This window comes from Bubalus bubalis, chromosome 10 (assembly GCF_019923935.1).
Source record: "Bubalus bubalis isolate 160015118507 breed Murrah chromosome 10, NDDB_SH_1, whole genome shotgun sequence".
Classification (NCBI taxonomy): domain Eukaryota; kingdom Metazoa; phylum Chordata; class Mammalia; order Artiodactyla; family Bovidae; genus Bubalus; species Bubalus bubalis.
The window spans coordinates 36,129,425-36,373,217 of record NC_059166.1 but is presented as its reverse complement, the minus strand read 5'-3'; the positions used below and the strand labels follow the sequence as shown (position 1 = coordinate 36,373,217).

The 243,793-nt window shown below is 39.8% G+C and overlaps 1 protein-coding gene and 1 long non-coding RNA gene across 5 annotated transcripts; one reads left to right on the top strand and one right to left on the bottom strand.

Moving 5' to 3' along the window:
- Positions 1–1,845: 1,845 nt before the first annotated feature.
- Positions 1,846–208,643, bottom strand: ARHGAP18 (Rho GTPase activating protein 18). Of its 4 annotated transcripts, none has more exons than XM_025294562.3 (15): positions 208,379–208,643; positions 66,793–66,989; positions 62,715–62,953; positions 58,470–58,533; positions 52,945–53,123; positions 40,515–40,680; positions 38,276–38,367; positions 33,608–33,685; positions 29,130–29,289; positions 26,658–26,740; positions 21,875–22,081; positions 20,887–21,027; positions 8,571–8,695; positions 4,785–4,846; positions 1,846–3,406 (listed from the first exon to the last, which is right to left on the bottom strand). In XM_025294562.3, the coding sequence occupies exons 1-15, from the start codon at positions 208,420–208,422 to the stop codon at positions 3,315–3,317; spliced, it is 1,929 nt and encodes a 642-aa protein (XP_025150347.2). In that variant the 5' UTR covers positions 208,423–208,643; the 3' UTR covers positions 1,846–3,314. The 4 variants fall into 4 exon arrangements, with proteins under 4 accessions (XP_025150347.2, XP_006069565.2, XP_044780180.1 ...); XM_006069503.4 differs by lacking the exon at positions 208,379–208,643 and adding an exon at positions 135,721–135,918; XM_044924245.2 differs by lacking the exon at positions 208,379–208,643 and adding an exon at positions 95,123–95,307.
- A 164-nt stretch (positions 208,644–208,807) lies between these two features.
- On the top strand, positions 208,808–221,597 carry LOC123327688. Its single transcript, XR_006542347.2, has 2 exons — positions 208,808–208,938; positions 221,470–221,597. It is a non-coding gene; the product is annotated as an uncharacterized LOC123327688 (long non-coding RNA).
- Positions 221,598–243,793: the final 22,196 nt, after the last annotated feature.

Below are 243,793 nucleotides of genomic sequence, written 5' to 3'. Positions count from 1 at the left end.
AAAACAGAAGAAATATTGTAACAAATTCAAGAAAGACTTAAAAAAAAAAAAAAAACCTAATCTAACTTGAGATTTAAAATTCACTAGAAAAATATTACAGAAAAAGCATTTGAGATAATGCCAGAGCAGTTATATTTGAGGTTATACACTATACTTATTTTTTGGAGGGGGGAGGTCTTAGTTCCCTGGCCAGGGATTGAAACTGTGACCTCTGCACTGAAGTGCAAAGTCTTAACCACTAGACCACGAGGGAAGTCCCTGAGGCTATACATTATAAAGTTTCTCCTCTTTATAAGTGTAGATAGACATTTTCTTGGTTATTTAAATGCAGTATCGTTCAGTGTCAGTGAACACAGGTCATGAATTCTAAGAAGGGCTCAAAAAATAAAATGGCATTTTCATGTTTATTTGCCAATAGCTGGTACTTCTTCATTATCAAAAGCCTCTTCTGTCTCCTGCCATGAGTAGTATTTGTGATGATGATTGGCTGACATACACTCTAGGAAGCCGTTTATTTAAATCATTTATTCACTCCTAACTTACATTCTAAGCACTTGATTTTGCTTTTATATTGTCTTCATTAAACAAAAATGTTAATAAACACTGAGAAATTAATATTTGTTGTTGGTGGTGTTCAGTTGCTAAGTCATATCTGACTCTTTTGTAACCTCATGGACTATATCATACCAGGCTCTGCTCCCTTGTCCGCCACTATCTCCTGGAATTTGCTAAAATTCATGTCCACTGAGTCAGTGAAGCTATCTATCTCATTCTCTGCTACTCACTTCTCCTTTTGCCTTCAATCTCTCCCAGCATCAGGGTCTTTTCCAATGAATCAGCTCTTTGCATCAAGTAGCCAAAGTGTTGGAGCTTCAGCTTCCACATCAGCCCTTCCAATGAATATTCAGGGTTGATTTCCTTTAGGACTGACTGGTTTGATCTTGCAGTCCAATGGACCCTCAAGAGTCTCCTTCAGCACCACAGTTCAACAGCATCAATTCTGTGACACTCAGTCTTCTTATGGACCAACTTCCACATCCGTACGTGATTACTGGAAAAACCATAGCTTTGATTGTAAGAATCTTTGTCAACAAAGTGATGTCTTTGCTTTTTAATATGCTGTATAGATTTACACTGTCAAAAATCAGAAAGAGAATAATACAATGTGTTTTGAAAAACCCTAAAGGTCCATCTAGTCAAGGCTATGGTTTTTCCAGTGGTCATGTTGGATGTGAGAGTTGGACTGTGAAGAAAGCTGAGTGCCGAAGAATTGATGCTTTTGAACTGTGATGTTGGAGAAGACTCTTGAGAGTCCCTTGGACTGCAAGGAGATTCAATCAGTCCACCCTAAAAGAGATCAGTCCTGGGTGTTCATTGGAAGGACTGATACTGAAGCTGAAACTCCAATACTTTGGCCACCTCATGCGAAGAGTTGACTCATTGGAAAAGACCCTGATGCTGGGAGGGATTGCGGGCAGGAGGAGAAGGGGACGACAGAGGATGAGATGGCTGGATGGCATCACCAACTCAATTGACATGAGTTTGAATGAACTCCGGGAGTTGGTGATAGACAGGGAGGCCTGGTGTGCTGTAAATCATGGGGTCCCAAAGAGTTGGACATGACTGAGCAACTGAACTGAACTGAAAGAATAGAAATTTCATAAGGAAAAACCTAAGGAAGGAAACAAGTTTATACCTTCCATGTCTCTTCCCACTTTAAAAACAACACAGGAGCAGTAAATAGGAGAAATAAAAGAGTAGAAGTGGCTTTTAACAAAAACAAGAATAGCCCATTATTATACTCATGAACACATCAGGTTAAATGTAATAAATTCCAAGAAAAGATAATTTAGAAAAATGTATTTAATTATAAAAAATTTTTTAAATAAAAAAGCAATGGCACAAATCATCACAAAGGTATTTAAGTGATCATATCCACAGGCTGCTCTTAATTAAAAGTTTCTGACTGTTCTCATTAGCAGCATTTTCCCCTCCTAATTAGAGTGACATCAAGAGCTTCTGAGAATGTGCAATGTTTCCTATCCTAAAGTCCTACTGAAAAGTATCATAAACACAGTTTGTGCAACATTCATGTACATCACTTTTATTCACTACACTCTAAACTCATAAAATATGGAACATTTCTCTCTCACTTCATTCCTCTTATTTACAGTATGGAGGCTCATCTCTTATTATAATATGGTTTGTGCACGAAAATTTCTGGGAATGGTCTTTCCACAGCATTTTAATAAATTTGCTCTGATTAAAATAAGTACACAAACAAAAGCTTGTTCATATGATGGTGTCATACTCAGAAGAATAATTCTTCCTGCGACTCATTTATAAGTAAAAAAAAAAAAAAAAAAAAAAAAGATCCCTCTTTCAGCAGAATACATTCTCAACGACTGGATCACACTATTGCACTTATTTGTACTGCTAATATGACAACAGGTAAAGCCAGTTACAGTATTTGTACTGCTAATACGACAATAGGTAAAGCCAGCTATATGACTTTTTAAATTTCATTTAGGAGACTACAGCATACACGAAGTGATCTTCCACTCTTTCATTATCCATAATCCAGTTATTCCACATGGATATATTTTATTTATTCTGAATACGTAAGTCTTAAACAGTGCAGTAAGAATTGGCAGTTTCTGACAGTTCTGTTTTCTTGATAGTGGATATAGTTCTGAGCACATACGTGAGCTGAACTGAAAAAAAATGCAAGTCTCTTGGTGTGATACAGCAGTAAGAAGTGGGAGGCCACTGTCTGAACAAATGACTCAAAGAGATGAATATTAATGTACGACAGAGACAGAAATATTGCTGAACTCAGTCTGTTTCCAGAGGTACTATCTTCACATCTTGCCATACCTGATCCTGGTTACCTTTCCGGTTGCAAAACAAACCCATCTGGGGGAAGGCAGGTGTCAGGAGGAGAGAAAGGCGAAAATGCACATTATTACTGTATACATCATTTTAGAACAGAAAAAGAGGGGGAAGAGAGGATATTTTCATATTAAAAAGGGATGTCGCATCTGGACACATTCCACGGAGTGGATGAAAATAGCCTACAAGCTAATTTAGCTCCTTTCTTCCCACTCCAGAGATGTTTTCTAATATGAATAATAACAATTAACATAATCTGGCAGCAGCACAAATCTAGAACTTTTTAAGGCTCAGTGTGTCACTATTCAAGAATAGGGTATATGTGAATAATAAGAGTCCCACCATTTATTTTATTTACACTCTTGACCCAGCAAGTATGATTAAGGGAGTCCTTATGGCTGGCTATCTTCAGCATAAATCTTCTATGATGGCTTTGACTTTATAACCCACTCAGCATTGGGGTTGAGTTGATATAAGTCCTTCATGTAAGTGTCGTCATCGAGGCAGCGTTCCCCTAGGAAAGAGATGTTACATCAGTGTGATACAGTGACTCGGGAGATAGAGAGGCAATTTTAAATTTAAGCCTCGTGGTTTAACTCTGGAGTCTTACACTTTGAAATAGTTATCATTTTTTCCCACCTCCCATAATATTATAAGGCTTGGGCCAATAATGGAAAAATTAATTGAGTAGTCCTCCAAATGCACAGGTTTTCAAATGAAGTTAGGAAGTTGAAAATACTGTCTGTGATGGGCTTTTAAATGGTTCCTTAAAAGTTTATTTGCCTTTATTAAGTAAGAAACCATGCTTAATTCCCAATATCTAATAGCAAAATGCACAATCAAATAAATATACTAATACTTGATTAACAGAGTTAACAATCCAGATTTCTAGTGGAATTGTGACTTATTTAAATTTTTGAAGGAAACTTGATATTCTTAAATTCAAGTTTCAATATTTACTAAAATTTTTTAAGTCCTAGAAAAGAATTCTACAAAACTTATCTTAAGGTATTTTCAATGACTATTTTGAATTTATTTGCTGACAATTTTACTCTTACCATTTTAAGGATCAAAAAAAGAAGGAAGGTTTACTTTAAATTTTAATAAGAAGATGAGTACAACCCATTGATAGTTATAAGTGGGCAAATAAAATATGAGACATGGTCAAAACTAATCCATTTATCCTATTTCTATTTTATAAGGTACCAATGTGTGTAGGTATACATATGTGTATTATGTAGCAGGCAATCAACAATGGCAAAATAACTTCTACTTTCACTAAAAAATACCCAATACTATACCATAATAAAAGTATCAACTTGGTCTTAAATATGCTCACTCCCTTTATTAAGATGTGCTTTCAGCATATAAAAGGGCTTCTCTCATAGCTCAGTTGGTAAAGAACCTGCCTGCAATGCAAGAGACTTGGGTTCGATTTCTGGGTCAGGAAGATCCCCTGGAGAAGGAAATGGTAACCCACTCCAGTATTCTCGCCTGGAGAATCCCATGGAGAGAGGAGCTTGGTGGGCTCCAGTCCATGGGGTCACAAGAGTCGGACACGACTGAGTGACTTTCACTACCACTACCTATCAGCATATAAAAAAGAAAGAGGTTTTGAAAAAATTCATTAACCATTTTAGAAGTTATTTCTATTTTAGGGAACTTGCCTTTGGCTCAAGGTCCACATAGAAGGAGCTCTAAAAGAGCCAGAACAGAAAGTCCAGACCATTAAAAAAAAAAAAAAATCTCATCAACTATAATACTCATCAACTGTCTACAGAGTGTTATATTTTACTTCAAATTTCCTTTTCTCTCCCAAAGATATAAAAAACAACCACTGGCAATGTCAAATAAGCATATGGTATAAAAGATTTAAAAAAAAATGTGCTTACCAATATTTCCTCCAATTTCATACAAAAAAACTTCCCCATTCTTGAGAGTCTGGGCAACTCCACTAGCAGGGACAAGACAAACTGATTAGTTGCATCATCAGACAGCTTGCAAGTAAATCACTTTCATGTGCTTGGGGAATTCTAGCTTGTATGGAAAATTCATAACTTAGACATACTGTAATTATCTACACGTTTGTATTTTCCCATCTGTTAAATGTGTTGAACAGTAATAAAAATGTCACACCTGTAAATTAAAATAAACAAATGGAATCGTACATCCAAAGGTGAAATAATAAATCACTACCTAAATTTGTAAAGTTAAAAAGAAAAGTACCATTTTAGCTGTCCATAAAATTATTAATATGGTCATCTATTTTGCATAGGGGCCAGAAAGGTCCTCATGAAACTATAAGAAGAAATGTTTGCACATTGCATTTATTCAATAGTATTCCTCACAGGGTTGCTGTGCTGGCCGCTCTACTAGTGCACAAGGTGAATATAAAGAACACAGCACAGTTCATAGGCCTCCCTGTGCTGTCGCAATATGGGAGGTAGATGCTCTCAAAATAGAACCAAACACTCATGACGATGACTTTACAAGTAGAATGCATCTACAGGTTTACACTCTTCAGAGAGTAAAGTCTCCAGAACATCAGGTTTAACAGTGGCAAAATTAAGTGCTTTACAAACATCTCTATTATTTGGAAAACTTGCCAAAAAGCAGATTCAGAGCTCTAGAAAATCTGATTTAATATGCCTAGGTCAAGCCCTAGAATCTGGTTTTTAAGCACTCTCTGGTAGATGCTGATGCACAGACGGGTTTGTGAACCACTGACAGAGGACCTGAGGACAAACTCCCCGGAATTGACGAGAGAAAACCAGGGCTGACTTTTACCCAAACCAGTAGAAAGATGTGATACAGCAGAAGCTTTCCTAACCAACCATTCAGTGGCCCCTCTAGTTACCCAGCTCCATCTACTCTGCTGTCCACAGCACCCTGACCACTCAGGGCTATGGGAGTTCTCATGCTTACCATCCTCCCTGTTGAGCCATATCCTGACCAAGAGACAACTCACTTTGCTTCCAAACTGGGGTATGCTTATTTTTGAAATTAAATAATTTAATAAATACATTTTCATTTTTAATACAGTATATAACCTGATAAACTATAATGAGAGTCATTATTTTTATGAAAACCAAATGGGATGTTTTGGGAGATGGGAAAAATCTAGTCAGGTTACTGTTCTCCGATTGCATCTCCAATATTTATATTCTTATTTTACTTTAAAGAAACCTAAACTAGATTTTTTGGTATACATTAACTTTCACTTAATACTAATCAACAAATCCATAATTAAAGAAAAGGCAACAGCTATTACCAAAGATTGGTGAATGAATGTATAATTTATTGCACATTTATTTTATGTCATTTGTGTGTTCTTGGCTTCAGTAGAGAAAGCAGGGGAGGAAAAGGATGGAGGGAAGTGGGGTTTCCCACTGTCCCTGTACAAGTGGAAGGCAAAGAAGGAAAGCAAAGTCATGGAAGAAAAGATACATATAAGTATTTATTGAAAACATCACTTATTAGATGGCCCAGACAGATGCTATGTACTTCATGGTCATTTTCCTATTTAATTATCACACAGCTATAACGTAGGTCCACTTTTACAATGAAGAGCCTGAGACTTACAGAGATGATAAAAACTAGCCTAACATAAAACAGGAGAATCTGGTATTTGGATCCATATTATCTGGTTCCAGCATCCCCAAGCATAAAAGAAAGGGTTGAGCACTGGGCGGAGAAAAGGCAAATGGGCAAAGAAGTTTGCTAGACTTCCCTTTGGATGGAGCGGGATGGTAGAGGAGAGGGGGAGAAGAAAGGATTCTGCTTTAGTGCGCAGCAAATGTTTGCTTAATAAAAGCACCACAAGCAGTAAATCCAAATAGACAAAGGGCAATTGTCAAAAACTGGTAGTTTCTTATAAGAGTATGTCTATAAAAGTCACAGTGGAGTGTATCATACAACTTCAGAGCCACACCTTGTATTACCTACAAGCAGAGGAGCACAGCTGCAGACTAAATTGAGCATCTGGGTCCTGCAGGTAAACACTGCATAAATTAAACTATGTCTAGCCTGGAAGAGCTGCTTATATCTGAAGTCTGGCCAGATCTTCAGGTACACACTTTGGGAGGGGATGGGAAGCCATTCCTGGTGGGAAGAATGGCATCTACTTGGTCAGCTCAGGGAATAAAGAGGAAGTGGATTGATTTCCTCGAGGCAGAAAGACATTTTAGGGAGCAAAGACATCGAAGAAACTCCAACTGCTCCCAGAACCTAATCCCCGCTCCCCCAATTCCAACTGGTCCAGGAATTTATCCCCTCAAAGTCCATCTATTCCCAGACTCTACATCAGTGGTCCCCAGATCCATGATGATCTCTTGGTCCCTGAACCAGTAAAGAGAGGGGTTAAAGGACTTCCTTTGGGGACAAACCTCAGATTTAGAATTCAGCTCCACCACCCAGGTGACATGTGACCTTGCAAGTCTCAAGTTTCCTTATCAGTAAAATGGAGTACTTCCCTCAGAGTGTGGTTGAGAGGGAAGTTTAAGCCCAGAATTACCAATAAGCCTCTCTTTTATTTCATCACCATCTGTTAACTACACAGGCTCATTTCTTCCAATTTACAAACCACAAGGGAAGACACTTTAAGATATTTTTTATACCCTTTTCAACATTTAGCAGAGGGCCATAGACAGAGCAGAGACATATTAAATACATGCAGTTCTGTATTAAAACTGGAGAAATTTTGACAGAAAACTTGAATGAAAGAATGAAGAGATTAAATTCTATCGGAGATGAAATCAGTATAAAGACGCTAAACAGCTAATGCCTCTGAGATCTCTGTCTTAAAAAAAAAAAAGTTAGATTTATTTATTTCAATAAGTGGAAATGAGAAAGGAAAGCATTAAAATATAATTTTAGCTAAAAATAAGAATTTGAACACTGAAATATCCATACCCTGTTCGAACCTCCAAAATTCAAGAAAAGATGTCTCAAACATGTCTCAAAAAGTGTGTATCGGGAAGGTGTGAGGGAGGTTCAAGAGGGAGGGGATGTACGTATACTTACGGCTGATTCACATTGTTTGTTGTATGGTAGAAACCAATACAACATTGTAAAGCAATTATTCTCCAGCTTAAAAGGGATGCCAATGGCTTTCAAAAGACTCCTCCTGCCTCATCAGCCCCATAACAGAGGGGAAGATATGGTGGTCTCTACTGAGGAGGGTGTGCTTTGTCCTGTGACTTCAGAACTCCTCAGCCAGCTGTCCCCTCTGAATTCTTTATACTTTCTGTCTTAAAATTTAAGCATTTCTTTGTATTCATTATATTTCATTGAAAAAGTTGTATCTTTTGTTTTAATCCCACTGTATCCTAATTAGTGATTTTCCTAACAGACTAGACATAGTAATTAACCTCCAAATCACCATATTCTGGAAAGAATACTGAGTAGTGTCATGTGCCAAGTCCATTGCAGACAGAGTGAAGGAATGCTCAGACTGCCTGCCTGCAACAGGCTCAACTTGAACACAAACTACACGCAATGAACTCAACTTATTCCAACAGTATTATTTTTAAGTCTCCTTTTCTCTTCTACTAACATTTTAAGTCCTTCACACCAGCCATCGTTTAAAAAAAAAGGAAGGAAAAAAAGAAAAAAAGGGGGGAGGGAGAGAGAGCAAGTGAGTGATACCATGCAATAATTAAAACAAAACAGGCCTCTACCTTTCTTGGCTGAGAAATCTGGCAAGTACATCACTGGCTTTGAGTTCTTCAGTTAGCTGTATTGCCATGGAAACTTTGGAAAGATGGGGAGCTTGTACTCGAATCACTCCCTGAGGAACGTCAGCCTGCAAAGCAATAATGACACTGGAACAAAGCTGGCAGCAGCTGGAACGTGTAACTCTGTACAATGCATTATACGGTAAGTGTGCTTAACTACTATGCATTTTACTTCACTACATAAAAACCTTAACTACTGTATAATGTAATTTACTAAATTACATCAAACCTCAAATATCCTCTTAATGGTGATAGGGGAACTTTATAATGCCTGTGCAGTAATGCTTAATTATTTTTAAAGATGTAAAGAATGACAGCAATAACCATTACTGCCATATTAAGTGCTGATTTCTGAGTATTATCTACTGGAGGGTGCTTCTTCATGTAGCAATTTATGAAATTGAATCAGAATGAAGTTACTTTGTGGGCTATTGCAATGTATGCATTAAAAAAAAAAATCTTCCTGCACATTCACAAAACTTCACAAAAATTTTGTCCCTGAGAGTATTAAAATAAATGAAACATACTTTCCCAATACATGTGTATTGTGTCAGTTCCTCACTCGGTCGATAAGCACACACTGTGACTGCACACTTTGAACCTGGGATGACTCATTCTAAATCCTGTGCCCACTGATGTTAAGAACATTTTATGTATTTGGGAGGCTATCAAAGAAAGATTTTGAGGATTATAATATCAAAACATCAACTATGGCATTCAAAATATTAGACTTAATTAAGTCCTAATGGTTCTGCTAAAATAAATACTAACTTATTATTTATAACCATATGCTCTTGAACAGACCTTAGACCAAACAGCATGCACAAATTATGTTTAAACAAAATGCTTTAAACACTACACATACCCTGTTTAATTCAACCATAATTTACTAAGCATCTACTGAGTACCACATTGTGCTACTGATGTTTAGCAAATTTATTTACTTAGCCAGTAAATAAATAAGACACAAGTCCTTTGGTGCACAATAATTTTTGTGCTCACAGCATCATTTTTTAATGTATATGGTCTTGAATTTTTTTAACAAAGTATAAATATACCATACATGGAATTAATGTGATGCTTTTCAACATGTAACAAAAATGAGATCATTTTTAGATCAGGTTGCATAAAAACATAGGTGTCCTCAAAAGATATAAGATTGCATCTCAGTAACATCTGAAATGCAGTATGGGAATAACAAAGAAAAGTGATACTGCACAGGACTATCAAAGGAGCAAAGGATTGTGTATGATGACAATGGTATTGCTCCCCCAAACGAATCCCAAACACCCGCTTCACCTGTAGAGACAGCCTGCGCCCTCATCTGACCACTCAGTGATGCCCTATAGGGGGCATGCCCCTCCAAGCCACACAAAGACAAATCACGTGGGGCTGCCCACTGGCCATCCAGCTGGGGATGGACTGCATTCCTAGCACCCTGGCCTGAGTCCTCTCTCTGGGGATACTGTGCTCAATCCATCCCTGATCCTAGCCTGTGCCCTGACCCCTCAACTCCTGCTCAATTTCTCCCATCCAGCCTGGACCCTTGCCTTGGTTTGTTGACTTCCAGCTTCTGGGGCTTGTAGTTTAGCCTGATACCTTACCTAGTCTCTGACCTCCACCTCACCTCTAACTTACAAGGCTAATTTGCCGTTGTCCTTGATTCTAAGACACATTTTCATCTGTAGTATTTTGGAAAATGAGCAGGTTCTTACAACGACTGGGGCATTTCACGTGCTACTCTTGTCATCCTTTCCCAAAGCAGTTCTTCAATCAGTGAAGCACCTTGTAACTCAAGGATTATGCTACATGCACTTCTTCTTGGGGTTCATCTCTAGCTACTATCCTGCTATGGTGATTCTGCCTGCTGGCCTGGCCTCAACTGTTTCCTCATAGGATATGAAACACAATAAGCTTGGCCTGATAACTTGAATGTTGGAGTGATAATTGTAATATTGTAATAGCAACAGTACTGAGTCTGTGTTCATAAAACCCAATCTACCTTGTCTACTCAGTGAAAAAAATATTGGTATTTTGGATTCTGTTAGTCTATTATTACCATACTACACGAGGGTCCTAAATAGCAGGTTCGGGTTTGCAGATCAGTATCCAGTTTACCCTGATTTAAAAGTTAGGAAATTCTGCTAAAGTCATAGTGCCAACTATCCTGACAAAGAGGGTTTCTTTGGTGAAAGTCATAGTCATAGAAATTATTTCCATAATTACATCTTCTACAATCCTAGACTATCAAAAAGGGCAGGAAAACCTATACTGACATTTAAAGCGAAGTAAGATGATATGATTAAGTTTTTAAATATAGAAGGTCCTACAATAAATGAGTTATAAAATCAAAATGACCCAGAAAAATAATAAATTTGCCATAGAGAGTTCAGGCATATAGCAACCTTCCTCTGCTCCCTGCCTCTCCCCACTATTTCTTGTGGCACATTCCATTCTTTGGATAAAAAAATAGTCAAAATTTGCTGAAAATACCCACACTTTCCTGTATTTATGTACATTTTCCTCCCCTTCTGAAATATTCCCTGGTATCCATCCATTTTTCAAGGCCAAGCTCACATACCTCAAACCCCATGGAACACTCCATAGATGGTTTCTGACTTCACAGAATCAAAAGGAAATTCCTCTTTCCATTGAAACTCCCACTGAGTCTCTTTATAATGGAGATCCTAATTTATGACACTTGCATTCTAGTTATATGCCACATATCTGAGTCGTATCTGTAGCCATCTATCAATGTTTATTGATTAAATGAGTCACTCAAACATATTTTTCACTAGAGACTTCCCATGTAGGGCCAGTGGTTAAAACTCTATGCTCCCAATTCAGGGAGCATGGGTTTGATTCCATGTCAGGGAATTAAGATCCTGCATGCACATAGTATAGAAAAAGTCTCACTCAAAATCATATGCTAATAAAAGTAAAATTTCTCCAGAATAAAACTATAGCAATGAGCACTTTCCTTAATAGCAAAACATAGTCTTAGGAATATTGTCTAAAATAAAAAAGTTAAGTTGCCTCTATCTATCATATGATACTACTATTCGCCTCGCTACTGAGAAAAGACAGGGAGGGAAAGAGAACGGAGGATGCAGTCACTTTCCCCCCAAGGCATCTCATGAACAGCTGAAGACCCCTAATAATAGGACCATGGCTACACTTCCCAAATGAGTTCAGGGAACATACTGTGGAGAGTATGGCCAAGCTTTCTTGCAAAGCACAACAGTGAGATCAGGATGGTGTGAGGAGTTGTACCCGACAGACAGCACCGCACCTCTCGTGGGCATCCAGACTCTCTTTGATTGTTAGTTTAGAAGGAAGAGGCCCAGGTACCAGCATCTGAAGGCACTTGAGAGTTCTCAAGTGTATGTGAAAAGTCAGGTAATTGCTGTATTTTGGCTTTTGCCAGTATATGGGGAGCAGCTTGTGTATAGGTTGCTTATGGCTATGAAATTAAATATTTCCTATACTTTCCTTGTGTGTGTGTGTGTGTGTGTGTGTGTGTGTGTGTGTGTGTGTTCATGGGAGGGAGGAAGAGAGAGGGAATTCTCAAAGAGTGTTTATTTCCATGGTAATACATCTCATCCAAATTCTCACTACACTACAATAAAAAGATTGTGAGCCTCACTCAATTTGAATCTATTCTGCTCTTTACTGTTGGAGGAGAAATTAGCTTAACTGATACATGTAATAGTTAAAGATGAAGCATTTGAAAGTTGTTTCTGGAAAGTTTTCCCTGGTATCTTGACAAGGATAGGAAAATGGTATTTACTAAAGATGACAAATAGTAAATGATGTCAAAGTTCTCATTTAAATAGTGTATGACAATTACTATCAAGCTCCAAAATCATGGTGTATTAAATACTAATGATGTTAGTATACTAATTACACTGAGCTGCCAAGCTTTGAATAGACACAACATGCCTGTTGATTGGAGAAGGCAATGGCAACCCACACCAGTACTCTTGCCTAGAGAATCCCAGGGACAGAGGAGCCTGGTAGGCTGCAGTCCACTGGGTCGCGAAGAGTTGGACAAGACTGAGCGACTTCACTTTCACTTTTCACTTTTGTGCATTGGAGAAGGAAATGGCAACCCACTCCAGTGTTATTGCCTGAAGAATCCCAGGGATGGGGGAGCCTGGTGGGCTGCTGTCTCTGGGGTCGCACAGAGTTGGACATGACTGAAGCGACTTAGCAGCAGCAGCTGACTCTGTCTCTTACTTCTTGGAATTCTTTTGGTGTGTTTGTGAGCTGAAGTTTTATAATGTACAAAAAGACTAGGAAAGAGCATTATTTGACTAACGTGATTAAAAATTAGTCACAAAGGATTTCACAACTTACAAAATGCTAGTTAATTTCTTACATATGCAAAGACTGTTAAAATAGAGAAAATAATCTCATATGGTCCTCACATGTTCTACATATTGAAGTCAAGTATATTTTTAAAAACAGGATCTTATTTCTATTTCATAAAATAAACAATGATTTTATCATTTTTTTCAAAAGGTATAGACAAATACTGTGTTGCTTATATTTTTATACCCTAGAGATTAGAAATTTAATGTCAGACCCTTAGAAGAAACATTGATTTCCTTTTTTAAATTAAAAGATAATTTAAATGTAAAGCTGACATCTTTTAATACTACCCCCCACCCAAAAAAAAAAAAAAAAAAAAAAAAACCAACCACACACCTCTGTCTTCAAAGCGGCAAATTGGAAATACAGCTTTCTCAAAAAAAAAAAAAAAAGCCAAATATAATAAATATTTTGGAAAATTTAACAAGGACATTTTAGCAGGGTATCTTCAACTAAAATGGCATGTTCATCACTTTAGTCTGTTTGGAGGTGGAGATACAAAAATCATTCTCTGTTATCTTGAACTGTCTAATTTTAATTGTGCTTTTGTAACCCAAATGCTTAAACTTTTATCCACCTTACAGACACAGAGAATTTTAAAGGTCTGAAATAAGTTTTATCATTAATAAGCACTTAATTGACAATGAAATAAATTCTGACATTTTTTACTTTTAATATGGTATTTTTTAGGCACTATAAAAAATCAGAGAACATCTGAAAGAAATAAGATTTTATGCTTGATATTGTGATTTGATTTTCCATATGTGTCCCCCAAGTAGAGCCAGACACTATTTCTAGACCCAAAGCAGATGCTTGAAACAATACCTGTGACAATGCTCTGGGTCTGAGCTGTTATGTGAAACCACAGATGGGATTCTAAGCAGAGTTGTGACTAGACACACAACCTCAGCCACAAATGACCCAGAGTCTACACCACACTGCTGCCAACTCCAGGATTCTTCTGAAATGGCAGAAGATGAGAGTAACAGATTTCTTTTTCATGTCCAAAACCCCAAAAATGTCACAAGATCATTTTGGAACTTTTAGCAAGTCATGTAAACTCTCTAAAGCTCAAGTTCCTCAGCTGTTAATTAAGGGTGTGACCAGCAGATCATCCTGAGTTAACACTGAAATTCAACCTCAGGGAAGAAAATGTTTGTTTCCACTATAATGATGGCAGATGGAATGAGCAGCTTGCCTTATTTCACAGAACCTCACAGAGCCCTGCTCTCTGCTCATGCTCTCTCATAAATGCAGTCTCCTTTTACTTTTAGAGGTATACTGGACTGATAGAAGAAAAATCACACAGATCTAAGTCCACAATGGACTTGAAGCCTGTGTGATTCAGCAATTCATAACCAAATGCTCATCAAAGCTGCCCAAGATCCTTTTTAAACAGAGATGCAAAATGAGGTAATTATAGGTGAAATGATGAAAGGTCTATGATTTCCCTAAAAATACTAAAAGGAAAAATGGTGTGGAAGACAAGATGGAACAAGATATAAAAATGTGTTTGATGGTTGGTAACAGGTTTATGGAAGTTGACATACTATTCTATTTTTGTGTACTTTAGAGAAATCCCATAATAAAATTAAATTTATATGCACACAAACACATGTACACCAAATGGGGGAAAATTACCCTGACAGTTTTTAATACAAGACACATGTGTATGCCCTGTGCTGAGAGATTCTGATTCACAGGGTCCAGGAAGTGGCCTAGTCGTGCTTTTTTGCTATTTACTTAAAAAAAAAAAATAATCCTACAGAGGCCCCTACTGCATACTTCTGGCTAAGCACCATTAAGCTGTTCTTACTCTCATTTTATAGAAGAAATTGAGACCCAGAGAGAGAGAAAGTGATTTGCCATTAACATCTCATTAATGGCAAAGCTAGGGCTATATCAAGCCATATGACCTCTGATGTTTGATGCAGTGTGTTTATATATATATGTGCGTGTGCGTGTCTCTGTGTGTGTGTGTATGATATCAATCCTAACTCAAGTTGAAGGTAATCAGAAAATGGTTCTTTTCAAGTGGTCGATAATTATGTTATTTTTCACCAAGTGTTTCCTCCATGTTGTAATTAATAGATAAGTCTCATTAGTACTTGGAAATTCACATTTGTACCAAACAATTACTATGCTCCAGCCATTATAAACATTGGTCTTGCTAAATAGATTGAGCGTGTCCCTTACATTCTGGTTTAAACTATTAATCCACCTAGTCCAGCATGTCTTAATAACAGGAATACCTTGTTATATACAGTTAGCATTCAGAGGGCTTTAAAAAAAAATATTAGCTTGATGAATTCTCATTGGGGAAAAGTCACAACTAACCTTTCAAATGCAAAATCCAGAGGATCTCTCATCCAACTTTACTCAACCTCTCTGTAGCATTTGGTACTATGACCAAATTCCATTACCCTACTCTTCTCCCCAGGGCAGCTACAACACAACCTTCAACTTTCTGTTCCTTCCTATTACTTCCTGGCCTCTTCTACCAGTTCCTTTTCCATGGCCCACTATTTAAATATTTGCATTTTTGCTTTTTTTTTTTTTTTTTTTTGCTTTTTCATTCCTAACCCCATGTACCCACTTGTGTAAAAAGAATCACTTTATGGCTTCAAGTACAGTCTCTATGTTGGTCCCAAATGCATGCCTCCAGCTCTGTCCACCCCCCCCTGAGCTTCAGGCCCATGTAGACAACTTTTATGCCAAAAACGGACTACCCCAAAGTCTGTTCCTTTTATTGGATGTTTTATCTTGATGACAAAGTCTCCCAAGGTAAAATCAGCAAGTCATTCTAGATTCCTTCTTCTTCTACATTCCTCACATTCAATCAGTTTTACCATCTCACTGATAAGGGTCTTACAGGCTCACAGTCAACACTCTTTTCATTCCCAAAGCTGGGGCTTAGCTCAGCCCAAGCCTGTTTTTAAAGCTATATATTAAATATATGTAATAATGGCAGTAAAACATGTTCATTTTATTACTACACCTAAGCCCAGAATTTGGGATATATATATATATATATATATATATATCCTTCTCAGAATTTTTCTGTGCTCTGTGGGTAAGACAGGCTAACAGCAAAGAGACCTAGATTTAAAGTCCTATAGACTTGGTTTCAAATTCCAGCTCCACAACTTCCTATCTAGATAACCTTAAGTAAATTATTTACGATTGCTAAGCCTCCCTTTCCTGATCTGTAAAAAAAAACGAGACTATTTTAAGAGTAAATTCCAACTAAACAGCAGCAGCAAACTGCAAGGAATACTAAACAAAGTGTGGGTAACATGTTTAGCAGCATACCTGACCTCTGATAAGCATTCAAAATAATGATAATTATTATCCCTTACAAATATAGCAATAAACAACTCACTGATTTGTAATTTCTTCCTTCAACATATTACAAATATCTTCCAATGTCATATACACACTTTTCCACTTTCATGGTATTTCATTAAATAGATACATCATAACATATTTAACTGATCACCTCTCTCCTTTTGGATTATTTCTAATTTTGATCCATACAAAGAAAATGGCAATGAATTTAAGCATAATTATTTGCATGACTTTGAGGATTTTGCCACATGCTCTCCAGAGAGATTTGACCAATTTATTTATATATACTCCAATTAACAATGAACTTAGCTGACATCTACCTAACCTTCTCTCACAATATCCTTCACCTGCCAAGCATAATAACTGCTCTAAAATGCAAATACAATCATGTTACCTCCTGGGGGGAGGGGGTTCACAACTTTCAGCAGTTCCCCACCATACACACAATAGAAGCCTGGCTCCCCCTGGAGCCCCATTCCTGCCTTCTTTCTGTCCCTGCCCTCCATGCACCTTACTGGCCAGGATGACTTAATTTTCCCTCCAAACACTTTCAGTCATCCTCACTTAGATATCCAACACACACCTTCTAGTCAACAGACCCTAAATTGAAATTGTGATCTTCCCTAAGTGTCAATCCCATTCTTCAATTTCTTAGGCCAAAAACTTCTGAATCATTCTGGACTTTTTTCTTTTTCTTTTTTCTTTTTTTTTTTACAACTCATCATTTCAGCATCAAGAGATCCCAATGGCAGAACTCCCTGGCAGTCAGTGGTTAGGACTCGGCACTTCTATGGCAAGGCACATAGGTTTGATCTTTGGTTAAGGAACTAAGGTCCTGCATGATGTGTGGTGTGCCCAAAAAAAGAAAAAAAAATTAAATAAAAATCCCAATGGTCTAACTTCAAAAAATATCCAGAATTTTACCACCCCTCAATCTCCTGATCTGTCACTCAGATTACGACATGAACCTCTTAGAAGGTCTCCCTATTCTATCTTCACTCTCCTAGAGTCTGTTTTCAAAACAACAGACCAAGGGATCATTTTAAAATATAGATTTTCAAGCCTTTCTTCAAAAGCCTGAAATGATCGTGCTTCACCCAGGGCAAACCCAGATTCCTAACAATGGCCTACAAGGCCCTGCATAACCTGGTCCCACTGTCCCACTGACTTCATTACATACATTGTCCTCCTTGCTGGCTCCACTCCAATCACAATCACTTCTTGCCAGTCCCCAAGTGCCTTAAGGCTTTTGTGCAGTCTATTCCCTCCGCCTGGAAAGTGCTGCCTAAAATATAGACCCAGCTTAGTTCCCTGCCCTCCTGCACATCATCCCCAGACCATTCAACTTAACACTACAAGACACTCCCCACTCCGGATTCCTCTTTTTCTGCCCTACTATTTTTTTTATTATTTTAGGTGCATTTAACCACATACTCGGAGAAGGCAATGGCACCCCACTCCAGTACTCTTGCCTGGAAAATCCCATGGACAGAGGAGCCTGGTAGGCTGCAGTCCATGGGGTTGCTAGGAGTCAGACACGACTGAGCGACTTTACTTTCACTTTTCACTTTTATGCACTGGAGAAGGAAATGGCAACCCACTCCAGTGTTCTTGCCTGGAGAATCCCAGGGACGGGGGAGCCTGGTGGGCTGCCGTCTGTGGGGTCACACAGAGTCGGACACAACTGAAGTGACTTAGCAGCAGCAGCAACCACATACTAACATACTATATAATTTATTAATTTTAATTTTAAAATTTAAGCTGCATAAGACCAGCAAGCTTTATGCTTTGTTCATAGAATGTATTTTGAGTGCCTAGAACAGTGTCTGGCACATAACAGGCACACATCCAAGAATTGTTTAACAAATAAAACATCTCAGGCAGTTTCATTCAAATGATTTGGGTGGCGAGTCAAGACACACAAAACAACATGAAAAATCTGGAGTGGGCAAGGGGGGATAGTTTATGGAAACATAGATGGCCTGTGTTCCTGGTATCTCAGATGGTAAAGAATCTGCCTGTAATGCATAAGACCCAGGTTAGGTCCCTGGGTTGGGAAGATCCCCTGGAGAAGAGAATGGCTACTCACTCCAGTATTTTTGCCTGGAGAATTCCATGGACAGAGGAGCCTGGCAGGCTCCAGTCCATGGGGTTGTAGAGAGTCGACATGCCTGAGTGACCAACACACACATGTTCCACCCAAGTGAATAGCTGCTACTCAGATCCAGGCAATTGCTACTCTGCTGGAAACAGATTCCCCCTAGAGCAGGGAAACATGAGGATACTCCCACTTCCAATATGTCCAGTTAAGATGGATGTCCAGACTTTAAGGTTAAAATGTTTTAAAATGCTGGCAACTGATGGGACTTAGGTAGAAAACTAATTGGTGACTCACCACAAAACCACAGTACTTGACATTATCTTGTACTCTGTTGTTCTGTCATTGTTTCCCAATATTTTTTCTCCTTAATAAAATGATAGTAGCTTGAAAAAAAAAATTCTGGTAATTGATGAAATTGTTTCAACCAAAACGACAAGCTAAATGACCTCCACTGTGGGCCACGATCACCCATGGATGACCACTCTGCCTCTCTAATGTCCACTTCCTGCTTGTGGCCCAGAGTCCTCTGGTCAGGCTCCATCACACAGTTCTAGCATCTCTGAGCTCCACCCTCCTGCATCCTTCTCTTGCTTTCTGTGGGACAGCACCAGCCCCATCTCCCCCTGAAGACCTAACAGGGAGTGGGGGCTTGGCACCAAGGAGGCATTTACTAGTATTTTGTCAGAAGAATTGCTGAATCTCAAAAGAGAAAATCAAAATCAAAACTCAAAGATTAAGTGACAACTAATGCATGATTTAACTGAGAGTTAAATCCAGGCTTAATCCCACGCCTTAAACTGACAATATAGCTTTTAACTAGTATAGACACAATTCCCAGACCAGCTCTTATCTATTTAACCCAAAGGTGTTCCCTGGTGGCTCAGCCAGAAAAGAATCCGCCTACAATGCAGGAGACCCAGGTTCGATCCCTGGGTTGGGAAGATCTCCTGGAGAAGGAATGGTTACCCACTCCAGTATTCTTGCCTGGAGAATTCCATGGACAGAGGAGCCTGGCAGGCTATAATCCATGGGATCTCAAAGAGTTGGACATGACTGAGTGACTAACACTTTCACACTTTACACTAAAAGAAATCCAATGCTATTTTTCTATAAATGACCAAATCATTTAAACATTTCATCTCCAAAAAATTAACATTTTAATTTCTGTCTAAAAGACTTATTAAAAAGGTACAGCACCAAGTCTGTTTTCTTAAACCGTTCCTCAGAGTATGACATTGTAACTGTCTCCTTAAATATTAGTAAAACAAGAGTATAAAGTCACCTACATTAATGTGAATAAGCAGGACTACAAAAAAAAAAAGTTCACGTACTCATGACGTCCTTAGAAGTAACAAAACATTCTAAGTTAAATAAGAACGATATCTTGAAAATCCTTTCTAACCTGTATCATTTCTCAAAAAATACCACACTATGTACAACTCCCATTTATTAAATTTTACATTTTTAAGATACTACAAATTTACCCAAAAAAGTTTAATGTCAATAAAATGCTATTTTTTAAGAATGAGAGCTATAAATCAATAAAGGAGAAAAAACATTTTTTTGTGTGATTACTGGATCCCTAAGTAGGCCAAAACAGGAAAATCAGACAAAGGCTGGTAAGTGCATTTCCATATTATTCCACAAGATGTCAGCATGTAACTGAGGAACCTCAATGGTGGAGCTGGTGGTGGAAGGGTGTCTTCACCATAAATAGAACAATAGAAACCCTTGCATTTCATGTTCTTAAGTTAGAGCTTTCATAACTCACTTCTAAATGTGTTTTCATATACATTTCATTATTTTAGCCCAGTTCTTAAGATATTCTTACGGAAGTTTATGATTACTAATATTTAGATATCCCTTTTTAAAATATTTTAATTTTCTGTGTTCCAACATAACTCTTTCCAAATTCTTATGACCCCATTAAGACCCTTTGAAGACTTGCTGAAGTCCAGGGAGGATTTTAGGCACAACACTAATACTTACCTATTTGTTTTTCAGGGTTAGTTATTTTTCCCCATTTTACAGATGAGAAAAGTGAAGAAAAGATCAGTGGTTCACACAAGAGACTCTTTAGCCACTAAACATTACAACTGGTGGACAACTGCTATCTCCGTGTCATCTGTGTGTGTACACGTGGGTGAGTGACGGTGAGTGTGTGATGAGACATTCCTTTCTTGTTGTCTTCCTTTGTTCTTTATCAACAAACTCACATGCTGAGTCACCAAGACCTGTGCAACTATCCCTACTTATTATTAGTACTAATGAGCATAGTTACTCTTATTAATTACTTTAACTTATAAACAGTACCAGAGCTTAGCAAGTGTGTAGATAGTCATACTATAAAACATTTAAAACTCTTTGATGTATATATGATATTAAAAACAGTACTGCAATCTGCATAAATACATATATCTTCAAATTGTTTCTTACATCATTTGCACTCTTATCTTGCTTTTCATATTTTTCTCGATCATAAGCCATTTTCTTCAGCAATTTCTTCATGGCTTTTTTATCTTTTCTTTGATTTTCAGTGTTTTGCTTCCTCACTTGGTTGACAATAAACTTGGGAATCTATGGAGAAATGAAATCAAGTTTGGGGAGGAAAAAGAAGTAGCAACATTTTCAACTATTGAAATAAGTATCTTTATTTCTTATATTTGGAGAGAAGTAAAAGTTTTATCTATTTGATAAGACTATGCAATTTATTAAATCTGTGGGGAAAAAAATGGATCGTATTACTCACCATGCGTTCAGAGCCTTCAGGTGATACAAGTTACCACCCACTGTGTAAGGTTCAAAGAGAGGCTGGGTGAAGTTCAAGGACATAGGGGCCATTTCCTATGCCAAGACTGGAGACTGCCTGAGGTAACTGACCTCAACAGTTGGCCCCTTTGTGTGGGGGCTTCCCTGCTGGCTCAGATGGTAAGGAATCTACCTGCAATGCAGGAGACCGGGGTTCGGTCCCTGGGTTCGGGAGAGCCCTGGAGAAGGGAATGCCTGAGGTAACTGGCATTAGGGGTCACCACCTCAATGGCTGGCCCCTTTAGGTTTTACCTATGTATAACCTTGCCTCTTTAACCTATAGACCTCTTCTAAAAGCTAACCAGCTAGCCTCTCCTGTCAGAAGAGAAAGAAAAACTCACCAAGAGCTGATGGATGCCTAACAATAATCCAGGAAAAAATAATCCTCAGAAATTCCATTAGCAAAAATAATATATTTTAGAAGTTACCAAATTGAAACAATAAAATCATGTTGGCATTTTAAGAAATGAGATTTAAAACATTAGTTTTTTTTTAACTGCATTTGAAATCACCTATATTGGTTACTTTTTTGCAGAGACTGTAACAATATAAAAATAATAAAGACTTCAAGATCTAGATATTATCACATTAACAGAGCTTGAAAATATATACTTACTGTCCACAGGAGTTTTTGATACCTAATCAGTAAGTGCATGATATTAGCTATCCCGGCTGCCATTACAAATTCTCGCTGTTCGCCGGACTTCAAACCCAATGTGTGATACATGAAGAGATTTGGGGCCATGACCATTGCTACATTCATGACTGTCATCTTATTTTTCTCTTTATTGTCTACGACTCTTTGGAGAAATTCAAGCAGGGTCTGAAACAGAAATGGCTCTTTGAGATCTGTGTCATACATGAAGATAAGAGATTAAAGCACTGTAGCACATGAGATTTTTATTTACTTAAAAAAAAATTACTAAGTTGAACATAACCACAGTCAGCTGGCCACATCCAGTGGGCCTTGTCCTCAAAGCTGCTCCATTGGTTAACACACCCTGAGGTGGTACTGTGTGTCTGCTAAGGACTATGGCCCTGGGGAATGATGCAAGAGACACACATCTGAGCTGCCAGTGGAGAGAGGAATGGAGAAGCATCAGACTGCATGCCTACCAAGCCATGGAGCACTGAAAAATAGTTAAAATATCAAACAAATATTCACTTTGCAGGAAGTGCTGTACTTTTAATTTTAGGAATTAAAATTTTAAAAAAAGAAAAGAAAAACCTTAAAAGGATTCATTCAATCTTGGTTGCATTTGTTTTAAGGGATTCAGTAGCTGGCTGACATGAAATCCAAAAAGAATGGAGACTCTGATGGGGAGGCAGGGGAATAGCTAGAGACAAAAAGAAGAGAATTTAAAAAAAAAAAAAAAATGAAAAGAAGCTTTTCACCAGACCAAGCCAGTTTATGCTCAGTTTGATGCCACCCACTTCCCATCTCTATTGCCAATACTTAAGTCTCCTCCGAGCCTCTCCTTTTTTTTTTTTTTTTTTTTAATTTTATTTTATTTTTAAACTTTACATAACTGTATTAGATTTGCCAAATATCAAAATGAATCCACCACAGGTATACATGTGTTCCCCATCCTGAACCCTCCTCCCTCCTCCCTCCCCATTCCATCCCTCTGGGTCGTCCCAGTGCACCAGCCCCAAGCATCCAGTATCGTGCATCGAACCTGGACTGGCAACTCATTTCATACATGATATTTTACATGTTTCAATGCCATTCTCCCAAATCTTCCTACCCTCTCCCTCTCCCACAGAGTCCATAAGACTGTTCTATACATCAGTGTCTCTTCTATACAACAACCACAGGCAGCTTAGACCACCCTTCTGCCAGGACAGAAAGCTTCCACTTCTTCTGCGAATCAGTTTTGGTCTAAACCATTAACAACAATAACTGCACAGATAGTCAATGATATCTATGAGCAAGGCATTGTTTTAAGAACTTCATAGACATCATTTCACTTAATCCTGGTTGGAAATCGAAGCTGTAACGACTTTCATCATACAGATGAGAAAACAGAATCTAAGAGAATGGATGTAATTTACGCGATGTCATAGAGTGAGCAAATGGGGGAGAAGTAACTTAATTACCTATCTATTGGCTTTGTTTCTGAACTCTTAACTATTAAAAGAAGCATGTTTTCATATTTAGCCTAAAATTCCTACATAAAAAAAGGCCAAATAAACTATGCCAAAATGGAAAACAACAATAACAAAAAACTGTTCTTCTCTCACAAAATTTTTAGGGAAAAAAAATTCCTAAAAGCTTTAAAAGCTTGATCTTGAATCCAGTTTAGCTGTTATATAGACTCTCAAAGTTTGAAACAAACTAAAGTCATAGCCTTACTATCTAACAATGAGATTCATGTATCTAATTTTTGATCCAGTGCTCAGAAAGTTAAACTGTAATCCAAGAATAAGCTTATGTAGAAACAATACAGTCTCAAATGAGGACAAAAGATTAATTGGTAAGGTTTGGAAAAATATTTAATTTTGTTCCAGAGACCAGAATAATTATTCAGGGAACAGTGTCTTACTTTACAAGCATAAATTACAGAGTTTAGGTAATAAACCACTTAAAGGTAGTATGCATAATGCAATAAAGTTAATCAAAATACCACTATCAGGATATTAGAATGTTATGTGTATAGACATAAAATTAATAAAATGTTAGCCTAGGCTTTGCTGAAAGAACTTCATCTTCAGATGTATTGTCACTACATCTGATCTATAAGAGCTCCCTTTTCTTAAAAGTATCTATCACCAGGACTTCCCTGGGTCTAGTGTTTAAGACTCCACACTTCCAATGCAGGGGGTATAGGTTCAATCCCTAGTCAGAGAACTAAGATCCCACATGTGGCAGAGTACGGCCAAAAAAAAAAAGTATCTATCACCAGCCAGGTGTTATATAAATGTCACTGGACCCACTCTCTGAAAACTCAGTTTGAGTCTCAGTACAGTTAGTTACTAATCAGCTCTGTGCGATCTTAGGGTAAACCTTTTGGCATCCCGTTCCTTAAAGTCTTCTTATTCATAAAATGGGAATACTAATTTCCTAGCCTGCCAAGATTAAGCAACAAAATATATACAATGAATTTGCTGAAACTACAAAAAAGATAAATGCTTGTCAATAATAACATTAATACGGATTCCCCACTGTTAACATTAGTCTTTGTTATTCCTCCAAGTCAAAGGTAGGTTTGATCACTAGTCCAAATGCACATAATCCAAGGTTAAAAAAAAAATCCTGGTCAACAAGTTCCCTAAAGACATCTGTTGCCTTAGATTTAAACTAGGATATAGGGTTTAATATGGTCCCTCCAAACCCTTAGATGTGCTGTACAAATTGGCTATACAAGTCATGTATATGATCCTATCCCTTCAAATGGCAATAGAAAGAGTGGCAAAATTGGAAAAATTGAGGAAGTTTGCATTAAGCTTCCTGAAATCATCTTGTGATGAAGTTTCCCTTCTCTTTTAGAGAACTAAATTTAAATGGTTTATTCTCTGGTATGCATGCTATACTTGTTTCAGCATTTCTAGTATTAGACATGTTGTTGAAACCTTTATCAGATCTGGCTAATTAAACTACTAAAGCTTAAGTAAATTAGTAAAATTGTTTGGCAATTTCCAATTTTTTTACCCCAAGAAAGTATTTTCCACTTACTTATACAATTGTGCTCCAGTAACTTTATGTCCCAAAAATAAAAAATTGAAAAAAAAAAATACACCCTTAAACAGATTTTGTCTTAAAAGAATGTGCCTGGGGTTTAAAGGCAAAATCCAAGAATGAGCTCTGGGCCAACCTTGCCCAATAGTAACCATATTGGAATAAGTGTTTCCTCCACTAGTAGTTGAACTCTTTCGAAAGTAGGCATATTTTAAGTACCTCATGTGTCTTTCTATTTCCATTTTATACTGGCCATTCACAGGGCCATCACACAGATAGGCACCTTTATGTGAATCAGAAAAAAGATGGACTAAATTCCTCTTTCTGGGTAGTTGATGAACTGTGACAAGGGCATGGCTGACAAGCAGAGCACAGACTGAAAATCAGTCCCCACCTCGTCCTGGGCCCAATGTCCCCATTTTAGCCACAGTCTACCCACCCATACACAGCAGCCTTGGTCACATGATGCTTGAATACAACCCTTCCTGGAGCTGGCCTCTGTCTCCAAAACCAAACCAAACCTATTCTCAGCTACTCACAAAGTTAATCAGTGAAGCGAAAGATTATTTTCTGACTTAGTAAAGGGAACAACTCATTGGAAGTTCTCTTGCAGCGATGTAATGTTTTATTCCAGCAATCCTCATCAACTGCTTCAGGCAGAAAAGTTGAGTATTGACATTTATTCCAAGGGCATGGAATTTGCTCACCTGGTTTCAGTTCAAGGAGTCTTAACGAGGTACAGAAAAACATTTCCAAGGTTTACCAACTGGTGGTTTTGTTTTCTCGACAAGAAATTTTTTGACGTGATTCTTTTTCATTTTAAATATAAGGAACTATAGGGGGTAAATGGGCAAGGGTTGCACCCTTACTTGCATAAAAAAAACTTTTACTTGTATAAAAAAACTGTTACTTTTTAAGGTAACAGTAAAACATAAGGTAGATGTGCTTTCTAAATTAAATTTTTTTTTTCCTAAGAGTTTATAATTAAACCTTTTTTAACCACTCTAAAATTTTTTGCCATTAAGGAAAACTAATCAATGTGGAACAATCCACTGATTATTATGAAAGCCTCTGATGATACATAATAAATGGTATTTAATCATATGACTATCAGACCAAATCACTGTGAAATGACGATATAGATCAGAAACTCAGGGTAAGCCCTTAGAGAAATGACTAGAACTTGAGTTGGTTTATCTTTTGACTAATCAAACATTTCAAGTTCATCATTATGACTTATTTCAAACTCTACTGCTTGGAACTACAAACACATGTAACATCTTTAGGCAGCAATGGGCTATATTTGGTGAGCTTTAGGAGTTCCTTTTTAAACATTCAATTTTTACCTTACTAGTACATGCTCACTAAATAAAACTGGAAAATACAGGAATAATAGAAAGAAGAAAAAACTAAAATACATTCATGTTTTTATTAACAAATGAACCTCAATCACCTGTAGAAGAAATGTTATAGTTGAAAAAAAGACCAAAAAATATTAAAAAAAAAAAAACAAAAAAACCTAATGATACTATTCACATGACTAACCTGGGTAGTAAATTAATAAAGAGTTAACAACTTTCACCATCTCTCCTTGAAAATAGGTCTTCACTTTATAGACAACTACTAGCATTTCCACAATAACATTATTTTGTTTTGCCACAAATAATGAAAAATAACTCTTAGTTCTGAGGGATATTTAGCATAAATCAAACCAGCTGACCTTGAGTGTGTCTCTGTTTGCTTCAGGCAGGAGGATGACAAGAAGGTTCAAAGCCTGTAGTTGTTGCTTCCTGGTTGGAAGATCTGCAGACAGATTAAATACATCTGAATGCTTGCCTTTACCAAATACTTCTCTTTACTTTCTTTTTCTGTTTTGCAAGAAAAAAGTTATTTGGCATAAACATCACTGTGAAATGTGAGACACAATGAGTGAGCAGTAAGCCTTGTTGAGAGTGTGTGTAGGGGAGATCAGGAGAAGCAGCTGTTAAAGTAGAGCTTTCTCTTTCTCGGAATGCTCACTTCCAACTGTGAGCGTATGACGGCAGCCTTATGTTTGCAGACACACAACCGTGCTTTGGAAATAATTTTAACTTCCGCATGATAATCATTCCCCAATTAAAAAGCAGAGGAGATTGGACCTTTTATAATACAGTGTCAGAGTGCACCTGTAACGGTGAAGCTTCTTTTCATGGTGAGTGAACAAATTATGTGGTGTCCATAGTTAAAAGCCTATCAATTACAACAGAAATATGTAAAACAAAGCCTGGAACACAGTAAGTGCTCGATAAATATTTGTGGAAAGAATAAGAAAACCAATCAGCAATGAGAGAGTTGAAGAGGTACATTATTATTATTGATATTTCCTATTTTCAGTACCCCCACCCCAATAAGTAATACTCATGGATATCTGGAATCATTCTTGCTTTTACTTCTCGGGGATAAATTTGGTCCTTCAATTCATATCTAAGGACTATATATGCAAAATAGCACAACTTAACCATTAAAAAAATATTTTAAATGACAATTTCAATACTTCCCTAAAAATTCTGAATAAATGATATGATGATATCATTTATGATATCCCTATCCTTAAATGAGATAAGCCATGGGAAACATCTCAATATGACATGCTTTAAGAATAGCTTGGAACATAATGGAATAATATTCAGTCACAAAAAAAAATCTGGCCATTTTCAACAACATGGATGAACCTTGAGTGCATATGCTTAGTGAAATAAGATGGAGAAAGACAAATATCTTATGATCTCACTTATATATAGAATCTAAAACAAAAACAGCTCACATATATACAGAGAACAGATTGGTAGAACAATGTGAACCACCATAGGTATCGGGGTCAGGAGGGGAAATGGCTAAAGGCAGACAAAAGGTACAAACTTCCAATTACAAAATAAGTAAGTCTCGGGGAAATAATGCAAGCACGGCAGCTACGGCTTTCCAGGTGGCTCAGTGGTAAAAGCATTCACCTGCTGATGCAGGGGCCGCAGGAGACACGGGTTTGTTCCCTGGGTCAGGAAGAGCCCCTGGAGGAGGGCATGGCAATACACTCCTTGTTGCCTGGAGAATCCCTTGGACAGAGGAGTCTGGTGGACCACAGTCCATAGCATAGCAAAGAGTAAGACACAACTGAGTGACTATGCATCAGACTATGCGTGGCAACTATAGTTAATACTACTCTATTACATACTTTAAAGTTACTAACAGTAGATCTTTAAAGTGGTCATTACAAGACAACATTTTTCCATAATTATGAACGGTTACAGATGTTAAGTAGACATTATGATGATCACTTTGCAATGCATGCAAATAACAAATATTGTACATGTGAAACTACGATGATATTATATGTCAATATACTTCAATTAAAAAAAAGAATAGCCTGGAAAAGTTCTGGTTGACACTGCAGTTCAGCATAATCATTAACAGTGCTTCTCTTTCACTCTCAAAAGTGTCCCAATTTGGACCTTAAAGTCTGGCTTGGCCACTAGAATGTGGTGACAGCATTTTCCCTTTTTGATGGTCTCTATGACTAAAAGGGACAATTAGCCAGTACACGAACCTCATCAGATCTCTCTGTTCACTGGAAAGGACTTGAGAACTATTCAAGGCGATAATTTGGAGCCTGCCCAAGACCACAAAATGGAAAGACATAAGAAATCTGTTGCCCTCCGACCAATGAAGCAGTCAAATGATTTGCTCCATGTTTCTGCATCACAATTTCAGAAGCTAATTTTTCAGGAAATAATCACAGACTCTGTCACATCTCCTTGTGCTTTTATGATAACTGTTAATCCACAGCTTCTCCAGTAAGTGTTGCTTTTAACACTTGGCAAGAGAAATGTATCAGAGAGCTTACGTGATTCATTCTATTAAAAAATAAATGTGACGTTTCCAGCTTTTAATATGAAAATACATACACTGTATTGCTTAAAGGGCACGTAATTAATCTGCACCTGAAGAGATACGGATAGATCTGTTATCTATTTACTCCTAGATGTATATTTATAAAGGAAAAGAAAACGAGTGGCATTTTATTACTCACTGACATCAATGAGTCAGTGTGTCTACCCAAATATATCTGGTTATATTCTTCACAAAGCAAAATGTCATTAAAGCAATTAATATGGATGGCACTGACTCAACGATTGCTTCAAAGAGGGGTGGCACTTACTCTGGACAGCCTGGAAAGCTTTGAGATATTCTACACTGAGCAGTGGCTGGGGCAGCTCCCGGATAAAGAGCTTCAGCAGGCTGGCGGCATCATGCTGCTTGACACTTTCCCAATTAAAAGTCCCTTCATAGAACTTTGCTTCTAGTTCTTGGCAAAGATTCTGAAAGGCAGAAGAGAGAAAGGGGGAAAAAAATAAAAAGCTACCAGTAAGTTGATTTCCTTGCTAAGACTGATATACTTCCACTTCAGAAGAGATTCTACCCTTTTGTGGCTTTTTATTATTTAATATTTATTTATTAATTTGGTTGCATAGGGTCTTTCATTGTGGTGTGCAGGCTCTCTAGTTGTGGCTGGCAAGCTTAGCTTAGTTGCCCACGACATGGGGGATCTTAGTTCCCCAACCTGCGTCCTCTGCACTGCAAGGCTGGTTCTTAACCACCAGGCCACCAGGGAAGTCCCAAGATGTTACTTTTTTGAAAAGACATCTGAAACTAGTAAAGGCCAATACGTCTCTATTACTCAGAAAAATATTCCTTCTCCTACCCCAAGTTGATACCTAAGGTCTAGAATTCCAAGACTTTACACATTTTCCAGGATAGGCAACAAACCTTAAGCAGTAGAGGCTGAAATAAAAGAACAGTTAAAACAGACTTTACACTTGGGAGCTTTACTTAGATACTATAATTTTTCACCAACTTTTAAAAAATTATTTAAAGAAAAAGTCTGTGCTTTATTTAGAAGTGTACATTATGTAACAAAATACTTAATCAATCTATGGACCTAAAGCAAAAGGCCACCTCTGATTAGTCACCTCTGGGAAATGGAAAACCAAATTCCAAAGCAAATGAGGTACGAAAAATACCCCTTCTTAAACGCGTAGGCTGCCAGTGACCCAGCCGTCCTGCTGCCAGCTGCAAAAAACAGCTGGAGTCCTTGTGGAATTAGAAGTACCTAATTCATTTACCTCAAGGACTCCACAAAATCTGCCAGGCAAATTATTAATAATAAATCAGTTTTGTTTTGTAATTACTATTTTCTATATGCTTTTTCACTGTGGCATAAATCCGATTATGTTAGAAACCCTTCCAAGTTTCTGTCACTCCCTTCTAATATTTGAAACTGTTCTCCCAAGAAATGTTCTTTGTTTTTCCTATAAGGTGAATTTATTACACTTTCTCTTCCCAACACAATTCCATCCTCTACTCTACTTGTTTTTTGTAATTGGTGAAATACATAAAGGCAAACCTAGAAATGGGGGGAAAGAAAAGTGGGAGGAGAGAGGATGAAAGAAGGGAGGGGGGAAGGAGATGGGGAGGAAGGGAGGGAAGGAAAGAAGGCCTGCGGAAGAGGGAGAAGGGGGCGAAAGAACGAAGAAGAGGGAAAAGAGAGGAAAGAGAGAAGGAGAAGAGGATGGAGTGGGAGGGAGAGTCCAAGAAATTTGGTGGGGAAGGGAGAAGAATGACAACCCTAAATTTTGCATGTCATCTTTACATTATGTACAAACAGAGACCAGGTGCCGTATCATTCAGTCTGTGATAACAGGCTGTGTTGAGCCAGCTGAATCTACTTCATTGACTTCTAAGAAGTTACATATAGTTGAATTTACTCCTCTGTCAGCGATCTGGCCAAAATGTGAAATCTACATTACATCCATCTTTGTGAACTAAGGCTTCCCTGGTGGCTCAGAGGTTAAAGCGTCTGCCTGCGAGGTGGGAGACCTGGGTTCGATCCCTGGGTTGGGAAGATCCCCTGGAGAAGGAAATGGCAACCCACTCCAGTATTCTTGCCTGGGGAATCCCATGGACAGAGAAGCCTGGTGGGCTACAGTCCACGGGGTAGCAAAGAGTCAGACACGACTGAGCGACTTAACTTTGTGTACTAAAGTAAACATGTTTATGACTCTCCTGAGTTGGCCATCACCTTTTGCTAATGTGGGACATGAAGAGTGATGTGGGAACCAGTGTTCTTGCTAAGATAGGTAGAATGGAGTCATGTAACTGGCTTCTGAGGGACCCTTTCTCTGTTAGAGAATGTATTTCTCGACAGGACTCATCTCCCAATCACACACACTGTCCCTGATTGACTGGTGGTGAAACTGCCACAGGTGTCAGCAAATGAGGTGAGACAGTGGCTGCGTATCGAAATTAAAAGAGCACCTAACAGTTTTGGGGACCTCTGTGCATCAGACATCAGACCCAGGGGATGCAAGTTGAATGACATTTGTGAGCGGGTGTGTGTGTGTGTGTGTGTGTGTGTGTGTGTGTGTGTGTATCAGTTCAGCTCACTCGCTTAATTGTGTCCAACTCTTTACAACCCCATGGACTGCAGCACGCCAGGCCTCCCTGTCCATCACCAACTCCCGGAGTTTACCCAAACTTATGCCCATTGAGTCGGTGATGCCATCCAACCATCTCATCCTATGTCGTCCCCTTCTGCTCCCACCTTCAATCTTTCCCAGCATCAGGGTCTTTTCAAATGAGTCAGCTTTTTGCATCAGGTGGCCACAGTATCAGAGTTTCAGCTTCACCATCAGTCCTTCCAATGAACACTCAGGACTGATCTCCTTTAGGATGGACTGGTTGGATCTGCTTGCAATCCAAGGGACTCTCAAGAGTCTTCTCCAACACCACAGTTCAAAAGCATCAATTCTTCGGCGCTCAGCTTTCTTTATAGTCTAACTCTCACATCCATACATGACTACTGGAAAAACCATAGCCTTGACCAGAGGGACATTTGTTGGCAAAGTAATGTCTCTGGTTTTTAATATGCTGTCTAGGTTGCCGTAAATGGAGTCGCACAGAGTTGGACATGACTGAAGCAACTTAGCAGCAGCAGCAGCAGGTTGGTCATAACTTTCCTTCCAAGGAGTAAGCGTCTTTTAATTTCATGGCTGCAGTCACCATCTGCAGTGATTTTAGAGCCCCCAAAAATAAAGTCTGACATTGTTTCCACTGTTTCCCCATCTATTTGCCATGAAGTAATGGGACCAGATGCCATGATCTTAGTTTTCTGAATGTTGAGCTTCAAGCCAACTTTTTCACTCTCCTCTTTCACTTTCATCAAGAGGCTCTTTAGATCTTCTTACTTTCTGCCATAAGGCTTGTGTCATCTGAATATCTGAGGTTATTGATATTTCTCCTGGTAATCTTGATTCCAGACTGTGCTTCATCCAGCCCAGCATTTCTCATGATTTATCAGGTTACTCAAATCCGATTAAACTGAGATCGCAATGTGGTAAGAGCCATGTAAGCCGAAACTAGTGCTTTAAACTGAAGAAGCTTATAAAAATCAGCAAGTGATGCAAACTGTGGAATCTTTGCACAGACCTGGCATTGCCATGGCCACGACTGGCTAGGAGAGTGTACACCCACCAAGAGTCATTTCTTCCTGATCTAGCTCTAAAGAGCTCATACAGAATACATCTTTAGGAGATGAACAGGGAATATCTCTTCCCTTTATCCTATTTTTTCTTGGATTTACAAATTCAGGAAGACAAACTATTGGATGTGGCCAGTGACTTGTGTTATCTTTTTAGAGCTAGAGCTGAATTTGGAGGATAAGGGTTAAGGAGGTTTTTAATGACTGATAATCAAAAAATTCCCTAGATAAGTTTTCCAGATAGAGCTACAATTCCAAGTATGAAGTCCCCATTAAATGCAAATCCCTGGAGAGGCACATTCCATCTACATTATCTGCAGGGTAATTCTACTTAGACCAAGCATTCATTGGATACTGGATTCCCCAAAGCAGGAGTCAGGAACAGAGAAAGGAGGAGGACACACAGTATCCTAGGAAAGTGGGGAGGAAATGTCATCTTGAGAAAAAAGAAAGAAGGGGAGTGAGAAAGGGGGTTCCAACTGGAAAGCCTGGGAATCCCCTTGACTCTTTCACAAGCCAGACTCAGGCTGCCCTTGGATCCAGTGAGCCAAGGAACTGGGACAGCCAGGAGCGGTTAAGACAATCTCATTTTGCCAGCTCACTACGACTGATAATGTACGGAGACTAATGCCAAGTCCCCTACTCTGCCCACCTGGTGGAGTTTACCATCCTGCCCTTTAAAAAAGAAAAAGAAATAAATCTCACGCTGTTACTCATGCAGACTGTCAGCAGTCCCCTCTTAGTATTTTGACTCATCATGTTCTCTTTCCATCAGCAGGACAGAACTGCTCTTTGTCTTCTGCTTGTTTACTTTTGTTCCTATTTTATATCTGCACAGTTGGAGAGTAAAATCATTTGCCTCTTTACTTATCACAGTATTGTTACTGGTAATAGGGTGATTTTGAAAAAAAAAAAAAAAAAGTCAAAATTTACAATCAGAAGAGACTGTAGAGAAGCTAATATAAACTGAATGTTAAGATGTTTTTGTGTTTTTTCATCTTCTAAAATGGGAAGAAAGAGTGGGGAGGACAACTGAGCTTTGCAGATGCAAAAAGTTTAATTAAACAAAGTTATTTACATGAGTAGAACCAAGAAATCACCTTGATTCGAACAGCAACTCCAGGGATTCTTAAGAGACCTTCGGTTTCCAAACCTCCCTCTTCAATGCGAGAAATCAGCTGTGTATAAACAGAAGGACATTCTGATTTTGGCATTTTAATAGGTACATTCTCAAAGTTAACATCTCCTTCATACATAAATAAATAAAAATTGAATACAGTGACATGTTAACTGGATTTCACTAAGTTTTGAATGCTGTGGCACAATCACTACTCGTCTTTAAGCCAATATATCCCAAAACTTTGGTTGTAATTTGGAAAAAGTTGGGTCCTTTGGAACAAAAGTATATAACTTCACAGAACACCTGCAATATCCCAGATAGAGACTGACCCATGCTCACTGTTTAAAAGTAACTAAGATGATCCATTTCTTCTGCTTTTTCACAAACATACATTCTGCAATCAAATACATCTTATGAAATTACAGTATTTGCATATTTACACCTCCTTTTCAGTTTGTTCAAAGAAAAAATTGTTTATGATATGAAGGAAAAAAAAACTGCTTCCAAATATTCATTTTTAGGCTTTAAGCTTTTGGTGATAAACTTAAATTAAAAAAACAGTTTTGGTACGGGGGTTTCTAAATCATACCTGATGAATACACACAGATCTCTAAGGTTTTTTGTTTGTTTTAATAAGACAGAAACCCACAAGAATAAGAAAATGGAGAAATTTCAATGACATAACACTGGAAGCTAGGAAGTGGTTAGTTTCTTGGCAGAGACTTTCAATTGGAATATGCATTCCCTGGGCAGTACACAAAGGGTTTTTAGAGGGGTACTTGACTATTTTGGCTTCCCTGTGACTCAGCTGCATAAAGAATCCACCTGCAATGTGGGAGACCTGGGTTCACTCCCTGGGTTGGGAAGATCCCCTGGAGAAGGGAAAGGCTACCCACTCCAGTATTCTGGCCTGGAGAATTCCACGGACTGTATAGTCCATGAGGTCACAAAGAGTCAGACAAAACTGAGCAACTTTCACACTTGATTATTTTAAGGGCTTCCCTGGTGGCTCAGATGGTAAAAAATCCACCTGCAATGTGGGAGACCTGGGTTTGATCCCTGGATTGGGAAGATCCCCTGGAAAAGGGACTGGCAACCCACTCCAGTATTCTTGCCTGGAAAATTCCATGGACTGAGGAGTGTGGCGGACTACAGTCCATGGGGTTGCATTATTGAGTGACTTTCACTTTTCACTGACTATTTCAAAAAATCAATTTCCTTGTTCTCAATTTAAATATAAGGAATTGCTAGCATCATATAGGCTTTCCTTACCATCCATTCCCCTCCTTTCACAATAGCCTTCTTCTAAAAGACAAACCTACTTTTCTCTCAGCCCCAAACTTACTATAATACCCTCTGCATACCCTGAGGCACAACATCTTCCAGACTGCCAAAACAGTATAAAATTTTAATTTTTTTTTTTTTCAGAGAAACGTCCTTAATGATTTACCAAGGCTTTATAAATAACATAAAGCTTACTATTTTCCCCATGCTTATAAAAATGTCTATTAGGAGCAAAGCATTGCATCATGAATGAAGTCTTTTGACCTTTATCTAGATGTTCTGAAGTACGATTTATTGTAGCACATAGGCACTGGAAGAGGGCACAAATGTTTCTCCATGACCCCACCTCTTATATCCCTGGATTATGTCCCAAGTCTGTACTAATTTTGAGTTAGTCAGGTAAGAACAAAGCAAAGAGTAGTCTCCCAAGTAGTTATTACTGACTGAAAATAGAAGCACTGAATTTCAAAAATTCAACTGGAATGATTTTTGAGACATTTTTCGAGTTACACTGGATAAAAACTCATGGGGAAAAAAGTCTTTAAATGAATTATTTTAGATTAGATGAACATTATTCAATAAAGTATTTAAAACTAAATATATCAAATAATACCATGTGACATTTATTCAACATACAAGCAATTTGTTTTATTTCATCTTATAAAATGTTTAAAATATTCTATTAACAAAAAATAAAATTGCATGCCAGTAGCTGGATCAAATTAGTTTTTAGCAGTGAGACGAATTTTGCTTTTATTAAATACACAGGCATAACTGATGATTTCTAAATAACTGAATGAGAATAATTTTTACATTTTTATGTTTTAATGTTTTTTATTATTCTCTAATGCTGAATACTAGCATTCAACAGAGAATGTATATATACACTGTCATTTTTCTCATTATTTCTCACTTTGAGAATAACATATTTTAGCTACATTCTATTGTCATTGTTAAAATACAAATAATACTTTATTATGAAAATATCATTTACTAATTTGCCAGAATTTTGCCATAGATAAAAGTTAAGAATATTTCTATTTCTCCAGTGCTTTTGGGAATATGGTTTAAACAATGTGTTTCTAAGGTGTGGGGTGGGGGGCGCGTGGAGTGGCATGGGGAACCAGATTCAATTTATAGATATTAGATAAGCTTTTTTAAAGCCTCTTTGAGGTATATTTCTCAATAACTGAGAAAATATAATCTGTTAAGACTGATAATAAAAATTTTTGCAAATCAGTGGTTTTCAATTCTTTCATTTCAATAAAATTAAGGGAATACCTAATTGCATTGTCAGCTGATAAAATAAATACTTTTCGGGATAGATCACGGTGATTTTTTTTGCTTATCATTCAGAGGGGATACAAACAGATGAGTGTTATCTAACAGAAAGCTCTTTATAGTCTCTTTTATTATATGAACCCCAAATCTTTAAGGCTGTTATCCAAAGATTTCAAACTGGTGGGTAGTCTGAGTCTCTAAAAAGTCTGAAGAGACCAAAAATGTAAACTAACTAAATACAAAAACAATGTCAAGAGAAAATGATAGGGTGCTGGATGCAATCCTGAGTCTGACCAGGAGGCAACACTGACTTCTGTTGGGACCAACACTTGCTCTTAGCTGATGTGATAGTGAATCTGATGTGTCAACTGGGCTGGGCTAGAGTACCAGCTATTTAGTCAAACACCAGTCTAGATGTTGCTGTGAGGGTGTTTTTTAGATGTGATTAATATGTAACCTGTAGACTTTGAGTAAAGCACTACTTTCCATAATGTGAGTGGGCCTCATCCAGTCAGCTGAAGGCTGTAAGAACCCAGACTGAGGTTCCCCAAAGCAGCACAATTCTGCCTCAAGACTGCAACACAGAAACCCCACAGGAGTTTCCGCCTGCAGAGTTTGGACTCGACCCTGAAATGTTAACCCTTGCCTGTGTTTCCAGCTTGCTGTACATAATTCAGACTTGACAGGCCCCACAATTGCAGAAGCTAATTCTTTAACATATAATAAATCTCTCTATCCCCCTGACCCCTGACCCCGAGAGAGAGACAGATGCTCAATAAATATTGAATAAGTGAATGAAGGAAAGCACATGTATGTGTGTGTGTATGTGGCTGCATGTATCTCTTTCTCTCTCCCCCTCCCCAACACACACTCATTCCTTCATTTACTTAATAATATTTATTGAGCATCTCTCTCCCAGAGAGAGAGAGAAAGAGAAATCTCCTATTGGTGCTGTTTCTCTGAATAGCCCCAATACACTGGGAAAGGGTTCTACTGAGATCCATGCTTTGTCCATCTGCATAAGTAACTCACACCATTTACTGCCATTAAAAGAACTTGAATCTATGGTCTCCATTCATAAGCATCTCTCTGGTTATCCCAGACATCACGAACTATCCACACAGACACAGGTTCTGCAGGCAATGACGAGAGGAAGCTGGTGAGTAGAACAAGCTGTCTACAACAAAGTCCATCAAGAGAAACACTGAGACACAGGTTTGGATGTAATGGTGATTATGAGGAATGAAGAAATCAGAGCTTAGTATTAATAGGTAAGATAGCAAATGACTGGCTTAGAATAATGGAAGAATTGGTGCCAAGTAGATTAAGCTTAAGTATTAAATGGCTTTGTTGAGCCAAACAACTGAGAACATTACTACTGCCATTCTTGCTATCCATGAATTTTCAGAAACTGAGTGCCTGAACTGTTGCAAAATCTGCGTCTTGGGTAGCCCACAACTGATGTGACTAGCCTTCCTCAGGGGTATTCCCTGTCTTTCATCCAATGTAATCTGTGTTTCTGAACAATGATGGCTCAGAGGTTAGACTGCAACTTTTATATTGTCATAGATAATCCCCTTATGAATAATTGAGTGTTGGCTACACAAGTGACTTTATAGTTTAGCAATCATTTTCTAATTCTACTTTATGGTTTCTTTGCCTACTTTGGAAGAAGGCACTAGTAAATTAAATTGGACATCCTCACTGTAAATAGGAAAGCTTGGAAAATACATACAGGCATAAAATATTCATGAGGATTCAATTCCTTAGAAATTTACCAGCAGTCCCCACTCTTATGTATTATAGAATTGAAATCTCAATTATACAAAGCCAGCTAATATAAGACAGGAAAATGATGCCAGGTAATCACAGTTACAAGAAATAACACTGAAAGTATCACCATGAAATAAAAATTATGAGTCCTTGAAACAAATCTGTTTTCTGAATAGAAAAACCAAAGCATAAAATAAAAGAGCATATCAATTGGAAAACTATATTATAATAGTATGAATGCAAAAACAAAAACAAAACACCATTATCTCAAGTATGCTGTCTCTATGCTGACCCATTTGAGCCTACTTACTTTTTGAAATATCAAGGGTATTCGAGTTCCTGGTACTTTCTTCTGATCTTGTTCTAACAATACTGTCAATGGGACACAAAAAAGGCCAGAATCTGCAAAAACAACAACGAAATCTCTTCACTTTCATCAACCTATGAAATATCAATGCAAAAATGTTACGGCACCAGATTCCCGATATTGTCATTCAATCAGGCAACTATATCAAGCATCTAAGTGGGTGACATTGCCTACCAATTAGGTAAACACAACTCAATTGGAAAATTCTGGCTCCACCTTATAGAGCAATCTAGCAAAGACAACTAAACTAATGATTACAGATCATCACCAAAATAATTAGAAAAGTATAACTGTTACAAAAGAGAAATAGAGTGCTTAGGGGAATAGGCAAAATATGCAAATAATTTACTAAATGTAATCAAATTAAAAGTTCTCACTTAAAGCAAATATCACTCATGTCTTCCATATTTAACTGACATTCAACATTCTATAATATAGCAAAGTATAAATATTTGCTTTTTGGAAAATCAGCCAAGATTATGAGCTTGCTCTACAAATGTTCTTCTTTAGAGAACACAGTAGATACTTGGTCTTTGTGAATTTAAATTTGTTTTTTTATATATTTGGGAACAACTCCAGAAGACATGACAGGTAATAATTTATAATTTTTCTAAATTAAAATTATATGCTTTCAGTCTGATGTAAGCATAGCTTCTATCCAGCACCTCCTACCCCACACCCATCACTGAGTGAACAGTTACAACAAAAAAGTGTAACACACATCATCAGGGAGATATAAATCATTTGTGAACAAGAAAAGGGGGATTATCCCGTGATATGAAAACAGACATTGGAAACTGTGACATTCAGAACAATGTCAGTAACCTACTAAATAACTTTTAGTTTAGGAATTAAGAAAAGCATAATCTTTAAGCATATCAAATTCTACTTTATAACATAAATATCTTAGATAAGATACAAAAATATAAAAAGGTGGGAAGAAAATCTATTTTATTAATAGTGTTACTTTTAATGAGAATGGCTTAATATTTCTCTGTCTGGTAGGAGGCAATTCTGAGATAAAATTAAAAAGGCCTCTCTAAGTCACTCTGGAAGTCTTGAACACTGAGTCACAACTATTTTTTTTTTTTCACAATTATTTAAATTAAAATTTTATTTTGTATCTGGAGAAGACTTTGTGATGAGCTTTTGAAAAAGCATCTGAAGTCTTTATCCATTAATGGGCCTGTGGAAAACCAGAACTGTTTGACTCAGAAATTCACCATCACAAGCCTTAAGCTAAAATACTCACTCAAAGGAACTAAACACAGAACGGGGTCTTCTGGGGCCCAGCATGGCAGAGAGGACTTGAGGGAAGGTACACTTCAGTCCTACAGAGAAATTGCCTCTAAAACTTACATCAGGTGAATACTTGTCTTTGCTAACGTTACCATAGCAACTCAATAATCCCCATTCTTGGTTTTTCTTTAAGAGATATCTTTAAAGTTAAATGAGATGTCAGAGATTTCTAAACAGTATAGCTTTATCAACAGAAAATTATCTGGATTTTCAGATAAATAAAATCTTGGAAAAAAACAAGAACTGAGGAGGTGTTTGTTTTCTATCATATTATAAAAAAAAAACAAAACAGCCTATTTATATAATGGAGAAAGCAAGCTGATTACAAAGGAAAAAAAAAACTATGCATACACAAGAGATGCACAATTTAGGGATATTATATGCCAAAATTACGTTATTATCTTCAAAGAGGGAAGAATATTTTTTGCAAAAGAGTTAAAAGTAGATTGTAAATGAACAAAAGGACATACTACTAACTGCCTGTGCATTTGCTATCAAATAAATAAAGCAAAATTAATCGATGAGGATTAACCATATTAATGTCAGTTGTCAGGATCCAGTCTTAGAAATAAGTATATGTACCAAACGTTGTTTTTAAATACAGCTTTCAAAGGAGAGAGCATTTAAGAATCCTTGATAAGAATTTCCTTTTTTTTTCCATGGTAATTAACTATTTGATTATGCCTTTATCTTCTATAATCTAGGAGACAGATTTATCAAATTACAAAAATTTTAGAATCCTAACTTTAGATGTATTCATGTGCGGATTATAGGCAATTTGTTATGCATGCATTTCCCACACCCCAGAAAGGATACTTCTAAAAAGCAAGCTCATTCTTACTAGCTCAGGAGTAAATCCAACTGGTTTTTGTTTCAAAATTACCTTTTGTTTTGATTTTCACAGCTTTCTGTTGTTTCAGTTCGATACCCAAGACATCATAGAGGGCAGTCAGCTCAATTAGGGCTAAATAGCAAACTTTCTTCATGTCCTGGGGCGCTAGGTCACCAATCCTGGTGGTGCCTGTTTTGTCTTTTGGCACTCTGTAAGTCTAAAATAAACATCATTAATGCAGTAAAGGTTTACAAGACCTAACCCCTTTTTAATGAAAGATAACAAAATTGTAACTATGAAAAGAATTCGTTCTCAGAGTGGTGACAATGAAAGCCATGGAAGAATTTCTCCAGCCAGAATGAAGAGCAATCCTGTCTTAATGATGATCCCAAACCTGCAGGGAGTCAATATGTGAAATATGACAGACAGCAGAACCATGTACTAGGAGTGTGAACATCAGTGGCCAAGAGGACAAAAGAGACAGTGAAACAAAAGGAGAAAACAAACAAACAAGTTAACTGACCTTTAAGAACCAAGAAAAAGTACAAGTCAAGACAAACTGTGAGGAGGAAGACACAGGAGGTGAGAGAAGAGTAGGAGTAACCACTAGTGCGTGCCAGGAACCGTTTATCTACACTATTATTAATTGTCATATATATATATATGTGTGTGTGTGTGTATGTATGTATATATATATATATATATATATAGTATGGCATTGTATTGATATGGATAATATTATATATTCAGATATATGATACCCAAATAAGGCAGGTACAAAAGGACCGTGCAGCACTGGAGAGAAGGTGAGAACAGAGGGGAAACCAAAAGCAGGGACTTTAGAGCCACCATGTATCAGTCATTTAACTGCTAATTCGCCGTGTGTGACTTCTGGCAATTCTTTAACCGACACTTTTTACAAAATGGACATGCAAAAACCATATCCTAAAATAGCAGTTCTCAAAGTGTGGTCCAGGGAGCCATATAGATACCCAATACCAAATACCCAATACTCTTTTCAAGGAATCTAAAGAGGTCAACTTCCACCTCCAGATGTTCAAGCTGGATTTAGAAAAGGCAGAGGAACCAGAGATCAAATTGCCAATATCTGTTGGATCATTGAAAAAGCAAGAGAATACTAGAAAAACATCTACTTTTTCTTCATTGATTATGCCAAGGCCTTTCACTGTGTAGATCACAACAAACTGGAAAATTCTTCAAGAGATGGGAATACCAGACCACCTGACCTGCCTCCTGAGAAATCTATATGCAGGTCAAGAAACAACAGTTAGAACCAGACATGGAAAAACAGACTGGTTCCAAATCAGGAAAGGAGTAGGTCAGGGCTGTATATTGTCACTCTGCTTATTTAACTTATAAGCAGAGTACATCAGGGGAAATGCAGGGCTGGATGAAGCACAAGCTGGAATCAAGACTGCCGGGAGAAATACCAATAACCTCAGATACATAGATGACAGTACCCTTATGGCAGAAAGCAAAGGAGAACTAAAGAGCCTCTTGATGAAAGTGAAAGAGGAGAGTAAAAAAGTGGGCTTAAAACTCAACATTCAGAAAACAAAGATCATGGCATCCTAGTCCCATCCCTTCATGGCAAATAGATGGGAAAACAATGGAAACAGTGAGAGACTTTATTGTCTTGGACTCCAAAATCACTGCAGATGGTGATTGCAGCCATGAAATTAAAAGACACTTGCTCTTTGGAAGAAAAGCTATAACCAACCTAGACAGCATAGTGAAAAGCAGAAACATTACTTTGCCAACAAAGGTCCATCTAGTCAAAGTTATGGTTTTTCCAGTAGTCATGTATAGATGTGAGAGTTGGACTATAAAGAAAGCTGAGTGCAGAAGAACTGATGCTTTTGAACTCTGGTGTTAGAGAAGACTCTTGAGAGTCCCTTGGACTGCAAGGAGATCAAATCGGTCAGTCCCAAAGGAAATCAGCCCTTAATATTCATTGGAAGGACTGATGCTGAAGCTGAAACTCCAATACTTTGGCCACCTGATGTGAAGAACTGACTCATTGGAAAAGACCCTGATTCTGGGAAAGATTGAAGGCGGGAGGAGAAGGGGATGACAGAGGATGAGATGGTTGGATGGCATCACCAACTCAATGGACATGTGTTTGAGTAAACTCTGGGCATTGGTGATGGACAGCGAGGCCTGGTGTGCTGCAGTCCATGGGGTTGCAAAGAGTTGGACATGACTGAGCAACTGAACTGACTGAAGAGGTCAACACTATTTTAATAACACTAAGACATTATCTGCCTTTTTCACTCTTATTCTCTTATGGTGTACAGTGGAGTTTTTCAGAGTTTTTATAAGAAATGTGGTATTGCCAACAGACTGAACACAGAAGCAAATATGAGAATCCAAATGACATCAACTCAAGCCAGACATTAGAGAGTTGCAAAAACGTAAAACACCAATACAGTATATTAATGCATATATATGGAATTTAGAAAGATGGTAACGATGACCCTATAGGCAAGACAGCAAAAGTGACACAGATATAAAGAACAGACTTTTGGAGTCCGTGGGAGAAGCGAGGGTGAGATGATTTGAGAGAACAGCATTGAAACGTGTATATTACCATATGTGAAAGAGATCACCAGTCCGAGTTTGAGGTGTGAAACAGGGCACGCAAAGTCAGTGCACTGGGACAACTCTGAGGGATGGGATGGGGAGGGAGGGGGGAGGGGGGTTTCAGGATGAGGGACACATGTACACCCATGGCTGGTTCATGTTAATGTATGGCAAAAACCACTACAATATTGTAAAGTAATTAGCCTCCAATTAAATTAAATACATAAATTAAAAACAAACAAAAATTTGCTTTGGAAAAATGACTATTTTTAATGAAGATATTATTTATGTTCCCCATAATATTATATTTTAAATGGACTAATAGTTTAAATTTTTTTCAATTTTATTTATAATATGGGCTTCTTTGGTGGCTCAGATGGTAAAGAATCTGAGTGAAGTTTGTTTTAGAAAATACAACTTTTTCATAAAAATGTTATTTATGCTTACCATAATAATAAATTTTAAATGGATTAATAGTTTAAATTTTTCTATTTTAATTTATATCATGGTAAATATCCATAGATATAACTGACATAAAGAAAAGCACCCGGTGCTCCTCCCCACTACACAGACAGTACTTTTAATTAATCACCAAGAGAAACTATTCCTTAGACTACTTATTTATATTTCAGAGCTCAAGAGCACAGTCAGTGACCAACTTCCACAGAACTCAATCCAAAGAAATTCTTTACATTCCAAAATCACTTTGTACCAGCCTTCTTCATCTCCTCAGAGTCTTCCAAGGAATCATAGCTTCTGTAGAAATCTGTTTATGCCTTCTTTCTTAGGCCAGCCAGAGCAAACACAGAGAGCTGCAACCTACAGGAAGACAGTGAATGCTCCAACAATACAAATCACAGATTCCTGGCCGGAAGGCCACGCATCTGAGCTTTCACCAAAGCACTGCAAGGTGTGGCAGTTATTCTCCTCAACACCAACATCTGTCCTGACTGATTAGACAAAAGCTTTTTGAAGTCCTCAATAATTTTTTCAAGAGTCTGTAGGGGTTACAGGACCAAAATGTTTGAGAGTTACCCTCCTAGAACATTTCCTAAAACCTACAACTTTCAGCAATTTAGCAGCTAGTTCCTTTCAAGCAAACTCAACTCCAAGAGAGAATCTTCTATAGTTCATTGTAGAACCTTTGACAGAACCTTTAGAATCTGCTATATTCTCAAGAGAGTCCACTATAGGAGAAAAGAGGTAATTCTTCTATTTTTGTGATACAGTTTCCCCATAAAAACATTAAAAGAACAACAGTATTCTTTTCATATTGTTATGAAAAGATATTCAGCCTTAGTGAATTTTCAGCATAATTTCCAAGGTCAATAGTACAGTGCATAGGAATTGAGAACATACAGACAGGTATCACGGTTTTTCTTTTAACTATTACTGCAAGGTAAGACAAAAATGGTAATACTCATTCTGACAAATAGTTTTTCATTTTATCCTGCAAAAGTTCCAATAAGACAAGTATTATTACAGCATATTCTACATGGGGAAACTGAGGCTCATTAAGAGACTAAAGTGAAGTGAAAGTGTTAGTTGCTTAGTTGTTCCGACTCTGCGAAACCCCATAGACTGCAGCCCTCCAGGCTCCTCTGTTTATGGGATTTCCCAGGCAAGAATACTGGAGTGGGTTGCCGTTCCCATCTCCAGGAGATCTTCCTGAGCCAGGAATCAAACCCAGGTCTCCAGCATTGCAGGCAGATTCTTTACTGTCTGAGCCAATGTCCCCATAGCCAGTGACATAAGGAGGCAAATTCAGATCTTTTAAATCCTAAATTCAGTAGTCATTCTGTTCTGCTCCACTTTCCTTATGCCCCGCAATAGGCAGGGAGGAATCTAGGTTGATCAGTATTGATGTAGGACATGAAATCCTCAAGGACAGAAACCATGTCTTAATCACCTGTGTGTGCCCACTGCCCCACAGCCCTGACACACTGCAGGTGTTCTGTCTCCGTGTATACAATGAATGAAGACACACACCCAACATGGAGAAAAGCACAGAATCAAGCTCAGTGAGGGGTGGGGTCACTGGCTTGATGTTCCCCCAATTTCCTGTGATTTGTACTGAGCTTCATTTTCAAATCACACAAAACTCTCCCCATTTTCTTCTCGCCTAGTCCAGAGTTCTGCTAATTGCTTTGTTTTCTGAAGGACTGAACCAGTACTATTTACCAACCATGTATTTCAAAAAAGAAAAAAAGTCCTACATGCTTCATTAAAATCAGTTGCATCTGGTCTAATAAGCCAAATACATGTAATATAATTATTTAAAGCATTACCCAAGGTAAATGTTTAAAGAAACCTGAAATATTATTCGTTCAAACATTTGATTTACCAAGCAATATGTCATGAGCTTTATTTATTTATTTATTTATTTAACAATGTACTTAATGAAAGGAGTTAGTTCTTTATCCCAATGTTTAATTCATAGCAGGAGTTTTAAATATTTATGAAGTTTCATGTCATTTTTGTTTAGTTAATAGACTGGATGGTTCAGTTCGTTGGCTAAGAGAAGGCAGTGCAATTTCAGCAAAAGGAAAGCTCTTTACCTTTTGAAAAATGTGCTTTTAAAAGGGGAGTGAAATAAAATTTTTCAAAATATATAAGGTCATTGGCTCCCATGTGTCACCATAAATTAATCAGGCAACTCTCCCTGGGTGCACCCTCTTCTGTAAGCTTTGAAATATGAGGGGCCCATTAGAAACCTTACCAGTAATGACATACTTGACTTTTTCACTCATCAAGTCACTCTAGCCTCAACTCGGAAAGCAAGAGAATCTACTCTTACTTGGTCAATTTCCACAGATGACTTATCACCTGCTAGGAAATTCATTTCTTACCTAAGATTTTTCCATGTGTAAAATGTGATTTTATTAAAGTATTTCACTCACTGTCAACCTAGAGAACCTAGAACGTTTCTAGATAAATGAAATTTTAGGAAACTTTCAAATTTACAGTTTTTAAAAAGAATTTTTAATGGCAAGGAATAATCATAATTTAAACTTTTCTTGACAATTCAGGATCATGATCCTACAGCTATCTCGCACATTTGTGCACAAACGTGTATCTGTCTTAGGTTCTCATTTTCCTTACTCTATCCCAAACTAACATTTCTTTTACTGTCCTTCTGCTTCCTCCAAAGATGTTTCATTTTCTAGCAAACTCCCAACTTGGGCCTCCGTGCAAGCCTGTGGCCTTCAGTATGCATAAAGCTTTGTTACAAGACAAGCAAAGTTGCCATAAAACATGAATTTACTTGAATTAAACATAATTCAGTAAGAATCCAAAGTACACTGAATAAAGACAAGAACTAATACAGGCTTCACCATAGTTATCATTTCAATACTATGATCTTAAAAATTTCTAAATAAACTCTTATTGTTTTTAGTCTGCCAAGATAGGATAAAGGAGTACTATCTCTCCTTTACTTATTTCTACTGTATAGATGGACTCGACATACCAGAATCTTATTCATGTAACCTCCCAAGCTATCCTGAAGTTGTTAGTAGCATCAAAACAAGGACACATCTAAGTTAAATGAACACATACCTTTAGGGCACATGTCATCAGGAAAATTCCAGCTTCAAAAGATTAGGCAGTGAAGCCAAGACTTACCATGCACCTCCTAATCTCTCTAACTATGAAAGGAGAATCATAATATCTGTTTCATAGAGATCACTTGATAAATGAGCAAAGTAATTACACAGCATACTTTCTAATATATTATGGGTACACAAAACACAATATGTAATAGCTAAATTTTCATCCTAACACACATTAAAGTTATAAAACCTGATCTCCAAATTTAAGAGGAGAAATTTGAATCTGCTGAAAGATCATAAAGAATTAACAAAGACTGCTCAATGCCGTAAAAAAAAAAAGAAGCAAATACAAAACGAGATCAACAAAGAACAATGTATTACATAAAACCCACTGCTTGTTCACAGAAGCAGAAGACCATGGAGTAGAAATGGAAATTAAGGTTTTATCTGCTTAGACTCTCACCTCAGAGTGAGGAATATAAATATTTACCTCACCAACCATGTTTTTGACTTGTAGAAAGCTTACAGTATGCACATGCTTTCCAGAAGATACAAATAAGTAAATAAGTAAATGGTTGTATAGATAAACTGATGCATATATACATAAATAAATTCACGGATACATTGACAATAATTATCAAAAGGATGGCATCTTAACAGTTTAAAAAACGATTTTATACATTTTATTAATGTAAGTTTGAAAACAGGAAAGCGCTAACAGGAAAGCTAGATATTGAGCTAGACCCCAAAGGATGGGTTAAGGATAATAAACAGAGAACAACAGAGGGGTAGAAATGGGAAGGTCACTTTAAGCTTGAGGCAAAACATGAATAAAATCTAGAAAGTAGGTGAGCAAAAATCAGTTTGTTAGGCAGAGAATAAAGTGAGAGAGGAAGTTTTGTTTTTAAGTTTCTGAAGTAGAAATGAATTCCTTTTATATTCCACTGTTTGAATCAACAACTTAAAAGTCAACAGTGTCTTCATCTTGTTTAATTAGACTACTTTCACTTAAACTCCCTTCCATCTGTTGAGATATAGAAGACCATCACTGTCATTTACTTACCTGTCACACAGTGTGGCATGTGGGAACTTAGTTCCCAGATCAGTGATCAAACTCACGCCCCTGCAATGGAGAAGACTATTACTTGTAAAAGATACTTTTGCTAAGGATGGGCTGGGAGCCTGATTTATCTCTTTAGGCCACATGACAAATACTCCTTTACTTTTCCCACTAGGCATGAAAATAGATCCTTAAAAATTTTTGATAAAGCCTGAAAACAACGTAGAAGCCCACTGTCAGATGACTGGTTGAATAAATTGTGATAGAGCTTCATAACATGGCACAACATATAAATAAAAAAGAATGAAAGATATTTTTCTATGCTACTATGGAGTGATCTTCAGGACATATTGCCAAGTCTAAGTAAATAATCAAGAGTGTATCTATCTAAGAATGGAAGGATAAACCATAAAATTAAAATAAAAAGAAACTGACCTGCAATGTAAATTAACCTGTAAAGGGGAGGGAGAGAAGAGGGTGATGGCTCAAGAATGGAAGTGAGACTTCTAATACACCTTGTTTTTAATTATGACATTTGGACCACTTAGATAATTCACATGTTTACAAAACACAATTAAGTTTCAACAAAGCAATCCCTAAACATTCAATAGAAAATGAAATTAACCAACCGGGTATGCAGTGAGTGGCATAACCATATGGAGAATAACTATCCTAAACAACCTGAAGCAGACTAATTTGATTATTACAGTCCTTTTGGGATAAAACCCTAAGGATACAGCCAACTGAGGAAAAGAAAACAAGTTTAAACTATTTTTTGGTTATTATATTGTTGATAGCAGTGTTAGTATTTCTATTCTGAGAATGCTGTGCAGTAATAAAGGATAAAACACACAAGTGATTATGTGATATTCTAATTATATTATCTGCTGTATCCTCAGAACCACTATTCTCAGCATGGAAGAAAGAAGATACAGATGTACTTGTCTTTTGTAAAGGCTTTAACAATAATCAACTCAGAGAAGGGAACGTTCCTAGTATCCTGAACACAGTAACAAAAGTATATTTCTACTAAGTAGAATCAGTGTTTCTTGAGGAAATAGATAATTCTAGGTTTGGATCTATGAAGTGATGGGACTAGATGCCATGATCTTAGTTTTTTGAATGTTGAGTTTCAAGCAAGCTTTTTCTCTCTCCTCTTTTCACCCCCCCATCAAGAGGCTCATTAGTTCCTCTTCACTTTCTGCCATTAGAGTGGTATCATCTGCATATCTGAGGTTGTTGATCTTCCTCCCAGCAATCTTGATGCTACCTTTTGATTCATCCAGCCTGGCATTTCACATGTTGAACTCTGCATAGATGCTAAATAAGCAGGATGATAATATACAGCCTTGTCATCCTCTTTTCCCAATTTGGAACCAGTCAGTTGTTTCATGTTCAATTCTAATTGTTGCCTCTTGACCCGCATACAGGTTTTTCAGGAGACAGGTAAGGTGTTCTGGTATTCCCATCTCTTAGTCAATGAAGCAGAAGTAGACGCTTTTCTAGAATTTTCTTGTTTTTTCTATGATTCAACAAATGTTGGCAATTTGATCTCTGATTCCTCTACCTGTTCCTAGCTTGTATATCTAGTTCTCAGTTCACATGCTGCTAAAGCCAAGCTAGAAGGAATTTGAGCATTACTTTGCTAGCATGTGAAATGAGTACAATTGTAGGATAGTTAGAACATTCTTTGGCATTGCCCTTCTATGGGATTGGAATGAAAACTGCCTTTTTCCAGTACTGTTATGACACATTTGTTAACATATTGAGTATAGCACTTTAACAGCATCATCTTTTAAAATTTTAAATAGCTCAGCTGAATTCTGTCACCTTCACTAATTCTGTCCATAATAATGCTTCCTAAGGCTCACCTGACTTCAACTCCAGGATGTCTGGCTCTAGGTAAGTGATGGCATCATCATGGTTATCGAGGTCATTAAGACCTTTCTTATATAGTTCCTCTGTGTACTCTTCTGCTAGGTCCTTATCATTGCTATTCTTTATCATGCCCATCCTTGCATGAAATGTTCCCTTTATATCTCCTATTTTCTTGAAGAGATCTCTAGTCTTGTCCATTCTACTGTTTTCCTCTATTTCTTTGCATTATTCATTAAAGAAGGCCTTTTTATTTCTCCTTGCTATTCTCTGGAACTCTGCATTCAGTTGGGTAGATCTTTCCCTTTGTCCTGTGCCTTTCACTTGTCTTCTTTCCTCAGCTATTTGTTAAGCCTCCTCAGACAACCACATTAAAAACAAAACAAAACTAAGATCATGGCATCCAGTCCCACCACTTCATGGCAAAATAGATGTGGAAAAAGTGGAAGCAATAACATATTTTCTTTCCTTGGCTCCAAAATCACTGTGGACAGTGACTGCAGCCATGAAATTAAAAGGCACTTGCTCCTTAGAAGGAAAGCTAGGAAAAACCCTACATATCACATTAAAAAGCAGAAATAACACTTTGCCAACAAAGATCCATATAGTCAAAGCTATGTTTTTCGCCATGTACGGATGTGAGAGTTGGACTATAAAGAAGGCTGAGCACTGAAGAGTTGGTGCTTTCAAACTGTGGTGCTAGAGAAGATTCCTGAGTCCCTTGGACTGCAAGGAGTTCAAACCAGTCAGTCCTAAAAGAAATCAACCCTGAATATTCATTGGAAGGACTGATAAGCTTCAATACTTTGACCACCTGATGTGAAGAGCTGACTCACTGGAAAAGACCCTGACATGCCAGTAAAGATTGAAGATGAAAGAAGGGGCAGTAGAGGAGGAGATGGTTAGATGGTATCACTGACTCAGTGCACATGAATTTGAGCTAACAGAGGAGGACAGAGGAGCCTGGCGTGCTACAGTCCATGAGGTCACAAAGAGCTGGACACAATTTTGCAACTTAACAACAAGAACAACAACATGTCTGGAGCAAAAAATATGCTGAAACACATGAGAAATTATCTTTGGAGTCATGTCATACATGAGTTAAGATATTATTTTTACAAGAAAACTAAAACAACACTAGTTGGTCATTAATGAAAGGTACTAGGGAATTTAAGAAAGGAAGAAAAAAAGAAAACTGGTAAATGAAAGTAAGAAGTAACCCTTGAGAAAGTTTTTCTTAAGAGAGATATTCAAATTAATAAATGAATTTATTAGAACATGATTTTATAACCATTAATAAATGGATATAAGTACTGATCAGCAGCCGCTGCTAATTTCACAAATGAAAAAGACAGAATTTTGTATCTCTTGCTACATGATCACAAGAAGTAATCTTGACCAAAAAAAAAAAGAGCATGAATCTGATAAATCTCGAGTCAACCAATCTACAAAAAAGAGAAGGACATGGGAACAGAATTAGAAACTTAATAAGCAGGCTTCTTCAACAAACAAATTCTGAGAGAAGGAGAATGGGAGGAAAGAAGTAAAAACAGATAGGGGAAAAGAACTTAATGAAGAGAAAGAGGGAGGCAGAGACAGAGGCACACTGGCAGGAGGAGGAAGGAAGGGAGGGATTAAAGCTGCTGGAAAAGCCCTTTCAACCAACTCAGCTAACTGCAATGCATGAACCTTATCTGGATTCTGATTCAAACAAACTGTAAAAAAAAATCATGAAATTTGCAATACAATATGAAATTTAATATTTAGATATTTGAAATTAAGAATTGTTAGCATTTTAAATAGGTACAATAATAGCAATATGAATTTAAAAATAACCTTTTATCTTGTAGGGAACTGCTTGGGGGTGTGCATAGGACAGAACTAGTCATGGGTTAACGAATGTTGGGGCTTGGTGGGGGGTTCATTATACTATCCCTATTAGCTTTTATGTATGTGAAATCTTACAAAATAAGTAAGTGTATTTTTAAAAAATATAAGACATTCGGTATCAATGAGAACACTCAGTACACAGAGGTTGGTTTCTAAATACAATATGCTTCTGAAAAAACAAGGGTTCCTTGAAGAAATAGATTCTTCCTAATCTGAGGGGAAAAAAGTACAAGGTGAGCCTAGAACATCTTGTACCAGAAAGCAAAGGAGTGAAACAAGGAGTACATGTTAAAATGGCATAGGAACCAGCTTGAAGGGCTGCCTTTTGTCAAACTTGGGTAAACTTAAACGTCAAAGAAAAACAGTAATGATTTATAAAACACTGAATGAAAAATGGAAGCTTCTGCACAGTGACATTCAAAAATAAAAAGAGAAAAGGGAGGAAAAGCAACTATTGCAGACGACTGCCAGCCAGTCAATATTGAAGGAATAATAAAATTAGAAAAATCACCACTTCTCTAACACTAGTCTATTTTTTCTGGTAAGGATCACAAATGCACAGTAAAGCCACTGTTTTTACTGGCAGATAGGCTATGCGTTCGGTTTCAAGGATCACAAATTAGCATCAGTTACCAATAGGAAAAGGTATTTTTACAATGAGGAAAGAAATAAGAGGGCTATCTGACATCACACACCTCTTCTGATGATGAGATGGGAGGCATAAACAATCTAGGCATCTAGGTTTGCCAAAACTGTTCAACTTGAATTCAGTCATCAAAAACAGACAAAATCAGAAATTTGATTTGGAGTCTTTAAAATATACAGAAAAATCAGAGGATCTAATCTAAATTTAAGAAACCAAAAAGATATGACATCAAACGCAATGCATAACCCTTGTTTGAATCCCAGGTAGAGCGAGGGAGAAGCCATTAGGACAATATTATGACAACTGGGAAATTTCTAATATGGTCATATATTAAAATATAATTGTTTTAATGTTCAAGTTCTTAAGCATTATACCTGTTTTGTTTAGTATGGCCATGTTAGGCTTAAAAAAAAAAGTGAGTGTATATGGCACAACCTATACATAGATACAGAAAAAGAGTGTGAAAAGTGAAAGTGGTAGTTGCTCAGTCATGTCTGACTCTTTGCAACCCCATGGACTACAGCCCGCTAAGGCTCCTCTGTCCATGGAATTCTCCAGGCAAGAATACTGGAGTGGGTTGCCATCCCCTTCTCCAGGGGATCTTCCTGACCCAGGGATCGAACCCAGGTCTCCCGCATTGCAGGCAGATTCTTCACCATTTGAGCTACCCGGGAGGCCCAAGAAAGAGTAAAAGTTGTACAATGTTATAATAACTGGTGAATGGGATCTACAGGGAGGCTCCAGGGATGTATTCTATACTATTCTTTCAACTTTTCTAGGGACTTAAATTTTTCAAAATAAACAGCTGATGAAAAATGTAATCTGATAGTGACATCTGAATAGTGTACTACGTACCAGTAACGTGGCATCATCACCTTTGCTCCTCTGGATCTTCTCTCTGGAGCTCTCTTTCTGACTGACAGCTTGCTCTGCAAATGATACCTCCAGGTTGATGTCTGTTTCAGAGGCAGGTGCCTCCTCAGGCACCAGTGGGGTCAGCTCCTTTCCACCAACACCTAGGTGAGATGCCTGGTCTGGGAACAAAAGAGAAGACTTAATTCCTGTGCTTTGGTTACTTCTTTTTAAAAAAAAAAACAAAAAAAAAAAAAAAAAAACTTCTAACACATCAACTATATAAACCTTTAGAAAAAGTACTACTTACTGTAAGCAATAATTAAAATAATTAACCCTTCTTTGCATAGTAAAACATATACTCAAGGAATCCTAACAATGGCACATGGGGGACAGAGGAGGCAAGGTGGTAACCAGAAAGCCAGAGCTGAATTGTGGAATCTTTCTCTGAGGTCACAGTTCTTAGATTGAATCCAATTCTAAAACATTCCTGGATGATCTCAAGCTCTGAATGAAAAACTCATAACAACTTACTAAAACTTAATTGTTGTTTTATATTATACTGGGAGATTAAAATTTAGTACACTTAATGATTGTTTTACTTTATACTCAGAAATGAGAAGAGAAGGAGGTTAGTTTTACTCTCTTAAAATCCTGGTGGCTCAGACGCTAAAGAATCTACCTGACAATGCAGGAGACCTAGATTCAAGTCCTGGGTTGGAAAGATGCCCTGGAGAAGGAGATGGCAACCCACTCCAGTATTCTTGCCTGGAGAATCCCATGGACAGAGGAGCCTGGCAGGGTAGAGTCCACAGGGTCACACAGAGTTGGAGATGACTGAACAAAGGTTTTTAAAACTATGATATACCATTTAATTTTCTCACAGTGGAACAGATTCCTGAATAAGATTTCTTTCATGCCCTTCATGTCCTTTCTGGAATGCTATCTACCAATCAAAGCAAAAATTCCAGCACCAAGAATGTTCACCGTGGGAGTCAGTTCTGGAGGTACCTGGTTCAGGAATCAGATTATTACAGGGATTATAACAGTTCTTACAACTATAAATCTAGTCAAATGAGTTCCAGGTATTTACATCAACAGTTTATAATAAATTTAACATTTTTTTCTTGCTTTATTTACTGTTAATTTAATCCTCTGGGGGAGGGGGGAATTAACATTTGAAAATTTCCTTGCTGAAAAACATCAGGTTTAAGCTTGGAAGAAAATACTTCTAAATTTGGCTATTTGATAAATTTTTGGTTTTAACACAACTCACACTAGAAAAACATCTGGCATCAATGACAGGATTATTGTCATTTTCTCACTGTGACCTTTAATTCATGGTGAGCGGCTCTAGATTACATCAGTAAGCTTATGCGCTACAATCAAATGCATATATACTAACACAACAAGGTGATGGAAGGTACGTTAATTTTTTAATTTAATAAATATGTTATATATACACATTTACTATTAAAAGTCTGATGCCTTCAGAAAACATATCTGTATTACCTTCTATATATTTTCTATATTTATAGTCATTTAAATAAAAAACAACCACAAAAATTATTTTACTCAAAAGAAAATAAGAATAAATCTAAATCTAGCCTTTTTCACTCCCACTCAATAAGCAGGGCGGGCTTCATGGGTGTAGGACTTTCGAAGTGCTTGGTATGGGCCCCACGCTGGGTTTAATGCTCTGCTGTTGCCTTCTTGAAATTTGAATGAGAAGCTCTACATTTTCAGTTTGCACTGAGCCTCGCAAATTATATAGCTGGCCCTGGTCACATCTCACAGTTAAGAAAGAAACAAAGAACTGACCTATGTCAAGTCTAAAAATAACAGTAAATTTGGAGCTCTGATTGTATTTATCTGTTCCTAACTATGCTACATTATGCTTTTTCAACAGCCTGTGACAATTTTGTTTAAAACTAAGGATAACTAGACCTCTGATTAATTTTTAAAGTATTAAATTAAATATCAAAGCACAATTTGAGTTTTATTTTCCCACTGGTTTACACTACTTTATGTTTTACTGTGAATATGTATGTTGGTTTCCTAGGAAACCATTCTGAGAGGAAAAAACTGATTAGCCATTTTCTTAAATTAGAAGCTACCTTTCCAAAACCTGAGTGTTTACCAACAAGCATTTTAAATGGACTCCCTGTTCTTAACAGCCCCACATCAGAGCTACAATAAACACAACCTCCCCCACCACACACAAATAAATGTTCTGTGCTGAACTCAAAACTGAGGAGAAAAATTATAATTAAGTTAGAATACATTTAAAACATATGAATTTCCTCCAAATATTAGCAAAAACAAAAAGCACAATATAGAGAAGGATTAAGGATTAAATGATAATTCCAGTTAAGGCAGATAGCAAGAAAAAGAGTTTCAGGATGATCTAAGAAATGGATGGTTAATTCGCTAATAAAAGTATTTATGAATTAATCATTTACTCTCCCTAGTGGCTCAGAGGGTAAAGCATCTGTCTGCAGTGTGGGAGACCTGGGTTTGATCCCTGGGTCGGGATGATCCCCTGGAGAAGGAAATGGCAACCCACTCCAGTATTCTTGCCTGGAGAATCCCATGGACGGAGGAGCGTGGTAGGCTACAGTCCATGGGGTTGCAAAGAGTCGGACACGACTGTGTGACTTCACTTTCACTTTCTCAACGAGAAACATTAATAGAGAATGCTGAGATAAACCTTTTGGCTCTTTAAGCCCTGAAGTGTAAATAATACAGTTTTAATCTATTTTCTCCTTTGGTTTTTAAAGTGGACAACAGCACCAAGTTACAAATATTTTCAAAAACTCTAAGTTTTTCAACTGTCCAAAATAATCCACGTCTTTATTCAAAAAAATAATTTCGCTTCCTCCATGGAACTCAAAAAAAGAAAATATATATTACATGAAAGTTTTAAAAATTATTTGGGCATTATTAACACTTCTAAATGTATGTATTGAACACTGGTCTTTCAAATACATACTGTACAATTTGGTGAGAAGATTGATATTAGCAGTAGATTAATGAATTTGAAATGCAACAACCCTGGCAACATTAAAATGTAATAATTTTCATTTAGAATAAGTAACTTTATAGAACATGCATAAAAGCCCAAGTGTAGAGAAAACATTTAAAATAGACTATGTAGCTCAGGCTTTCATATTTCAAGTGGAAAGAGCTCCACTTTTGAACTCCAGACAATATTTTCCGAGCATTTCATTCAGAACCTTTCAACGTTTGCATAACACTGGGGAATTCACTGGCTAGCAAAAGAGCACGGTATTGCCCAGAACAGGTGCAGTAGTAAATCCTCAGTGACTTGGATGGCGTCATACACATTATCTTATTATTCTCACTGGAGGCTCTCTGCCCACTTCATAGTATTCCAGCAAAAGCAGATGTAAATCAGGCAGCAAGCTTGTCACATTCCACTTGGCTGCCGCAAGCTAGGCTGGAAAAAGCTGCTACAATGAGCCTGCCTTCCAGAACTTCTGTTTATATAGGCTATATCACCATCTCCAGCAGAGGAGGAAAACACCAAGAAAGGACAATGTTTTCCTCAGTATTCATTTAGCAATTGCCAGTCGCTCTTCTCCAAAGCCCAAAACATATTGACACTGGCACAAAAGGTTCATCTGTCTCTCTTGACAACCCAGTTCTCTACCCAGCCAGCAAGGGCTATTCCAGCCTGCCTGCCATTCCAGTGTCAGCAGGCACACAGGCCTGGGGAAACACCCAATCATTTCAATCTGATATACTTATGTAACTGAAGAAATTTCCACAGAATAGTAAAAAGCAGGTGCTTTTATGAATACAAATATAAATATATAGACTCATGTGTCTATACACACACATGCACACACACATATACATATGAACATACATACACACACACACATATTATGTGTGTGTATCTATTTGAAGGCAGGGGTACAGGAGAGAAGTTCTGAGATAAAAGCATAGAAGGAAAGATAAAGATATTAGATGCTCCAAGATTCCAAAATGTCCCAAAGTGACAAATTTTCTTTTCTTGGCCTCCAAAGTCACTGCAAATGGTGACTTTGTAGCCATGAAATTAAAAGACACTTGCTCTTTGGAAGGAGAGCTATGACAAACCTAGACAGTGTATTAAAAAGCAGAGACATCACTTTGCCAACAAAGGTCCATCTAGTCAAAGCTATGGTTTTTCCGGTAGTCATGTGCACATGTGAGAGCTGGATCATAGAGAAGGCTGCGTGCCGAAGAATTGATGCTTTCGAACTATGGTGCTGGAGAAGACTCTTGAGAGTCCCTTGGACTGCAAGGAGATCCAACCAGTCCATCCTAAAGAAAATCAACCCTGAATATTCTTTGGAAGGGCTGATGCTGAAGCTCCAATACTCTGGCCACCTGATGTAAAGAGCCAACTTATGGGAAAAGACCCTGATGCTGGGAAAGATCGAAGGCAGGAGGAGAAGGAGGCAACAGAGGACAAGATGATTAGATAGCATCACTGACTCAATGGGTAAAAATTTGAGCTAACTCCGGGAGATAATGAAGGACAGAGGAGCCTGGGGTGCTGCAGTCCATGGGGCCACAAAGAGTTGGACATGACTTAGCAAATGAACAACAACAGTAATTTTGGACAAAACTCTGATTTTAATAGAAAGGTTGGGAACACTTCCCAGGCCTCCGCAGTCTACCTGACACTCTTCCTTCACTACTTCCAATCCAAACATGACACTAATAATGCCATGAACACCCCAGGTGCTGGGTATTAAGAACATAAACAAAAGCAAAGTCCCAGTTGGGACACAGGCAGCCACTGACCATCTTTGTTATATTATTTAAGTAGCAACACATTAAGGATTAACCTATGACCTTAATTTATAACATTTTTCCTTTTTGTAAATCCATGAAATAGCTTTAAATTCTTTCTTGGTAAGTACTAATAAATCCTTACTATTTGTTTTCATCCATGCTTTAAATTTCTAATCCATTTCTGAAATAATAGATACAGAAAAAGGAATGAAATGGAGAATTAGAATCAACTTCCACCCCCAACCCCAGATCTTAATTCAAAATGTCTTTTTAAGCTTTCTTAAAAGCAATCCATTTATGAGCTAAGAACTTAAGATTTGAAAACGAAGTTCCAAATTCACTGGCTCCCCTTACTAGCTGTATGGCCTTGGGGAAGTGATTTTATATCTCAAAACCTTGCTTCTCTCATCTGTCGAATGGGTTAAGAATAATATTTACTACAGAGCATTCATGAGTATATTAAATTAGGTAAATGTCTCTGCATAGCACCTGGCACATGGTAAGCATTCAAGAAAACTATGTATAGAGATGTTAGAATAGATATAGACAAGTATTTTTAAAAACTCAAAAGCCAACTATATGCTCAGACTTATGTAATTATCTACTTTGATATGAGAGTATTTTAATTGAATTTGCTTACTAGAATTGAAGATGAATGTTTTAAATTGTCTTATCTATTTGTTATACTAATAAAATACAAGAGAACGGGTCCAACTTACCATCTTTTCCTCGGTATTTGTTTTCATCTGTTCCGACTGATTGTGATTCTGTGCCATCTGGAGCCTAAAGATAGAAAATGGGCCATTTAGTCATTTCCCACTCACAACCAGAGAAATGGTATTGTAAATAACTATTACTAACCTGTAGAGCACAAGAAATGTATTCAGACTTATACCACGTCAATAAAAGGACTACAGTTATAATTAACAAGCAACCAGCCAACAAATACGTGATCACCCACAACATCCAAGACATACTACTAAGCTCTGTGTAAATACAGACAATATCAAGTGTCCCTACCATCAGGAACACCATTAAGATAACATCTCAAAAAGTTAATTTCTACTAACAAATGAGTAGATAAATAAAATGTGAGCCATCCACACAATGGAATGTTATTTGACAATGAAAAGAAACAAAAGTAAAGAAAGTACAGATACATGGGACAACATGGATGAACCTTGTAAACATGATATGAAGTGAAAGTCACAAGGACCACATACTGTGTGATTCCACGTCTATGAAATCTTCAGAACAGGCAAGTCACAGAGACAAAGATTAGTGGTTGCCTAGGGGTAAGGAGGGGAAAACAAGGAATGACTGCTCTGGGTATGGGGTTTCTTTTGGAGATGATGAAAGTGTGCTAAGATGACTGTGGAGATGGTTGCATATACATGACTACCTAAAAACCTCTGTATTTCAAACTTTAAATGGGTTAACTAGATGGTATGTGAATTCTCTCTCAATGACATGGTTATAAAATAAAATTACAAACTGACATATAGGTAGAAAATAGAATACTTCTTTTTTAAAAAGCTAGTAATAAATGTGAGAGACATTAAAACTAATTTGCCAAGCAGGTAATAAGAGCTTAGGTAGTCAAAGGAACTCCTCTTTCAAGGGGTTGGGACAGTGACACCCAAAGAAATGAAGCCCTCCAAGGGTTTATGGACACAGTAAAATGCAGTGGGCTCCTCTCACCAGTAAGTGTGTCTAGGCAGTACCCACTCCTTTCCAAGTAAGGCTCCAGGAGGAATCAGCAAGGGGAGCCTCGGTCAATCATACAGAAAGGTCTATCTGAATGAATTGTTTTTAAAATACTCATTCTAGTGGACTTTCATTTCAATACAAAAGAAGGGAGCCTCTGTCGTCCCCTCCCCACACTTCACAGCTCAAGTGTTAGCAGAGAAGGACTCCCGTCTCCACCTGCAATCTAAGAGGGGCGGGGAGAGCAGCAGGGCAGGCATGTGGAGGTGCTCTCCTTCGATTATGCAGGATAGCACACAGTGAGTACCAGTCACAAAGGGATACTAAGTCCCCCCCAGGCAGAGCAATACCACCTTCTTCCCTCCACCCCCAGCTGCAGAAGGCTGGGTCTCCATGGCACAGGGAACACAGTAACTCTAATCTTACATATGAACACATATTTTGGAGCATGTGGTTGAAATTGTTTTCCTAAGCAATTGAAGATGACAGTGCAGATGGTATTCATTTCTGTATTTTATTTCCTAGTGTCAGCAAGGGCTTCATGAGGAAGCATTTAACATGGAAGAGCTGAATATGGACAGTCATCGCTCAGTATCTGTGGAAGATTGGTTAAAGGACACCCCCACCCCATGAATACCAACACTGGAGATGCTCCGGTCCCTTATAAAGAATGGCAGAGCACAGTCAGCCCTCCCTATCCACAGGTGCAGAAGCCAGGGATATGGAGGGCATACTGCATTTATTAGAGAATAGAAGAAATGCAAGTAAAGATGGCTGGCCCCTGTTTACTTGAGGGTTGGAAGACATATTTCTAATGGGTGGTCATATTTCAATTAAAGGCAGAAAGCGTAAGTTAACACTATTTTAATTTACTTCTGCTGTTTCTCACTTATTGACTCCATCAGCCGATACAATCCACCAATTACCTTGAATTCAAAGCATGTGATTAAGACACTAGCAAGGATTCGCTGAAAAATGTTGCTTCTAGCACTGAGAAGCAACATCCTCTTCAAGACTGGCAGGAATCCCACAGAATATGGTTTGCTGAGGCTCAGTTCTCTGTCCCCTCCCGCTTTTGGCTTCCTCTTAACTCCCTCAGGGAGGGCTCTTTAATTGGGAAGGAAATGCCAATAATACTGGATTTCCTTATTATTCATTTTTTTACTGCTGTAAAAAAGCAGTCTAGTCCTTCCAAATAACGAATGGGTGGCACACAAGTGTGTAACTGCCTCACAGCAGCAACAGATCTGTCTGGAGCAATCCTGTGACCCCAAAACTCCCATAAAATGGACTAGATTTGATCTACAATTGACCATACAAACAGAGTAGCAATCTGCAACTATGCAGGATTTCTTAGAAGAATGAAATGTTTACAAAAAGCCAAAAAACCTCTATATGACAGAAAGATACCTTAAATATGTCTTCTTATTCCCAAATTTTTAAAAAAGATTTTTGTTACCCTTTATTATAGTGTAAATACAATCTCATGTATTTACTGGGATTACTTAACATCAGAATTATAGATGTAAAACCAAATGTAGTAGGATGTATAGTGGTTAAAAGCACATATTTAGAGTCTGACAAATTTGGGTTTACTATCTATGGGACCATTGAGCAAGTTACTTAAAGTCTATGAGCCTCGGCGGTAGAACAGAAATGATGAAACCTCACTCATAGGACAAGTTCTAAGGATGAAATGAAATAAGGCATGGAAAGTAGTCAGCACAGTACGTGTTCAGTGGTGGTGGCTAGTGCTATAATAATTGCTATTATCGTCATTACAATCCTCATTTAAGATCTCTTCTATTTGCTCTTACTTCATCCACCCAACTGGATCTTCTAGACCAGAGCTATGCTAACTGTCATCTGAGAACAGTTCAATGTGTCAACCAACTTTGACCCTAAGAACACCATTAAGTTCAGCTGACCTTTTTTTCTCTTGGTAGCATGACTGTTTCTTGCTGGGAGCAGATATTAATTTTCATTTTGGGCAAGCTCTTTAGGTCCTCATGGGCACTCCATAAACAACCTACCAAATGGCTATCCTGAGTAGCACTGTTCTAGGCCATTCAGGTCTCTGACTGGTACCATGCTATCTTAGATAGCCATCAGCCCCAGAGTCTCCACCAGACTCCAATAGCTTCCACTAATAAATTCATCATCGTGGCAAATATCTATTCCAATCCTCTACATGCTAGGCACTAGACACAGAGGGGAAGTTATTTTATGTTCAGGGTTCCTGTTTTATAATTCAGCTGCAATTAGGTTCCTTGCATTCCACTTCCATTCATCCCCACGTGAGTCTTAAAAAAAAAGCAAATTTTCCTACAAGAGTAAATGTGGAAAAAAGAACCTCCTGCCTCTGACTGCTAAGTAACAACTAGCAGTCACATTGTCCAGGAGGTTGGGGCACTCCCAAAGCTCCAAGGACACCGAGTGCAGGGACTGTCACAGAGAATTTTAACTTGTTTCATTTTCTGCCCCATCAGAAGGTAACTTCTAGAAGGACAGGGATCGAATCCCTCTTGATCTTGGCCAGCATGGAGCTTCAGTGCCTTACATATGAAAAGTGAAAGTCGCTCTGCTGCTGCTGCTAAGTCGCTTCAGTCGTGTCCGACTCTGTGCCACCCCACAGACGGCAGCCCACCAGGCTCCCCCGTCCCTGGGATTCTCCAGGCAAGAACACTGGAGTGGGTTGCCATTTCCTTCTCCAATGCATGAAAGAGAAAAGTGAAAGTGAAGTCGCTCAATCATCTCCGACCCTTAGCAACCCCATGGACTACAGCCCACCAGGCTCCTCCGTCCATGGGATTTTCCAGGCAAGAGTACTGGAGTGGGGTGTCATTGCCTTCTCCTCTCAGTCGTGTCCAACTCTGTGCGACCTCCACTGACTATATAGTTCATGGAATTCTCCGGGCCAGAATACTGGAGTGGGTAGCCTTTCCCTTCTCCAGGAGATCTTCCCAACCCAGGGATCAAACCCAGGTCTCCAGCATTGAAGGCAGATTCTTTACCAGCTGAGTCACCAGAGAAGCCCAAGAATACTGGAGTGGGTATCCTATCCTGTCTCCAGAGGATCTTCTCGACCCAGGAATTGAACTAGGGTCTCCTGCATTGAAGGAGGATTCTTTACCAAGTAAGCTATGGTGGCCTTACATATACATGCCCATTAAGTTTTTAATGATATGAATTTAACTGGACGAGTTCAACTGAGTCTAAGCCATTATTCCTCTATGTTACTGAAAAAGAAAACCTACCTCCTTTTCTTTTGACCCTGTCTGTTGAGCAAATATGTCTCTGACGTCAGGAACCTGGTACTGTTTGTTTTTTTTCCTCAAGGTCTGGGAGACAGTCTCTACTCGTTTCTGAACAGCTGCCGCCTGCGTCCGGGTCAGTGTTGATAAAAACACCATGCTCTCTTGGGGATCTCCAGCAGTCTCTCCAAAGAGATTAGACAAACCGGCCTCCTTAAGCCACTCTTCTTCCAATTCTCCTTCTGAGACAGTAGAGAAAAAATGGTATTTAAATCACAAAATATGAGAACTTCCACATTTTTAAAAACTGTTTTAAAAACTCTTACTAAAACTCTTGTACCATAACCCAACCACAGTGCTAAGAATCATTATCTGAAACTTGGAGCACTGCCATAAACTCCAGCCATAAAGATATCAAATTTTAGATCCATTTCATATATACTCAATTAAAATTTTTAAATGACTTCACATGTGATTAACCTCTATAACTTCCCTGCAGATTAACTAGGGGAAGATAATACTGTTCCCTTTCCAGAGATGAGCAAGCAATGAAAAGATAACTTACTTCCAGCAAGTTATAGAAGGAAGTCAATGCTGGAGATGGCCATTAAAGCCCTATTTCTTGGCTTACATTCAGCACTATCCCAGAGTCCGACCCTAATTGATGGAAAGGCTTATTTTCTCTGCTCTCTGTAGCTGACAGTGTGGCAAAGAAGTAAAAAGCATCTGGACATCAGGAACTAATCAATTTCAAATTAATTTTTTAACCCCCCAGTCAGCATACCAGAGTCCTGTTTTTCTTTCTTTACAATTTTTTTTTTAAAAAGCAAACTGCTTTCAGAAAAAAACCAAGTAGATTATAGGAAACTAATTAAACAACTGAATCAATTCAAAACACTGTAAGGGAGTAAATAGTAAAGCAAATATTGTGTAAGATCTGTTGACAATTCAAGACTTTCCCGATGGTCTACGCTCCTACTGCAGAGGGTGAGGGTTCAGTTCCTGGTCAGGGAACTAAGATCCCACTTGCTGTGAGGCATGGCCAAAAAAAATTTATTGATGATTGTAGAAAAACTGAATGACAACTAGAACAGATTTACTCCAAGCTCCACATTTATAGTGGACATCAGAAAACCAAGGACTTGGGACACAAAAGATCTGTCCATACTCCATTCCTGCACCTTGATGGCCATGTCACTTTGGTCAAGTCACTTAGCCTCAAGCTGACTCTGTTTTCTCATCTGTAAACTAAAGCACAGCTGCCCTGGTTGCCTCATAACCAAATGTGAGCATGTTGCATGCAAAGAACTTTGCAGAGCTCCATTATAGCCGGCAGCACAAGACGGGGCACTGACCACTGTGCTTGTCTATAGCTTCTCTACTATCTAGACTCCATGAGGGCAGAAATAAAGTATCAATAACCTTGACTTCAAGAAACATAAGGCATGGATTCATTTTGATATTTGGCAAAACTAATACAATTATGTAAAGTTTAAAAATAAAATAAAATTAAAAAAACAAACAAACAAAAAAAGAAACATAAGGCAGTGCAGGGCATTCTGCCTGCCAGGCAACAAAAACTGTTCACTGAAATAAAAACTCACCGTGATTATTAAAGATATTAAAGTAGAATTCAGTGTAAATGGTCAGAAAAAGCTGATACTGCCATAAGGGAAGTAAACAAGATTACAATATAGAGCAGCTTGTTCCAGTAAAAAGTAGAGGTAAAATTCAAACTATTTAAAGTCAAAGAAAAGGCATGGGTGTGTAGAAACACTCCCAATTCTTGATAATCACATCATGAGCAACATTTCATGAATCCACTTTAGCCTTGAAGAGTTATGACATAGCTGACACATGGCTATGTATCAGGCTTGAGTGCTTCTTTGCGCAGAATGCTTTCTCCTTACTCAGCAGGCCACCGGTATGCTGCTGCCATCTTGAAACATTGATCAGAAAGGTTGAAAGATACTATTATTCCAAATAAGCTCAACTGGATTGGTAAAGTGAGAAAGAATGAGAGTAAAATGAAAGAGAACCCAAATAAAAGGATGAGCTGGCTATCATTTTCTTTTACAAATCAATGTTAAATTAAGGAAAATCTCCAACTTTCCTCTTTCAAGTGTTCAGTTCAGATCAGCCGCTCAGTCGTGTCCGACTCTTTGTGACCCCATGAATCGCAGCACGCCAGGCCTCCCTGTCCATCACCAACTCCTGGAGTTCACTCAAACTAATGTCCATCAAGTCGGTGACGCCATCCAGTCATCTCAACCTCTGTCGCCCCCTTCTCCTCCTGCCCCCAATCCTTCCCAGATTCAGAGTCTTTTCCAATGAGTCAACTCTTCACATGAGGTGGCGAAGGTACTGGAGTTTCAGCTTTAGCATCATTCCTTCCAATGAACACCCAGGACTGATCTCCTTTAGAATGGACTGGTTGGATCTCCTTGCAGTCCAAGGGACTCTCAAGAGTCTTCTCCAATACCACAGTTCAAAAGCATCAATTCTTTGGCGCTCAGCTTTCTTCACAGTCCAACTCTCACATCCATACATGACTACTGGAAAAACCATAGCCTTGACTAGACAGACCTTTGTTGGCAAAGTAATGTCTCTGCTTTTGAATATGCTGTCTAGGTTGGTCATAACTTTCCTTCCAAGGAGTAAGCGTCTTTTAATTTCATGTCTGCAATCACCATCTGCAGTGATTTTGGAGCCCAGAAAAATAAAGTCTGACACTGTTTCCCCATCTATTTCCCATGAAGTGATGGGACCAGATGCCATGATCTTCGAATATTGAGCTTTAAGCCAACTTTTTCACTCTCCTCTTTCACTTTCATCAAGAGGTTCCTCTTCACTTTCTGCCATAAGGGTGGTGTCATCTGCATATCTGAAGTATTAATGGTTGCTTTTTTTCCCCAAGCAATGTTATAGCAAAGGAGAAAAACCTATGCAGATTTTAGTACTAAACAACTTGATGCTAAGTCATTTAGCATCATTAAGAAGTCTTCTGTTGAAAAACAGGTCACTGCTAGCTGTGGGTCCCAAGGTACTGACCGTGGCTCTTTTTTGGAATCGGTATCAGCCTGTACACCAAAGATATACTTACAAACTTATGGTCAGCACAAGGCATGGAAAGCAAGCTAATATAATAGATACCAGAGTTAGACATGAGAAACCTAGTGTCTACTTGAATTTAATGTTGATTTTTTTTTTAAAAAGCATGAAATTTAAGAGGAGGGAAAAAAGTAAAATTTTCCATGCTTCTTCCAGAATATCAAGTACAATAATGGGGACTGTGGGAAACGCAGATAGAGATGACAGCAATTATGAACCAAATATGAGAAGTAAATAGGGAGGCTAAAAATGCTAATACCGTCTTCCACTTTCACTGTCAAAACCTCCACCCTAAGCTCAGCTGGTACTGTTGCCAATCTAGAAGACAACAGTTTGAAAGATAAGATAACCAAGACTAGGATAGGTCTGCAATCCACCACCAAGGACTGATTTATGTGAATCTTTTTCCTTCTAGAAAAAAGTTATTTGTCTAGTAACAAGATAATTATCCTCAATCATTTGAAAAGCTGTCATGCAAACAACAGAGCAGATTTGTTCTGCTCTTCCAGAAAGTAGATTGACAATAAGTGAGTCAAAGGTAGTGTGGAACAGATTGTAAATCAATAAAATAAAGAACATCAAAACAGCTCAAGCTGAACAATGGAAAAACACCAACATCATCAGCATCTCTACTCACTTGAGGCCAAACAACCATGGGGCTAGGATACCACAGATGGAATTTAAAGAGAGGTTAGATGATTTCAAAGATCAAGTCCAGCCCTAAGAGTCTATGATACAGCTTAGCCAATAAGAGTCTAGCCATATCCAAAACTCAGTGACTTTACTTATATCATTTATATTTGGCGGCTGCATCTATAATCTGCCACAATTAAGTCATTTTTAAGTTGAAAGGCAACTACCATTTTTTTTTCTGGTTTTCCTCATTTTAATTTCTTTCTTCCTATGTATTCATTTCCCATCAATACATGCAAAATAAACTAAGAAAAAGTTTTATTAATTTCATCATTACCATCAGGCTCTTTGACAACCACCACCTCTTGATCATCTTGTCTGTTTTCATGAGATTTCTTGATATTTTCTAGTTCAGTCCAATAAGCTTCCATAGATAGTTCATCCAAAGAATCCTGGGAACCTGATCGATCAAATGGAGGTCTTTCTGTAACTTTGGTGACTTCCTGGTTCATAGTATACTGGCCATATCTTCTACTGTAAAGTCAAAAGAAAACATGGTTCATTTTAGTGTATAAGGAAGTAGTATTATTTCTACAATATCATAATACTAAGCTGGAGAACTTGGAAACTCAAGTTCTCCTTAACAAAACCAAAGAGATGTTTGCTTTGAAACTGTTTGCCTTGAGAGGCTACTGATTATAACATGTTTGTAAAATGAAAAGTTTTATCCTCTACAGAAAACTTTGGCAATGAACAAACAGCTATGTGATAAATATTTTTACATTTCCATTTCACTTAAATTATTTTAAAGCTCCTTTAAACCTGAAAATTTGTTCTTAGAAAGCAACTGATTAAAGGTTAATAAACTTGGGATTGAATTTTACACAGTATTTCATATTTATCATTGATAATTATAAATTAAACTCAGTCAACCCTTACACAGCAAATATCTGCAAACAATGAATGAGGTACCGCTTGAATTTTCCTTTTATTTTTTGGAACCAAAACATAAATAGAAGGATAATATATTAAGTTTACTGTTACACCTTATTTTAGAAAGCAACATTTAATCTTTACACTTATAAATGTACCTATTACTTACATATATTTTAAAAAATGGTAAAATGCATTTATTGGCAATTCTGAATAAGTTGAGAATTACCTCTTAAACCATTCAGCTTATAATTTATGATAAAAGGATACGTGAATAGGGTGGGTTTTTTAATAACTTCAACTATATTTTTTCTTTATAAATCATATCCTACCTACTACGAAAATTGAATTAAAAGGCCTAATAATAAAAACCCATATAGAAGAGAAATACTGAATTGTTTCATGATTGTTTATATTGAGATAGAAGAGGAAAAGCCTTATTACTTGAAGGAGGAAATTTTTCAGCTATGTTTTTCCCCTTTATATTCAATAATTTTTTAGAAATATAATTTGAGTAGAGATAATAATTGGTGAATGAGTATTTTGTTATTTTAATTTCAAATCGCTTTTTTAATCTCCCAAGAGGACATTAGGAAGTGATACACTCTTGCTAGACTGGTTTACTTACTGCACATAGAGAAAATAAAAAGAAATGCAATAAAACAAAATTCTTTAATTGTCTGTGAACATTTTCACATTGAAACTGGCCTCTCCCATAATTATTTAAAATAGTAGGATTTAATATGGCATAAGGAAGAAGGTCACTAAACTCTGGTGGAATCTACCCAGTAGTTTAATTCCAACTGACTTCTCAGAAAAAGTCAAAGAATTACCTATTGCTGCAAATAAATGCAATATAACTGACTTAACTGTAATATGCTAATTGGCCAGTTTTATCCCTGTAAAAACGGTTCTCTCTGTCTTGATTACACATTTTATTAATGCAACAATTCCTATCATCTCGCTCCAGTAGCAGTCCTGGGGTGGTGATGGGGGGGTCAGTGTTAGATGAGGGCCAACAGGAGGACGTCTAGACGTGTTTGTGTGAATCTCTTTCCTCTAGTCTTGGGCACTGTTTGCCTCCCCATCCCTTAATTCAGAGACAGTTTCTCCCTCCCTGCCCCGGCTCCTGTTTACATCCTTATATCCCACTCTGGTCCCTTCTCTCACCCAGTGGCCATGATACCATCGATGTCCTCCATTTAGGGTTTACATTCTGATTCTTAAATTAAAATGCAAATGAAAATGCTCTCTTTCTCTTAGAAATGAAAAGTAAACTATACTTTTTATTTCTGTGATCACCAGCTCAACTGATCTTTGGTTCATAATCCTTAATCCTGCTTTATCAGGACTAGCTCAAACTAATTTTATAGAGCATCTGCCAAATTCACTTTTGATTTCATGTCAGATATATGGATACCCTTCCTTGCTTTTGTTTTACCTCTCATTTTAAGATTGTCTACTATATTCCTATTTTCTATAACCTTAGCCCCACGATGAGAACTGCGGAATGTGTGAAGTATAATGACTAATGCCAAATAATGTGTTTTATCTGCTCACAGGAAAGAGGTGCCGTTGAACGAAAAGTACATTAAGCCTTTCGCTCCTGAAGGAATGTGTTTATTCTGGCAAGAATTTTCCAGTAAATTTCCATTAAGATAGCATGTGCAGAAAAATGCAAGGGCATTGAGCAATAGCACTGTTACGTAAATAAACCTTCTATATCAAGGCCTGCTTTCAAAACATGCATAAAGCAAAAATCTAATCATTTAGTGCTGATGAACCTACTCAATATTTTGACTCTATTAAGATTCAAAAGCTGAAAAGGTTTGTTATAATAACCTGAAGATACTGAGTCATGGAAAGGGAAGATTTTATTTTATTTTTTTTTGGATCACTGGCAAATTTTGCAAGAAAACAATTTCTTTTTTAAATATTAGGGGATGGAATATAGGAAGGAGGCAACCATCCAGTGAAAGTCCCCTTCTTAATTAGATGCTGAATATTTTACATTTTTTCTAAAAATGTGACTGAACATTCTTTATTTACAGTTTACATCAATAAACATGTCATGTCACTGGTTTTCTTCTTAGATTATTCTCACTTTTGTAGTTCAGACAGGCCACAGCTAAAAGCCTGTCCCTTCTTAAAACTGTCCTGGTAACAGGCCAGTTAACTGGTTTCCTCTCTTCTGTTTTTAGGAGTATGCTTTTATGACACCATGTTCATTCTGCAAATTGAACTCAAACACATAAAAGCAACATCTGCTAGACATAATGAAGTATGGAGCAGAGATATTCTGTATTTCCCAAAGATCCCAGCCAACACATGGTGCTCAAATCAGAGAAACACACAATTTGCCCCACCACAGGCAACTACCAATTACCTCCACCTGACTCACTGCCAATGCTAATTCTCTTTGCATTCTTCCTCACCCCCACCCAGAATCCCATATGCTAAATATCCCATGAACACTTTTCCCCAACTCCCCCACTTCTCACCTTTTTACAACTAGAACTACAGAACTAGACACTCCTCTAAAAGAAGCTGCTTCTTAGTCTGCTGGACAAGGCATTACATCACAGTATTATCACTTGGGCTCTTTTTCCCTGGGCACTAACATACCAGCAAATACTCAACTTTACAGGCCCCCTCTGTCCCCTGGGCCTTCATGGTGTGTTATCTTCTTGCAGCATGTCCTCATGCTGTGTTGATAAAAATTGGGGATCTGTTTCCTTGTATTTTCCCCAGGTGTATTTTCTCCCATTTTTCTGTAATTTCTTTTTTTTTTTCCTACTCGGTGAGTGAATTTCAAATATACTGACATCATTCAGGGTATTAGTGATACCTGTTATTTATTTTTTCGTAGAAATCTTAAACTGATCTGACAGAAGTTGTCCTCCAGAAGGAGGCAGACTCTACCACGCACTTCGCTGTGGTCCGCTAGAAGAACATGCATGATTCATCCTGGTACCACTGCAGTCAGTGAACTGACAGGGAAACATACAGGACTGGGAGTCCTAAGCACCAAATGATTCTAGCTTTACTTAACTTTCTTTCATGATCCCTGGAGGAAATCACTCCTCTGATTCTAACTTGCTGCTATCTATAAAATGGCAAGAATGCCAATAGCCTTGACGATTTTGTTGTAAGTCATCCAATAAGAGCTTCCCTGGTGGCTCAGCAGTAAAGAATCCGCCTGCCAATGCAGGCAATGTGGGTTCGCTTCCTGGATGGGAAAGATCCCCTGGAGAAGGAAATGGCAACCCACTCCAGCCTTCTTGCCTGGAAAATCCCATGGACAGAGGAGCCTGGCAGGCTACAGTCCACGGGGTCACAAATGCGTTGGATATGACCTAGCAACTAAACAAAACAACATCAAATAATTCCTACTGAGGAACGACCTTAGAGGTAACTAAGGAGAAGGCACTCAAGTTAGTATCATTGCTAACATTTGTGTAACTGCTAACTACAGATAACTGCTTCTCCCACAGTTTAATAAAGTCACCTTTGCCCTCTTCTAAGGTTCAGAGAAATTGCTTATCCTCTAAGGACGGTCATTCTTTAACCTCTGGTCTCAGGACTCTTTTACACACTTCCTAATTTTCAAGGGCTTCCAAAGAGTTTTTGAGATAGATTATATTCATTGATATGTACACTATTAGATCTTAAAACTTAAAAAAACTTTAAATATTAATTCATTTAATAAGAAATAATCTTATATTTAAGATGTTATTTAAGAAAACATCATAAATAACATTGGGGAGAGGTGGGGAAAAGCCCTATATTTTTTCTAAAAAAAATAGATAAGTAGCACTGTTTTACATTTTTGAAACTGTTTTAATGTTTCGTTTAATAGAAGACATATGGATTCTCCCATCTCCCTCTGCATCTACTCTTTTGCGATATTCTAAGTCATGTAGTTTCTGGGAAACACCACTGTATTCTCAGGAGAGCATCAGAATGAACAAGGCCAGTTAACAGCTTGGGTTATTATGAAAACAGTTCTGATCTCCTAGACCCTTTGAAGGGTCTCAAGAGCCTCGGGTTCCATGGCCACACTTTGAAAACCGCTGCTCCAGGATTTCTCAAAAACACCTAATGGATCTGAGAAAGCACTTTTCAATTCTGTGGGCAATGTTCCAGAAAGCCTTACTGAAAGAAATAGACATGCTTTCCTAGTGACTCCTGACCTACTTCTTTGTTTATTTTAGTTTAGTTTTACGGCCTTTCATCAAAACTGGGACTTACTCCAATGATATATCCATATTTAATTCATACTACAATGACAAAAAATACAAGCATATTTAAAAACCCCTGCCTCACCAATGTCTTCCATCATCCACTTTTATCCATCATGCACAATGGGTAGAAATTCTAAGCTTCCCCTTTTGGCCAGTGTATTTGAAATATGGGTATTTTCTTTAATGCTCCTTCGCCATCTGTACCTCTTCCTATAATCATCTCAAGGCATTTATTTAGAACTAGGACACTTCTTTGCACTCATATTTAACTACATGATCCAATCTCTACTTTGTGCACTCCACCCCATCAACAGTCATACTGCTAAACTTCACATCCAGTCTGTCTCTCAATCCTGCTCCTTCTAGAAGCATTTTTACGGCTCAAAGTCTGCTTTCTTGAAGTCCTTTGATGCTAGGATTTGGTTTTCTATTCTTACAAGATCCTTTCTAAAAGAAGTATACTCTCTTGCATGCTTCTTATTCTCCTTTCACTTCCAACACAGGAAAAGAAGGGACTGGGTTGAGAGATATGAGGATAAGGCTATTTTTGTTTTGTTTTTGTTCTGTTTTTAAGGTGCCAAAAAAAAAGTTCTTATTGAGATCACGACTTATCAACCATAATGACCAAGTATATTTTAGATAAAGCCATATTTATTGAAGTGTAAGCTTTAGAATGTTATTGGACCTTAGAGATTTAAACCTATCCCATGATTTTCTAGATGAGGAAATGAGTTGCCAGGGCTAAATCTTCTTCAAAATCTCAGCAAAGTGATGGTGGAACCAAAATTGGTGTCCTCATTTCTTCTGCAGTCATTATACCAAATAGACTGGAAAGGGTAGAATTTACTTTTTTTCACATCCAACGTTCCAGTCTTTGTGAGTTTTGCACATAGCAAAACCAAAAGTGATCTTGTTGACACAGCCTATAATTAATGTTTTTGAATGACCACTATACTTATCTAGAGAAAAATACATTTAACAATCAAATCATACCTCTTTAAAATGCATGAGAAACCTTTTCCAATGCATTTTCTAAAATGTGATTTATGCCATGCTAGGACACGACTTCAAATATATATATATATTTTTTAAAACTTTGTTTCAAAGATGTTTAAAATGTTTTAAACATTCACTCTGGATCTACATTACCTCTAGGCTGGGGGGGGGGGGGGGGGCGGGGAAAGTGCTTCTGATGTGTAGATTTTTCTCTTTCATTTTATCAGTGATTTTAAAGTAATCACTGCCATCTGAGATAGTAAAGCTATTAATACTCCATAATGGCCTTGTCCATCAGACTACATTGAATTTGAGTGACTAGGAAGAACTGCAGCCTATGAATGACCCATGTCATTTCTTTTTCCCTGTGAACTGAATGCCTACTATTGTTAGTTGAAAGCAGTAATTATTAGAAGTGGCTCTGACACCAGGAAGAAAGAACACTGACAATGCCTTAAGGCAGGAAGAAGTTGATTCGGAAGCAATCCCTCTCTGGCCTTTCTTTCCCTACTCCCAGGCAGCCTTCAGAGCGCAGCAGAAAAGTTCCTTACATCTTCTTCCCAACCCAACTGCTACAGTTTTAGAAACACACTAATTTTCACAATCCAAGTAAGCTTACTTGTATCCTTTGTACATTTTAACCCTTTCATTTGGGGGAGTGGGGGCGGGGGGAAGCAGTAGTAGTTGTGTTAATCCTAGTGTTAATCACTCAGTTGAGTCCAACTCTTTGCGACACCATGGACTGTAGGACCCACTCTGTCCATGGGGTTCTCCAGGCAAGAATACTGGAGTGGGTTGCCATTCCCTTCTCCAGGGGATCTTCCTGACCCAGGGATTGAATCCTGGTCTTTTGCATTGCAGGCAGATTTTTAACCATCAGGCAAGCCCATGGGGTGGAGGGGTGGAGATAAAATTTACTCATTATTTCTTTCAGCTTTTTCTTTAAAAATAAAAATCACTTAATATCTGCATAGCACACTGCTATAGTCATCACAGAGTGTCCACCCAACTTTGACACACAGCAAAACAATGAACAAATGAACTGATGACGCACCATTTACCCAACACTGCCCAAGTCAAGCTGGGAAGAGAAGCACATTAGTAAGGTTGCTGCGAGAAAGCTTTGAAAACTTGGCTTTATCACTTTTACAAAAACACTGTGGTAGAACCAACCCATATGTGAATATCACTAACAGAATAAAGGCTATAGGCGGCAGCCACAACCACCAGGTCTAGTAGAAAGGAAGGAGGAAAGGTACAACACAGAAAGGCATGTGGAAGCATCATGAGGCAACCAGAGTAAGCTGGAAAAACTCCCTTCCCTTTTAAGTAGAGGCACAGGTTATGTAAAAGGGAAATCATGGGATAACACCAACCACCAGGCAGAGGACTTTCCTATTTTTGAGGGCTTCTTCTCAGTAGATGTGAGATACTCTTTGTTCTGAGCTCCCCCAATCTCTCTCAAGAGGCAGTTTTTCCTTCCTCAACTGGAGACACGACTCAAAAAGTAGCCAAATGGGAGCCAAGGATCTTAAAATCAAAGTCATTTTCTAAGACGAGGCTAGAGAGATCTGAAGTGGGACTTTAACGTGAAATGTCAAGATCTTGGAAGACTGGTTCAAAGCACATGGAACTGAGTTTGCATATGCACTCCCCTCAATCTCAATTCTCCATCACCAGGATGTGTCTCTACCGGACACTGGGATGCACCTGACACAGCTCGAATCCAGAACTCTGGCCTTTCCTTGTTCTGGTTAGTTGTGAAACATCTGGAGGTGCAACACCAGCAGCCACTCAGCATTTGGTGGCCCTCCAGTTGGATCTGTTTTCCAGCTGTCATATCTTGGCACCTTTCTCCATGGGGGTTGGAATAAAGAAAGACATTTCCTTGCTCCTTCAGTCTCCCCCCATCCCTGACCACAACTCAGACTGTGTTACCCACACTTGTATTTCTACCACTACACTGTGTGTTCCTTGGGGCAAGTATCTACAAAGGTCTTTCTGGGTTGTTTTTTTTTTTTTTTTTTGCTGCTGTTGTTTTTTCATCTGGGTGTCCCTGGGTTTAGCCATCCACTTACCATAGCAGATGCTTGGGAATTGTTTGATTATTAATTACTGAATTATCGTTGTCTCTGAAACAACATCCTCCTTTTAATTTCTAAGGTGTTTCTTATTTAATTGCACAAAACCACAAAGGAATAAAACAGGTACATGAAAAGTAGACAATAAAAAATCTAGTCATCAGGAAACCCTAAAAGGTAATTAATAGGTGATTGTTCTATGCCTCTATAACTCTTAAGTGCTTAATTTGAAATTAGGCTTCTTTATATGAAACATATAAAACAAATATTTTCCTATCAGACTGTACCTAATATTAAGTCACAAACAAGCACTGGCATACTGTTTTTTAAGCACACATTCCCTGGTTCCATCCTGTCAACTTAATTGCTAAAACAAATAAAATATTTGTTGAATGCCTGCAGTGTTTTGGGCACCTTATCAGAGATGTCTGTTCAACCAGCCTACTCAAGTCTGAGTTGTCAGAGAGATTAGAAATGATACTGACGCTAGGCAAAGGTGGCGTTTTCCAGTTCCTCACTGAACCAGCAGCCCAGACAGCTCTCAGAAAGGGCCTCTGGTTCATGACCTCTGCTTCAGCATCGTCCCTAACACGCTCCAGGCGCTGCTGCGGTTCCCCTTTCCTGCCTCAGAATTTCACTTCCTCTCTAATTACCACTATGCGCTCACCTCCCCTTCAACCTCTGCCCAAATAACCATTTCTGCAAATTCAGATCAATAATTTAGGTTACCTCCACAGCCCATCCTGGGGATCCCCCCCCAGCACCGTTGGCCACAGTCCTCCTAGATTTGCCTGAAGCCCACTCACACAGGACCCTAGGCTCCATAGGCTACTCTTTCCTGAGCCGGAGTCTGGTTTTCTCACAACTGTCTAATGCCTGATTCTTTTCTCACAAAAGTTATGAGGCTTCAAAGGCGGCTATCGGCACCCAAAACTGTCATCAAGCGTATACCTATTTTTTATTGCTCTTGAAAAATCAAATTTTTGCCTTTTGGGTTTCAAAGCTGTGCTTATTTCTTTCTGAGGAGTCTATCAAGTTCTCAACATGTTTTCAGAGGTAAAAGATCAAAAGTCTTCCCATCTTCTCTAATATGCTTGAACTCCTCATTCAAAACTCCCCTATCACGCCCTCCATTACCTTAGAATCTCAACATTACAGTTAACCATATGCCTTAAAACTACATTAATGCAAATGGATAAGTTTTCACCAATGTGCAACTCTCTTACATACAAAACTTAATATACTTCAAGATCTAGGATACAGGATAGATGTTTAACTATTGGCCAGCACACTCATTCTGGGTATTGACTGACTACAGACTGATAAATTACAATTTTCTGATTTCTCTTTCCAATTCATAAAGTAAGCTGCCATTGATTCATAAAGCCTACCATCATAGGTTGTTGCTGTTTTACTCACCTAGTCATGTCTGACTTTTTTGTGACCCCATCGACTGTAACCCGCCAGGCTCTTCTGCCCATGGTATTTTCCAAGAATACTGGAGTGGGTTGCTATTTCCTTCTCCAGGGGGTCTTCCTGACCCTGGGATCAAACCTGCATCTCCTTCACTGGCAGGTGGATTCTTTACCATCAGCCACCTGGGAAGCCCGCACCATCACATAGGTACTAACAAAATATTTGCTGATGTAACACAAAACTATGAACACTAATATTTTAGAATACTGTTGGACGATGGTTTCACTTACTTCTATGGGCCACTCTCTTGCCTTTCTATAAGACTTTATATACGTATTAACATCAATTTTCCTATGCCAGTGGACATAAGGCAAGATTTGATTAAAAAAAAAAAAAAGACCCTTTTGATAATAATCGAAGCTAAATGCACAGGCATATACTGTGGAAAAGATGGGGGTACTATTATTAAACTCTTTTCAGTCCTTTGGGATTGTTTGTTACAATAAGGTTGGGAAATCATTTATCTCAGTGGGGTCACAGTGGCATAAAACCAAGCTTCCATCAGTCAGCATAAGGACTGCTATAGACAAACACTGAAAAAAATGTTCAAAGTGGAAGGATGTCTGTGTTTATGTTTCACAATAAAAAGGGAGAAGACACATATTTCTACATCATTTCAAAGTAATGCTGGTGAGTAGTAATAGCAGAACAATTTAAAACAGCATTAACTGTGTGGCAAATACCTGGGTAGGAAAAAGAAAGCTGCTTCACTTAGCCTGCAAAGTGTAATTTTATGGATAGCTCCAAATGACCTTCAAAGACTATAATGTTCCACCGGTAAGTTCTGAAGGCCAGGAAGTATTTTCATAAGCCAGGTACTAAAAGTCAGCTGTACCGAGGAGATGGAAGGGGGTGGTGAAGAAATAATTTCCAGCTCTTAAAATAATTTAGCCAAGCTTAGAAATAATTCATCTGTAACATTTTCCACTATATGTTTTCAGAAGTCAGTTACAGAGTAGACTATTTGAATATTACAGAATACTTTTTTTTCCTTTTTCAATGAGATTATCTGAGACCACTTTTTTCTTAGTATGCTTCAGAATCTGAGCTGATTCGACATAAGACAGATATGAACACAAGTAGCCTCAAAAAGACATGAAATATAAAATAAAACATGGAAACTAAAGGCAATTTCTAATAGTAAAATGCTGCCTGGGGGTGGGGGCTTGAAACCTAATTTTTGAAGGAAAAAACAGAACAAACCAAAAATCTCACAAAAACAAATCTTTTTAGTCAACGTCGCTGAGCTCTGTTTAGAGGACAGGAACAAGGTCCAAAAGACAGAGAGACCTAAGGTGACCCTGAGGAATGGGCAAGGGCTTTATGGGAAAAATTATGGGCACCAGTCCATTCTGAAGGAGATCAGCCCTGGGATTTCTTTGCAAGGAATGATGCTAAAGCTGAAACTCCAGTACTTTGGCCACCTCATGCGAAGAGTTGACTCATTGGAAAAGACTCTGATGCTGGGAGGGATTGGAGGAGAAGGGGACGACAGAGGATGAGATGGCTGGATGGTATCACTGACTCAATGGACGTAAGTCTGAGTGAACTCGGGGAGTTGGTGATGGACAGGGAGGCCTGGCATGCTGCGATTCATGGGGTCGCAAAGAGTCGGACACGACTGAGCGACTGAACTGAACTGAACTGAAGAAGGGAAAGAAAAACTACAAATAAGAAAACATAACTAGGACTTCCCTGGTGGTCCGGTGGTTAAGAATCCACGTACCAATGCAGAGGATGTGGATTCAACCCCCGATCAGGGAAATTCCACATGGCGCTGGGTAATGAAGGGCCCATGTACCACAACTACTGAGCCCACGCCCTAGAGCCTGGGTCTGCAACAAGAGAAACCACAGCATGAGAGGCCCATGCACCACAACTAGTGAGTAGCCCCTGCTCACGGCAACTAGGGAAAACCCACGCGCAGCAACAAAGACCCAGCACAGCCAAAAATAAATGAATAAATTAAAAAGAAAAAGAAAACCTAACTAATGCAATTCCCATATCATCCAGCACAGTTATGGGCACACAGAGCTCTGGTAAATCAAATTCTGGGAAGAAAGACTAAATCAAATCAAATTCTGCCACATCAAATTCTGGGAGGATTAAATCCTCCAAGCTGGATTTAAGTTTATGCACCTGTCCTGGTTGAATTCCTCTCCTGGTCCTCTTAGGAAGTCTGAGAGTCTCCAGCTCATCATCAGGCTTTTGCAAGCCTACTGTCAACCTGTTACTTACATGGGGCAGCAATATTCCCACTTCATCAAAAGTAATATGGCATCTGGTTCCAAAATGCCATTCCTTGTGGGACTTTGAAACAAGCTAAGAAATTCACAAGAGTTCCCCCCCTAGCTATGGCCAAGGCTGTTGGCATTCTATAAAAAGTGAAAGTGAAAGTGAAGTCTCTCAGTCACATCCGACTCTTTGTGACCCCATGGACTGTAGCCTACCACCCTCCTCTATCCATGGGATTTTCCAGGCAAGAGTACTGGAGTGGATTGCCATTTCCTTCTCCAGGGGACCTTCCCAACCCAGGTATTGAACCCAGGTCTCCTGCATTGTAGACAGATGCTTTACCGTCTGAGCCGCCAGGGAAGTCCTATTCTGTAAAAAGCTGGTGATAAATCAAGGTCCAGCTCAAGGACTCCAGTCTCCCACTGCCATTCCTCTTGCTCTCTACTGCTGACCCCACTACTCCATACATGGATTCTCCTTTCTGCCCAGTCCCTTCAAAGAAACAATCCAGACTGAGTGATATCTCTTTCCCAAAGGTCATCTGCTGAGTTACCCTCTCAAATGAACCCCATATTCTGCACAGGCCAAGGCTCCCAGGAATTCACGTCCTAGCCAGATGTGCCACCCATGCCCTTTCTTGCCAGGAAAGAGAGGTGGAAGAAAGAACTGTCATTTCCGGAAGCCAACATTGCTGAAGAGATTAGCAAGAGGGTGACTGACTAGAGAATGAGCCTCTTGAGACAGAACACAATCTGAATAAGTTCTACAAGGAAAAGATAAAAGGATGTCGCGCCCCTAAGGCAGAAGGTGGTATTTATGCAGGGCACCAAGGGCATGGTAGCCAGGGATCAAAGATAAACTTCCTTTACTATCTTGTCAGAGTAAGTTAGAAAGATCTAGGCCATCAGACACTGCACAGTAAACATCCAAGACTCAGAATTTTTCTAGTTCTTTTTCAACTTAGATGTTTGAGGGCCAACTATTAAGTGTCCTTACCTCATAAAGGACTTTAGTTATTTGCTGAAGACAGTTCTGTAAACTAAATACACAGCTCTTACTAGAAATACTTGTGAAACTCTAAGCATATGCCAACCAATCTAATACAGGAATGTAAATTTCTTAATCCAATAGCTTTGTGAATAGAAAATTTCACTGAAGAATGCCTACATTCAATCTTTGGTCTTCATTATGCTATTGAGTGCCTGCTAAGTTACTTTAGCTGGGTCCAACTCCATGCAACCTTGTGAATTGTAGCCTGCCATGCTCCTCTATCCATGGAATTTTCCAGGCAAGAATACTAGCGTGGGTTGCCATTTCCTCCTCCAGGGGATCTTCCCCACCCAGGGATCAAACCCGAGTCTCTAATGTCTCCTATATTGGCAGGTGGGTTCTTTAACACTGTGCCACCAGAGAAGCCTACTTAATCTACATAATTAACTATATTTTCCATTCAGTAATGAAGTGGACACTGGAAAGAACAGTGGAATTGGAATTAGGTTAACACTTCAATGTTTTGGTGGAATGATGCTATAGCACTTGAGTTCTCACTTGATACCAACAAATAACCAACTTGTGATTATTCACACATTCATTCAACAAATACTGGCTCCTCATTAGCTGCAAGGTACTATACAAGGTGAGGGTTTCCCAGGTGGTGCTAGTGGTAAAGAACCCACCTACCAATGTAGGAGACATAAGAGACATGGGCTCAATCCCTGGGTCAGGAAGATCCCCTGGAGGGGGATATGGCAACCCATTCCAGTATTCTTGCACAGAGAACCCCACGAGAACCCCTCCTCCACAGAGGAGCCTGGGGGTCTATAGTCCATAGGGTCACAAAGAGTTGGACACGACTGAAGCGATTTGGCATGCACATATACAAGTTGAAGTCCAAAGCAGTGCAGGCCTCACCTCTGATCCCTAAGAGTTTACATGATATTAGAATAGATAAAACACATAGGAAAATAATAGTCCAGGGAACACTGACTCCATGCAAATGAGCAGTGCAGACAGCAGGTGCTGCAGAGCTCAGTCCAGTTAGAGGCAGACACAGATGCAGGGGAGTATACAAAATGCTTGTATCCCAACAATAGGCAATAAGAAGGGAGATTCCAGGCTCTTGCTCTACCTCATTCTAATTTTATAAAGCTCTCCCCAGAGCCAACAGTGTCTTCCTGTTATTTGATTCAACTTTACTTCCCTCCAATTTAAGCCCATTTCCTCCAAGCAAATAAAGAATTAATCAGTGTCCTCTTTATATTAACCCCTTTGCTGGGAATAGTTTTAAGACAGTCTTTTACTATACCTTGAATTGTTCAATGCATAACGTTCATTTACCTTTTCCTCCTATATTTTAAAAAGCAATCTCTTAGATACCATATTCTTAGTGGTATCTGAATCATGATACAGATACCAGCATATAACCTTTGTACCTGCATATAACCTTTGGGCCTTTTCCCGACTGATTCTTGATCTGCAAGTAAACCTCCAAGGTGTTGCTGATTTTAGAAGCAAGTACCAAAAAAGGCCCAGTTGGGTGGTCCTTGGCACAGATACCAAAGTAAGAAATGTAGTCATAAATGTTTCTCCTTCCTAACTGAGGACATAAACACTGCTTTGAATTGCTTTCCATGGATGGTTCTGCTTTCCTTCTTAAAAAGCCCTTGCTAATGATTTGCATTAATATTATGCTAATAAAAGTAAGGGGATGCTAACTAATTCAGTCTCTTCAGTAGTAACTAAAGATCAGAAAAAGATGTAATTTGCATATCTTCATGAATTGGCATTTAAATACTTGTCGCCATTTCTGAAGAAAAATAATAATGTTGGGCCAGCCGGGCAGAAGTAATTCCTCCAGTAGAACCATCTCAAATCCAAGCATTTCAAGAGATGTTTGGCTTGAATCTTAGATGACATGGATGAGCATTCAAACACAGGGCAACCATCTGCATATAAATACATTTCAGTTCCTCTCTGCAGAAGGAACTCATTTACTGTTGAAGGCCATTCACTTCCACTTCTGAGTGCTTATTCCTCAAAAAGCTTCCAAGTGTTGTGGGAACAATGATTAAAAGAGGATCTTTCCATCTGTGCATTAGGCTGCAAGACAGCTCCTGCTGCAGAAATAGCTTTTGCATAATTCATTGTGCCATTTTCAACCCTAATCAGTGAATTGCAAGAAGCTATGGAGTGAGTACAGAGGGAAGAGAGACTGACATTTTACTGACTACCTCCTAAGCGGTCACCCCATCCTCACTTTGGGCTACTATTCTATGAGTCATGGTATAAATGTCCTCACTTTATCTCCAACAGCTTACTACCCCATCCTCCCATCTCAAGTGCTGTCATCATTGTTTGTCCATACTAATGTCCCAGGAAAGAGTAGTTTTAAGGCTATTATTACAGGAAAGTGTATGGGGAAAAAAAGATTCTACTGGAAGTCAGAAGAAATCAGCCTTTCTCCAGCCCTTACCGTTCACCGTATAAGCAAGCATGACATAAAATTCACCCTACAACAAGAATACCTCAATTCTATCCTTCAATTAACAAGAAATAAATTTTTTAAAAAAAGAAAAATAAAGAATACCTCAAGTCTTTTCTAAATCTAAAAATTATATAAGTCTAATCTGTTCACATTGATGTTTTCATGCATAAAGTCTGAACCAGTCACTTTGCCTTAGAGTTGCTCCCCCCACCCCACAACCCATCGACCCACACTGAGCAATTTGTGAGATCTCAATTCCCTGACCTGGGATTGAACCTAAGTGAAAGCACCAAATCCTAACCACTAGGTCACCAGGGAACTTCCAGAGTTGCATTTTTTAAGGAAGGAGAAAATAAGGTGATGGAAATGAACCTCTCTGTGTTCCCCACTTATTCCTCCCCCTCAACTACAGAAACTTTGATAAATAAGTTACCTGGCAATCTATTTAAGAATGTACTGGAAAAGGATCCTATGGCTATAGAAAATTAGAAAAACAAGTGCTTTAGACATCTCAAGGTAAAAAGAAAAAAATCTTTTATATAATCCTTACGGTTTAAACACTGAATAATGAAGCAGAAGATTTTCATGATGGTAAGGAATGTATGTGATTTTAAACCAGCAAAATAGGTTAAAGATGTGGATTTTACAGCACAAATTTTATAGTAAACTTTCCAATTTTCTATTTCTTACTACTCCATATATCATGGTACATAAAGAAATAAACATTCTGAGTTTTTCTTGATAGCTGACATATAGTAAAGTTACTGAGATTTAGTTTGGTAGTTCATTAAGAATTGAAAGAATCATCTCAAAAGACACTACAAATGGGAAAACTGAATTCAGTGGTAGTATTTTCATATAAATGATTTTATTTTTTTAAATCAACAACTCATAATTGAAAACTTAACCCTAAACATTAAATACCTGACAGAATATTAAAAAGCACAATTAGAGGGAGGGAGTGGCAGGAAACCTGAGTTGTTCTGAATGTGACACTAAGTTGTTATTTTATAGTAGTGCTGTCTAATTGAAATAAAAGGCAAGCCACAGTAGTAATTTTTTAGTGGTCACATTAAAAAACAAAAAATAAATAGATAAAATTAATTTTGATGGTGTACTTTAGCCCAATATACCCAAAGTATTACTGCAATGTGTAATTAACATAAACATTGTTAATGAAATCTTTTGCTTTTATTTTTTCATTTTGAATCTTCAAAATCCTATAACTTATGCCTGTATCCCAGCACAGTTTGGACCAACCACATTTCAAGTGCTCAGTCACCACAGATAGCTGGTGGCTATTGTATAGACAGCGCAGCTGCAGAAAGGATGAGGTGGTGGGCAGGTTTTCCTCATACACCCGAATATATACAAGTGAAATAATTTTCTTCTATTCCTAACATGCAAAATTTCATGTCTGTCTGACTACAGAATATTTGCTTTTTCAGTGACTCAGCAAACACTTAGGGAAAACCTACTTTATTCCACACTATGCTAAATGATGGGATGTAGGTGTATTTCAGACAAGGCAAGCCTAGAATTTGGTAAGCAACAAAGACCCATGCAATGAACTCCAAAACAATAGTGCAAGTGGTGACTGCCATGGGAGCAGAGATCAGAAGTCACAAGCTTTAAGGAAGAGACTTGGTCAAGGAGTTCAGAGAAGAGCGATATGAGATAGAGTGTGCAGCCTGAGCAATATTCTGCTAGGTAGAACGTGATGAGAAAGGCATTCAAGGCAGTGGCCACCATAAAAGCAAAGACACACTGTGAGCTTGGGGAACTGTGACTGGATTGATATAGACAGACTATACTGGCTTCCAGGGAAGTGAAACCAGTTGGGAGGTGAGGGGATGGCGTTAGGCATTGGGGGGAAGAAAGGGCCACAGCCAAACTGTACTGAACCTTCACTATCATCCAGAAACACTTGGAATGTGACAGAGGAAGGTCTTTAAACAAGCAAATGTCAGTCCAAATTAATGCTTAAGAAACATACTTTTAAGAAAATAGTGAGACAGCCTGGAGCTGTGATGCTCTGGAATAAGGGGATTTCTGAGAGATAAGGATCTGAACCCAGAGGGCACTGCTAGAAACAAAAGTCAAAGGCCAAATTCAGGAAGCTTCTCTCAGGTAGACTCAGATGACCTTGGTGACCAGTTAGATGAACAGGATGGTGGACACAGAAGAAAGCAAAATGATTCCAGTGTGTTCTTGGCCAGGCAAACAGATAACATCGTTAACTGGGAGCGAGAATGTAGAACACGGAACAGGTTGGACAGAGAATGTGATGGGTTCACTTTGGACCTGCAACATTTGAGTTACAGACCCTTGGGTGACATCATATACCTACAGCTCATACCCATCTTATCCAAGATCCATTTGTCTTTACCTCTGTGCCTTAAATTAATGACCCTTGGGGTAAGAAGTGTGTTTCCAGGACTAGCAGCACTAGCATCAAGTTTGTTGGAAAAGCACAATCTCAAACCGTACCCCAGTGTGAACCCCAGTGTGCGTTTTACCAAGATTCCCAGGTGACTTTTACAGACATTCAAATTAGAAAAGAATTGCTGCAAGGGTTTGAAAATCTAGATTAGGAGCTCCTAAAAGAGGCACTGACTGAAGGCAGGATAATTTTAGAAGTCATCAGCATATAGATGAGAGTTAAAACTACAGGAGTGCAAGAGAGCTTATTCCCTGAAAACAAAGAACTTTAAACAGGATAGACAAGTCCGTGTGGTGAGGGGGGCACTGTATGTTTCTAATTAAAGAATCAGCATGAAGGTAGGTACACAGTGGTTCTCTCTTGCTAAGTACATTAAATAAAAACTGAACAAGAAGAAGAGGAAGAAGAGAAAAAGGAAACAAAACCTTTAAAACAGTGAAAGAACCACAAAGGTGAATCTGCATTAAAGCTATAAAGAACTTCTATTTATGATTAAGATACACACACATTAATGTTCCTTAATATTCAGGGATGTTTTTTGAGCAACAAATTGGTTGAAAAACAAATGTGATGTGAGTGGAGGGAGAATTCACTGGAATCTTTGGGGCCACTGCTTGCTGGAGAAGCACTGAGAGCCTGGGGCAGAATCAGAAGGCCTGGATGCTAGGTTGGCTTCACCTCAGGCTGGCATCTGCCCTCTATGCACCACGCGGCTACGTAATGTGGGGGCTTGAGAACAAGATACTCTCTTTCAAGATTTCCAGCTGCGACTGGCTATGTGGGGAGGTGAGGTTCATTTGTTGCCTCCAAAGACTCCCTGACAACAGTATGAAGAATGTTCTGTTGCCTACCCTCGGCCCATCCCCGCCACCTCATCCCATCAGCTCACGCAGCAAACAACTCTGCTGAAGTTTCGTTCGGAATCAAACAGCTGTTTAGAGCTGGTTTCAAGTCCACCAAGTGAATCTTCTGTGTACTCTGTTTCCCAGGCGACGCTGACGTCGCTGCCCTGCCCACTGTTGCCACAGACAGGATCAGCACACCCAGGCCTGCAACCAGGAGAGAGCCCCGTGCAGACTGCTGCTCCCTGAGGCAGAAGGCCCTCTTAAGGTGTCTTGCTAGATGCCAAGCCATTAAAAATCAGTGTGCATAATTACCATTCCATGTAAAAGCCTTACCATATATACTTTTTAAATTTGGTTTTACTGCAGGTCACAGAAGCAAAGCTGGGAGTACAAGCTGGGCTTTGATGTGGGAGACTGTGCATCTGTATCCAAATATGGCAGAAGATGAAAGTGCAGAAGATAAGGACTGGATGCTGTTTCAGTAGCCAGTGCGGCCCAGTATGAAGGGCCATCAGGGCATGATGCCTGCTTCTTGGCTCCTTGAACAAATACTCAGTGTGAATCCGCACTCTCCTTTTAAAGTGGAGGCAATTTGTCTATTATCAGTCTCCTGCCTTAATTAGACTCCAGTATGGATCTGAAGAGACATCTTTGTTCTCCCAGTGCAGAGGTCCTTCACAGTAGCCCAGGAAAGCTACCGAAATATCATCTTCTGTAATAAACTCTTCCCTTCACTGCAAAGTGGCATCAGATGATCTTTGAGACGGATACCAAATCCACATGTGCAAGTGGCCTTTCCATTTCACTGTGTAAGGGGTTCCAGGCACGTCTACCCAGCCACATGTCCAAAAGTTAGCTCTTCTGTTAACATCGGGTCCTACAGCTCACACCCATCTCACAAGAGTCATCCATCTTTACCTCTGTGCTGTAATCAATTGGTACGAATCAAACACTGAAGTTCACACCCACACTGTCCCTCACATCAAGGTTCAAATAACCTTGCCAGTTTTTAATTCCAACACATCTCTGTTCCTACCAAGAAATTTAAAAGCCCTAAATCTGCTGGGAAAGGGGGGAAATTCACATGCTGTGTTTCAAATGTAAATGTTAATAAAATTTGATTTTCATTATCGATGCCACATGGTTGCTACACGACAAGAATAAAAGGAGGAAAAAAAAAGAATAGAAGGAGTATTTAATAATTTGCCAGAACAATGATCCCAACAGCAAGACTATGAGATAGTCGCCATTATTATCATCCCCATTTTAAGGATGAGGAAACTGAGGATTGAAGAAATAAATCAAAATTAGAAGGAAAGCCAGCATGCAATCTATTCCATGTGGCTCCAGAATCCATGCTCTACACGGCAGAAGCCTTTGCAACCTGTCCTCAGAAATAGTCATTCAAGTTACAATGGAGTCTGGAGCAGAAATGACCCTACAGATCATTAAGCAAATCATTCTCAACCTGCCTCAGCTTCCCAGCTGGCACGTGAGAGGGACCGCAGCAAATCCCCGGCTATTATCAACATGCTTAAAGACATAAGTGATAAACACAAACCATCCAAGTCTTCTCTGCCTCTCTTCTCTCTGACAACACTGGTTTTTTGTCGTCATTGTTGGTTTGTTTTAGAGCCAAAGATAAAGAGCTGGGTTTAAGTCCTGCATGAAATCCTCAGAATTCTTTGTTTCCCTAGGCCTTATAAAATCCAGCCCTTGTTTATTCAAACATGAATACAGCAGAGTAGAAAAGCAGGTGATTTGCCCAGTGACATAGAGGTACAGTAAATACAGGTACACAGTCCTGCCAAATCGCCAAGAAGATTTCCTGATTCTCAGTCAGTAAACAGCATAACCAAGCACTTTGCATAAGGACAGATGGTATTATGACAGAGAAAACACATTACTCTTCAACTTTATCAGCAGGGTAATAAAGATGGGCAATAAATACTCCTTTTATTGATAATTATTTTCCCTCTGTGAACTTTGACAGCCCAACCCACTGATCCTTGGGCTAAAGAACAAGTAACCACAGTGACACCACTTTGCATATTTTCCTACACAGCCCCACTTACTGAAACGTACTCCTTTGGAAAGAAAAGAGCTATTAACACTAAAACTTTAGCAGTCACAAACTGGAAGCCTGCAGGCAAGATCTGGCTGACAGAAATGTTTCATTTGGCCAGCAGGGTATTTCAAACAGTTTGATTGGTTTACCACCTTTTTCTCTTGTAACATGTTTCTCTGGGCAGGCAGTTTGCCAGAGTTCCCACCGGCAGCTTGACTGTTACGCTATCTGCTGGTCCCTGTGGGCATCTGGTTTGCAGTCTCTGCTTTACTGCATTAATATTATGGCATTAAAATAACAGGACCCAGGATTTCACACCAGTCACCTACGACCGATACCTGAATGCTGCATCAAAATCGGGCTCACTTTGTAAAGAAAAAAGTGATTGCATAAGGGTACAGAGGGCTAGGACTGAACTGGGAGATTGGGTATCCTGATTCTGGTCCTTTCTCCATCAGTAAATAGTGGAATTACTTTGATCGTGTCACCTATTCTCAATGGATCACAGTCATTTCCTCATTTGTAAAACAGGGAAGCTGGCTAGCTACTTAAGATTTTTTTTGCTAACTAAAAAAACCTGTGTGCTGTCTCTTTCCTCAATCACGTACAAATACAGGAATCTTCCCAGATTAGCAAAGGTCTTTAGCAAAGGAGGGATTTTAAAAGTCACATAGACTAGAATTTAAATGTGGTTCCATCAATTTCCATGAAATTTTAGGCCAGTTATATAAAACTCTGAGAGCCTCAGTGTGAGTACTTTCTATGTACTTACACTCTCAGGTACCTTCTAAATTCTGAACATCCACGAGTTAGCAAAACAAAGACCCTGTTCTCATGAAGCCTACATTCTAATGGTGAGGAGAGAGAAAATAAAAATTTGTGTAATCTGTCAGGTGATACGAAGGGCTATGGAAATAAATTAAGTGGGTTAGGAGGTTGAGGGAGGAGAGGTCAAATGATTAGAGATGGGAGGAGAAGATCTGACAAGACTCCCCAAAGAAGTGGGGAATAGGGATGGTTTAGCCATGTAGCCCCCTGGGTATAGGTTGCTCCAGGCAGAATACCCAGGTGTCGTAAAAATTAAATGATGTGACAAGCAGGACTCCTGACAGAATCTTTGTGATAAGCTGCTTTCCTCCCTACCCTCTCCCTTACCATGTCCCTCCTAAAAAACTTGTGTATGGTCTTCAGGATCTCCTGTTTGCCTTGATATCAGTTCCAAATATCTCAAAGCAAAGCAGACCAGGGGTGAGAAAAACCTTACCTCTATCCAGCATTCTAACCAGTGACAACCCATATCTGTCAAATCCTATTTTTGATACTCAGGTAAGACAGGCAAACCCTTCCCCAACTGTGCTTTGAGGAAAATCTTTTCATAACAAAGTACTCCAAAATATATTGTTGTTTTTGTTCAGTCACTAAGTAGTGTCCGGTCACTACTGTGACTTCACCATTGTGACCCCATGGACTGCAGCACACCAGGCCTCCCCGTCCTTCACTAACTCCCGAAGTTTGCTCCAACTCATCAGGAGTTGGTAATGGACAGTGAAGCCTGGCGTGCTGCGATTCATGGGGTCACAAAGAGTCGGACATGACTGAGAGACTGAACTGAACTGAACTGATGTCCATTGAGTCGGTGATGCCATCCAACCATCTGTACAGGAAGTTAATGGTAATGATCTGCATTCCTCAGAGGATGGGAGCCAGAGGACAGAAGTTAAGACCACAGTCTCTGTGTAGGAAAGCCTGGATCACACTCCAGCTCTCTGCTTATTGCCCGTGTGATCTTAGTCAAGTTACTTAGCCTCTCTGAATCTCAAGTTTTTCAGCTATAATTGGGGACCAACATAATCTCCATCCTGAGTTGTGTGAGACCCTAATGTTCATAAAACACGTGAAATTCTCTTGGTACAAAGAAAGGTGCCTGATGATATGTGTGTATTTCTATCAGGGCTTCCAATAGCAAATTACACATCAGCTCTGACTACACAGGAGAGAATGTTATTAAATGTCACCCAGTGGGTGGCTCCCGAAGTGTCTGACAGCCGAGTGTAATGCCCCCAGTTGTGCTGCAGAGTGGCCCAGGAACACTGCGCAGGAGCAGACCACACAGCTCACAGCACCGAGCCCTGCAGCAGTAGGCACTGCCCTACTGTTCAGTGAGAGGAGGGCTGTGTCCCCCAGCAAAGCTCGGGCAGTAAAGAGTTTCCCAAACCAGACAGGAGCACAGATGCCAGCAGCCCAGAGTGACAGGTGTTTTACTACAGCCCCACTATTACTACAGCAGGGTTAGGGGTGCCAAGCCTCCGACCCCTGTGCAACAAAAGGTCAGCATCTAACTTATAGTCAGCCCTCCACATCTGTGGTTCCTCCGTATCCATGGATCTGTTTCCTCAGATTCAACCAACTGCAGACCGGGCAGTATTTACCATTGAATTAAATGTATCAGTTCAGTTCAGTCACTCAGTCGTGTCCGACTCTTTGCGACCCCATGAATTGCAGCACACCAGGCCTCCCTGTCCATCACCAACTCCCGGAGTTCACTCAGACTCACGTCCATTGAGTCAGTGATGCCATCCAGCCATCTCATCCTCTGTCGTCCCCTTCTCCTCCTGCCCCCAATCCCTCCCAGCATCAGAGTCTTTTCCAATGAGTCAACTCTTCGCATGAGGTGGCCAAAGTACTGGAGTTTCAGCTTTAGCATCATTCCTTCCAAAGAAATCCCAGGGCTGATCTCCTTCAGAATGGACTGGTTGGATCTCCTTGCAGTCCAAGGGACTCTCAAGAGTCTTCTCCAACACCACAGTTCAAAAGCATCAGTTCTTTGGTGCTCAGCCTTCTTCACAGTCCAACTCTCACATCCTTACATGACTACTGGAAAAACCATAGCCTTGACTAGACGGACCTTTGTTGGCAAAGTAATGTCTCTGCTTTTGAATATGTTATCTAGGTTGGTCATAACTTTCCTTCCAAGGAGTAAGTGTCTTTTAATTTCATGGCTGGACCCAATTCAAACCCATGTTGTTCGAGGGTTGCCTGTACAAATATCCTTTGGAGCATCTACCAGTTTGCTCGTGCTTCTTCCCTCCTGGAGGCTCCCTGCCCTGGGAAATCTTCTCCCCAACTCCAAAGCCTGCTTCCTCCCTTTTCCCGCTAATTCTCTTACAAGGCACCTCATTACAAATTGATTTACACACCCTAACTATACAAACTCATATACAAACAGACACAAATCCTTTGGAGCATACACAGGCTAGAGATTAAAAACAAGTGCATATATGGTTATAAATAACCCTGCTTGGTTCACTAATCATTTTATGTGTGTATATCTCAACCCACAAATGAGGTTATAATTAATTCTTGACAGGGAGCACCATCCTTTTCTCTCCTGTTAGAAGCCTGTTTCCTGTTCTATGCCAATGCTTAATACCTCTTCCTTTAAAGCTGGGATGATGCATAGTTTTTATATTGGGGGTCAAATATCTAATTCATCTACAAATATGCCTTTCTTAAGAAAAACAAATACAGACTCTCATATAAAATGGGGACAGTTACCAGTGTCAACAAATTTCACAAAATATTGAAACATGTACAAATTATTTTATAGAATCATTTTTACTCATTTTCAGATTAAAAAAGAAACACTATCCTACTTCAAAAATTGGGGAATCCCACACTGCCCCAAATTTACAAAAAAAAAAAAAAGTAGGTTCCCACCCCCCACCTTTGAATAACATCCCCATCTTAAGGGCACAATTGCTCAATGTTGTCAAAAACCATGGTGACATTTTTAGAACTGTAATATCTCTTAATACTGCTCAGGGATAGATAGACTTGAACTACAACTCCTATACAGCCCATTAGCCAAAAGTCTTAATATGTCTTTAATAAGACATACAGAGTACTATACAGAGTACTTGTAAATTTAAACTAATTATAAACCTACAATATTGAGTCAGGAATCTACCAAATCTACAGAAAAAGAAATATATATATATAAAATCTGGAGAAGGAAATGGCAACCCAGTCTGGTATTCTTGCCCAAAGAATTCCATGGACAGATAACCCTCGTGGGCTACAGTCCATGGGGTCACAAAGAGTCAGACATGACTAAGAGATTTATCAGGCATATAATATATATATTAGATACCTAAAGAGGAAGTTCTCCCATGAAGAGTTATCTTCTCCCAATGAGTAATGAACTCCTTCAGGAAACATTTACTGAGATCCAAAGTGTCTATGCTGAGGGCTATTATCCCCTAGTCAGAAACTGTCAAGCCAGAAGGCAATACATATGTGAAGGGCAAAGAGAAACTGACAAGAACCTTAGTGGTTCCCAGCAGGCTCCTGGCAAAGCGGGGAGCTGATAATGCTACCTGGGCTTTCAGCCAAGAGGAGGAAGGTTAACAGGCAGTCAGAAAAGTGCATGTGTGGACGAGTTGGAAACAAGAAGGGAGAGGAGCGTGGTCAGACAATGGAACAATGGAAAAGTCAGAGGAGGAAACATTGGAGGTATCTTTTTCATCAAGAAAAAGGAAGGGCATGTACATCTATCAAAAAGAAGTAAAAAAACAAAATATGAGAAAACAGGCTCAAAATAGTGCCCATCTCGCTTCTCCAATGTGCTTCAAACACACCCTGGGTATTCAAGCAAGTCTGCAACTTGCAGATATCACAGATATTTAAAGTTCCCTCGTCACTACCTTCCTTCCTTATGGACTTGTCATCATGTACAAGGTTATTTGGTCTTGCTTCTATTCATTTTCCCACATTCAAAGTCTTTTCCTAGAAACAGAGAGAATCATGCTTCCCAAGCCAGAACATGATGTCAAGCCCACTGTTTTCACTGCTCATTTATTTCAGAATCACCTTTTCTGTTGAAGAAGGTTATCACTGCAATGCAGATCGTGCGTGCAGTGTAAATGTAGCATCATCTTTAAACACTAGTTCCCAACCATCAGTTTATCCAAATACTCCCCCAATAAATATGCAAAATGCTCTGTGAATCCAGCCAGTTTCATCATCTCCAAATTCTCTGTTACATCTCTTTGTAAACCATGAAGTCAGTCAGTACCAGAGTGGCCTGGTTCATTAGGTCCCCAGGACCTTCAGTTTGCCATTCAAGACACTTGGAGCTTGGCCCCAGCTACTTTCCCCATCAGGCCTCAAGTCCATTTCCTTCAGGCCCACTTCTGTAATCAAGAACCCAACCTATGCAAACAGTACAGACTTGCCAAGCCCAGCTCTACCCAGGTCCCTTTCCTGCCCCAAGAACCTCTTCTGCATAGTCCTCCCCAACTTTACACCCTCCCGACCCTCCCCAGTGCCCACCAGCAAATGATGCAATCATTGCTTCTGATGGGATCCCTGTCCTGAGAGTCCAGAGCTTCCGGGACAAAGGAAGGCTTTGGAGTCTAAACCCTGCCACTCATTGCACATGGAGCCTTAGCCAAACCACCTAATCTCTTTGAACATCCCTTTCCATATCTGTAAAATGAAATAACAACACGTACCTTGCAGGGCTATTATGAGGACTAGAAACAATTTACAGAAAGGGCCAAATACTATTAATCCATAGTAGATATTCAAGAAAGGAGGATTATGAGTCCATCAAGAACAAGAACAACACTGTGAATGTCTCAAGTCCAGAGAAAGAAAGCACTCACACACAGGGCTGTAGTATAAGCTGTTGGCTCCTGGAGAGCAGGGCCCAGTCGTTCCCTCTCCAGATACTCAGTGCTCCATCCACTCAGCTTTATGTTTAACCGGCATTTTATAAACAGCAACGGGGAGAAAAAACCAAAATAATATTTACCCAATGTTAACATAACTATCTTCAGGCACTGGTTTTATAGGAGATTTATGAGGCTTTTTAATGTGTGCCTTTTGATATTAACTACCTTTTCTAGAGGCAACAGATATTAAAAAAGTCTTGCCAAATGTATTCAACATCTCATTAAAATTTTAGGGTCTCAAGCCCCATTATGAACGCCAAATAGGAGTTACATTAACAACTTGATTTTCACTTGGTTTAACCTCTTTCAAACTTGTCTAATTTTTCTCCTGAAGCAATAATCAAGTGTGGAAGTCACTCAGTCATGTCTGACTCTTTGCGACCCTGTGAACTGCAGCCTGCCAGGCTCCTCTGCCAATGGAATTTTCTAGGCAAGAATACTGGAATGGGTTTCCATTCCCTTCTCCAAGGGATCTTCTCAACCCAGGGATAGAACCTGGTTCTCCTGCATTGGCAGGCAGATTCTTTACCATCTGAGCCACCAGGGAAGCTCAAGCAATAATGCCTCCAATAAAGCACCATTTTCTAGACCAAAACAAAGACAGTTTTTATGACAAGTCCCCTTTGATTTAACTCCAAAATATGCCCTCAGAATTTCACTTGTGATCACAGTGAGCATTAATATTGGAGGTCAAGTTCAAACTTTTTCTGGTCTAAAAACCAACTTAACAACAAAACAGGAAGTAAGCCTAAAAATGGAGAAAGAAATGGCAACCCACTCCAGTATTCTTGTCTGGGAAATGCCATGGACAGAGGAGCCTGGCAGGTTACATTCCTTCGGGTCTCAAAGAGTCAGACATGACTCAGCAACTAAACTACCAGCACCACCACCACCACATCTAACAAATCTCATATTCTATTTTAAAAGGATGCCTTATTATTTTGACATTCACACTTTTTCATACGGCAGGTGGCTGTAATCACTTCAGTTTTCATATTTTCAATATGCTTTAATATATTAGATAAACTAACAAGTAGAAGATAAAACTACTCTCCAATTAGAAACTGAAGGGGCAACAGTGTGCCTATTGGAATAAAAAGAAAGGTCACATATCATGGGCCACTTTTTTCTTGTACTCTGAGAGAGGACTTTCACACAAACGATGGGTGATGGCACTGCGTCATAATTTAAAACCAAAATAAGCTTCCAGAAGAGAGGGATGCGCTGGTGGGCAGCTAAATCGTTGGAAAAGCCTCTGCTACCACCTACTTTCCATCAAAAAGAGGATCACCCAGATGCAGCTGCAAAAAAACAGTGGTAATCGCCCCTGCCCTCCTCACAGCTGCCCTCCTCTGCAGACTTCATGGACAGCACACCCTCCCGTCTGCCTGCATCCACACTCCCCGGCAAGGACCCATCATGGGCCTTTCCCTCAGGGAGATTTCAGCTTCTCAGGCTTTCATGCAATTCACAAGAAGTGGCTGATTTCCACCAATTCCCAACCTGATGCTGTCAGTTTTTAACCCGTCCCACCTCAGAAAACTACCTCTTCAAGTGGAGCTGTAGTATTTTAGAGATGTCACGAGTGAAAAACCTGGGGAATCATTTAGGGAAGCGGTTCTTGACCTTAACAGACTTGCCCTTAACATAATATTTTATCATCTCCACCATTAATTATCCTGAAGTGAAATTCTGATCCTTTATCTCTACACCATTTTAAGATACATGTGTCTGCCTATGACCTTTATCATAATATTGAGGAACAAAGGAAAATAATTTTCAAAATTATGCATTTCAATAAGCGGATTAATGCTCAGACTCTATAAGACACAAGGAAGTGGTCAACTGCTTACTTCTACTTGTTACTTCTAATGAGTGACTTTAGATTTGGAGAAAAACAAGATCAGAAAACATGCCTCGTAAGAAAAACAGAAAACAAGAGAACAAAGGGACAGGTGGTACATGGAATTAAAAGCTTGAGTTAAGATAAGCAGAGATGAGACGTTTATACGACATCCGTCAGGAATGCCCACTGGGTCATTCTAAAGACATGAAGGACACCACATAATTCTTTGTTTGGCAGGACTGTCCTAAAACTGCAGGATGTCTGACACAACTGGAACCTACCTGGCAAACAATGAAATAACATAAAACACTCCCACGAATTTCCAGAACGCCCTCTGGAGAGCAATACTGCCCCCACTGAGAAGTACTGACACAGTTCCACTGTTGGCCTCATTCTGGCTTTGAGAACACAGAGGCCCTGAGAGGTGAAGTGATTACACTCCCAGCAGGTTACTGACAGCGACACAGCTGGTTTCAGAATGAGACTTATAATCCACACACACCCCCCTCATCCCTACTCCTAGATCAGATTTTTCACTCCCGCCCTCTGCAATCATCATCCCCCTTAAAATTGAAACACCTGTGTCACGCTGACCCCACACCTCCTGTATTCTTCCCTAATCATGTATGCTGACTTGTTTGTTCCCATCAAGCCCTATTAGCATGGTCACAGCCCGAGCCTTATTAACTCACATCACAAGAAACATGCTTTGGGTTCCCCTTCTTGAACCATAACCAACATCCTGACTGTCTTTGGGACCTTCCAGTTCCCAACCAGCCCATTATCCAGTCCCTCCCTCCCCACACCTCATTCTCTCAGCATCCAGAATGCTTCCCACGCTGCTCCCTTGGCACTGCCCATCATACGTCTGCTAAATCTTGGTTTACTGCCCCTCTGTCAGCTTTTTACTTAATCCTTGCTGCACAGAAGTGTAGGTGTGTTAAGTTTCATATCTAAGCAGACCTGTGTTATTTCATATTCATCAGCTACAATATAATTCTATTCAACGTAGTTTCTTCCAGCTACTTAAGAAGTTCTTTCAATGGCTGTTCCAAATCTGCTGAGTCAATCCCTGATTCAATCCACATATTCTGCTTTTATAATGATTGGACAATAAATTATGAGGATGCCCCCTTCCAATGAGATCTCTGTTCATGCTATAGGTCCAAGCAGACTGACCTCGTTTTAATAATTTTTATCCTTCCTCCAAAATCTGGCTCCTGTTAAAATCCTCAACAAAGCTTTCAAGCTCCTGGCCCATGTTGATCTCTGAATTCTCAAATCATTAAACAGAAATGAAAGCAATTTTTAGATGACCTAGCCAAATCATTTTACTTTACACATGAAGGAACTGAGATTCAGAGAAGCAAAGAAATAGTCTCTGGGCATATAACTGGTTACAAACAAGGCTACAACTGAGGTCTCCCCCCTTCCTGCTCTGTGAGTTAATTTGCTAATATTTACAGATGTTTCCAAAAAATCTGTTAAAAAAAAAAAAACCAGAAAGAAAGAAAAGAAAAAAAACGAAAAAACCTCCTCTTAAAAAACACACTTTTGTATGCTGCTGCTGCTAAGTCACTTCGGTCGTGTCCGACTCTGTGCGACCCCAGAGACGGCAGCCCACCAGGCTTCCCTGTCCCTGGGATTCTCCAGGCAAGAACACTGGAGTGTGTTGCCATTTCCTTCTCCAATGCATGAAAGTGAAAAGTGATAGTGAAGTCGCTCAGTCATGTCCGACTCTAGCGACCCCACAGACTGCAGCCTACCAGGCTCCTCCGTCCATGGGATTTTCCAGGCAAGAGTACTGGAGTGGGGTGCCATTGCCTTCTCCGACACTTTTGTATATTTGTTAGGATAATTCTACTATCCTTCATATTGTCATTCATTCAGTACATAAAAATGGAAATGTTTTATTTGCAATGTATTTTCACACTAAATGGAAATTTAATGCAAATATTCAGTTCCTATTTTGCTTGTTCATTTCAGGTTTATTTCAGTTAATAACCATCTTCAGTTTGCTTTCTAGGCAACACAATCTTGCCAAAAATTCCTAAATGGAGCCACAAAATAATCATCTCAAATGAAGCTTTTTAACTTTTATAGCCTACTTCCGTCTCAAACCAGGTTTACTTCACAAGTGGTTTTCATTTTTATTTTATGACTATATAAAAGGACAAAGTAAAATTATAATATTCAGTCTGAAATCATTTCCTAAACTTCTAAAGAGTGCCTTGCATGCCTAAACTATTGTTAATTAGTCAGCAATGATTCACATACTCTTTAAGCTCATGCTGTCTTCTTGCAATTTCTCAGTCCTCAATCATTTAGGTGGTGAATCCACTGTGAGGTGACTAATGTGTTAAATCTCCAGATTAGATTATTTCTATTCTTTTCATAAGGTTATTTTTACTACCGGCTTCTTTTACATTAATATATCATTAGTTGACTCTTTTTAATGTTATCTCTCTTTTTAATGGTTATCTGAAGAGACCAAAGTCAATATTCAAAAAAACCACCTCCTTTCACACCCGCAGGTACACATTACCGTACTGAATGCACTTCACCAGCCTTGAAAACCTGATGTTTCCATCCTCTGAAGAAACTCTCTCCTTTGAAGTTATTTTGTGCTCTCTTTTAAACACAATCAAAATGTGGAAAAGAAAAGTGGATATTCTCCCAAAGCCACTCAACTGAATGACAAAATTGGGAAAGGTTTCAAAAATACTGGCTCATATTTCATTTTCTTCCTCTCTAGTCCCATAGAGTAACTTCACACACACACATACACACACAAAGCTTCCTCTTTGAGAAAGCTGTTAGTCATCAATCTGTTTTTAGCTAGTTCCCAACTCAAGCTTTTAATCTCGCCTTCATCATTAAGGAGATATACCTTAAGTATTTTATAAACTATCTAAAAATTTCAATTAGCTATTTTTATCTCCATGAAAATTGTTCAGTAAAATTCTCATTAATACAACCATCCAACATTGAAGGAAACAAGTGTAAGATGTTAGCTAGGTAGTTGACACACAAGAAGATCTGTAACACATGTCTGTAACTTAAAAGAGAGGGGGCAGAGACTGCCTGCCTGCCTGCATAATTAACTATCTAATCTTGAAGATGGCACTTCTATCTCTGGCCTACTTTCTTCCGTGTGAATCAGGGAGTAAAGAATGCAAACACAGTATCTGTTTAAGTTTTTACTATTTATGATCCTAGGAAATTACAAAAAATATATTGACATCTTTCTATAACATGACTAAATGAAGAAAATATGCTTCCTTAAACATATGTATTTATTCTGTTTATTTAATTTAGAAGCAGAGTACGTACATCATGTGAAACGCTGGGCTGGATGAAACACAAGCTGGAATCAAGATAGTCCAGGGAAACAGCAACAACCTCAGATATGCAGATGATACCACCCTAATGGCAGAAAGTGAGAGGAACTAAAGAGCCTCTTGATGAGGATGAAAGAGGGAAGTGAAAAAGTTGGCTTAAAACTCAACATTCAAAAACAAAGATCATGGCATCCGGTCCCATCACATCATGGCAAGTGGAGGGGAAAAAGTGGAAGCAGTGACAGATTTTATTTTCTTGGGCTCCAAAATCACTGCAAGCAGTGACTCAGCCACAAAATTAAAAGACACCTGCTCCTTGGAGGGAAGACTATGATAAACCTAGACAAAGTATTAAAAAGGAAAGACATCACTTTGCCAACAAAGGTCTATATAGCTAAGGCCATGGTTTTTCCAGTGGTCATGTATGGATGTGAGAGTTGGACCACAAAGAAGGCTTAATGCCAAAGAACTGATGCTTTTGAACTGTGGTGCTGGAAAAGGCTCTTGAGAGTCCCTTGGACAGCAAGATCAAACTAGCCAATCCTAAAGGAAATCAACCCTAAATATTCACTGGAAGAACTGATGCTGAAGCTCCAATACTTGACCACTTAATGCAAACAGCTGATTCATTGGAAAAGACCCTGATGCTGGGAGAGATTGAAGGAAAAAAGAGAAGAGGGCAGCAGAGGATGAGATGGTTGGATGGCATCATCAACACCATGGACAAGAATTTCAGCAAACTCTGGGAGATAGTGAAGGACAGAGGAGCCTGGTGTGCTGCAGTCAGTAGGGTTGCAAAGAGTCAGACACAACTTTGTGACTGAACAACATCATTATATATATTACCTAAGAGCCAATGGCAACCCACTCCAGTATTCTTTCCTGGAAAATCCCATGGACGGAGGAACCTGGTAGGCTACAGTTCATGGAGTCGCAGAGTCAGACAATACTGAACGACTTCACTAAGAGTCAAACTATGAATTTCTTTTGTTTATAACATCAGCTCACTATCACATATTGTTTGGCCAACTGAATCTATATATAGTTTTATTTTCATAAGGTGTTGCTTCTACCTTTCATTTTTAAAATGTTGACAAAATGCTAGTAAAAGAGTAAAAGAGCCCAGAAAGAATAACAATCACAATGATACCAGTAGCTTGTACTCACTGAGCCATCACCATCAGTCAGGATATCATTTAAATAACACTTGCACATGTGCTTTTGCATTTACTCCTCATAACAACTTTATCTACTGATTTGTCAGTTGAGAAACAGAGGGACAGAGTGGTTAAGTAACTTGACAAGGTTACATCATAGGTTGGAGAGCTGGATCTGGATGCCGGACAAGCCAGCTTCGGCTTAATCGGGTAGTTTACGCCTTCACTTTACTGCCTCTTGATAAGAGGCTGGGTGACAAGATGAAGGTTAGTTCAGTTCAACACTAACCAGATACATTCGCTGGAACTCACTTTCCATATCTATTAATACTACGAGAATACTATTCATAGTATGAGATATGGCATTCCCATATCTGGTGCTAGGGCTTCCCTTGTGGCTCAGCTGGTAAAGAATCTGCCTGCAATGCGGCACATCTGGGTTCGATCCCTGAGTTGGTAAGATCCCCTGGAGAAGGGAGCGGCTACCCACTCCAGTATTCTGGTCTGGAGAATTCCATGGGGTCACAAAGACTGGGACATGACTGATGGACTTTCACAATCTGGTGCTATAATCTAGAAAATCCATACAAGTATTTACACAGACATCTAAAAAGATTGGTATTTCTCTCTGGAGCATGTCTTACAGCATAGCCACCTGCCTTCTGCCCTACTTCTCAGAAATGAATCTATGACCAAGCAAATAGCCTTGGTTCCCAGCCATAAGAGATATGAGAAGGTATTTCAGAAAAGAAACAGAGGCTTAATTGCTCTTCCCCACCCCTTGCTCCTTGGATGAGGTGTGTCACCAAGTCTCCTCCCTCTGTCCCTCGCCTACCTGTGCTGCCAATCAAACTGCCCTCAATTCCAGACCAACACCCACTCCAACTTCAACCAAGAGCCACCTCACCCCACCCTACTCCACCCCACTCTGACAACTGAAGGCACAACTGTGTCCTGTGGAAGGACTGACTAATAAGTGGCCAGGGATCATTTTAAATGCCAGCTGTTATTTCTGCAGAAAGTGTAAAGCCGATGCACTGAAAAAACCCTGCTTAGAGTCACTGGGTTTGGGCTCTTGACCTAGCACATCAAGTGCTCGACTCTGATTCTTGTCTGGCCATCTTCTAGAAGAGGCTGCAGATGGGTGAGAAAAGTGGGAGAGAATGGGGAGAGCAGGTGCGGCCAAGCTTCTTCACATCTGATGCAGTTGGTCAGTGTTCCGGGTTAAAGGGGAAAGCAATAAATCCATGGCAAATGAAGTCAATGTTTTCTTCCAAGAGAAAGTGGTAAGGACTGCTGCTTTTGTGTTCTGACCACTCCTAAATTTAAGGTTAAATGCCCCCGAGGAGCTACAGAGGGGGCAACAGGTCAAACACCACCACTAGCATCTTCATCACTCAGTAATCCTTTAAATACAGCTAAAGGTATTAATCACTGAATCTTCACAGCTACCCGAAGCCATCACACTCCAAAACCAACCACTCACTGTCTAAGAAAGGTGTGAGTGCCATGCACACTGCATGGTTTATGAGCTTCCATGTCCTTAGCATCGCTACAGTTAGAACTCAGGCTGAAAACATCCCTTTTCCATCCTTGTTCATGAAGATGGAATGAAAACATTCTACTCAGCCATATATAAATACTGCACTTTGTAGAACTTCAACATTGGATTGTTGCAATAATACTCTTACAGCAGGCCCTTAACAAAGTTCATCGGGGATCACAGGCTCTGTTCTTCCCACCACCAGCTGGATGTGAGAAACCTTCAACAGCCACTAAACACCCCTCAGTGACTCTTCCCTTGGTTCCATCACCAGCTAGCTGTGGGTTTACCTCTCCTGATTTCCATCTCCTCACACTGTAAACGAAAGAGTTCAGACCAAATGACACTTGGATTTCCTCAACCACAAAAATCTGTGATTACAAGGGGAAAGTATTATCCTTGACAGTGACCTAAGAATCAGTGATTTAATCGGAAAAAAAAAAAAACGAAGAGTTGCTTATACATTTTTCAAAAAAAAAAAAAAGAGGAAAAAAGGATATTTGGGGATAATAACACCACTGAATTTTTATATTGTTGAACATAAGTAAGCAAATCACAAGGCCTGATCTAAAACTGCAAATTAACAGTGCCAGGGACCTAGCACCAAAGGTCAAATTTAAATAAAAAATTACTTTTGTTGACGTATAGTCTTCACAGATTTTTGTTGTTGTTGTTCATAAAAACCATACTTGCTGATGATTATGAGTAGCTAGTTTTAAGCAGCTTGAGAACTCGTACTTTCACGAAGCATGAAAACTTAGAATTCTGGCTCTGAAAGAAATAAGGCACCATATTCAAGCCAGTTAGATTCTACCTCTTGGTTAGATGAGACTTTGGTGTGCTATCTGTTAAACTCCTGGAGCTGTCCTAAAATTGAACGTTGATGCTTGGGGAATATTCAACAGCAGACATAATAACCCTGATTAAAATATTTCTCAGAATTTTGTTACCACTGATTCCCTTATTCTTGCAAAAACCTAGGCTCTCAAATTTTACCACTCTTACCATCAGCCAGAATTTAAACTTCCCCACACAGTAATACTACTACCATCAAAGCTATTAAGTAATCTTAATATGTGAAAGGAAAGAGGGATGCAAGACAGGATAGCTGAAACGTCAAAAATATAACTTGTGCAAATGGAACAATTTCATTCTTTCTCACAGCTAATATTCCATTCTATATATTGTACAAAAACTTTTGACACAATTGGGCATACAATCACAATGTTTTTTAATATTCAGCAAGAAATGAACTCCTAGAATCTGCCTGCAATGCATGAGACTCAGGTTCAATCCCTAGGTCAGGAAAATCCCCTGGGGAAAGGAATGGCAACCCACTCCAGTATTTTTGCCTAGAGAATTCCATGGACAGAGGAGACTGGTGGTCTACAGTCCACACAGTCGCAAAGAGTTGGTCACGACTGAGCAACTAACACACACACACATACCAAAAAAATCTAGAAAATGTTATTTTTCATGGTGAAATATTAAAAAGTTTTTTCTGAGAAAAAATTAATAAATAAATGAAACTTATGTATTGAGTGCCATTTTTTCAAACTGTGTCCCACTGAAGCCCAGGGACCCATCCATGTTTGCTTCAGGCTTTCACAAAGTATAATTAAACCCATTGGTACCAAAAAAAAAAAAAGGTGATTATGTGCCTACATGAGTATGAACTCACCCTGAGGGCCACCATCAAACAGGGGTTTTTTCAAACTGTGTCCCATTGAAGCCCAGGGACCCAGACAGGTAAACCCCTTTGGGTCTCTGAGCAATGTGTACACAAATCACATAATGAAATTTTACTTTACATCTCTGCACATATTTGAACCTAAATGTACCATTGATTAGGAAGGTGTAGTTCTCCATTATCTTTTTCTAAATCCAGGATGACACTTTTTTGTTCAAGCAAAGCCATACATCAGTCAGTCATATCCAACACACCTGCCCCCACCAAATGCAGGAGCCATGGATTAAGTTCACACAACCTACAAATACTTCTCAATGACCTACTCGGCTCAGCCTCTCTTCTAGACACTGGGGATACAGTGAACAGAACAGGCAAAAATCCCTGTCCTTGCAGAGACATTACAACCAAATAAATACATAGTTTAGAAATAAAACAAGATATAAAAGTTAGCCAGGGAAACTCTGTGAAAACCTTAATATGGATCATATACTACACTATAATTATCTTTGGTGTGATAATAGTATATTACAGTGGTTTTCAAACTTGTCTGCACATTGGAATCACCTGGGAACTTAAAAAAAAAAAAAAACAACATGGATGCCTATGACCCATCCAGGAATTGAGATTTAATTAGTTTGGTATATAGTCTGAGGTTTGGAATTTTAAACTTTTTTTAAATTAAAACTTTGAATCCAGATGTAAGATTTATGTGTATCCATTATCCATTTTAAAACAGTCCTAAGAACTTAACTTTTTTTGTATAAAAGCTGAGGAAACAAAATCAATCATCTAGTTCACTTGATTATCTTAGGATGTTGCCCTAAGTATGAAATTCAACAATTTACAAGCAGAAAACTACTTTCAGATGATGGGCAATGTTTCAGAATTCACCAAGTGAATTTTTAATTTCAGCTTGATATAATTGTTTTACTACAAATTTTTTGTTTCAATGTTTATTTTTCAATATTTTAAAACCATACTATCATCTTTAAAAGAGCAGTGCCTCACTGACACCGTTTTGAATATTCATTGCTCCTAAAGACTGCTGCAAGCATAGGACACATTAGGGTTTTATCTATACTCATCCTAAAAACATGAACTACATTTAAAAAATAAATCCTTAATATACACTTGGTTTGTCCCAGTTTACCTCTCTTTCCTAAAGATGTAACAAAACGTTTCAATTAATATTATACAGTCTATTCCAGTGCCATCTGTCATCTGGACAGTTATTATTCATAAGGGAAACTATAGTTACTATTCATTATTTGTATCTTCCCAACTTGGGTTTTTTTTTGTATGTTTGTTTTTTGGCCTAACAGGAATACAAATACATACACAAACAGAGAGATAATATGAAAGAGAGAAGGCAGGAGGGGCGGGGTGGGGCAGTGGATATAGCTGGAAAAGAAGACTAGAGCCCTAATTAGAAAGATACTCATACTTAAGCATGTACTCATCTGGAAAATATTTACTAAGAACCTACTATGTGCCAAGCAATGTGGAAACAATTATAAACAAGCCAAACAGAATTCCAAATTGATAGTCCCATTGGGATGGAGAAGGCAATGGCACCCCACTCCAGTACTCTTGCCTGGAAAATCCCATGGACAGAGGACCTGGTGGGCTGCAGTCCATGGGGTCACTAAGAGTCAGACATGACTGAGTGACTTCACTTTCACTTTCCACTTTCATGCATTGGAGAAGGAAATGGCAACCCACTCCAGTGTTCTTGCCTGGAGAATCCCAGGGACAGGGGAACCTGGTGGGCTGCCGTCTCTGGGGTCGCACAGAGTCGGACACGACTGAAGCGACTTAGCAGCAGCAGTCACATTGGGAACATGGATGAGCAAACTCGACACAATTAGAGCACTGCTTTTGCAGAGTTAATCTGATGCTGAGGATTAAAACCAACTAGACCAGGTTTGCATTCAAATTGTATATTATACCTAAGTAATAAAAGGGGATTCTTTCTAAAAACTAAATCTGATGGTAGACTCCTGACTGTGTTGCTTTCTACTTGTATTTCTTCTCTTTCACGTGGTTGCTAATTACTACATAAAGTGGCATAAAGTAACAGCAATTTACTCTCTTATAATTCTGCAAACTAGGCACTCAAAATCAGGATTGCTGGGGCCAAGGTGTCAAAGGAGACAAACTCCCACCAGAACCTCTGGGGGATCCATTCCCTGCTCTTCCAACTTGGGACAAGCATCTTTTGCTCATGACCTCATTGACTCCAATCTCTGCCTCCATTTTCAATTGGGTGTGGGGGGGTGTGATCTCCCTCTTTCATAAGGACCATTATGATTGCCTTTGGGGCCCAACTGAATAATCTGGGATAAACTCCCATCCCAAGATCCTTCACTTAACTATATCTCCAAAGACCCTTTTTCTAAATAGGATTCACATATTAAGATTCAGAGATTCCAGTGATTAAGACTTAAACCTTTCAAAGCCATCACCAAAGTACCACACCTACCAAGAAACCCTAAGAGTAGCGACGCACAATAGGAGAAACTCGACTAAACCAGAGCATTTACAGATCTGCTCCAAACACATCTGTCTGACAAACTGACCTGCTTCTGTACAGATCCCTAAGTGTAAGGTGCTTTACTCCTCGGCTACATTTATGTGTTTATGGTGAGAATTTAATTAAATGAGATTAGAAAGCACCATGCAGATTGAAAGTAATATTAGCTTTTTCCCTTTCTCTTCTGCCTCCTCAGCTATAACCTCAAATACCCTTACAAAACAACTCCCGTGATTTTCCCTTACCCATTTTGGAACCCTGACTTGACTTCTCGATATACTGAATCTGCAAAGAAAGAGCTCAAAAAAGTTCAGTAAGCCAGGCCAACATGGCACCAGTTCTCAGGAGTCTTCAGGACCAGGGGCAAACCTGGGCAAAGCTAAAGCCTGGTCTGGTGGAACTCTGGAGCTGGAACCTCTCTGATTGCTCAAACGGGAAAAGTGACATGACATTTACTCTGGGGTCACTTTGCGTGCGTGAGTACGTGCACGTTCAGTCATTCAGTTGTGTTTGACTCTTTGTGACCCCATGGACTATAGCCTGCCAGACTCCTCTGTCCATGGGATTTCCCAGGCAAGAACACTGCAGTGGGTTGCCCTTTCCTTCTCCAGGGGATCTTCCCAATCTGAAAATGAACCTGTGTCTCCTGCTTGGCAGGCAGATTCTTTACCACTGAGCAACCAGAGAAGCCCTGGGGTCACTCTACTCACTCACTTTTCCCTAATTACAAAAGTAAGTCTTGATTAGAGACGCTAAGAAATCTAAGACCAAAACTGCATGGATAAGAAGGATGGTACAGAGAAACTGAAGATTTCCAGTCAAATCACTGAGGAGCCATTCTGCCTTCTGAGCTTCAGCAATTGCTACTATAACTGAGGCTTGGCCAAGTCACTGCTTTCCTGACCAAGCTATTTGAGTAGAATCAAAATCCTGACTTGTCTCATTCTCTAGTGACCCTGATAAGGAGAATGTCTACTTTTCCAGAATCCACTAAGCAGTGAGCCTTAGCTGAAATTCTTACTCGGAAGTATTTTTTTAATGTATTTTCTGTTTTGTTTTGTTTGGGTTGTTTTCTTCAGATGCATTTCTTAATACTGTTAATATGTAGGGGTATCCTCTAAAAATGAAAACATCCTAATGTAGAAAATTTAAATAAACCAACAACTGCTTATATACAAGCTCCATCTACTTTCTTCTCACTCCAGACCTGAAACTAGTGTATAAATACAATTCTTAGCCTCTCAAGGAAGAATGAAAATAGCATCTCATATGCTATGATGCCATTACAAATATATTTCTATTTTATTTGAGCTATTAACATTGTTTGCTTTTATAAACAGAATAAATAAAACAATTCAGGATTTCCCTGGCAGCTCAGTGGTAAAGAATCCCCCTGCCAATGTAGGAGACACAAGTTTGATCCCTGATTTAAGAACATCCCACATGCCACAGAGCAACTAAGCCTGTGCACAACAACTATTGAGCCTGTGCTCTAGAGCCTGGGGCCACAATTGTGGAGCCCATGAGCTGTATTTACTGAAGCCCTCTTCCCCTAGAGCTCATGCTCTGCAACAAGAGAAGCCACCACAATGAGAAGCCCCACACAGTACAACCACAGAGTGGCCCCAAGCTTGACCCATCTAGAGAAAAGCCCACAAACCAACAAAGACCCAGCATAGCCAAATATAAATAAAATTATTTAAAAATATACAATAAATATACATATAACAAAACAATTCATTTCATTATCACATTGGCTTAAAATACAACATGAAAGCAAATGTCAAATGAATAACAAACTAAAATCTACAGGATATTAGTCAAAAGCTGTCTGATGCAGGGCAAGCACTGTGGCACAATCCAAAGACATAAAACACTGAATTTCACCTTCTTGTTTTCCAAGAGCATGATAAGCAAGCCCATAGGAAAGGCAATCTATTATCTCCTCTTCCTCATTCAAGGCTTGCCTTTGGTATTAAATATTCCAGACAGCTACATAATACACTTACTGTTTCTTCTCCACTGTCTTACCATTCAATCTCCTTCCACTTTAGTGAAAAACCTGTATTCTCCTGTAGAAATAATTTTAACCTATTCAATGTAAAATCCAACAATTGCACCAATAGAATGCATCATAATTATACAATCATAGAATATTTTAAAGATTCAGTATTTGAAAGCAGACACTGCCTCAGCCCCATCATACTTTCTGAACAAAAGACCTATCACCCCCTCCCTCAGTTCAGTTCAGTCACTCAGTCGTGTCTGACTCTTTGTGACCCCACGGACTGCAGCACGCAAGGCTTCCCTGTCCATCTCCGGGAGCCTACTGAAACTCTTGTCCATTGAGTCGGTAATGCCATCCAACCATGTCATCCTCTGTCATCCCCTTCTCCTTCCACCTTCAATCTTTTCCAGCATCAGGATATTTTCCAATGAGTCAGTTCTTTGCATCAGGTGGCCAAAGTATTGGAGTTTCAGCTTCAGCATCAGTCCTTCCAATGAATATCCAGGACTGATTTCCTTTAGGATGGACTGGTTGGATCTCCCTGCAGTTCAATGGACTCTCAAGAGTCTTCTCCAACACCACAGTTCAAAAGCATCAATTCTTCGGTGCTCAGCTTTCTTAATAGTCCACCTCTCATACCCATACATGACCACTGGAAAAACCGTATCTTTGACTAGATGGACTTCTGTTGGCCAAGTAATGCCTCTGCTTTTTAATATACTGCTTAGGTTGGTCATAACTTTTCTTCCAAGGAGCAAGCATCTTTTAATTTCATGGCTGCAGTCACCATCTGCAGTAATTTTGGAGCCCAAAAAATTAGTCTGTCACTGTTTCCATTGTTTCCCATCTATTTGCCATGACATGATGCAACCGGATACCATGATCTTAGTTTTTTGAATGTTGAGTTTTAAGCCAAGTTTTTCACTCTCTTTCAATTTCACCAAGAGGCTCTTTAGTTCTTCTTTGCTTTCTGCCATAAGGGTGGTGTCATCTGCATATCTGAGATTATTGATACTTCTCCCGGCAATCTTGATTCCAGCTTGTGCTTCATCCAGCCCAGCATTTCACATGATGTACTCTGCATATAAGTTAAATAAGCAGGGTGACAATATACAACCTTGACGTACTCCATTCCTGATTTGGAACCAGTCTGTTGTTCCATGTCCAGTTCTAACTGTTGATTCTTAACCTGCAAACAGATTTCTCAGGAGGCAGGTCAGGTGGTCTGGTAGTCCCATCTCTTTGAGAATTAGTCACAGTTTATTGTGATCCACACAGTCAAAGCCTTTGGCATAGCCAATAAAGCAGAAGTAGATGTTTTTCTGGAACTCTATTGCTTTTTTGATGATCCAGCAGATGTTGGCAATTTGATATCTGGGTCCTCTGCCTTTTCTAAATCTTTTGAAAATCTGGAAGTTCATAGTTCATGTACTATTGAAGCCTGGCTTTGGAGAATTTTGAGCATTACTTTGCTAGTGTGTGCTGCTGCCGCTAAGTTACTTCAGTCGTGTCCGACTCTGTGTGATCCCATAGATGGCAGCCCACCAGTCTCCCCCGTCCCTGGGATTCTCCAGGCAACAACACTGGAGTGGGTTGCCATTTCCTTCTCCAATGCATGAAAGTGAAAAGTGAAAAGTGAAAAGTGAAAAGTGAAGTCACTCAGTCATGTCTGACTCTTCGTGACCCCATGGACTGCAGCCTACCAGGCTCCTCCGTCCATGGGATTTTCCAGGCAAGAGTACCGGAGTGGGGTGCCATGTTAGTGTGTGAGATGAGTGCAACTGTGCAGTAGTTTGAACATTCTTTGGCATTGCCTTTCTTTGAAACTGGAACAAAAACTGACCTTTTCCAGTCCTGTGGCCACTGCTGAGTTTTCCAAATTTGCTGGCCTATTGAGTGCAGCACTCGCACAGCATCATCTTTTAGGATTTGAAACAGCTCAGCTGGAATTCCATCACCTCCACTAGCTTTGTTCATAGTGATGCTTTCTAAGGCCCACTTGACTTTGCATTCCAGGATGTCTGGCTCTAGATGAGTGATCACACCATCATGGTTATCTGGGTCATAAAGATGTTTTTTGTATAGTTCTTCTTTGTAGTCTTGTCACCTCTTCTTAATATCTTCTGCTTCTGTTAGGTCCATACCATTTCTGTCCTTTCTTATGCCCATCTTGGTATGAAATGTTCCCTTGGTATCTCTAATTTTCTTGAAGAGACCTCTGGTCTCTCTACAACCCCAATTTTGGCTGAAGCAAGGAAAGGACAAGATTAGTGTCTATGAGTATGAAGTCATACTAGGACACAGAAGAGATAGTTCCACCTTTAGAATATAAGGGCTCCCCTTGTGGCTCAGATGGTAAAGAATCTGCCTGCAATGCAGGAGACTGGGTTTGATCCGTAGGTTGGGAACATACCCTGGAGAAGCAAACGGCAACCCAACTCCACTCTTCTTGCCTGGGAAATCAAATGGACAGAGGAGCCTGGAGGGCTACAGTCCATGGGCTCACAATGAGTTGGGCATGACTGAACGACTAACACACACCTTGGAATATAAAACCACCCATGCAAGCTCTCCTTGCCAGGCCAGCATACTGACATGGCCATTGAAGCACATTTCATGTGGTCTCAGGCTAGCTCTTTTTTTAGCTCAGTCTCCAAAGCAAAAGAAGAGGTCTTTAAAGCCAAGTATCAGCACGAGAGGAATCTACTCCATGCTGTCACCAACATGGGTTGCAAATGAAATATCCTCGTGAACAACTGGATCCCATTTCCTATAGTTGTTGAAACGTGGATTTCTGATACTGGTGTTACAGAGTCAAATTCTTCATTCTGTTGGGTAAAAATAAACTAAAACCCTAGAAATATAAAAAAGACCATCCTGTTCCTAAACACTATCATATAATCAGCAATCATTTGTTGACTATGCAGAGCATGCCAGGCACTAACTAGATGTTGAGATTCAAGGATAAAGAAAATAACAGGCTCAGTACTTTCATGTTTATTATTCTAAGATGGATACAATACCACAGAATATTATGGTTAATATTCTTTTCATCTGTAGCTAAGAAGAAGGGACTACACAATAAAACAAAAGTAGAAAGTATTTTTTCCCCAAATTAGCACACATTTTTATCAAAGAAAAACATACTCATAATAATGTACTCTTATCAAAGGACACAGCTTGCTAATATTACTATCTCTTACTGGCTGTCCTATTCTTTATCTCTCCTCCTCCTGCTACTTCTCTTTTTCACTGCTACAGCTTTAAGTAGTTATTCCCAGACTTACATATTAGGGGAAAAAAATTTTTTTTAATTTGGGGGTGGAGAGTATCAATACAGAGTTGCAACTTTTTATTAGCCAACCAAGAGCAATTTTAAAAAAATAGAAACTATATCTACTTGCACCAACTTTATTTCATTAAAGACATTTGATCACATAAAACAATATGCGATCCTTTCAGATCCTTTCATATCTGACTGTAAGTGTGAACTCCAAATGACAAATAGGAGGGAAGAAGAACCCTTGTGGTTAAAAATATATTATGGAGGATAGAGGATGGAAATGGCAAAGACTTTGCTTACTTCACAATTTTCAGTAGGGCCAGTCCAGGTCACCTTGAACAATGCAGTAAGAAAGGCCCAAGGTGTGTCTTTGCCTGGCATGAAGTGGATGAGGTGATAGAGGATGCATGGAGACTCTGAAACCAATGTAGAGACAACCAGAAGGTAATAGAGAGGTGGTATCACCATGGGGGGAGTCCTGCTAAGATCAGGATGCTGAGAAAACACTTAAGAGGAAATTACTTTTTAAAGTGTGGATAGAACACAGAAGAAGCTCAAGGCCCAGAAACAGACACTGGATAGCAGGAGATGGCTGATGGTAGGGCAGCAGTTGAAAAAGTACAGATCTGAGAAATTTCAAGGAGAAGAAAAAATAACCAAGCTCAGTAACAGGCTCCGTGAGGAAGCCTGGGGACAGCGCTGTCAGCGATGACTCAGATGTCACGAGTGGAGAGCAGACAGGCCAGCAGTAGCACTGCCAGCGACACCGAGGAAGTAAGAGAGGAAACGATGCATGAGATAGCTAAGAAACACTATCAACAGTCGCATAGCTGTGGCTTCCCCAGCAAAAAATGCATGTGCAAAATACCCTGTGTTCCACACCTTGGTTAAATTTTATCTCAGAGAATAACAACACATTAATGACCCACACTATTGCTGTAAGAGAGCATGTCTAGGAATGTGTGTGTAAGGGGCAAAAAAAAAAAATAGAGGGAAAGTAGATTTCAATAGTGGCTGGCTCTGGAGTAGTAGTAGATGTGACCTTTATTTCCTTCTTTGCACTCTTAATTTAGTTTTTCAAATTTCCTCTAAGGAGAATGCTATTTTGTTGGTAAAATTTGGGGGATTTCATAATTGAGCATGTTAGCATGTTGTGTTAATTTGCAGGCTTCATTAACCCACAGGCAACACACACAAAACGTCCACCTACTTTAAGAATTACGGAGACTTTAGCACAGCAAGGGGAACTCCAAATTAGGGTTCACATACCCATTGAAGTCAACATGCATCGTCCTGGTCTGCCATCTGGGGACTATTCACATTTAACATGTATCAGAAGCACAAAGATTGGTCTCACTTCAGCTAAAGTTAATCATGAAAGCCAAGAAATATCGGCCCAATATTCAAGCTAAAGCCTCCCAATGCCAGGAACTACAATTGCAAGGAATTTTTCACTAAGGTCTGTAAAAGGTACTTCTTAGAAGTGTAGAGGATATACATATGAAGATTTTCTAGTATTAAATAAGGTACTTTATTGTCTTAGAGAAGTGGAATGGCTACTTTCAAAGTAAACTGGACAAATCCAATGTGCAAGGAACTAGATAACAGTCTCCATTCTCTAACTCAGGCTGTGGGCAGTGGACATAGGGCAGCCACTAAGGGAACAAACTCTGGAAACCCAGCTCTGTTCTAGTGCCTTCCTAGCATGTCATCCGGAGCATGTTTCTGAGCCTCAGTTTCTTCCATCATAAAATAGAGACAAAATTATACCTATCCTCAGTATTGTGAAGTATCAGTTCAGTTCAGTTCAGTTGAGTCACTCAGTCGTGTCCGACTCTTTGCGACCCTGTGAATCGCAGCACGCCAGGCCTCCCTGTCCATCACCAACTCCCGGAGTTCACTCAGACTCACATCCATCGAGTCAGTGATGCCATCCACCCATCTCATCCTCTGTCGTCCCCTTCTCCTCCTGCCCCCAATCCCTTGTGAAGTACAGAGGAGTTAAAATTCACATATAGGATATTGTAAAGCAGCAGAAGAGCACTAGGCAAATACAGGGTACTATTATTTTTTTATTTATAATAAATACTGTTGAAAAAGCTCAGCCTTCTCAAACACCATACTTAAACACAACCATAAACTGTGCTAATCATGCTGGTGATCATTTGATACCCTTCTGCCATATTAAAAAATACAAAGTTGCTTTTTTCCTTCTCACTTCCTCTTATTCCCTCCTGACCTACATTCAAAGATTAACAGAGCGGATACTAGAGTTCCTCAAAAATAGTAACACCCCAAAATTGAGAAGCCTGGATGTTTTCCTTCTGTGTCATGCTCTGCCCTGCTCAATCCCTCTCCTAGGAAACCAAGGAAACATCTTTACTCAATAATCCAGTGTGTTGGCAACAACTTTCAAAATCAAGAAACAAGTTGGCTCACTGTTTAAAAAAAAAGTCTGTGCTAAAGAAAAACTAAGTAAATATATTTTTGCAAAAAGCTCTAATAACTAACTCTCCTGTGGAGTAATGCAGCCTCCGAGAATGCAGCTCAGTACTTCTTTAAGTCACCTCTCGAGATAATGAATCTTCCCCAGCAGGACTGTCCATTTGTATACTAAATGCAAGCACAAACTGAAATACCAACTCCCATCAGAGCCAACCCCACTACTTGTGGTTGGCTCTGTCATTTACACTTGCCCTCTTCAGGCTGGCTTGTCCATGTCCTAGTGAGCTTCTCTCTTCTCAGCCATTCACATGAGGCTCCCTGAGCACTCTATGTATGATTATTAGGGAGCCCTAGAAAGCCCACCCCATCTCCAAATCTGGCCAATGACAGTAGCTTCTCTGCCAATAAGACGCCAGGCCAAAGGTTCCCTGTTAGGTAAGTTGACAAGTGCCAAAGGCTTACCCAGAGTTCCCTTGGCTCCTCACAGGGAGCTAAGTGTCTTCCAAGCTGAGTCTCTTTCCTAGGATATTAAGAAAACCAAACACCTGGAAACGGGCTAAGAGTTTCCACAGTCCTCAGAATTGCAACCACAGAAGTATTTATACAGACTTGTGGTTTTCTCCAGATTTACATTTCTCTCAGAAGTCAAGGCAGTCACCATGTCAACTTTCACTAAATTGTCTCCCTAAAAAACTATTCTTTATAAGCACAGAGACTCATCACTTCAGGACTATCAGCTGCAGGCACTGGGCAGGTATTCCCTGCTCTTGTCAGAGCCTGGCTTCTACACATTGTGTCTTTGCTGCTGCTGCTGCTGCTAAGGCGCTTCAGTCATGTCCGACTCTGTGCGACCCCAGAGACACCAGCCCACTAGGCTCACTCGTCCCTGGGATTCTCCAGGCAAGAACACTGGAGTGGGTTGCCATTTCCTTCTCCAATGCATGAAAGTAAAAAGTGAAAGTGAAGTTGCTCAGTCGTGTCTGACTCTTTGCGACCCCATGAACTGTAGCCCACCAGGCTCCTCCGTCCATGGGATTTTCCAGGCAAGAGTACTGGAGTGGGGTGCCATTGCCTTCTCCGATTGTGTCTTTAGGACTCACAATTCTGGTTCATGGGTCTCAGAAACAACCACAGTTTCCAACGGTCCAAGTTACTGCAAATGACAGACAACACAAATGTTATTTCTGAAAATACTAGGGGTCTGAAGACCTACTGACAGAGCTTGTTGCTGTTGTTTAGTCACATGACTTAATGCTGTTAAGTCACGTCCGACTCTTTGTGACCCCATGGACTGTAGCCCACCAGGTTCCTCTGACCAGGGGATTTCGCAGACAAGAACATTGGACTGGGTAGCCATTTCCAACTCCAAGAGATCTTTCCGACCCAAGGATCAAACCTGTGTCTCCTGCATTGTAGGTGAATTCTTTACTGCTGAGCCACCAGAGAAGATAATTAGCTGAACCTTATCCCACAAAGTGTTTTTTGACTGCCTGGGGCTGATAAGCTGTTACTTCTTTCCTCTCCTCAGGGACCAAGTAGGACTTATGGGGACACTCAAGCTCAGGCTCAAAGCCTACCAAAGCAGCTAGAGCCTGAGCCTGTTTCCTTCCTTCTCTTTTCTGAATATGGGAAAGAGATGGGCAAGAACCTTTGTTCGAGGAAGTCAGACTTCACTATAGGAAATAAACCTACAGATAATTACTCATATTTCACGCAAAAGCCAATACTTTCCTCTTCCCTACACCTTACCTCTGTTAACCATCTCCCCATCTCTTCATTGCACTTTGTCTATCTCTGAATTCATTCATGGGCCTCCCTCAAGGCCCAGTGGTAAAGAATCCACCTGCAATGTGAGAGACCTGGGTTCGATCCCTGGGTTGGGAAGATCCCCTGGAGGAGGGCATGGCAACCCACTCCAGTGTTCTTGCCTGGAGAATCCCATGGACAGAGGAGCCTGGCGGGCTACAGTCCATGGGGTCACAAAGAGTCAGAGCTAAGCTCCTAATGGGACAGAAAGGGAAGGAGACTGTTTAAGATGGCATAAGAGGTTCAGTAGCAACCAAACTTTTTTTTTTCCCCAGTTATTTGCAATGCTCCTGTGTGCTTTACGTGGTTTACCACATTTAATCCTCATACCACCACTGAAACACAGAAAGGTTCAGTAACTTGCCTAAGGTCACATAACCAGTAAACCTTGGGTCCAACATATGAAACCATGCTGTCTCCTAAGCCAGAGCTCCCTCTTCTCCCCACAGCACTATTCCATCACCCCAGTCCCAAATCGGGGGACCCAAGGGTCTATGATGGAGCTGTCAGCTATTCTGAAAAGGGGGCAGATTACATGTAGCTGAAAGAACTCCCAACTCCTCAGTCAAGGCTGACCTTTAAAGCTTGCCACAGAGTGACCTCCACCTCCCCTTCTTGCCTTTCCTTCTGCCTCTCGTCAAGCGGCCTGTCCTTTAACGAAATGAGAATCCTCACAGAATCAACCCCCATCTGAACCTCCCTCTCCTCAAAATACATCTCCCTTCTTCCCCTAAAGCCGAATCCTACCCAATCACTCCAACAAGATGAAACCTTGTTAGGGAAGTTGACAAGTGCCAGAGGCTTACCCAGAGTTCCCTTGGCTCCTCGCAGGGAGTGAGCAGAGTGCTCTCCTCACTAAGCACTTTGACTAAGAAGTGCTCTCCCATCCTTAGTCAAAAAGAGGATGTCCTTCCTCTGCAGACATTCGGAGCAGGGTTATTGGTTCGTTTATTTGTTTTAACCTATGTTAAAGCAATTGTAACTTTCTCTAGTGATTGCAACACGTGACACAGCTCAGTGTCCTCAGCAGAAACTTGAAAACCCCTTACAGGGGTTTATCTCGGAATAGTACAGTTTACCCAGCAGAGGAGAGAACACAGTTTCTGTTCAACAAACTTCATAGCCGAGTTTACATAGTACAGTTTTTTGGTGTTTCTTTTTAAAGATGTCTCAACACTGGCAGCTGCTACACCGGGTAATAAAAACAAATTGAGCTGCTACTAGTGACAATAATTCCATCTTCTGGAGATTCAGTAAACTGATTCTAAGTATGCGCCATCTGAGTACTGTCTAATATAAAAATCTCGATTTTCTTCCTATCTCCTAAGGATCTCAATGTCACAAGATCAAGAAGAGGAAGATTCTAAGTTAATTCTTCAACATCCAAAAATGTTTTTGCTGTTACTCTTCTTTATCTGGAATTTATTGAACAAACACAACCAAGGGGGCTAATTTTAAATTTCTAGAGGAATTAATAGTTTGTTATCACTAATGATGGCCCCCCAGCCAGGCCTCTGAGGCCTCATCAGCAGCTTAAGAACAAATTTATCAATTTCTAGCATGAAAGACTGGGAGAAACCTGACAGTGAAAGGCGGTAATTCTCCTCTCAGATGTAGATGGGAACTCCCCACCCCATCCCACCTCCGCCGCCCCACTCCCACCCCCCAGGAAGGACAGAGGTGCAGCTATTGTTTTTGCATTTGAAAACGTCACCAGAGTACTTTCCATGAAAGATATAGGAATGATAATCCACTTGCATATTATTTTGCATTAAGATGTCCTTTTGGATTAACTTCAAAAATCATTGCAAGTGTGAATGTACATAAATCTTTTTCTATTTCTCTTTCTCATCGCTTGGAAAAAGCATACATTTTTCCATTTGCTTTTCATGAGGATCTGAGAAAACAGCATCGTTGGAAAAACAAGTATTTCTCTACCTTTCTCACTCCTGTCATCCCAGCCTTCAAATTTTCATTCTGAATTCTGAAACTACACAGGTTTGACCATTTAAGTCAAGTTGCCATTCAATTTTAAAAGGGAGCTAGTTAATTTGTTTTTATTTATTTATTTTTTTTTTATTTTTTTTTTAAACTTTACATAATTGTATTAGTTTTGCCAAATATCAAAATGAATCCGCCACAGGTATATATGTGTTCCCCATCCTGAACCCTCCTCCCTCCTCCCTCCTCCCTCCCCATACCATCCCTCTGGGTCATCCCAGTGCACTAGCCCCAAGCATCCAATATCGTGCATCGAACCTGGACTGGAACACTTTCTAACACCATACACAAAAATAAACTCAAAATGGATTAAAGATCTCAACGTAAGACCAGAAACTATAAAACTCCTAGAGGAGAACATAGGCAAAACACTCTCTGACATACATCACAGCAGGATCCTCTATGACCCACCTCCCAGAATAGTGGAAATAAAAGCAAAAATAAACAAATGGGACCTAATTAAACTTAAAAGCTTCTGCACATCAAAGGTGTGCAGGTGAAAAGGTGAAAAGACAGCCTTCAGAATGGGAGAAGATAATAGCAAATGAAGCAACTGACAAACAACTAATCTCGAGAATATACAAGCAACTCCTACAGCTCAACTCCAGAAAAATAAATGACCCAATCAAAAAATGGGCCAAAGAACTAAATAGACATTTCTCCAAAGAAGACATACAGATGGCTAATTTGTTTTTAAAAGAATTACATAAATTTAAATTATTACTCTAATACTAATAACAAGCAAACATACCAGATTGCTTTGGCTAAAGCGATAAATTAATAACATTTTATTAATCACAAAACCAACACAAATTCCCTGCCCATGTAAACATAATTCCATATGCGTATATGGAATTATTTATATAGACATTTTAAGTAAAAATTAATCAAAAATTAATCACAAAACCAACACAAATTCCCTGCCCATGTAAACATAATTCCATATGTGTATATGGAATTATTTATATAGACATTTTAAGTAAAAATTAATCAAATGGCTAATTCATATAGTACTAATATTACCTTCCTATACACGCAATGTAAAAATGCATAAAATCACAGCTGAACTGAATACATGCTTATCAGATATATTACTATAAATGCTATACTTAAAATGGAAAACTCTTAAATATATGACATGGATTTAGCAAAAGTGGTAGATTTTAACCTCAGCTCAAATCACCTGTCATTACATACAACATATAAAATTGTCTGAGTATAAAAATATTTATGTTCTAAATATAAAAAGATGACAATTCAGATAGTAAAGAAATAGTTGGTTTACGTTACTCACAAGTATAATTCTGAAATATACAGATCATTTATGCAATACAAACTACTTGAGTGATTAAAAAAGATGCTAGTGGTACATGAAGACACAGTGTAACAGTGCATTGTATCTTGGTCATTTATAGATGGGGGCTCAATTTAAGCTGTTTTTTGATGAGCAACATAAGTTATGTTATAGCAGTTCACAAAGTCCTCACAATTTAACGGGTTGTTCGATTCTTAATTCAGTTCATTAATAATAATGAGATGGGGGAAGAAGCAGCAGGTCTGTGAGGCAGGGATGAAGGAGTGACTAACCCAGAAATGGTCACCTACAACACAAATACACCAAAACTTTCCCTAACTCAGCCCTCAATAAAGGATGACACAGTCTTCCACCACACCTTTTCAACATGGGGCCCTTAGAACCCTGAGGAGCTCCTCTTAAAGAGCAAGATGTCAAGGATGGGGTGGGAAGACGGAGAAGACACTGAGTCGTGCAGACCCTTTGCTTCAGCCATCTCCAGGGAAAGATTGATCTAACCTGCAATGAATTTTGCCCACTTGCACATTTTGCTTAGGAAGCTAGTTCCTTCTAATGAAATTCACTCTTTTGAGCATGTCTTCAAAATACTTGGATTATCAGCATTTCAGGTGGAAATCTAAAGGCTAATTCTCCCCCAAGCTTTAAAATTCACTGGCCAAGGTTTCATAGAACACAATTTTATTAGAGATATTTTAAAATTTCAGTACTATTAGTTAAAAAACAAAAGGTATGCCTGAAGAGGTGCTTCCCTGGCCACCTCCCCAAGAAGCATAATTGAGGGGATGTGAACTACCCCATCACAACAGTGCAAGGAAATGGTCTCTGGTTCCCAAAAGGCTGCTGAGAGACTGCACACACACCTCCCCACGTCCAAGAGCTCTAGTGACCATGTTCCTCTCCTGGTCATCCCACAGTGCCTTCTGGGCTCTCGACTCATTGGAAAAGACCCAGATGTTGGGGAAAATTGAAGGTAAGAGGAAAAGGGGGTGACAGAGGATAAAATGGTTGGATGGCATCACTGACTCAATAGACATGAGTTTGGGCAAACTCCGGGAGATAGTGAAGGACAGGGAAGCCTGGCGTGCTGCAGTTCATGGGGTCACACAGAGTCAGACCTGACTTAGCAACTGAACAACAATAGGCCACCTTGCTTCCCCAGGCTGCCTCCGTACTGACATTGCCAACACCTCTGTAAGGCGACTGGAGCAATTGTCCAATTGTCCCTTACTTCCATCACTGCTCTCCTCCTCCTCCAGGCCCAGGCCCATTTTTCTGTTCTTGATCCTGAAGCCCAGAGATCACATTGTTTCCTTGACTGAGATCTCTGGAAGCACTGGCCTGAGACGACGACTGGACAGCCTGGGCCTTCTTTGTTAAACGTTTACATTGTGAAACATTTAATTTTTTGCAAAACATGTCCTCCCATCCTTCCTTCTCCCCAAAGAGGCAGACTGTCCATGGAGCTAAGCCTGCCTGAGCAGGCTCCTTTATCAAGACCATCCCATCATCTGTGGGTAACCCGGCAGCACAGGGTTCATATTTTCCTTCCCCACTCCTTGTCCTTCCTGCACTGGGACTGCAGACTTGGCTGCTTGGAAGATAGCTCCATGCAAACCACGTGCCTGGGTCCAGAGAAAGGATATCAAGTCAAGTAGCTTAAAATGGCAGAGAATCTTGGGAGACAAGTAGATTTTTCCGGGTGATGTCTGCACTCCTTCCTGTGTGGCAAAGCAGCACAGGGATGGCATCCTCGGAAAGCAGGACAGCTCTGGGCAGACAGAGAATTCTATTTTGGCCAAGATTAGCAGTTTGTGGCAGCAGGACATTTACGGGAACATGTCATACAGGGACAGCTTGGCCTGCAATTCAACTATTTATAAGACAGGTCTAGGTTTAGGACCAAGAATAAGGTAATCCCCAACGTTTGGCTTTCAGACCAGTTTCAAATTACTTTGCCTAAAAGTGAGGAAGCTCCAGAAAGAGCTGTGGTAGAGTTGATCACTTGGTAAGTAGTTATAAACTAAGAAAATCTATTGATATTTGCTGTAAAAAATTTCTATGGCTAGAAGATAATTCTAAGTATATGCTGTTCAGTCAGCCCGTCCTCACTTACCACCTTCTTAAATATTTTCAGTAATTTAATCAAAAGCGCTTTTGACACACCAAATAGGTCATTTTATTTTGAGATTTTCGGGTCTGTGGTAGTCCAAGATTTTAATGGCCCTGCATCCCTGTGAAGTGTTTGGATGACTTTAATAGGTGACAAGGAGATGCTCAGTAGCAACTGCAACATGCCCACACTTTCACAGCTGAAGAGAACAGCTCATTTGGATTTCAGAGGGAAGTTCTTAGGCAATAGAAAGGGTATTGAGACCAACTAGATGGCTGGGGAAGGCAGAGATGATATAGCTTCACAGTTGTCTTACTGTCCTATTTTTCTAGGACTAAGGAAACTGATTATCGAAGCTTTATTGAAAAATACAACTACCTAATGGCAAGGACAGTGGTGATGATGGCAGTATTTTAAATACATATCGTATTAGTGTATCATGCTGGTTAGGGGAGATTTTCAATGCCTTTGAAGACAGTTTCCAGTTTACAAAGACCTACTGATGGAGAAAGAAGAGAGGCCCCAGCCTGGGGCTTTCTCCTCTACTTTACCTACAGGAACCTCTACTTCACCACGGCTCCCACAGCCCCCACCACAGCATGGTACGCTCAGACTGCTGCTCTGAAAGACCCAGATCTGGGTCTGCCACAGAAGACATCTTGCCCTTTGAATTGAGTCTCCACTGTCATTCAGACACATGTGCTTGGAAGAGAGAAAAACAATAATGGCCCTTATTCTACATCAGTTAGTAGAATGAAAATGACCAAGGTTTCAATCAGAACTGATCTATATACAAGGTGTATGATTTGAAACCAGTTATTTCATGTATTTATGGGAACTTTCTCTGTCTTTGGATGTGTATGGTTATTCTCAATTTATGAAGATTAAACAAAGTCCATTTTAAAGGGCTCTGAACACAGAGTGTACTCAATAAATATTTGTTTTTCTTTTCCTCTGTGATACAATTTGTCCCAGTTACGTGAAGAGCTGACCACAAGAGGCCAGGAGACACCTCAAGGAAGGCCACACAAAACTACTTGCTTAAATGGTAGAATTTACTAAAGCTATTTACTACTTCATTGCAGTAAATGGTATCATGGGGTTTTGAAAGTAGCTCAGGTTATCTTCCAAAGTGCCTATTTTACTACCGAGTGAATTGCTGAGAATTCAGATTCACATAAGCTTCTCTTAACACCAAAGAGAACAAGAGTTTTATTATCAACACACACACCACCAGACAACCAAACGTTCTGTTGTAATTAACTTGTTTTGCATATACTTCCAGAAGCCATATTCAGTTTACAAAAGTTAGAAACTAATCATTTCTATGAACAGCACAGTGAAGACCCTGACAGCAGTCTGCTTGGGTTCAAATCCTAGTCCTGCCAAACTTGGCTCTAGGCCCTCAAGTGAGGTTTGTTGCTCCCTGCCTCTATTTCTCCTTGTGTAAATTAGGAGTGATACCACCTGAGTGCTTGGGTTGTTAACCTCTCTAAAGTAGTGGCAGCAATCCTTACCTTAAAAAAAAAAAAAACACTAACATTGTCCTCTTCTTTCAAATACAGAAAACGTGTAACACATCTACCCCAGACCTTCAACCCACACACAGCAAAACTCCCACACATAACTAACAGACTATCGTGTTGAATCTAAAATGCTGAAAATGCTGTTTACTGAAGACCAAACTATTAGTAAGACTAAGTGCTGTTTCTAGTTGGTGACATGGCATATGACCTCTTGGCTGACAATGAGTGTGGTTTTCCAGATATCCATGTCATACTAAAAATGTAACTCGAGCTATTTCCCCCACATTTGGGTTTAATATGTCATTATTGGGTTTGGAGGCATACATATAAATTTTCCCTATAAAAACATGAGCTAAAAATTTTGTATTAAAAGATGTGCCTGCTATAAAGCTTGGGTACTAAAAAAGCAATAAACATTCTTACCGTGGAAATATGTTCACCAAGAGGAGCTTTAAAAGGGCATACTTTTATTGATAAAACAGTGGCCACAGCAGATAATTTTTAAAAATCCATTATACTACTACCAATACTACCACCACAACAAATAAAGCCCAAAATATGTTCCTAACTCTAAACTATACAATTTTTCAACATGTTTCCACTTATAAAGAAACAATAATATTTGGGGATTTTACAAATTGTGTTCCCTGGAACATTGGTAACAAGCAGGTTTTTTGTTTTTGTTTTTGTTTTGTTTTTTGAAGTCTCCTCAGTGCAATAAATTTAGAATGTGATTCTTGCTACCAGTTTTTGTTTTTTTTTTTAAGAAATTCACAATACTACCTAAAATATATGCTATAAGGCATCTTGCATAAACTTGACTTACACCTAAGTATTAGACCACAAAATGCTTTCTTCTTTCTTAACGGAACACCTAGTGATAATATTCCACGCAATTTGGCAAAAAGAAATCTATCACTTTGACTTATTTATTGAAGGAATTTTGTTTTAAGCAAATTAACAAAGTAATGGTTTTTCCTGAAATGTATAAAAAACCTATTAGAATAAGCCTTCCATTTTAAGGACACATAGCCTGGCCTTGGCTTCCAAGATTCAGGCTACCAACTAAGCTCAAAAGGGGTTAGTCTCTTTTCTTTGCCTGCAAAACAGAGATGATATGATTCCAATTGATAGTATGCATGCGTGCTCAGCCACTAAGTCATATCTGATTCTTCGAAACCCCATCGACTGTAGCCTGAGGACTCCTGACTGTAGCCAGGCTCCTCGGTCTATGGGATTTCCCAGGCAAGATTACTGGAGTGGGTTGCCATTTCCATCTCCAGGTATTGGGACAGGAAAAATGATGTATTTCTCCAATGATCCTAAAATATTAGGAACTAAGTGAGCTGATAAAACATTACCATCATTGCTATAGACAAATAACTAAAATGTATGCAGCAAGTTCTCACAAAACAGTGGCAGCTCTAAGCTGGGGATACAAAGTATTTTTAAAAAATGCTTCCTTGGTGGCTCAGACAGTAAAGAATCTGCCTGCAATGCAGGAGACTCAGGTTCAATCCCTGGAGAAGGATCCCACTCCAGTATTCTTGCCTAGAGAATTTCATGGACAGAGGAGCCTGGTGGCTATAGTCCACAGGGTTGCAAAGAGTCGGACATGACTGAGCAAATGTTTCAGTTCAGTTTCACACATATTCTAATCTCCAAGCACTGTTTTAAAAAATTTCCCCTATATAAGGAAAAAACACCCTCTGCCCTCCAGATTTCGAAGGGTGTTCTAGCCACTTATCTTCCTCTTTGCTTTGAAGGACACCTTGGAGAAGGAAGTGGCAACCCACTCCAGTATTCTTGCCTGGAGAATCCCATGGACAGAGGAGCCTAGAGGGCTACAGTCTGTGGGATCGCAGAGTCAGACATGACTGAGCGACTAAGACTCTGAAGGAAGTGTGGTGAGAGGCAAATATGGTGTAATAATTAGTATAGTAAAGCAACATTTCTGAACAAGAAAGAAAGGAAATTCTACAGTGATGCTATTTAGATATTCTGACAAGCAGTGATAAGAATTACTGGACGACTGCTAAATTTAACTAATGTTCTGGGAGGAGAAAAAGCAAGCAATTCAAATACTGACAATTAATTTTTATACAGCTTCTGGGATGTTTTCCATATGTACTATGTGATCTCAAAAATATTATGTACTCCAAAATACTACATCTGTATCCAATAGTCCCTTAGAGTAAATATCACTGGATATAAATAAACAAGGGCCTTTGGCAACTCTGCTGCTATCAAATAGAGGGAACGTGTTCTTTACAAGGAAGAAGATCTCATTTCTTAGGATTATTCTTTCCAAATTCAAATCCACTTGTGCCTAAAATCAAATTTATAACCCTTTGTGGAAAACGTTTTTGAGAATCTTTTTTTTTTTTTTTTTTTTTGGTGGAAAGGAGAAAGGTCTCTATATTAAATTTTTTGCAAACATAATACTCAGTCTTTCCAAAATATAAAATATCAGTCAATGCACAAATACAGTTAAATTCCTAGGATATACAGGGTAATGAATCCATCTAGTGCTTAGGATAAAGAAAAATTAGGCCTAAGCTTAAGGCATTTATGCTCTTGATGAGTAGAAAAATTTTTCCAACATAAATTTACCTAATAAAGCAAGGCCAGAATGGTAAGTGTACATAGGATGTGCACGTACTGGTGGAAAATAAAGTCAAGATCCAGGGAACAGAGGTTTCTGTCTACAAGAACAGTTGGCCTAAGGCCAGAAAAGGCAGGTAGGAGATGCAGAGAGACTGGAATGATAACTGAGCAGCTTATTGCCAAAGATGACCTTGTTACCCAGCTGAGTAAGCCTCTCCTTCACTGAGAGGAGGTGAAGCCTGTTCCTCCATGCTCTTAAATTACAGATGGGCTATGATTCATTGGCCCACAGAATATGGGCAAGCGGCACTGAGTAACTTCTGAGGCTAGGCCTAAGAAGCCTGGCAGGTTCTACCTAAGACATCTTAGAATGCTCATTCTGGGGTAAGCCAACAAGAGTGTGGGAAGTCTGACTCCTCTGATTCTGCCATGCAGTGAGGAAGCCCAAGCCAGCCATTCAGAGAAGCTGCAAAAGGGGAAAGAAGACCCAGCAGTGCAGGTCAAATCTGTGCACAAAGAAGCCTCTGATGACCCCCATGACTCAGCCCACTTTGCTTGATGGATCCCAAGAAAGAACTTGATTGTGATCCTCCAGAATCAAGAGAGAAAACTGATAAGTCACTAAGTTTTGGATAGTATGTTACAAAGCAACAGACAACTGAAACCACCACCTTGACCTTCAGGATAGGGGTCACATACAGTGGTACCTGGGTCAGATCCAAACTGCAGATTGGATTTTAAAGGGGCTTACTCAGTATTTTTAAAATTCTAGCTAACATTTTCTAATTAAACATACATTTTTCTGCCTGCATTTTCCAATCATCTGCTTCACTTATTATATAATCTGCCAGGCCACTATTGATTCTTAAGTATATAAACCTTTTTCTAAAAAATGGGGAGCAAAGGATTAATAGGGCTTCCCTGATGGTTCAGACAGTAAAGAATCTGCCTGTAACACAGGAGACCCAGGTTCAATCCCTGGGTCAGGAAGATCCACTGGATAAGGGAATGGCTGGCTACCCATTCCTGCCTGGAAAATTCCACAGATAGAGGAGCCTGTCAGGCTACAGTCTATGGGGTCGCAGAGAGTCAGACATGACTGAGCAACTAACAATGAAGGATTAATACACTTAAAAATTTACCTAAATATATCCAGTGTGATGACATTATGTAATTATACTATATTCCAGAATGATTCAAAAATGCTATAATTAAAAACATTTTAGCCTGGAGATATTAAAGCATATATATCCCCATTTTAACAATCAATGATTTACTTAAAAAAAAAAAAGACATCATACAAACTTACTTCTACTGTGACCTAAATAACTTCTATCAGATGATGGACCATAGCTTTGACAGCATTATTTGGAAAGAAATGAAAAGACACTCACTTAGTAACTCTAGTCTAAACATTAATTATAGAATAAGTTGATCGAGTTACATGTTTCTATACCACCTATAAATAGACAAAGTTCCTTTCAACTTTCAGTTCCCAACTCACCTTTTCCTACTCAAACCAAATCTTAATTACTCAATAACAAATTTTTGTGAAGTTTTATACTTCAAAAAAGAGAACCACACATGGCTTCCTAAATATGATACTGAAAACGTTGTTTCAGAATCTGTCCAAAGTATATTGCAAGCTCCCTCAGAGTAGGAATTCTTATATTCATTTTATTCTAGGCTTATATATACTCAGCAAAGATCTTCACAATTGTTTATTAAAATACATATTAAGATTTTTTAAATAATTAAAATTTTAAGACATTCTACATTTATATATTTTTAATGCCTTTCTGAATTATCCAAATCTTATTCTAAGTAGGATTTCAGTTTTATGCTGCTCATCAACAATAAATAATTCTTACTATTTTTTCAAAATATATAGATGATATCTGAGAGACATTAGCATTCAGAGATAAACCAGATCTCTACAGCCAAACCACCCGAACTTGAAAAATTCTTGCTAGTGTGGATTCCATTAATTTTCTACACAGCTTCACTTTTACAGCAGCATGCTATTAAAGCATTTCCCATTTTAAGTTAATTACATTTTACAGTTCTAATCTGATTCAACTAGAGACACAACATATATCAATTACCACATTTCTAAATCTTCCAAAGAAATGACAAATTTCGGCTAGTGCCTGCTCCCTAATGTAGGACAGGCACATGTTCAGGACCTGTGGAAAGACACATCAGGGTATGCAGCGCTCCTGTTTGCCTTGAGAAGTGCACTGTACTGCTGCTGCTGCTGCTGCTAAGTCACTTCAGTCGTGTCCGACTCCGTGCGACCTCATAGACGGTAGCCCACCAGGCTCCCCCGTCCCTGGGATTCTCCAGGCAAGGACACTGGAGTGGGCTGCCATTTCCTTCTCCAGTGCATGAAAGTGAAAAGTGAAAGTGAATTTGCTCAGTTGTGTCCAACTCCTAGCAACCCCATGGACTGCAGCCCACCAAGTTCCTCCATCCATAGGATTTTCCAGGCAAGAGTATTGGAGTGTATTAGAGAAAGACAAAACTAAAGGCAGCAGAAAAAAACATCTCTTTCACGTCTCAACTAACAGAGATCCTAAAAGGCAGCAAAGAACATCACCCCCAACTTACTCGAAGATTTTACTTAGGTTTGAAACATGTTATTGGGAACTCAGGACACATTCTCCCATAGCAACAATGCCACAAATATATGGTGTTTAGAGTTTTCCAATGGCGAAAAGAACTCTATTAATCCAGAAAATGGCACAAACTGGAGCTCTGTGGGATTTGATTACCATCTGTGATGCTACTTTTCTGCCTATGGAAAATGGCTTCTGCATAACTCAGTGGATTACACCTCCCTCCTCTCTCCAGCTCCGTCTGTTTCCTTCCTCCAGGTTCCCACATCCCACCACTAAAGTCCCCAGTCTCTTAGAGGTGGAGGCAGAACAGCCTACTCGGTGAGCCACTCATAAGCAGGAGCTACCAAGTTAATAGCAACTTGAAAGGCAGGTATGAGAGGGATTTGGGAAGAACTGGCTAAGAGGACAGAGTTTCCTAGGCGAGGCCCAGTGCACAGTAAGCATTTAAAGTAATGTATTATGTATGATACAGAGGAAGAGAAAAATCAATAGATAGCCTTTAAGTGTGTGCACTAAATGGGAAACGGGATGTAGCTCAGGGGTAACTGTGTGAGGATCTGGGCTGCGGATATCACACCTTCACTTTAGCTCTGCTCCATGAAATATCACTGCTCGGTTATAAGATCAAGAGTTGTTCAGAAAGTACACAGGTACATTTTAAGGGGGGAAAGTGTAAACATTATCCTGTCTTCAAATATTTTAGCTATGGTGATATACTGGGGCTTGTACCTACAAGTATTCAAATAAGCTAAAGTCAGTTTGGTCTTTGGAGAAGGCAATGGCACCCCACTCCAGTACTCTTGCCTGGAAAATCCCATGGACGGAGGAGCCTGGTGGGCTTCAGTCCATGGGGTCGCTAAGAGTCGGACACGACTGAGCGACTTCACTTTCACTTCTCACTTTCATGCATTGGAGAAGGAAATGGCAACCCATTCCAGTGTTCTTGCCTGGAGAATCCCAGGGATGGGGGAGCCTGGTGGGCTGCCATCTATGGGGTCGCACAGAGTCGGACACGACTGAAGCGACTTAGCAGCAGTAGCAGCAAATAACTGTTCCTTGCTCTACATGAGATGATTTTCCACATTATTAAGAGTAACAAATGATTTAGAAATTTATATCCACCCAAACTACAGAAAGTTGTTTAAAACAGTGGGCCTAACAAGGGTTCAGTACCCATTAAGCCCTTTTTTAAGATAGGTATTCTTAGTATTTCTTAAAATTAATATAATTTGAGATATCTTTATAAATATCTTAAACTTATTCCAAAACACCATTTCTCAAATAAAGAAATTATACTGCATATGTATTAAGCAAACATTCTTTTCCCAAACCACTACAACTCAGCTTCAAAGATGCTTTCTAGCAGTATTTCCAGATTAATTCACCAACATCTGTGACTGAAAGTAAAAGTGTTAGTCCCTCAGTCATGTCTGACTCTTTGTGACCCCAAGGACTGTAGCCGCCAGGCTCCTCTGTCCCCTGTATCATCACAGACGGTCACTGTGCTTTAGAACAAACACTCTTAAGAATGTTACATATACTAACACATTCAAACCTCATAACTCTTGAATTATGTATTAATATGCCCAGTTTGCTGGAGAAAGTGATGGCACCCCACTCCAGTACTCTTGTCTGGAAAATCCCATGGACAGAGGAGCCTGGTAGGCTGCAGTCCATGGGGTTGCGAAGAGTTGGACATGACTGAAAGACTTCACTTTCATGCATTGGAGAAGGAAATGGCAACCCACTCCAGTGTTCTTGCCTGGAGAATCCCAGGGACGGCGGAGCTTGGTGGGCTGCCTGGTGGTCTATGGGGTCGCACAGAGTCGGACACGACTGAAGCGACTTAGCAGCAGCAGCATGCCCAGTTTGCAGAAGGAAAAGAAAAAACTGAGGCTCTATGACATTAAATAACTTGCCCAAGATCACACAGCTATTATGACAGAACCAGGACTCTGACCGAGACAGTCTAGTCTCAAAGTCTATGCATGTAATCACTACAGCCTACTCCCTCTTACACTCATTCAAATTTTTATTACCTGCCTAGAGTAGGTCAAGCCCTTTGCTAAACCCAAGTAAAGAGACAAAATGAGGCAAGACCTCCATAATCAAGGAACTTACATTTTAATTTAATACACAGCAAAAAAGGAAAGTGCAAATTAAAGCAAAAAGTTCAGTATGACAATTCTGGTAAAGTGAACTGTCCTGGGAAAAGTTAGAGTATTGAAAATGATTCAGCAATAATATTCCTGATGTGTACATTTTTTTTGAATGCTTTCAAAAGCTACAGAGTTGATCTTTATAATTAACCTTGAGAAGCAGAACTTCATCACACTCATTTCATAGATGAGGAATGAAATCAAATCTAAACAGCTTACCAAAGATGCCAAGTTACCTTTGGAGGGAAGCTGCCCCATTGACAGAATCTGCTTCTCTAAAAAGACCCCAGATGGTCAATTCATGGGCTTCCCCAGACAGCTCAAAAAAATTAACTGGGCAAAACTGATCCCCGTTCAAAAATTTGAAATTAGCTCATATGCTATGAGGTGTAAGATCTTAGAGGGCTACACAAGTGGGGCATCCATTAAGAGACAAGCTCAAGCTCAAAATATGATTATACAGCCAGTGGACAGAAAAGGATAGAGTCCCCAAAAGAGAGCAACTTATCATGTGACCAGTCCTGAGGGAAGAAGACATGGTCTTTTCCTTATGACCCAGATGCCTGCAATAAACCTCATTTTCCCTGGAGACACAAGTGTTCTTTGCAAAAGTGACTACCGAAAGAGCATGTGTCAAAGGGGTGACATGTCACCATTTTTTTCCCAACACAAAAATTCAGATGTTTGGTGGACTTGAGTAACGACTCCAGATGTAGTAACTGACCATGCAGATCTCCATGGTTTCTGTTTACTTCTTTCAAAAAAGGGGATAAACTTGGCCAGCTCCCAGCAACAAATGCAGAAGTCAAAACAATGTGTCTTCAGAAGTATCCACACATCATCCCGTCTGCTCCCTCTGCCCTAATCCACCCAACACCTTGACTTGTCCCTATCTATGCTTTGTGCTCAGTCGCCTCAGACTCTCTTGTGACCCCATGGACTATAGCCTGCTAGGTTCCTCTACTTATGAGATTTTTCAAGCAAGAAGACAGTGAGTTGCCATTTCCTCCTCCAGGGATCTTCCCAACCCAGGGATCTAACTATTGTCTTCTGCATCTCCTGCATTGAGGGTGGGTTCTTCACCGAATAGACTGGGAAAGCCCAGTCTCCTCCTGTAAAAAAACTTCTTACTTTCTATCTCCTCTTATAGAAAGTAAAACAAAGCCATTAAATATCAGTACTGACTAAAACTTTGACAACAAGCCATTTTATCTTAGAGTATTTGTATGAAATGAAAGGTTTAGGTCAGGAAAGAAATCACCCAGAGGGGAGAGTTCAGGAAGGGACTGGCATCACACCTGGTCTAGGACACCTTCTTCCCCAAACTAAGCTTGGAGGCCACGCTGCTAACCCTTCCCATGCCCACCCTCCACCGCACCACCACCGAAGCAACAGCCTGGAGGCCTCAAGTTTCTGCTGTTGCAAGCTTTCTCACAGGGCCACCACGGGGTAGCAAGTAGAGGGGCTTCTCTGGACTTCTAGGTAGCATTCAGACAAGATGTAGGAGAGCAGAGGCTGCCGAAGAGTGTGAGACCTTACAGACCCACAACCATGGGACACTGGGAACTTCCGCTTGGGTCAAGTGTAGCCTAGGCCTCTAGGATGCCGGGTCCTTTTTCTAAGCTGTAAATGATACTCAGGTGTACAGATAATGAGGAATTTTAAAACAAGAGAAAAAAGTAATTCATTTTGGTGGGCCAATTATTAAAAACTCTTTAGGTCTAATTGCCAGGCAATCCGGAAGCCATCATGAGCACTGTTAAATGCATCAGTCTTTGTGAGTTTGTTTTGCTACAACACTCTCAAAAACATGACAAATACTAAGAACTTAAAAGAGCAACCATAAACCTTGCAAAGCACTAGCGTCACTCAGAAGAGAGATGAGGGTAAACAGTGAAAAACGTTAAGTGTGCCATTGAAGTCGAGGAAAGTTTTCAGCAGGTTCCTTTCGTTTTGCTTTTTTTTTTTTAAAAAAAAAAAAAGGTGGGGTTCTTGAGATTTATAAATCCTTATACTTAAAAGACATATACCTAATATAAGTCCCATGAAGATGCTTTAAAGAGTCCCACAAAAATCAGAGACCTCACAGATGAGGGTGGTTAGAAGGCAAATACCACATAATTCTAAATGAAGGTAAGACCTGTCTAGTTAGAATACTGGGTGTGTCTTTTAACAACTCAAGAGAAAATTACTAGTAAGACTTTTAAATGACACAGTAAAGAAAATCAGTTTTTAGAAAGCACTCTTACACCAGGAAATGAGGACTAGATTGATCTAGAAAACAATTATCCGTATGGGCAGGTTAAAAATGCATTTGGTCACTAACTCCTGCAAAATCAGAATGACAAATCACCCTTAAACTCCAAGGTCAAGGAAAATGGTCCACATATTACATAATTTCATTATAAAAACTCTTCACCATTCCGTCACCAAAAAATATAATTTCAAATAATACATAAATTCAAAAGGAAAGAACTCTATCTGTGGTAGCGTACTTTTTTTTAAATGTTACAAATTCAACTTGAAAGACATAAGAAGGTGGCAGCCCTCTTTAATTTGGCACACCAGAAGCAGTAATTCTTAAAGGAGGAGGACAGAAGCATGGAGGCAGCAATTAGTCCAGCTGCCAAAAGAGGACCCACCCACATTCCAGCCTGCCATAAAAGTCAATGTTTGCAGACCTCAGCATGGCCCATCAATGCCCCAAGGCAGGCCTGTTATAAGTGGCTGTCACTAGTTCAAATTGTAAATGTTGCTTGGGATCAAAAGGACATCTCCAAGGTCTTTTAAACTTCCAAGGCCTGAATTTTTACATCATTAATTGCTGGTTATGTCATTTTTAGTTAAGCATATGGATCATGGCCATGTTTCTTAACACATGACAAAATATTATTTGTAAAAATACTTCTGAAATGAAAAAGAATATATTGTACACCACAAAGCTCAATAAGTTATTTTTCTGTATCTACTGTGAAAAAAAGCAGAGGCTAGCCATAAACTCTTCCCTGTTCTATGGGCTTTACACGGATCTTCCCACGTAATCCTCCCTGTGAAGTGAGTACACCATGAAGTTCAATTTACAAGACAGTTAAATAATCCTTCTAAGGCCAAGCTGCTGATGACTGGCAGAACTGGGATTCGACCCCATGCAGCCTGGCCCCACACCCAGAGTTTCAGGGTTTATGTCACCGTGACAGTGCCTCCTGGTTCTGCCTCTGCCCAAAACCAGTGGCAAACGGCTTCAGCAAAACAAAATCTTTCATGATGAACACCATACATGTACTCATGGAAGACATAAAAATATCTCATATGATAACTAGATAACTAGAGTCAGAGGTTCAGTAAGAAGAAAAATACTACTGACGTTAATATTTATCAAATATCAGCAAAAACTGATAGGAAGCAAATAAAACAAACAGCTCTGCTTAAAATGACAGGAAAGTCAAGGCAGAATAGTAAGGATAGCCAAAATGCAGTCTTTTTTGAAAAACTGCTTTGCAAAAGTAAACATTAAAAAACCTACTTGAAAATTAACAAGTAAATAAAGTCTTATAAATATAGCTACTCATAAAAAGTGGTTTCCTCTGGAAACATCTGACTATGTACAACTCAGTCAGAACTAGCATTAGCATATTTCTTCAAATCCTAATGTTTTCAAGAAGAAACATAACAAAAAAACTGGAAAGCAGGATTCTGTAACTATTTGAAAGACTAACCAGGACTGGGCTTCTCAGGTAGCACAGTGGTAAAGAATCACCTGCCAATGCAGGAGACACAAGAGATGTGGGTTCGATCCCTGGATCGGGAAGATCCTCTGGATCTGGATCTAGGAAATGGCAACCCACTCCAGTATTCTTGTCTGGAAAATTCCATGGACAGAGGAGTCTGGCGGACTACAGCCCATGGGGTCGCAAAGAGTCAGACAGGACTGAGCACACACACACAGCAAAAACAAGAGTAGCAAGAATTCCTTAATCAAATAAACAATGACTATGTCCCGATAAAGAGGGATAATGGAATGGAATGGAGGGAATTTTAGACTAACAACTTACAAAATTAGCTCCTTACTATCCCAGCTTTCCCAAAGACCAAAAGAACAATTAAAAAAAAAAAAAAAAAAGGATTTGGTAATATAGGTCTAAAACTCACTTTCTATAAATATCCGAAATCATATACATAATCCTCTATACTTATCAAATAGCATATAATGAGTTCATCTAATTGAACTTTTGAATAAGTAGTTCATCAAAGTGCATGTTATTTAGAAGAGACAAAGTCTTGCAAAAAGCCAAATAAGACTTCTGTGCTGCCTTCAAAAAATGTTAAATAGGTGGACACAGAGTCTAACTTCTGTCTCTTTTTCAGAGGTTTTGCTTTATTTTGGTTTGGTTTGATTTTTGAAATGCTTTTTAAAATAGGCATCTACCTTGCACCTTGGGGCAGCTTGCCAATGCTTAAAGTACAAGCTGAGCACTCCAGCCCCAAAGCCCTGTGTACTGCCTCTCCCTCACCATCATCTTTAAGGGATCACTCCTGATGCCATTCCTTCTTCAAATCCCTCCTCCCTCCACCTACCCCAACTGCAATATCTCAACCCTTTCAAACTAAAGAAGGTGCCTTCCAAAGAAACACTGAGCTTATCTGATAAATTAGTTAATGTGCTTAAGGGTAAAAGCAAAAAAGGACTGTCCCTTTTCTCGCCTTTCCTCCCAGCCCTAAAACAAAGGCTCCCATCTTCTCCAGCAGAGGACTCTGATTCAGTGGTGGGAACTGGCACCAGTACGGGCAAGCAATATGGCAGCCAGTGGTGGGGAGGGGGGACCTGAAAAACAGATCTGGTGCCACCCGATGGAGAGCAGTCACTCTGAGCAGCTGCCCACCCTGCAGCCTCTTGACTTTGCTCTAACCTAAGCTGAAAATGGGGGGTTCCCTGGTGGCTGAGTGGTAAAGAATCCACCTACCAAAGCAGGAGCTGCAGGTTCCATCCTTGGGTTGGGAAGATCCCCTGGAGAAGGAAATGGCAACCCACTCCAGTATTCTTACCTGGAGAATCCCATGGACAGAGGAGCCTGGCAGGCTACAGTCCATGGTGTCTCAGAATTCGGACACAACTGAGTGACAACAAGGCTGAGAATGACCCATCCTTTCCTCTCTTTTGTCCCACAACCCACTCAAGTATAGGTCACTTGAGTATAGGTCACCCACAACAGGCAGCTAAGCTCCAAACACAGGATGAAGTCTCCGTATCTCAGTACGCAAAGCCCTAGAAAAGACCTTGCAAAAAAGCTTAATTCCTGGGGTTTGAGTCAAGGTAATAAAAGTGAGAGGTCAGGCCTCAATGTCCCTAAGCTTCTTTTCACTCAAGATCCAAAATTCAGCTCACATCTTCAGGCCATTCCAGAGTAAAGTCTCTGGAGAATGTGCAATTTGGACTGTCAAGTGGAGTCCAAGTTATGGACAATAAGGGGTTGGCATTGCTGTCTGCTTACTGCTGAAAGGTAACTATCCCCTTAGTGCACTACAAAAAAAAAGAAAAAGAAAACATGTTATGAGCTCTCAGACAAAATACTTAAAAAGATAGAAAATAAATTAACACACCCAAAGTACAAGCAGCAAATCCCTTTTATCTTTGGAAATGAATTAATTCAATAGAATACATATGGTGGTTGCTATGTAAGGAAAAATTCTAGTCAGCCTGGGAATCTAAGGCAGAGTATTACAGCCAGTCCTTTGATTTTTATTCCCCTCCCCCATATCTGGGGATTTTAAAACAAATGAAAGAAGGCATTATTCCAGCTTAAGGCCTAAGCATAAGTCACAAAAGAACAAAGAAGGTTTTATTATTACATTAAACATCAAGGAGGAAATGTGCTTACTGATAATTAGTGTCCTACCCTATTAGGTTAGCATTTGCTGTTTGCAAGCTTCTGGGCCAATATTTACAATTTATATCTAATACGGAGGTAAAAATGTTCAGCTAGTGAGAAGGTCATTAAGGAAAGGTAAGGGGAAAAAAAAACCTTGAAAAAACAGAGCAAAATACACAGAGAGAAAGGTACTCTTTGCGCCTCAGTGGTCTACAGAATATTCGCCCCCTCTACCTATAAAGTGAGTTCACATTAACCACAGGTCACTCTGGTAGCAGAGTACTACTTCCTGACAAAACCTTTCTGAAAGCTCCCCCCAATAACAACAACAAAAAATCTACATACACCAAAGAATGTGAAACATACTGCCACAGGCCAGTGTCTTGGGCTTTCTGCCTAAGAAGTTTGCTTTCGGCCAGAAGAGAGGGGGAAAAAAAACATACTGTAACAACAACAGATTGTACAATGAACAGCCCTCCTGCTTGTTGGCACTGTTCCCAAGCAGCAGTTTCAGTGGCTGGGCCTTGGGCCCATTCAAGAATTCCATCTCACAGGAAGTGTTTCAAATATAGTTATTTGATCTTTCAGCATTTGCAAATGCACCTGCTGAGCGAGGAGCCTGACAGCCATCGCCCCAGTTCCTTCCTATCCGTCTTCACCAGTCATCGTGGAGGCGGTTTCCGACTCAAACTAGGTGAGATGTAAAGTACAGAAAGCCCCAAACATTTCTGCTGCTGCACGAGGTTAGGCGCGACCTGCGGCTGTAGCTTACTTTCTACCCACACCAACTTCCCTGTCACTTTCTTCCCTGAGGAGCAGGTAAGAGCGTTTTGTTTTGTTCTCTGGCTTTCGAGTGCCCAGGCTTACCTCGAGGCGGCTTCCTCCCCGCCCTTGCCATGGCTCCCCCCCAGGGCCTGGTCCTTGCCGCTGGGGTGGTAGGCAGTGAGGACAACTGCCTGGGAATTGGAGAGCCAGCTCATGGTGAGAGAAGGGGCATAGTTTCTGCGATGCTGACACAGAGGAGGGAATGAAGTTCTTGGCTCGCCCGGCAACTCGACTCATTAGCATCCGCCGGCTCCGCCCACCGAGGTCGGCGATTCACACGGGAGGGGCGGGGCCTCTCGGCGCGCGCCGCGCCTCTCCAATGGAGAGACCGGTGACTCAGAGCCATGATCCCAGCCCGGGACCAACCCAGTCCGAAAGGCCTGGGTTAAAGGGTGGGGGTGTAGGGGTTACTTGTTGCCCCCTCCCCTAAGTTATTCTGATCTGATTAAACTGCCAGGTTGTAGCCGCCTCTCATTCTTGTAAGCACAAGTTTTCTTGGTTAGGAAACAATGAATTGCCGCAGAGCCTTTTTTTTTTCTTTCTTTCTTAATTCCTGTTTCCATCTGATAATTTCTGCTACTTCATGTAACACGAGTAAGGGCTTTTCTTAACCCCTGCACGTCAGCGTTAAAATTAACCATAGCAAAACCCAATGAACCTGCCCAGCAGACAAGAGAGGCTACCTCTTGTATCTGGTTAAAAATGTTCGCAGCGGAAATGTCACCTTCTTTCACATAAAAGCCAATGCCAAGTTTACCTTTTGCTTTTAATAAAATACCCTTCAGTACCAAAAAGAGCTGCATCTACCAAAAGTGTTAAATGGCATTGTTGAGAATTTAAAAAAAAAGTACTATTTGTTGAGCACCTACTATATGCAAGGTGCTCTCTGTGACAGGTGTTGTACATGTACTATCTCATTCAATTCAGTTAAATTCTCTCTCTCCCTCCTCCCCCTCTTTCTCTCACACACATACACATCTTATAACAAGGGTATCTGCAGGAAAGTGAGGCTGAAGGGCTGATTAAGTTCCTTGTCTCTCCACTAGTTGGCCCCTGCTTCCCTGGTGGCTCAGTGGTAAAGAATCTGCCTGCCAATGCAGGAGACACAAGTAGAATCACTGGGTCAGGAAGATCCCCCAGAGAAGGAAATGGCACCCACCCCAGTATTCTTGCCTGGGAAATTCCATGGACAGAGAGGAGCCTGGGGTCCATGGGGCGGCAAAGAGCTGGACACAACTGAGCGAGTATACAACAACTAAGATAACAATTGTTCTATGCCAGAGCTAGATTTGCACAGAATTCTAGGCTAAAATCCATTCTTTTTAACCACTATCCTGCTTTTGTCCTGTAGATAAGGAAACAAATGAAAAAGTTATTAAAAATGTAAGATTTTTCTGTCCTTTCTCCTCTAAAAAAAAAATTCTATACTCTTCTATATATCTAGTAGCCTGAATTGAAGTGGCTTTTGTTGTTCATTTTCATGTCTATTAGTATTTGTATTCAAACTTTCTTATAAATAAGCTGTCAGTTTCATCATTCCATAAAAATACTGTTTATACTTTTTATTATGTAAAATGATCATGAGAAATAAGTACTTTATTCATACTTACACATCTTTTTTTTAATTTTATTTTATTTTTTAAACTTTACATAATTGTATTAGTTTTGCCAAACATCCATACTTACACATCTTAAAGTACCAAAATTTTTTTTATTATTTTTTAAATCCTCTTTGGTAACTACTGTGAACTCCCACTTATAAGTCTTCCAAAAAAAGTTTATTATAGGTTTCTCCCTCCCCTCTCTCCATAACTAGTTGGTCAATTTTTGCACAAATGCCTCCATCAGGCTCTACCTATTGTCTTGCTTCCTCCTAAGAATTATCTGGCACATCACTATCACACCCAAGCATAAGCCCTAATGATGTTGCTCCACACGTAAAAACTTCCACTGGTTCCCCATTGGAACCATTGTTTGCCAGAACCAGTTTCAAACTTTTGAGAAGAGTACTGTACGTTCTTGCTCCTTTACTCACACAAGTCTTGCCATGGCTTCTGCCAGACACCAGTCTCTCTGGTCCCACTGTCATTCCTTCTGTCCCTTCTATATCTAACTTAATCCTTCCACATAGTGGGTCTTTAGTGACTGCTAAAGACCCACTGTGTGGAAGGATTAAGTTAGATATAGAAGGACAGAAAGGAATGACAGTGGGACCAGAGAGACTGGTGTCTGGCAGAAGCCATGGCAAGACTTGTGGAGAAGGCAATGGCACCCCACTCCAGTACTCTTTCCTGGAAAATCCCATGGACGGAGGAGCCTGGTGGGCCGCAGTCCGTGGGGTCGCTAAGAGTCGGACACGACTGAGCGACTTCACTTTCACTTTTCACTTTCATGCATTGGAGCAGGAAGTAGCAACCCACTCCAATGTTCTTGCCTGGAGAATCCCAGGGACGGGGGAGCCTGGTGGGCTGCCGTCTACGGGGTCACACAGAGTCAGACACGACTGAAGCGACTTAGCAGCAGCAGCAGCAGCAGTGACTGCTGACCAGTAAAGAACTGAATGAATTTAGTATGCCCTTAGAAAGTACACTAGTTTTTGTTGTTGTTGTTGTTAAAATTGGTAAATTAGACAAACGATCCTCATAGTGGTATGAACCTATGATGCGATGTTTACTAGTTCAGGCAAGAAAAATACAGGAAGGCAAAAGGGAAATTGATTGTATGAGTTCCTTTTAATTCTTTATGTGGAAAAATGAGTAGTGTTTCCACATTCACCCTTCTTTCTTATGCAGCTGCTCTGAGATGCAAGAAAAATCCAGGAATCCCTATCTTCTACATTATTGGTAGGCCATATATTCTAGAGGGCTTCCTAGATGGTGCTAGTGGTAAAGAACCCTCCTGCCCAATGCAGGAGACATAAGAGATGTGGGTTCAATCCCTGGGTCTAGAAGACCCATGGAGAAGGACACAGCAACCCACTCCAGTATTCCTGCCTGGAGAATCCCATGAACAGAGGGGCCCAGTGGACTACAGTCCATAGGGTCTCAAAGAGTTGGACATGACTGAAGAGACTTAGCACACATGCATTCCTGTTGTTGTTCAGTCTCTCAGTTATGTTCGACTCTTTGTAACCCCAGCATGGACTGAGGCACACTAGGCTTGCCTGTCCTTCACTATCTCCCAGAGTTTGCTCAAACTCATGTCCATTGAGTCAGTGATACCAACCAACCATTTCATCTTCTGTTACCTACTTCTCCTCCCGCCTTCAATCTTTCCCAGCATCAGGGTCTTTTCCAATGAGTTGGCTCTTGCCATCAGGTGGCCAGAGTATTGGAACTTCAGCATCAGTCTTTCTAATGAATATTCACAGTTGATTTCCTTTAGGATTGACTGGTTTGATTCCTTGCTGTTCAAGGGTCTCTCAAGAGTCTTCTCCAGTACCACAGTTTGAAAGTTTGCTTCTCTATTTTTCTATTACTCCATCCTTTCTTTCCCATCCTTCCCTGGACTTTTTTTTTTTTAACATATTTTTCTATTTTTCCTTCTTCTTTCACTGTCTCCTCAGTCTGTCGGTGTAACACATGCCCACTGAGAGCCCTGAACACTACCAACTCTCATGAGACCATTTATGATAAAGGGACCTTTTGTCTGGTTTTAACCAAAATGATGATTAAGCTATATCTTTATCTAATTATAGGCTCTCCATTTGTTTAATAACAAGCAAATCACAATGTGTAAATCAAAACATAACTACTAGCTCAAAATAAAACTTGGGTTCATAGGGTATGTGTGTGCTCAGTCATCCAGTCCAGTCTGACTCTTTGTCACCCCATGGACTATAGCCCGCCAGCCTCCTCTATCCATGGGATTTTCCAGGCAAGAAGGCTGGAGTGGGTTGCCATTTCCTCATCCAGGCAATCTTTCCAACTCAGGGATCGAACTCTCATCTCCTGTATCTCCTGCTTGGAGACAGATTCTTTGCCACTGAGCAAGCCAAAATAACATTTGGGTTCACAGTAGCCAAGTTTCTTAACTTTTGTGAGGCATAAAATAAAATGTGATACAAATTGATTTACATAGTTTGGGTACATAAAATCTGAATCCTCTTAAGTTAACTTTCAGGTACATGAAAGTCTTCTGGACTCCTCTTCTTTTCCTCCTAATAAGTCCTGTTATTACTGATCTGAGAATGTTTCCTGTAATAGGGAGACAGCTTGTGCCCTGGTGTGTTTAACTCTGCAAGGAGATCCAACCAGTCCATTCTGAAGGAGATCAGCCCTGGGATTTCTTTGGAAGGAATGATGCTAAAGCTGAAACTCCAGTACTTTGGCCACCTCATGCGAAGAGTTGACTCATTGGAAAAGACTCTGATGCTGGGAGGGATTGGGGGCAGGAGGAGAAGGGGACGACAGAGGATGAGATGGCTGGATGGCATCACTGACTTGATGGATGTGAGTCTCAGCGAACTCCGGGAGTTGGTGATGGACAGGGAGGCCTGGCGTGCTGTGATTCATGGGGTCGCAAAGAGTCAGACACGACTGAGCGACTGATCTGATCTGATAGGCTCAAACAGATGAAGAATAGTTTTCAGAATTTTCTTATGACCATCACAGAAGCAAATCCTACTACCAAGATGCTCTCTTGATAGGCTTTTTAACACCTAAAAGCCTACCAAGAATAAGCTAGTCTGTCCCTCATACCCTTCCTCATAGAGACACATTTTATGGAAAAAAAAAAAAAAAAGTATTATTTTACTCTCTTCTTTAACCACTTTTAAATAAATGCTAAGAACATAACATCCTTGAAGATGTTACTATTCCAAGCTATTGATTGCATGCCAAAGTCTTTCCTGTTATGAAATATCTCACAAAGTAATTAACAACATCAAGATGGTTGAAACATTCATTTCATTCATTCCCTTCAAATGGGATGTACTAGATGACTTATGGAGGAAAAAGGAAGCTGTAATTTATGTACCCTAATCAGTTGTGAAAAATAGGGTGGAGATAGTACTGCAGCCTGAGATAATTTGACAGTCATGTTCAAAAATAATGAATAAAATTCTTAGCTTCAATGCTAGTAGTATCAAGGAATTTATTAACAGGTTTTCATATTCTGATTTAGGAGCCTCGTTAATAGTATGGAGTTATATTTGCAAGATACCAAAACTGCAACAGATCAACATATTTATATAATTTTTCTTTAATTGGTTTCTGTCATTTTAAATGGAATTAACTAAGGAGAATGTTTATATTCAAACAAACACTGTAAGATAATTGGAAGCCTTCTTTATGGTCCAACTCTCATATCCGTACATGATTATCGGAAAAACCATAGCTTTGACTATGCGGACCTTTGTTAGCAAAGTGATGTCTCTGCTTTTTAATACATTGTCTAGGTTTGTCACGGCTCTTCTTCCAAGGAGCAAGCGTCTTTTAATTTCATGGCTGCAGTCACCATCTGCAGTGATTTTGAAGCCCCCCAAAATAGAGTTTACTACCAATAAGAAACAATAAATAACACAGGGTGATGTGAAAACTGACCTTTCAATAGGTAAAGCTAAACTCAGTTTCCAATAATATAACAAGAACTTGGATAACTTAATCATCAACTGAAGTTAAAGTTTTACATAGGTGATAAAACCTAGATAGATTCCTACAACAGAATTAACTAATGAAGAGGGAGTGTTCGAATATCTCCCGCCTTATGTCTTATCAAGCTTTTGTATGAATAATTCTGTGAGCTTTCAAGTGAGCCAGTTCTCATTGACGAGCTGTGATTGAAAATTTTTCCACACACAGACTCGAAACCTACTCCCTTGAAAACTGCCTTTATTATTACTAATTCTGTCGCTGGAGTAACAAGGAAAAAGCCTTTTCTCTCTCTCTGGACAGCTCTAAAAAGTTGTCATTATTCTCAAAGGTATTTTCTTAAGGATTCCTCCAGGGAAAAAATACTAGTCATGCCTGGGATGATTTCTAACTGCTTTTGCCAGAGGCTACTTTAGGTTCCCTGATAAACACCTGGAAAAAAATCCTACAGCTAAAAGCTTACTAGCAATAAATGATGTTGTTGTTCAGTCACTAAGTCATATCTGACTCTGCAACACCATGGACTGCAGCGTGCCTGGCCTTCCCTGTCCTTCACCATCTCCCAGAGTTTGCTCAAATTCATGTCCGTTGAGTCGGTGATGCCATCCAGCCATCTCATCCTCTGTCGCCTCCTCCTTGGCCTGCCCTCAGTCTCTCCTAGCATCAGGGTCTTTTCCAATGAGTCAGCTCTTCGCATCGGGTGGTCAGTGTATTGGAGTTTCAGCATCAGTCCTTCCAATGAATATTCAGGGTTGGTTTCCTTTAGGATTGGCTGGCTTGATCTCCTTGCAGTCCAAGGGACTCTTGAGTCTTCTCCAGCACCACAGTTGAAAAGCATCAATTCTTTGGCTCTCAGCCTTCTTTATGGTTCAACTCGCACATCCGTACATGACTACTGGAAAAACCATAGCTTTGACTATACAGACCTTTGTTAGCAAAGTGATGTCTCTGCTTTTTAATACCGTCTAGGTTTGTCATAGCTTTTCTTCCAAGGAGCAAGCGTCTTTCAATTTCATAGCTGCAGTCACCATCACCAGTGATTTTGGACACCAAGAAGATAAAGAGTTTACTACCAATAAATAACAATACCTCGAAAAGCAAGTTTGAGCACTTGCTTTTTGCTAGACATGGTGTACATATAGTCTCTCATTTAATTTGCACAAGTCTGAGAAATCAACATTAGAATTCTTCCCACTTTGAGAAGAAGAATGTGAGGTCACTCCATTAGTAGATGGCAGAACCAGGACATGTAAGACTGAGTTTATAGAACCATCGAACCTGAGCTCTCAAACATTATAAAGGTCACAGCTGTTCTGCAACTGACTGTTTTGTTTATGAAAAAGTCTATGTGGATAATTAATGAGGAAAAACAATCTATAGCACGTCTAAAGTGCTAAACACTGATGTAAAGGAAGTGCTATGGAGAGGAACATTTAGTTAGCCTTAAACACATTAGTTTTGTTTCCTGGTTTTTTTCTGGAATTTTTCTTTTATGTCAAATTACTAGGGGAGTGTGGCATAGTGTACATCCTACTGTACAAGGTCATCATTATTATGTCGTCATATCTAAAATTGCTTCTGCTCATAGAACTGAAGGGAAAATCCTCTGGCCATTATGATTATAAACATCCTTTTCTTCTAATTAAAAAAAAAGTTTTTTAAAACACCAGGCAAAGACAGATCTAGCTTTATGGACCCTAAGTTCACTTCAGTTGCTTAGTCATGTCCGACTCTTTGCAACCCCATGGAATGCAGCATGCCAGGCCTCCCTGTCCATCGCCAACTCCTGGAGCTTACTAAAACTCATGTCCATTGAGTCGGTGATGCTATCCAACCATCTCATCCTTTGTCGTCCCCTTCTCCTCCTGCCTTCAATCTTTCCCAGCATCAGGGTCTTTTCAAATGAGTCAGTTCTTCACATCAGGTGGTCAAAGTACTGGAGTTTCAGCTTCGGCATGAGTCCTTCCAATGAATATTTAGGACCAATTTTCTTTAGGATGGACTGGTTGGATCTTCTTGCAGTCCAAGGGACTCTAAAACATATAGAATTTCTTAGATATGGGGCTTTGGAAGGGGCTTAGCAAGAGCAAGACTGGTGGGTTAACTTCACTTAGTTTCATGGTAAATCCACCTCCAGGGCTTCCCAGGTGGCTCAATGGTAAAGAATCCTCCTGCCAATGTAGGAGATGTAGGTTTGATCCCTGATTTGGGAAGAGTCCCTGAAGAAGGAAATGGCAACCCACTCTAGCATCCTTGCCTGGGAAATTGCATGGACAGAAGAGCCTGGGAGGCTACAGTCCATGGGGTGCAAAGAGTTGGACAGAATTTAGCAACAAAGACACAAACTCCACCTCCTGCCAAAACTAGTCTAAACTGGAAATTACCTGCTATAAGTAAAAGCACTGATCTTAAACTCTCCTCTGGTTTTCTCTTCATTGCTAAATACATTGGAACCTGTGTTGCAAAACACTTGCATTTAAAAGCACCAAGTCAGGGAGCCTGAAGTATATTTTGGAGGTAGGTACATTCTGGAAAGGTAGTATTTTGCTTATGAACAAAGATTCAACTTGAAATATCTAAAAGTATAACAGTACTTAGGTTTGTCCTAGTACAAAAGCCTCGTTCTGAAGTAGAATGCAAAGAATGTTTTATCTCCTTGTCAAGTAAATGCTTATCTCCTTGTCCAGTAAAAGAAGCCATGATGCTTGGGAAAGATTTGGGAAGCTGAATATTGAAGGAAAGCACTATAGTTCTATTAAAGCTTAGTTTTTATTTTAAATAAAAGAACTAAGTTTTCATTTTATTTATCAAAGTTTTAGAGAGGTCCTAGAGTAGTGATACTATTTTTATTGGCCAAAATACTTGCTAAAACTGTGAAGATACTATCAAAGAAGAATCTCTATTTTATAAGCACTTTGGGAAATCTCTAAGGTTAGAAATGTCTCCAAAGAGAAGGGAACCTCCTGCAGTGTTGGTGGGAATGTAAACTGGTGCAACCACTATGGAGAACAGTATAGAGATTCCTTAAAAAACTAAAAATAGAGCTATCATATGACCCTACAATCCCATTCCTGGGCATATATCTGGAGGAAAACATGATCCAAAAGGATACAGACACCCCAATGTTCATTGAAGCACTGTTTACAGTAGCCAAGACATGGGAACAACCTAAATGTCTATCAACAGAGGAATGGATAAAGAAGATGCAGTATATTTATACAATGGAATATTATGCAGCCATTCAAAAGAAAAAAAGAAGGCCATCTGCAGTAACACAGATGGATCTACAGATTGTCATACTGAGGGAAGTAAATCAGACAGATAAGGAGAAATATTGTATGGCATCCCTTTTATGTGGAATCTAAAAAGAAATGACACAAATGAACTTACTTACAAAATAGAAAGAGACTCACAGACTTAGAAGCTGAACTAAGTGAGCAAGGGATATTTAGGGAATTTGGGATGGTCATGTACACACTGCTGTATTTAAAATGGATAGCAAACAAGGACATATTGCATACCACATGGAACTCTGCTCCATGTTATGTGGCAGCCTGGATGAGAGGAGGGTTTGGGGATAGTGGATATGTATACGTATGGCTGAGTCCCTTCAATGTTCACCTGAAATTATAACAACATTGTTAACTGGCTATATCACAGTACAAAATTAAAAGTTCAAAAAGAAAGAAAGAAAGAAATGTCTCCAAAACAGTATAAAATAATTTTACTGGGGGAAAATAAGTCTTATTAATCAGCTTATAGAAGGAGCACCTAGAATGTAGGGCAATACCTCTGGTTTTGCTTTCTGGTATGAAGAAATTCTCCAAGCCAGGCTTCAGCAATATGTGAACCATGAACTTCCTAATGTTCAAGCTGGTTTTAGAAAAGGCAGAGGAATCAGAGATCAAATTGCCAACATCCACTGGATCATAGAAAAAGCAAGAGAGTTCCAGAAAAACATCTATTTCTGCTTTATTGACTATGCCAAAGCCTTTGACTGTGTGGATCACAATAAACTGTGGAAAATCCAGAAAGAGATGGGAATACCAGACCACCTGATCTGCCTCTTGAGAAATTTGTATGCAGGTCAGGAAGCAACAGTTCGAACTGGACATGGAACAACAGACTGGTTCCAAATAGGAAAAGGAGTATGTCAAGGCTGTATATTGTCACCCTGTTTATTTAACTTATATGCAGAGTACATCATGAGAAACACTGGACTGGAAGACACACAAGGTGGAATCAAGACTGCAGGGAGAAATATCAATAACCTCAGATATGCAGATGACACCACCCTTATGGCAGAAAGTGAAGAGGAACTCAAAAGCCTCTTGATGAAAGTGAAAGTGGAGAGTGAAAAAGTTGGCTTAAAGCTCAACATTCAGAAAACGAAGATCATGGCATCTGGTCCCACCACTTCATGGGAAAAGGATGGGGAAACAGTGGAAACAGTGTCAGACTTTATTTTTCTGGGCTCCAAGATCACTACAGATGGTGACTGCAGCCATGAAATTAAAAGACACTTACTCCTTGGAAGGAAAGTTATGACCAACCTAGACAGCATATTCAAAAGCAGAGACATTATTTGCCAACAAAGGTTTGTCTAGTCAAGGCTATGGTTTTTCCTGTGGTCATGTATGGATGTGAGAGCCGGACTGTGAAGAATGCTGAGTGCCAAAGAATTGATGCTTTTGAACTGTGGTGTTGGAGAAGACTCTTGAGAGTCCCTTGGACTGCAAGGAGATCCAACCAGTCCATTCTGAAGGAGATCAGCCCTGGGATTTCTTTGGAAGGAATGATGCTAAAGCTGAAACTCCAGTACTTTGGCCACCTCATGCGAAGAGTTGACTCATTGGAAAAGACTCTGATGCTGGGAGGGATTGGGGGCAGGAGGAGAAGGGGACAACAGGATGAGATGGCTGGATGGCATCACTGACTCGATGGATGTGAGTCTGAGTGAACTCCGGGAGTTGGTGATGGACAGGGAGGCCTGGCGTGCTGAGATTCATGGGGTCGCAAAGAGTCGGACACGACTGAGCAACTGATCTGATCTGATGAAGAAATTAGACTCATATGTAATCATGGATCAGTGCTCTCTACACATACAAACACTGGCAGCAAAAACTATTCTAGAACCATGCAAATTGTCAACATCATCAGACCATGGACTCTGACCACTAACTTTTCAAAAAGGCGGTGTCAATAAATATTAGAAAAATATTAGCTTCCCTTTGATACACAGGACTTCACTAGTTTTCTAAAGAATGTCAGCTATGTTTCGACTATTTCATGGAGAAGATTTGTTTTGTTTTGTGTTCTATTTTTAAAGAGAAAAGGGAAACCTTCAAGATAATCTCACAGAGGAATTTAATCAGGGAGTTTGGCTCATTTAAAAGTAATTATTTCTGGTCAGTTGAATGAGTAAATCTTTTCAAGTTGTAGAACAAGCAGAGTTGCTTTGGCCCAGCAGCCATCATGTTCACAGAGGTCAGAAACTGAAATACTAGACAAATTTCTGAATGCCATAATTGATTGCTAATATAGAGAAAGACAACTACCTCTCAATTTCCCAGCAAACAAACATCTCAGGAGAACTGTTTTTCAAGTTTGCTTCTACTCAGATGAATGAGAGTAACAGCTCTTGACTTCCTAACAGGGCTTCAACTGAGGGTCTCCTAGGATTCTTGATGGGCCAGTCTTGCCATAAGCCTGTGCAGCAGAGCAAGTCATATGAATTTAAATTTTCTACACTTCTACTACATGGTTTTGAGAACTACTGTTTTCAGGAATTATCAAAATAAAAATCAAAGGAATTATATATAAAAAATATATGTGCATTACTTGGTAGAAAAGCAGTCTTTGTATTAAAATTTATTTGGGGAAGAATTTGCTTTGTCTTTGTTTGACCAGTTGGGATTTTGTTTTTGCTTTTAGGGAATAATTTTTTTTTCAAATAAGTGAGCCATAGTTTTTTATTTAAAAAACGTTTATACCATATTCCTTCAATTTTAAGAAACAGATTTTAACATTTTTAAAGCTACCTTAAAATAAGTTTTTTATGGTGACAATACTTTTATTTAAAAAAATAAACTACTAACTTGATTTGTTTTACATTTACTATAATGTATAATCATTGAAATATTCTGTCTTTGCAAAATTATGGTATAATATACAAGCTTTATTGGACAGTATGAATTTTCTTCATTGGTTATAATTTACTTATTTCATTGGAAATTTATTTCACTGTGAAAGAATACATGTCCAATGAAATAAAAAATTATTTAAAAAAATTTTAGCATGATTGTTTATAATAATTTTGTTTTGAACCAGCACCCATATGCTATTAGAATTCTCAATAAGCTTCCAAAAAGGATGAAGAACCATTGCTCTACACATTACTAAAAAGGATTTCTACCCAAATGTTAATTGAGAAAGTTTTCCTCACATAATATCCTAGCCCTAAAATTGTCTGTGCTCCTGAAATATTGCTCTGAAGATACCTTAAAAAGCTATTTGCCTTCATTCTATTTAATAATTTGGCTAGCTGGCTTGTTACAAAGGCTCAAAGAACATAGCTATAATCATGAGGATTTTGGCTTTTTGAAATTTTAAAGCAGACTCAAAATGAGTCTGTTTTGAGGTTGACCAGAGGTTAACTATAGAGAAGGCAATGGCAACCCACTCCAGTACTTTTGCCTGGAAAATCCCATGGACAGAGAAGCCTGGTAGGCTGCAGTCCATGGGGTGGCTAAGAGTCGGGCATGACTGAGTGACTTCACTTTCACTTTTCACTTTCATGCATTGGAGAAGGAAATGGCAACCCACTCCAGTGTTCTTGCCTGGAGAATCCCAGGGATGGGGAGCCTGGTGGGCTGCCGTCTATGGGGTCACACAGAGTTGGACACGACTGAAGTGACTTAGCAGCAGCAGCAGCAGCGGTTAACTATACCTACTCCAAACTACTTTCATTACAGAAGCAGCTACTAAGGAATAAAAGGTTAGACAAAAGCTGGCAGGCAGATGGTTACAGAGTCAGGACTCGTAACAGTTGAGGAAAACACCATATCCTGCCTCCAGAATCTGTACTTCCTTACAGTGTAAGTTGCTCAGGCTCAAGGATTGCCTCAACACACAGTTCCTGGATCAAAATGTCGATTATAAGAACAGACATCTGGTTCTTGTGAATCACTCCTAAACAATGTCTTTAAAATTTCTATTCCCCCTCCATACCCTCCCCAAAATCCATAAGGTTCCCTACAATTCAAAGGGTCAAAGAATTTGAATTACACTACATAAAGGAAAAAATACATTATTTTCCATTATCAACCTATCTTCCTGCTAACTCTATTTCAGTTTTGCATTTTTCTTTAGTCTGTAAAATATATATTTTTTCTTTCCCAATAATGAAATTATGTGTTTAATATTAGATATGTCACATTCCTGCAAGTAAAGATTAATAAGTAACAATAAATATAATAAAATTTATTCCAATCATCATCCTTCCAAGCATGTCACAATACATTTTACATATACATCCAATATCCACAAACACTGTAAACTAGATATATTCATAAAGAACAGCTTTTATCACAAAGTGGCATGACAAAAGAAAAGCAGGAATGACAGAAGAAAAGCAGAAAGAGAGTATGACAACGGTAGATTATTCTTTCAGTTTCCAAACACACTTTATATCACATTGCCTCGTCCTCTTAATTTTTAATTTTTTTTTTTCCAGAAAGTGAATATAACCTTCAAAGTCTTGAATTTAAATCACACTCTGTGATGTTCTGGGAAATTTATACCACTGTAGTTATCAGGTATTCAAATCAAGGCAGCAGAGCCACATTTTTTATAACATTTATAACATTTTTTATTTTTTATAACAAAACTGAGACATGTATCAGAATTCTCCTTCCTGCCAGTCTGCCCCTCTCATAAGTAATACTTGCAACGATCATCAAAATAAAGCTGTGATGAACAAGTAAATACATCACTTAGAGAAAACAAAGTGAAATGGGCAGAAACCTCTAGGGCTTTTCTTTCGAGAGAGACAGCCACACAGTCTATTATAAGCATTCAGATATTAGAAGGTAATCAAAAGAAACCAGAGGCATCATCAAACAGGTTAAAAGACTTTTTCAAAGGTGTCAGTCCAGAGCAGATGTGAACTAGAGGCACAAAACAAGCCCAACAGAGACTCCTCAAATGTCCCAAGAACAGTTACTAGACACCAGCAATGGCCTGCTGGAGCATTCTGAGGAAGACCACCAGGACTGCCTCTAAAAGAAATATAGTTCTCCAACAGCCCATGGTTTCACCACTGAAGTCACATGCAGCGTTATATTGCATAGCCACTGGCCCCCTTCAGATAGATAAGCTAAAGGAGTCAGACCCAACCCAGTTCCACTTCTCTTTTAGGTAGGGTGGACAAATGTGTATGTATTTACAATTTCAAGCATTGTACAGTAAATAAAAAAATAAACAAAAGTATACCCAAATGCTAAATCCATTAAGGTTGGGAGGAAGAAGGCACCAATACTGTGCACGTGTACTTTTCCCCCAAGCTTTCTGCCTTCAATATTGATTATTTTACAATCAAAGAAAATGCTATTAACATACATCAAGTCATAACAGCCCATAAGGACTCTGGTTAGGGTGGGCAAAGCATGGCTTTTTACAGGGAAAGAGAACAAAAGAAGCAAAGGCAAAGGTTCTGGATGACTGCTTATACAAAGTCAAGGCGTGTTCACAGCCAAATCACTGGAAAGGATCACTGGAAAGGGAGACAGGAGAGGAAGATTAAACATATAAGTATATAAATGCCTACCAGATGCTTAGGGACTTCCAGTACCTTGCAAATAGTCCACATTCCATGGAAAGAGATCCAGTGGGTCATTACAGTAGAGCTTATCAGTTAGGAGAGTGCAGTAGTATTACAACAGGGGCAGACCTGTCTGTCCTTCACGTTCGTTCTCCATCCATGCCACCTCCATCAGTGGCAATGCACAGATGGCAGCAGTAGGCTCTTTTAGGAACCGGTAAATATTTGGAAATGGGAACAGAAGAGAAAGGGGTTCTAACCTAGACGAATGGAGATCAGATTTTAGACACAAATGGTTAAATACAAAGTAGTTTTAGAGGACAGCTGACGTTTCCCCACAGCAGGAAGGCCTCAGGCAACACACGGTTATGAAATACCCAGGGACAGCTAGTAGGTGAGGAAAAGCTTTGGGTCTCAACCCACCTCTCCCACAAGAGAACTGGTCACCGGAAGGGTTTATTCTTGTGCCTGCCTCATTGGTGAGGAAGAGCATTTACCCATTTCTTAAAGATGCTTCATTTCTATACTGGAAGTCCACTTAGATCTGTTAAACTTCAAAACTATTTCAGACAATGAGAGTTTTTCATTTTTATTTATTTTAGGGTGCAACGGGTCTTTGTTGCTGCATGTGGGCTTTCTCATTGTGGTGGCTTCTCTTGTTGTAGAGTATGGGCTCTAGGTACGTGGACTTCAGTAGTTGTGGTGAACAGGGTTTGCCCCACGGCATGTGGAATCTTCCTGAAACAGGGATCAAACCAGTGTTCCCTGCATCGGCAGGCAGATTCTTATCCACTGGGCCACCAGAGAGGTCCCCAGACAATGAAAGTTTTCAATCAAGAGTGACGGATTAAAACGGAAGAGAATAGGACTTCCCTGGTGGTCCACGGGTTAAGACTCCCAGCTTCCAATACAGGAGACTCAGGTTTGATCTCTAGTCAGGGAACTAAGATCCCACATGCTCTGCAGTGCAGCAAAAAAACAAAATGAATTTTTTAAAAAAAGAGTCTTGCTTGCATTGCAGCCTAACTTAAAAAAAGAAGAAGAAGAAAGATGGGAAAGGTGAATTTTCTGAGCAACTATCAAGTTTCAGGTACTTGCTAGGCCCTTTCAAATATTTTTTCTCTTAATCTGCCATCTATAGGGGCACTAAAGCTTTAACATGCATCAGTGCTTCGTCCTTAATCACAGAGCTAGCCCTTGCTGAAGTGGGTTAGGCTCACTCAGAAACCTGATTGCCATTCCAAATGAAAAGCACATCATTTTCATTTAATTTTGGTAAAGTTTTATTATTAAACCAAGTCAATTTCCTTGTTATTTGATTCATTTGCAGCTTTAATTTAAAAAATGTGATTACCAAATAGAAAAAAAATGCTGAGGCTAAATTAAAAAAAAAAAAAAAAAAACCTTATAATTGAAAATGTTCAGGCCAAACTGAAAAAACATAAAAGCAATTTCCACAGCATCTACCAGTGATTCCACCCTGGATCTTTAAGGCCTGAAGGTCTAATATCCATTGGCTATTAGTCTATTGGTCTATCACAGTAGAATCCTGATAAGTTGTTTTGGGTTTTGCACTAAGCCCCAAGGTCCTAGTGCTGATCTTTAATTTTAGTCTCACCTCATGGGTTTGCTCTATGAAAATAAAAGAATAGTGTGAATTGATTTATGAATCACAGTATTTTTGAACATGTGGTTTATACCATCTTGAACCAATTTTCTGGTGAACAATGAGATGAGGAAAACATCTGGCTCAGAAATTGCTAGGCCAGGTGATACAATATCCTTTTCCTTCTTCCCTTTCCTCCTCTTTAAATAGAGGCCCATCCTTGTTTACAGGATGAGGGCAAGAGCTAAAATCCTTTCCAGAAAGGATATAGTGTGTGATATTGTTATTAAGGTATTGTGTAAAATTGTTACACAGGCTGCCTAAGGAAACTTATCCACAAAAAACTAGCTAAGCTCTCACCAAAGTCGACAGATACCTGTGAGAAGTCGAATGCAGCACTGGGGGATGGGAAAATCAACACTCCAGGGAGGTCTCTCTCTTAACTCACCTGTGCTGCTAAGCCTGTCTCTCTGAACCAGTAAAATGGAAGCTACATGTTCCTACCTGACAGGGCTGGTCTAAAGCACACATAAGCTGGTGAAGGAGGCTGAGAGAAAAAAGGAGGAATTTGCTGAATTTGCTCATTAAATTATTTATTATTAATAAATTTTAAAATGAGCAAAATAAATTAATTTTATTTATTATTAATACATTTAAATTTATAAATAGTAATTTATTTTGCTAATTAAATTATCTATTTAGCACAGATCCTTAATATGAATGCTTTATTCCCATCACATAGATAAGAGCACTGTGGCTCAAAGACTAATGACAGGGCAAGCTCTTTGCTCAGATTTTCAAAAAAAGGCAGAACCAGGATTCACAATAAAATTCTTTTGATATAAAATCCATGCTCTTTCCATCATTCTATCCTATACACATGGCAACACATGCATTATCAAGGTGAGCTTATATATTATTTTTATAGCTTACCCAATCTAAGAAACATATCCCGTTTTAGACTTGCCATTCATTATTTGCAAACCATTAGTAAAGAAAAATACTGCTGATATTACGGAAAGCACCAACTGTAAGCTGCATCAGAGTTTCAGTGATATTCAAATGTGAATGAAACAAACACGCATCTTAGAGAAAATACAGAAATAGGATGACCAAGTAGAACCAATTTTTTAATTTCACCAAAAAGTCAGAAATTTGATTCCTGTTAAGATCTGCCAAGTATTTCAAAACTTCAATACATGATTGCTGTTTAATCACTAAGTCGTGTCCGACTCCATTTGTGACCCCCATGGACTATATAGCCCTTCAGGCTCCTCTGTCCATGAGATTTCCCAGGCAGGAATACTGGAGTAGGCTGCCATTTCCTTCTCCAGGGGATCTTCCTGATCCGAGGATCAAACCCTTGTCTCCTGCAGTGGTAGGTGGATTCTTTACCACTGAGCCACCAGGGTAGCCCTCAATACATGATACTGATACATTTATTCAGTCAATAAATTACACATTCATTTAATTACTGTGTATTTAGCACTGCCTCAACCCTCAAGACCATGTTATCAAAAAACAAGAATCAAGCTGCCAAACATGTTACTAGAAAACAACAATGTTAACAACAACAATATCAATCAAGTGCATGCTCTGGGCATGAGGGAAGACTGCAGAGAGGACACAAAGCACTGCTAGTCAGTTCTTCCCATAATTACCTCTCTGTCTCTCTTAGAAATGACTGGCTTCAAATGCAAAGCTCCCATCTGTAAGATGAAAGTCCCTATTCTAGATTTCTTCATTTGGTTATCTGTTTATCCTTCTTCACCTTTAAAAAGAAGGCTGCGGCCTTTCAGAGTAGCACGGAAGTCCTTACAAGTGGGCACAGTTTAACTGGAACCTGCCCCTGCCCGGCCTAGAGTTGTCCAGACTTTGCATGTCACCTCCTGGTGACATGTCACCCATCACATTCTCGGCTTGGTTTCTGGGCTCCTGGAATCATCTCTTGGTTGACCCACACACCCCAGCATTGTCATGAGCCAGTCCGGTTGGAATGAGATTCCATGTTCTCTAGGAGTACACATGAGTATACACTTCCTACCAAGTCCTAGAAACCACCTGATGTGCCCTGGCTAAGTTGGCAAAGACACAGGCGTACTCATTTTTTTTTTTGGCCACATCATGCAGCTTGCAAATCTTAGTTCCCAGACCAGGGATTGAACCTGGGCCACCAAAGTAAAAGCACTGAGTCCTAACCACTGGACCGCCTGTGAACTGGACATGGCTTACTTCCTTTCAGATTTCTGTTCTTTGCACCAATCAGTGAACAATAAAAGATTTCAGGTAGAAATACTGTCATTCCTTTCTTAACATCAAAGCAAATTACCTGTTCTATTAATTGATATAGCAAGCTTTAAATTAATTAATACAAGAAAATTCCTAGCTCCCTTTTTTTAACTGAAGTATAGCTGACTTACAATATTATATTAGTTTCAGGTATATAACATAGTGATCCAACATTTTGATAAATTACACAGTTATGATAAAATATTGGCTATTTTTCCTACGCTGTACATTAGTCTTGTGATGCACTTACTTTATAACTAGTAGTTTTCTCCTCTTAATCCCCTTCACCTATTTTACCCTTCTCTCCACCCCCACTCTCCTCTGGCCCCACTATTTTGTTCTTTGTATCTGTAGCCTATTTCTGTTTCACTGTATTTAGCTTTTTTTAGATTTCACATATAAATGATAACACACAGTTATTAGTCTTTTTCTGTCTGACTTATTTCACTAAGTATAATACTTTCCAGGTCCATCCATGCTGTTGCAAACGGCAAGATTTGTTTTCTTTTTAATCTAACTAAATACCTTTTGATAGTTGTGGAATTCTTAACTATTCATTTCCTGAATTAATGTGAAGGTCACCAGATTGACCTGAAAATATCATTCATGGCATAATTATTGTGAGTTGTTGGTTTATTTTTCTATGAGAATAAATTCCTTGGCCATTCATCAATTTATTCCTTTGGCAAATACTTTTGCCGTGCACTTACTAGTGCCAGGCACTATATTAGCTGATGGTAATAAATTGATATATAAGAATGAAATAAAGAACTTACTAAAAGCTATTGGGCCCAAATTCTTAGGTTCCCCCCATTAAAAATAAGTGAATTTAGTAGATGCCAATTACATGCTACTCTGTGCTATTTTACTTCTTCTCAATCAATCCTCATTTCTTTGTCTCTTTCTGACAAATGAGGGAACTGAAAGATTAGCTAGAAAGAGTAGGCAATTTACAAGAAAGAGGACCGCCAGGGCTCACATTTGAACTCACATCTCCTGACTTTAAATCAATCATACAGTCTTTTTACTAAGGCATATTGCGTATGCCATTTGCCAAAAGGAATACTATGGTGCAGTTTGAAGTTCCAATCTCAAGCAGATTTGTGTTCAGTTTGAGCTCTGTTGTGTCCTTAACGGAAACTTGGAGCAAAAATTACTAGCAGCTGAGCACAGTACCAGAGCTCTAGACCTCTGAACACTATTATGTTTTATGATTAAACATACAATTTCACATTTATTTTCATTTGACAGAGAAATACCATGTTCCTATAAATTAACCATATAAATGCTCTGCACACTTCTGTAGTGAGCATGTCTTATTCTTTCAAGGGAAAAGGTAAGCTACTAATATTTCTCAGCCCTTGTATGTGTTCAGGTTATAACACACTCACTGGAATCTCATTATAACAAATTCTAGGTTCTTAAAGGATTGTTCCAAAGGTGACTTAATCTTCCACCAAGATAATACTTGGGGCCAACAAGTAAATCCCCCCTGACCACAGTCAGCTGTGTAGCAAAGCATATGCCATACTTGCTCACTTTCTTTCTCTCTCTGTATCCTGCCCCATGATAAGAGGGATGTGAGACTGTTTCCCTCCCCACCCCCCAGGCATTTTAGCTAAAAGTATACTGCTAAGACATGTACTTTGCCTAGCATTTTAAAGAGGGAGAGCCTTTATGTCTCACAATGATATTCTAGGCATTAACTTAGATCTCCCTTGGACATTCATTCTAAAGAAAGGCTGAATTACTGAAGTATGAACACGCCAACGTGTGATCACTCTACCAACATGTTCCCATAGTATATGAAAAAGTAGAAAATGAAAGTGTTAGTTGCTCAGTTGTATCCGACTCTTTGAAACCCCATGGACTATAGCCCACCAGGCTCCTCTGTCCATGGGGATTCTCCAGGCAAGCATACTGGATTGGGTTGCCATGGCCTCCTCCAGATCATCTTCCCAACCCAGGGATCGAACCCAGGTCTATCGCATTGTAGACGTATTCTTTACCATCTGAGCCATCAGGAAAGCCCAGGCCTGGTCCTCTATTCTACGTCTCAACTTGTTATACTGAAGTTATTTCTGATAACTCATCCCCCAACCCCCAACACACACACACACATACACACACACACACACACACACACACACACACACATGAGGACTTTGTAGGATTATATGGTCCTTAAGGTCTCTATACTCTGAATATAATGTCTGGACATAGTCACTCTTCAGTATTTATTGATGGAATATGCTGAAGTATCCATGTTAAAGCCACTGGGTCTGGCCAAGGACACAAGCGAAAGCTTCAGGAGTCCTTCCCTACAGGTGAGGGTGGGTAGGTCAGTAAACACACTAAGAACAGCATAATCAAAAAATGCAGTAGATTCGAATCTCTGCTAGAATAGTTTCTTGGCTGATAAGATAAACATTGTGGTAAGAATAAGCTACTCCACTGAATCAGTCATTGTTAATACAGCCCTATATCACCTGAGAAGCAATGTCAACTATGCATTCTGAAATAGGAAGGAAAAATATCGTTTTCACTCTATTCTTTTTACCTCCCCTTTCCTAAAGAAACCAGAATCACTATCATACTAGAATTGACCAATTTTTCAACCTGCCTTTATTTTATGGAGCATCAGGATATGCATGAGAAAAATGCACCAAGAGAAGAGCACAAAGTCTGTAATTCTCCCCACAGCACAGCATTAAACTACCACTGGCATCACTAATCAACAACTATAATTAAGCCTAATTATAAATTACAAGTATCTAATTTTAGAAGACCTTTGCTTTATAAATCCTAGACATTAGAGATGTTATTAACTTAGCTACTTCAAATTATTCCAGAGCCAGAAACATCCTTTATTCATTGGTGCCTCATGAATCTGGCCTGAAAACATTCCAATGGTCAGGATCCTTTCCTCAGGTCTATAAGGACCAAGGGCAGCAGTCCACTTGCTATTGTGTAAGTTGAGCATCTCTGAGAAACCAGCTGCATGCTACCCACTCAAATCTCTCTTCTACTTACACCTGTAACATCCCTGCAGGTTTCTGATTTTCTTTTACTTGCTCCCCTGTGGTCCTGTTGTGAGTTTTGATGTGAATAGTCTCAGGACAATTTAACAAAGACTTGAATGAGGGGGAGCCCTGAAATGGGAAAAGTGTCTGAAAAGGAAGAAATAAGTCCAGCATAGGATACATAAAGATCCAGGTGGTGCTAGTGGTAAAGAATCTGCCTGACAATGCAGGAGACATAAGAGAACATAGGTTCGATCCCTGGGTTTGGAAGATCCCCTGGAGGAGGAAATGGCAACCTATTCCAGTATTCTCTTTTTGTTTTTTCAATTGCACTCATCTCACATGCTAGTAAAGTGATGCTCAAAATTCTCCAAGCCAGGCTTCAGCAATATGTGAACTGTGAACTTCCTGATGTTCAAGCTGGTTTTAGAAAAGGGAGAGGAACCAGAGATCAAATTGCCAACATCCGCTGGATCATGGAAAAAGCAAGAGAGTTCCAGAAAAGCATCTATTTCTGCTTTATTGACTATGCCAAAGCCTTTGACTGTGTGGATCACAAGAAACTGTGGAAAATTCTGAAAGAGATGGGAACACCAGACCACCTGATCTGCCTCTTGAGAAATCTGTATGCAGGTCAGGAAGCAACAGTTCGAACTGGACATGGAACAACAGACTGGTTCCAAATAGGAAAAGGAATACGTCAAGGCTCTATATTGTCACCCTGCTTATTTAACTTACATGCAGAGTACATCATGAGAAACGCTGGACTGGAAGAAACACAAGCTGGAATCAAGATTGCCGGGAGAAATATCAATAACCTCAGATATGCAGATGACACCACCCTTACGGCAGAAAGTGAAGAGAAACTAAAAGGCCTCTTGATGAAAGTGAAAGAGGAGAGTGAAAAAGTTGGCTTAAAGCTCAACATTCAGAAAATGAAGATCATGGCATCCGGTCCCACCACTTCATGGGAAATAGATGGGGAAACAGTGTCAGACTTTATTTTTGGGGGCTCCAAAATCACTGCAGATGGTGACTGCAGCCATGAAATTAAAAGACACTTACTCCTTGGAAGGAAAGTTATGACCAACCTAGATAGCATATTCAAAAGCAGAGACATTACTTTGCCAACAAAGGTTCGTCTAGTCAAGGCTAAGGTTTTTCCTGTGGTCATGTATGGATGTGAGAGTTGGACTGTGAAGAAGGCTGAGCACCGAAGAATTGATGCTTTTGAACTGTGGTGTTGGAGAAGACTCTTGAGAGTCCCTTGGACTGCAAGGAGATCCAACCAGTCCATTCTGAAGGAGATCAGCCCTGGGATTTCTTTGGAAGGAATGATGCTAAAGCTGAAACTCCAGTACTTTGGCCACCTCATGCAAAGAGTTGACTCATTGGAAAAGACTCTGATGCTGGGAGGGATTGGGGGCAGGAGGAGAAGGGGACGACAGAGGATGAGATGGCTGGATGGCATCACTGACTCGATGGACATGAGTCTCAGTGAACTCCGGGAGTTGGTGATGGACAGGGAGGCCTGGCGTGCTGAGATTCATGGGGTCGCAAAGAGTCGGATACGACTGAGCGACTGATCTAATCTGATCTGATAGCCAACTTACAACACTGTGATAGTTTCAGGTGAACAGCGAAGGGATTCAGCCATACATATTCATGTACCCACTTCAGTATTCTTGCCTGGAGAATTCCATGGATTGGGGAGCCTGGCGGGCTACAGTCCATAGGGTTGCAAAGAGTTGGATGCGACTGAGTAACTTAACAGTTTCACTTTTCATAGAATACATACTAGCTCATGGCAAAGTACTTAAGCCCCTTGCGGCCAGCCTTAAAGCATCATCATTTAAGTTTTGTTTGGGCTTTGAACATTTCCAAGTAGAATTAAGATGACCAAAGTATTATCTTTGCCAGGTATAAGGACTGGCACAAAAGAAAGCCATTACAGTCATGACAGATGCCAGGCCCAATGAAGTTCTGCTGGGTTTTCTGATTTGTAAAATGATGGGCCACACAGCACATGGGAACTTGTGCTTCCTCTGGCTGCCACATGATCTGTCTATGGCACATCACGTTGTGAACATCCCTGACAGTGTGATGGACCACACTTCCCACATTGGCAGGTTATATGGCTATGATGGTAACAGCTCCCACCTGATTCAAGGCCCAGTGTCCCCAAATCCCTGACCTCTAGAGATACTAGAGGGCTAGGAGTGGCAAGCAGCAAGCCAAATAAGGGTGGGGGATGTTTGCCCCTCTGTCTAGCACTTCAAAGGCCTTTCATAGGAAACTGAAGACTATTAAGGGGAGCCACAGATCAGCAGCTTTAGCCATGAGGGTTGCGAATTCTTTCTCTTGGAACACAGCTGGTGGTGGGGACACTGAGCCATTCCTGACAATCCCAGGATGCTCAACATGGGTCAGGGACAATGGCCGTAGTTCTGGTCTTCCTGTTGAGAGAAAGGGGACACAGCAGGAACTTGCTTTGGAAAAGGAAGCTGGTAGTAGGGGTTTATCTTACTGTTTAGACTTTATCTCAAAGGATATCAGAGGCACGCATCACGTGACAGTGCTTTGATCTTGACCCTGCCTCTTAAAGACAGGTCTGCCACACCCACTACCCTGCTGACAGTCCTGAGAAAAAAAATAGCTGTCCCTTAGCATGGACAGCCGTGCTCTACAGCATCCATGTCCAGGTGGAGTGAGCTAATGACTCACCCCAGTATTGGTGTTAGAAAAGAACCATGGCTTCGGGAGATCTGGTTTCCAGAACAGATGTTGACGCTTAATTAACTGTGCCTTTGTGCACAGTACCTTTTCTATAGCTCAGTTTCCTCACCGTATACAGAAATGCAGGAGACCCAGGTTCAATCCCTGGGTCTGGAAGATCCCTTAGAGAAGGAAATGACAACCCACTTCAGTATTCTTTCCTGAAAAATCCCATGGACAGAGAAGCCTGGCGGACTGCAGCCCATGGGGTCACAAAGAGTCTGGCACAACTGAGTGACTAAAGCACAACCACCACCAAAGGAAAGGTTAGTTAGACCACAGGGACCCTCAGATCTTACTTTTAGTGATTCTGTGACAATGATACAAATCATCTACATAATTTTTTTCTTTTTTTTTTTTGGCCATGTGGCTTGCAGGATCTTAGTTCCCTGACCAAGAATCAAACCTGGGACCCTAAGTCCTAACCACTGAAGTGCAAAGGAATTCCTGATAGTAGGGTGCATGGCATAATAAATGGTACTAAGTGTTTTTCCTACATCCTCTACTTTAATTCTTTCAACAATATGTGATGACAATTTTACTCATGCTTTATAGGTAAAACAAAACAAACTAAGGTGCAAAGATATGATTTACCAACGGTTCTATCCTGCTTATACCTTTTAATGTCTTTTTAGTCGAAAGTTGTGCTTTGTTTAAAAAATATATATCACACAAATTCGCAATGGGCAAATCCTCCAAAATTCACATAAAACCAGATTAAAAATAAAATGAAATAGAATTTTTGCAGCTGTTCTATTTTATAATTGATGACTTCGCTTTATACTCTGTTTTTTAAACTGCCAAATCAAGTGAATAGATTATTTTCAACACAATATTGCATAAATCAGAATGATTTCTCTGACAAGTCTATGGGAAGATGGATGACCATCGTCCTTTGGTACTCAAATCAAAAGCAGCCTTAAGAAAATGGTTCTTCTAGGTTTGGGGCCTCATGTTAAAAATGCCTTCACTAGGAGTGACTCCAGAGCCAAATGTTTTCCATCCACAAGTCACTTCCATCAAGCATTAATACAGAGAGGCAATATTCTTACCAGTTATCAAAATGAGGTGAACTTTTAGCTTTAATTTGGTTGCCACCTGCTGGCTAAAAAGACAAAAATCCTCTCTCTGCAGCAAAGGCATCCTGGGAACCCAGGACAAATGGAAACAAATGAATTCTCTATTATGAGTAAAGCAAGTTTGGGTGACATCAGATTATCTTCTAAACCAGAAAAGAGTGAGTATTTAATGTCTCTATTGTTTTCCAGGTACTGTGTTAGGTCTTCAGATACACTATTACATGTAATCAGCTCCAAATGATTGATTGGCCTAAGTATGAAAAACACCATTTTAAGTGGCTTCAGGCTCCACAACCAAAAAGCCACCATGAATTCAAAACCAGTGCTCACCCAGAGATCAGCTTTTCTTCATCAATGTACATTCTTTTAATTAACCATGATTCTTCTCAACCGTGTCTGAATAATCTTTATTTGTGCTAAGTTGCTTCAGTAGTATCCGACTCGTTAAAATAAGAAAATAGGTATCTTAATTTAACAGCTCTCCTGTTTTGTTTCATCTTCCTGTTGCTGTTCTGTCGCTTTCAGTCATATCCAACTCTTTGCGACCCCATGGACTGTAGCCTGCCAAGCTCCATATGGGATTCTTCAGACAAGAATACTGGAGTGGGTTGCCATTTCCTTCTCTAGGGGATCTTCCCGACACAGGAATCGAGCTCCCTCTCTTATGTCTCCTGCATTGGCAGGTGGGTTCTTCACCATTACCACCACCTGGGAAGCTCTCAATCTTTATTTATTTATTTATTTTTGGTTATTCTGGGTCTCCACTGCTGCACACGGGCTTTCTCTAATTGTGGCAAGTGGGGGCTACTCTTCATCGTGGTGCCCAGGCTTCTCATTGTGCTGGCTTCTCTCATGGCCGAGCACAAGCTCAGTAGTCATGGTGCACAGGCTTAGTTGCTCTGCAGCATGTAGAATCTTCCCTGACCAGGGATTACCCATGTCCCCTGCATTCACAGGTAGAGTCTTATCAACTGTTCTACCAGGGAAGTCCTCTCCAAGTAATCTTACCCTGCAGAGAAGAGGCTTAAGAACAGAGCTGCAACTCACCACGGGGAGTCACAAAGCTTTCATGACAGTTCACAAGTTAAGCAGAGACAAGTCACATAAATACATAAATTTGGCAGGAAGGGCACCAATGATTAGCAAGAATGTGAATAAGAGTCATCGATAAAAGCAATTCAGGTGATCAGAAAAAATAATGCATTTTACAGTAAAATTTCAGGGCTTCTCTGGTGGCTCAGTGGCAAAGAATCCACCTGCCAATGTAGGAGATATGGGTTCAATCCCTGATAGTGGAAGATCCCACATGCCACAGAACAACTAAGCCTGTACGCCACAACTACTGAGCCTGTGGTCTAGAGCCACAACTACTGAAGCCCATGCTCCCTGGGGTCCATGCTCTGCAACAAGAGAAGCCAACATGAGAGGCCTATGCACCACAATGAAGAGTAGCCCCTGCTCACAGCAACTAGAGAAAGCCCACTCGCAACAACAAAGATCCAGCACAATCGAACTTCAATCCTTTAGGAAACACTCACCAGCGCACCATCTCTTCATTGTGTACTGCATGCCCATGTGGCACAGACACAGCCCAGATCCTGGTATCAAGAAGCTCACAATCTAGTTGGCTAGACACCAACATAAAAGCAAGCCTCAATACTCAGAGCCCCTTTCTCTGGTCTCTAAGAGGTACTACCATTGAAAAGAACAATGGCTGGTGTTTGAGTTATAACTGTGTACCAGACACTGTTCTATTTATTTATTTATTTGTTTATTTATTTTTTGCCCTTTCAGTGTTTTTTTTTTAAATTTTTATTTTATTTTTAAACTTTACAAAATTGTATTAGTTTTGCCAAATATCAAAATGAATCCGCCACAGGTATACATGTGTTCCCCATCCTGAACCCTCCTCCCTCCTCCCTCCTCCCTCCCCATACCATCCCTCTGGGTCGTCCCAGTGCACTAGCCCCAAGCATCCAGTATCATGCATCGAACCTGGACTGGAACACTTTCTAACACCATACACAAAAATAAACTCAAAATGGATTAAAGATCTCAACGTAAGACCAGAAACTATAAAACTCCTAGAGGAGAACATAGGCAAAACACTTTCTGACATACATCACAGCAGGATCCTCTATGACCCACCTCCCAGAATATTGGAAATAAAAGCAAAAATAAACAAATGGGACCTAATTAAACTTAAAAGCTTCTGCACATCAAAGGAAACTATTAGCAAGGTGAAAAGATAGCCTTCAGAATGGGAGAGAATAATACCAAATGAAGCAACTGACAAACAACTAATCTCAAAAATATACAAGCAACTCCTACAGCTCAATTCCAGAAAAATAAAAGACCCAATCAAAAAATGGGCCAAAGAACTAAATAGACATTTCTCCAAAGAAGACATCCAGATGGCTAACAAACACATGAAAAGATGCTCAACATCACTCATTATCAGAGAAATGCAAATCAAAACCACTATGAGGTACCATTTCACACCAGTCAGAATGGCTGCGATCCAAAAGTCTACAAGTAATAAATGCTGGAGAGGGTGTGGAGAAAAGGGAACCCTCTTACACTGTTGGTGGGAATGCAAACTAGTACAGCCACTATGGAGAACACTGTGGCGATTCCTTAAAAAACTGGAAATAGAACTGCCTTATGATCCAGCAATCCTACTGCTGGGCATACACACTGAGGAAACCAGAAGGGAAAGAGACACGTGTACCCCAATGTTCATCGCAGCACTGTTTATAATAGCCAGGACATGGAAGCAACCTAGATGTCCATCAGCAGATGAATGGATAAGAAAGCAGTGGTACATATACACAATGGAGTATTACTCAGCCATTAAAAAGAATACATTTGAAACAGTTCTAATGAGGTGGATGAAACTGGAGCCTATTCTACAGAGTGAAGTAAGCCAGAAAGAAAAGCACCAATACGGTATACTAACGCATATATATGGAATTTAGAAAGATGGTAACAATAACCCGGTGTAAGAGACAGCAAAAGAGACACTGATGTATAGAACAGTCTTATGGACTCCGTGGGAGAGGGAGAGGGTGGGAAGATTTGGGAGAATGGCATTGAAACATGTAAAATATCATGTATGAAACGAGTTGCCAGACACTGTTCTAAGTTAGTTAATATATGTAAAGTGCTTAATCTTCACATAATGGTATGAGATAACTAGGATCTCTAAATCTGCCTGTTATACATACACAAGGGTAAACAATTTGCCTAAAATCACACTGATCTCTTAAGTGACTGAACTGGTGGTGTTCAAATCCACGTACTTGGCTCCACAGCTCAGATGCATAAAGACCAGGCTATACAGCCTGTGAGAGAAGAAGCATCACTGACTCAATGGACATGATGATGAGCAAACTCTGCTGCTGCTGCTGTTAAGTCGCTTCAGTCGTGTCCGACTCTGTGCGACCCCATAGACGGAAGCCCACCAGGCTGCCCTGCCCCTGAGATTCTCCAGGCAAGAACACTGGAGTGGGTTGCCATTTCTTTCTCCAATGCATGAAAGTGAAAAGTGAAAAGGAAGTCGCTCAGTCATGTCCGACTCTTAGTGACCCCATGGACTACAGCCTACCAGGCTCCTCCATCCATGGGATTTTCCAGGAAAGACTACTGGAGTGGGGTGCCATTGCCTTCTCCGTGAGCAAACTCTAGGAGATAGTAAAGGCCAGAGAAGCCACACAGGCTACAGTCCACTGGGTTGCAAAGAGTCAGACATGACTGAGTGACTGAACAACAAGAGAAGTATCAGTGCCCTGGTGTCAAAGAAGAGGAACAGAAAGGTCAGGTAACTTATCAGATGTTGCACAGTCAAGTAGCCAGAAGTGGAACCTGTTCTCTAACCATTAGTACAGTTCTCAACTACTACCATCATGTTGCTTCTGAAAATAACAAAAAGTGATACAACAAGCATGAAAAATACTCATCTATATCACTCAGGAAGTTGAAATTCAGGTTATTGGGAACAGAACCTTTAGCAGAGACTACAGAGTAGGCTTATTCCAAGTGAGGCTGCTTGGAGGCTCTGAGTTACTTCCAGACCCATCCACCTGTGAACTGACTCCTCTTCTACCTTGGACGCTCAGCTTCCAAAAGAGGCCTGGCACAAAACACCAATTCCGCAGGTGAGGAGAGTGACTAACTCAACATCTCAGCCCCTATACCCTGAGGAGCCACGTGAACTTCCATCTATAGGATGCACACGGTTCATCAAGTTAGAATGATCATCAGTTTCTGAGGCAAATTCAAAGGGCACTTTTACATTCTGTAGCCAATTGGAAAGAAATGAGAATTAGAATCCACTCTGTACACCCTGTGGAATTAACACTGACACAAAATCATTATCCTCACATGAAGTTTTACCTAGAAGTTTTAGGAGGAATCACCATTATTATTTAATAACTACATCTCACATTCATCTCAAACAGCTATAATTGGAAGATACAACTACTATTTACCACAAATCAAATAAAATATTGACACTAAGTTATGCTTGAATAATGAGATAAACAGACCTGGAAATCAGCCTGTCCAGAATGAGAAAGACACAAAATCATGGCTAATAGTCACCCATGAGTAGATCTAAAAATTTGACAGAATCTTTCATTCTTTTTATTTCATTTATCAGGACATTAATGCCTATATAGCACAAGGCTTTTCTTTTCTTTTCTTTTTTAACCATAGAATGATGTGTCTGTTTTCCCTTATGAGGGCTCTGAAAAGAAGAAAAAGAAAAATGTAAGTGGAGAAAGGAAGAGCATACACTGTGAAATGTAGGTGAATCCACAGAGAATTTTTCAAGTGAGTTATAATTTTCATTGTCCTAAAATACTTTATAATCATTGCTAGTAGCTTAAAGATAGATACATCATGCTGTGTCCCTGAGCTAAATAAACTATTTGTTTTAAGCTCTAATATCACATTTCAAGAAAAATGTGCATCTAGAGAGATTCAGGATGTATGAAACTCCAAAAATATATCATATGAGGAAAAAAATAGAAGGAAATAGGGATGCTTGTCCTCAGAAGGACAAAAACATTCAGAAATAATAATAGCAGTCGTTATGCTGTAACCTTAAGTTTACACAATGCTATATGTCAATTCATCCCAATAAAACTAAAAACTGATAATGGCATGTACTGAGTCTGTATTATACACCAGGCATTGTGCTAAATAATTTATGTGCATTATCTCATTTAATCTTTACCTACCACCATACGAGGTAAGTAATACCTTTTATAGACAAAGATTGGAAATACTCCCCGAGGATCATTAGTTGACAAATGGGGTAGATAAAACCATTCTGAAGGTCTGCCTTACATCCAAAGCCTAACATCTTACTCAATCTGCTACAATGGCTTCCACTTGAGAGACAGCAAGCAGCCCAGCCTCTACTGTATAGGCTAGGGTTCTCACACCAACTGCTGCCACCACCTGGGAATATGACTTTAGGTAAAATGTCATCTCAGTGCATCATTCTTCGGTCACGTAAAAAAAGAGTTGCTGCTAAGTCACTTCAGTCGTGTCCAACTCTCTGTGACCCCATAGATGGCAGCCCACCAGGCTCCCCCATCCCTGGGATTCTCCAGGCAAGAAAACTGGAGTGGGCTGCCATTTCCTTCTCCAATGGATGAAAGTGAAAAGTGAAAGGTAAGTCGCTCAGTCATGTCCGACTCTCAGCGACCCCATGGACTGCAGTCTACCAGGCTCCTCAGTCCATGGGATTTTCCAGGCAAGAGTACTGGAGTGGGGTGCCATCGCCTTCTCTGAAAAAGAGTTGGGAGGACCACTAAATATGCGTATAGCTCAAATTACATAATTTCAAATATTTTAAAGTTTATTTAACAGAGAATGAATTTTGCATTGCTCTAGATGACAGAACTCAGAGAAGGCAATGGCACCCCACTCCAGTACTCTTGCCTGGCAAATCCCATGGATGGAGGAGCCTGGTGGGCTACAGTCCATGGGGTCGCTAAGAGTTGGACACGGCTGAGCAACTTCACTTTCACTTTTCACTTTCATGCATTGGAGAAGGAAATGGCAACCCACTCCAGTGTTCTTGCCTGGAGAATCCCAGGGACGGGGGAGCCTGGTAGGCTGCTGTCTATGGGGTCGCACAGAGTCGGACACGACTGAAGCGACTTAGCAGCAGCAGATGACAGAACTAGAATGAATGTGATTACTCAGAGACTGATTGTCTATAATACATGGATTATTTTGGCACTGCTCAAGAATAAGATGGAGATTTGAAGAAAAAGAGAATATGTGAATGAAAATATAGATCTCAAAATTATGGTCTATAATACATGAATTTTTCTGGCATTGCTCAAGACTAAAATGGAGATTTGCAGAGGAAAAGAATATATGAATGAAAATACAGATCTCAAACTCACTCATTCAGCGTTGAATACATATACATTTTAGCAGTATTTTGATATAATCCTAATGGTGGAATAGGGCCAAAAGTAGACTCAGAATTTAACTTTTATAATAAAATTCTAAAATTATACTTTGTGTACCTTTGATTATTTTCCCACCTATATTCAGGGCAGTGTCTTTCAAAAGAAAACTAGTCAAATTCTGAGTCCTCTAGACACTAAAATAATTTTAGTAATGTGAAATGGTTTAGACTATAATTTAACAGTGCTAATGAACAGTGGTCATGTATGGATGTGAGAATTGGACTGTGAAGAAAGCTGGGTGCCGAAGAATTGATGCTTTTGAATTGTGATGTGGTGTTGGAGAAGACTCTTGAGAGCCCCTTGGACTGCAAGGAGATCTAACCAGTCCATTCTGAAGGAGATCAATCCTGGGTGTTCTTTGGAAGGACTGATGCTGAAGCTGAAACTCCAATACTTTGGCCACCTCATGTGAAGAGTTGACTCTTTGGAAAAGACTCTGATGCTGGGAGGGATTGTGGGCAGGAGGTGAAGGGGACGACAGAGGATGAGATGGCTGGATGGCATCACTGACTCAATGGACGTGAGTCTGAGTGAACTCCGGGAGTTGGTGATGGACAGGGAGGCCTGGCGTGCTGCGATTCATGGGGTTGCAAAGAGTCGAACACGACTGAGCGACTGAACTGAACTGAATCAACAGTGTTTTGAAACATCTGCAGCCAACAAACATTTTCATGGTAACATTGTCAGAACAAGTTTTAGATGGCATTTTTAATTATTTTTCTACAAAACTAAGATTGTGATTTTACAAAGTTATAGACACTGATAGAAAACCCATGTTGCAGCCATTTGACTCTAAAAACTAAATCATCACTCTAAAAACTAAATCATCACATCTATAGAGATGATGTGCAGTCTTGATTTCTAGTCTCAGTTTCTCTCCATTTTTAATATGCCAGCCTTGCATTTCTGGCTACCTGTTGGATATCTATCTTTATTGGGCATTCCTTCAACATCTTAACTCCATGTGCCCATGCTGTTAGTCTGTGGAGATTACAGAAAAGTGCCTCAAAGGACTTTTAAAAATGACAGCAACAAGCAGTCTTCAGTCTGCCGATCCACAGGAACCAAAAGGACAGATCAGCTCTCAAGACAGCAGGACCCTGCCAGTGGGACAAGTTTATAATCCTATTAACATATCTAAAGAATCAAAGGAAGGAGGGAAGAGAGGCTGGGGCAGAGCAGGTGGAGCAGATAGATGCATAGGAAATGGCAATTTCTATCCAAATGATATTCAGGAGGCCAAGAGCCTTACCATGTGGGGTCATGGAGGTTGGCTAGTCCTTTTCCAGGCAAGAGACATACCAAACCTAATGCATCTTCCAGCACCCCTTGTTTTTGTCGACAAGTCTTTTGGCCTAGCTTGTCATGTTGGCCTGCCCAGGAGATATTGTGTTAATCAGACAAACTTTTAAGAACTTCCTATTTCTGTGTCACTGGTCCCTAAAAATGTGCCAGTAAAACAGTTTCAGTTGACTTTGCAGAGTATGAATTGATCATATCTATTAAGTACTCCAGTTCCTGTGACAAGTCAAATACAACACACACAAAGAAAAATATACAAAACAAAACTCCATACCTCTACGATTTAGGGCTTCCTGGCATCCTGGGTAACTCAGCTGGTAAAGAATCTGCCTGCAATGCATGAGACCCCAGTTTGATCCCTGGGTTGGGAAGATCCCTTGGAGGAGGGCATGGCAACCCACTCCAGTATTCTTGCCTGGAGAATCCCCATCGACAGAAGAGCCTGGTGGGCTACAATCCATAGGGTCGCAGAGAGTCAGACATGACTGAGCAGCTAAGCATGGCACAGGTGGCGCTAGTGATAAGGAACCCGCCTGCCAATGCAAGAGACATAAGGGACTCAGGCTCGATCCCTGGGTCAGGAAGATCCCCTGGAGAAGGAAATGGCAACCCACTCCAGTACTCTTGCCTGAGGAATCCCACGGACAGAGAAGCCTGGCAGTCTACAGTTCATGCAGTCACAAAGAATCAAACATGACTGAAGTTACTTAGCATGCACATGATTTATCACAGTGCAAACATTCAAGTAAACAGTTAAGAAACAGGACGCTGCTAGCCCTCAGAAATCTTGCACCCCTTCCTTCTCAATCACCAATCCCTACTTCCTGAATCTATATAATGATAATTCATTGCTTTTTTGGGTAGAATGACCACCTAAATACACATTCTTAAAACTGTGGCTCAGCTTTACCTTATTTCTGAATTTTATGTGAATATAAATTCACATAATACATACTCTCTACTGCCTAGCATTCTTTCCTTATATTTATGCTCACAAGTTTCATCCACATTGTTCAGATAAGTGTAATTTATTCATTTTCTTTTTTTTTTATTTTTATTTTTATTTTTTTTTTAATTTATTCATTTTCATTGATAGGTAGTGTTCCATTTTATGGAGAAACATAATTTATCCACTCCCCTATAAATAAAAGTTAGGGCTGTTTTCAATTTTTATCCATACAAATAAGGCCTACAAATATTCTTGTATGTCTCCTGTTTCACTTGTGAACACATTTCAATTGAGTATATATATACTCAACAGTGGAAGGCTGCTGGGACTTAAACTTTGTGCCCTTGTACTCTTTGTCAGTCTGGCAAAATCTCTGGACATTGTATTAGGATAACATTTTTAAATATACATAAACAGGATAACAAAGGAAATCAACCTTTTCAAAATATAGTTATCAAAATGTTACAAACAATTGTGATGTTTTAACAATTGTTTCTTTACCAATACATTCACTAGCAGTATCTAATGATGGTTCCTACAACCTCCATAATTTAAAAGCAATGTTAAGCACAAAGAGCTTTCCCAAGTATTTTCAACAATGGTTATATGATATGAAAATGTCTTCCATATCTATTGGTGACAAAGTAACAGGTTCTTCTAACACTACTGTAATTTATTGCCTACATTCTTAATTAAAACAATCATTCAATTTCAGTGAGATATTAATGAAAATAAGTTAGTCACTTTTTTCTGCCCACGTTCAAAGACACACTAAACTCCACCCGTTAAAGTATTCATGTTTCTGGACCATATACTAAGAACCTCTGCCTCCGACTGTCAAATCAGAGATCAACCTGAATTTCAGAAAGAGCTAGGATGCTGTTCTCACTTCCAGCTTACTATCTCCTGTTTACTTCTCATGTTTTCTTCTCCCCTTGTTACTTTTGCTCTTTCTCATTCTGTTGTTACTGTTTAGTCACTAAGTTGTGTCCAACTCTTTGTGACCCCACGGACTGTAGCCCACCAGGCTCCTGTGTCCATAGGATTTCGCAGGCAAGAACACTGGAGTGGGTTGCCATTTTCTCCTCCATGGAGTCTTCCAACCCAGGGATTCAACCTACACTTCTTGCATTGGCAGGCAGATTCTTGACCATTGAGCCATGAAGGAAGCCCCTTTCTCACTCTATTTCATAACAAATTAATAATCATCTTGCTATTCCCCAAGCACTTTTTCACCGAACTGTACTGTCTTAGTAAATGATATAACCATTTTGTTAAGAAATACGACTGTTTCCTTCTCTAAATCCTTAATGGAATATGTTTCTCTTATGGTATTCATCATGCCTTTTACGTTATGGATGTTTGGTATACTAGCCTTATCTACATTACTATACATAAATTTGTATAAAGCTTTCATGCAGTATGAAAATAATTTCTCAAAAAATATTTGTTGAGATTATATAATTCACTTTGTATCTGAAAAACTTTATCCTCTAAAATTATATTTGTCCTTGAGAAATCAGCAGAGTGAATGAGAAAAGTTTTGCCTCTGATATTTCCTTTTTATTACCTTACTCTGTCTTGAATAATCTAAACCTAGCTGAGACCCTTCATTTTATTTATATCAGCCAAAACCTGGAAACCATCAAATGCCCATTTACAGAAAAATGGACAAAGTGTGGTATTTCCATAATCAACAGTTAAAAAAAAAAAAGAAAAATTAGCTTTTGATACATGAACCAATACAGGTGAATCTCAAAAGAAACACATTATGAAAAAAATCACATACAAAAAATCAGCCAGACACAAAAACACACATGTATTTCATTTTAAACAGACAAAAATAACGTATGGTGATAGAAGTCAGAATATTGGGACTATGGGAGCAGGATCTAAAAAGAGCACGGAAGAACTTTCTGGGATGATGGGTATATAGTTTATCTTAATCCAGATTGATGGGTACACAGGTGTATACATGAGTATACATTAAAACAGTGAACTTAACAAGTTTACATTTTGCCATAGGTCAATTATGCCTCAAAAAGTTAAAGGAAAAAAAGCAGCATTTTAGTTAAACAGTCTACTGCCATGTACTGAAGATAAAGCAGTAAATGAAACACTGAGATAAAGAGCAAAGTGAATAACATATTGCAATTGCAATCTTCTTTTGGCTAGAGTAAACTATATGGCTAGTTGACATAATTTGAATGGCAACCTTACAGAAACACTGCTGCTGCTGCTAAGTCACTTCAGTTGTGTCCAGCTCTGTGTGACTACCAGGCTCCCCCATCCCTGGGATTCTCCAGGCAAGAACACTGGAGTGGGTTGCCATTTCCTTCTCCAATGCATTAAAGTGAAAAGTGAAAGGGAAGTCACTCAGTTGTGTCCAACTCTTTGTGACCCCATGGACTGTAGCCTACCAGGCTCCTCCATGGGATTTGCCAGGCAAGAGTACTGGAGTGGGGTGCCATTGCCTTCTCCGACAGAAACACTACTTGTTGACTTTCAGTTTTTATTACCCAGTCTCATGTCTAGTGGCGCCAGTGGTAAAGAACCTGCTTGCCAATGCAGGAGACTAAGAGACACGGGTTTGATCCCTGAGACAGGAAGATCCACTGGAGTAGGAAATGGGAACCCACCCCAGTATTCTTGCCTGGGAAATCCCATGGACAGAAGAACCTGGTGAGTTCCATCAAACACGACAGAAGTGACTTAGCAGATGTCTTTATTAATACACATGCAGTAAGCGTTCATTGTAGAAGACAGAAACTCCAATAAGCACAAAAAATAATTATCTATAATCCAACCACAGAGAATATTTTCTTTTTATATTGGCCAAATAAATTATTTGTTCTATTATTGAGCTGTGTCCAAGTTTTAACAAGGAGTTTCTAAACATAAATTCCAGGATCCCTTTAACATTGAAAATATTCCATTCTAATCAATTCATCTTTCATTTGAAAAACAAAATGAACAACAAGAAACTCAACTGGGATATGTTTTATTGATGGTTCAAGAAATAAAAGGAAAATGGATCTATGCAATAATTATAAACTACATTTCAATCACATTTAAAAACATAACTAAGTCTTATGGGGCTCTTTAGCCTTGAGGATCCCTTATTTTCTTACTCATTCAGTCTTGTCCGACTCTTTGTGACCCCATGAACTGCAGCACACCAGGCTTCTCTGTCCTTTACTATCTCCCGGAGTTTGCTCAAACTTACATCCACTGAGTCAGTGATGCCATCCAACCATTTCATCCTCTGTTGCAACCTTCTTCTCCTGCCCTCAATCTTTCCCAGCATCAGGGTTTTTCCAATGAGTCAGCTCTTCATATCAGATGGCCAAAGTATTGAAGCTTCAGCTTCAGCACCAGTCCCTGATTTTAGTCTGGTTTTAGAAATAGTCACACATAAAGGATCCATAGACTTACAGAGAAAGTGAGGTGGAAACAGATTCAGTTTAAATAACAAAGTATTCTAATGGGTTGCTACAGATTATAGCAACATCTCCTACTGAAGGCTAGGGGAGAGGTCAGTTGTTCTATCAGTATATGTAGGAAACTACAAAAAAAGCTAGTGGAGGTGGTGGAATTCCAGTTGAGCTATTTCAAATCCTGAAAGATGATGCTGTGAAAGTGCTGCACTCAGTAGGCCAGCAAATTTGGACAACTCAGCAGTGGCCACAGGACTGGAAAAGGGCAGTTTTCATTCCAATCCCAAAGAAAGGCAATGCCAAAGAATGCTCAGACTACCGCACAATTGCACTCATCTCACACGCTAGGAAAGTAATGTTCAAAATTCTCTAATTCTCCAAAATTCTCCAGGCTTCAGCAATATGTGAACCATGAACTTCCAGATGTTCAAGCTGGTTTTAGAAAAGGCAGAGGAACCAGAGATCAAACTGCCAACATCTGCTGGATCATGGAAAAAACAAGAGAGTTCCAGAAAAACATCTATTTCTGCTTTATTGACTATGCCAAAGCCTTTGACTGTGTGGATCACAATAAACTGCGGAAAATTCTGAAAGAGATGGGAATACCTGACCACTTGACCTGCCTCTTGAGAAAGCTATATGCAGGTCAGGAAGCAACAGTTTGAACTGGACATGGAACAACAGACTGGTTCCAAATAGGAAAAGGAGTATGTCAAGGCTGTATATTGTCACCCTGCTTATTTAACTTATATGCAGAGTACATCATGAGAAACACTGGGCTGGATGAAGCACAAGCTGGAATCAAGGTGGCTGGGAGAAATATCAATAACCTCAGATATGCAGATAACACCACCCTTATGGCAGAAAGTGAAGAACTAAAGAGCCTCTTGATGAAAGTGAAAGAGGAGAGTGAAAAAGATGGCTTAAAGCTCAACATTCAGAAAACTAAGATCATGGCATCTGGTCCCATCACTTCATGGGAAATAGATGGGGAAACAGTGGAAACAATGGCTGACTTTAATTTTTTGGGCTCCAAAATCACTGCAGATGATGATCGTAGCCATGAAATTAAAAGACGCTTACTCCTTGGAAGGAAAGTTATGACCAGCCTAGACAGCATATTAAAAAGCAGAGACATTACTTTGCCAACAAAGGTCCATCTAGTCAAGGTTATGGTTTTTCCAGTGGTCATGTATGGATGTGAGAGTTGGACTGTGAAGAAAGCTGAGCACCAAAGAATTGATGCTTTTGAACTGTGGTGTTGGAGAAGACTCTTGAGAGTCCCTTGGACTACAAGGAGATCCAACCAGTCCATCCTAAAGGAGATCAGTCCTGGGTGTTCATTGGTGGAACTGATGTTGAAGCTGAAACTCCAATACTTTGACCACCTGATGAGAAGAGCTGACTCATTTGAGAAGACCCTGATGCTGGGAAAGATTGAGGGCAGGAGGAGAAGGGGACGACAGAGGATAAGGTGGTTGGATGGCATCACCAACTCAATGCAGGAAACAGGCCATGCCATTTCTTACCCTAGGAAAATAAGAATTTGCACAGTAAAGTAACTCTCTCAGAAGTCCTACCACAGAAAACATAAAACCTTGTTTTTCATTTCCCTTTCCTCCCACTCTCTGCTCAAGGAACAACTAAGAAAAACTGAAAATAAGACCAGTCTTTGGAAACACCAGCAGATAGCTGATCAGGGCCCTTCAGGAGGGTCTCCATCAGCACTATAATCCCACCTCTACGTTCTTTCACAGACACACCTGTCTGCCACCATGGCAAGCGCACCGCCATCCCCCAGACACCTGGTGGCTCACGTGCTCCACATCTTGGAACGTGCCGTCTCCTCAGCATAAATATCCCACTGTCCTTTGGCCTCCCTAGTTATCCTTTACGTAGTCAGTGCCTACCTATCCTTTATGTTGAGTAAAATATGCTCTGCTGGAGAAACTTGGGGAAACCTGCCTCCAGGGCTTCCATTTACATTCCAATCTTCTTCATTCTAGACATTCTCTCAGTATATTATAATTGTCTTCTTCTGTGGCTCCCTACATACAGGTCTAAGTGAGATCTATAGACGGTTTTTCTTTTGGGTCTTTTATGAAGGTAGACTGGCAGATGGGAGAGTCTTAACAAATGATGATGAAATGAATGAATAAGGTGGCTCAATAGTAAAGAAACTGCCTGCAACGCGGGAGACCTAGGTTCAATCCCTTGATAGGCAAAATCCCTTGGAGAAGGGAATGGCACCCCTTATCCAGTATTCTTACCTGAGAAATCCCATGGACAGAGGAGCCTGTTGGGCTACAGTTCACAGGATCACAAAGAGTGGGATGCTACTGAGCGACTCAACAACAGGAAGATGAACCAAAACAGAAAAGCCATTAAATTAAGATACCCATTTTCTTATTTTATCCACAAATTTGTGGTGTTAGAATTCTTAATAAAAGTGTATTTCTGAATGACTCCAGATTTCTCCATTTGTTACCAGGTGAAAAAGCAAACAGATTTAAAGTCCCTGAATTGTAAACTTAAAAATGACTAAAATGATAAATTTTACAGTCCATGGGGTCTCAAAGAGTTGGACATGACTAAGCGATTGAACTGAATTGATACATATTTTGCCACAATTTAAACAAGCAAATGGAAACAAATATTTAGAAGGTTTTTTCTTTCTTTTCTGGGGTTGGGGGGCATAGAAGAATAATATAATACCTATAATCTTTTTTAACCAATTTCCTTGTATAAACCAGCAATTTTAAAATGTGCTGAGCTGAAACTGAAAACTGACAGTAAAAAAAAAAGTAAACAAGTGAAAAAAGTTATAAAAGACACGTTTTTATTATGAAATTAAAACACAAAGAGCCCCTTAATTAGGGAAAATAGAGAAGCATTGCTGCAAATGACACCCCCATTATTACCACTTAAATTGCAAGGGACAGCTTACAGTTCACAAGTGACTATAAAGTTAGTTAACTGGTTTTACAATAAAACATTCAAATACCACATAAGAACTGTCTGTGAGAGAGATTTTTATGTGGCTCATAAGCCTATTCCAAAAGATATCCCAGTAGAGGGGTTCCTGGAGGACTTTGATCCATGAGAGATGTTTGTAATAACAGATCCCTAAGGCATTTACTCCCCATAAATTTTCTTCAAAGGGGACAATATCTCTGGTTTGTTTTAGAATAATCTGTAGTTGTAACTTTATAGGCAAGCTGCTTCTTTTTTTCTAGATCCTCAATCAAAAGCTCTAGTATTTATAAGATATGCAGAAAAATCAACTACATTTAAACTTGATCCATCATTCACATGACTTAAAAGTACACAGATCAGTACATTCTGGTACTTTTATTTTGTTACCCTTTTTTAAAAAAAGCATTTTTTAAATGGACTTAACTAAGGTTTTCCAGGTTTCCTTTATAAATAAAGTGACATGTAACTAGGATGAAAAATAATCAATGAAGAAGATATTGACATCTAAAACAGAAAAGGGCTTCCCTGGTGCCTCAAACAGTAAAGAATCTGCCTGCAATGTGGGAGATCCCGGTTTGATCCCTGGGTATGGACGATCCCCTGGAGAAGGGAATGGCAACCCACTCCAGTATTCTTTCCTGGAGAATTCTATGGACAGAGGAGCCTGGCAGGCTACAGTCCACAGGGTTGCAAAGGGTTGGACATGATTGAGCGACTAACACTTTCATTTAAAATAGAAAAGACACTTTTCTAGAAACAGTTACAGCATAGCAGGTGAACAGCATTAATAACTTTCTAAAACAAACACAAAACATCATCCTATATTTTTTTCTCTGTTCATATCTAATAGCTGCTCTTTTTGTTAATAAAATGTGAAAATATAAAGAAAAAAGTATTATCCATTTACTGGCAAGAGTCAATAAATTTACTTTCTATCACTTTGCTTTTATTGAAACTAAGGCCTGGAATTTTTGTACTTTTAATCTTTACACCACAATCTGTTATAGGCTGCAGCAAGTCAATGGATCTATTTTTTTTTTTCTGTACTTTTTGTAGATGGTTAATCCAGGATCATAAATTACAAGAAACCAGTTCATCTAGAGTGAGTGAGTAGAGCCAAGCAGCCATCAGCTGCTGCTGCTTCACCCCACTGAGCAATTACTAAACAGCTGAGCTGCACAGACATTAACTGAACATCAATACACCTCTCACTTCCGTTTCTTGCTTCCTACTCCTTTAAAGATTTGAACCAAATAGATAAATTTTGCTGGTAACTAAATGACTAAGGACAGGAGTACAAAGTAAAATCTATTTAAACAATTCTGCATGACTTGCCATGCCCTGTCATTGATTATGAAGGCATAATTTCACCCAAATGAATAAAGCACAAAATGTCATTCTTTCACTGCAACCTGGTCTACTACTAAGGTTGAGTGTTTAAATTCTGACACATGGTCTCATTAAAATGATCTTCCAGCCTTCTCACTGGGCAGTTTTCTCTGCTTGGGCCCATGACTACCTTCTACAGGATACTAAACTCGAATTTCTGACTCACTGCTCTGTTGATTTCTTGGAGTTGACAATGTCCAGCTTCTTCCCAGCCCAATTCCTCCAAACTTGACTTCAGACGTGCCAGATTTAGATACCAACTAGTCTACCTTCTAGCTGACCTAAATTTGGACATTGACACCCCAAGCCTGCCACTCTGATTGTAATTTCTAGACTGGATAATCCACAAAATAAGAAGTTACTCTACAGTAATGCTTCAAGGTAATTTGGCAGGTAGGAGAAGAGATCCAGTTGTCACATCCAAAGACACAGACTAGATCATACGGACTCTGATTCAGAAAGTGGCATAAACCAAAGGAAAGATTGGATCTTGTTAGCAAATTATGAAACACGCAAGAGATTCAACAGAGCTATAATATATGATCCACTGAATAAAGTTTATCATCAAAACCCAAGTGAGGAGAAATTGGTTCCTGGTATCAGATTATTATGTTATTTAAAGAACATTGTATATTATTTAAAGTATGCCAAGTAAGTGTGTTTGGTTGTTCTCAACAAACCTTGCTCATATAATCACAAATTTAAAACAATCTCTGGATAATATCACAGGGGTGCGGGTGATGGAAGGAGACACAACAGCATGTATGGTCTCTATAATTTCGGCAAAAACCAAACTTGCTGGGAGAATAGTTCTCCCAGCCCTGCATATAATCCACTGGTGAAAACAGAGTGTTTGAAACCTGTAGGCTTCTGTCTGGGCTATGGGAGCTCTTCTCTCACCATTTGAATTATATATGTTTACTAAGAATTAGGAAGCTATTCAGGCTAATTGGTCCTATTATCTTCATTAAGTAATTTAATTATGTATCATTCAAACTAATAAAATACAAATTCAAAAAGAATTGTGTCTCTGAAAATTAAATGGAATGCCTTGGGAATATTTTATAAATGCAACCTTCCAAGAAAAATGCTGTTGAACTGGGTACAAATAGGAAATGTATAAAAATCTAGCATTTTATGCTTATCTCCAAAGAGGTTTCTAGCTTTAGGATTACAAGATTTTTATCTTTTATAAAAGAATACACCTCAAAATACTTTATGCCCATATGTTTTTATATATAAGCACAAAGACAGACATGGAAAGGTGCACAGGTTATAAATATGAGTTTCCTGTTTTCATGTCATTTTGTTTCGAAAGCAGTTATGGCCTGGGGCAGAGGTGAGGGAAGAAATGACTGTACATGAGAAAAAAAGTTACACAGCAAATAACATCATGGATAAAGAGAATCATGAAAGGATGCTCATTGAAAAAACAGTGGTGGTTATTTTGAAGCAATTTTAGTTTTCATACATTTCTTTTACATTTGAGTATTTTACAGTGAGCAGGATTTTACATAACAAGAAAAATGCAACTTTTTTTTTCATTTTGGATTTTTTTTTTTTTACTATTAAAGAGAGACCATGGGACTAATTTTAAGGAAAAATCAATGACTACACATTGTAGGAAAATGACTCCTGATCCTTGGTGATCTGGTCTTAACCAGAGAGGAGAGACTGCAATGAACCACCCATGTCCCACCCAATTTCTATAATCAAAAGTTCCATTCTTCAAGGAGCCAAATGATCTGCTGATTTCAAACCTCTTAAACTCTCAGCTGGCAATACTTGACCTTCACTCTACATTTTCTTCTCCATATTTGTTTGCATTATTTTAATAGAAAGTTAGAATTACTTTTTATATATCAACGCCCCATAGGCCTACTTATAATTCCAAGTCAGTCTGCCTACTGGAGGACTTTCAATACTTATCTCTGGGCCAGTGCTTCATTCAAGCAGTGTTTGTCACAGGTTATAGTTTATTTGTATGTGCAATGAATTAGCCTTTGGCTTCGCAATAGATAGGGAGCATCAGATCAGAAGATGTTAATTGCAAGGGTTAGGAGACTTTAAATTCCAATGATATAGTCTCAACCATACAAGGGAAAAAATCCTAAGGAAATCTTGATTGTTTGTTTTGTTTTTTTTTTTTTTTTTTTTTTTTTTTTAAGACTGCTTAACAGGAAGAACTTCATGGGGAACAAATTCTTTAAAAAAGAAATAATGACTCTGCTATATTGCAAACTAATACTTCAACAAGATCTGGAACCTGAGACTTCCCTGATGGCTCAGTAGGCAAGGAATCTGCCTGCAATGTAGGAGACACAGGAGACTCAGGTTCGATCCCTGAGTCAGGATGATCCCCTGCGGGAGGAAATGGCAACCCACTCCAGTATTCTTGCCTGGAGAATTCTATGGACAGAGGAGCCTGGCAGGTTGCAGCCCAAGGGGTCACAAATAGTCAGACACAACTGGGTGACTAAGCTTGAAACCAGAGATCAAACTGCCAACATACACACAAGATCACAAGAAAAGCAAGAGAATACCAGAGAAATGTCTACTTCTGCTTTGTCAACTATGCTAAAGCCTTTGACTGTGTGGAAAATTCTTCAAGAGGATGGAATAACAGATCACCTTACCTGCCTTCTGAGAAACCTGTATGCAGGTCAAGGAGCAACAGTTAAAACCACACATGAAACAACAGACTGGTTTCAAATTGGGAAAGGAGTATGTTAAGGCTTTATATCGTCAGTTCAGTTCAGTTGTTCAGCCGTGTTCGATACTTTGCAACCCCATGGACTTCAGCACACCAGGATTCCCTGTCCATCACCAACTCCCGGAGTTTACTCAAACTCATGTCCATTGAGTTGATGATGCCACCCAACCATCTTAGCCTCTGAGTCCCCTTCTCCTCCTACCTTCAATCTTTCCCAGCATCAGAGTCTTTTCAACTGAGTCAGTTCTTTGCATCAGGTGGCCAAAGTATTGGAGTTTCAGCTTCAGCATCAGTCCTTCCAATGAATATTCAGCACTGATTTCCTTTAGGATGGACCGGTTGGATCTCCCTGCAGTCCAAGGGACTCTCAAAAGTCTTCTCCAACACCACAGTTAAAAAGCATCAATTCTTCAGTGCTCAACTTTCTTTTTAGTTCAACTATCACATCGTTACATGACTACTGGAAAAACCATAGCTTTGACAAGATGGACTTCTGTTGGCCAAGTAATGTCTCTGCTTTTTAATATGCTGTCTAGGTTGGTCATAACTTTTCTTCCAAGGAGCAAGTGTCTTTTAATTTCATGGCTGCAGTCACCATCTGCAGGGATTTTGGAGCCCTAAAAAATAAAGTCCAAAATCCCCCAAAAATAAAGTCTGTCACTGTTGCCACTGTTTCCCCATCTATTTGCCATGAAGTGATGGGACCAGATGCAATGATCTTAGTTTTCTGAATGTTGAGCTTTAAGCCAACTCTTTCATTCTCCTCTTTGACTTTCATCAAGAGGCTCTTTAGTTCCTCTTCACATTCTGCCATAAGTGTGGTGTCATCTGCATATATGATGTTATTGATATTTCTCCCAGCCATCTTGATTCCAGCTTGTGCTTCATCCAGCTCAGTATTTCTCATGATGTACTCTACATATAAGTTAAATAAGCAAAGTGACAATATACAGCCTGGATGTACTCCTTTCCCGATATGGAACCAGTCTGTTGTTCCATGTCCAGTTCTAACTGTTGCTTCTTGACCCACATACAGATTCCTCAGGAGGCAGGTCAGGTAGTCTGGTATTCCCATCTCTTTAAGAATTTCCACAGTTTGTTGTGACAAAGGTTTTGTCATAGTCAATAAAGCAGAAATAGATGTTTTTCTGGAACTCTCATGCTTTTTTGATGATCCAATGGATGTTGGCAATTTGATCTCTGGTTCCTCTGCCTTTTCTAAATCCACCCTGAAGATCTGGAATTTCATGGTTCATGTACTGTTGAAGCCTGGCCTGGAGAATTTGGGGCATTACTTTGCTAGCGTGGGAGGTGAGTGCAAGTGTGCTATACTTTGAACATTTTTTGGCATTGCCTTTCTTTGGGATTGGAATGAAAACTGACCTTTTCCAGTCCTGTGGCTTCTGCTGAGTTTTCCAAATTTGCTGGCATATTGAGTGCAGCACTTTCACAGCATCATCTTTCATGCTTTGAAATAGCTCAACTGGAATTCCATCACCTCCACTAGCTTTATTCATAGTGATGCTTCGTAAGGCCCACTTGACTTTGCATTCCAGGATATCTGGCTCTGGGTGAGTGTTCACACAATTGTGATTATCTGGGTTGTTAAGATCTTTTTTGTATAGTTTTCTGTGTATTCTTGCTACCTCTTCTTAATATCTTCTGCTTCTGTTAGGTCCATAGCATTTCTGTCCTTTATTGAGCCTATCTTTGTATGAAATGTTCCCTTGGTATTTCTAATTCTCTTGAAGAGATATCTAGTTTTCCCATTCTAATGTTTTCCTCTATTTCTTTGGATTGATCACTGAGGAAAGCTTTCTTATCTACTTGCTATTCTTTGGAACTCTGCATTCAAATGGGTATATCTTTCCTTTTCTCCTTTGCCTTTCACTTCTTTTCACAACTATTTGTAAGGTCTCCTCAGACAACCATTTTGCCTTTTTGCATTCAAATGGGTATATCTTTCCTTTTCTCCTTTGCCTTTCACTTCTTTTCACAACTATTTGTAAGGTCTCCTCAGACAACCATTTTGCCTTTTTGCATTTCTTTTTCTTGGGGATGGTCTTGATCCCTGCCTCCTGTACAATGTCACGAACCTCCATCCATAGTTCTTCAGGCACTTGGTCTATCAGATTTAATTCCTTGAATCTATTTCTCACTTCCACTGTATAATCGTGAGGAATTTGATTTAGGTCATACCTGAATGGTCTAGTGGTTTTTCCTACTTTCTTCAATTTAAGGCTGAATTTGGCAATAAGGAGTTCACGGTCTGTGCCAGGCAGCTTCTGGTCTTGTTTTTGCTGACTGTATAGAGCTTCTCCATCTTTGGCTGCAAAGAATATAATCAATCTGATTTCGGTGTTGACCATCTGGTGATGTCCATGTGTAGAGTCTTCTCTTGTGTTGTTGGGAGAGGGTGTTTGCTATGACAAGTGTGTTTACTTGGCAAAATTCTGTTAGCCTTTGCCCTGCTTCATTCTGTACACCAAGGCCTAATTTGCCTGTTCCTTTTCTGTCCATGAAATTCTCCAGGCAAGAATATTGGAGTGGGTTTCAAGTTCCTGCTCCAAGGGAGGACCAATTCAGGCCTAAAGGAGTTACTGAACTTGTCTGTGTTTCTATATGGAAAATAAGTGGTAAAACTGGAATTCAGACACATCTAAAGCCCCCTGGATTCCAGGTGAAAGCCGGTACAACATGTCCAAGACAACGACATGAACTTTCCAACCCTCCATTTTTGCTAATAGCTCAGTTAATGAAAATCTACCTTTAGAGTGGATTCCATAAAATTATGTGTACCTTGCAGTAGTTCCGTCACCATGGTTGGGATCTAGAACAGTCTATCTATTAATGTCCTCAGGATGATTTGAGAAATAAAAAAAGAGCATTCTTAACACTATTGCAGACTGACACCAACTTACAAAACTTGCAACTTGCAAAACCTCATTCCATCTACTCAAGAATGGTGACCAAGAAGATACCTTCCTCATGAAGTCCTATAGTTCATACCAGACTATAATGAAGCCACTTCCCATTTTACTAAAAGTCACCTGGAGTTAGAAATCGGGAGTGGCTCTCAGCGCTGCTGCCTTTGGCTTTTGCAAGAGTCCTGACGTTGATCCAGCCTGTCTCACTTCATGGCTGTCCTCATCCTGTCTTAATTATTCACTTGGTTTCACTTTCACTTATACACAAACATACATACACCACACAAATACATCACTAGAAGTTATTACTATATTTAATATTAATGTTAAGATCAAGTATTCTAAATCCAACCAAGAACACAATTATTTTTCACGAGGAAGAAAATATGGTTAATTCCATACATCTTTTCTCTTAAAAGCAATAATTAGATTATTCAGATGCTATACACACTGTAATGCACAAAACCAGATCTTTAAATCTCATGGTTTTGAAAGCAGTAATGAAACATGATATTATCTAGTTTGCAAATGATCTGCTTTCCAATTTCCTTCTCTATATCTAGTTACTGCAAAGACAGACACCATGGTGTGGAAGTGGACCTATCAACTTGCGTGTCAGGAATCCCAGATTGTTGTTCTGGCTCTAACACTAACCTGTCATGTGACCATAAACAAATGCCTAACTTCTCTGGTCTTAGTCTCCTTATACATAAAAAGAAATAAGAATGAACAAATAACTTCTAAGACCTCTTCCAGTCTAACTAACCCCTCTCATTCTAGTTTCCACTTTGGATCCACTGACCCAGTCTATGACAATGCTTCTCTAAACTTTTACTGGCACTAAGAAGTTGGTCATTGTCCAACACCATTCCATTAGAAAGAGAAGATCACATTGTTATAAGACTGAGCAAACATCTGCGCTAATTCCTCCCCAATTTTATTGAGATGGAACTGACATATGTTGTATTAGAGGAATACAACAATTATTTGATATATATACACACACACACACACACACAGAGTAAATGATCACCACAATTAGTTAAGAATAGCATCCACTGCCCCACATTATTATAGTTTTTTAAAATTTTTTTTAAGATGAGAACCTTTAAGACCTACTCTGTTGGCAACTTCAAGATATACAATACAGTATTAAGTATCAGGCTGCACACTACAGCTCTAGGACTTTTTAAACTTATACCCGGAAATCTGTACCTTTTGAGCCCCCCCTCACCCATTTCCCTCGCCTCTAGCAACCACCAATATGGTCTGTTTCTACGAGTTCCATCTTTTTTAGATTCCACATAAAAGTGAGATCATACAGACGCAATAAATAAAGAACTGAGGAAGTAAGAGAGATGGAGTACTCCAAATTCTCTGTGAAATGAAATTTGTGGTTATTTGACACTGTTGACAAAGGATGTTATTAGACTGTTCAGAATTACAAATGAGGTTAGAAGGACTGTTAGATATTAAGCAGATTCTATTTCACAATAATTAACAAGGATAGAAGACTACGCAAGCTAAATCACATCAGAAATTTCCTTCGGCTCTTTTCGGCATGCCAGGAAGAATTGGAGTCACTTTTATTGCTTATCCTATTCCTGTGCCCCTGAAGGGCGAAGAAGAGCGTTAGTCATCTGCAATTAATTACTCGTTGAATTTGTTAAGCCATGATCGTCTTTCCTTTTGAGCTTTCATCTAAGGATCTCTAAGAACTTTTGAATATTAATTATAACAACACTGTCCTGAAATAATTTTTGGCTTTGATTAAAATTGCATGCCCTACTTTTGATTACTCTCTTCAGGTGTGGAGCCTAAAAAAAAAATCCTAGACAGTTAAAGCTTAGCAAAATATTAAGCACATCAAACCCCTCATCTCACCTCTTACAGATGAGGTTATGAGACTACAGAGGTTAAGAGACTTGCTCGATTTCACCTAGCTCATCACAAAGCAGATTTAGCATACAATGAACCACATCCTGTTCTCCGAGGCTCTTTTGAGCTTGTGCCAAAATAACATATTTTATTATAATCTTCTACTCATTCAGCCCCTAAATTACTAAAAAACTTTAATTTCATGGATAACTTTCTTAGACACAAATCTAGCATGTTGGTGGGCATGCCCCTGCTGCCATATCATGGGTGATCTGGGAGCCTAAGCAAAATATATTTTCCTTCCTGAGATTTCTTGTATTTCTGTCATCCTCTCAAAATTAATCAAGATTAAGTTAATCGCCAATACATGAGAGTTGCATACAACTGTGGAGCTGAATAAAATGAACTGTGTTCAAATCTAAGACAGCAGCCACTAAATATAAAAAAAAAAATTGTTTTTCACACTATCTGGCTTAGTAACAGTAGAATCTGAATTCAAGCATCATGTTACCTGCAAGGGATCACAATCACTGGTGAAACAGCTTTTTTTTTTTTTTTTAAAGTAACCTATGGCTTCCCTAGTGGCTCAGATGGTAAAGAATCTGCCTGCAATGCTGGAGACCTGGGTTCAATTCCTGAGTCAGGAAGATTCCCTGGAGAGGGGACTAGCAACCTACTCCACTGTTCTTGCCTGGAAAATTCCATGGACAGAGGAGCCTGGCAGGCTATACAGTCCATGGGATGGCAAAGAGTCAGACACCACTGAGTGACTTACACTTTCACATCACTTCCATGGTAACTTACCAGATGGCGTGAGTGGTAAAGACCCTGCTGGCCAATGCAGGAGACATAAGAGACTCAGGTTCAATCCCTAGGTCAGAAAGATTCACTGGATGAGGGCATGGCAACTCACTCCAGTATTCTTGCTGGGAGAATCCCATGGACAGAGGAACCTGGTGGGCTGCAGCCCATAGGGTTGCAAAGAGCTGAACACGACTGAAGCAACTTAGCACGCACACAGGCAGACATGCTACTTCAACCTCTCTGAGAAAGAGATGGGAGGTGAGGAAGAGTGGCAAGCAGGTGAGGACCCTGGAGTATGACTGAGAAAGAAGAGAACATTGAGAAGATATCTAAAGAATATTTCAATGAATTCACCATATGGCATAGGTCTGGCTTTCATGCCACACTTTTCTCAAGGGAAGACCATACTAACACGGTTCAAAGAATTAGACCAGGCTCCTCCCATCAGTAGTCACAGGACCCTAAGCTTATTACTTTACTCCCTTAAGTCTCAGTTTTTTCATCCATAAAACAAGGGTAATAAATGAACCCTTTCCCTGACAAAACTGTTGGGAAAATTAAAAGAGATAACACAAACAAGCGAATGTTGAGCACACGGTAAGCACACAATAAACTAACTCTTTGACTTGTTTCTAAACAAGTGACCTGTCTTTACATCAACTGGTTAGCTCCGAATAGTTTATATAGTTGTGAAGAGCAAAACACTCATGAGGCATTTCCTTAAGAATGCTATTTTTCTTCTCTCCTGAAAAGCTGTTTTTAAAAATTACAATAGGCTAGCGTGGCCCGTTTACTTTTGGTTTTAATTTGAAAGTACAGGGCTTAAACTAATCTACCCACCATTATTTTTTATTTTTCAGAAACCTTCAGAAAATGATATTAACTTACATTGCCCTGGGTTGCATTAGAGCTTCTTATCTGAATACTTCATCCTTTATCTCCACCCTTGTAATTTCTTTCCTTTGTTTTCTACCTTTTGCTTTACTCTGTCTCACTAGGCTCTGTAATTCCTCAAAGCACAGATGATCAAAAAAGAAATGAAAAAAAATATTGAAGTAATAGTTGAAGATACAAACAAACAGAGTTAATAGAGCCCAAAACTATGGAAGTTTCATGACCTAAAGACAAATACTTCTAGAAAATAAATGTGCACCCTTTTCGGCTATTTTTTTTTGTGCATTGAATAATGTCACAAACACATTACTGATAACACATACTGCCATGTCCAAGAAAGCATAGAAATTCATTTTATATAGCTCCTAGGAATATTCCATGGCTATATCATCTCTTTCAGATATTCAGTTTAATTTTGCTGTGGTAGGGCCAGAATTACTTTATAGAAATGATGCCAGGACATCTGTTTGGTTAATGTTCTGCTGAAAATAAAGAATTGGCTTTGGGCTTAGATTTATCCTGGTTCTACTCCAAATTGGAGACAAGGTAGAGTTTTATATCAGCAGAATATCAAGTCCGGTGTTCCTTAGGTTAGGTATCGGTTGCCTGAAATCAATGATTCACTTCAGAAAATAAATTCTATTCTAATTCAAAGTAAGGGTTGCATGCATCCTATAAATGGCTCCCAACTCTTTTGTTCTCATGCGCCATCTAGTGTTACTTCAGGGAATATTTAGCTAAATTCGTATCCTGGCTGGAAAGATGAAAGGCTTATTCTGGAAAGAGCTCATCCAGTCCAAAGGCCTGGCCTCATTTTTCATATGAAGCAGAATCACTACTTTCTGCAGGTAAAGCACAGATAATTAATGTATTTCCTTATATATGGGATTATATATTATTCTGGAATAGTGGGGGGGACGTTCTCCATAACACTCTGCTGACTTTATTTACTGTTCATGTGTGAAAGTTGCTCAGTTGTGTCCGACTCTTTGTGACCCCACGGACTATACAGCTCATGAAATTCTCCAGGCCAGTATACTGGAGTGGGTGGCCTTTCCCTTCTCCAGGGGATCTTCCCAACCCAGGGATCAAACCCAGGTCTCCCACACTGCAGGTGAATACTTTACCAGCTGAGCCACAAGGGAAGCCCCTTACTGCTCATAATCATCATCATTTACTAACAGTGTTAAGGACATAGAACTAAGGTATCCCCAATATTCATTACAGAAACTTAAATATACAGTGGCTTTAAAGTCAGACAAATAGCTGTGATTTGGAGAAAGTTACATATTTCACTCGGGGCTTCCCCGGTGGCTCAGATCTTCCCACATCTGCCCACATCTCCCAGATCTGCCCACATCTGCCCACAATGCGGGACCTGGGTTCGATTCCTGGGTCAGGAAGATCCCCTTGAGAAGGAAATGGTAATCCACTCGAGTACTTTTGCCTGGAAAATTCCATGGACGGAGGAGCATGGTGGGCTACAGTCCATGGGGTCGCCAAGAGTTGGACGTGACTTCACTTTTCTTTCTTTCTTTCTACATACTTCACTCAGACTCTGTTCCATCATCTATAAAATGGGCATGATAATATGTATCACCATCACTGTATCTCAGATGGATGCTATGTTGTTTGTTTTTTTTTAAGAAAAGAAATATGTAAGGTCCCTATTATTGGAGTTTATGATCCATGTAAGCAGTCAATTAATGGCAGCCAGTTTTAATACTGTGTTAAAAATTCCTATACAATGGAATTCTTAGGAGCCAATACTTGGTTGACTGCAAGGAGATCCAACCAGTCCATCCTAAAGGTAATCAGTCCTGAATATTCACTGGAAGGACTGATGCTGAAACTGCAGCTCCAATACTTTGGCCACCTGATGCGAAGAGCTGACTCATTGGAAAAGACCCTGATGCTAGATTTACCCTAGATTTATGAACAAGATTCATGAAGTGAAAATATTTAAGTTCTAGAATTTTCAGTATTTTAGACCACCTGATCTGAACACTCTCATTTTTTTAAACTTTTTATTTTGTATTGGAGCTCAAAATTCTCCAAGCCAGGCTTCAGCAATATGTGAACTGTGAACTTCCTGATGTTCAAGCTGGTTTTAGAAAAGGCAGAGGAAACAGAGATCAAATTGCCAACATCTGCTGGATCGTGGAAAAAGCAAGAGAGTTCCAGAAAAACATCTATTTCTGCTTTATTGACTATGCCAAAGCCTTTGACTGTGTGGATCACAATAAACTGTGGAAAATTCTGAAAGAGATGGGAATACCAGAACACCTGATCTGCCTCTTGAGAAATCTGTATGCAGGTCAGGAAGCAACAGTTCGAACTGGACATGGAACAACAGACTGGTTCCAAATAGGAAAAGGAGTACGTCAAGGCTGTATATTGTCACCCTGTTTATTTAACTTATATGCAGAGTAAATCATGAGAAACACTGGACTGGAAGAAACACAAGCTGGAATCAAGATTGCCGGGAGAAATCTCAATAACCTCAGATATGCAGATGACACCACCCTTATGGCAGAAAGTGAAGAGGAACTCAAAAGCCTCTTGATGAAAGTGAAAGAGGAGAGTGAAGAAGTTGGCTTAAAGCTCAACATTCAGAAAGCAAAGATCATGGCATCTGGTCCCATCCCTTCATGGGAAATAGATGGGGAAACAGTGGAAACAGTGTCAGACTTTATTTTTGGGGGCTCCAAAATCACTGCAGATGGTGACTGCAGCCATGAAATTAAAAGACACTTACTCCTTGGAAGGAAAGTTATGACCAACCTAGAGAGCATATTCAAAAGCAGAGACATTACTTCACCAACAAAGGTCCGTCTAGTCAAGGCTATGGTTTTTCCTGTGGTCATGTACGGATGTGAGAGTTGGACTGTGAAGAAGGCTGAGCGCTGAAGAATTGATGCTTTTGAACTGTGGTGTTGGAGAAGACTCTTGAGAGTCCCTTGGACTGCTAGGAGATCCAACCAGTCCATTCTGAAGGAGATCAGCCCTGGGATTTCTTTGGAAGGATTTCTTTGGATGCTGAAGCTGAAACTCCAGTACTTTGGCCACCTGATGCGAAGAGTTGACTCATTGGAAAAGACTCTGATGCTGGGAGGGATTGGGGGCAGGAGGAGAAGGGGACGACAGAGGATGAGATGGCTGGATGGTGTCACCAACTTGATGGACATGAGTCTGAGTGAACTCCAGGAGTTGGTGATGGACAGGGAGGCCTGGCATGCTGCGATTCATGGTGTTGCAAAGAGTTGGACACAACTGAGCGACTGATCTGATCTGATAGCCAGTCAACAATGTTATGATAGTTTCAGGTAGACAAAAAAGGACTCAGACATACACATCATTGGAAAAGATCCTGATGCTGGGAAAGATGAAGGCAGGAGGAGAAAGGGGAAACAGAGGATGAGATGGTTGGATGGCATCACCGACTCAAGGCATGTGAATTTGAGCAAACTCCAGGAGATGGTGAAGGACAGGGAAGCCTGGAATGCTGCAGTCCATGGGATCACATAGAGTCAGACACAACTTAGCTACTGAACAACAACAATTCTTGGTTAGATCAGCACCTATTTGTGCCAAATACAGATTTGTACAGTAAGTGGAGTCTCTTGCTTTCTACTTACTAGCAACTCTCCTGTGATTTGTGTACCATGTGAAGGGTAAGAGTAGTGACTCCAGTCCCAGTAGGTGGGGCTCAAACCCTAGCTTCTCCGCACAGAGCCCAGGGACCTCAGACTTCCCACTCGACTTCTCTGTGGTGAAGTTTCAATGTCTGTCATACAGGGATCATGATAATATCTATCTCACTGGGGTTTTTCTTTTGCGGGGATTAAATGTGTTGATATATGTACTTGGCAAATAGCAAGTACTATATAATTTATCTGTTTAAATATTAGCTGTAGTTTAAAGCAAAATAAAGGTCATCTATCTGGTCTAAGTACTAATAACATTTATAGAACTACCAATTGATATTTAAATAAACCTAAATTTTCAAAAAAGATTGCTACAATATAACAGTTGATTTTCTTAATCAGAAAGAACTAGGAAAGTACCTATCTTTTAAGTGTTTCTAATACATATTGTCTAAAAATGCCAACTTTTGGGAAAATCCTTTTTCATAGAAGTATTTGTTTTAGTTTAGACAATAAAAACAATTCCACCTGATTTCTTTCCCTGTGCTCCATACATTATAAAACTCAGTTGTTTAATTCTACGTATTCTTCTCTTAGCTTACTGTAATGAAATATTTAACATTAAAAATGTCATCACTTTAACCATTTACTCATTAGCCAGTCTTGATTTCTGTATTTCAGTAAATATAAAATAAGGGGGAAATCTGCCAAAAGTCAACCTAAGTATTAGCAGACCAAAAACATCACCTGCTTAGTATTTTGTTTTTATCTTCCTCAAGCCAGCCAGATGTATTTATTAGGAAAACAAAGACAATAATGTTAGTTTAACCTCTCACTGTTAGCATTCAATCAACACATCCAACAACTGGAAAGGAGCTACCTGCTGTTATGGTACTGACATACTAGCACTAAAGTCAATCTAAACACTCCAAAATCACTCTGTACAACTGGACTGTTCAATGGCCTGGCCAAGAAGGCGAACCCCACCTTGGTTCCTAAGGCTAAGGGAACCGAGTTCTTGACAAGTTCACACATTAGTGTAGCAACTACATTTGGTATGGAAGGAAGAGAAGTTGACATCCCTGCTCACCCACTGCGAGATCCGTAACCTTTCACACACACTATCACATTCTCTTCACAGCACTCATAACTCTGACATGTTTAGCAAAGGTCTCTCTCACCCCATCAGAATTCAGGTTCCATGACATCAAGGATTAACCCTTTTTGTCACCCCTGTAGCCTAGTGCCTGACATAATATCTGACACATGATAGATGCTGGGAAAATATATTTACTAAGTAATAAGATCAATGCAAAGAAATAGAGGAAAGCAATAGAAGGGGAAAGACTAGAGATCTCTTCAAGAAAATTAGAGGTACCAAGGGAACATTTCATGCAAAGATGGGCTCAATAAAGGACAAAAATGGTATGAACCTGACAGAGGCAGAAGATATTAAGAAGAGGTGGCAAGAATACACAGAAGAACTGTACAAAAAAGATCTTCACGACCCAGATAATCACGATGGTGTGATCACTGACCTACCAGACATACTGGAATGTGAAGTCAAGTGGTCTTTAGGAAGCATCACTATGAACAAAGCTAGTGGAGGTGATGGAATTCCAGTTGAGCTATTTCACATCCTAAAAGATGATGCTGTGAAGGTGCTGCACTCAATAGGCCAGCAAATTTGGAAAACTCAGCAGTGGCCACAGGACTGGAAAAGGGCAGTGTTCATTCCAATCCCAAAGAAAGGCAATGCCAAAGAATGCTCAAACTACTGCACAATTGCACTCATCTCACATGCTAGTAAAGTAATGCTCAAAATTCTCCAAGCCAGGCTTCAGCAATATGTGAACCATGAACTTCAAGATGTTCAAGCTGGTTTTAGAAAAGGCAGTGAAACCAGAGATCAAATTGCCAACATCTGCTGGATCACGGAAAAAGCAAGAGAGTTCCAGGAAAACATCTATTTCTGCTTTATTGACTATGCCAAAGCCTTTGACTGTGTGGATCACAATGAACTGTGGAAAATTCTAAAATAAATAGGAAAACCAGACCACCTGACCTGCCTCTTGAGAAACCTATATGCAGGTCAGGAAGCAACAGTTCGAACTGGACATGGAACAACAGACTGGTTCTAAATAGGAAAAGGAGTACGTCAAGGCTGTATATTGTCACCCTGCTTATTTAACTTATATGCAGAGTACATCATGAGAAATGCTGGACTGGATGAAGCACAAGTGGGAATCAAGATTGCCGGGAGAAATATCAATAACCTCAGATATGCAGATGATACCACCCTTATGGCAGAAAGTGAAGAGGAACTCAAAAGCCTGTTGATGAAAGTGAGAGAGGAGAGTGAAGAAGTTGGCTTAAAGCTCAACATTCAGAAAGCGAAGATCATGGCATCTGGTCCCATCACTTCATGGGAAATAGATGGGGAAACAGTGAAAACAGTGTCAGACTTTATTTTTCTGGGCTCCAAAATCACTGCAGATGGTGACTGCAGCCATGAAATTAAAAGACGCTTACTCCTTGGAAGGAAAGTTATGACCAACCTAGACAGTGACTTCACTTTCACTTTTCACTTTCATGCATTGGAGAAAGAAATGGCAACCCACTCCAGTGTTCTTTCCTGGAGACTCCCAGGGACGTGGGAGCCTGCTGGACTGCCATCTATGGGGTCGCATAGAGTCGGGCACAACTGAAGTGACTTAGCAGCAGTAGCAGACAGCATATTAAAAAGCTGAGACATTACTTTGTCAACAAAGGTCCCTCTAGTCAAGGTTATGGTTTTTCCAGTGGTCATGTATGGATGTGAGAGTTGGACCATAAAGAAAGCTGAGCACCGAAGAATTGATGCTTTTAAACTGTGGTGTTGGGGAAGACTCTTGAGAATCCCTTGGACTGCAAGCAGATCCAACCAGTCCTGAATATTCATTGGAAGGACTGATGTTGAAGCTGAAACTCCAATACTTTGGTCACCTGATGTGAAGAGCTGACTCATTTGAAAAGACCCTAATGCTGGGAAAGATTAAGGGCAGGAGGAGAAGGGGATGACAGAGGATGAGATGGTTGAATAGCATCACCAACTCAATGGACATGAGTTTGTGTAGGCTCCAGGAGTTGGTGATGGCCAGGGAGGCCTGGCATGCTGCAGTTCATGGAGCTGCAAAAAGTCGTTCCAGGAGTTGGTGATGGCCAGGGAGGCCTGGCATGCTGCAGTTCATGGAGCTGCAAAAAGTCGTACACAACTTAATGACTGAACTGAACTGACGTAATAAAAGTAAATCATGCAGGTAGTTGAAAAATTACTTTCTATTTCTGGATAATTTTTATTCCTGTTAGTTGTCGTCTTATTTACCTCTCTGCCCACTACTTAGAAGTAGATCTCACCTTTCCAGCAGGCTGTAGCAGGCTGGTGCTTTATGCTACAGCATGGTTTGTAATGCCAACCTTCACCTCATGCTTTGGGAGCATAAACCTCATAGACTCTCATACTCCTTCCAATGGGTGTAGAAGGGATGGGACAAATGGTAGCCCCATAGCTATCACACAGGATCATCTTGGGCTTGGGAGTGTTGTGCTAATTCTTAGCCTGGTTATACCCCACTGTCCTCTAAATTATACTTGATGTCCTTGAAACAGGTCTTTTTCTTGACAGTCTTGACAAGCCAGAAACCCACATCCACAGTTGGATTCAGACCTACAGGCCTTGCCTTGCAGAGCTCCCTGAGAGAAGATCACAGTCCTTGCCATGTACGAGAGGACCTGAGGAGTTTTTTAAAGGCATAGATTCCTGGCCTTTATTCTCAGGGAATTTTTATCCAGGAAGATGAAGAGAATCTGTGTTCATTAAAAGTTTAAAGAATTTTATTCACTGCCGCTTCTACCCACCACTCAACCATCCACCTCACCATATCTGTAGTAGATTCACTTTGGGAACCCATTCATCTAAACCATATTCCTATCAGCAATGCAGGAAGCAACAAAACTATTTTGTTTTGTTCTCGGAATAAAGGAGGCACTCATTCATTCATTCACTCATCTGTGCATCCAGCACAATGCTGAAAATTTGCAGGGAAACAAAAGATGAATAAGATCCCATTCCTGTTGCCAGGACTGACTGTGTTAGTTATGGGATCCAGTGCAAAATAAAAACACGGGGCCCCTTGTTCAGAAAATATTTATTAAGCGCTTCAAGACAGTGACGGCAGAGCATTAAACCAGCACAAGGCCCATCTGAGCGTGGGCAAAGCATGTTCATTTTGGAAACCCACTGACCTAAACAACATTCCTACGAGCACGACTAATAGCAACAAGAAGTACTTTGTTTTACTCTCAAAACAAGGAGAGCCCTCAGCAATGGTCACAACACTGGCCCTGCTTATGTATAAAAGAGAAATCTAGAACATTCCCACTTGAGAAATGAAATTCAAAAAGTTAAGAAAGAGTCTCTATTTCAATCAGTTTTTCTAGTTGAATAACTAGCCCTGACTCTTCCAATGATCATGCTCAAATAAGAACAACACAGAGTAATGGATTAACATCTTTTATTACTTTGGGGTTTTCCTGGGTGCTACTGCCTTCTAGAAGCTGTAACTATGAGCCCTTACAAATAAAAGCCCCCTTTGTAGAGCTGACTTAGGCGTAAGCAAGTGACTTCCATGGCTTCATGAAAAGGAAAGAATAAAAGTTCTTCATTTCTATGTAACTCACAATAGCTCCTAAGTACTTCCTCATCCATCTCCTGCTGCTAAGTCACTTCAGTCATGTCCGGCTCTGTGCAACCCCATAGACGGCAGCCCACCAGGCTCCCCCGTCCCTGGGATTCTCCAGGCAAGAACACTGGAGTGGGTTGCCATTTCCTTCTCCAATGCGTGAAAGTGAAAAGTGAAAGTGAAGTTGCTCAGTCGTGTCCGACTTAGCGACCCCAGGGACTGCAGCCTACCAGGCTCCTCCATCCATGGGGTTTTCCAGGCAAGAGTACTGGAGTGGGGTGCCATTGCCTTCTCTGCATCCATCTCCTAATGAAATGCAAAAAAAAAAAAAAAAAAAAAAAAAAACGTGAGAATTTTCACTCAAGACAGCTGACTTCAAATTCAAATTCCTTTAACAAATTAGTTCTTCCATACGTTAGTACATGATTTTTATAAAGCTATTTGTCAAACTCATATTCTGACACTTCATGTTAGTAATCATCATGATTCCATATGCAAAATTATGTAGTTGAAGTTGATGGCTATTTTCTTGTATGGATTTGGGGATCCATAAACTCAAATCTTTGTATTTATTCCTACCCTTTTAAGGTCAAAGAAAATTTTTTTTTTTAACTGCAGACCAAAAACATGACTGCAATGCTCACTCTTCCTAAATACAGGGCTTAGGAGTTCTTTGTGTGGCTCCCGATGGTTGAGGTAAACTACATTAGCAGCCAAAGTGCCAAATAATTGTTTCTTAGACATTTACTATTTCATGGTTGTTTTGCCTTATTTGTATTCTGACATAATACTCAGCTTCAGAACATTACAAATAGCAATCAACAAAATTAAAATGAATACAGCGATATAGTATGTGGAAATGGCAGTAGAGGGGAAACAAAATCTCTAAACAAAAGCATGTACAGAGCAACAGGATTTTATTTTGTTTAAAAAAATACTTACCCAGATGGTAAGGGATGCTTTCTCTCCGAAGAGAGAGGAGGAAAAGCCGGAAAGAAGACCTCTTGGGCTATTTCTAGCCATTTTTAGAAAGCACTTGAACATTTAAACCTGCTACAGTGAAACCATGGAAGGATGGCAGAATGTGAGCTGTTCATGACTCCCCAACCCAGTATTGAAGTATAGCTAATTTACAATGTTGTGTTACTTTCAGGTGTACAGCAAAGTGATTCAGATAGACAGACAGGTAGTAGCTATACAGATATACTCTTTCAGACTCTTTTCCCTTATCAGATCAGTCGCTCAGTCATGTCCGACTCTTTGCAACCCCATGAATCGCAGCACGCCAGGCCTCCCTGTCCATCACCAACTCCCGGAGTTCACTCAGGCTCATGTCCATTGAGTCAGTGATGCCATCCAGCTATCTCATCCTCTGTCGTCCCCTTCTCCTCCTGCCCCCAATCCCTCCCAGCATGAGAGTCTTTTCCAATGAGTCAACTCTTCGCATGAGGTGGCCAAAGTACTGGAGTTTCAGCTTTAGCATCATTCCTTCCAAAGAAATCCCAGGGCTGATCTCCTTCAGAATGGACTGTTTGGATCTCCTTGCAGTCCAAGGGACTCTCAAGAGTCTTCTCCAACACCACAGTTCAAAAGCATCAATTCTTCAGCGCTCAGCCTTCTTCACAGTCCAACTCTCACATCCATACATGACCACAGAAAAACCATAGCCTTGACTAGATGAACCTTTGTTGGCAAAGTAATGTCTCTGCTTTTCAATATGCTCTCTAGGTTGGTCATAACTTTCCTTCCAAGGAGTAAGCATCTTTTAATTTCATGGCTGCAGTCACCATCTGTAGTGATCTTGGAGCCCAGAAAAATAAAGTCTTACACTGTTTCCCCATCTATTTCCCATGAAGTGGTTGGACCGGATGCCATGATCTTCGTTTTGTGAATGTTGAGCTTTAAGCCAACTTTTTCCCTCTCCACTTTCACTTTCATCAAGAGGCTTTTTAGTTCCTCTTCACTTTCTGCCATAAGGGTGGTGTCATCTGCATATCTGAGGTTATTGAGATTTCTCCTGGCAATCTTGATTTCAGTTTGTGTTTCTTCCAGTCCAGTGTTTCTCATGATGTACTCTGCATATAAGTTAAATAAACAGGGTGACAATATACAGCCTTGACGTACTCCTTTTCCTATTTGGAACCAGTCTGTGGTTCCATGTCCAGTTCGAACTGTTGCTTCCTGACCTGCATACAGGTTTCTCCAGAGGCAGATCAGGTGTTCTGGTATTCCCATCTCTTTCAGAATTTTCCACAGTTTATTGTGATCCACACAGTCAAAGGCTTTGGCATAGTCAATAAAGCAGAAATAGATGCTTTTCTGGAACTCTCTTGCTTTTTCCATGATCCAGCGGATGTTGGCAATTTGATCTCTGGTTCCTCTGCCTTTTCTAAAACCAGCTTGAACATCAGGAAGTTCACGGTTCACATATTGCTGAAGCCTGGCTTGGAGAATTTTGAGCATTACTTTACTAGCGTGTGAGATGAGTGCAGTTGTGCGGTAGTTTGAGCATTCTTTGGCATTGCCTTTCTTTGGGATTGGAATAAAAACTGACCTTTTCCAGTCCTGTGGCCACTGCTGAGTTGTCCAAATTTGCTGGCATATTGAGTGCAGCACTTTCACAGCATCATCTTTCAGGATTTGGAATAGCTCAACTGGAATTCCATCGCCTCCACTAGCTTTGCTCGTAGTGAGGCTTTCTAAGGCCTACTTGACTTCACATTCCAGTATGTCTGGCTCTAGGTCAGTGATCACACCATCATGATTATCTGGGTCGTGAAGATCTTTTTTGTACAGTTCTTCTGTGTATTCTTGCCATCTCTTCTTAATATCTTCTGCTTCTGTTAGGTCCACACCATTTCTGTCCTTTATCGAGCTCATCTTTGCATGAAATGTTCCTTTGGTATCTCTGATTTTCTTTGGTATCTCTGATTTTCCCTTATAGGTTATTATAAAATATTGAGAACAGTTCCCTGTGCTACATAGTGGGTCCTTGTTGGTTACCCTCACTCATTTTAAGGGAAATTATTAAGTATAGAATTGCAACTAATTTTACACAGTGAAAAAACAAAATTTACAAATACTTCCCAAAGTTAGTAAGAAAAAAGGAACTCTGCTGAATTGAGTGCACTTTTTAGACTATAATTTTTCTGCAGTCCACTGACAAATGTAATATACATACAGTATTCCAGTTTAGTTTTACTTAAAACTAAGAAAGGAATGATACCTGGATGTAATTTTTTAGAACTTACTGTAAACAATGTTTGTCATCAAAACAGCTCATGTACACCTTAGCCAGCAAAGCCCACATGACAGTTCTAAAAGCAAGATGATTATTCTTCAGAATTACTCTTTTTAAAATACAGACAAACTCTGGGGATTGATTTGTAAGTTTGGGGTGAGGCCAAGTATGTTTTATTAAAAAAAAAAAAAATTTAACTCCCTAGATGGTCCTGAGATGCAACTGAGGCTCAGAATCACAGCTCTGAACTAATGGTTCTGAAAGTGTGGTCCCCAGATCAACAGCATCAGCAGCATCCGGGAACCTGTCTCAATACAGCTTCTGGAGCATCACCCAAGGCTACTGAATTAGGAGTTCACTCAGGGGAGGGAAAACACTCTGCATTTGAACAAGCCCTCCAGGTGATTCTGATTCATGTTAAAGTTTTAAAATTGGCTTGGGTCAAAAGCATCTGTCTTGTGATTAGTAAAACAAAGCAATCAGATCTTTCACCAGATCTGTTTTTATAGTTTCTACCTGCAACACTAATCAAAATAAATCTCAGAAACATATTATTCCATATAAGTATCTAACATGGTCCCATCACGTCATGGCAAATAGATGGAGAAACAGTGGAAATAGTGGCAGACTTTATTTTGGGGGGGCTCCACAATCACTGCAGATGGTGATTGCAGCCATGAAATTAAAAGATGCTTACTCCTTGGGAGAAAAGTTATGACCACCCTAGACAATATATTAAAAAGCAGAGATGTTACTTTGCCAACAAAGTTCCCTGTAGTCAAGGCTATGGTTTTTCCAGTGGTCCTGTATGGATGTGAGAGTTGGACTATAAAGAAAACGGAGTGCCGAAGAATTGATGCCTTTGAACTGTGGTGTTGGAGAAGACTCTTGAGAATCCCTTGGACTGCAAGCAGATCCAACCAGTCCTGAATATTCATTGGAAGGACTGATGTTGAAGCTGAAACTCCAATACTTTGGTCACCTGATGTGAAGAGCTGACTCATTTTAAAAGACCCTGATGCTGGAAAAGATTGAGGGCAGGAGGAGAATGGGATGACAGAGGATGAGATGGTTGGATGGCATCACCGACTCGATGGACATGAATTTGAGTAAACTCTGGGAGTTGGTGATGGACAGGGAAGCCTGGCATGCTGCAGTCCCTGGGGTCGCAAAGAGTCGGACATGACTGAGCGACTGAACTGAACTGAAGGATCTAACAGCTGATACTTTGGAAAAGTCCCCTCAAGCAATCACTTCTGCCACGCTGATCTCAGACTCTAGCTTCTTCCCCACTTAGAGCAGGGGTCAGAAATCTTTTGCTGTAAAGGCTAAGTAAATATTTAGCACAAATGGTCATATGGTCTCTCTCTCAATCACTCAAGTCTGCCAGTCACATTACACAAATGAATGGGCATGGTTGTGTACCATTAAAACTTTATTTATGAAAATGAGTATCAGGGCAGATTTGGCTCAAGAGCTGTACTTTACTGACCATTGGGTTTAAGAAGTGAAAAAGAGAAAAAGCAAAATAAAATGCACACTCTCCCACTAGCACAAACATATCCAGTCTGGAAGCTGCTTCCAGGTGAAGGACAGACTACAAGAAAAAGAAAAATTACGTGTCTCATATATTCACCTATGACTTATTCACACAACAACCATTAATTAGGTGCATACTATAAATGTGTCTGGAACCAACCAAAGCCTTGACCCCCTAAAGACCCAAGTTCAACAGAAGAAAAAAACAAAAATAATTAGAAAGAATGCACTGTGGTATAGCCACAGACAATGGAATATTATTCATCACTAAAAAGAATGAGCTAGTAGGTCATGAAAAGACAATGGGAAAATAAATGCATGTTACTAAATGAAGCCAATCTGAATAGACTACATACTGTGTTATTCCAACTCTATGACATTCTGCAAAAGGCAAAACTCTGCAAACAATAAAAACATCAGTGGTTCCCAGGGGTTGGGGGTAGGGAAGGGAAGAAACGGATGAATAAGCAGAGCACAGAGTGCTTTTAGGGCGGTGAAAATACTCGTATGATATCGATGACAGATACATGTCATCATGTGCTGTGTGTGCTCAGCCGCTAAGTCACGTCCAACTCTGTGAGCCCACGGATTGCGGCCCACCAGGCTCCTCTGTCCGCGGGATTCTCCAGGCAAGAATACCTCATTGGGTTGTCATTTCCTTCTCCAGGGGAGCTTCTCGACTCAGGAATCAAACCATGTCTCCTGAATTGACAGGCAGATTCTTTACCACCGAGCCACCTGGGAAGCCTGTGTGTTATCATACATTTATCCAAACCCATCGAAAGTATAACACCAAGAGTGAACTTTGTTGTAAAGTATGAACTCTGGGTGATTATGAGGTATCACTGTAGGTTCATCAGTTGTAACAAATGTTATCATTCTGGTGGAAGATGTTGATAATGCGGAAGGCTAGGTATGTAATAAATGGTTGTATCATCATCTCAATTTTGCTATGAACCTAACAGTACTCTAAAAGGAAGTCTATCTAAAACAAATAAAATAAAAACAATATATGCAGGGAATGAGAAAAGAGATCTGTTAGGACTATTGGTTGAGCAACCTTAAAAAGTAAAAAATGCCAGTTAGATCTGATACTATATTTTTGTTCCAATCATGATGGTTCTATTCCAATAAGTCACACTCTCTGGCCCTTTAATTCACAGACCTAGGCCCACGGTTTAAAGATTAAGTAGACTAGTTGCCTAAGTGGACCCACAGGGCTGAAGAAAGAAGCCGAGTCTAAAGAAAGGACCAAATTCTGTAATAACAATAGTAATGAGGACCCCAAACAGCATCCTGCTTTGACCCTGTGGAGTCTCTCACTTCGGAGGTGTCTTGCCACTAGACATTCATGGAGAGAGTAAGTCCGCATATTTTCATTCCTGTATCTTCAGGAACTAAACGCAGTATCTGGCAAGCAAAAGGCACACAATCAATATTAAGTATCAACATGAAGTGAAAAACTACTGATGATTTTAGTGACTACAGAAAAAAAGAAAAATTGAAAATGTTAGTCACTCAGTCGTGTCTGACTCTTTGCAACCCCATGGACTATAGCCCACCAGGGAAGCAACTGCTTTAATATTAATCAGGTTGTTTCAGGAGAAGCTAAGAAACAGACAAATTAGGTCTGGATCTCCAGGAATGAATAAAATACACCATTTGGAGAAGATGGAGAAAGATATTACAGTAGAAGACACAGGAGATACAGGCGCAAGATTAATATATTAAAGAAACAAAAGATCAACACAGGTAGATCATGGGGTAAAACAGCAAGAAAAGGAAGGAGATAAATTTAGAAAATGAAGGCAAATTGAGATGTACTTTGTTCATCTGAGAAATTCACAGATGATCTGGATGTGTGGCATTGTACCATGTCATCTGGAAACCATCATGGCAAGGCACCTAAATTTTTTGAAAGCCCAAATAGATCACTCTGGTAGCACAAACAGAAGACCAAAGAGCGGAGTACTACAGAATGCTCAACAGAGCCTGTGAAAGATGGAAGGAGCTGACTGAACCAAAATAGTAACCAGCAGAATGGATGGGAGGGAAAGATCTGAGAGGCTTTTCCAAACTTGTGTAGACATTATTTCCTATCAGATGGAGAAGAAAGAGCTCAAAGAGATTCTCCCTTTTCCTACCAAACAGATAGTGTCAGGAGTGACAGGCAGAGAAGCAAGCTTGGAAAACAAAGATAAACCTCAGTCTCTTGGGTCTATGTTGAATTTCAGGCATTTGGGGAAAGATAGGCAAGTGTAGGCCTCAAATGTTTATTTAATACAGTAACCTACATAACAATATACAGCCTTGACGTACTCCTTTTCCTCTTTGGAACCAGTCTGTTGTTCCATGTCCAGTTCTAACTGTTGCTTCCTGACCTGCATACAGGTTTCTCAAGAGGCAGGTCAGGTGGCCTGGTATTCTCATCTCTTTCAGAATTTTCCACAGTTCATTGTGATCCACACAGTCAAAGGCTTTGGCATAGTCAATAAAGCAGAAATAGATGTTTTTCTGGAACTCTCTTGCTTTTTCCATGATCCAGCAGATGTTGGCAATTTGATTTCTGGTTCCTCTGCCTTTTCTAAAACCAGCTTGAATATCTGGAAGTTCACGGTTCACGTATTGCTGAAGCCTGGCTTGGAGAATTTCGAGCATTACTTTACTAGCGTGTGAGATGAGTGCAATTGTGCAGTAGTTTGAGCATTCTTTGGCATTGCCTTTCTTTGGGATTGGAATGAAAACTGATCTTTTCCAGTCCTGTGGCCACTGCTGAGTTTTCCAAATTTGCTGGCGTATTGGTTCCAAATAGGAAAAGGAGTATGTCAAGGCTGTATATTGTCACCCTGCTTATTTAACTTACATGCAGAGTACATCATGAGAAACGCTGGGCTGGAAGAAGCACAAGCTGGAATCAAGATTGCCGGGAGAAATATCAATAACCTCAGATATGCAGATGACACTATCCTTATGGCAGAAAGTGAAGAGGAACTAAAAAGCCTCTTGATGAAAGTGAAAGAGGAGAGTGAAAAAGTTGGCTTAAAGCTCAACATTCAGAAAATGAAGATCATGGTATCTGGTCCCATCACTTCATGGGAAATAGATGGGGAAACAGTGTCAGACTTTATTTTTGGGGGCTCCAAAATCATTGCAGATGGTGACTGCAGCCATGAAATTAAAAGACGCTTACTCCTTGGAAGGAAAAGTTATGACCAACTAGATAGCATATTGAAAAGCAGAGACATTACTTTGCCAACAAAGGTCTGTCTAGTCAAGGCTATGGTTTTTCCAGTGGTCACGTATGGATGTGAGAGTTGGACTGTGAAGAAAGCTGAGCACCGAAGAATTGATGCTTTTGAACCGTGGTGTTGGAGAAGACTCTTGAGAGTCCCTTGGACTGCAAGGAGATCCAACCAGTCCATTCTAAACGAGATCAGCCCTGGGTCTTCTTTGGAAGGAATGATGCTGAAACTGAGACTCCAGTACTTTGGCCACCTCATGTGAAGAGTTGACTCATTGGAAAAGACTCTGATGCTGGGAGGGATTGGGGGCAGGAGAAAAAGGGGACAACAGAGGATGAGATGGCTGGATGGCATCACCGGCTCAATGGACATGAGTCTGAGTGAACTCCGGGAGTTGGTGATGGACAAGGAGGCCTGGCATGCTTCTATTCATGGGCTCGCAAAGAGTCGGACACGACTGAGGGACTGAATGGAACTGAACCTACATGAAAACACTCAGTGTAAAAATACAATGCAAACAAGTACTAATATTTTTAATAAGTTTATGATGAGCTTGAGGAAGTGATTAGGATTGTGCATTTTCTTCTCAGCATGCCCTGCCATCATCACTGCCCATTTGTGTGATAAATGGTAGTAGAAGCAGAGAATGGGCATTTAGTTTGGACTTTTTTTTTGAATGCTTTTACCAGGTGACTTTTTAGAATTGAAGGTTTCTAAGAGATTCATCAGGTTAACTCTGCAATGGCTTACAACTCTTTTAAAATTGATATAAGCAAGATATTCAAACATAATAATATACGCAACTTTAAAAATGTAGGAGGAGTTGGGTTTCCCTGGTGGTCCAATGGTTAAGAATCTGCTTTGCAATGCAAGGGACACCAGTTCAGTCCCTGGTCCGGGAAGATTCCACATGCAGAGCAACTAAGCTTCACACCACAACTACTGAAGCCCACACGCCCTAAAGCCACAGCAAGAGAAGCCACTGCGATAAGAAGACCATGCACCACAACTAGACAAAGCCTGCACACAAGAAAGACCCAGCACAGCCAAAAACAAGTACATTTTTAAAATAGTTAAAAAAAAAAAAAAGATGTAGGAGGGGGGAATGAAAAATGGATGATTTGTTCCAAGAAACACAGATATTCAGATGCCAACTAGGCTTGAACCTTCCAAAAGACATCAGCATGACCTCCACTTCCCCATTCCCTACTCCCCCCTTCCCCAACCCACGTTGCTGAACTATTCCACAGAAAAGAATGTTACAGAGAAACAATACTATCCTAAAGCCTTAGGATGTATCTATATTCCCAGGTTGAATTTCTAGAAATGACAAGGTGAAAATTGCTGGCTGGGCTAAAAACTAACTATGCCCTTGAAGATGACAGACTCCCTGGGTTTTTTGGACACAAGTATATCAACCCTAGAACTAGTTTGATATTGCTGGCTTCTTGCCCAGACTGCAGTTAATGTTTTAATATTTCTAGTTCTGTATAGGTACAATGTTCCTTTCCTTAAGTTGTTAAAACCAAAGCTAAGAGTCAGCCTAATTAAAGGAAAATTCATTTATTAAATCAAAAGCAACCAGGGACAAGGATGAACATCTTTCAGGCTGTACAAGATAGTTGATTAGCTCTTTTCAGACTGCTACAAAAAAAATCTGATGAGGGATAGATGAAAATGTTCCATATTATTAAAATACATGCAGTCCCTCTATAAAAAAAATACTTGGGGGTATATACTGATCTGGAGAAGGCAATGGCAAGCCACTCTAGTACTCTTGCCTGGCAAACCCCATGGATGGAGGAGCCTGGTAGGCTGCGGTCCATGGGGTCGCTAGGAGACAGACATGACTGAGTGACTTCACTTTCACTTTTCACTTTAATGCATTAGAGAAGGAAATGGCAACCCACTCCAGTGTTCTCGCCTGGAGAATCCCAGGGATGGGGGAGCCTGGTGGGCTGGCATCTCTGGGGTCGCACAGAGTTGGACACGACTGAAGCGACTTAGCAGTAGCAGCATATACTGATCTAGGTTTTAAGAATGAACAAAACAACAGCTGTGTGCATGCTCAGTCGCGTTTGACTCTGAGACTCCACCGACTGTAGCCTGCCAGAGTGCTCTGTCCAAGGGACTTCCGCAGGCAAGAATACTGGAGTGGGTTATCATTTCCTCCTCCAGTGCATCTTCCTGACCCAGGGTCAAACTCCCATCTCCTGTGGCTCCTGCATTGGCAGCATTCTTTACTACTGAGCCACTTGGGAAACAGTAACGACAGCTGAGCCTTGTTTGAATCCTAAACAGTAGTTGCTACTGCTATTTAGTCAATGGAGTTGTGTCTGACATTTTGCAACCCTATGGACTATAGCCCACCAGGCTCTTCTGTCCATTGGATTTCCCAGGCAAGAATACTGGAGCGGGGCCATTTCCTTCTCTGGGGGGTCTTCCTGATGCAGGAATTGAACCCAAGTCTCCTGCTTAGCAGGCAGATTCTTTACCACTGAGCTACCTGGGAAGCCCCAAACACTAGTTGCTGCTGCTGCGTCACTTCAGTTGTGTCTGACTCTGTGCGACCCCATAGATGGCAGCCCACCAGGCTGAATCTACCTCAAAATTCATGGTAGAAATAAAGGGGCAGATATAAGTTCTTCCTCAATAAAGGAAAAGACAAGGAAAACATACACACTGGGACTGAAGTTCTAGTACTATTCAATGTTAAAAGGGCAAATGAAATTTATATTTCAAGCACTGACTTCAACCACTGTAAGTCAGTCCAAAAATTACATTTTCTTTTTTCTATCTCATATGGAAGAGATACCAGCAAGGCTGGGACAGGACAGCAACAGAGGCCACAGCACCATCCTCACTTTGCACCTGACTGCACAAGAGAAGAAAGCAGCAGAGAAAGAAACAGAACTGTCTCTCAAAACCCAAATGATGGAATGACTTTGTTTTTCCTATTTTCTTCTTCAGATTAATCAATTGTTACGGTATCATTCTAGGCAACTGCTAATTGGAGTTCTTAGCATTAGAACAAACTTAATACCTAACTTGGAGAAGGCAATGGCACCCCACTCCAGTACTCTTGCCTGGAAAATCCCATGGACGGAGGAGCCTGGTAGGCTGCAGTCCATGGGGTCGCGAAGAGTCGGACACGACTGAGTGACTTCACTTTCACTTTTCACTTTCATGCATTGGAGAAGGAAATGGCAACCCACTCCAGTGTTCTTGCCTGGAGAATCCCAAGGACGGGGGAGCATGGTGGGCTTCCATCTATGGGGTTGCACAGAGTCGGACGCAACCGAAATGACTTAGCAGCAACAGCAACAGCAATACCTAACTAGAACCAGAATGATCATTGCTGATAATGGGGAGTTGGGGGAACCTCCCAGAAACTATTCCACTGATAGAGACCAAGAACAGAGGCAGGCCTTAGAGACAGTTTTTCCTCAGTAAAACCATAGGTCCTTGGGAGCTATAAACATGATGCTTAAGTTAATTCCACTGAGGGTCTCCTGGGCTGGGGATCTGCAAACTCAGCTGACATGAATAGCTAAAGATTAGAGATTAGTGTTCTCAGGTGGCTTCTGTCTTGGTACAGGTCAGCTGAGAGCTCACAACTTGGGGTGCTAAAAATGCATGGAGTTGGGATATTTACACCAAAACAGGAGGAAGGAATGGCTTTCTCTCAGCTCCCAGACTAATAATGAGACTTTAAAGAACTCTGTTCCTTCTGTAGAACCAAGTCTTTTGAGTGAATGGAGCTGGCTTCCAATCCCTCCAGAATAAGATAGAAACAAACATTTAGGGCTTCCCAGGTGGAGTTTGGGGAATGAATCCACTTTCAAAGCAGGAGACATAAGAGATGAGGGTTTGATCCCTGGCTCAGGAATACCTGGAGTAGGAAGTGGCAACCCACTCCAGCATGCTTGCTCGGAAAATTCCATGGACAAAGGAGTCTGGTGGGAGTCCATGGGGCAGCAAAGAGTTAGACATGACTGAGCCCAACATTTTAGCTCTGCACAAGCAAGAATCCTCACTCTTTCTGCCTAGAGTCTGTTTACTTGTTCATAGTTCAATGGGTCCACAAGAGAATGCATCACAAACACTGAACTATATTAAAAAAGACTTCATAAGCAACAATCTATCCAGAGACTAACTTTTTTTTTTCAGTCAAGCACATACTACTCAATATCAAGCATTTACTTGTCTTTTCCTCTTTATCACTGCAAGATTTGTAAATTGAGGTTTTAGTTTTGATAAGAAAAAGACATCAAAGGCTATCTCAGAGAAACAGCACATAGTTACCATTTTAAATGAACCATTATCAATAAGGATTATTGAAAAGGATAAGATTAAGCAGGAAACAAAGAAATCTAATATTAGACTATAAAGGAAACATTTTTCTATCCCATTTGATTATAATTGCTAAGTGTTAAGCAATACTTGTAGACCTACTACTCACTTATTAATTTGGGATTTACTTGGAAAAGTGATGCTTTCTTGCAAAACCTCCAACCAAATTAATAGTAACTGAAACTGTAGTTAATATTCCATGTTGGTTTTTGTTTAGTAGCATAGTCAAATACAGTTATTTGAATGCTCTTGGTTTATATTTGAAAACCTCTATTTTTTTCTTTATATGAAGAGTCCGCTAAAGATGTTGACTCCACAGTTTTCATCAACAATGTTAATTTGCAACCACAAAACTACACTTTGGCAGTGTTTCTTTAGTTTTGAACTGACAATGCTGTGGAGACACTCTCTTGATCAACACCTAAAGGACAGAAGGAGTGCTAATTTTTTGTTTTTCTTTAAATCTGTGGGCTCCTATTTCTCAAGGGTAACCCCCACAACTTGGTTTTGTTTTCACAAATAACCAGGTAACTGCATACAGGATGCACATGTCCTCCGGGCAACTTAAGTTCAATGCTGCTCAAAACTGATGTTCAACTTTAATATTATTAATTATCCTCTCAGCTGTAATTGAAATCATAAACATCCTGAAAAGACTACCAATTAAAATATCCGTTTGCCTATATGGAAAGTAGCTCTCCTAGAATATCCCAGAAATCTTTAAAAAGGAAACCAAAAAAAAAAAGTACCTTAACCTCATCTTGCAAACAGAGGCTGAAATTTTGCCAAGCAGGTCAGGGACAGGGTCAAGAAAAACAGAGATCAAGAAAGAACACTAAAGCTTACTTTTAACCTCAACCCAAAAGGATTTTTAAAATCACACAAAAACTCTTTTTTCTCAGTCTTCGTTAAAAAACAAACTTTAGCAGGTAAAAGACCTTTCCCAGTGTGGGTTTCGGAGTTACCACATGCACAGAGCAGAGAAAAGCACGCAAAGCCGCTCTCCTTACCTGAGACGAAAGCAGTGCACCAGCTTTGTTACTATTATAACCATCTTTCCCAGGTCAAGAGCGCGTGAACGCCCGGGTGACAAGAAGTGAAGAGACAGCGACGAGCTTGAGCCGCCGCGGCGAGAACCTTGTCAGGGCGCTGCTTCCCCGACACACCTCCTCTCTCTGCTCGGAAGAGCAGCGGCTCGCACTCTCCTGTCACCGGGAACCGCGGCTTGTCATTTCCGCTGGATCACCCGGCAGCTGCTACGAGCCTCGGGCTGAAGCGCGGGCGCGAGGACCAGGAGCACGAGACTGCGCTGCGGGGCCGGCAGAGCGGCTGCAGCTGAGGCTCCGGCAGCCGCACGTTACTGGGCAGGGAAGGTCAGCTTTCCAGGAACCAGGATCAGCTGCCGCACGAGCCCCTCGCCTCTCCGAGCTCCGTGTGAGCCAAAGCCGGCTGCGAGGGCGGAGCGGCCCCAGCTATGGAGCGTGCTCGGCTCCGACGAGGGTCTTGCACGCGGTGACTTTTTGCCTGATCTGAGAACCAAGAGGTGGGCCAAGAGTGAGATTTAGTGGAGGTAATTTCTCGAATAGGGAGGTGAACTCCTCCCCATCCTCCTTTGAAAGAAAGAAAGAAAGACGGGAGGAAGAGAGGGAGGCCTCCTAAGATGCTCTTTGCCAAGATAAGCCAAATAGAGGGTGGGAGGGAGAGAGGGAGGGAATGGGGTGGGTGGGAGGGAGTGGAGGGTCCCCTAAGATGTTCTTTACCAAAATGAGCCAAATCCAGAGAGGGGGGTGGGGGGAAGGGAGGTAGGTTGGGGGTATGGGAGGAAGGAGGGAGGGGGTTGGGGTGGACAGATGAACACATGGCACTGCACTTAGCACATAGTTTTGATTGGTAGGTTGATGGAGATGTTTGGATGCTATCAGTGATGTTTAGTCTTTCAGGCTCTTCCTGCACCATTAGGTTGCCTCTGGGGTCAAGTACGTGGTCTAGGAATGGAAGGGGTTTTAATCCTAGCAAATCACTGATTATCTCAAGGATTAGGTGTGGAATTGCCTATGTTTGAAAATCTAGACAGCTGTGCTATGAATTAATTGATCTCTACACAAGTGAAATCTGCCTACAGATAATTACTTTAAAAACAAGCGTTTTATAAATGTGCAGTTTTTAAATTTAAATGTTAACACGTATTATGATAACATTTTGAAATTTCAGTCTTTCAGATGGCAAGCTCAGTGAAAGCAGGGAATGTTGCTTATTCGTGAATCCTTTTACCTGGGCTTGGTGAATGGCAAACGCTCATAAATGCATGTGTGTGACAATGAACTGTGGGTTTGGTAGTTCTGTAAATGGCACTTTCAGGAAGGCTGAAGTTCTTGAATTTGGTGTGACTTTTATTCTAACTCAACCTCAGCTTTGCATTTTTAGCCCAATGACACTAATTTTTATCGTAAGTGTCCAAATGCATAAGCAAATTGGCTTTTAACTAGGATTTTCCTTTTGTGTTGCTGGGTGTTCTATTTTCCTCTCTTTCAGGCCAAGAGGAGTCAAATCCAGAGCATATTCTCTCTGCTACTATTGATATCAGGGACATTGACTCTCCATGTTTGCAGATCACACCATTATTTAATTTTGAAAAATTACTAGCCAATCAGTTCTGGCTAGCAGACTAGCCAGTGGAGGGTGAATCCAAGAGGATTTCATGGCTGAAGTGGAGCTAAAACCTGAAAGCTGGGCCTGTGGGAGTCTGGACAGGACATAGGGCTGAGCTGGGAGTCAGATGTTTCTTGAATCCTTGGTGCAGACTTGACCTATTGATCCAGTCCTTTAGGTCAGGAAAATTCTCCCCCCTCCTCCCGCCCCCCCTCTCCCACCATATCTGTCTCTCTTCTTCTCCATCTCTCTCTCTCCTTCTCTTCCTCTTTTTCCCTAGTCCTCCATTCTCTGACTACTTTCCACACTCCCTTTAAGACTCAAGTGCTGTTGGACTCTAGAGTCCTAACCCCTCACCCCTTCAACCCCCTCACCCCAAACCTCCAACTCCTTCACCCCTCCAACCCCCTGACTCCCCACTCAGCCCTCTCATGCCCCACCCTCGACTTCCCCCACTCCCACCTCTCCAAAGCATATTTTTATCTCACACTTTCTGGATTGTCTTTAACTAAATCAGGCCCTACCTACCACCAGCTGTGAATTCCTTAAGATTAAGGACAACACTGGCTGTTTCCATCTATACAATTGTAAACATCTCCACAATTACTGGTCTTCACTTGTTTTCAGTTTAGATTAAGGCACAGGTGGGAGTCCTAATTGTGGTGACAAATTAGAAAATTGGTGGAGTTAATTTAGGGACATTTTCTAGAAGTGATTCTAGTTCAGTTCAGTTCAGTCGCTCAGTCGTGTCCGACTCCTTGCGACCCCATGAATCGCAGCACGCCAGGCCTCCCTGTCCATCACCAACTCCCGGAGTTCACTCAGATTCACATCCATCGAGTCAGTGATGCCATCCAGCCATCTCATCCTCTGTTGTCCCCTTCTCCTCCTGCTCCCAATCCCTCCCAGCATCAGAGTCTTTTCCAGTGAGTCAACTCTTCGCATGAGGTGGCCAAAGTACTGGAGTTTCAGCTTTAGCATCGTTCCTTCCAAAGAAATCCCAGGGCTGATCTCCTTCAGAATGGACTGGTTGGATCTCCTTGCAGTCCAAGGGACTCTCAAGAGTCTTCTCCAACACCACAGTTCAAAACCATCAATTCTTTGGCGTTCAGCCTTCTTCACAGTCCAACTCTCACAGGAAAAACCATAGCCTTGACTAGCTGGACCTTTGTTGGCAAAGTAATGTCTCTGCTTTTGAATATGCTATCTAGGTTGGTCATAACTTTCCTTCCAAGGAGTAAGCGGCTTTTAATTTCATGGCTGCAGTCACCATCTGCAGTGATTTTGGAGCCCAAAAAAATAGTGTGATGCTGTTTCCACTGTTTCCCCATCTATTTCCCATGAAGTGATGGGACCAGATGCCATGATCTTCGTTTTCTGAATGTTGAGCTTTAAGCCAACTTTTTCACTCTCCACTTTCACTTTCATCAAGAGGCTTTTGAGTTCCTCTTCACTTTCTGCCATAAGGGTGGTGTCATCTGCATATCTGAGGTTATTGAGATTTCTCCTGGCAATCTTGATTGGAGCTTGTGCTTCTTCCAGTCCAGCGTTTCTCATGATGTACTCTGCATATAAGTTAAATAAGCAGGGTGACAATATACAGCCTTGACGTACTCCTTTTCCTATTTGGAACCAGTCTGTTGTTCCATGTCCAGTTTGAACTGTTGCTTCCTGACCTGCATACAGGTTTCTCCAGAGGCAGATCAGGTGTTCTGGTATTCCCATCTCTTTCAGAATTTTCCACAGTTTATTGTGATCCACACAGTCAAAGGCTTTGGCATAGTCAATAAAGCAGAAATAGATGCTTTTCTGGAACTCTCTTGCTTTTTCCGTGATCCAGCAGATGTTGGCAATTTGATCTCTGGTTCCTCTGCCTTTTCTAAAACCCCTTGAACATCAGGAAGTTCACGGTTCATGTATTGCTGAAGCCTGGCTTGGAGAATTTTGAGCATTACTTTACTAGCATGTGAGATGAGTGCAGTTGTGCGATAGTTTGAGCATTCTTTGGCATTGCCTTTCTTTGGGATTGGAGTGAAAACTGACCTTTTCCAGTCCTATGGCCACTGCTGAGTTGTCCAAATTTGCTGGCATATTGAATGCAGCACTTTCACAGCATCATCTTTCAGGATTTGAAAGAGCTCTTAAAATTTCAGTGTAACCAAATCAAATATTTCATAACTGGGAGGGAAGACACAGAACTTTTTGTGCAGACCTGATAGATACAAATAATCAGGGTAGTGTTGTATATTTAATCCCTGCTTTGGCCACCTGATGCAAAGAGTCAACTCACTGGAAAATACCCTGATGCTAGGAAAGATTGAGGGCAGGAGGAGAAGGCGGCAACAGAGGATGAGATGGTTGGATGGCATCATTGACTCAGTGGACATGAGTTTGAGCAAACTCCAGGAGATGATGAAGGACAGGGGAGCCTGGTGTGCTGCAGTCCAAGGGGTTGCAAAGAATCGGACACGACTGAGCAACTGAACAACAACAAATCCCTGCTTCTTGATCCCAAATAGAAACAGAAGAGGAAGCAATTATTCTCTTACCATGGGCCCTCTGGACCCACTCATTTTATTTCATAGCAAAGAGTCCTTATACCATCATCCATATTTATCTCCTACAAATTTTTGCTATTCATTAATTTCAGTAAAGCTGGTTCTCAAAGGTTACCCAGGGTATCCAAAACACCTGAGCCAAGAATTTGTTTTGGTGACAAAATCATAGCCATCGTTCCTTTGGCACTTTATGCTCTTCCAGGCACAGCTAAATTCTTTACAAAGATTGCATTGCATTGTCACACGAAGCATCTTTTAATAGTACTTACCACAATTTTATATTTTGAACTTACAGTGTATAATAATATGTTTGCTGAGGAACAAAAGAAAACAGGCACAAACAATAATTGATCGTGGATATGGATAGAATATTATCATCTCTGATGATGAAACCAAGGCTTTGAGAGCTCAAGAAATGGAACTATACGTGGAACCAGGTTTGAAGTCCATGTTGTCAAGTATCAGAGTTCATCAGAGCTTCACCAGTGGAGACTGCAACCACTCTTTCAGAACCCTGAGCCTTGCTAAGATAGAGGAGCCTAAAAGGAAGCAGAAAGATTCCACCTGGAGAAGCTCAGGTTGTAAAGAAGGCAACACTGTACAAAGTGAAGACTGGAGATGGAAAACGTGGATCTTTAGTGGGTATCATTGAACTGACCTATTTACCCAATGCCTACCTTTACCTCACCTATTGGAATGTGAGCTAGTGAAGTATGTTTAAAGTCACTTTATTGTTTTTAATTATTTAAAAGAATTATTTTTAGTTTTTTTCTACAGTATTTTTTTTTTGCCACATGTGGCATGTGAGATCTTAGCTCCCCGACCAGGAATCGAATCCTTCCTCCTGCAGTGGAAGTACCATGTCTTAACTGCTGGACACCAGAGAAGTCCCTAAAGTCACTTTAAATTGGGTTTCCTTGTGGTCAAAAGCCTCCTGAAATAAGCTTGTTTCAATTTCTTATTCAAAATGTTAAAATGATTAAGAATTAACTCAGTGTCTTAGCATAGCATTTGAGTACTTTCTGTCACACTCAGCCATGCATTTTATATTCTGGCTGAGCTGGACTGCTTGCTCTGACCATATCCTTTGCTGTCCCGCAGTCCACTCTGCCTTCCTCCTGCACTTTCTCCTTAGTTCTGTTTGCCATATACTTGTGCTGTGGTTAGCCGCTCAGTTGTGTCCGACTCTTTGCTACCCCATGGGATTCTCCAGGGAAGAATACTGGAGTGGATTGCTATGCCCTCCTCCAGGGGATCTTCCCAACCTAGGGATCAAACCCAGGTCTCCTGCATTGCAGGTGGATCCTTTACTGTCTGAGCCACCAGGGATGCCCATGTCATATACAAAAGTCTCTTCCTTACTGAATGATAAAGTCCTTAAAGGCAGAAATTGGTTTCATCTTTGTGTTTCACTGTATGTTTCTTGTTGTAGAGTCCATGTGGAGATTTGTCATGTTACTGAGCTGAATTCTACAATGTGTGACCTCAAACTTCTGTGTTAGTAACTCCTTACCCAGGTAGCTCAGGCTTCCCCAGTGTCTTAATGGTAAAGAATCCACCTGCCAATGCAGGAGATGCGGGTTTGATCCCTGGGTTGGGGTCGGGAAGATCCCCTGGATATGGAAATGGTAAGCCACTCCAGTATTCTTGCCAGGGAAATCCCATGGACAGAGGAGCCTGACAGGCTACAGTCCATGTGGTCACAAAAGAGACACGACTTAGCGACTAAACAACAATAAACTCCTTATAAAATAATAAGGGTAATGCCCTCCTCAATTCCATGAGAACTTGCTCTTGGAAGATGTAATATGCTATTCTATGATTCATATTTTTCTAATTTTTAATAATTTTAAAAAGAATTAACTTAGAATTAAACATACTGTGGGCCTGTGTGTTTCCACACAGAAGTTCTATTCTATAACTTCAGAGTCCAGTGTCAGGCGACAAAGTTGAGCATTGGCTGTTTAACACTCCATTTTCCTCAAACTTAAGCCCCACAGACAGTGGATTATCAAACTTTTGAGTTAAATTTATAATGTACTTCAATTCTTGACAGGGAAAATAATTTTCTCTTGCTTGATACATGATTTCCTCAACATTCATTTTTAGGTGACATGTGTTGACCTGAAACAAACAGACTGCCAGATAGTTCTCCAGGAAAGATGGAATTTATTCAGTATCAGCAAGAACTGTTATGTATCATTGTTAATTTAGAATCAATAATTATGGGTAAGATATAACAATAGTGTTTATAAGTTAGTACCCAGCAAGGAGATGGAAACCCCAGAGTAATTTGTACAGGGAAAGCTTAATATAAAGAATTATTCACTGTTTTCAGAGAAAACTAGTGAAAAGGGATCAAAAGAGCTCTAAAGAATACCCCGAGGCTGAAGAAGTATCCGAGGAAGGAGACTCTTCCCAAGACTGTGACTCATTTCTCTGTGAGGCAGTTGCTGCCCGGTGGATAATGGAGAGGCTTCCTGAGTGCCTAGGCCATCACTGGTCCATCCTCAGCAAGCCGAGGTCATGAACAGTGGGGGCTGGGACTCCTGAGCTAGAAGGCTTCTGCAGTGATGCTAGTAGGCTGAGGCTAGCTGGTAGGACACTGCCTGCTGGGGTACCTGCTGGGAGGCTACCTGGGGAAGCTGCTGTTGAACTGGCTGCGCAGCTAGTTGGATACTGGCTGGACTTACCAGAAAATTGCCAGGAAGTCATCAGCAAGAGGTATTGAACTCTCTGGGCACCCACAGAACCCAGCTGAATCCAGCTGTGAGGATGTGCCAGTGAATTTGCAGATGTGTAGGTAGCTGGAGAGACTATAGAACACTCCAGAAGTTGCTGCCTGGAGATGATGAGATGCCAGTAAACTCAGCTAGGATGACTCCAGAACTCACCTACAAACTGCTTTGGGAGGTACTGCTGCAGTTACTGCTGGAAATGCTATTGGGGCTGAAAAGACTTCTACAGGAGTGCTGCTGAAAGTCAGTGAAGGTGAGCTCCACTGGATGTCCTGCATGTTAGCCCAACATTGCAGGAGAAAGAAGGCACACAGAAGGCACACATTGTGCCACACACAGAAGGCACAACATTGCAAGAGAAAGAAGGCACACAGGAACCAGGAAGAGGCAGCCCCACCTCCTGCAGTGTCCCTCCAGCGCCCTCTATTGACCAACTTTAATATGCTATCTGGAAAGAAATATTTCAGTATCACAAGCAGGCAAAGAACAATGGATTTGAACAAGTGGTGCTGGGAAAACTGGTCAACCACTTGTAAAATAATGAAACTAGAGCACTTTCTAACACCATACACAAAAATAAACTCAAAATGGATTAAAGATCTAAACATAAGACCAGAAACTATAAAACTCCTAGAGGAGAACATAGGCAAAACACTCTCCAACATACATCACAGCAGGATCCTCTATGACCCACCTCCCAGAATATTGGAAATAAAAACAAAATAAGCAAGTGGGACCTAATTAAACTTAAAAGCTTCTGCACAACAAAGGAAACTATAAGTAAGGTGAAAAGACAGCCTTCAGAATGGGAGAAAATAATAGCAAATGAAGCAACAGACAAACAACTAATCTCAAAAATATACAAGCAACTCCTACAGCTCAATTCCAGAAAAATAAATGACCCAATCAAAAAATGGGCCAAAGAACTAAATAGACATTTCTCCAAAGAAGACATCCAGATGGCTAACAAACACATGAAAAGATGCTCAACATCACTCATTATCAGAGAAATGCAAATCAAACCCACTATGAGGTACCATTTCATGCCAGTCAGAATGGCTGTGATCCAAAAGTCTACAAGTAATAAATGCTGGAGAGGGTGTGGAGAAAAGGGAACCCTCTTACACTGTTGGTGGGAATGCAAACTAGTACAGCCACTATGGAGAACAGTGTGGAGATTCATTAAAAAACTGGAAATAGAACTGCCTTATGATCCAGCAATCCCACTGCTGGGCATACACACTGAGGAAACCAGAAGGGAAAGAGACACATGTACCCCAATGCTCATCGCAGCACTGTTTATAATAGCCAGGACATGGAAGCAACCTAGATGTCCATCAGCAGATGAATGGATAAGAAAGCTGTGGTACTAATACACAATGGAGTATTACTCAGCCATTAAAAAGAATACATTTGAATCAGTTCTAATGAGGTGGATGAAACTGGAGCCTATTATACAGAGTGAAGTAAGCCAGAAAGAAAAACACCAATACGGTATGCTAACGCATATATATATGGAATTTAGAAAGATGGTAACAATAACCCTGTGTACGAGACAGCAAAAGAGACACTGATGTATAGAACAGTCTTTTGGACTCTGTGGGAGAGGGAGAGGGTGGGATGATTTGGGAGAATGGCATTGAAATATGTATAATATCATATATGAAACGAGTCTCCAGTCCAGGTTTGATGCACGATACTGGATGCTTGGGGCTGGTGCACTGGGACGACCCAGAGGGATGGTATGGGGAGGGAGGAGGGAGGAGGGTTCAGGATGGGGAACACATGTATACCTGTGGCAGATTCATTTTGATATATGGCAAAACCAATACAATATTGTAAAGTTAAATAAAATAAAATTTAAAAAAGAACCATGGATTTGGAGTTGAGAATCAATACATTGATAACTGACTGGCACTGTGCTTTTGTCAAAATCACTACTTTATATTAAAATTATCTCTTTACTCATTTGTCTCTTCCACTAGCAGATGATATGCAAGGGTTTCAAAGGTAAGGAAAATCTTTATATTTATGCATGACATAGACTTTGGCACATGTTATGTATTTAATAAACATTTATCAAAATGTGGTACTACATTACATAAATATTGCATCCTGCACTGAAAGGCTCACTTGGTCTGACAAGCCCTAGGTATGCCCAAGTTTATTTGGCATGAAGGGAGTTATTTCTGTTATTCTCATCATTTACACAAAGAAGGAAAATTGCCTTAGTGGCAGTTGAAACATTGGATATCTGTAGAGTCACTGTTTTCTAAAAATGAACTTATTTTAGTTCCTTGAAATTTTGCTTGAGGTTGACTGACAAAATCTTCCGTGAATCACTAGGATTAAAAAAAAAAAATCCCCCTTGAGAGGAAGAATATTCTACTCAGAAATATATTGAGGGAAAAAAGCAAATATACTAGTAAGCTGAAAGATGCCCATTTCAGAGATTTTAGTAAAATAGAAAAAATAAGAAAGACTCATATATAACAGAAGTTTTGTGCTTCAGTATGCGTCAACAAGATCCACTTCTGTGACATTCTGACTTAAAAACTGAATTTCATCTCATGTCGAAGATATCTGCCCTGAATGAGTTTGGGAGTTGAATAAAGAGATGAATTTATTTAGTCGATATCAATGCTTTGTGTAGGATAGAAATCAAAGTATAGTTAAAATATAGACTTAGCTACTACAACAATGAGACCCCAAAAAAGAAATCAGTTTCTTTCTCATGCTACACCTGTGAGGTGGGCTCTGCTTCATTAAGTCTTTTGGGAAGGAGCTCAGGTTTCTGCTTTCTTGTCGGTTGGCCATTACTTGGGATGTCATCTTGCCCTGCAGTAGAAGACAGCTCTCTGGCAAAAATTTAGCCCAAATTCTCCTGTAGCATTGGTTAGGGACGAGAGGAAGAAACAGCAGTTTTGGCCATGAGTTTGTCCAAAGGTGTGAATCATCTGTCCAAAGTGACTGTTTTTATCAAATCCAGTGGCAAAGCAAGGACATCTTTATTTTCCTGCAGCAGCCATGTTTTAAATTTTCGGTAAAGACACTCTATGCTAGTTTTGCCTTGGGCAGCACCTCCCAGTTCCAGCCCACAGAGAAGAGAGTGAAAGCAGAGGGTAATTCCTTCTGAAGGAGATGGTGTTGAGGTTGTGCTTGCACTGAGACCCATCAATTGGAACATGGTCATGTAGTCACAACTTTCTGCAAGGTAAAGTGGGAAATGTAGCCGCAAACAAGAAGGGGTTTTTACTATCAAAAACAAGGAAGAATAGATACTGAAAGTTAGCAGTCTCTGCTACAGTAAGATACTCTATTCTGAGATAATTAAAATGTTTACTCAGTTTTAAATACCTTTTACTTAGGAATATGTTGAATGTTCGGTAATAATAACATTGATTAATATTAGCTATAAAATAGTGTTAACTATTCTGAATATGTTAAGTGCTTGGATAGAGGATCAATGTCAGCCCTCACAGTTTCAGTTACTTTGTTTTATTAAATTGATATATAGGCTACTAAAAAGATGATCATTCACCTTTAATAAACACATTGGTAGCTAATGTGCCAAGAAACAAGAAAATACATGAAAAAATGGGGAGAGGAAAATGAAGTAAAGGAAATTTCTAAAGAAATATATGGGGTAGGAGCAGAGGTACAAAACTTAATTGAAAAGGCAAAAATTATTAAACAACAGCAAACAGAATACCAATAGCCTTGGAGGAAGGACAGTAATATCATTAAAGTTTGAAAATGTCATCTGGGATAAACCAGAGATATGAAGAGCAGGAGCAGAGATGCAAGTTGAAATCACAGTGTGACACATCACTGAAGAGTAATGACAGGAATAACCACAATTGAAAAGAAAGCATAAGATATTATATGACAATATTTTACAATATAGTACATATCACGGGTTTGATCCCTGGATCAGGAAAATTCCCTGGAGGAGGAAATGGCAACCCACTCCAGTATTGTTGCCTGGAAAATTCTGTGGATATAGGAGCCTGGTGGGCTACAAGTCCGTAGTGTTGCAAAGAGCCGGACACAACTGGGCACGCATGCATGTATGTTTTACGGTACTATGCAAACAAATTTGAAAAACTGAGTAAAATAGATGATTTTACAGAAATTTAAAAATAATTGACCCCAGAAGGGATATAAAACCTAAACAGATGAGCAACCTCATAAGAAACACAGGAAGCAATCAGAGAAACCTCAAATAAAAAGTTGTTTTGTGGATGACTTTTTTCAAATTTTCCTAGTACCGAGAATGTCAATGTAATTTAAATTGTTTCAGACATAGAGAAGAAGGAAGGCATCTGTATCCAGAGAAACAGAACCAACAGGATGTGTACATTAGTCAGCTCAAGCTGCCATACCAAAATATCATAGACAGAACGGCCTAACCAACAGGAGGCTGGAAGCAGAGACCAGGCTGTCAACGGGATCAGGTCTTGGTGAGGGCTCTCATCCTAGTTTGCAGATAGCCCCCTTCTCACTGTATTCTCACATCATAAAGGGAGCAAGTTCTCTGGTGTCTCTTCTTTATAAAGGGCACTAATCTCATCATGAGGGCTCCACCCTCATGACCTCCTCTAAACCTAATTACTTCCAAAGGCCTCATCTTCAAATACCATCATATTGAGAGTTGGTGCTTAAACATATGAATTTTGAGGGTGCAATTTCAATCCATAGCAATTTGTGTGTGCATAATGAGAGAGAAAATATTAATGAAAAAATCCTGAAGAAAATATTGTTTCTTTAATTAATTAATTAAAATATTAATGTTGAATTTAACAGAGGTCAATATTAGGAAATATGTTTAATTCCAAGAGTAGACTGAAGGACAAAAAAATGAACATGTGATTGTCATGGTAGAGCCTGGTAGAACCATCTTTTCTGGTGAAAGGAACTGAGAGAAGAGGACCTTAACCTGAGAACATGGGAGAAAATCCCTGAACTGAGGGATCTGGAGAAGAGGACTCCTAAATTATATGTGTAACCTGACACAAATCAGGCTTACACCTGACCTGTGCATGTACAGAACAGACTAGAAGAAGCACAGCAGAGGTTTGGGGAACTGAATTATGACATAAAACAGTACCCAGTTCCCAGACTGGCACACAAAGGGTGCATGTGCAGGGCAGACACACACAGCATAAAAAAGCTTTGAAAACTGAACTGACAATGGAACCACAGCCCACAGATTGCAAGACAGAACTTTCAGTCTGAATGTTGACTGATTGCTAACATCAGTCAACATTCTCCACGGGATTTTAACAGGATCCAGAGTCTCACAACATAATATTCAAAATGCCCATGGTACATTTGAATTTACAAAAAATTACCAGAAAAATATGACCACAACTTAAAAGCTAATCAACAGATGCCAAGCCTGAATCAACCAGATGTTGGAATTATCAAAACTACTACTTAGGAATCAAAGACTGGAATAGTGATGTATGTAACAATGTGGATGAATCTCAGTTTTATATGTTACATATGAAATAGGGTACGTTCTCTGTGATTCCATTTATATGGCAGTCTGGAAGAGGCTAAACTACAGAGATAGTGAACAGAGCGGAGGTTGCCGGTGGTTAGGAGTATGGGAAAGGATGGACTATAAAGGAGGGGCAGGATGGAAACTGCCACCTTGATGGCAGTTTGACTCCATGTGTTTGTCAGTAAGTAGAATGAACTTCTTGTGTGAATTTAAAGTAAATTTTAAAAATACTCTAAAAACTTATTCTTTCCTCCTTCTGAAGAATGATCTAACTATAACAATCCACCTATCTTACATGTTAATATTACCCAGCATTTTCATATCACCTTGGTTTTATAGCTATGAATTGGTCATCGTATTTCTTATTCTTTTTTATATTCAACTTTTTTAAGATTTACCAATATGTAAAATGGTTTTTTTTCTTCTTGCCTCTCCTTCCTTTCTGCAATTTACTCTTCTCCCTGAAATAGCGATACTTCCCTTAATAGTTCATTCAGCAACATTTAACTAAATTTACTCATTATTATCCAAATAACCCTTTAAATTGGTCTTGTATTTGAATGATAGCTTATCTGGATATAATATCTAGATTCTCAGTTATTTTCTTATGAATATTATAACTACATTATTTCATTGTCTTCTTGCAGCTATTGATGCTATTTATGGTGAGAGTTGGACCATAAAGAAGGCTGAGCACTGAAGAATTGATGCTTTTGAACTGTGGTGATGGAGAAGACTCTTGGAAGTCCCTTGGACAGCAAGGAGATCAAACCAATCAATCCTAAAGGAAATCAACCCTAAATATTCATTGGAAGCTCCAATACTTTGGCCACCTGATGTGAAGAGCCAACTCACTGGAAAAGACCCCACTGCTAGGAGAGACTGAGGGCAGGAGGAGAAGGGGATGACAGAGGATGAAATGCTTGCATGGTATCACCAACTCAATAGACATGAATTTGCGCAAACTCCCAGAGATGGTAAGTATGGGGAAACCTGGCGTGCTGCAGTCCATGGGGTCTCGAAGACTCGGACATAACAGCGACTGAACAGCAGCAACAAATGCTACTTAACAGTCTGTATTTTTTTGTGCCTCATTGCTTAATATCTCCTTTTTATTTCTGAGATTCAGTAGTTAAGCATGTAGCTTTGCTATCCTCCAGACTTACTTGTTTTGACTTTGAATCTTAGATTCCTAACTTTATTAAATTCTGGAGAGTGCTATGCTTATGCATGCGTGCTCAGTTGCTTCAGTCATGTCCAACTCTTTGCGACCCTATGGACTGTAGCACACCAGGATCTTCTGTCCATGGTATTCTCCAGCCAAGAATAGTGAAGTTTCCATTTCCTTCTCCAGGGGATCTTCCTGATCTAGGGATCGAACCCACACCTTATGTGGCTCTTGCATTGGAAGGCAGGTTCTTTACCACTAGCGCCACCTGGGACGCCCTCTTCTATGTTCATATCATTTGCAAAATTTGCCTCTCTTCTATTCTCGCTAATGTCTTCTCATGGTGTACCAGTTACACATGTGTTGAACCTTCTCATTCTATCCTTCATATTGGTTCATTTCTTTTTCACATTATTTATTGCCCATAGTTTTCTCAGTAAAATCTACCAATTCACTAACACTCTTTCAATATTCACATAATCTTAAGTTTAACATATTCAATAATTGTTAAATTCTAGTGACTATATTTCTTTTGGAGAAGGAAATGGCAACCTACTCCAGTACTCTTGCCTGGAGAATCCCCATGGATAGAAGAGCCTAGCAGGCTACAGTCCATGGGGTCACAAAGAGTCAAACACAACTTAGCAACTAAACCACCAACCACCATATTCAGTAACTTAAATTCTAGTGGATATATTTCTTTTCTACAAATTTCTTTTTTCTTTTTAAAATTTGCTTGGCAATTTTCTTTTTTTTTTTTTTAATTTTATTTTATTTTTAAACTTTACATAATTGTATTAGTTTTGCCAAATATCAAAATGAATCCGCCACAGATATACATGTGTTCCCCATCCTGAACCCTCATCCCTCCTCCCTCCCCATTCCATCCCTCTGGGTCGTCCCAGTGCACCAGCCCCAAGCATCCAGTATCGTGCATCGAACCTGGACTGGCAACTCGTTTCATACATGATTAGAAAAGTACAACTTTCCAAAACTCGACCAGAAAGAAATAGAAAATCTTAACAGACCCATCACAAGCACAGAAATTGAAACTGTAATCAAAAATCTTCCAGCAAACAAAAGCCCAGGTCCAGACGGCTTCACAGCTGAATTCTACCAAAAATTTAGAGAAGAGCTAACACCTATCCTGCTCAAACTCTTCCAGAAAATTGCAGAGGATGGTAAACTTCCAAACTCATTCTATGAGGCCACCATCACTCTAATACCAAAACCTGACAAAGATCCCACAAAAAAAGAAAACTACAGGCCAATATCACTGATGAACATAGATGCAAAAATCCTTAACAAAATTCTAGCAATCAGAATCCAACAACACATTAAAAAGATCATACACCATGACCAAGTGGGCTTTATCCCAGGGATGCAAGGATTCTTCAATATCTGCAAATCAATGTAATACACCACATTAACAAATTGAAAAATAAAAACCATATGATTATCTCAATAGATGCAGAGAAAGCCTTTGACAAAATTCAACATCCATTTATGATAAAAAGTCTCCAGAAAGCAGGAATAGAAGGAACATACCTCAACATAATAAAAGCTATATATGACAAACCCACAGCAAACATTATCCTCAATGGTGAAAAATTGAAAGCATTTCCTCTAAAGTCAGGAACAAGACAAGGGTGCCCACTTTCACCATTACTATTCAACATAGTTTTGGAAGTTTTGGCCACAGCAATCAGAGCAGAAAAAGAAATAAAAGGAATCCAAATTGGAAAAGAAGAAATAAAGCTTTCACTGTTTGCAGATGACATGATCCTCTACATAGAAAACCCTCAAGACTCCACCAGAAAATTACTAGAACTAATCAATGACTATAGTAAAGTTGCAGGATATAAAATCAACACACAGAAATCCCTTGCATTCCTATACACTAATAATGAGAAAACAGAAAGAGAAATTAAGGAAACAATTCCATTCACCATTGCAACGGAAAGAATAAAATACTTAGGAATATATCTACCTAAAGAAACTAAAGACCTACATATAGAAAACTATAAAACACTGGTGAAAGAAATCAAAAAGGACACTAACAGATGGAGAAATATACCATGTTCATGGATTGGAAGAATCAATATAGTGAAAATGAGTATACTACCCAAAGCAATCTATCGATTCAATGCAATCCCTATCAAGCTACCAACAGCATTCTTCACAGAGCTAGAACAAATAATTTCACAATTTGTATGGAAATACAAAAAACCTCGAATAGCCAAAGCGATCTTGAGAAAGAAGAATGGAGCTGGAGGAATCAACCTACCTGACTTCAGGCTCTACTACAAAGCCACAGTTATCAAGACAGTATGGTACTGGCACAAAGACAAATATAGATCAATGGAACAAAATAGAAAGCCCAGAGATAAATCCACGCACATATGGACACCTTATCTTTGACAAAGGAGGCAAGAATATACAATGGATTAAAGACAATCTCTTTAACAAGTGGTGCTGGGAAATCTGGTCAACCACTTGTAAAAGAATGAAACTAGAACACTTTCTAACACCATACACAAAAATAAACTCAAAATGGATTAAAGATCTAAACGTAAGACCAGAAACTATAAAACTCCTAGAGGAGAACATAGGCAAAACACTCTCTGACATACATCACAGCAGGATCCTCTATGACCCACCTCCCAGAATATTGGAAATAAAAGCAAAAATAAACAAATGGGCAATTTTCATAGTAACATATCTTTCTCATGTTCTTGTTTGTTTAGTTTATATACTTTAATTATTTAACATGTTTATTTTATTGTTGCGTCTGATAATCTTGTTCTTGGAGGTAGGGTCCAATCATAAATTTTTTTCTCTGCTGATCTTTTTCATGGTACATTTTTTTCCATGTATGCCTTAGAACTTTAGAATGTGAGCTTATCTTCCCAGGATTTATGTGTGGTAATCCTATGTAATTTGATTTAAGGTATCCTAGGATTTTTCACTTTCATGCATTGGAGAAGGAAATGGCAACCCACTCCAGTATTCTTGCCTGGAGAATCCTAGGGATAGAAGAACCTGGTGGGCTGCCGTCCATGGGGTCGCACAGAGTCGGACACGACTGAAGCGATTTAGCAGCAGCAGCAGCAGAAGGTCCATATTTATATTAATTTACTGGTATGGAGTTCACAGACTTACAATGATGATGTCAATTCAAACCTCAAAATTGTGTGATCAGGTCTATGATCATAAATTTACAACAAATTATTAACTTTTTTCAACAAAAGCCTTGGTTGAGACCAAAAGTTTTCCTTGTCACCTTCCTATGTTAGGGACAGGTAACTTTTAGTTTACCTTTTCCATATGTGTAAATAATTTCTAACTGCCTATCTTTTTGTAGACTCAATTCCCTACATGCTATTTCAGCATGGGTTTATGCTCAGTTAATTTCCAGGCCTCTGGTTCATTAGGATTCACAAACCCCTCTTTGAAAGACATTCTTTTTTCATTCAGTTTCCTTTCTTTCCTTTTGTCCTCTGGAGACTTCCCCCACTTTCTTGGGAGTGTAGCTGTGTATGTTAAAATGATGTTTGCTGTCTTTCATTTATAATTTCTGTAATTTTGCATTGAAAAGCTGTTCATTTACTGTCCTATTTTCAGAAAACCTTTTCTTTTTTAAGATGATGTTAAACCACATTAATTTGTCCACAGCTTTACAAACTCTTTTAAAATATTTTGGTATTAATTTTGAAGGTATTTTAATAGCTTCAAATCAGGACAAAATTATACGACATGGCCAAAAAATGGTTCATGTAAAAAGACTAAAACCCTAGGTTAATAAACAATGTAGCAATCTAGGATTTTTGCAACCAGTTTCTTTTAAAGAAAACTGAATATAGAAATGGTCAGAGTAATATGATTGTGTAAATAACTTGAATTCTTCTCAGGCAAAATCCTTCATTACAACATCTTAATTCTAACAAGATAACTGGCATAGAAATTTGAAGGTCTAGTGTGAAAATTAATGGTTCTGGATGTTTGCTGTTCATCAGTTCTTAAAGACATAAAAATGATTTACCTCAATGTTGGCAGGGCTGCAAGGAAAAGGGTAAATGCTTTTATGGCTGATGGTAATATAAATGGGTGCCATTTTCCTAACCATCAAGATGGTAATATGTAACAAGATCTTAAAAATACATTTATATCATCTGACAAAAGAATGCTACTCCTGACTTTACGTCTTTCTCCTATTTTAAGTGTTCAGCGGTGTCTATGTGTAAAAATCAGAAATTTATATGCATTAAAAACATAAAATTCAGTAGAACCTAATTATTTTTATTAATAAAATTGATGTAATTTTTAAATGAGTACAACTTATTATATCAATTTTATTAATAAAAATAATTAGGTACTACTGAATTTTGTTTTTAATGCATTTATTATACATTGCTGATTTTTACACATGGATACCACTGAACACTTCTATGAACATAAAAGAAAGATATATAATTCAGGTGTAGGATTCTTTGGTCAGATGATATAAATGTATTTTTAAGATCTTGTTATATATTACCTTCTTGATGGTTAGAAAAATGGCACCCATTTATATTGCCATCAGTCATAAAGGCATTTATTAATAAAATTGGTGTAACTTTTAAATGAGTAGAACTTAAAAACATGACAACAACTGAAGCTAAAGTAAAAAAGGGAGATAGTTTACTGGCCCTCATTATCATGACCTGGCCTTTTCCCTTTCTTAAAGAAATATGTAATCTGATTTCTTTTCTATGATTTTTGTTTGGCTGAAATGATACGTATTGTAACTGATTTATTGAACACTTGCAAGATTAGCACATATCTCTATTCATTAGCAGATGTTTAAATAAACTTCTCTAAAGTAGGTGAAATGAGATAACTATTAAGCATCCTGTGCTAAACAGTAAACAGGCATTAGATAGTCATGATAAAGTAATAGAGTATAACAGCAACTGATATTTTATTGTTATGATTCCAAAGACAAATTGTCCTCAAACTGAGGTGACCTGTGGTCCTATGTCAAGAATTGCTCTGCACCCACAGGTGAGCATTTTCTGGTACCCCAGAGTGTCCTTCAGGTTACCATTTCTTCCCATCTAAATCCATGCATAACAACAGGGAAGGAGAATGGATTTCACAAAGATATTTGGGGCACATTTCCTTCAGGCCCTTGAGAACTATTACCTAGAATAGGACTTGCAAATAAAGCACAGAAACACTGACCTGAGATGGCTCTGAGTTTCTAGTAGTAATTAAGAGAATTCCCATGCAAAAGAGAACACAGTTGGAGCACTTTGTTTTCCCATACACATTTTATCAATGCTACCTTTTTAGGTGTGAATCCTTGTATGGAGCAGTAGGGTACATATTATGATTCCTATTAACACAACTGAACACACGCACACACATGATTACTATCACTATTACTACTACTATGTGCTGTGCTAAGTTGCTTCACTCCTGTCCAACTCTGTGCGATCCCATGAACTGTAGACCTCCAGGTTCCTCTGTCCATGGGATTCTCCAGGCAAGAATACTGGAGTGGGTTGCCATGGCCTTCTCCAGGGGATCTTCCCGACCCTGGGATCCAATCCGTGTCTCTTACCTCTTCTGCATGGGCAGGCGAGTTCTTTATCACTAGTGCTGCCTAGAAAGCCCTACTATACTCCTCCTCCTACTACTACTATTGTTACAGTTATTGAGGCGTGCACTGAAATCCAAACTAACTACCTTTCCCTGTCTGGGGCTTGAATCTGCAGTGGAGCTGTAACACATAGGAAAGGAAGCCCCATGAGTCATTTCAGATGCAGATGTCCCTGAGTTCTCACTAAAATGCATTATTAGTATCTGTTTCCAGGAGCACATATCTTTCTTCATAAATACTTTCCAGATGTGTTCCTCTTGTTTGTAATAGAAAAATACACATTTCAAAAGAAAACTATGACTAGTGTAACATTTTAACTAAAAATGATCTAGTACTATAATTTATTAAAAACTCAAAATGTAAAACCAGCTATAGACACAATCTGTAACTATCACACACCCATCCAAATTAGATGTATGACCCTTTTTGCAGCAGAATGCAAATACTTAACTAACCCATTCTGCATCTTGAGTTTCAACACATTCTGTCTCCCCATCTAACAAACTTGCCATGCATCCTGTAATTTTGTCCCTGTGTTTCTCAATCAGTTTCATCCCTCCTGACTTAGAACTTTGGCACATCTTTATATTTTTGTGTCATAACCTTGTATTGATTTATTATGTCCTCCTTAGGGTTATTCCTCCAAGTTCAGGCTAGCCCTCTACTATACTTTCCCTAACCACAAGTGGCATTTGTTCATTCAGTAAACTGAAGGACTAGTCTAACATCTGTGTAAGAAGTCATCAAATGCACTGCTACGTTCCACATAGCTGGGCAGCTGTTTCTTCCCCACACAGGAAAAGATAGCAGGCTTGTTTCCATACCCAGGCATGGAAATCTGGAAGAAGGTGTGACCTCTGAAAAATGGGCCAATTAGAAGACGTAAGCGGACTGGGTACTGAAGCTTGCAGATTTTATTTTCCATTCCTAGGATTCTGAAAGCCATTTTTCAAAACCAATGAAGATCATTTAGTAAATAAACCTAGGAACTTTCCTTAAAAGGTAGAGCTTGCAATCATTTGAACAGGACCGAATAAGAACAGGTGCCCCCACCCCCATCCTCATCTTTCATGGCACAAGCGAAACTGGATGGAGCCTTAGTCTCCCAACCTCCAGATCAGCACTCTTGTAAGCCACGCCAGCCCCATCTTGGGTTCGCCCAGAGTGGTCATCTGTATCAGGGATTCTGACCTGCTCCAGCCTTAAATGGATCACATTCAGGCCCACGCGAAATTTAGCAGTGGTCCAGTCCCAGCTCTGGCTCGACTTCTTTTCTCGATTTCCTTTCTTCCTAAGGCAGGAAAGTGGAATGGTTTTCTTTAGGAAATTTCTGAGGCCCAGGGAAAGTCCTAGAAATACCAACATCAGAGGTTCCACAATTAACTGGCCCAGTTAGATCACCTGGTGATGAATCTCACTGTTAACATACCTTACTCATGGACCCAGAGCTTCCAATCACCCCTCCCTCTACAGTATGCACAGACAAGTAGATATGAACAGGCATCTCAGAAGGCCCTCTAATATGAAAGATATAGACCAAAAAAAAGGTCAAAGAAAAACAGAAAGAAGCCACTTAGGAGAGAAATATATTAAATAGGAAGAAAGAAAAAAAGTCTATCATTAATATCTTCAACTGTGAATAGTTTTATATAGTTTTAATAATGTATAACATTGAATGCCAATCTAACATATCAAGCCAAAATTATGATACAACTCTATTGGGAAAAGGATGGTTGACACACACACACACATATAGAGAGAGAAGGAAAGGGAGTTAAGTCCTCACCCTTCCTAGTGGAAGGTCAATAGAAAATGCTTAAAATTGAGAAAATATAATAATACAGCTTATTATTTATTAGCTAAATACCTGGGCTTCCCTGGTGGCTCAGTGGTAAAGAATCTGCCTGCCAATGCAGGTGATACAGGTTCAATCCCTGGGTCAGGAAGACCCCCTGGAGGAGGAAATGGCAACTCACTCTAGTACTGGAGAATCCCATGGACAGAAAGCCTTACAGGCTACAGTCCGTGGGGTTCCAAAGAGTCAGAAACAACTTAGCATCTCAGCACAAGCACCCAAATTATCAGCTAAAATTGCTGATGATTGCTCCCTCTAGGGAAATGAAGGAAGGATGACTAGGAGACCAAAATTTCTTAACAAATTTTGTGAAATTTTTTGCTACTTTATATACATGTATAACCTCAACATTTTTTTTTAATTTAAAAAGAAGAGATAAAAAGGAGCCAACAATGGCATATCATTTAGAAAACTTTTTTGAAGTCTATGCAAAAATGATGATGTCTTGAATTAGGATCATGGTAGAGGAAATTAAAAGAACTAGACACATGGAACTATTTAATTGATTTCTGGCATTGTGATCAGAAAAGATGCTTTGATATGATTTCAACAGATAAACTATGAAGTCACAGGATCTGAAAATAACTTAGATGTAGATGTCCAGTTGGAGAGCATGAGGCATCCAGAATGACCACTAGGTATTTAGCTCAAGCTAGTGGATAGATGGTGGTGCCATTTGCTGAAGGAGAGAATCAAGGGGGCAGAGCAAGTTTTAGGAGAGAAAAAACTGAGTTCACTTTATTTATTTATTGGTCATGCCTCATGGCATGTGCGGAGAAGGCAATGGCAACCCACTCCAGTACTCTTGCCTGGAAAATCCCATGGACGGAGGGGCCTGGTGGGCTGCAGTCCATGGGGTCGCTAGGAGTCGGACACGACTGAGCGACTTCACTTTCACTTTTCACTTTCATGCATTGGAGAAGGAAATGGCAACTCACTCCAGTGTTCTTGCCTGGAGAATCCCAGGGACGGGGGAGCCTGGTGGGCTGCCGTCTATGGGGTCGCACAGAGTCGGACACGACTGAAGCGACTTAGAAGCATGGCATGTGGGATCTTAGTTTCCCAACTGGGTGTCCAACCCGTGCCCCCTATATTGGAAGCATGAAGTCTTAACCGCTGGACTGCCAAGGGAGTCCTGAGTTCACTTTTAGAACTGTTTCATTTAATTTGCTTATGTGCATGCTTAGTCACTCAGTCATGTCTAACTCTTTATGACCCTTTGGACTGTAGCTCACCAGGCTCCTCTGTCCATGGGATCCTCCAGGCAAGAATACTGGACTGGGTTACTATTCCCTTCTCCAAGGGATCTTCCCAACCCAGGGATCAAACCTGGGTCTCCTGCACTGCAGGTGGATTCTTTATTGTCCAGTCCACCAGGGAAGCCCCTGTACATTTCCCCAAAAGAGGTAGGGCTGAAAAGTTATTTATATGATCTTCTAGAGCTCAAGACCCATAGTTAAGTTAGAAATTTTAGACCAAAAATTGACAAAAAGTGATCAAGAAGGCCGTGGATATGTATTGTGTTTTCTTGCCCAATAACTCTTTCCTCTCCTCAGAGTTCTTGTGAGGATACGCATGTGTGTTGGTTGGCACTCACTCTGCTCTACTCCTACTGCAAGCCAGGACCCAGACTGGCCCTCTAAATAGACTTTCACTATGGCCACAGCACTTTGGTTCAGGAAGAGCATATAAACTGAGGTGAGTTTATCAGAACCCTTTTAGAAAAAGTGGAAATGCATATAAATAAATATTAATTTCTTTCCTTCTAGAATTCTGAGCCAGGAAAGTCTGGAGCTGCCTGTGGCTCTCTTGTCTATTCAGGGAGTCTGGCTGTGGATGAAGACAACATTGTGTAAATCAGGACAGATTCTTACTATGATTAGTCACCTTCTTGGACCAAGCCAAGTTTCATTCTCTGAATTCCCCACTTATGTGAGCCAGTAGTTTCCCTTCCTAAGATGGTCTGGGTTGCCCTGACAGTGTCCTGTCTTGTGAATGGACATGGATAAGGTTGTCATGGGAGAGTGTGAGAGTGTGAGGGGTTAATAGAGAAAGCCTTACAAGCCTACGAGTAGATGAGGAGCTGGCAGGAGAGACAAAGAAGAAATTGTTGAGTAGATAGAGGGGAAAAAAAAAAAAGGAAAGGAAAAGCCATGGCAGTCATAAGACAGTGTTTCCAGAAGCAAAAAGGAGTCAACAATATTAACATTGCCCAAGGTCAATCAACACCTTGAAAAACTGGCTGACCTTGAAAATGTTGGTGAGAGCAGTTTTGGGGAAGTGAAACTTTGTGGAAATGGCTTGGGGGAATGTGTGGGAGTTGGAGAAATTGAATTAATAAATGGTGACAACTCATTCAAAAGTAGAATTTGTTGAAGGAAAGAGATCACATAGAAATTACCAGGGGACGGGTTTAGGGAACATTTCTTTTTCCCTTTTCAGGTTTTTGTTCTAAGAAAAGAGAGGCATGAGGATAATTAAATACTGATGAAAAGGACCTAGTGAAAAGAGAGAAACTGAAGTAGCAAAGTCTAATAATTTATCATGGGGAATCTACAAGACATTGGGGGAAATGTAGTCAGGAGCAGAGTAGGAGAATAAACTTAGGAAGAGAGAAGGTGGTGATGTTGATGGGTAAGATGGAATTGACTTTATAGGCTGGTTGAGAGAATTCCTATCATATGAATTTATTTTCACTGTGAAATAAGAAGCACAGTTATCTGCTAAGAATGAGGAGATGTGAAAGATTTGACTGAGGCAGGTAAGACCTGAAATAGTCACTGGGCCAACACGTGAGATAATACTGGATTGTTGGGTAGAGTTGAGGGCCTAGATCAGGTTGTGTCCAGGAATTTAAACCTACAGAACTGAAGGAGTGTGTCAAGCAGCGAGGGGGCAGTGTGGGTGCAAGCAGGGAGGGAAAGCTGGGTTTCTCTAGGATTTACATAGAATGGCAGTTCAGTCACTGTTTCCTACAGAGTTTGGGAGAAACAGTGATTTTGGGGGGCATAAAATTTCTTTCTTTAGAGAACAACCCATCTGTTTTTCTTACCCGAGGGTGTTTCAGGGAGAGTTGATGGAGCCTATTAATTGAACAGTGGGGTGGAGAGTGGAGGGATACATTTTATATCAGGAATAAGAAAAATAGGTATTTATCAGGCAGGCTCAGCAGTAAAGAACCCGCCTGCCAGTGCAGGAAACACAGGAGATGTGGGTCCAATCCCTGGGTTGGGAAGATCTCCAGAGTAGGAAATGGAAACCCACTCCAGTATTCTTGCCTGGGAAATCCCATGGACAGAGAAGCCTGGTAGGCTACAGTCCATGGGGCCGCAAACCACTTAGAACAACAGCAAAAAAATCAGGCAACGAGTAATTGATTATTCATCAACTAATCTAATCTTCATAAAACTCTAGGATGTAGTTTTACTGAACCTATGTTATAGCTGAAGAAACCAAGACTTGGAGGATTATTAACTTGTCTGAGGTCTCTCAGCAGGAAATGGCAGACAGACTGCTATTGTAATAGAAAAGGCAAGATTTCTGGTTTGTCTGCTGCTGCTGCTGCTAAGTCGCTTCAGTCGTGTTCGACTCTGTGCGACCCCATAGATGGCAGCCCACCAGGCTCCTCCGTCCCTGGGATTCTCCAGGCAAGAACACTGGAGTGGGTTTCCATTTCACACGAAAACCCAGTCAAGCTCTTCTCACTATGGAAGAGCTACCCATGTCATCATCTCTGGTCCTAAACACTCTGTGTGATGAGTGGCGTATCTCTGGGGACAGCAGTCCTTGGGGCAGTGATGGCAGGGTCCCGACATCCCCCAGGACTTGGGCCAGCAAGGCCCCTGTCCTGGCCCTGGCACTTCAGAGGGCCACAGGTATCACAAACTTCTGTGAACGAGCGTGTAGGTACTTCCATCAACTTGCCATCTGCGTGGCGCTTGGTCCTGACATGGCAGAACCCACAATCCTAGACATCTGCTCTCGAAAGTAACACTTCATCCTCGGAGAAACACTGCACATTTCTCTCCCTGTCTCCTCTAGACAAATGCTGGCTGCCACTGAATGCTGTCAGGATTTGGGGGTTGTGTCGCTGACACTGCTTCTGAGTGCAGGGAGGATTCTAGGTGTGGAAGCAGGTAGAAAACAGAAAAAGCAAATTAACCTATTGTCAAATCCTTCCTCTCATATAAGATGATTGCATTAGACTCTGGCAGAATGAAATTGTCTTCCCAGTGGTATCAAGCATCCATGTTCCCACTCTCCTCTTCTACATTCACTATTGTATGTGGCACCCAGGGAGCATTTTGTAGTATTAAACAGTCAGTATCACCCTCATATATTTTTGCTTACATATCTATATCTCCATATACATAAATCTAGACAGAATATGAGTAAAGAATAATTAAATGTTGTAATGACTAGATGAACATTAAAATCTGCAATTGCAAATAGTTTGGTTTTTGTGAAAGTATTTAATGAGATTTTATTAACTTGCCCCCAAGTAAATAATTTCAGGCTAGTTTAAATAAATTTATGTTAAAATTTTAATCAATCATTATAATTTTTATTGTATTTTACTTTATATACCATTTTTAATATTTTAGACCATAACATTTTTGAAAATATGTAGATAAAATTTTAATTTCCACTTTTAATGAAAAAGGTCAAACTGAGTTTAATTTGAATATAATGACATTTTATTTCTTAGTCCTTTAGGTTAGTGAGAATGAATTCATATTTCTAGTATGCTGGAAATAGAAAATACAAAAGTAGAGCTTAGGGAGAAAAAGGTGAAAAGCATCAAGAAATAGGAAAGGTTCAAAGAGGCAACTTGCTTAAGTTTTTTAAAACTCAAAATAATAAAAGTGAGATTTTATTGGCCATAACCCACATAAAATTTACAAACAGGATATTATAAATACTTTAGTAAATAAGGATTTAATTACTGACCAAAACACTGAAAATGAAATGAAATTATTTTATTAGATTCACTTTAAACAAATCAAATCCCAGCAATAAATGAAGATTTAATGAAAACATTACTACAAGAGATGATGAATATTATTGCATAAGTAACATGATGAAAATAAAATATTTCATAAAATTTTCTTTGCTGCTGCTAAGTCTCTTCTGTCGTGTCCGACTCTGTGCGACCCCACAGACGGCAGCCCACCAGGCTCCCCCGTCCCTGGGATTCTCCAGGCAAGAACACTGGAGTGGGTTGCCATTTCCTTCTCCAATGCCTGAAAGTGAAAAGTGAAAGTGAAGTCGCTCAGTCATGTCCGACTCTTCACGACTCCATGAACTGCAGCCTACCAGGCTCCTCCATCCATGGGATTTTCCAGGCAAGAGTACTGGAGTGGGGTGCCATCGCCTTCTCTGAAAATTTTCTTTAATAATGTTTAAATTTTGTAATTTTTGTTTCATTCCCAAGTAAGTATGTGTATTGCAAATTTTATAAACTGTTTTGCTATTTTTCAGCTGGGTAGTTTCTCCAAATTTACACTAATTAAAAGTAGTTTAGGACCTACAGTGACTCAGTTTGACATTACTGTTAATAGAACACAAATTATAAGAAAATCCTGATTTTAACAACCTAATTGGCATTTTGCTTCCTGAAATAAAGCCATGAGAAATAACTTGTATGGAATAATTATACAATGATGTATAATTATGGACCATCTCCATTGTATTACTTACTCAAACATCATCACCTCAATCAACAAATCACCCGAACTTGTACAACAATAATAAAATCACATTTTCTTGAAATCTTGTTCTCTTCGGGTACATAAAAGCTTGTTTTACACAGTGTGTGCAAATTTTATTGTTATTAAGATATCTTTGTCAAGATGGGGGTAAACATTTTATTTAACAGTTTGATAGATTTTACTGTTTAAATGTTGGCTTATGTGGTATGTGGGTCTCTGTTTGTATTCTTCCCACAGACCATTTAGTAATTAACCATGGACTTGAGACTGGTCTAAACTTGTTAAATCAGAACCCATTAACTTAACCACCTGTAAACTTAATTTTGGAGAAGGCAATGGCACCTCACTCCAGTACTCTTGCCTGGAAAATCCCACGGACGGAGGAGCCTGGAAGGTCGCAGTCCATGGGGTTGCTGAGGGTCAGACATGACTGAGCGACTTCACTTTCACTTTTCACTTTCATGCATTGGAGAAGGAAATGGCAACCACTCCAGTGTTCTTGCCTGGAGAATCCCAGGGACGGGGAAGCCTGGTGGGCTGCCGTCTATGGGGTCACGCAGAGTCGGACACGACTGAGGTGACAGCAGCAGCAGCAGACTTAATTTAAGCAAGGGATTCCAGAGAGCTACCTGACAACCACCCTGAAACCCCACTGGGATGGTTTGGAAAGCGACAATGCAACCATTTTAACCTAAGAGACTCAGCTGTGGTAGAAGAAATCAGAAAGGAAGGACACATGTAAGTAAAATGATCTCTAAGTCACTGGCTCACACTGAAACCTTCATGAAACATTGTATAGAACTGGCAGAGATAGTTAAAATTTTCACCTGGAAAAGGTTTCGGCAAATTATTTTTGATTATATGAAAATCTAGAGTGATGATGAGTTGCTTATTTATCTTTGTTATTATTTTCCCTAAAAAATGATAATGGTGCTAGTGTATGGAGGCAATTGAATAAAGGATGCTCTATGTGACTTACCTGCATCATCTTCTCATTGAAAAATACCTCAGTCTCATTCTATCTGTAATGGAAATAGACTATTTCTTTAGTACATATAATGGAAAAAAATTACAGCTGTCAGAAATGATAGCCTAGATTACTCTTATAAAGCATTTCCTTAAAGCTGTAAATCACTGGTTTTAGTACAATCTTAAATTTTCTTCTCATCTTTTTCTGTTATTCCTGTTTACATTTCTCCCCTCATTTATTTCTTTATATTGCCCTCCTTATAAGTGTTTATCCATGCTGTCATTTTGAGTAATGCTTCTCATTAAAATTTTTCACTTATTTTTCACATTTTGAACATATTAAGCCTCAAAAATCTGGGTCTTTGTGATACAGTGACTTCTGTTTAGATGTCCAACATGTTAGAGAAAAGGATACTTTAAGTTTTGACATTTGAGTAAGTTTTTACTTGTATTAAAACATATATGATAATATTTCATGGGATTTTTATTTTAACAGGAACAAATATAAGCAAGAAAGCAAAAATGGCAACAACGGTTGAGAGCACTGGTTTAGGTCGCATAGACCTCAGTTCAGTCTGAGCTCTCCCTTTACTAGCTGTGTGACATTGAAGAATTTTCTTAATCTGCATTAGCCTGAATTTCTTCATCTGCCAAGTGGGTATAATAATAGTTTCTATTTCATAGAGGTGTGAGAATAAAATGATCTATGTACTGTGCTTATAACTGTGTGAAGTACATAGGCAAGTTTGTCAACATTATTACTGATTCCACTGTTATTCTCATTTATTGTTATTAACTGCTTCTGACCATTTTTATTGGAGGAGGAAACAGCAACCCACTCCAGTACTCTTGCCTGGAGAATCCCATAGACAGGGAGGCTGGTGGACTGCAGTCTGTGGGGTCCCAAAGAATCAGACACAACTGAGCACACAGAGGGCCTTCTTTTATAAAATAAAGTAAGACATACCCACAGTAGAAAATTTAGATGGTGGAGAAGCATGAATTGAAGAGCCTTCTTTTCTTGTGTCTGTTATTCCCTACCCCCGACCTCTATTAATGGTTTTTCTTGTGTTCTGCCCCCAAAATAGGTTGGGATCCAGCATATATATGGTCCTTTCTGAAACTACACAGGCATATCAGACTTTGCACCCCATTTTGCTCTTTCGTCATTTAATTTATCTTGTGTGTCTTTCTCTATGCACACCTATCTATCACCCTCAGTCTTTATAATAACTGTGTCATGTCTCATCATATAAATGTACTATGAATCATAAAACTGATCTTCTTTTGCAGTTTTTTATCTTACTATTATGTCTGTAATAGTAAGTAGAATAACAGTAGAATTTCTCGGTTGAAGCATGCAGGTGTTTTCTACTTTGATACATTTTACCAAAATTACCCTCCCAAAAGTTTACACTAATTTAATTTAGTGGTATGGATGCATTTGGATATGGTCCTGAAAAAAAAAAAATATATATATATATGTTATTTGATATATAGATTTTTAAAATTAAATTAACTAGAGATGTGACTTATGTTATAGCAGGGCCCATGACTTTCTTTGATCATTTTTGAAAGATGAAGACTTTCATATTTCTAACAATTTACAATTCAGAAGACGCATGTGTGCATATCCGTTTAGAGGAAGTCCACCTATGATAGACTGGACAAGGCCCTCCCCCCAAAGATGTCCAGTGAGACTCATCTCAGACTTCTCACCTCCAGAACCAAGATACTGAATTTGTGTTGTTTTAAACAACTAAGTATGTGGTAATTTGTTACAGCAGTAAGAGAAAACTAATACATCAACCATATATCCCAAATGAGGAGTCAGCTGTTTGGGCAGATACGCTGTATTGGAATATATGAGAGCACAGCTTTAGAAAGCCAAAAATCCTTTGGTACACAAAGCAGTAAAAAGTGGAGCTAGCCAGGACCACCCTGTCCTCCCACTGTCAGTCCTGAAAGCAACTTTGTGGAACTGTCAGCCTTCCAAGAAGTAAACTGAAAACTACTCCTTTAGAGAGGTAAAGAAGCTTTCCTCTGTGATTTGAGAATGTGTTCATAAACTGGATCTTTTAAAAATGTATTTTTCAATTAGTAAGTAATTATCGGTATCTATTTAAGGTCGCTACTGTACTAGACTCCAGGACATAGCAATAAACTAGGCAGACTTATTCCTACCCTCCACAGGCTACAGTATAGTAAGGAAAATAGCCAGTTCCAATAGAATGTGACAAATGCTTTGATGGGAAAAGACTAGGGAGCTGTGTGGATGCACAGAAGGGATATTGTCAGTGGTCTGATAAAGGCATAATAGAAATCTTCCTGAGGGAACATCCAAGCTGAGATTAAGCAGAGTAAGAATGAGCCTGTGCAGCTGCCTAAGAAGGAGTAGGGTAAAGATAAGAGGTGTGGCATGTTGACAGTCACTCTGGTAGAACGTAATTTCAAAAGACCTAGTAGAGATAGATGAGGGTATATTTGGGAAACTAGCATGGATAAAGCACAAAATACAATGAAAAAATGGAAGGAAATGAAGTTAGTTCTTAAGGGGTCTTGCTATTCCTGCAAGGCATTTCCTCTTTATTCTCCTGTCCAGCCAGAGACACCCCAGTAGGTCTGGAATGGAGCCCCACTCACATTTAGAACAATTGCTCTGTACAGAAAGTGGAGGACTAATGAGAAGTTACACTGGAGGCTATTGCAGAAATCAAAGCTAGAGCCATAACAGTATGGAATAGCCTGACAAGATCTTTAGGTCCCATGCTTGACAGGGCTGCTGATGAGTGGATCTGTGGAGTGGGGGCTGGCAAGAAGAGAGAGGAATGCAGAATACACCTGGATTCCTGCCTTGATGAGGAATACAGGAAACTTTCATCCTGCAAGTGTTGAGTTTGAGCACATGTAAGGCGTTCTTTTTTGTGCTTAGTCTCCCAGTTGTTTCCAACTCTGTGACCCCATGGACAGAGGAGCCTGCTAGGCTCCTCTGTCCATGGGAATTTTTTCAGGCAAGAATACTGGAGTTGCTTGCCATTTCTTCTTACAGGAGATCTTCCCAACCCAGGAATTGAACCTGTATGTCCTGCATCTCCTGCTAGGTAGGCGGATTCTTTATTGGTAAGCCACCTGGAAGCCCGTGGAGAGGTCTAAAAAATAGGTGCATAAATAGTTATGGAGCCCCAGAAGGTAATCTGGAATAGAGATAGAGATTTATGATCTATTAGCTTATCAGTCATTTCAGTCACACACTCGTGTCCAACTCTTTGTGATCCCATGGACTGCAGCACACCAGGCTTCCCTGTCCATCACCAGCTCCCAGAGATTGTTCAAACTTATGTCCATCAAGTCGGTGATGCCATCCAGCCATCTTATCCTCTGTCATCCCCTTCTCCTCCTGCCCTCAATCTTTCTCAGCATCAGGGTCTTTTCCAGTGAGTCAGTTCTTCGCATCAGGTGGCCAAAGTATTGGAGTTTCAGCTTTAGCATTAGTCCTTCCAATGAATATTCAAGACTGATTGCTTTTAGGATTGACTAGTTTGATCTCCTTGCAGTCCAAGGGACTCTTAAGAGTCTTCTCCAACACCACAGTTCAAAAGCATCAATTCTTCAGTGCTCAGCTTTCTTCACAGTCCAACTCTTACATCCATACATGACTACTGGAAAAACCATAGCTTTGACTATATGGGCCTTTGTTGGCAAAGTAATGTCTCTGCTTTTTAATATGCTGTCTAGGTTGGACATAGCTTTTCTTCCAAGGAGCAAGCATCTTTTAATTTCATGGCTGCAGTCACCATCTGCAGTGATTTTGGAGCCCAAGAAAATAAAGTCTCTCACTGTTTCCATTGTTTCCCCATTTACTTGCCATGAAGTGATGGGACCGGATGCCATGATCTTCGTTTTCTGAATGTTGAGCTTTAAGCCAACTTCTTCATTCTCTTCTTTCACTTTCATCAAGAGGTTCTTTAGTTCTTCTTCACTTTCTGCCATAAGGGTGGTGTCATCTGCATATCTGAGGTTATTGATATTTCTCCTGGCCATCTTGATTCCAGCTTGTGCTTCATCCAGCCCAGCATTTCACATGATGTATTCTGAATATAAGTTAAGTAAGCAGGGTGACAATATATAGCCTTGATGTACTCCTTTCCCAATTTGGAAACAGTCTGTTGTTCCATGTCCGGTTCTAACTGTTGCTTCTTGACCTACATACAGATTTCTCAGGAGGCAGGTAAGGTGGTCTGGTAGTCCCATCTCTTTCAGAATTTTCCACAGTTTATTGTGATCCACACAGTCAAAGGCTTTGGCATAGTCAATAAAGCAGAAATAGATGTTTTTCTGGAACTCTCTTGCTTTTTCCATGATCCAACAGATGTTGGCAATTTGATCTCTGGCTTCTCTGCCTTTTCTAAAACCAGCTTGAACATCTGGAAGTTCACGGTTCAGGTACTGTTGAAACCTGGCTAGAAGAATTTTGAGCATTATTACTTTGTTAGCGTGGGTACTTTGAACATTCTTTGGCATTGTCTTTCTTTGGGATTGGAATGAAAACTGACCTTTTCCAGTCTTGTGGCCACTGCTGAGTTTTCCAAATTGGCTGGCATATTGAGTGCAGCAGTTGCACAGCATCATCTTTTAGGATTTGAAACAGCTCAACTGGAATTCCATCACTTCCATGAACTTTGTACATAGTGATTGCTTCCTAAGGCCCACTTGACTTCACATTCTAGGGTGTCTGGCTCTAGGTGGGTGATCACACCATTGTGGTTATTAGCTTATACTTAGGTATAAAGCAGTGAGGTGTGTGAATAAAATCCCCCAGGCAAAGAATGTAGAGTGGGATGAGCGTTTAGGACAGGACCACAAGGAAGTCAGTACTTATTCAAGGAATAACAGAAGAGGTGCCCACCATGACACTGATGAAGAACTGTTGGGGAAGGAACAGGCAAGGCTGCCAAGTATAAGGGAGTGGTTGGTAGGGCCCCTGCCAGCCCATGCCCCATGGAGGGCTGAAATAAAATCATTGCTAAAAATGTCTCTTGAGTATTCCACTGAAGGAGGGCTCAAGTTTCTCTAGGATAGTTTCAAGAGTGTGATGGGGGCAGAAGTATGACCTGAATAGGGTGAAAAGTAACTGGGAACTGAGTTCCAGGGAGAAGGAGTAAAATTCAGAGCGTAAGTGGAAGAATGAACTGCAGAGGTGGGAAAGAAAACTTGCTCCATTGCAACAGAAGGAAAGGAGAAAGGATGGGTGCACTTCAGTTTTCATAAAAAAAATTTAGTCTCATCTTCAGCTATTAGAGAATGATTTTCTGATATCTAAATTATAAGAAAGAGCAATTAGAAATCTTCAGTTGTCTCAAATGTCAGAAACAGGACCAATGAGGAAACTAGAGAAAGATCAAGTTTGGCTTGACTTCAGGAAGAACTTGTTAATGATGACAGTTGCCCAGAATAGAAGGCTCTTGTTAGTAAATTGTGAGTTCCCTGTCGTGGGCTTGATTGAAATGAACACAGTCACTATGGCAAGGAAGAGTAAAAGAAAGTAACGGAGAGGGGCTGGAGGAGAAAAGGATTGACTACATGTTTTTGAAAATCCCCTCCTGTTTCTCACATTCAATTCTGTAAACCACAGCAAGCCTGTTATGTATCGAGTACTGTCTCTCAATTCCTTTTTCTTGGACTCTGCCCGATTACTGGTGGTAAAAATTTCATCCTCTAGACACTCAGCTTCCAGATTCAGAGACAGTTACAAGTATAGTATATCAGACCCAGAAACTGCGTCACCTCCAGAAGGGGGACTGGAATTAGTCTTTTGACCTATGTCTGGTTTCCAGGATGTCTGAGTTGAGATCCACAGGTCCTTAAAGGCCCGTGATGCTAATCACCACAAGTGTTCATTATAACTGAACATCTTGTTTATTGCTAAACACTTACTATGTTCCAGGCACTAGTCTAGGTGATAAGTAGGTGAGGTTGAAAGTACATTTAATAAGGATGCAGATATTTGTCTGAAAACAGTTTGCTGATGTATTATTCCTACACCTAAAGCAATGCCTGGCACAGTGCAGGTCTCAATAAATTTTTGTCCAGTGAATGACACAAACTCTGCCTTCAAGTTGATTGAATCTAGTGTTCATGACAAGCATCTTCATTGCCTCCTGTGATACAATGTGACAAGTACGGTTATAAGAAATTACACAGAAAGCACAGAAAAGAGACACCTTCCCCAGCCTAGGGTTCTTGATTTGTATTCCAGTTCCCAAATAGCATAGGGGCCTAGCCTGAACTGCTTGCCAACCTGTCAGTCTTTGCTATTCCTCCAGACCTAAAAATGAACCATGTCATTCTACCCCAAACCATTTTCTGGGACTCCTCTTTAATCAAGCCACGGACATCATGATGACCATGAGTGGCTATTGCTCCTGATCAGAGGTGGGAACTTATATCTAGCAGATCAGAGTTCTTAGAGAAAAGCCTGACAGTCCAAACTGTTCCTTGTAAGTCACTCAGTCATGTCTGACTCTGCAATTCCATGGACTGTAGCCTACCATGCTCCTCTGTTCACAGAATTCTCCAGGAGTGGGTAGCTATTCCTTTCTCCAGGAGATCTTCTGGACCCAGGGATTGAACCCTGGTCTCCTACACTGTAGGCAGATTCTTTACCATCTAAGCCACCAGGGAAGCCCATTGTTCTTAATAGACATCATACCTTGGACAGCTATACAAGTTCTTAGAGGCCAAGGCATGCTGCCAAGACAGTGTCTCTAGTGCAGGCCACTCTACTGGCTCCTGTGCTGGTTACCTTAGAATCCCAGTATGACTCATACAAGTGTTCAAGCAAATTCTCTAGGAATCATTGCCTCTGCTAACATACTGCTGCTGCTGCTGCTAAGTCGCTTCAGTCATGTCCGACTCTGTGCGACCCCATAGACGGCAGCCCACCAGGCTCCCCCGTCCCTGGGATTCTCCAGGCAAGAACACTGGAGTGGGTTTCCATTTCCTTCTCCAATGCGTGAAAGTGAAACGTGAAAGTGAAGTCACTCAGTCTTGTCCGACTCAGCGAATGCAAAATGCAGTCACAGGGAGAGGGAGGTGTGGTGAAAACAGCAGGAGTTTGAGGCCTAGATAGCTTCTTTGCCTCTTTAATATGACTTTGGAAAAGTCGCTTAAATCCTCTAATTCTCCATCTCTCTCTCTCTCTTTTTAAATAACTTTTCTCTATTTTGACATATCAGACTTATAGAAAAATGGCTGATTGTGGGTCTCTATGGCTCCAGAACTGGTGCCCACCCACTGTTGGGTGAAGCTGGGTCCTAGGCCCAGTGTCAGCCTACAGAGGGTTATCTGAGTCCTGGGGTCTCTGGCTGTAAGCTCTGGAATTCCAAGAGCTGGCTTCAGCCTGATTGTGGCTAGGGCTGGATCCCAAATACCGGCAGCAGGATCCCGGGGCTAATGCCAGCCCACAAGTAGGTGGGACTGAGTCCTCGGCCCTATGGTGGGTGGGGCCATGTCCTGGGATGGTTGGGGGCTCAGGAAATAATAGGGCAGCTGGTCTGCTGATAGGTAGGCTGTGTCCCCGTCCAGCTGGCTGCTTGGCCTGGCACATTCCCAAACTGTTGCTGAC

Bases quoted from the DNA above. Each gene is read 5' to 3' on its own strand.
- ARHGAP18 (XM_044924243.2), bottom strand. From the start codon at position 85,704: ATGGCCCTTCATACTGGGCCGCACTGGCTACTGAAACAGCATCCAGTC. The intron at 62,954-66,792 runs GTAATGATGAAA...CTACTGTCTCAG, and splicing joins GGTTGTCAAAGAGCCTGATG to AAGGAGAATTGGAAGAAGAG. The intron at 8,696-20,886 runs GTAAGAAACAAT...ATTGCTTTGCAG, and splicing joins AAGATAAGAGTGCAAATGAT to GCTGACGTTCCTCAGGGAGT.